Raw genomic sequence first — 288358 nt, forward strand, 5'->3', positions numbered from 1 at the left:
TAATAAAGTGCCTGCACAATTTAACACCCGGTCTATTAGCATGACTCCATATTAATAGGATTAGCGCAGAATATTGTTTATTACAATACTAGCGTCAATTACTTGCTTTGCTGGGTTAAAGTAAGAAAAATTACTAATTTGCTCCGTTAATTACTTTTTACTGTTACTAGAGCGCTTTCTGATATCAGTCATTTTCGATCATTTTATATATTTCCCCCTCCCCAAGTTGCGAGGCTAAATTTTGATTTAAGCAACATCGGCACTGTCACTGTTCATCTCAGCGAACCCGAAAATTATGGATTCGACACAAATATCTGTCATTTTCGATCATTTTACAATATCTCCCCCTCTCCTCGCACTCCCCTACGTTGTACTGTCAAAGTGAAATGATAAAAACCATCCCACGCCCGAATCTCATCTATGTTGAAAATTTGATCGAGGTTGGTCGGATAGTTCAAGAGTTATTAAGTCAGAAACAGTTACTTTCTTTTTTATTTATATAGATTAAGTGGAAACCAGTGGTGCCCTCTAGGAAAGTGGTGATTTCAGATCTCCGCCGGGGAAAACTTATACACGGGAGGTTAAAATAATACTCAAAGGATACAAGTAGCTTACATGGAGCATGAACGGATATATATATATATATATATATATATATATATATATATATACAGTGGCGTATTTAGGGGGATGGCTTCCGGGCTTAAGCTCCCCCCGAAATCTTACTTAGTATAGTAAAGTAAATGAAATATCTTGCAGAATTTTCACATTTCTAGGCAAAGCCCCCCCCCCGAAAGTTAGCAAAGCCCCTCCCGAAACAAAATCGTAAATACGCCACGTAATAAAATACGTAAATATATATATATATGCAATCGTGGGGAGGAGCTCTCCTACGGGACACACTCTGAAAACATCACATGACGGATAAACTACATTAATAAAATTTTGAGGAAGGAAAAATGAAAGTAATTAGGTAACAAGTAAAAATGTGTGGATATACTGTATAAATTACACAGCACCAACCAGTACTTACAACGTATCATAAAGGAGGTGGTTATTCAAAACAACTGAGAAAAGTACAATTTGTAGGATATATATTTTATCAGGATAATTTAAGGTGGGAAGTACGTGTAGAACTGGAAAGACTGGCCCCCATTTAGTCAGTTCAACCAGCTGTAAAAATTTCTCACGTCCCTGGAACCGGTTGTTAAAATTGTTACTACTTCCAGATTCCATATTTAAGAAAGAAAGTAATTGTTTAGCACTATTTTTGAGATAACCACTAGCAGATTCAGAAGGAGCGGATCGCCTCCTAGACAATGAACGTAGGCTCGAATTGCAATATATATCTTCATTGTAGGCCTATATAAGCCTACCTATATCTTTATTATTTCTAAACGCTGGAAAAGAAATACAGTTTAAAAGATTCTTACTCGTACACATTGGTTTTCCAAACAAAATATTTCATTTCTCCATTAAACTATAACATTATACTAGCTCATTGTCACATTTGGAAACATTAATGCTTTACAAACTGAAAAACATAGAAAAATTAATTCGTGACAAATTAAATATTAATAAAAACAAACAATGAGAGAAACCCTGTTTTCGTGCAACTTTTCTATTGCTACACAGGCTATTATATCATAAAGAAATCATCAGAAAAACACAAATTTGGCAAGTCTAATGTTTTGTAGCATATCACTTTGCCTCAATTACTCCTAGACACCGTCTCTTCATGGAGCTTACAATATATTTGCACTTTTCGGGGCTTATTTTATTCCACCCTGCTTCAACAACACGTTTGATTTCCTCTTTTGTTTCAGTTCCTATTCACACTACATTCAGGAACATTTTTTTTTTTTTTTTTTTTCAATTCTGCCCACAAATGTTCAATAGGGTCTAAATCTAGGATTTGAGGTAGACTTTGCAGCAATTTCGGCACGATCCAAATCAGCCAAGTCTTACTAAGTCGAGCCTTGTGCTTACTGTCATTATCCTGTTGAAATCTGTAGACAGGGGACATAACCATTTCTTGCGCACTCTGCTTGCCATTATTGTTTAATATTTCACAATATACATTAGCATCCATAATGTTATGTCATGAATAAACTGGATGGTGCCAACTCCTTTCGATGACATAGGCTACAGGGCCCAAACCATTAATGACCTACCACCATGTTTAATTGTGGAGACTGTGTTCATACTAGGGATGGCCAGTGGAGCCGGTTTTTGGCTCTGAACGGAACCGGTTTTTCGAACTGGTCCCCAAGATCCGGTTCCGGAACCGAGTTTTCGGATCCAGGTGTGGAACCGGTTCTGAAAACCGGATCTGCAAGAACCGCGGTTCCGTCGGAACCGAAACTTTGTGGCCATCCCAGCTGCTGGCAGGCTGTGAACAGTGTGCTAGATGAAATGGTGGAATCGACAGGCAGGCGCCCAGGCGGCGGCCGATTGTCTCATTTGGCTAAATAAACTGGGATACTGGCAAACTCATTGGCTAAACAGGAAAACTGGCCAACTCATTTGGCTATACACCCACTGGTGGACCAATTTTTTTTTCTGGGGGCACAAGCGGGTCTGGGCGGGGAGGGCACAAGCGCATGGTCCTTTTTGCAGTGTTTTGAAGGTGAACTTTGTGCCTCCTTTACGGGTCTTTGGAGGCTTTCGGATCCAGGTATGGAACCTGTTCCCAAGATCCGTGGTGTTCGAATTGAACGCGCTGCACCTACCACTAACAGGAGTCACCTATACCCTCCAAACTGCTTCAATGCAGAACGAAGAACATTCGTGAATGATAATATTATTAACGATTAGTACGACACGTCTATTAATGTACGAATAGAAATGTTGCATAAAAACGTGTATTTTTCTTTAATTATTACTATTGGATAATTTTTAAAACTACTTTGGATTGGTTTTTAAATTGAAATGTGTGAGCAAAACTTCCTTTACTCGTATACATATAGTGGATATCAAAAATAATGAACGTAAAGTACATACACATATGCTACATTTTGTCTCGAAAATTCAGGTGTACGAATAAGAATGTTATAAACTATATACTTGATTCCACTGGTGGCTCAATGGGGAGGACAATGGGAGTGACTCCACCTCCCCTAAAGGCTACCTTTTCTACTACAGCTGTTTAACATCACATTGCAACTATTATACACAATATTTAGATACAAAAGCTGCTATCGGAAACAAACCAAATCATGTATATAATTTGTTAGCTATTGTGCTATGTGTTCAAAATTTATATTATGTTTTAGTTAATATAATATAAATTTTCAACACATAAGACAGTATTCTAACAAACTACGTATATTTTTGTTTTATTTTTAATAGTAGCTTTTTTATTTGAATACTAAGTTATAATAATTGCATAATGTGATGCTAATAGCTGATCATAGAAAAAGCCGCCCTCCCTGTAGATCCGCCAGTCGAATCAAGGATATATTTCCTTTCCAGCTTTTAATGTGATAATTAAAGCATGCTTCAGTTGAAATATATTTTATTTTTCCACATATTGTTAATGGAATGGAATTCTCCAGACGTCCATAGTTTGCTTGTAGCATGTTTAGTTTTTTCTTTTTTTGGGGGGGGGGGTCAAAAATGCAATTATTGCGTTGCGCTGGCGCAAACCCATACGAAATTTCTTCCTATTATTTTTGAGTTTTGTGACAATACAGATGTTTCTATGTTTCAGAACAAATATATATTTTATTGGCGGGAAATTTAGCATCTAATTGGGAAATTTAGCATCTAATTCTTATGAACGGTTTTGACAGGAAAGAGTCAATATAAGCATTCTGTATGACATAATCCTAGTCATTTTTAGTAGTACCGTTGAAATAAATAATAATAATTCACAAATATGGTGAATAATAAAAAATATTAATACTAAGCAGGGGAATTTGCCGCCCCCTTCCATTCTCCAGAAAGAACAATTCTTAAAAGCCACGATTTTAAGTAGGCCCTATGCTACCCATCATGAACAACGAAGGGGAGGGAAAGAAGGGCCCAAACACTACAATGCAATCTCGTGTCTGTTTTTTGATTTAAATAATAATCTATTATGTTTGTGAAACATAAAGCAAACACACTAGAAAAGGAAAGATGGTAATCTTTTTTATAGAATTCAATATCGAACTTCAATCTCAATATATCAGTTTGCAATTCTGTGCAACTAATTCTTTTATCTTTATTTCTTGATTTTCCTTCTATTTCTCTATATTTTTTTTTTTAACTTGTTTCTACTGTAATGATAAGGAACTTGTTTGTGACAAAGACAAGATCAGTTTTCATACCAAAACTGTGATAACTAACTAAATGGAACAGGTGTTTACTCCTGTTCGAGAATTGAGTTCTTGTAGTTGACAATAATCAAGGAATTCATGCTCGGATTTGTTTGACTATTTGCTTTAGCACTGTTCATGTGACCTTAAATTAATGCGATCTAAACATGATTTATGTATGTAGTATTCAAATAGAAGATCAGCTTAGTAAATTTAACTACCATGAAGTATATTTCCAACAAAAAATATTTATTTCAAATAATATAATTGAGAGATTTTGCCGCCCGTAGAAATGCATGTATTGCACATATGGTAGAGCCAGTCCTGATTAGGGTTGCCAACTCTGGAAAATAGAAAAACCGGCACCCTCCAAAATTCCCTATGATATAGGTCCAAGTGTGAAGTAACCCTGTTAGGACCATTGAGCAATACATATACTTGAATCGATTGTCTAGTAATATACTAGTACAAAACGTGAAAGTCTTATGTCATGGTACACTTGCCCCCCTTCAAGTGGAATCTGAAATGGCGCCCGTGGTTCGGAACCATCCATGGGAAGGAAATGTACTATTGTGAACGAAAGTGCATTAGCACCTGTATTCTGCCTAATCCTTTGTATATTCACTAGTAATCTTAATAGATACATTGTGCTATAAATTAGAAACTGAAATCGGCATTGATCATTTTATTGTATTTATTAATAATTGCCACCTCTTTAAAATTATCGAAACAGATGAGCAAAAGTATATTAATCTTTACGTGACAATTTTGGATTTGGAAAATGAATTTTATTCTTTAAACTTACACTTTTATGACAGGAAATTCCTTCAAGAAGTCATTTTTCACTCTCAATAAATGTATAAAACTCCTTACAAATTGCTTTCAAATTTTCCCTGAAAGCCCTGAAGTACAGTTCGTATCATCTCTTTAAAATTGTCTAAACAGATGAACGAAGTAAGTTAATCTTTGATAGATGGTGAAATGTGACAGCTTTAGATTTACAGAATGAAAGTTACTGTTTAAATCTATACTTCGAACTAGATACATATTTGAAAAACCGGTCATAAAGGGGTTTGTAAGAAGTTTGACCGGGCACCGGCTTTAATCAAAATAACAGCAATATATCCGGCCAGGCCGGTGAAAAACCGGTCAGTTGGTAACTCTAGTCCTGATACTATTTTTTTTTAAGTCAATCTTCCTACTAATCATAGAACCGGTTATTCACTTATTTGAATGACACCACTGGACACCCCCTAAAAGATGAGGCTGAATTTACTCCCCCATTATTTTTTTAACAGCCTGCAACAAACGGCCTTAATATTGAGCTCGGCCATAGTTTACTCTGCTTTTTAACATCCAAATAACTGAAAAGTGAAAATCGATATATAGGACAAAGAAAATACTTCAAAAATATATAAATTTACCTTATTGACATCCTGTCTCTAAGCACCAAATATTTTCTCCTGTTTTCACTTTTCATTACAAACAGGAAATCTATAACTTGACTTATGCACGTATAATAACGTACTTGAAATTCCAACGTTATTTTTCCGTTAAGGACTTGTCACCTTGAAACAAGAACAGTTTTGTCACAGAATATTTCCAACACCTAACCTTCATAAACATTATCAGCAAACTGGTTGCTTTTCTGTTTATAATTTTTAAAAAAAATGAAGAAAAAAGACGTTGCACAGTTTCACGTGATTGTGTAGCAAATGGAAGACAGCTTAAGCATTTGTTCTACGCCTCATCAACGCAATGGTTCTGCAAAATAACATCAACATAATAACCCTGGTTGACTTTGAGACTCTCCATTGTTTATGCGACATTACAATCACGGTATTCATTGCTACAAACTGCAGACTTTCATGTATTTATTTTATACCATTAAACAATTGTTCTATTATCATACGGGTTGCTGGTTTCTAATATGTGAAGTATTTGTTTTACTTCACAGAATTGAAAACTATTTTTATGTGCACTATAAATAATTTTGTTGTAACTTTTAGTACGTATGTACCTATATATAGGGTACAGCTCAGTGCAACTTTTTAAAAAAAAATTTAAGAGGAAATTAAAGTACAGTACAAGTTGAATATGCAGATTTGACTTCTCACGCAGAACCATAGAGACAAAGACGCAGAGGATCATGGAACCGAAGTTTCTCAAATTATTTATATTCGCCCTTTTACTCATTTCTCGATTCACTGAACAATAGGTTGACAATAATAGCACTCTCACTAGGGTAGCCCGATCTAAGGACTTAAGTTACTTATTATTAATTTATGCTATAGGCCTATGTTGTATTTAGCATTTACAAGGATTATATCTTTATATAGAATTACCAGGTCCTCTTTGACCTGGACACGTTCTCTTTTTCAGGTCCTAAAATCATCCAGATTACATTTTAGGAAGATAGAAAAATGTCCTCTATTCAGATAACAGCTTTATAGCTCTTTGTACATACAGAAGGTTGTTCGCTGTATATCCGACCATATTTGATTCGATGCTGCCACCTGGCGTATCATGCTGGAACTATACTGGCGGGATCATTAGTGTCTGACCTTCTGGGTGCGTGAGTGTTGGTAGTGTTTTCAAATGGCGCCGAAAATCAACCGGTATTGGGAGGGTTACATAATGACCTTTTTCAAAGCTAAGTTTTCATACTTACGCGTTGTGAAACAGTTAACACTCGGGGTGACTACTGTGAAGCTATTATGGTTCGTTACACAAACCAGGTTGCCTTTGCGAAACATTCACCCACGAAAACCATTAGGAGAAGGGCTGCAAGCAAAGTGACAACCGTAATGCTAACGAGGATCCATCGATTGGTGTGCCAAGAAAATACTTCAACGCAACGTGATATGAGCCAAACTTCCACGTCACACCGTCAACTGTGAACAAAATAATTTGCAAGCACCTGAAGTTGAAGTGTGTGCGGAAGGCCTGTGTACACCACTTGCTACCGCGTCACATTGCTGAACGTAAGGTGAACTGCAGGAAACTGTATGAAAATTACCTGGCGGGTTCCAAATGGAAGAAGGTTGTCACAATGGATGAATCATATGTGCATCTCACTGCCGGTGATCACATACCGTGACATTGACGGCAAGAGGCGCAGCAATTTTGTTCGTCAGTGCAGGGAAAGTTTCACTCGGGGCTTTATGGTTGTTACGGGATTCGGATATGAGGGTAAGTTGATAATACGCAAGGTGGATAAAAACGTGAAGGTGAATACAAAATATTTCCAAGAATCCATTCGGACATCTATCTATCGGACAACCATTACACAATTATATGGAATGGACGCGAACCAGGTGATAATCCATATGGACAAGGCTTTGAGTCATACCGCCAGAACATTACTACCTTTTTATTAAGAAATAGCAGAGGAATTAGGAATTAGTGTCATTCTGCTTAAAGACATTCCTGTAGAAAGCCCAGACTCTAGCCCAATGGATTTTTGTGCATTTGGACTCTTGAAACGACGTCTTTTATATCAGTGCCCGCGCATCCTGGATGGTGTATGGAAAGCTTGCAAAGAGGAGTGTGACAGAATTCCCATTCCTGTCCTGCGCCGGAGCTTGCTGCAATGGAAACTGCGATGCCATGTGATAGTCCACAATGCTGAGGGTCCGATAAAACATGATTGGTGGTGGCGGTGTGGTATATCTTAAGGCAAGTACCCGTCAAAAATGATATTATTGAACATCATTTTAAATTGATTTTTCACTGAAGTATTACTGTCAAAGCAAATGTAAAACCACAGACAGATATAAGTGTGTGTTTCACTTGCATATCAATATTATAAAATAACAGTACGTAGAGAATAGTGAATTGTCAAGTCATGTAGGGTAGGTTAAAGGCTTACAACACTCACAGGAAGTTCGAGCTCCGGTAGACTTGTGGAACTTCATGCATATTTTGAAGTTTCCTCATACAAATATGGTTATCAAATGCGACTTTCGCGTGGGAAACTATGATTCTATTCTCGATAGGAATGCGTGTGAATCAGTCTACGTTAGACAGTCAGTCTGCATTTTGGTGCTGAAAATGGATGGTCGAATGAATTACTTATTTGTTTCAGAAATGATCGAAATTTAATGCATACTTGCTTCGATGTATCATGAAGATATTCATGTGTCCCTATTTTAGAAATAAATAAATAAATATATGATAAAGGAAGTTAGTTAACTTTTCACTATTACTTAACTTTTCTATCCGTTTCAAATTACACTCGCCTCTGGTGCATGGGGTTCTTGGTTCGATCCCAGCTCTCGCCAAGTGAGCTTTGTTTTTGACAAACACCGTGTGCGTGGGTTTCCTACCACTTTCTTCTTTCCATCCATTTAATTCATTTCCCATTCATCACCGTCTCCTTTAGCCTAGCCGGCATAACCGTGGCACGTAAAACTTAAACAATTTCATTTCAAATTACACTCTTCAGTATGTACAATGTTGTATGTTAATAGGTATGCAACCGAATGATTTTTACAGAATCGATTGAGAGGGACGCACGGTAGAATGATAGAACGCTCATATATGTGCGAGGGGTCCCTGATTTGGTCCCTGCCCACGGGGTTTGTGGTGGACAACATCACGTCCGTGGGTCTCCTCCAGGTTCTCCTGTTTTCTCCCGTTCATCAGGAAAACAGTGCAATGCTTCAAAATTTGATAGGTTCCGTTGGTCCTGATTGGTTAACGTTACCATCTCCGTCTAAAGGAAGTTAGATTCAAGTAAAGGGAAGAACTTATGTGGGTCGGACTCCACGTTAAACTGTAAATTCATATTTCGTGTAGCTTCAATGCCGATAAAGGACGTTAAGCACGAAAACAACAAAACCTCAAGATTCTCTATTTAAAATACTTAATTTACTCTATTTAAAATAAATATAAACAATTGTTGGTTAAAGGGGTTCCAGAAAAGTTTTTGTAATTTTATTTATTATTATTATTATTATTATTATTATTATTATTATTATTATTATTATTATTATTATTATTATTATTATTATTATTATTATTATTATTATTATTATTTTAAGCGCTACGTCCTTTTAAAAATCAATGAAGGGTGAACCTCTTCAGAAAAAGCTAAAAGGATTGATGAAAAACAGTTTTCTTTTTCTCTGTAGAAGAGCATAAGTTATTTCAAAATAAATAAGTTACTAAAAAAATAAATACAAATGTTATTGAAAAAATAGTTAACAAGAAACAAAGACAACATGATAAGTCATAATTGTCGTTGAGTTCATTTTTCTAGTCGCTGCCTTAACCTAGATTTTTGGGTAATTCAAATTCTGGTCACACTGTAGTTTCTATGGATGGCAACACTGAAAATTCTTCCGATTCGTATTTTTGGGTGTAGAATAACATTATCTAATATTGTGGTAAGTTACATTTCATTATCTCTTTTCACTTACGAAAAACGGGCAAAAGAAAAATTGTTAACCTTTGAAAAATATTTATGTCCATATCTTGTGATAAACGGGGTGGATCATCCCATCCACAACGGTGATTCCGCCCTCTACCTACTATCTTTTGACCCTTTACTGTACATCCTTGCTAAAATTGATGGAGATCAATCATATAATTTTTGGTATTATGTCTCCCGGATGCACAGAGTAAATGTGTAAAACAGAAGTCCAAACTCCTTAATGAAATTTTAATATTTAAATGCATCAATTGACGTATTTTCAGAGTATTAATTTATCTATTACTCTTTAAATACGTCAATGGACATACTTACAGCGCACTTATTTATAAATTTCTATTTAAGTGAGTCAATTGATATACTTTCAGCGCATTTATTTATCTATGGCTATCTAAAGGATTCAATTTATATATTTCCAGCGCATTTATTTATCTATGACTATTTAAAGGCGTCAATAGATATGTTTTCAGAGTATTTATTTATCTATTACTATATAAAGGATTCAATTTATATATTTCCAGTGCATTTATTTATCTATGACTATTTAAAGGCGTCAATTGATATATCTCCAGTGCATTTATTTATCTATGACTATTTAAAGGCGTCAATAGATATGTTTTCAGAGTATTTATTTATCTATTACTATTTAAAGGATTCAATTGATATATTTCCAGTGCATTTATTTATCTATGACTATTTAAAGGTGTCAATTGATATACTTTCAGCGCATTTATCTATGACTGTTTAAGAGCGTCAATTGATATATTTTAAGCTGATTTATTTATATATTTCTATTTAAGTGAACAAATTAGAGCTCCTAATCAATCACAAACTTAACGTATAGTGTACAATGAGCCGAAGGATTCGACGCGACAACTAATATTTTTAAAATGTCAAACTCATACTCTTCTAAGAAAACAGAACGAAACACTGCTTCTGCTTGCAATATACACAACTGGAGTATTCGCCTATAGACAATGGAAACTATGCAACAATACCTATAACATGTTTTCTGCTTTAACGACATTGATATTACTGTTAAGTGGAAACAAGCATTATGTTCGTAACGCTGTGCTTATCAGCAACTGACAATTCAATTCTAAATGTCATAAATTTCATTATCATTTGCTATAAAATACTTGCTCTTTCTTTAAATAACATTATTATTATTATTATTATTATTATTATTATTATTATTATTATTATTATTATTAGTAGTAGTAGTAGTAGTAGTAGTAGTAGTAGTAGTAGTAGTAGTAGTAGTAGTAGTAAAACATATGTGTATTCATAAAAGTACTTGTAACATCTCGATTTGAATATATAACATAAAACTGAATTTCTAAAATTTTGACAAACAGAAAAGAGTCTGTGTAAAAGTGTTTTATTAAACCATTGTGTTTTGAAAATTAAAATGAATTATTATTTTTAGATTTATGAGTTGTAGAATAATAACTGGAGTTTGTAGAAAAAATATTTGATTAAACTTTCATGTGTCCACTGGCTTGAAAATATCAAAACTCACTGGATAAGAACTTGTATATACAATTCTAATTCTACTAGACTGAAATTTTGAAGTGATGCTTTAAATAGGTAAATTTAGACCAACTGTACCAAACAGGTAAAATTTTATGAAATTTGCTTATGATTCTTTTAAGCTATAACTTTAGCACTGACAACGTAATTTTAAGATACTGAAATTTTAAGATTTAAAAAAATATATACATATTTCTTATTTGTTCGTTTTAAACCAGATTGAATCTAGAAAATTTCATTCGTTTTAAACCAGATTGAATCTAGAAAATTTCATTTTTTTAACTATCTGACAAAAGATTTACTCCCCTTCCTTGATTTCTGAAATTTTTTGCACTACATTTCTATATTTAGTCTCTCTCTTTTTTTCGTTTTTGAAAGTTACTTTTCACATTGTATACTGATACCATACAAAATACTTTATACTTGTTCACAGACTGTTCCCGGCACTGAAATGTAGTTATTGTTATTATTTTAGTACTGCAAACAGCATTGAATGTAGCAAATGCAGCATTGAATAGAAACCAATGTACAAAGTTACTTTATAGGAAATCCTGAACCATGTTCGAAGCAATATGTTTCATTTAAAATTAGGAATGTAGGTATAAATAGTACTTGATTACCAAGAAATATTTTTTTTTTTCAATTCAGCTCATAAATCCTTTTCTTCTCAGATAATTAACTTTGTAATCCCATTGATTTGAGTGGACTGCATTCAACCCCGATTGTGGAAGCAATAAGAATTACAAATAAAATCAATATTTCACCTATTCGTTTATTTTCGAGTCAATTATTTTAAAAAGTAACTAAAATATATTGTTTTTACATGTGACTATACATCCCTTAGGATATTCTGAACGAAATATTCGTACAGTAAACGGGTTTTATGGACCTTAATTGTGGGCCTTATGAAAATTTATTTATTTATGTATTATTATTATTATTATTATTATTATTATTATTATTATTATTATTATTATTATTATTATTATTATTATTTACTTCAGCGATGCAATCCAGTTTAAGAAAGTAATATTTTGCAAACGCATTTAAATCTCTGTACTATTCTTAAAACTTCCAAGTCAGCCTAGTTTCTTCTTGAAATTCTTAACAAAAAATGTATATATAAAAATCCCAATTACGAATCTCTACAAAGCATAGTCGCTTGTTATATATATTTTAATTCGTTATTGGGGCTTAAAATTACATTCAGTTGAAAACAGTATTCGAAGTGTATGAAAACACCAGTTCCTGTATATTTTTGGAACCAAAAAATCAATTCAAGAAGTGTGCCACTAAAAAGGTTGGAAGAAGGTTAATATATTCAAAATGTCCCAAGACTAATCGAAATTGCAACTTAGAACACGGAAGTAATAAGAAGTTCTCTGTTTTTTTACGTGTCTTCCGACTAAAATTCACTATTTTTTTTTTTTTTTTTTGTAAGCTTACGCAAAGTGAAAGAATTTAGTAGTTAAACATGTCTCTAAAAGAAACGGGCATTATGTCCAAGTAATTTCTTTGAACACAAAAAAGAAAAGAAAAAAGAAATATGAAAATAATCAAAACATTATGGAATAATATTATAATAACGAACATGTTGTAAATAATTTCCGTAATGTCATTATTCAGTTTATTACTTAAATGTTTCAAAACTGCCATTCACTGTTTATGCACTGTTGACCTTGTCAAAAAAAATTACATAACAACTAAGAGCAAGTTTACAAATAATCAATTTGGAGCAGCTAATGCTTTTACTTACCTGTTGGCACTCTTCATCGAAGTGTTATTTCTAGCGTTATTTCTTGTTACTTTACCTGTGACGTCACAAGCCGTGCATTTCGTGTTTCGTGACGTGACTCATTGTAACCATAGCAGCGTCGAAGTGAGTGAGTGTAAGCAGTAGGTCGATTTTTGAATACATATGCTTCTTTTTTTTTTATTGTTTTTGCAAGTGTTCGGTGCAGAAGGTAAACAGTCGCACTTAGTGGCAAGTGATAAGGCACACGATAACAATAACTATAGCTACTCGGCTGACATTCATTTTTCCTCTCCTTTGGGTTTTGCTTCTCAGAACGATCACTGTTTCTTCAGAGCTATAAAACTAAAACTTCGCTCAAAGTGGTGGGATTTCTTGATGGACATTGTAATACCAAGGACCTCAACACAATTAATGTCTCAACAAAGAAAGATTTTAGTTAAGCATTTTGAATTAAACTAGATTAAATATTTACGTTTTATGTGGCAGGATTGCTATATACAGAATGATAATTTCACCAAAATTGAGAAGTCCAAAAATTAATAATGACATAGATAAAGGTTTAAGATTTTGCATTTGCACTTGGGAAATTCTGGGTTCGAAATAATTCTGGGTTCTGTAATTAATTTGCAAATTTCTGACAATGGTGTCACACTTTACTTACGTATCTCTCGGTAACTTATAAATGCGGGGGGAGGGGGAGTAGGGATATGCACGAGACAAGATTTGAGGTTGTCACGTCTCGAAAATATGCTGTAATCTCGACTTGAAAAATGTATATTTCTCTATTGGAAGAGCTGTCTCAACTCGACTTTTGTTAAAACTCCTTCGTAGCTAAGCGGTTAGCGTACGCGCCTTTGGCGTGGGGGATCCGGGTTCGCTTCCCGGCGGGAGCTCATGTGGTTCGGATTCCATGTTAATCAGTAGGTCCACATCTCATATAGACTCGATGCTGAACGGGACGTTAAACTCAATTCAAACAAAACTCGAATGTTGTCAGGAAAATTCTGTCTCGTCTTGTCTAGTCCGCATCTCTAAATGGGTGGAACTTCATTCCAAAATATTAGGTAAGAGAGAATTCCCTCATCCGCACCAGGACCGTAACTTTTAAATATAGGTCCTGACAATTTAAATCCAAAATATTTTTCCAGACTTTATTGTAAATTATTTCTAGCCCAAACTGCTAGCCCTAAGTTCGTTATTTCAGAATTTCTGAAACTAACTATAGTTTACTCACTAAATGTTCAATAACACTCAAGATAAAATATATTGAAACTGATCAATTTTCCGAAGATTTTCTGCATTTATCTTTGTCTTTATACAAACTTCTTTCTTTATAATTGAAGATACATCCACTATTAATAGCTTCTTTTCGTATTATATCAGACTTGCTCAGAAAAAAAAAAAAAAACATGTTTATCTGGCTACAAAACTTAAGTTAAATGTCCAGGTCTGGCCATAGAAGAAAATGTTGTCTATATTAACATAGGCCCTATACATAGGTCTATTTATAAATGTTATCGTTACACAGCTGTATCTGGAACATTAACGTATAAATAAATTAATTAAGAAGATTTATTTCATTTATTTCTTTTTAATTGAAAGATAGCTCTCATCTGTTCTGCAGTCTAGTGGCTACAGCGCATATCATTCATGCACTAGGGCCTGAGTTCGATTCCCGGTGGGATATGATTGCAAGCACTACAGTGATTCAGATCCCACTTTCAACTGTTAAGTTCCATCCCTCGCTGCTGACAAAAGACGTCTATAGAAATCAATCAATCAATTGGTTTTAATAAAATAATAATTAGAAATAAATGTTGTATTTATAAATCTATAATCTACAGTACAGTAACCAAAACGTACAGTGAAAGTCGAAGATTCGTGTCATTTAGTATTCTTCAGGTTAATTCTTACTCTTTCCAATAATTGGACGGATTACAGCGTGGAAGTTGCATTTTCATTGCTTTCCAGAAATTAACGCAAACGGTACTCGAATAAAATTCAGGAACAAAACTGGTTTTCGATTTATCATTGGAACTTCTACTGCCATCTGTTGGCAATTTAATGAAGCTCTGACATGTTTTCAGTTAACAGATTGATTTAATTAAACCTGCTTTTTTTTTTTTTTTTTTTTTTTTTTAAGCTTCTTAGATCGATGTAACTACATGTAGCTCGGTGACGCCTCAGTATTTTTAACATATGAGTTCTTTGAAAATGGAGAGAAGTATGTGAAGTGTATGCTCTTGCTGTTTTTACCCTGAATGCAGGGGCGTAAATAAATGTCCCGCAGACCCTGCATTGCGGAGGGGCCTCAAGCCATCAGGGGGCCCCCAAATCGTGAAGTGGGACGTAAAGAAGGGGCCCCGCTCCACGCTGTCTGCAGGAGAGCCCCCAAGTCTTTAGTTACGCCACTGCCTGAATGGCAGGGCTGGATTAACCTATCTGGAGCCCCGGGACTAGAAAAAATATGTGACACCTGCTGACTTCACCTAACGCATTTCTGTAAAAATACAGTGGGAAAGTTAAGGGAATGTGTTTCATATTTTTGGTCATATTTTATTTTATGATGATTGTATCTTCATGATTCTTTTTAAATAGCCAGTTGAAATTTTGATTAGAGCGGAGGCCCCTATCCACCTGAAGGCCCGGGACTATAGCCCTCCTAAGCCCCTCGTTAATCCGGCCCTGCTCAATGGGATACTTGGTTATAAACAAAGCACATTGCAGATATTAGGATTTATTTTCCCATTTAAATTAAAAGAAAGACATTAATACATTGCTTCATGACTGTCCCATGCAGGCCCGTACCCAGAAATTTTTGTTGGGGCTAAACTTGGGAGAAAAATGAAATGAAATCTTTAAGTGTTACGTCCCACGATTATGCCGGTTAGGCTAAAGGAGACGGTGATGATGAGAGATGAGTGAAATGGTGGAATAAAGAAAGTTGGAGGAAACGGGAGAGCCCCGAGAAAACCCACGAGCACGGTGTTTGTCCACCACAAAGTCCACACGGCGCGAGCTGGGATCGAACCAGGGACCCCAAGCACCGGAGGTGAACGCTATACCACTGAGCCACCGCGCCTCCTCAAACTTGGGAGGGGAGAATATACAAGCCATCTCGTCTATATAGTATTAAACCGGTATTTTTTCCGTACCCGAAAAAAAATAATTAACTGTAAAACACTTCCTCCTATATTTTCAGAAAAAAATATAAAACCAGATAACTTTAACAAGAGGAGTACAGATTAAGTGTAAGATAAAATTTTCATGCTATATCAATCATTTCTCTGTTTTACAAGTATAGATTTATTAGAGAAAGTGAACAAATGTATATTGAGTTAGGAAGTTTTAGGGGAATCCAGACCCGGTAGACCCTCCCGTGGGTGAGTCCCTGGTCCTATGTCCCTTGAATTAATTTTCATGTTCAAATATTTTGTGTTCACCAATCCTAAATTTGAAAATAAGATACATTCTTTCTAACACTGTTTTAAATTATGTCCGTTTAGAAGCCCCATCCTCCACCTCCTCTGAATTTCATCAAAATAATCTCAAACGTTTGTGCACGTTGTACACGCAATTTTTTGTTTGTGCAGAATACGTAGTGCAAGATATTGGCACTTCTAGTTTAGGGGCCTCCACCACCGCTGCCGATTGGCGCCAAAATTGTTTCAACTCTTGGATCGGTTTGGGTACAAAACCTAGCGGCCAGAACCTCGCGGACCAAACCGCGCGGCCCAAAATCTCGTCATACCCAAACTCTTGCCTGGCCAAAACCTCGCGGTCCTGATCTCGGGGGACAGAATCTCGCCAAGACTAAACTTCACGGGTCGTAATCTCGCCTGGGAAGAAATGTCGTCAGTATAAAACGTCGTTACTACGACTTCTTCGATGTAGAATGCTCTATATATTGCTACATGTATATATTTGGTAATAACATATAATTGCATTAAAATAATGAGGAGAAAAATTCTAACGCGTGCTTTGAAAATCTGTATATATAAAAAATGAAAATTACTATGTTTGTGACATCATACCTCGAGCCATCCGACCGATCTCGATCAAATTTTCAACGAGGTTCGAGCCTTGGATGTATTTTATAATTTCATTTTGACGGCACAACGAAGGGGAAGGAGAGATATTTTAAAATAAATGAAACTTAATAACTCTTGAACCACTCGACTGGTCTCGATTAAACTTTCAACATATATGGGGTTTGAACCTTGGATGGCTTTATTTCACTTTGACGGTGACCTTAGAAAATTTTAAGAAAACCAAATAATATTTATGAAAGTATTAAATAATATCTGAGTTTTTACGTCCCTCAATTAGGTTTTGTAGGTTAATGGAGACGTAGATGATCAGGATGAAGGAAATGATGGAATGAAGAAAGTGAGAGGAAATGGGAATACCCAGAGAAAGCCCATGCTCACGATATTTTGTATAATCTTCTTCTTCTTTTATTATTATTATTATTATTATTATTATTATTATTATTATTATTATTATTATTATTATTATTATTATTTGTAATATGGAATTGCATATTAACAAACTCATTGGGTAAATTTTAAGGAAAGGCTTCATTCCGCAAGGTTTTGGCCAAGCGAGATTTTGGTCCGCAAGGTTTTGGCCAGGCGAAGTTTTGGCCCGGCGAGATTTTGCCCCGCGAGGTTTTGGTCGCCAAGGTTTTGGCCACGCAAAGTTAGGAACGCGAAATTTTGGGCGGCGAGGTTTCGGCCGCGAGATTTTGACCGTATCCCCGACGGGAAAGATTTTCTAACATCTCCGTTCCCCTTTACCGCGTCGGTCCCACGCTGATCCTACGATGAACGCGTGCTTGTGGGATAGCCAGGGAAGTTTCTCTTGCAAGCGCCCCGGTGTAAAGTTGCGGCACTCACACACATTTTCTATTTATAAATATTTATTTAATATTACAACTTTTTATGGGTACTAAAAAATCTTTAAAATCGGTCTGGGCTCACCCTCTTGTAAAAAAAACCAAAACAAGCGAGAGCGAGACAAACTCTCAAATTATAGATACTGTGAAAGAGACTATTACCACGACAGCTGTAGTTCTATATCTTGTAATTAAAAATAAATATGCTGATAGTGCCAACACTGAAGCTAACCGTCCAAGTGTTATTAAGGGCTTCTCCACTTTCTTCATTAATAAAGTTATTTCTTGTAAGGCCGGAGAGGTTAAAGATATCAAGAAATTACCGAATGGCACTGTATTGATAGAAACAGTCGACGAGAAGCAAATAGCGAAGCTACTGAAATTAACTTCCATTAGACCAGTAAGCGTTTTTATACAACCCCATCGTTTACTGAACGTCTCTCGCGGTGTGTTATGATGTTGGGACCTCCTAAACGCCACCGGGGAGGAGTTTAAACCAGAGCTGACTGACCAACATGTTGTAGAGGTAGCTTGCCTCAAAAGTAGGAAGCCAGGTGAACTCGTTGCTAATCAGTCACTGATTCTTACTTTCAGTTTGCCTACGCTTCCGGACTACGTGAAGGTTGGTTATTATCGAATTAAGGTCCGTCCCTATGTTCCCAGTCCCCTGTGCTGTTTCAAATGTCAACACTTTGAGCACACCAGTACATCATGTAATGCCAGTGCTACTGTTTGTGCGAATTGTGATCAGGGTAGTCATGATGCGGAATCCTGTACAGCGACCAAGCCCTTTTGTCATGTGTCAACCCCTGAGATATACCCTTCTCGTTCATCAATTGACACAGGGATGCTCCCTCTCATGAGTTATCAGATGTTTCGAATATTGATAATTGGGTTTCTGCAGTAACCTCATCCTGTAGTTCTACTTAAGTACCATTAACATAAGATAAAATACAACCCGCATTATCAAAGCTAATGTATACCTGACTAACCTCGAATCATCAGAGTTCAGACAATATAGACTTGCAGCAAAACAAAGGGCACTACTGTCCGTACAGTAGCAAAGATGTGAAGTGCAGTATAACTATATACACCTACACTAATTGCTGTACAGCATACTCAATCGTTCATGCTCGTTATTAATTTAAAGACCTTATTCATCATTTGTTACGTAAAAATGAATTAGTTTAGTTTGCGTAAAGATACTCCTAGAGAGCATTATTATTATTATTATTATTATTATTATTATTATTATTATTATTATTATTAGTAGTAGTAGTAGTAGTAGTAGTAGTAGTAGTAGTAGTAGTAGTAGTAGTAGTAGTAGTAGTAGTAGTAAGTATTCCCCCTTTTAGCAGGTCTTGGGGCCAATGAGGTTTTTAATTATTGTTATTTAATTTTTATTATAAGTTTGGACCTGGAAATGTTTCTTCCCTGTTTCTCAATCTTCATCTTTCCCTTTTAACTCCAAACATTTTATTCTATTCTTTAAATCATCGATCAGTTGTGTTCTTCTTCTTCCTATTCCTCGCTTTCCTTCCATCTTTCCTTCTATGGCAGTATGAAGAAGACAATTTCTTCGCACGATGTACCCAATCCAATTGGCCTTGCTACGAAGGATGCAAGGCTAATAGAGTCTTCTTCTCTCCTACCCGTATTGTTACTTTCTCTGTTTCCATTTTAGCTTGTCTATCTTCCTCCAATACCAGATTTCGAAGCTCTCTTAATATTTCTTCTCTAACTTTTGTAATGCCCAAGTCTCTAAACCATATAGTCCAATACTTCATATATACTTCTGTAGTACTTGTGATCAACTTTTTCCTAAATCCAATATTGAGCCTACTAGTTAAGAGCGATCTTTTCTTGTTGAATGCTTCTTTGGCTATGGAAATTCTTGACCTCATCTGTTTGGTGCAATAAGCGTCTTCCGTCAAAATACTTCCTAGATACTTGAAATTGTCACCTCTTCAAGAAATTATCACGAAAAAATATGTTTGGATAGACTATGTTCGAATATTACTAAATATATTTATAGTTATTGGTAGAGAAGGAAAAGGTAGTAGTAATAATTTTTACAACAAGAATGGGAATATTATGTATACGGCCAATTCTTGAGTCTCAGCATTAATTTCGAATGATCCAAAAGATTAAGATATTGAACACATTTCCACCAAAATTTTGCAACAACGAAAAATATGGTAAAGGATTAGTAAATGATTTGATTTATAAATTTGCATTTGAATTGTATATTCCTTGATTTAACTATTGCGGTTCTGGATCTAAATTACAAGAAAAGTTTGAAAAGAGTAGATAAAGAAATTAATCCATTACATCAAGCATGAAAAGAACATGGTATACGTACATACTAGAGATATCATAAAGTTACTGCCTCAACATATATTGCAAACAAATAATTAGAAAATAAAGCATAAGGAACAAATTTTGCTAAAGATGCGTTATTAATTAGTGAAAAATTACTCGCTTGAGGAATTAGTGATTAAAGCCCAAGTGAATTTAGGCTTAGAAAGCTTGTAATGATTTTCTATATAATAAATAAAGTGTATTCAATTAAAGGAGCTATGTTTGCTATTCCTCACTATAAATCGATTAACTTAACCCTTTAACTGGTTATGGCGTAGTACTATGTCATGGCATGTGTGCAGTGGAAACGGCTATGATGTGGTACTACGCCTTGACTAAAAAGTCACTAATGTTCAGTGGCAATGACGAAGGTCTCTCTTGAAAACATTTCTTCTTACATTTAAATCGGAAACAAATGAATAGATAGCTCTGAATGCCCATAATGTGCAAACGACATTGGGTTTTTGGAATATCAAATGGCACATTGTTGCTCGTAAGAAGAACTTTTCTGTTGCTGGAATAAAAGAAACAGAAACTTCATTTCAAAACAGTACCAACGTCTTGATGAGGCGGGGACGTCTTTATATCGTTATTTTTTTATTCTTGTGGAGTATTATTATTTGTGAGAAACATACATTGTTGTTCCATAGCTCTACGTCTGTCACCTGAGAGTACACATTTCCAGAATACTGTGCCAATTAAAGGTTTAAAATAAATCATGCACTAACGAAGAAAACAAATCAACGATTTAGTCAGAAAAATTAAAGAAGGTAAAGAAATGGATTTAACTTTAAAGACAATCCTAATGAAGAAGATTAAAAGGACACCAAAATAACATATTGTCTGTTTTTATACAATATCCGCTATTCTTGCAGTATTAGGAGTGGTTTCTTCTTTAGCACGAGGAGTGGTTGCTGTTGCAAAGACAGTAATTAATGAGAAAAGAATAAACAAAAACTAGAATATCAAAAGTGACCATACTACCAACGGAAGATGAAAAAATTAAAGGTAGACCTAGAAGTTAAAAAACAAAAGCATTAAACAGCTTTGACATTGAGATTGATAAAAAATAAAGATAAAACATTCTAGATATGTGCTTATGACTGATGAATTGCCAAAAAAATTTAAAAAATCAAGAATGCGGTATTGTAAATTTAAATAAATCTGAAAACATTTGATATGTTATTGGAAAGATAAAAAGGTAAATATGTATTAGATTCGTATGAAGAAATACCGCCTAAACCATTAATACATTATCTTGGAATCGAAGATCTATTCTATAACGATAATCGGATACAAGATTTTAATTCTGTTATATACGGACACCTTTATGTCAAACTTTCAAAATTACTTGGTGAGTTTTATTATTTTAGCGAGTGCTGTATGAATTAAAAATGAATGAAAACTTAAATCAGGGTTTTATAGCTTTTATAGATAATTACCATAAAATATTTTGGTTAAACATGAAATCTATACATAATAAGATCAATAAATTTTTCGAGAAATATATACATGATACAAACGTAAATATGTATAATTATGTCATATATTAATCTTCGCAAAGAAAAATGTTTTGATTTGTAGAATGAATATATACAGTTCCTTGGTTTTATATAGAAATGAGTTGCATAAAATGTATCCCAGAAATGATATTAAGATACTTAATTAAGTATAAAAACAAAACGTTTTCGCTTGTGTTAAGTATCTACACAGGTACAAAATTAAGGAAATGATTGTTAAGATTATTATACAGTAAAACCTGTCTTCAACGGACCCTTTATTAAACGGAAAACTGTCTTAAACGGAAATATTTTACGGTCCCATGAATTGTGGAGAAAAAAACATGTAAAACTCCCTTCATTAAGCGGAAACTGTGTTACGCGGACAACGGAAAGAAAAATAAACATTTAACGGAAAATTCTGAGTTCCGGACTACAGCGTTTAGATGTTTAGACATTCTGTGAGACATATACATTACACTGTCTGCGATAAAAAGTTCGTTCTTTTGTTAAATATTTCTAGACAGTGTTGACCTTCCCCAACCACTACTCATATTCACCCCACAAATTGTCCTTAATCACCGTAACTTAATCAAGAATCATACGGAATGTCAGAAAGAAGAAAACGAGATAGAGGAAGAAGAGGAATACGATACCGAGTTCCAAGAAGAGTGTAGAATAAATACATATCAAGATTCTCTCAGAAGTTTAAAGGAACTGCAAAAATTTGCCTTACGAAAAAATGATTCTGATTCACTTAGTTGTATAATTTATCAGGCTAAAGTGTATGCGGAAAGTCAAGCAGCCAAGCAGCGATGTACACAGAAAACCCTGCTTGGCTATTAGACAAATAAAGAAAACATGTGCATAGCATATTTTGTATTCATTTTCATTATTTTCGTGTATTTATTCGTAGAAGAAAGAAGTATTGTAATCGAACAATGTACGTACAGCAATATATTTTCTCAGTATGCCTCTTTATAAGCATGTACTTTTTTAAAGAAAGGAAAGATTTACCTCCACTAAGCGGAAACCTGACTTTAACGGAAATTTTTGCAAGTCCCGCTCGATTACGCTAAAGACAGGTTTCACTGTATAATGAAGCCGATTTATATAGATGAAAGAATAAGATCTTGTAAGATAAGAGCTTGTGAAATAAGAAAACTATGGTATGATAGTATAGTGAAATATGCCTAAATACCAGTTATGTTTAGCTTGATTTCATCTATCCCTTTGGTCATTATGAGACAGATAGATGACTAGATTTTGGGGTACCTTCTCCACCACCAGCAATTTACACTGGAATATGAAAGTAAATTTCATCTGAAAGATTACTCTACAACTAAAGCATGTGGAAAATGTAGCTCATAGGTATTTAGAAATCATAACTCGTACACAAATTGGCTTTTTTAAAAGTGCAGCAGATAGGGAAAGGTAAAATTAGAATATTAGTGATAAGTCTGGCGTAGTCACTTGATGTTTCGACGTATTTACTGTACCTTCATCAATGGTTGAAACTTCATTCTTGCCTCTCTCTCTCTCTCCCTGGTTGCTGTTCTTACAACTCCAAACGAAGTACCCCGAGAAACACTCACCATCCAGTTTTGTTTTCCGGACTGATGCCTCAAACCACACCTCCTGATTTCCTCAATACCAAATATGGTCACTCCATAACTCACCTCCTCCTAACACCGTGTTCGTGACGTCACATGAGTCGAAACGTTTGAGAGTCGAAGACCTCACACGCTGGGAAATTCACCTCCAAACCCTGAGTTGTACTTTCTGAGGAATTCCAAGTGCGAAGCTAAACCTCAGCAAAAAGTAGAAAACACAAAATACACACTTAACAATAATCGTCGACGTAGTTACCAGACAATAACTTTTAGTTGAGGCAATCCAATGAGTTAGCTAGAGAAGAGCTAACTGGGCGCTCGAAATATTTGCAAATAAGTTGAATGTGAGCAATGCCCTCAAACGCAGACTAGGGACACTGCCAAGAAATGGAAACGTAGCCTGACACAAGTAGAAAGTTGATAAATTGCACAAAGGTAGGAAAACAAACAAGGGTATTGACTTTATATGAGGTTAAAGGAATCTGCTATTGCACTTATCTTTAATAAAACACAAAAGTATATAAAAATGCTTCTAGGAAGCTTGAGACTACATAATTGAACTTTCAGAGGAAAGAAAAAATAATCCAGCGAAGTAGATGTCGTGAATCCAAAAATCCGTCGATGAAATCAAACCATGTACCTCCGACGTATAGTATCGTAACAATAGAATGATTTAAGCCACAATTTGGTTGTATACAAATTTACAAAATAAAGTTATTCCAAACGAGATTTATACTTTTATGTATAAGTCCAAACGAGATTTATACTTTTAGGATTACTTTTAAAAGCAAATCGATACATCAATTATCAGTGGAAAGCATTTTAAAGGTTTTCAAAGAACATAACTTTTCAAAGTATTATAAAGACGTTTATTTAATACACCACAGTTTACAGGTCAAGAACCATTAAACGTGTATATGTTGAAGAAAAATTGATCAGTGTTTTTTGCCTTTAAAAAACTTTACCAGAATAGTTGGTCTTTATAAGTGTGAACTTTGTTTTGTATTAGTTTTAATGAAAACAACATAAATGTTGATACTGAATTTACAATATCGAAGGATAAATTAAAATGAAAACAATATTCGAAAAGTTAGTTTGGGAATTACCATTTGCTATATAATCCGTATATGTTTGCTAAAGTTATAGATAAAAAAGACAATGCTAAAATACCTTTATTAGATACTTACGTAAGAAAGAAAGATTTTAATCAGTTTATAACACAAATATGTTACACACATTACGATCTTATATTAAGGCGAATATTTGCAGAATATAAATAAAAAATATAAGCGTTAAATAATGTTAAAAATTCCGATAACTACACTTGATAGAAAAATTTTCAAATTATACAGAAAGAAACGATTATGCTAATTATGAGAAAAGAAACTATAAATTTATTGTATCAATTGAGAAGTATAAATGTTGAAGATCCAGTCTTCAAAATATGAAATTTATCTAATAGTTACAAATTTCTCTATAATGGTAAAAAACGCATATGAAATTTATCTAATAGTTACAAATTTCTCTATAATGGTAAAAAACGCATATGAAATTAAACATTGATAAATATTTCTAAACATGTTTTTAAACGATTCTCTAATTTCAAAATTACCTTTCATGTTTAGAAGCAATGATATAATAACGTTTCAATCAAATAAAAACTCTGCTATGTAAGAAAAAATATTCTTTGTTACCTATATAGGAAGAGAATCTCCATGAGAAATTAGATTGCGAAATACCATTTGCTATGTAATAAGGATGATGTAATCGATAATGTTAAAGTATCTTCATAAGGTACTTACGCGGAAGAGAAAGATTTTGATTAATTTAAAACGCAAATATAATATACACATCCCGATCTCGTATCGAGGCAAAGATTTGCAAAATATAAATAAAAAAATTTATCAGTTAGATAGTGTTATTAAAAAATGTGATAGATAAATTAGCAATGAGGGAAAGGACGCTGAAGTAATGAAAAATGATTTTTAGAGAAACCAAATAAAAAGCATCAGAGATAGGCAATGTTAAAAATGATTATATAAAAAGCCTTTACATAATGCAAATAAATATATTATTAAAGTTAGGTAATGTTGTTTAAAACAATGTGATAGATACATTTGTTACGAATGAAATTTTCTTAGATTTAGAAAAGAATTTTATTCCAAATTTACAATGATAAGTAGATTTGTAGATCTTGAAATAAACATAAATTAGCATTAAATAAAGTTGTTATAAAAGAAAACTTTGAAACTATGCAGAAGGACATTACAGGATACAAATCAGAAATACTACCATAATTAGGTAGCGTTGTTAATAATGATGTGATGTGGTAGTTAATAGTTACATTTACTACCCAAAAACTTTCATATTATAAAGAAAGATTTTACAAAATACAAAAATATATCATTAAAGTTAGACAATGTTAAAACGATTCAATAGATACTCTTATCTCGAAATAAGACTTAAAATAGTGACAAAAGAAACGTTTAATATAATTATGTGCGAAGAAACTATAAACCTACTGTATTAACTGAAAACTAAAAATGGTAAAGATCCTGTCTAAAGAATATTGAATCTATTTAATGCTTATAAATTTCTTTACAATGATAAAATAATTCATATGGAATTACACTTTGATAAAACTTAACATATTTTAAACGGTATGCCAATTCATTTTTTAAACTAACAAAATGATATAATATCGTTTTATAACAATAAAAATTCTGCTTCGGAATGACGGTAATTATTGCTTGTTATGTAGACTTAGGTATGTTGAGTATTAAAGATCGAGATATGTCGAGTGATGAAGATCAAAATGTTATAGATATAATTATAGATGGTAAATATATAAAAGTACATGTAAAGAATTAATTTTGGTAATCTTCTATTAAAGAAACAGCAATGGCAGTGTATTGTGTTAAGTGTAAAAACTATATCGATTTGAAGAAAAGATATCAATTTGAAGAGAAGAAAAGAGATATATGTCGTATACTGAAATTTCTTATAGCTACTACTAATGCTAATTTGCTAACATACTTATGAACTACATTCTAGAGTATTATTGCTTCTACTTCTATCTGTAACCTAACCTACGTTCTATGAACTACAGTGACTAATTTCCTACCCTGCTCTGCTTTTAAAATACACATCTTGGATTTAGTATGTGTTTCTGGAATAAAAATTCTAGTCAATGAAGCTGTAAGTCTTCGCTTTCCTGTAAAAGAGGTAAGACAGATCAAATCTATTATTGAACTGCATGATATTCCATTAATAATGTAAACAAGTATTTTAAAATGCTCTGATTCAACATTATTTGACTTGACATTGTTATATATAAATAACGCTATTTGCTAGATATGATTTTCAAAACTAAAGCTAAATTATTTGTTCACATAATACTTACTTATAGTGTGGTACGTTGATGCTAAATGCGGATCTACGTTATTCATGGTTAATTGCCCACAGAATGTTGTGGTCTTAATATGTTTTTATTCCAAACTCGACAAAATAGAACCAACAAAACAATGTTTCAAAACTGAACCTTACCTATTGCTTCGATTTCCGGTAGGTCGCCTTGCGTGCCGAACGAGCCCTGACATTATAACTATAACTATAACGAATCGATGTATTGGAAGTATAACTTGTTTGTCTCCGAAGATTGTTTGGAAGAAAATTAGCGTAATTTGTAGACTCATGATGTATAGTCTTTACGTGTAGTCTCATGAATTGCCACCTTAGTAGTAGATCGACACTCTGATATTAAATAGTCGCGGGAGTCTGTGAAAACCATGTCAGCTTAACAATGCGTACCACATTCAGAATGAATACACAGTGCAGTATGTGGAACGTATAGTCCCTCTGAGTAAAATAAAACTTTTATGATCGATAAAAATGTTCTCACTTTTATATCAAACTTAGGTTCTGACCTTTCTATTCATTACAATGTTAAGTAGCATATATTAGCAGCAAGAATCTTGATTTTTCTTCAAGCAAATAATTGTAGTTTCAAGTTTCTAAAATTGTGAATGTTTATGAGTTTCCTTCCTTAATTTGTTAGTATAGCACAATTCCTTAATATCCTTTGCACGAGTACAGACCGACATAAAACTTTTAGTACCAAGCAGCTTCGCTTTTCAATGCAGTTAATAAATTTTGTGTCTGTTTCATAAAATTGCAGTAGTGTTTATAGGTGACTCTGGGTTTCTTATGGTAATCATGTTAACATGTAGGTTCATTGAATAGAGTTATTCTGGTCTGTCGTATGCTCTCTTGAAGTTGTCAGCAGGCAATTGAGGTAGAAATACTTCTTCGGATTTGTTTAATTTCCGTATTAATAAAAATATTGAGCAGATCTTCGACGAACTTTAGCTTCTTGCTCCACTTATTTTGCGGTTACGACCAGTAGGTTCATATAATTCTATTCAGTTCGTGATGTTTTCGTTCAACAATGATGTTTGCTTTGGTACTATTCGTCGTTAGACAGTGCGTGCTTGGTAATGTGTCTTCTAACTACAAGCCAAAAATTATGACCCTTTTTCCGTTATAATGTGTGATGAATATGAAAACACATAATGATATTTTTAATGTACTTATGATTTCCATTGTACATATTGTCCTTCACGGATGGAAGCTCACGAAACTAGAAGATATATATACCGCGGATAAAATATATTGCAAGTCATGGCTAGGTAGCTGACTCTCACATATCAGACAAATCCCGTCATATCTTTGAGCAGTGGTCATATAGTAATTTTACGGTTTATAAGTATGTTTATATGTTTTACATCACACACTCTAAGTAGTCTCGGATACATTTAACCATACCAGCTTTCAGACTCTTCCAAATGAACAGAGCGGCAGAAAGCTTAACATTTTTTCTGGCCTAGGTAGCCCTTCTAGTATGTACACCTCACCATATCTGCTGCCATAACTTAGGGCATGATTAGCAACCAAGTTCTCCGCTTTATGTTTCTCACAAAAATAACCCTGTTGTCCCTTTATGAATCAGTCTTCTTTAAACCATTTATTTCGGCAGATTCATTTATTATTATTATTTAGCTCTACATTATCTCATTAGTTCCAACAAGTATTGGGCCTTATGCACAGTCGTTTTGATGCGTGATTAGACGCATACTAAAGAGTTGTACTAAAATATGCTTCATGCAGTAGTCACGCCTTTAGTATGACGCTAATCGTACATCAAAATGACTCTGCATAAGGCGGGTTATTTCTAAACCATTCGCGTTCTACTTCCACCCCGTGATAAGTGAAGTGTTTTCACTAAGTAGCCTTCGTTAGTCAATCTGATCGAATCAACCAAAAAAATGTAACCTTTTAAAATTCATTTGCTAGTCGATTCGTCGCCTTCGACCAAAAGGCGGTTCAGTTGAAATGCATTTTACACAATCGACTGATTCGAAAGTGACGTCAGTTCAACTAAATTGACCACACATTGATTAAGTAAAAACAGTCATTTAGTCTAACAGTAATAATTAGAGGCCGGATTTCCATGCACAAACAAACCTGAGATATGCATGCAAATATGCACGAAAAGTATCAAAAAAATATGCATTAAAAATTTAACACATCTACTGAAATATACAGTAAGAAAATAAAATTTCAATTTCTTACAAAAAATATCTCAATGACCTCTGTTGCAATGAACTATGAACGCTCTCTTTAGGTTTCTTTTCTGTAAACCCTTTGCGTTTATCAGTGAAAAACGTTTCGTAGGTCAACAAGTTCCTTTGTACATAAGCAGAAGTCACTGATGTAAGTGAAAAACACCAAATGACTTGCTGTCTTAGGCCCTCTTCCAATTTCATGTTTTAACCGTTAAGTACATTTGCAATGTCACAGACTGTTTTGTACCTGGATTTTTGCCCAATACTTGGCAAAGTTTATCTGACACTATTTTCGCAACACCGTGAGTTTCACTGGACAAAGTCTGAGATAATTCGCCCAACAATTTCCCCAAACCGTTGTTACGGGATTCTAACTGTCTGATAATTTCAGGTTTTCTCGAGAAGTGGTCGTTTATGTACTTAATTTTGTTCTCAATGCCACTTGTAGTGAAACATTTTTGTGACACATAAATAGCGCCTGCATCGTCGGGATTTAGTGAGTCTACAACTGTCTTCGCTTGATTTAAGTACCTACATAATACAGCACGGTTTTTAATCACGAACCCCATTGGGTTAAAACTGGTTGCGTCGCGAAAGATAAATACGTTCACACATTCTTTACATTTGATACAAGCGCGTATACTTCTGGATATTGGCATCTAATTGTTTTTGCTACACGATAAAGACCGTATGCAAGACAAGTCAGGTGAACTAATTTAGGATACAACACTTTCAAACCTGCTACAGGGCCCCGTCGGTAACAAAGAGTAACACACTGGATGAGATCTGGCCATAACAAAGTTAACGAACCATTGAAGAATTAGGCAAGTTAGGGATGATTCACTTTTCCTAACATCTAGATATTCAGTAAGGTTTACTACCCGCCTGCATTGCAAACACAACGTCCCGAATATGCATGCACATCGAAGTTCGCTCAAAATATGCACTTATATGCGCTATCATATGCGTTTCAAACCAATGCATACAAGTCCGTCGGAAAGAAAATAATACTTTCCATATGTTTTTGCATGTTACTATTAGCATGCATTTTGCATATAAATCCGGGCTGTAGTAATAATCGTAGGACGTAAATTGAAAGATTTCATTTTGTTTCATTTATAAAGGGCCCGATTCAGTAACGGTTTACGCCAATGAAGCGCAAAAATAAGATTTACATTCTGATGGTAGGCACAAAGGGCGCCGATTTCTCTGTGAATTGGGGGGGGGGAGCATTCATATGCAGAAGGCATATATGAGGATTTTAAGACAAATTGCATTCAAATTATGCAAAACATTGTATATTCTTAAATAAAATAAGGGGCGGATCCAAAATATGATCAAGGGAGGGGCTAAACTAGGGATGCGCACGAGACAAGATTTGTGGCTGTCTCGTCTGGAAAATATGCTGTAAAAGTGATGTCTCGACTCGAAAAATGTATATTTCTCTATTGGAAAAGCCGTGTCTCGACTCGAATTTTGCCAGGAAAATCCTGTCTCGACTCGTCTCGTGAGCATCCCTAGGCTAAACCATAGTTTGACGCTTTATCCAGTGTAAAACAGGATTGAAATCCATTTTATTTAGTGTATACCTGAAGGTCAAGGGGGGCTAAAGCCCTTGACCCCCCTTAGATTCGCCCTCGAAAACGGTTGAACATAAATGAACTGAACAAAAACTCGAATAGGAAATACTATTGGGCAAATCGAATGGTAATGTCGCGGTGCCCCCCAGGGCCGCTCTTCAAGGTGGCCGGGGCACAACTTTAAAATTTTAAAAGAAAATATGGGGAGACTGACACCTCATTCGATAGACTTTTAAAAACTAAAAAGTGACGTGGCAAAAGATTTTTCATATCGGTCACCGTATTCAAAATGGCCGTCAAGATATGTTACCTGTATCAGATAAACGTCCAGTATCACTAATATGAAAACGGTTGAATAAAAATTAACCAAATAAAAACTCAAATAGGAAAGTCATGAAAAAAATTGAATGATGTTGTCGCTGTGCCCCCCAGGGCCGTTTTTTATGGGGGCCAGGTCTAACTTAGACATTTTAAACGAAAATATGGATCAAGTGATACCTCGTTCGATAGATCTTCATATACTAAACAGGGTTGTGGCAAAAGATTGTTCATATGGGTCACCGTTTTTAAAGTGGCCGCCAAGACACGATGCCTTTATCAGATAAAACGTTCAGTACCACTAATATGAAAACGTTTGGAGATAAATGAACGGGATAAAACTCGTACAGGAAATCACAGAGGGTTTTCATCATTCCACTCCTCGAGAATAATCCAACGGAGAAAAAAGATTATTAAAGTATAAGTGACATAGTGCTAAAGAGGAAATCTAATTGTTAGAAAATTATCTTTCCGATCTCCCTCCGTAAATGGGTAAAGAGCGAATAAAGGGTAAAATCTCAAATGAGAACCTCACTTTTACTTGTATTAGGTATGGTTTGTCTGAAACACTTGGATGTACAAGTGACTGGTACTGTAAGGAACTGATATTGTGCAGACGACTTTTGAGCAAAACCATCGTTTGTACACATTGTTCTAAAATTGCATTGTTCAACAAATTGGTTTCGCATTTCAGTTGATTCATTTTTGCACAAATCATTGCCTGCAATCAAAATGGAAGGTACCATTTAACATGAATTTTACCTACTTTTTTCCATTACAGACATCTATCTCTTATAAAAACATATTTCAGATAATTTTGTTGTTTAGATACAATTTGCAAAAACTAAGGTTCTCATTTGTAATTTCACCGTTCCTTCTCGTCCCGCTTCACCCACTTACGGAGGATGTTGAACGATGATTTTCTAGGAATTAGATTTCCTTCTTTGCATTATGGTATTTTTACTCTAATCATTTTCTCATCTGTTGCAACATTTTCGAGCCGTGAAATGATAAATACTTTTGTGATTTCCTATAAGAGTTTTATTCTGTTCATATGTTATTATATTCAACCGTTTTATATCAGTGGTACTGGACGTTTTATCTGGTACAGGCACCATGTCTTGGCGGCCATTTTGAAAACGGTGATACATATGAACAATCTTTTGCCATAACTCTGTTTAGTGTATGAAGATCTATCGAACGAGGTATCACTTGGCTCATATTTTCGTTTAAAATGTCTAAGTTGGGCCTGGGCCCCCATCAAAGGCAGCCCTGGTGAGCATAGCGATAACATCATTCGATTTGCCCCATGCCTTTCCTATTTGAGATTTTGTTTGGTTCATTTATGTTCAATCGTTTTCATATTAGTGGTACTGGACGTTTATCTGATACAGGTAACATATCTTGGCGACCATTTTGAATACGGTGACCGATAAGAGAAATCCTTTACAACCTCGCTTTTTAGGTTTTAAAGATCTATCGAACGAGGTGTCAGTCGCCCCATATTACCATTTAAAATTTTAAATGAGATCTTTGAGTTTTACGTCCCACGGTTATGCCGGTTAGGCTAAAGGAGACGGTGATGATGAGTGATGAATGAAATGGTGGAATGAAGAAAGTGGGAGGAAACGGGAGAACCCCGAGAAAACCCACGCACACGGTGTTTTAAAATTTTAAAGTTGGGCCCCGGGCTCCCTTGAAGAGCGCCCCTGGGGGGCACCGCGACATCACAATTCGATTTGTCCCATGTTATTTGCTATTTCAGTTTTTGTTCAGTTCATTTATGTTCAACCATTTGCGAGATATTTCCGTGGAAAGATTAAAATGGGACACCCTATATATATATATAGTGCGTTCCACGAATAACACTAAGGTCCACCTCTTGAGGAAACCTTGAAATCTTTTGGAACCTTCAAGGGACATAAAAGGCAACATTATGCTGAGAAGGAGAATCCCCCACAAGGGGGGGGGCTAAAGGGGGTTACTCAAAAATTTTGAATAGCAACCCCCATCGTGTGGTACCTCGTTTGAAAGGTAATAACGAGTAAAGACCACTTGTGAAAATTGTAAGTCGCTAGCATGTCCGTAGCCAACATGGCGGCCATCCGTAAAGGACGGTCGAAGTGCGTTCAACGAATAACACTAAAGCTCGTCTCCAGAAGAAACGAAGGCAGATAGAAACATGAAACCTTTTGGAACCTTCAAGGGTCATAAAAGGCAACATTATGCTGAGAAGAAGAATCCCCCACAAGGGGGGGGCTAAATGGGGTTACTGGGGGTAACTCAAAAATTTTGAATAGCAACCCCCATCGTGTTGTACCTCGTTTGAAAGGTATCACGTGTATTGACCTGTTCTGGAAAGTGCATGTTGATTGCATGTCCGTAGCCAACATGGCTGCCATCCGTAAACTATGATCGAAGAAACATTGCAAACCTGTAAGCAGAGAGTAACATAGTATGATTTGGCACATACCTCATTAATGCAGGAGATGCTCGAAGTGTGCACCGTCCACTTCCTGGCAGTAATGTAAACGTTGGACGAACTCCTCTCGAACACGGGTAAAAGTCATTACCGGTATAGAATGACAGGCATCAGCTATGCGTTAGCGCAACTCCGCAATGCTGTTCGGCTGCGTGCAGAACACTATAGTCTTCAAATAGCCCCAGAGAAAATAGTCGGGTGGAGCAAGGTCTGGTGAACGGGCTGGCCATTCAATGGTGCCGCGACGACCAATCCATCGTCGCGGAAACGCACTATCTAAATAGTCACGTACAAGGCGGTGAAAATGGGCAGGACAGCCGTCATGCTGAAAAACGGGCGGAATCTCTCCAAATTCTTGCGGATTCTCTTCCATTGCCTCGACAATCAACGGTGCAATAAAGTCTTGCAGCAGCGCCAGGTACTTCTCACCCGTTAATATTCCATCGATGAAGAGGGGCCCGATTATGTGATTACCTAAGATACCCGCTCAGACATTCAGCGACTCTGGGTGTTGAGTGTTGCCTTCACGAAATACATGAGGGTTTGTGTCACACCAATATCGGCAGTTATGCCTGTTGACCTTGCCATTCAAGTAGAACGTACTCTCATCGCTGAAACACACGTTTGTCAGCACAATGGTCCCACGTGCCAATGCCTCACACATCTGCTCACAAAACTCGATACGCATATCGGGATCATGTTCACTTAACTCCTGGACCATATGTAGTTTGTATGGATGGAAGGTATGTTTTTTTTAACACCACACGTTTGAGCCACAGTTGTTATGGACTGTTGAGGATGCACATTCATCTCCGCCAACACTTGTATCTGTGTTTCTTCCGTAGCAACACTAGGGTTTCGAGGCTTTGGGGCATTGGTCACACTGCCTGTCGTAAAGAATTTGATTAATAAATGGCGTACAGAAGAAACACTAATTGGGTTGCGCACATTTTGTTCATTGAACAACCGTGCTGTTACACTGTACGAACGATTCGTAGCACCAAAGATTAACACAGTTTCAATTCTCTGTTCAAGAGACCACATTATGTATGCAATGTAGAATGGGCAAACGCACCAGCACAAACACACGTCTACGTCCTTCAGACCTACTGTTCCGGGTTGTAATGTAGCGCACTGTTGGTCGGAAAAGCACATCTGATAGTGGTGCACGAGTAAACAGAGTAGCTTTGCTAAAGTGCGTGTGTCCAACACCAAAGCGCCACCACGGGCAACTCGTCGTCATGAACTACATCTCCTCGTCCATAAGAGTAGCAGTTCGACAGTAGCGCAATGGTAAAGTGTTGGTTCAGTACACGTGCGATCCGGGGTTCGAGCCTCGGAGGGTTCAGATTTTTCAATAATATTATGGTACTCTCTTTTCTATCGGTTTCAGTTCAATTTGCATGTTTTGTATTTGCAACACTGTTATAGTGTTAGTTGTGTGGTATGTGTATTGTGCATTCGTTCCGAACTAGACCTACGTTAGACTTTAGAGTTTGTTGTGGACACGGTCTGGTCTCTATACGCGATTACTTTTCCAGCGAGGTACCACATGATGGGGGTTGCTATTCAAAATTTTTGAGTTACCCCCAGTAACCCCCTTTAGCCCCCCTTCTGGGGGATTCTCCTTCTCAGCATAATGTTGCCTTTTATGTCCCTTGAAGGTTCCAAAAGATTTCATGTTTCTATCTGCCTTCGTTTCTTCTGGAGACGAGTTTAGTGTTATTCGTTGAACGTACTTCGACCGTCCTTTACGGATGGCCGCCATGTTGGCTACGGACATGCTAGCGACTTACAATTTTCACAAGTAGCCTTTACTCGTTATTACCTTTCAAACGAAGTACCACATGATGGGGGTTGCTATTTAAAATTTTTGAGTTACCCCCAGTAACCCCCTTTAGCCCCCCTTGTGGGGATTCTCCTTCTCAGCATAATGTTGCCTTTTATGTCCCTTGAAGGTTCCAAAAGGTTTCATGTTTCTATCTGCCTTGATTTCTTCAGGAGGTGGACCTTAGTGTTATTCGTGGAACGCACTGTATATATATAGGGTTGCCAGACGTCCCGGTTTTCCGAGACAGTTCTGGTTTTCAATGAAAGAATTAACTGTCCCGAAGAAGGCTTTCGGGACGCTTGTTTGTCCCGGTTTTCGTTCTTCAGATTGAAAAATCAACGTGCAAGAAATACGGTAGTATGTCCCACCTATAAACGGAAGGGTTTTCGGAAGATTTGTGTAGCCAATTAATTTTACTAAAAAAAAACGTAAAGAGTTTGAAAATCACATCCATTCTTTCGCCCTATGGGTTGTTTAGCTTCCAGAGAGGCAGAGGAAAAAAAAAAAGGATTTTAAAAATATTCAAAATGGGGTGATCTTATGGCAATACAGGGTGTCTGCGGATACTGGAAATACTGGAAATGATTGAATTATAGGCCCTACTGGAATTTAATTTTGATACTGGAATTTTGATTCACATACTGGAAAAATCATGGAACTGGTAATTTGTCAACATTTTTTTGTATTATTGTTTTAGTAGTCTTAGAAACAGATCCATTTAGATTGTAATTTTTTCCAAAGCAAGAGTAGTATACATTTTGTGATTAGACATTTAAAGCAATGGGTGGAGTGGGGGAGTGTGAGGGTAGTTGGGAGACCCTTTTAAAAATGTTAAAAGATCATTTATTTTTAAACAATCGATTCTAACTAGATTTATTAAAAATAAAATATTCTTTTGGCGGTAAAACAATTACAAACCTGAAATCATCAAGAGTGTGATTATTCCTAATGAACTTTTAAAAAAAATCATTATATTAGATATTGGAATTTTGCTGATAATTATACGGAATATACTGGGATTTTGAAAATGAAACTCAATAGACACCCTCGAATAATTTCTTGAGTATCAATTTCAATAGAAAATAATGTCTTTTTCCTGGCGACGGGCTTTAACTACTAGTTATTTAATACTTCAATCGGAGCGAAGAACTGCTTCATTGTTGAACTTTAGTAAACAAGGAGATATTGCTCTCAGTCACTGCATGGTAACCTCGTTTAAACTGTCTATTTCCTCCTGTCTGCCGTCTTCTGATGCACAATTTTACAACAGTGACAACGTCAACTTTAATTTCTTAGGGGCAAAGGAGGGGCAGAGACTTTTTGGGGGGTGGATATTTTTGCATATTAAAAAAAATACCAAAAATGGTAGTTTTATGATGTTTGATTAACATTACAGTACAACGTGTGTTATGTTGTTGTTTTCATATTATATACAGGCAGTGGCGTATTTACGATTTTGTTTCGGGAGGGGCTTTCCCTGAGGGGCTTTGCCTGAAAATGTGAAAATTCCGCAAGATATTTCATATACTTTACTATAGTAAGTAAGATTTCGGGGGTCTTAAGTCCGGAAACCCCCCTAAATACGCCACTGTATACAGGTAACTATAAATTAAATTAATTTCAAGTAAAATTTGCAACTAACAAATAAGGTAACGTCTACATATAAAATATTCGATTCTCGGTGGGAGAATATTGACATTTGAACCAGGGCCAGATTAAGGGGGCTTAGCTCCGTTCCTAGAAGTGAACAGGAGCCTAAACTCTGATCAAAATCTCAACTGGCTATCTAAAAAGAACCATGAAGATACAATCATCATCATAAAATAAAATACGACCATAAATATGAAACATATTCCCTTAACTTTCCTACTGAACTTTCACAGGAAAGTATTAGACGAAGTCAACAGAGGCCACATATCTTTTCTAGCTCCGGGCCTCCAGATAGGTTAATCCAGCCCTGATTTGAGCCTATTACAGTGGGTCGAATTTCACTTTAAATGATCTGTCTGAATTTTATATACCCCTTGGTGCTGAGAACGACACTAAACTTCTATCTAACCAACCTAATTGAAAATACCATAGTGAACTTACACTTAATTGATTACACCGCCACCTACCAGAGTTTGAAAAGTTTCGAAAAAAATATGTATTTTCCCCCTAGAACCCGAATTTGCAATTGGAGTTCCCATATCAGTTTTCAGTTTCCCCCCGCTCCACCCCTAAGTGGGGAAACAGAACTTAATTTTAGCATATACAGTAGAGCGTCGATTATCCGAACGTCGCTCAACCGAACGACCGCTTAACCGAACTGTGTACTCGCTCGCACCTGTTACTCTCCCACCCTACCGTCCATCATCCCCCTCACTCCCAAACCAAATTTCCCACAGTAGTCGCCGCACTGAGCCACCGCTGGCGGAACATTGCTTCTAATGGGGTCTTCATAAGGCGCTGCTGACCGGCCAAGCCGCCAGTCGCTGTGTTTCAACAATCAGCACACTTCTGTCGGTTTGGCACTGGCTGTAGAAGTAGCGGCAGTATCAAAGCTGTTTACAGCAACAGCTACGCCAGCTTAGAGTTGAGGCGTGCCGCTCCGCGCATGGCAAATAAACATGTACAGTTCGATTATCCGAACAAACCAGTTTTCCGAACACCCATGTCCCCCAATTACTTCGGATAATCGACGCTCTACTGTACGTAAATTTCTCTCTGGAAAATGTTAACTTTTTGTTTCATACATTTTCTTTTTTCGTCCGATGTTTGTTTCTCAAGATATTTTGCAGTATGAGGTAACAAAATTCACCCCCATCTAGCATCGTAAATCGTATCTCATCATATTTTTTTCCAACAACTCAGCTTCTGTAGCACACATATGAGACCAACTGTCATGACCTATTACCTATGAAAGTGGTCCCATTCTTACTGCTTCTTTAAACGCAAGCAAAATCGATCCCTGTTTCTATTTGACATTTCGAAGTTGGTCCCCCCCAATACGTATTAACGAGACATGTTTTCGAAAATTGCACCGTTTATTTCCTCATGTTCTTTTTCCTACTTTGCTTTAGTTTCAAACAATTATTCGCTATTCCATTTGATTTGCAGGATGGGGAAATTCTCGCATTGAAGTATTAATGAGCTCGTGTAGCTCCCAAACGGTAAGAGATATGACAAAGTGTTTCCTCTCAAAGTTGTTCAAAATTAAGCGATTGTTTCAATGTGGGCAAAATAAATCCCTGTTTCTATTTGAAATTTTGAACTTGTCCCCCGTTAAGGAATTTCTGAGACGCCCCTGATATCAGAAACATCACCACGTGAATACGGCATGTACACTTCTTCAAAGATTTCTGTACACTAGTATCTGAGTTAAGGCCCTGTTATGGATTTCGTGAATCATCTGTATAGCCTGAGATTGGTGTCCCGGTTTTTGTTTACAAAATCTGGCAAAACTATATATATATAGGGATTGGCAAAAAAATCGAAAACGTTTGCAAAAGTGTGAAAATCATACCTAGTATAGTGTGGGGCTTCCTTTTGCGTCCAAAACAGCTTGGATCCGACGCGGAATGGATCAGGCACGTAGCCAAGGGGGGGGGTCCGGGGGGTCCGGACCCCCCCCTTCGAAACCAGAAATGAAAAAAATTAAGGAAGGGTGATACAAAATTAAATGAGAAAAAGAAGGACCAACGTTAAAAATAAACTTCAGGAAGCTTTTGGTTAGTCTTTCTTATGAGGAGATTTGTATTACTTGCAATACATAGTGGCGAGGTGAGCGAGATATCTTGGAAGAGTCAGGGAATTTAAAATTTCTAGAAAAGTTTCTGAATTCTCAGAATTTCTGCTACTAGTCAGGGAGATTTCAAGCTTCCGTAAGCATTGTGCCGTTGTGTAACAGCGTGGACATTTTTTTTATCATAATTTACAGTATCAAACATGCTATTTCAAAAACAATTATCTACTGCTCCTTTAACCTGTCATTTGGAACAGACAGTAGCTGACAGAATAATAAAAATAAAAATTATGTGGAAAGAAAAATTCTGTTAACATTTGATTCAACAGATAAAGGAACGCATATATTGTAAAATATTTTATAAGACATTATTGAGTATGTACTTTTTATAATAGTGAAAATGTACTTTTTATAATAGTTGAGGTGATAATGAAAGGAAAATTGTTATATTTGAATAAACAGAGGGAGGATGTAAATATTGTATAATCTTTTTCAATACGTTTTTTTTAAAATTGAGATTTCTTCATAGTTTGTTATTAAACTACTGTAGGAAGTCGAAAATCCGAACTAATTGGGACCATAGATAGTTCGGATTTTCAAATTATTCGGATTTTCGGAAATGACTAAGAAAATGCAATTTAGGCTTAGATATACTGTACGGTATGCTCTTTTATGGATACAGTGATTATACACTACATACAGTAATTACAATACCGTATGTAAAGCTACTTGTTTCTGAAGAACCTGCTCGTACACTAAATTATACTGTTCTTGTAACTCACACTTAAAACTTAACTTGTATAGGCCTAAGGGAAAATAAAGATCAAAATATGTATGACAACTAATTACCTACATATGAATAAGCTTTTGTAAAAACACTGACTTCAAACAACGCCGACAAACAACCATATTGTTTGTTTATCGCTAGCGCTAAGACAAAATGTAAAAAGCTTCTAGGGACCGCGTTCGGGTTTTTGACGTTTCGGATATTTTACGTTCGGATTATCGACGTCCTACTGTACTTACCAACATATGTTTAATCTATTGTCTTAACAAACCAATATATGTTGATAGTAAAGTAGTTTAGTTTGATCGAGCTCCTGGGCCTTCAGAATTTCAGTTCCCCCCCCCCCTCCGCCGTCAGGTTACGAAATCCTGGCTAAACGAAGCAATATATGTTCCAGTAAAATAGTTTAGAATGATCGAGCTTCTGGTGTGAAGACCACAGTATTTAATGTCACGGACCCCCCCCCCTTCACGAAATCCTGGCTACGTGCCTGAATGGATGTACCCAGCTCCTGAATAGTGGTGTGTGGAATTTTGTACCATTGTTTCTCCAAAATATGCTCCAGTTCCTTAAGGAATGCTGGTGGAAGGTAATGAGACCGAACACGCCTTTCTAACTCAGACCACAATGGCTCAAGGATGTTCAGATCTGGTGATTGTGGTACCCAGGGGAGGTGTGATAGCTCCTGGTCATGCTCCTTAAACCATGATTTCACAGTTTTTGCAGCGTCACAGGGTGCCAAATCATCTTGGTAGATACCATCACCATCAGGGAACAATATTTGGGCCATGGTAGAACCTGGTCCCCCAAAATGGCCTCATACGCCTTATCATTCATCATTCCATGCAGGGCTATGATGGGATCTGCAGAAAACCACGATATCACGCTCATACTGTAACAGAACCACCCCTGTGCTTTACAGTTGGGAGTAGACAGTCTGTATCATAGGCCTGCGACGGTGTTCTTCATATGTAAACACGTCCGGTTGTTGTAAACAAGGTGAGGGTCGATTCTTCGGACCACATTACGTGGTTCCACTGCTCATAAGTCCACCCCTTGTGGTCCTTGCACCATTGGATACGCCTCTACGCATTTACTGCTGTGACCAGGGGTTTGCGATAGCGGCCCTTGCCATGAATTTTCATTTTATGAAGTTCCCATCGCTCTGTTTTCAATGAAACCGAATTCTGTAGGCCGGAATTGAGTTCAGACGTAATTTTCATTACAGTGGTATTCTTTTTAGCTGCTACAATCCGGTTTAATGCCCTCCGGTCCCTATCTGACACAATTGTCTTTCGATCACTGTTGTGCTTTGCAGACGTTGTTTGCCCATGAATTGTGTATCCTCTCGTGACATTGGACACAATGCCTTTCGATATAACCACAATGTTCGCCACTTTTGCCACTGAAACTCCAAACAGACGGGTACCAACGATCATGCCTGTTTGGAAGTCTGTCAGGTAGCCCATTTTACCGCACCACTTTCGTACCACGAAACTCACAGGTGAACTGGTTACTGCTGATGGAAGAGGAAAGTCCACATGACACATTGAAAACAAAAAACGATCGGCAACTGCAACACGTGTTGTACAGTGGAGGGCCAAACTTACTTGTCCTGTATGAAATGCTTTTAGATTTTTTTGTCAACCCCTGTATGTATATATATCATGGTACAAAGTAACTGCACACACCAATATATTTGTAAAATTTACAGATAAAATGTAATATTTTAATAGACGACTGTAAATGTCCATAGTATGCAAAGTAAAGTTTTGTATTTGAAATTAGTGTGCTAACTCATGATGCGCAACCATTGAAGTGTTCGAAAGTTAGCGGATTGCTGAAACTTATGTTAGAATTGTGTTATGTTGTTTTAGAACGCAAATGTGCAAGGAATGAAAATATATTATTATTCATAATATTCTTTGTAAAGTGTAAATATACAGAGTGATTCTTTTAAAACCCACGGATTTCATTTGGGTCTAGAATTTTTAACTGAGGTCCGATTTTCATGCTGTTTGTGGCAAATGATCAAGTAAGGATGGGAGATTTATGGGACTTTGTTTACTGGTTTAAATTCATCCGGGGTAATATCGGCCATACTTCAAGAGAAACAGCAAATATTCGCCAGTGTACCTCGCAATTGGAATGAGGTTTTGGATTTTTGAAGCAAAATTTCAGAATAGAAATTAAGTTTTAGTGAGAATACAACACCCAAAAATCCCATGTTGAATAGCTACAGCCGATTTCTTGCGACAAACAACGGAGAGATTTCTTGGGCGACCTAAAGAGTCGATAAATGACATTTTCCACAAGAGCTGCCTATAGGGTCTGATGCTTCCCTGTCTCACTCAGAAGCGATCCTGTTCCTTCCAATTTATTCACTAGCGACCATAGGTATATTATGTTGCTATCTGGGGCAGAACGTGAGGCAAATTTGTTTCTAAATGACCTTCGCGAAGCAACAACAGATTCCGTTTACCGAAAAATTTTAACGATAAACTCATGTTGCTCCAAAGAGTACATTATTCTCACTGTGTCCTGATTATACTCACACAGTAGCACAGACTTGTACAGCGCAATTCCCAATACAACGGCCCAGTTTCCTACTTCTTATTCTTATTGACCTTGGCGAGGTTCCCATGCACGAAGAAAACTCAAATCTTCACACCGCACCGCACTTGATTCCAATTGTAAGGTACACTGGCGAATATTTGTGGTTTTTCTTGAGGCGTGGTCGATATTACTCCGAATGAATTTAAACCAGTAAACATGGTTCCATAAATCTCCTATCCTTCCTTGATGATTTGTCACAAACCGAATGAAAATCGGACTTCTGTTAGAAATTCTAGACCCAGATGAAATCCGTGAGTTTTAAAAAAGTCACCCTGTATATTCCAACAAGTAAGGCAAGTACTTTATGCCATATGCAGTGTTCTGTCTTATCCTCATTTGTGTCTATACTCACAATCGCTACGAGCCTCTTTTCTATGGACACTCCGCCATGCATGTCCTCGTGCTGCACTTCTGCCCTGGTTTGGTAAGATTGCATTCATGCGTTTTAGTAAGTAGCTGTAGCACAAGTTGGTTAATGCAATAGTTCAGCGTTTCCCAACCTTTTTCAACTTGCGGCACACTACGGGTGTAACTTGAATTCTCGCGGCACGCTCATAGATTATTATTATTATTATTATTATTATTATTATTATTATTATTATTATTATTATTATTATTATTATTATTATTATTATTATTATTATTTGTAAATATAAAATACCGTTGTATTTTTTTCTGTTATTACTGACCTGCTCACAGAGAAGAAAGCTCGATCACTGGTTTTCACCCGTGGTAAATCATTATGCTTATTTTTCATTCTAATTTAAAAACAGAAAACATTCTAATTTAGAAACAATTGCAATGAAATATAGGACTCAGGTTTTTAAATACACTTTTTGTTTCGAAAACTATGCAACCATTCACTAAGAAGGAAAATCACACACACACACACACACAAAAAAAAAAAAAAAAAAAAAAAAACGAACGAACAAGCAAATCTCTTGTAATAATATTTTAAAATTTCAAGTTACGAAATAGTTCGCAACAATAAACAACTAATAATGGTCATAACAATGATAACAAATACTTTTTTCAACATTAAAAATGTACAGAAAAGTAACACAGTGTGACACATATAATTTCTTAACATGGTTAATATACGTTACAATTTTAAAATATTATATGAAGGTTAGAATTGTTCAAAAATAATAATGTTACAATTTTTCAGTCATATCTACTGAAGCTTACACTTGTTTAACCCGAGAAAGGTAAACTACGTAAATTTTACGTGTATCAGTTGGAAACACTGATGTGACGTAGCAGGAACTGAGTGTAGAAATACAAACTTCAAGATATGCTATCGCTGGTTAGTTGGCTTGATGTTCCGACGTTAATTACTTCTGTAGATGTTATGTTCTCTGTACCAAACGATTGAGTGTAGAACCTTATACGTAAATTTGGCGTATGTTTACCTTTGAACGTAAAATCTTACACGTAAGTTTGGCGTGTGTTTGCCTTTAGCGTTAGTTTTCTTGCACGCATTTTTTAAATATGTTTACCATCAATGGGCAATTATCATTCGTAAAGAATTAATTATTACTACAAAAATGAACGAGTTTGATTCAGTAGATAGCGAGGAAGCTATTTTAGGAATGTTAGAGGAGATCTCAGATTCAGAAAGTGAGGAAGATAACGTAGAATTTGATGTAAGATCAGAAGAAGAAGGAGATGACTCTGACAAATATCCAGATTACTATCCCAGTAAAAATGGTATTGAACATTTTGTGTCAGTAATTTGAACTGTTGAATGTGAAACCACAAATCCAACCAAAGAAGCCGAAAGTTTCCATATGTAGTAAAAACAAAAATGGCAGTCTCGCCATGCATTCAGGAGAAGAATCTGGATAACATTAGACAGAGAGGGCAGTATATTTTAGAGATGAGAAAGCAAATGAACTTCCATTTGACGAAAGGCAAGTGAAAGTTAATGGTGTTACTGAATTGCTAGGAAAGAAGGGTTTTCCTGGAAGACAAATCCAATGACAAATTCAAGTGGGAAGATCCCAAGAAGGAACATTGCCGTGACTGTAATAAGCCAGTATGTGGTGAACATCAGATCAAAATGTGAGATAACTGTGTGTGATTTACGAATCAATATCACATGTAATGTGAAAGGACTATTCAATATGAATTCAATATTTCCTAGTAACAAAAAAATCATTGAAATACCTATATCTAGACTTTCTCAAACGTTTGTTCTTAAGTGTTAATAATATTTATTTTGCTCTTATTCTATGTACTTCTAAAAGATTTAAGATAATAGTAGCACCGTAACTTAGATTTTTTTCTGGGGGGAGCATTAATACGCGTATTTGGGCCCCTTAGAAAAAGTTGTTTTCTAATTCTTGGGCTCCTTCTCTTTCCTTTTCTTCTTACTATTTATAGGCCCCCAAAAGCCTGTGGGCGCTCCCACACGGCAAGATCTGCAAGGCGGTTATTTACGCCCCTGGGCCTGTTCCATACTTGACAAATTAATTAAGGGGACAATATTGACGAATCTCAAAGGCATACGAATAAATATTATTTCTAGGGCCCGTAATAGTAGATTTTTTTAACGGAAATGGGCCCACGACTCATCTTTGTTTCATTTACCTTTTGTATAGTGTTTCGTTTATGTAACGTAGGGAACCTGTTTAATGCTTCATTTATAATTTCATGTTCCTATCGTATAAGGAGTAGGAACATTTTTGTTAAAATGGGACCCCTCGAACAGCGGGGAGCTTCCCTAGTCTGGAGTTGTCCCCCTGCCCCCACAAATTACGGCCCTGGATAATAGTTGTGCTGTAATACTATCTAAAAATAAAACTTCAATTTTGGAACCTTGAGTAAAGCAACAATAATAGTTTGTATATGAATCGTATATTTATAGATCATTATTTACTGTGTACGTAAATATTACGTATGTTTACCTTTAATGAGTTGATAGTGAAGTTTGCCTTTCTAGGGTTAATAACAATATATGAAGGTTACAATTTTTCAAAAGTAAGTAAAACAAGTTGGTGCACGAAACAAAATTAATGTGCAATTTGAGCTTGATGTTGTTTCATAATCTTCTTCAATTCTGGACGGATAGTTGATAAACACACCCTCATATCGTGTTCTGGAGTTAACAGTTGTGAACCTGTTCTTACACTTGATTGTGTTCATTGCAGAAAATCCTGCTTCACTTAAGTAGGATGTTAAAAAGGGAATGAGAACTTTCACAGCCTTTGTAGAAATAGCTGGATATTCTCTCCGGATAGAAATCCAGAATGATGCCATGTCTTGCTGTGAGTGCTGAAGCTTCAAACCTCGGTCATTCCTCACATCGACCAATTCACTTTCTTCCTGGACATTTAATTCTGCTGACTATAGGACAGAAGGCGCAAAGGGGTCCCTCACCCAGTCAAATAAAGTCAACTGAAACGTAGGAAAACACTTCTCAATATTGGTACGCAACAAAGACAACGTGTCTGAAATGAGTGTTGAGATATTTGTGTCAATTTTACAGCACTTTGTAAGCTCAAACATGTCACATTTGTTTTGTTTTCTAATTCTGTCCGCCCAAAGTGAGAGTTTCTTCCTAAATGAGGAAATTTTGTCACTTGAGGTTAGGATATTTTCGGTTTTTCCCTGCATGCTTTTGTTCAGCGCATTCAATGTTTGGAATATGTCGGCGAGAAAAGCAACTTTATTGCCCCAAGGATTATCACTAAGGAAATCGGCATATTCACTTTCTTCTGACAGAAAGAATAGAAGAAGTTGTTCTTTAAGTGTGTAAAATCTTGATAATACGCGACCACGAGACAACCACCTCACTTCTATGTGAATAAGCAACTGAGTATATTCAGAATCCATTGCAGAACATAGATCTGAAAATAATCTTGTTTTAAGAGGCTTTGCTTTTATGTAATTAACCATTTTGACCACTTGATTTAATACTTCTGCAAGTTGAGAAACAAGTGACTTTGAAACAAGTGCTTCTCTATGGAGAAAACAATGTGTAAATATTATTTCCGGATTCTTTTGCTTTGCTAATGCCAAAAACCCCTTTACAGAACCCGTCATAGAGGGAGCGCCATCTGTACAAATACTCAAACATGATTCCATGACAAACCTGCCGCATCAAAATAATAACTTACCAAATCAAATATATCTTGTCCCTTAGTTGTTTGGGAGAGCGCTTTACAAAATAAAAACTGTTCAATAATGTTTTCATCATGAATGAATCTGACAAATGCTATTAACTGTGCTTGATTTGTGACGTCAGTTGACTCGTCCAACTGCATAGAAAAAAAAATCAACCTGATGGAGTAATTCTATAGTTTGAGATTCAATATTTTTAGACATGTCTTGAATACGTGCACTAATAGTATTGTTTGACATGGGAATTTTCTTTGCTTGTTTTTCGAAGTCTTCCCCAAACATTATTTCTACAATTTCGGAACACGCAGGTAAAATTACAGACTCAGCATAGCTTGCTTCTTGTGCTTTATCAGATATACTAACTTGTTTCGTAAAAACGTTGACTTGGTGGGCTTCTTGAGACAAGATTCTTTTAAAATACTCCAACAGTTTATCTTTTAAATTGGCATGCTTAGTATGAAAATGACGTTTTAACCTACTTGGTACCATTGCTTCATTGGACAATTGCTCCCCACAGACGACACACTCTGGGTGTTGGTGATCTCCTCCAGTCGACTTAAAATCAAATGATAAGTACATTTCCTGATACTGTCGTACAACACTTTTACATGGATCTGTGGTTGGAGCAGGAATTTATATACCAGCGCTTAATTATGCAGAGACTCACAGACTTCCACCGAATACATCCATCTATTTAGCAGAAAGCTGGGCAATTCGCACGGCATGAAAGTCGCCCTACAACGAAAACTACCTATCGTGGGTATTTGTAGTGATAGCCTTAGTGCGTTACAAGGAATATGTAGAACCCCATGGGCATCTGCCATCGCCAACAGCTTCGAATATTACATAACTATCATCAAGTGGTTACGTTAATTCATACGCCCTCACACTGCGACATCCCCGAGAACGAAGTTAGCGATATCCTGAGCAGATATGCAACACAACATGGCACACCGATTGATCTCCGGCTCCCAGCATCTTCTTTCGCCGAGATGCTGCTCCAGAAACGGCAAACCGAATGGCGAACCTACCAACAACAACAACGATCAGGACCAGAAATTTATTATTGGCAACTAGAACCGACTCCCACCACGAGAAAATGGGAGGCCCCTCATAATTGGACAAGAAAACATCATTGTTTATATTCTCGCCTTCGTCTACATACTGCTCAGACTCCCATCCAGCAATATAAACAGCAGCAGCGCCCCTCACGTTTGTGTTATTGTGGAGAAAATGAAGGTTCTATTGACCACCTGACCTTTCAGTGCTCTCTAACGCCTGGTTACCGTCCGATACTGAACATAGTCATTCATTCTGTTTATTTCACTAGCCCCGTAACAGTGTCTTTCTTACTAGCCAACAAAAAACACCTTGTTCTTTATCATCTGCTTCAATATTACATAGTGAACAACTACGACTTGTAATGGTGTCAAAGTGATCAACAGTGCAGTGCTCTTGTTTTTCATACCAGTTTGTAATATATAGTTTCTTCGACATAGTTAGTGTTCCACATGAAGTGATTGTTTCGATTGTGTTTACTTATTTTGTTCCCAAATTGATCCTGGACTATTCATCTCTACAAGTATAGATACCCATTTAACCGTCTGTATTGCTCAGCGGACGAGTTCCTGGAGCTCCAAAACATTGAGGGAGAGAGAGAGAGTGAACACTTTTACATTTACTCACAGATGGAGTAATCTGGAACGAGCTGGTGGAAGCAGAAGTATCCGTTTGATTTTCATCACTTAACTTTGCTTTTTTAACCACAAACCGGTCCATTTTATTGCAATCACACCGCTTGCAATGCGTCGAAGTCAAAACGCATCTGTTGAACAATGACTTTTCTTCATTTGCGTGCGAATCAGTGTTCTACGTACGTTCGCTTGACGTGTACCGCACAAGTGCTTCCATCTTTCGATGTTAGTATGAAATTTCAGTTGAAGCGTAACATGACAGTTAACCGTGGAAATGTGTATGAGGCTCCGGCAAATGAAATTCTGTTTCCGAAAGACTATCTGCTACACAATAATGTATGTACGTATAATAATATATTACAGTAATTTATTTTCCATTGTAGAGGTTCATAGTAATCTGAAATACAAATATATATTTGTTCCTATTTTTGCAATTTGGTTGCTAAAGAATTAATAGTTTTGTTTCGATTTCCTTGCGGAACACCAGCGGCCCGTTCGCGGCACGCCAATGTACCGCGCCACACCGGTTGGGAAACATTGCAATAGTTATTACAGTGTACATACACTGAATCCTTACTAAAATGAATCTGCCCAAATCTATATCCTAAAAATATGTTTAAAAAACAGAGAGTCGATTCACATATATAAGAATGTTGTATACCATGTCTATAGATAGATAGAAAATGAAACCATTTTTTTAAAGCTTAACTTCCGATGGTTATGCCCTTTCAGCTGAAATTAAAATGTTCTCTCCTATCGAGAATGGAACCCGAGATATGCAACAAAGAAAGACAAGCTAGCGACTAGACAGTGAGGATGACTGATAGATACACAGATCAGGGTTGCCACACTCGAGACTCGCGATGATGCCAAACACAGGCCTGAATTATGCTAGATTTTTGCAAATTATGCCAGATTTTTAAATTATATTTCCGTACTAATTTTAAAGACCTGCCCCTATTATCTATCTATATCTATATCTATATCTATCTATCTATCTATCTATCTATCTATCTATCTATCTATATATATATATATATATATATATATATATATATATATATATATATATATATATATATATGTGTGTGTGTGTGTGTGTGTGTGTGTGTGTGTGTGTATGTATGTATGTATGTATGTATCCAGGATATGATTAAGGGAGGGGCTAAATCATAGTTTGCAGCTTTATCCAGTGTAAAGTAGGATTGAAGCCCATTTTATCCAGTGTATACCTGAACAAAAGCAAAAAATCCCCTTTAGCGATCGAATTAAAAGAACGTTATCCGCAGGTTAGTATTCACAGAGATTATTTTTGCAAAATTTAAGTTTCATGGGTAAATCAGTAGACTTTGAATACATTCACATCGTATCAATTGAGTTGCGAAATAGTGTACCTCGAGACATGGGCGCCCGAAGAAAATTTTCTAGGGGAGCATCTCCATGGTTGCTATATTATGTCTGGTGGTTTGCTTTATTACGTATAAATTTTCGTGAGCCAGAGGAGGGGGGCATTCTTATCAATCACGGAGATTACTGAACAAAATATAATAAAAACATCTAATTCGAATTTCTATCATCCCTCAGTCGAACCCGAGACTGAAACATAAGAGATGGGCTTTGGTTTTAAACAACGTAACGTGCCTAGCGAAGACTTCACATTGTGAAGATTATATTAGTGAAAGTTACACAAATGCAATTTTACAATTTAATATACATATTGCTAAATGTTGAGCTCCATGTTGCTATGTTGTTAGAGTATGCGTCTTTTGCGAACAGAGTTTGATTCCCAGTAGGAGCTCATGTGTTTCAAATCCGACGTTAAGATGTAAGTTTGCGTCTTGTAGAGCTTTGCTCCTGAAAGCGACTCTACATTATAATCTAATTTAATATCACTAAATATTAAAAAAAATAACACCGAGATGACGTGAAATGGCAGCCATCAAATCCATTTTATATTTTTACTTAATCTAGTGGTAATTAATATAACAATTACCAAGCACACGTATAAATACTCAGAAACAAGCACATACCCACGTACACGTACACAAATATGAACCCTTCAAATCTGTTTACATCTGGTGGACTTTCGCTGCATCAAGCACTGTTATCCTCAAACAAACTTCATCATCATCTTCCCATGTATCTGCATTATTTGATTCATCTACAGATTTGTCATTTGCACGCATCATTGCTTTTAGCATTTTCGGGGAAGGTTCAGGTTTCTTTCTTTATTTAAAGAATCGGTCCTCTGTATTGGAAAGAGAATCAGGGAAGGAAGGGAGAATTTATGTTTTATGTTTTAAGAAATATATACAAAACATACCGCTTCCGACATAGCACTGAAGCATTTCTTTTAGCGGCTTACTAGTGGTCCCCTGACGCTCATACCCCTTTCCCTCACAAATTGTAAAGTGAGAAGGAACAGAAATATCCCAGATAACCACACTCAGGTTTCAGTTGACAGGAGTAAAACTATGGGTAAGTAAACATCTTGTGCAAAGTCACATTTTAATTTTTGAACATTTCTGTGAATTCAACAATACAATAGCGGAAATACTAACTGGTTTTATTGCTCCAACCATCGCTACAACTAAAAGGGATTCTGATCGTTGAACCATCCAAATTTTCGTTTTGTTTCTGTTCTCCAGAGGGAAGAATGAAATTATGCTAGATTTGGCCAAGATGCTAAAGTCAAGATGCTAGATGCTAAATGCGTATGAATTATGCTAGATCTAGCACCAAGATGCTAGATATGGCTTCACTGACACAGATATAGATATCCTAGTTGGAAATTAACGTGGTTGCATACTTGTTTAGTAAGTTTTATAAATAAAACTTCAGTGAAGGAAAAAATATCTGCACCAAAATTTCCGATTTTCTATACTCATGTATTTATGGTTCGTTTAGAGAATAAAATTGAGAAATGGCTGGTTTTGGTAGAACCAATATAATTTTTCTATGTACCCTTGAACTGATGTAGAGGTAAGATTAAAAAGTAAGCTATCTAATATTGAAATATTTGAATTTTATAATAGTTTGTGATTGTTTTCAATTATCAATTTTATCTGTAGACATAATAATATGTCCTTATATCCATCATTTAAGGAAATGTATCTAATTTCTTCATCTGTATACCTTGGTGTCGTCTGCTAATATGACAAGTAATGGAATTTGTAATGTTTAGAAGTATTGCATCAATATCTTTAGAATTTACTTAAAACATCCCGAGAAACAATGCGATTGATGCTCAAATATAGATAGGAAGTTTTTAGAGTAAAAATACTAATAACTGGAGGAAGACATAAGTTACTATATTTGTTGTAGAATTTATGTTTTATATTGAGTTAGCTGTTATACGTGAAAGCTTTTAGATTCTGGTTAGGAATAGTCTTGTCATAAAAATGGTAATTTTGCAGTTAAAATAAGTGAGTGTATATGAAAGGGATTATCTAGGATATTAATTTCCACTATTGGAGCATTTCTGTACAGGGTTTAAAACAAGTATTTTATGATTATAAGTGTAATGTTACTACTGTCAATCCATTACAAAGGTTTAAAGCGAGTGGCTACGATATCAAGTGTTTCATGCAGTATCCTCACTTATGCAAATGCTCTCTGTCGCTGAGCTATTACGAACCTCTGTGTGAATTTCACAGTTGCGTTCTTGCCCTGGACTTATTAGTTGTCGCTTTCAGTAGTGATCTAGCACAAGTTGGTTTGTGTTTTTAGTCCTTTGTGAACATACACTTCGTCGCTTACGCGCCTGTTCATGAGGACGAACACCCACGTGTGGGCCTCCGTGCTGCGCTTCTGTCCAGATTCGGTTAGATGGCTTCCTCGCTTTTAGTTTGTTTGCAATTTTTACGCAGTCGTTTGTATGGAATATGTGGGGACGCAAGTCCTAGTGAAGGGGACTAGTTCATAAGGGGAAATCGTAGCAAAGTGTGCAGTTTTACTATACGGATCCACAGATTGTAAAATGTACGGAAAAATTTGGGGAAGTTTTTAATTTGCCCATTTTATTGTCAAGAACAGAACGAAACGAACCCCTGCGGGGCTTCTAACCCGTTCCTATCCCCTACTGCTACACCTACCCCTACTTCCACTCCTATTACTACTTCTACTATGGATCCGTGTAGTAAAACTGTACGGTAAAGTCAAGTGCTTCCATGAATGCAATCCCTAACATAAGAAACAATTTCTAAGGCGTTAAGAGTGAATTTCTTGATGAAATAATTGCATATAATAGGATAACGCAACATATTTCTGGAACTGGGAGGCCAGAATATTTTGCTTAAATTTCATACTTTCTTGCTGTATTTTTTTGAGAGTAGATTAGGTTAGGATATTTGAATTTTGGGGGCCAGATTCTTCCTTTAAAATTCGTCCTTTTTTCTTATATTTTCTGTGTTTTAGATGGTTTAGGCTAGGTTATGTTATGTTAATACTCAGTAATTACACTTACGTAACATCGATTCATTTCTCCTATAAAGATGGTTATTTTACCTGATTTTGGCCCCCCAGTTCCAAAATTATCCTGGATAACGCATAATCATTTCCAGAGCACAACAGTTTGCATGCATATTATCAATCTATACGCAATTGTTTGTGCTTGTGCCAGGATAATAAATTTAGAACGTTCTACGGAATCATTTAAAGAAAATTTGAACCTGCACCAATGCTTGTTTATTATATTAGCATTTGTATTATATATACTCTTATATTTTAGAATAGTATATTAATCTTAATCTTAACTGCGTCAGTTTGTATGGATTTAGTTTCTTGTGCATGAGTTTGTAGTGCGCTTTAAAATACCTACCTACGACAAGTCTCCCACTAAAGTTTGTAACATGAAGTAACTGATTTGCACTGCGCTTCGTTTCTTTAGTTTACGTTACAGTTGCAGAAGGATAAGCTGTCAACAGTTAAATTTTTGCTGTAATTCGTCCCTCACACGCTCTCAGGCTTTTTCACTGGACAAGGTAGTATTCTATTAAATTGGTATAGATACAGTTTAGGGGAACTCCCACTAACCGTTACGTGAAAATCCTACACGAGTATCGCTGGAACCTAGGTTCCGTATAAGTTCAGTTTATATACCACACAAATGATTAAGGTAGTGGTATTTTTTGAGGCCGATTAAGAATATGGGATTTAATTTTTGGAAATTTTACAGGTGAAATATTTGGCCCCTTTATTCTTAATCTGCACGGTTTCGTTGAAGTAGTAGTAGTACTCTAATATCTCCAACCAAATTCTATTCCATAAAGAACCGTATATTTATATATGGAGAATGATTTTACGTGGGGACAATGATAGTTGTTACGTCCGTAATGTATTTTCCAAAAGTCGATCCGTACTGTTATTCTAACGCCTACTTTTAATTTTCACTACGTAAGCATATTTTGGGCTCCCGGGTTGGATTCCCGGCGGGAGCTCTGTGGTTCGGATTCCACATTAATCAGTAGGGCCTGTCTTATTAAGCCTCGCTGCTGAAAGGGACGTTAAACTAAAATCAACTCAACATACCTTATTTTGGGACCCACCGAGGGTTGTTGGAACCTCAGTAAACGAGAGCAAGGAAGGCAGAACGGTATTACAAAGGCTTACAGTTATAGTGTATCCATATAGAGTGCCAAATGTGCAGAGGCGTTCACTATTTAAGCCACTTCCGCAGTTACTACTGATTCAGGAATACTAGGAACATCACATTTGTATACTGCATATTATTTTATTTATTTATTTATTATTATTATTATTATTATTATTATTATTATTATTATTATTATTTTTGATCTTAATATTTTTCTTAATATACTCGGCCCTTCATTGTGAAATAATAGATTTTACCCCAAAATTTGCATTTTTAAGGGGAAATCCGATTTAATTATAGGCGGAGCAGTAGCGGTCCCCGCTCTGGGGTACAACTGTAGAAATGGCACATATGTATACAAACAAAATAACGATTCTTTTATTGGATAGACTTCAATTTAGGACCATGTGTCATAATTTCGTGTAGTTTCATTTATATTTCGGGCATAATTTAATATTGAACCTTTGCATGAACGTTTTTTATGTACCTGGAGGCAACAGCCATTTTTTCCGAGCGGTCTACAATTACTTAGATTTTCAAACCACGAAAGAGAGAAAGAACCAGGGATTGAACCCAGATCTCTAGCTTAACATGCAGTTACGTTTAACATTATGCTCTCTAGTCCTTCCTCAAACATGCAGTTGTGTTTTGTATAGTTTCGTTTATCAAACTCTTTAGGATAATATTTGTGGGTACTGGGATTCGAATGAAATTGAATTTCTAGCTTTAGTCTCACGTATATACTCTGTATTTTAAAGGAAATGGATAACTGATGAAAGTGAAGGGTTACGAAAGAATTTGTAGAATGAGAATGTTAGAGGAAACGCGAGAACCTGTGGACACAATGTCTATCACAGACTCGTATGGTTTGGAATCGAACCAGGAACCCTTCGCACCAGAAGTGAGCGCTCTACCACGGAACTACCGTGCTCATATTCGTATTCGGTGGCTCAGTGGTAGAGCGTTCACTTCTGGTGTATGGGGTCCCTGGTTCGATCCCAGCTCGCGGAAAGTGGGCTTTGTGGTGGACAAACACCGTATTCTTGGGGTTCTTCCGTTTCCTCCCACTTTCTTCATTCCACCATTTCATTCATTTCTTATCATCACCGTCTCCTTTAGCCTAAACTGTCATAAGTGTGGGGCGTAAAAGATTTATTTCCTTTCATTTCGTCTTTGAGAAAGATGACAAAGGTCATTGAAACTGGAATTCAATTAAACTTTAGAAGAGTTTCACTTGGTGTACAGAACTTTCCTTTTCTTTTGGTTGTTACAAAATTCATCGTATGTATAATTGGACAATAGCACAGTAGTTTTCATTGCAATAAAGTAAACTATTCACTTTTTTTTTTTTTTCCTTTCTTCAGAAGGCACAATGGTGAGAAACGATGGATGTGGTTTCATCTGTTAGATTTATGGTGTAGTAACCCATGGAGGCCTACACAGCATCGCTGCCAAGAAAGAAAAATGCACATCGAGTATATAAGGGTGAGTACATACGAATATTTACGCATACTGTCAAAGATAAGGAACTATGGTCGAATAAAGCACCAAAGTCTAATCCAAAGCCCAATCTTGCTTCCTTGTATGCGGGAGGTTGGAGTTTGATTTCGTGCCGATGTAACAATCAGACTTTCCTGCTTTTTCACTATTTTCCAATAGTTTTCTAATAAAAATTTCAAATATAGTTTCCCAGTCCATATTTGGTGCCAACAAAATTTATTTGGGAACATTATTTTTCACTTCTGTGTACGTTAGAAGTGCTACTTATGAAAAGGAGAAAACTTCACTACTAAATGAGTTTTCTCTCTGGATTACAGTTTTAGTAATACCTGATAGACCTTTCTCAGATTTAAGCATTTACAAACTTCCAAGTAAAACGTCCTCCAAAGTCATTTTTAAATATATTCCTGTTTTCTTGTAATTTTGTGTGATCTTGTAATCATGCCTGTTGTTCTATATGGTTGCGAAACATGATCGCTTACCCTGAGGAAAGAACGTAGATTGAAAGTATTTGAGAACAAGATCTTCAGACGAATATTTTTATTTTATAATACAATATTTATTTATTTGGTCTTATTTTACATTGCGAAATTAAGGCTTATCATTTCTTGTCTCCCACTTGACCATGTAATGATCAGGATTAGTAATAGAATAATAATAATCCAATATGCATAAAATATAAAATACTTATAATCACACACACACATCACATACGTAGATTACTACAAATAACCAGTATTCGGATCCAAGAGGAATGGGAATGGGGAATGGCGGAAACTTCATAACGAGGAACTACATAATTTATACGGTTTACCAAACAGTGTTTAGGGTCATCAAAGTTAGGAGGCTCAGGTGGGCAAATAATAATGTAGTCAGGATGGAAGAAAGAAAAAACGCTTTTAAAGTTTTAACTGGAAGTCCAATAGGAAAACGACCATTAGGAAGACCTAGGTACAGATGGGAGGACAATATTAAGATTGATCTCGCAGAAATATTAATACAAAGTAGAACCTGGATCCAGGTGGCTAAGGACAGAAATCAGTGGAGGGCTTTTGTGAACGGGCATTGAACCTCCGGCTTCCATAAGCCATAGTTATTTTATTTTATTATTTTTTAAATGTTTTATTTATTTATTTATTTATTTATTTATTATTATTATTTGTGTGTGTGATTCTATGTATTGTAAAAATACTGTTGATTTTGTTATTAAGTAATGCCATTTAAAGTTTGTTTATTATAAATATAATGAGAGCCGATTCATGCCTTAAGAATATTGGCAGCAAGTATAGTGGTACAAAAAAGAAAATAACGCACACCACTATGAGAAATAAAGAAAAGTGCAAATCTTGCCATGGCTCCTCCATCAATCATTTTTAGACAAAATCCCTCATACGAATCTCTAGTACTCGTATTTTTATTTATTTATTTACTTATATATTTATTTGTTTATTAACTAGCTAACTACGATTCACATTTAAAAGATCGGTACAATACCTCAGTCTGACTCTTATTTATTTTCATTAACAATAGAACTTACTTCAGAATTTTGGAATATTAGCTTTCATAGGGAAATAACTGGACCATAAGGGTAACATGGGTATCATAACGATATATATGTATACGAAATAGTATTTGTAAAGTTCGTACATATGAAGAGCTGTATTTCATATACAAGTTGTGCTGTGCAGCTAAGAGTTTTTTTAATAAGAGTGGAAATTTCATCATCTTACGCATGCCATGTTTCGTGTGTGGTGGCTGTGTGATGTGAAGAGCTACAACTTTGCTACCAAAAGATGTAATGTTGTGCTTCTGATTGGTCCACTAACAAATTATGTGGCTACCAACAATGTGGCTAATTCGAACTGATTTACAATGGTGTCACCAATCTACGTACTGGACATGATGTCATGAGTCTAGAGATTAAACAACAGCGTTGTCTGCAGACAATCACAAAGTTCTTCGCACTCCATCGGGTCAACCAGATTGAGAACCACCCTCCTTGACTATGAGTGATTCAAAGAGCGAAGCGTTTAACCGATAATAGACATGAAGCCCGAGAAGCAAAACTCCAACCGTAGTAAGGAACTTAGCTAAGCTTAGACCTCGAACGAAGGTGGACCAATACGTCTGGGTCTAAGGCTTCTCCAGGTACACAGGAAATTTCCGATAAAATATTAATGCGACACAAGAGACCAATGGCAGTCTCGAAATGACGGAAGGAAGGACCAATGTAGTGTGAGATTTGTTGACCTTTTGCAAAGTTACGACATAGGCAAATACCGGTTTTGGGTTCAATTTCTGGTTGGGGCACTCGGTCGAAAAAGTATAAAAGCTTGTTCAGGCCAGTCACCTTGTGTTAGCTTCTAAAAATCGTAATAACACAAAGGATGTAACTATTCCCAAGCCAGCCTTCTACAATTTTAAAGAACTCAATATCTTATACTGTATATCCCTTTATTCTTAATCCTCACCGTATCATTCTTCTAACTATTACATCTATAATCTTCCTTGAACTCACATTTATATTTCATATCATTATTTTAACAAATACTTCTTTATATCTTTATAATCTTAGATCATAATTCATCTTCAAACCAACTGACATAAATCTATATGATATATATCACTTATTTGCACAGGTTAACTCTAATTTACTTGCTAACCGCAAGTATCACATTTATAACACTTTTTGCCCAACACCTTGAGTGAGGTTTTTCTGGATTTTCCTCATTTTCGGCAGGCAGAATAGTACCTAAGATAATGGTCTCAAGCGACTTCCTTTCTTCCTTCCCAATTCCCCGGGCAGTGTAATTCCCTTGAGGAACGTCATCCCTCAAACATGAAGGCCTAACATGCTCGATAAATACCGAAAGCCCAGAAATCTAAATCCTTATCCTAATATTATTTAGCGTTTAAGGGGAGAAAAATGTCCAAACACGAGACAAAAACTATGCCACTTATTAAGATGAAAATAATCCTAAAGAATGTTCTCATCAAGCCTTTTATCATGACAGTACATAGTATAGTTCATGATATACAGGCCAACATTTTCATTAACTTTTAAACTTTAATTTCTGTTTAACGAAAATTGATACATATATCAGTCGATAGATCAGACAAGGCTAAACAAAATGACATTCTTAATAATAATTTCCAAATGCGCTATTTTTGACAAAATTGAAAAAAAAAAATTTTGGGATCTACAAATTATGTTGTTTGTTGCCATTATCAGACCTAATTGAGATTCTTTTTTTATTTTGCTGGGAAAATATTATTTATGTACTACTAGCAGAATACTCGTTCTTTCGCACGGGGAGAATTACTTTTATTTTAGGCATAAAGGGCTGAATTTGAATTTAAACGGTATCAGAAGGGTCACTGTTCATCTCAGTAACCACGAAAACTATGGATTCAACACTAATATCGGCCATTTTCGAAAATTTTTATACATCTCCCTCCCCGAAGTTCTACCGGAAAAGTAAAATGATAAAAAGTATCCGAGGCCTGAACCTCATCTATGTTGAAAATTTGATCGAGATCGGTCGGGTGGTTCAAAGTCACAATGATAGTCACATTCATTTTTATGTATTTTTCTATATCTCCCTCTCCTCCCCCTCCCCTAACTGAAATGATAAAAACACTCCGAGGCCCGAAGCTCATCTTTGTTGAAAATTTGGCCCAGATCGGTCGGGTGGTTCAATATTTATTATATGTTATTTATTTTGATATATCTCCGCCTTCCCTACGTTGTACCGTCAAAGTAAAATGATAAAAACCATATATATTGATTGTTATTCTTTTTTAAGGTGACTCCTCTAAATTATATTTTAAAAATGCAATAATGGATATCCTAGTAACATTAGTTATACACAAATGAATTATTTTATGCCTACTAAAAGTACGTTGAAGAAAATATAAACTCCCTTTTATGTATTACAAGAGGTGATGAAAGAAATCAAAACAACTTACTATATTATATGGAGAAGGGAAAACTTATGCTTCGTTCTTCTCTGTACTTATGTTCTTCCTGGAGGTTACACTAGAGCTCAGACAGGGCAGATTAGCTAAGAAGCAACAGAAAGCTTTGGGACGTTCCACATAACTTCAGGAATATTGTAACAGAAAAGTAAAAATTAATTTCCAAATTTTCAGCCACTAACCGTACACACGAACAACAGCAGCAGCACTTCAGTTCCAAGCAATACACTGGGGAAACAGTAAAGAAAGCACACGCCGTTTTTCAGCTAATTTCCAGGAAAGGTACTGTTGAACGTTTTATTATTATGGTGAAGGAAATTCACTTCGTTCTTTGACTGATCGCAATTTTAAGCACTGGATCCCATTAGGAGGCCTAAATGAAAGTGTATATATATATATATATATATATATATATATATATATATATATGGTGTTCAGAAAAATGGACTGTAGTTGGCAACACGTCAGATGTATGGGTTGGCAGTGGTGTCGTAACGCCCGCAGCGCCGGACCGCTGGTGGTGGTGTGTTAGGTCGGTCTCCATACTACGTCAGGCGCAGTGGAACAGCAGTGTCCAGTGGCTGCAGCAGACGGAGGTAGTGTAAAATTGGAGACCTCTCAGATTTTCAAAGAAGGCAAATTGTTGGTGCGCGGTATGTGGAGTGAGTGTGACGGCAGTGGCTACTGTGTTAGGTGTGTCGCGTGGAACAGTGTCGAAGGTGATGACGGCCTACACAACACACGGGAAAACCACATCGGGGAAGCGGAACAGTGGGCGGAAGAAAATCATGAGTGACAGGTCACGCTGGGATTAAAGCGCATTGTCACGCAGAACCGTGGTGCCACTGCGGAGCAAGTGACGTAGGAACTCAATCAGCACCTCCCCCACCCTGTTTCGACAATCACAGTCCGCCGCGAATTACATGACATGAACTTACGGGGTCGTGTTGCACGGGCCAAACCGCTCATCAGGGACCATAACGCTTTCGCACGCCGCAAATAATGCCGCGACCATCCAACTTGGACCGTTGAGGACTGGAAACTTGTGATATGGTCGGATGAGTCATCCTTCACCTTATTCCCAACCACGGGCCGTGTTTATGTGTGGAGAACGCCCAAAGAAGCTTATGATCTGCAGTGTCTTCGCCCAACTGTGAAACATGGCGGCGGCTCGGTGATGCTGTGGGCCGCCATATCATAGCTTTCATTGGTTACTGTGGTCACACTTAGCGGACGAATCACTGCCAACGATTATGTCGCAATTTTAGGAGACCACTTGCATCCTATCGCCCGGATGTTGTTCCCGGACAATGACGCCATCTTCCAGGATGATAATGCACCCATTCACACAGCTGGCGTTGTTGCAGCGTGGTTCGAGGAACATCGGGATGAAATTCAACACCTCCCCTGGCCCGCCCAATCCCCAAATCCCAACATAATTGAACATCTGTGGTCCGTCTTGGAAACACGACTCCGGCGACGATTTCCACCCCCATCCTTTCTCTCAGAACTGGCCGATGCCCTGCACGAGGAATGGTGTAAAATTTTACTTGCTACCATTCACGACCTCTATGCCTCCATCCCACGTCGCATCAAGGCTGTTCTGAAGGCGAAAGGTGGCCCGACATCATATTAATCTGGTAAGTTGCAATTTCGTTCAGGTGTTTCCATTTTTCTGATCATCATCTGTGTATATATATATGTGTATATATATATATATATATATATATATATATATATATATATATATATATATATATCACATTTTGTTACAATAAGATAATCTTTAGTAATAAAATATTTTATAAAAGCAACTCACCTTGCATCTGGGGCTATGGAAACTGGAAGACATTACTCAGACGTTATGAAGTTTTTATTCTTGTACTAAGAAAATATTCTAACTAAGTATCCACAAAGCGATATAGGTTATTTAACATTCAACAATCCGAATTTGTTCGTTCATCTGTAAGGTGTAAAATTATTCTAGAGAAGATTTGTCTTGTTTAGATTTCCATTTCTTACTATTTGTATCACTATGTGCACTATTTCCTTAGAATGCTCCATTCCAATCTGTTCTCTTATGTACAAGATGTGTATTTGGTTATGAAAAATGTTAATAATGTCTTTCTTTACACGTTTGTCACATTGTAATTACAGATACTTGTTGGGTGCAGAAAATGATAATGTAAGATTTTTTATAAATTATGTATAAATGAAGAATAAAATTTATTTTGATAGTGATAAGTCTTTTAATTTAGTTTTGGATTATACTACAGGGTGAGGCATAAGTCGATTAACACCCCTGTAGCACACGAACGGCTTAGCGTTCACACTCGGTACATCGTATATATTGTTTGGGTGGATAATAGACCATATTGCACGACATGGTTGCCCTGGCCATCTTGGATCTAACTTTGGATTTTTAAATGGGAGACACGATCTCAGGGAAACAACAGTATAGTCCATTTCGCCTACCGTTATTGGTTAAGAAGTTATTGCGTTACAAAGGGTGAAAATTTGGCATTATAGCATGTTTTTCCCCGTTATTCCAGGTAATGTAAGATGTCGCTAACAATCTCAGAACGAAATCTTTAAGTTTTACGTCCCACGATTATGCCGGCTAGGCTAAAGGAGACTGTGATGATGAGAAATGAATGAAATGAAGAAAGTGGGAGGAACCCCGAGAAAACCCACGCACACGGCGTTTGTCCACCACAAAGTACTTGTCGTGAGCTGAGATCGAACCAAGGATTCCATGCACCAGAGGTGAACGCTTTACCACTGAGCCACCTCGGTCTCTAATCCCAGAACTAATCGAGATCGTGGGAAAGAGTGATGGACGATCTGCCAGGGTGATTGCATCTGAGTTTAATGCATCTCACCCAGAGAGGGAGAACTTCTCACACGTTGCAGTGTTTAAGTTGTTGAAGTTCCATGAAACGGGCTCGGTGCACGATGAGGATCGATCTGGACGCCCACGGATCGCTACTGCCAACAACAAAGCGACAGAAGTGTTGGCTGCTGTTGTAAAAAGCCCAAAACACAGTTCTTGTCGTGTGACATCCATAACAGGAATCAGTCAGCGATCAGTGCTACGGGTGCTGCATGTGAACAAGTGGCATCCATACAAGCTGCAACTCCAGCAGCGGTTAACAGAGGATGATCTAAACAGGCGAGCACAGTTTGCTGAATGGACCACAGAAAGGTGTAAGAAGGATCCCAAGTTCCTACAACGTGTTCTTTTCAGTGATGAGGCATTATTTTTCGTCCAAGAGAGAGGTCAATAAACAAAATCACAGATACTGGAGTGACACAAACCGAGTTGAGTTGATTTTGCGTTTAACGCCGCGTTCAGCAGCGAGGCTATATGAAACGTGGAATCTGAACCATATGAGCTCCCGCCGGGAATCGAACCCGGGTCTCCCACGACAAAGTGACACAAACCGAGATTGGGGTCAAGACAGCAAAGAAGTGAGTGGAGAAAAGGTAATGGTATGGTTTGGAATCTGGGGGACGCGCACTGTTGGACTGTACTTCATCCACGGCAACCTGACTGGTGAGAATATCGTAATCAGCTCGAGGATGATGTGTTCCCTCCTCTCTTGAATAAGGACGGTGATTTCCCACTCTTTTTCCAGCAAGACAGGGCTCCACCTCACTATGCGCTGTTCACGCCAGTGGCTCAATAGGCAATTTCCGGGACATTGGATAGGGCGACGGGGACCGATAGAGTGGCCACCACAATCCAGATCGTACGCTGCTAGACTTCTTCCGCTGGGCCATCTGAAGAACCCATCCGTGATATCCACCATCTGATGCAGCGAATTTTGCAATGTTGTGAAGCCGTCGCCCGGACATGCTGTTGCGAGTCCATGCGTATTTGCAGAGAGAGGCGCCTTACAGTGTATCTGCTCAAGAAGGACAGCTCATAGAACACACGCTGTAATGCTAACTTTTCATCCTTTGTGACGCAATAACGATAGGTGAAACTGGACTACACCACTGTTTCTCTTGAGGTCGAGCTCGTGTCCCCCATTTAAAAATCCAAAGCTGGATCCAAGATGGTCGCTATGGCAACCATGTCGCGCAATATGGTCCATTACCCACCCGAACAACATATACCATGAACCAAATGTGAACGCCAAGCTGTTCGTGTGCTACAGGGATGTTAGCCGACTTATGCCTCACCCTGTAGTACAATTTCATCGGTAATCCGAATTTCCATCGTCTGCATTAAGTGTAGCTCTTTTTTTTATTTTATTTTATTTTATTTTTTCAGATGAAAACGATTCAAAAATATCCCTTTCTATGCTGTTGGAGCACGAGTGTAGGACGTCAGTTCTATTGAAGCAAGTGCTTTGAAAGTCCTGTCACGAGAATTCCTCTTCTCTTGCATCCCTGATATGTTCTTTCACCCTCGTAGAGATGTTCCTTTTTGTTATCTCTATGTACAACTCACTGCATGTACAAAAAGCTCAATAACTTCAAGATAATGAAAAATGATCATATAGTAATTTTTTATATTCCCAAAGTGAATCTTCGAAACTTGTTCCAGATTTCACACAAAATTTATTTCAAAAAGATAATCAGTTTTCCTAATTCTTTCGGAAACTCCCGGATATAGTGGGGGCGCGGTGGCTCAGTGGTAGAGCGTTCACCTCCGGTGCTTGGGGTCTCTGGTTCGATCCGAACTCGCGCCGTGTGGACTTTGCGGTGGACAAACACCGTGCTCGTGGGTTTCCTCGGGGTTCTCCCGTTTCCTCCCACTTTTTTCATTCCACCATTTCATTCATTTCTCATAATCACCGTCTCCTTTAGTATAACCGGCATAACCGTGAGACGTAATACTTAAAGATTTCATTTCATTTTTTCCCCCCGAATAGAGTGCTAATGAGACTCCTTTTTTCAAATCCGTTCTTCTTTCCTAGAGTATATAATTTTGAATGTGATTTCGGAGATCTTTATCTTCTGTGTTGTATCTAAATGCTCTCAAAAATAAATTCATCCAAATATTGGACTTGATAAGATGTGAATATGCTTAGTCTTCATGGACAAACAATTTCGAGGCAATTTCTTTCCTGTATACAGACGAGCAGAACTTGTTATTTTTCAGTTGTATGTGGATGTCTAGAAAATTTACTCCGATGTTACTTTCTTTTTCTATTTTTTTTTTTTTTAAGTGAATATTGTTAAATTCAGAGAATAAATCTGTTAGTGCTGTTTCATTGTAAATAGTTAAAGGGTCATCAACATAACAGAAACACTTGATGAATTTATACTTGTCTTATTGTAAAATCTTTGTTTCATAATGATCCATAAATATATTGACCCAAAGGGTCCATAAATATATTGACCAAAAAACTTCTGGAGTTCCTCAAGGCAGTGTTTTGGGTCTACTTCTATTTTTATTATACATGGACGATCTGCCTTTATTGTTCACAAACAGCTCTACCAATATTCTTCTATTTGCTGATGATTGCAAACTCTACAGACAAGTTAAATCAGAGTACAATGCTCTTGCTCTTCAGCATGATGCTTCTATTCTTCTCAACTGGTGTAACTCTTGGAAACTTAATGTAAACATCGAAAAATGTGCTTCTCTTACGATTTTTCTAAAAACGGAACCTATAAACCACATCTACAAAATTGGTCATCAGAACATAAATCCTGTCACCTCTTTCAGAGATCTTGGTGTTATCATTGACAGTAAGCTTACTTTTGCGGATCATATAAGCACAATATCTTGTACTGCTATGAGAAAACTAGGACTCCTTTATCGCTTCACTGACATAAAAAAATCCTAATTCCTTAAGCCTGTTCTATAAGTCATATGTTGCTCCCACTATTGAGTACTGTTCTCCTATCTGGTCTATGGCCTGCCCTACTCATCTGAAAAAATTAAATTATGTAATTAATTTCTTTTTAGCCATTGTATCCTACCGAGTACCTCACCTTCGAACACTTCCAAAAAATGATGTTTTAACATTTCTCAATATCAAATCTCCCCTAGTGAGAAACAAAATTTCTGACCTAATATTTTTGCATAAAATTGTAAATGGCCATATATCATGTGAACAGTTATTAAGTCAGACCAATTTTCGCGTACCCGCTAGAACAACACGATCTAGTAATCTCTTTTACACTCGAGCTGCGAGAGTTAATATTGTCCAAAGGTCCCTTCTAAACCGAACTGTAAGCACGTATAATCAGTTACCAGAAACTATAGACTTTTTTTTTTTCAAATGAGCATACCTTCAGATCATCTATAAATAAACTATCTTTGTAATGTTGCCATTGTATTGTACCATCTTGATTTCAAATTGTTATTCTATTGTTATGTTACATAATTGTTAAAATGTTTCAGTGTAAAATGGCCTAGTGCTGTATCTGAAACCTATTATAAATAAATAAATAAATAAAATAAGGGACTGCCCATTTGCTAATCCTTGTTCCTGTTTAGATACATATTATTTTCAAATTGAAAGTAATTATTATTCAAACAACATTCTAATAATTTAGTGATTTCATAAAATATCAGATACGAAACTTAAATTATATTTTCTCTTAATTTTTCTTCAGTGCATAGGATGTCAAAATCAATCGGAATAGTTGTGCATGTCCGTGACGTCTATAAGTGCTAAATATACTTCATTTGCGTTGACAAGGGATTTTGCGTCTAGTAAATTTCCAAGATGTTTTTGATTGAATATTCAAAATTTTAAATATTATCAGACATTAATTTAGACAACAATTTAGCGATCTTTTAGGTCTGTCAGAAGTAATTGGTCCAAGTGGTACTTTTTTGTGTGTGCATGTGTGTGAGCGGGAGAGAGAGAGAATTGTCGGAACTCTGAATATAAACGGTAAAGATGGTGCGTCTACTTTAAGACGTTTGCGAATGGTTGTGTTAATAATCCACGATTCGTCCGAAATTGTGTTTGGAGGGCACAGAAGAGAAAGATCGTTGGAATCACATTCATAAAATGGGAAAAAAAACGGATTTAATTACGGTACTATACACTCAAAAATGGGAAAACTTGACGTGGGAATATTATATAAATCCGATAAATAAAACCAAAGTAGACAAGTGGGTCCCATTACCACTCTTACAGAGAGTTTCCGAAAGAAACAGAAGAATTGGGTATGCTTTTAGAATTAATTTTCAGTGAGATCTGGAAGAAACTTTGAAAATCCACTTTCGGAATATAAAAATTATTATAATGATAGATATCATTACCTGCAATTTATTCAACATGTACATGCAGTGAGTTCTACATAGGAATGACGATAAGGAACATATCGACAAGGGTGGAAGAACATATTAGGGATACAAAGGAGAGCAACTTCTCATGTCGGGACTTCCAAAGTATTTGCAAGTATCAGGACATGACATAAATAGAATTGACGTCCTATATTCTTCTTCAATAACATAGAAAGGAATGTTTTTGAATCGTTTTTTATCAGGACAGAAAATGCTACACTTAATGCAGAGGGAAATTTGGATCACCGAGGGAATTGTATAATCAAATACTACAAGACTTATCAATAACAAAATAAATCTTTTTCTTCATTTAATACATAACGTATAAGAAGTCTCACATTAACATCTTCTGGCAACAGTGTTCAACAACTACGTGTAATTACGCTGTGACACACTTGATTGAGGACATGATTAACATTCTCATAACCAAATACAAATTTCATACATTGATTGGAATGGACCGTTCTAAGAGAATAGTGCACATAGTGTTAGAAATACTAACAAATGAAAATATTAAACAAGAGAAATCTTTTCGAGAATAATTTTACACCTTACAAATGAACGCACAAGTTCGAATTTTTAAGTGTTAAATACTTGTTATTGCTTTGTGAATGCGTGGAATTTTTCAGTAGTACAGGAATTAATTTCATAATATCTCAGTGATTTCTTCCAGTTTGCGGTATAGCCTCAGCACGGGCTGAAATATTGAATATTAAGTTTCAACAGAGTACAAAAGACCAGATGCAAAGGTGAGTTCCTTTTCTATGTTAAATAGCATCTACAAGTTATTAAATAAAACTTTCTGTTACCTGAGTGTGCGTTATTGAGTTGCAATCCTCTGCAATGTTTTGTTATCCATATTTTTTTGATAATATATTCGGACAGATTTTTCGTTGGAAAACAATGAACTACTGCAATTTACATACGAAGTAACGAATAATATTGTATGTTTTCAGTGATTGGTCATAATAATAGTCTTGTAAACTTGTGAATTGTCTGACTTTACATGAATAGCAGTGCTGCCATCTGTTTTCTTTGTCTGTTATTCTTATGTCAGCACGTAAAAGCAGAAGCTGGCAGAACTGTTACTAATGTCACTGTTGTCAGACAATTCACAAGTTTACAAAACTATGTGACCGATTACAGAAAACATAGAACGTTATTCATTGTTTGGTATAAATACCAAATATACTGCATAAATCTTTGCTTATCCCAAACAAACAAACAAAAAAGCAAATTCTCACAGCTTGTAACGAGTTATTTCTGATATGTTCGGAAGGCGTTGGTGTTGAATTAACACACAAATAATACGCTAAGGTGCTATTCATTTTGTGTTGTTTCAACACCTCAGTTTTTGCTGTGTACAACTAGGCTAGCGGGGAGGGCTTTTTTTTTTTTCCTAGATTGCGGTATAAGTTCCGTTTCGTTGCTCCCTATATTGCAATAAAAGTATTAAGTGTTTGTTCTTTTTCAGATTGGAATAAGTTTTTTTTTTTTTTCAGATAAATGTTGTTGTACAGACAAGAAGATGCTCTTCTATTTGTTTGACCTAGCGTTCTCATGGACAACGTCTGTCCTTCTGTCGTTATGCATTGCATGTGTATGCCTCCTGGGAGATAAACTGCTGGGAATGGAGAAGAGGAAGATCGTTGCTCGAGCACTGACAGACAGCGCCACCCACGGAATCATTGGTTTACTCACGTGGTTCATTATTGATGATCACATAAGCATTTTAGCAAGATTCGCCAAATCATTGGTCTGTGGGTTGATAGCGTCTGCAATAGACGTGGACCACTTTATAGCGGCTGGATCTTTGAGCATAAAGGTAAACAAACAGATCCATTCTTAGCGTATTAAGTTGCGTATGATTAAGAACAGCGTTTCTCAACCGTTGTGTCGCGAGATATTTAATGTCTTTTAAGATCTTCTGCAAAGAAATTATCTTAGAAGAAAATAAAAATTTATCGCCAATCGACTTGATTTCACACTTGTCTTCCAAGTTTAAAACTGGGAAGCTTAAGAGTCATAAGTTTCTTTTATGTTAATATGTTTCTATTCAAGAGTCTTACGTAATTTGTTTGTAAGATTTGTCTCTCATAATCGTTCCATAAAAAAAGAAATATATTTTATGTATTTTTATGTGATTGCTTTTTTGCATCTAGGAAAAAAAATCACATGCAGGGGTGTCGCGTAAGTTTGAAACGTATTTTGGTGTGCTTCAAAGGAAAAAAAGATTGAATAATGCTGATTAAGAATAGAACATAATGTGATAGAATATTTATTTATTGAACAAATTCCCAGATACAGCATAACTTTGCCATTTTACACAGGGACATGCTAACAAAAGAAAGAAAAAAAACACAAGACAACAATAACAACAACACAGAAAAAAAGAGTGTAAAAGTATAACTATTCCGACAAAGCTCGTTTAATTACTCTTTCAAACACTGGGTAGCTCGAAAAAATGTCCACATCAGTTGTTACTTGATTATAACATTTTGGTATTCTATAAAAAAGAGACCTCTGTATAACAGCCAACCTAGGACGGGCAAGATGGAATAAGTGGGTATTCCGGGTGATGCGGGAAGGGACACGTAAGGATAGTTCCTGAAGTAATATTTCCGATCTTAAGCTTCCATTAACTATTTTATGTAGATATTTCAGGTCAGAGATAATTCTGCGTACTTCAGGAGTCTGAATATTAAGATGTCGCAAGAGCTCCTTCTTAGATAATATTCGAAGTGCAGGAACACGAAAACGGACTTTAGCAATGAAGAAATTGAGAACAGAATCAAGTCTGGAGAGATGTGTAGGTGCTGCCATGCCCCATATGGGAGAGCAGTATTCGATCTTGGGCGCTATTAAAGTCTTATAAAAAGTTGCTAATGAAGAAACAGTGCGTAGTTCGGTGAATCGATAAAGAAGTCCCAACATGCGCATTGAATTCTTTAGTATTAAGGAGATGTGGTCAGAGAAGGTGAGTTTTGAATCAAAGATGACATCAAGATCGTTATGACTAGCAGAATGTGTGATAGGGGAATCGTTGGTATGTGGAGGGAACAGGAGACTTTTTCAAAGTAATAGTAATACTGTCACATTTCTTACTGTTGAGTTTCAAGTGCCACATTTCACACCAGCCTGTAAGGTAATTTATGTCTTCCTGTAGAGCAATTGTGTCATGGAGACACGATATTTCTCTGTATAACTTACAATCGTCAGCAAAAAGCAGAAGGCCACTAGGTTGGGCTGATAAGTGCGTGTGGAGATCATCATATACAGGACAAACAGCAGAGGCCCAAGTACACTCCCCTGAGGCACCCCTGAGATCACGGGTTGGGGGTTAGAAGTCGCCCCTGAAAGAACAACTCTCTGTTTACGGTCCTTCAAGTAGCTTGTGATTAGAGAGAGAAATTTGCCATGTACATTAAATCTATTGGAGAGTTTATGAAGAAGATGAATGTGACTGACAGAATCAAAGGCCATCGAGAGATCAAAATAGATAACATCTAATTGAGTATTGTTATTCATACATTTGACTGCACAGGAAAGAAGAGTACTTAAGTTTGAGAGACTTGAGCTTTTCGGTAGAAAGCCGTGCTGAGAACTATGGATGTAAGGTGAGGTGAATTTAAGTAGCCTGTCCTTGATTATTTTTTCGCAGATAATTGATATTACAGAAAGAAGAGATATTGGCCTATAGGAGGATACATGATCTTTAAGTCCTGATTTATATATTGGGGTCACGTGAGCTAGTTTCCAACTGGTGGGATAATACCCTTCCTTGAAGCATCTATTGAATAAGATAGATAGAGGAACCGCAATAACTGAAGCAGTTTTCTTGAGAAAGAGAGGACTAATTTTATCAGGTCCAAGTGATCTATGTGGAGATAACGATAGCAAGAGAGCCAGAACTTCGCCCGGGGTGGTAGAGAGAATGGATAAGGTGTCCGAACAGATGGGGTGGAGAGGGGGGAGATGGGTTGTAGAGGGAAGGAAAGTAAATGTTTTGCAGAAGTAGTTATTGAAGAGGTCTGGTCTTTGATCATCACTCGCTTCAGTATTTTCATCTTGAACTGTTGCCGGTATGCCCGGAGATTTTGTTCTAGATTTAGTCAATAGATAAATCTAAGCGAGTATCCTTCTGTATTTAGCCGTATACGAAACTTTACTAACGGCATCTTTTCATTCCACCGTTTTTCACCCTTGATATTTTCATCACTTTCATATCCTTTTGTACTTCATCCTGATACCTGTACCTTGTGGCAATTTTTCCTGCGTTTTCCTTTTGTGAAATTCCATAAATAACTGCCAATTAAAACAACTAGTTCTTTTACATAATAGCGAAAATGAAAGTGAAATGAAATTTTTGAGTTTTACGTCCCACGGTTATGCCGGTTAGGCTAAAGGAGACGGTGATGATGAGTAATGAATGAAATGGGGGAATGAAAAAAGTGGGAGGAAACGGGAGAACCCCGAGAAAACCCACGCACATGGTGTTTGTCCACCACAAAGTTCACTTGGCGGGGGCTGGGATCAAACCCGCGACCCCAAGCACCAGAGGTGAACGCTCTACCACTGAGCCACCGCGGCCCTTACATAATAGCGAGTCGGCTGTTAAAATTACATTGACAGTTAATAGGTGATAATCAAAAATAATTTAATTAAAGCCTGCGGAATACTCTGTTTTAATTTGTATTTTGTAGGAAAGCTAAAAAAGCACAGTAGGATACGTAAAGGAAAGGGTTTGGTGACGCAGCATAAAACGTTGCTGAAGAAGATCGCGTAGATGAAAAAATTTTGAATGAAGGAAAAAATGGAGGTACAAGTTAAATCATGCTTCTAATATGATGGTATAGTTTTTCATTTGATTCGAATTCTGGGATTTTCCATAGTGAAAAATCCATTTATCATGTCGTAGGTTTAACAGGATCGGGGAATACTATACACTGAGGAAGAGACCTTGGAACCGTAGGTCATGCTGACAAGATGACCCGCATTTACAGGAGCTCTCCCGGTTTTCCGCTAAATGTCCCGGTATTCCGTTTTTTTTAAATTTATTTTTTTAACAATCACTTTGTTCGAAGCACTTAATTATTTCAAGTGTAGGACCTACACATCACTGTTGGTAACATTTGCAAAATGGTTGAGTTTTTGTTTTGTGTGTTCTGGTCTGCTTATGTGGAGCTCATCTTTAGTCTAATGAATATGTGTTAGACTTGAAGATACAGGCGTAGAGCTTTTGCCTCTTGTGCGCTGGGTCCCTGGTTCGATCCCCTGTCAAATAAGTTTGTGGTTGACAACATGGTGTCCGTGAGTTTTCTCGGGGTATTCCCGTCTCTTCCCACTTTATCATTCCACCATTCTTCCATTATCATTCACTTGCTTTAACACATCGTCTCCCTTAGCCTAAAGGGAATAATTGTGGGACGTTATACTCAAAGATTTCATTTCATTTCATTTTTTAAAGATAAAAGTCTCTTTAATGTGGCAACATCAAAAGCAGCGCTCATAGTGAAACCATGCTTTCATGACTCCTGCTCAGAATTTTAAGATTATCTTATGCAAAAGAAAGAACCCTTACAGAAAATTCATGCACATATATTAAAAATAATCATAGCATTCTCCCCTTCTCTCTCCCCATTCCTCTTCTTATATCCAACAAATTTTATATAATTTACCTCTGAGTTGAGTTGAGTTGATTTTGAGTTTAACGTCCTTTTCAGCGGCGAGGCTATATGAGACGGGACCTATTGATTAACGTGGAATCCGAACCACATGAGCTCCTACCGGGAATCGAACCCGGGTCTCCCGCGCCAAAGGTGCGTACGCTAACCACTTATCCACGGATGAGCTCAATTTACCTCTGAGTCAGACAAGGGAAGTGAATGTTGTTTTATCTTATATTTACGTGAGTTTGTTGCATTTTAATTAGCGAAAGGTAATTGAGTGGTGTAATTTGACTAATGCAAGGTATATTAGAAGGATAACAATATAGTTACTGGGTTCGATTCTCCAAAAATATCTCATTTGTATTGACAAACAGGATTGAGAAATATTTTCCCTCGTAACTCTTCCAGATATTTTAACGAAACTTGGTATACGAACCATAACGGTAACCAAAAAAGTTCCGTCGCTTTTTGTGGAGGTCTATCTTCAATTGGCCCTCACACCGTGAGTTGAATGCGAATGAAGATAAGGCGAAGGTTAGTTGTTGGTGTGGATATGTCCAACATACTACCTGGTTGTTGCAGTTCAGTTACACCGTGAACTTGCGTAAGGACAGAGTGAACATGGGGTCTCCACAGAGCGTCATTAGAGCGTGCATGCTCTACGAGTTCAAACTGGGGTCAGACACCGCTCCAGCGGGGCGGAAGATATACCAGGCCTTTGGTGAGGGTGTCGTGACTACGCGGACAGTGCAGCGGTGAATTAACAAGTTTAAGGACGGTGACGAAACACTCGAAGACACACCATGTGTCGGAAGACCAAAACCTGTCCAAAATGAAGATCTTCAGGCAGTAATTGAGGCGAACAGTGGCCAGACATGTGAGAAACTGAGACTACAATTCAGTGTGAGTGGAGAAACCATTCGGTAGCCCCTCCAACTTGGGAAGCACTACAAGTTGGGTCGATGGGTCGCACATGATTTGACTCCGGGCCAAAAGGCAACGCGAACAGACACCTGTGTTTCTCTGCTGTCTCGTCTGAGCAAAGAGCCATTTGTGGACAGGGTGTTGACATGTGATGAGAAGTGGGTCCTGTACGAAGCTCCATGGCGCCGTCATCATTGGTTGGCATCCCATGAACCGGTTCCAAAACAGCCCAACAGGAATTATCCCACGCCACACCTTACCTGCTCTTTAAACACCCGTGATATGCCATTTTTGGACACAATGAATCCACGCTTCTTGACAGTTTGATAATGGCTCTATAACTGTAGTTCACGTCGGTAAGGTCAGTTATGTAGCCCTCCTAATAAGTACTTATTTTCGGCAGCATTTGTCCCGATATGTACTTCCCACACCTGTCACGCTAGAGACCTGCACGGGCCGAATGTTTCGGCCCGAGTCCAATCCAGCCCGAACGTACCTAGGCCCGGCCCAGCCCGGGCCCGAAAAGTTTTGGAGATTTTCGGCCCGGCCCGATAAATTTTTAAAATTCTTGGCCCAAGCCCGGCCCGGGCCCGATAAATTTTAAAAGTTTTTGGCCCAAGCCCGGCCCGATAATTTTAAAAAAAAATTAGCTCGAGCCCCAATCTTTCTCAAAATTTAGTACTAAATTTGACCTAACCCTCAGAAACATTTTCTAAACTCTGGTTCACAACCTGACGCTTGCCTCCCGAATGGTACCATTGCCTCCTAGAACTTTGCCTGTCATCGAGAGAACAAAATCTCCATTTCCTGTAACAAAAATTGATTTTTAGCATAAAGTGAAGATGGCAATATTGTTTAGCGACAGGCAAAACATTCCCACCTCTTCTTGTTATATTCTGAGTTCAGTGAAGGTCAAGGTCAGAGCTTAATTTACCGCATAATGCATGCAATCCTCTATAGTGAAAGTGGAGCCGTTAAGCAACACAAACTGTAAATAGCTATTGCATTCTTTGTAACATTTTTCACAGATACACTTCAACGTTTGGCTTTATTCCAATTATCATTTAACGAAAGTCTATAATTATTAAAGAATTGCAATTGATCGGCCCCAGCCCGGCCCGACCTGAAGAGAAATCAGTGTCGGCCAGTCCAAGCCCGGCCCGGCCCAAAGAAATAACAGTGTCGGCCCGGCTCAAAGAAATAGCAGAATCGGCCCGCCCAAGCCCGGCCCGTGCAGGTCTCTATGTCACGCACAGTCAGTGGTCTAAGGTGCCCACATGACTGGCAGCTTCGTTCTGTTCCCGCTTGATGGTAGTGCACAGGGTGTATAAGTTCGGCAACATAGATCGGAAACAACCTCTGTACGTTTCAATCCAGCACAAAGAGTCGCACAGTTCAGCGATTTACATCGTAAGGAAATATTTTGGGTTAATCCAAATCTGAACGCAAGGAAAAGCAATGCCCAAAATAATTCGGGTTGATCCATTTTTACATAGTATCTGTAAACGTAATAATTCGAGTTAATCCGGAAAGTGGTTAATTCAAGTAGCTGCTTAATAGACGATCATGGTATTAGTGTTCCATCAGTAGTCGAGCGTGAGACTTCGCATACTGAAAGCTATGCTTAACGATTGTTAGGCTGCAGAGGGAACATCTACTTGCACGAAGACAGTTTGAAAGTTGTAATGCACGGAAACTATTAGGAAATGTATAACGTGTCCTGAATTTCATGATTTGCAATCCTGGTTGACGAAGTTCGTGTGTTGAATGTAATATACCAATACTTACTATAATCTACTTGAAAGGAAATAAGTGTTTGCCATTAATTATTCTGTAACTAGAAAATTTAAAATGAGAGTAAAATGGATTTTTCTATTAATGTATTTACAGGACGCAATGCATCTGAATCATCGGCCTTTTCTCCATTGCACTAGTCTTTTGCTGGCCCTTTGTGGGTTGATGTGGTGCTACAGCTATTACTTCAAGTCCAGGTGTGTAGAGCAGTTGACGTGGATGACTGTAGCCGCTGGACTCTCCCATCACATCAGAGACGCCACGAGAAGAGGGCTTTGGTTCTGCCCTATTGGCTCCACTGCACCAATTCCCTACAACATCTACGTTGGGACGTTGACCGTTTTCCCTTACGCGGTTCTTGGATTGATGAAGTATACAGAAATGTATTCGGCTCCGAAGTCCTACCAGTTACTTGGGACGTGGGAAATATGAATGCAATGGAAATCTATACTCGTAGTTCTTAGTTGGTTTTTTAATACTGTTTTGGATATGACTAAGGGAAGGCCTGATTGTATTGTCTTCCCTGCACATTTTCCGCTAGACTTAAGTACAAAGCTATTTGTATTGCGATTTCTGGGTATTGTGTAAGTTTGTCACATTCCATTCATTTGTAAAAGCCAAATAATCACCGACCTGTCTTCATTATTCTGTGATACCTTCTACATAAAGGGAACCAGTCAACTATACTGTAGATGTAAGACAATCTTTCATGAGTAGCGAGAATGTAATGATCTTTTGATTGTAGTACACTGCTTGACAATTGTTTAGGGACACACATTTTCTAGTGTCACTACTGGCACCAGTTTGATACATAATTATTGGTTATATTTCTTCATAGCGGATCTAACACATTACCTACAGATCATCGTAAGTTAGGGCTGTAAATTCATATGCAACATAACTGAACAAACAAAAAAGGGTTAGCGTTTTCTCTTTATCATGTTAAGACCACGGTTTCAGAACCTTTTTGACAAGCTTCCACTGCAGTTATCATGAAGCGAAGGTTTCCACATTGGACTAACATCATGCTCACTTCATGAGGGTGAAGTTGATGTTTACTAGTTAAATTTAGCGTCCCGTTAGCACCAAGGCTTTGTGAACATGGACCTACAGTTTAGAGTGGAGCCCGAACCATCATAATCCACTTAAACAGGGTGTCTACTGGTCATGAAAGTCACGAAAGTCATGAAAAAGTCATATATTTTGCTTAGTGGTCATGAAAGCCATGAAAAAGTCCTTTATTTACCCAACTGGTCATGAAAATCTGAAATCTCAGAGTATATTTTTATACTTCATACTTTTATACCTCATACTGCATGTACTGAAACAGTTGTATCAGGTCAGTAATTGTGAGAATTTCCCCCACCAGTTAGTGCTGGCTAACTGGTACTTTACTGTCTTCCTAGCTGCTCCCCAGTTCATCTTCTAGTCTCTGCAATATAGTAACAACTTTTTACTGTCCAACTTTCTGATCTGCTATTTCTTTACTTCTAAGAAATGTAAATTGTGTATTTTTGGGCCTTTAGACTTATGCAAATTATTCGCTTGAGTTTGCAGATTTTAAATTTGATGATCTATTTTTTAAAACGAATTTCTTTTATAATTTGTTTTGTCTTTGGGCAGTTCTCTGAGTGCTTAATTTCAGACAAATTTCTGCTAGATGAATAATTAAAACTTCAAATACAGTATAGAGTGATTCACTGGTAAGAGCAGGCCCTATTTATTTAGGTAAGTGCTATTCTGTGCTCGAGCACAAGGCGGCAGAATTTTAGATTCTTTCTTTAAGATTCACAATAAGTGATATTTAAGACTAACAACCCGCATAGTTCCGATGCACCACTGATGGTAGGGGTTTATTATTACTAATGGCAAATTTTTATCGCCATGGTCATGAAAATTTGAACAAAAAGGTCATGAAAAGTCATGAAAAAGTCATGAATTTACTTTCTGGTATTCCAGTAGACACCCTGTTAAATTTCAGGACACTTCTACCGGGAATCTGAACGCGGGAATCAAAGCTGCGCGCTAGCCACTAGATTAGCGGGGAAGACGAGAGTAAGGTAAAGGAATCGTAACTCTGAGCGTCAGCCTAATGAGTTAGGGCACCTCTGTCTTAGAGTAGCAGGACTTTCCCATGAATACAAAGTATTTGCCCATTGGACTATGAAAAATGTGATCATAGCCCCTCTTACAATTTTCTCTTTCAATCACTAATCTTCAAATATCAAATATTGTATAACTTAAATCTGACCAAATTAAATAGTTATTACTAATCCGTATTAGTTTCGGCAACATATCATTGCCTTCGTCAGACATATCAGAATGACATCAGCTAATATTGTGTGATGAAACCAATAATATATTGCCGAAACTGTAATATAGGCATTTAATTGTCGAATAATAAGTCTTTGTTTTGGTCATATTTTATTTCCACGTAAGTTTAATGCTTTTTGGTGGGCAAAGTGTGAGGTGTTCTAGTTTGGCTTCCGTCCTTTTGCATGGTTATAAATACTTGCACTCATTCTAATATTCAGATTGCACGAATACATACAAGATACATCTTTACCTCGTGTTTGATACTTCAGCTTTCTATGGCCGACTTCTAAAGAACAATAACCGTGGGAATACAGTATACGCGTAGTCAGATTCGTATAACGGTGCAATCTGCGTGGATATTGAAGGCGCTAAAACTGAAAAAGACACGCTCTTTCCTAGCAATTGTCAAGCAGGTATTTTTCAAGTACATTTGATCAAAATTCAAATATAAATTAAACTTTTGAAATTGAACAATATTATGTACATTTCTTCCCTTAATTTTGAATTTGATGTAAAAAAAAATGTTCTTTTATGTTTCACAGAGGCTCTTGCTATAACTTTCAGAAACCGGGACAGCACCATTAATATATATATTATCCCTACCTTTCCTCATTTCCCTCAGAGAAAAAGAGAAAAGTAAGAATATGTCGTTACTACTGTCGTATGCTACAACACTGAACCCAAACTAAATCACCTTCATTTTCCATTTTGTTCATATCATCTCATGCCTTATTTTGCAAATGCACATAGTAACTAGCTTCTTGAAAGAACCTTTCATTCAGAGCTTCATGGTGTCAAACTGTATGTAGCACATAAATAATAGTTTACCATAAACTGGTTTACGTGTTTCATCTCATTGAAGAAGCAAGTGGTTTGGTGGAAGAATTCGTATATCTTATGAAAAAGTGACTCTGGTTCGTTTCCAGACAATATGAGCTTACATTGTATCTATCGGCTATTTCTGGGTTCTCCTGTTTTATACATTCTTATTTCACAAGTTTTTCCATCGTTAATTGTCCATGTAGTTTAACTTAGTTTTATTGAAGCACGGTGGCTCAATAGTAGATCACTCACCTTTGGTGCGTGGGTCCAGGCCATGTGAATGTGGTGGATAACATCGTGTTCGTGGGTTTCTTCCGGCTTGCACACGTTATCAGTTCACCATTATCTCATGTTAATTCAAATTCACTTTTATTAATCATTTGTTCTCTTTAGTTAAGGGTCTGCAGTAGCTCAGTGGTAGGGCGTTCATCTCTAGTGCGTGGGGGAGGGGAACACGGTAACTCAGGGGTAGAGCGCTTACCTCTGCTGCGTGAGGTCCTTGGTTCGATCTCCGGCCAAGTAAGTTTGTGGTGGACAATATTGTGGCCGTGGGTTTTTTCGGGGTACTCCCGCATTCTCATTCCACTAATTCTTTCATTATCATTCACTTGCTTTAATCGTTTCCCTAAGCCTGAAAGATATATTGGTGGTACGTTAAACTGAACATTTCATTTCATTTGTAGTGTGTAGGGTCCTTAGTTCGATCCCAACTCGTGCCAAGTGTACTTTGTGGTAGATAAACACCGGTGTACGTGGGTTTTCTCCGGGTTCTCCCGTTTCCTTCCACTTTCTTCATTCTATCATGTCATTCTCTATTATCATCAGAGACTCCCATTGTCTCGCTGCATAATCGTGGGAGGTTAAGCTGGAAATTAATTTTTTACTTTAAACAAGAGGTCATGAACCAAGAACATTAAATTAAACACTTCATGTCATTATTTCATCTAGTTTCGTGCTCTCTGTCGTAGAGAATTGGTTTGGAATTGTCATGGTTGATACGAAAGAACCAGGTTCCACCACATGTGATTCAGGTCCCAAGTTAAGTTTAGATAAACGTCTTACATTTTCTGTCCTGAAAAAGAGAAGCTAAACTATGTACAAATACTTCATTTCTATCCTGTTCCCGATATCATCTTCGTAGTTCTCACACAATAAGCCGCATCATCTCCTGGACTTTCATCAACGTGATCTCTTGTTTATTGTGTCTTCTGCTTAGTGCACTCTATAGTTGAAGGCTGACTTTTGTAAGTGAAGCAGCCCAACGTATTATTATTATTTTTCAACAAAACCACATAATGCTAACACCAAGTTAGGCTACATACTCCATAAGTGTATTTTTGACAGTGTGCTGATTGATATTACTGTTTTAACTTATTTATATTATAAAGATAAATTTGCGTTGTATATTTAATCTTATTGAATGTATAAATCATTATATATATAATGTTTAAAAGTTTGTACCTGTAAATGTGATGCTGATGTGTACAAATGTATTTTTATATAGATGCTTCTTTGTGTATATATGGGGTTATGACATACGTTGTCTAGCTTCTAGCACCAAAGGAAATGTGTATTAGTAGTAAATGAGAGGAAGGATAAGGGAATTTAGAATTTTTTTTAAAAAATGTACAATATTATTAATGTTTAACGGGAAAAAAAGTCCAAAGATGAGATATACGAAATGTGTTCAAAAAGTATCGAACCTTATTTTTTTCCCGCGTAAACCAATGAAGCGCGGGGGACTTTCTTCAGTGTAGATGTAGAGGGGTTACTCATGAGTAGTCATGACTTTTTTTTGCCGCCTGCAGAAAGAGTCAGTCCCTGGCAGTCAGCCAACGAGTGAAGATGTGTAGTGAGCGGTCGTCGGATTTGAGGACTTTTTTTTTTTTTTTTGGTAAAATGACAGAAAAATTTGAGCAGCGATATTGCATCAAATTTTGCCAAAAGCTTGGCGATATCCAAACGGAAACCGTTGAATCGGATCGGTACATTCAATTTTGAACGAGAAATCGGGCATGAGTAGTGTGCATGCGAAATTTGATTCAGGCTTTCATCGCCAAACACAACATTCCTGTGTGTTGTCAGGCTCCCTATTCACCCAACATGGCTCCGTGTGACTTTTGGCTATTTCCCAAGCTGAAAATGCCACTAAAAGGGACCCGATTTGAATCAAGAAAAAACATCATGCAGAATAGGACGGCACGGTTGTTCACCGTTCCAAAAACTGCATTCCTGAAGTGTTTCCAATAATGGCGGAAGCGCTGGGAGAAGTGTGTGCATTACCAAGGAGACTACTTTTGAAGGGGATTAGTGTTTCGGATTTCCAAATTTTTGCCAACAAAAGGTTCAATACTTTTTGAACACACCTCGTATACCAGCTGACGGAATTCATTGAGTTGAAATGAATTCAAAATGATGTGCATGGGCTCATGGGTAGGTTTAAAAAAAAAAATCTTTTTTAATCTAAAAATTGATGCTGTACGAGAACGAAGCCACTGGGGTGAAACTGATACTGAAACATACCTACCCTTAATTACGCCCTTTATTGTAACATTAGCACGGTGAGAATACAAAATACGTTTAATGAGGAATAGCCTAAAAGTATAATTACGTCTTAAATTAATTAAAATATTATTCTGGGACGTATATCAGTCGATATATCTGGTCAGTCTGAACAAAATGGCATGCTTTTAGTTAAACTCATGTGTGTAGTTTTCGAAAAAAGCGAAAAAACGAACTTTTAAAGCGCTAAAAAAAAGTATATAGTTCTTGCTAATAAAAATTGACATTTTTTACTTTGATAGGTTGTTTTTATGTACAGGGTGACCAAATAAAACCTCCTACATTTCAAAGGATAATAGAACAAAGATTTGTTTCTCTAGAAATATAAAATGTTATTGGAAACAGTTCGCGGTCACTGTAGGTCTTTCTGGAACATTCTTCCTAGAAAGATCAACAGCTGCAGCATGCTTCCTTGGAGAATGTTTACGTCACTGTAAAACATTTTATAGGTATCTCACAGTCTCAGTGTTTTCAGGCGTACGAGCACGTGTAAGTCCGCCAGCTATACGCTGAACCTGATGTTCGAAAATTCTCGACCCACTGCAAGATAGTCTTCTGATATGGATTTTCTTTACGTGGAATAGCAAACTCTAAGAAAGAAAAAAAAAAAAACTTTGCTACTTTTGAAGAAAGAAAAAAAAATTTGACAGCTTACGCACGATGAGCTCTTTGCCAATTCATAATGACGACTGAAAACGTAGAATTGCGAGCGGAAGCGACGACTCTCAATACTTACGTTCCTCCACTGACAGCACTAGAATCGATTAAAAAGTGTTCTTTTTTTTTCGCGTCACCTTGTACTTTAATATAGCAAACTGTACTCTTTACGTAACAGATTGTATCTGTTGTTTATCACACACTCTTTTACATACGCGCTACGTGTAAGTGCAAGTGTTCTATCTTTTTCCATTGTTTTAAATTCAAAAAGTAATGTTTATACAATTAAAGTTCTATGTATATATTTTTTTAAAAAAAAATATCTGTTAAGTTTGACAATTTAATTTCTGGTATCGATTGCAAAGAAGAATTGGATTTGGAGATAAACATTGGATTTATTTAAAGATAAATATTATTAATTAATATTTTAATAAGTGATTTTTTTTAGGACCAGTGGCGAATGTATTAAATTGTTATTATGTATGTGTGTAAAAAGCAAGTAACACAAAATTGGCACTAAAGCCTAAATTTAGCAGCGAAAAATCGTACGAGGTTCTTTCACTACAGTTTTCTACAACGAAGTGAGCGACACAACGCATTGGTTGCCCGAGCACTAGAAAAATATTCCCACAAACACATATGAACAATGTGCTGGGAGTTCGGATTCCGAATTGTTTGTTCAGATTTCGGAGGCAAGACTATTGCTGAAAACAGAAAAATTAGAAAGTAGCAGGATAATCTGTTTCAGTTCATATTTTTCTAAAGCAAATTTTGATTGGAGAAAATTCAGCTAATGCTAGAAAACAGTAAATGGATAGAAATAGACAATTATGAATTCAGAATAGGCCAAAATTGTAGCTAATTGTTAAACCAAATTTTTACTAATCAGAATAAAATGGCTAAATTAGCAACACTAAGCTGATGTTCCAACATGTCACAACACGCTCACCTCTATCGATCTCCGACACACAAATACATGGTAAAGAAAATCGTGTCTGGAGTTTTTCTGCGGTTTGGCTCACATTTCATTTCACCAATAATTTCGTTATCATTCACTTTCAGGGATCATCTGTCTTCTCCTTTAACCAACAAGACAACACGCTCTCTTAGAGTGGCTGTGTGACTCTAATATACATTACTGGAAATTAAATTGTCATACGTTTTATATTTTCGATGTGTCTTCTGCTTACATCTTGTTATATTACGTGATTTGAAACAGTTTGAAAATAGCATACATACAAGTATATTTCCTCAGTTTCCCAAAATAATAATAATAATTACTTCTTCTTATACTGTTTCGACAGACAATGTCACCTAACTCACGTGTAATGTATCTCTTCTCAGGCTGCCATCTTTCACTATCAAGCAGAAGGTTGTTAAATTCAAATTTGTAATAGTACGCTGCACTGTCTTAACTTGAATTTAAATTAATTCAGTGGTAAGTTAAAAAAATGTGTTAAGTTATAGGTTAATGATTGCAACAACAAACTTACAAGTTCTTTTCGGTGGTTTGTAAGTTCTACAAAACTAATTGTCCATTACATGTGTTACGAAAGGTCTAGTACAAATTGTTTGTAGAAGCAAAGAGAACAGAAAATCATTGCAAATTTGTTTGAGTATAAGGGATCTAGGGTTGAATTGAGCACACGCTACGAGGGGCGTCCAATAAGTTATCTACCTAGACAGGAAGGGAGAGGCGCAGCATAATGACGGCTGACACGCACGCCGAGGCCACTGTGGGGAACCCCGCTGCGGAATTTTAGGTCAGTCGGAGCAACGCAGTGGGCGTGAGCAGGGTGTATGTGTTACGCCGCGTAGCGAATGTTCGTGTGATGCCGCTAACAATGGATCTGCGGATTTCTGGCTCAACTGGTGACAGGGGACGAAATGTGGATCCCTAGTGACTATTTCTTTTCCGAGACCTGAAAAAAACACCCGCGGGGACGTTTTTCGTCGAACAACGAGGTCCAACAGGCCATGACAAGGATTATTTTTCTCTGGGATTTCTTCACTGTCCACAAAATAGCGACGGTGCATAGATCTCCATAGTGACTACATCGAAAAATAGTGATGACCAGGTGAGCCTGTCTGCATTCCCTTCTGTCTAGGTAGATAATTTATTGGACGCCCCTCGTATCAGTGTAAGATGTGATTCTAAAAAACAAGAATTGCATGTGAATTATACCCTAAGCTGCCAATAAAGGCGATAATGTTTGCCAAAACAGTATAGTTTATGTACAATCCGCGGCAAAAAACCTGCAACATGAGCATATAAGTTTATTGTGAAATGACGAAGTACTTTGCTCCAAAATAAGTGTGCACGGGAGGAGGCCGAGGTTTATCCTGGCGTGATTCGTTCCACTTAGACGTTATGTTCATTCCCTGTGCTGGAAGGCGTAGTTTCACAATAAACATACATCCTCATGTTGCAGGTTTTTTGCCTCGGATTGTACAATTTAGACGCGGTAAGAAATTATTTTCTATAAATTTTACTAATAAGCATCAAATTATGTCTGTAAGTAAATACATTTCCTTAATTTATATAAAAATGTACTCAAATTGCTTTATCCATTTCAAGGTTATTGCTATGAAAAATAGCTACACGAATAAATAAATTTGTAAGAATAGAAGACACATATTTCCAAGATTCGTCAATGAAACCAGTTTCAAAATAGACTGTGTAACAAGTATTTCATACAATCAGAGTACAACAGGGAAAATAATATAGACGTACCGTCTTGTGAATCATATTTCCAATTGAGAAGTACAACGATTGCTTCCTTTCTTATTCGGTATGTCTCGACAAAAATAGAAAAATGTGTCTCGGAAAGACGACTTAAGTACTAAAATTTACTTTAATTAAATAATGAAATTTCCTATTTTTCTACCAAAAATTTAGCTTGCATTAGCTGAATTCAAACCAAGGGTAAGTGTTTATAAGCCCTGTTTACTGTCAATGTAGGCTTTGTGCAAGTTGTTTTTCAAATACTCTGTAAGGTTGTAGTCTTTCTAGTCCGTGATTTTGATGTTTACCATTATTTCTTTGTTACTTTGTTTTATTATTAGACTCTGTATTGATGGATTTTAGTAAAGTTGTTCTATGAATAATATGTGGGTTTTATTTAAAGGCAATGAGAATAAAAGGGACATTTCTTATTAGTAAAGCCCGGAATTAATGGCAAAATGTCATAAATACCATGTATTGCAATTTTCATATTGTAAAATTTTGCTTGTGCAGGTGTTGGTAGAGCAAATTACAGCCCGGGATTGTTTTCCCATTACCGGGTTTTATTACAAAATTCCACTGCGATATAAAATAGATACAAATCCTCTAATGTTTTGGTTGAAGTATGTGTCCCCTTGAGCTCACGGTCTCGGGAAGGAATACTCACGGATCAAGCTACGTGAGGAGGTGTAGGGCACTCACTGCTCCACTGCAAGCTAGGCCGGTGTTGTGGTTAGGAATCTCCTGCAGCTCCACTGCAAGCAGAAAGAGAGGTAAAGTTTCCCACAAGGCTCCACTGCAAGCTAAAGGCTTTGGGATTAGGTGAGGTACTTCCTAGGCTCCACTGCAAGCCAAGAAAGGGTATTTGACCAACCGAGGCAGTGGCGCTGTTGTTCCTCTGTTGCCATGTGACCAATGGTATCGCTGTTGTCTCCGTCGTTTGCAGCTAGAGTAGTCGGTAGAAAAATGCACGTAGTTGAAGTTTGTAAACACAATCATGCGGGACATTACAATTTTTTCAGAAAGAATGCAATTTCACAATTTAGAAGTAATTTGTTACCATTTTCTCTTCTACTGCTGTTTATCCATACATGAATAGCAGCATACCAAAGATTTGGCTTGCTCTTATCTGGCCAAGTGATCGCTGAAGCGTTATTTTGTCACACACCATATAACCACTGCAAAACATACTGCACTCAAATCTGCAAGGCCATACAATTCAGTTGCCGAAAAGGTTGATCTTCTTGGAACATTCAGGAATCCCCTTCACGTACTAACAGTTTTCCAAATGATCTGTGATAAGTTCAGGCGAACATTCCTTTATGGAAATTAGGAAATGTTTCCTGTAAAAACTTTCTCGATAAATACACAAAAACAAAAGATTCAAAGTGAATCAATCATCTTGAAAAAAGACAACGTTGATAGTGCATACAACAGAACTATTGACGATATTCTTAATAAAAGTGCTGCTAACAAAAAATATATGGATTTCAATTGATGAAACATGCGATATTCTAGGCGATTCCATTGCTATTGTTGCAATCGGAACTTTGGAAAGGGAAGAAGGCATACAAACAGTGACGTACTAATGGACCTGGAATGCGGAGGAAAGGGGCATTTCAGTTTGGAGGAGTATTGGCTTTTCATGGATAATGCTTCGGATGATGTAAGTAATATTAACAGCCAGTTGAGCCAGGATATTTATCCCCCAAAGATAAAGATCACACAAGGAGAAATCTGGGGAACGACGAGGCCAAAATCCTTTGCTTACTGTGCGCTCTTCTGTAAACAGTCCATGCACCAACGTGAGGGGTCGTTCGAAGTGTGGCTTCCATCTTCTTGAAGTAGCAGTGTAGTCTTTCTTGTTTCAGATCGTAGTAAAACTACTGCAAGAAATTACGACAAACTTCGCTGTCCATTGTTAATTCAAAGAACGTTTGACGTACTACATATGTTACTGACTTAAACATCATTTTTTGTTATGGAAGGGTATTTCTTGCAGGATGTGTGTATTCCCAGCAGATCTGTGTCGCATATTCTGTGCATTTACGTAACCTGATAAATGGAGCCACGCTTTTTTGGATATAAAGCACAGCAGAGAGTTCAAATGTCCGTCAGCAATGTCAGTAACCAGTTACAGTACGCAATCCGCCTACCTGTGTCTAGCTCCATTAGTTAGTGGACACATGTTACTCGTTATAGTTTCAGTTTCAGAGACTTCAGCACTCGCTGGCACGTTGTTTGACACATCTAACTGTTGTGATACTTTCTAGGTGACTTTTGTTGGCTTTGTGTTATCTGCTGCTGAGCAACACGGACGACCTCCGATATTCGGACAACGTTTGGCTTCTGGCTACTAACATTCGCTACGACTACGCAGTTTGACACCATTTTTTGCACCAGGTTTTGAATACTGCATTTCGCGGTTGGTTTTGTTCCTGAATACCTGGCTGTGAAGGCCCCTTCCGTGTGAGGGCTCTCGACGCCGAAATTAAATTGCCCGCAAATTTTAAACTTTTTCGTAAATATTTCAGAAACGTATAAAGCAGAGAAAAATTGCAAGTTGTTCTTTTAACAATATGATTTTCCAAATGATAGCGTAGTTACAACTTCTCTGAATGTTTTCCGTTGTTTGAAAGTTAGGAAATCAACTTTTTAACGCAAAAAAACAATTCGTTCCTAGCTCTTTACATAACCAAAACATTCAGAGGAGTTGTAACTACGCTATCGTTTGGAAAATTACATTGTTAAAAGAACAACTTGCAATTTTTCTGCTCTTTATAAGTTTATGAAATATTTAGGGAAACGTTTAAAATTTCGGCGTCGAGAACCCTCTTAATTGACCCCGTACGCACATATTCTTTCATTATCAAAATTCGCTGGTGCTTGGAAAATACGAACTTCTCGACGAGACTTGTTTACCAGAAGTGAGCAGGCAGGGAATTCCAGTTAAACAACTTTACATCGCATGGCACGCCAGCGTCAGACAGAAACAGATTCCGCAAGGTACTAAACAACTGCGCATCCGGTGACACGCCGGCATTAGCCAGAATTACTTAAGAGTATTACACAAAATTATTTGCTCGTCCCTGGTATTAAGCGGGCGGGTTACTTTTGTGAGCCACCACATATTTCTTGTGTGTTTGGTGCTCAAATTTGAATCTCTGATAAGCGAAAGTAGCACGAAACAAACTCGTTCCTGAATCACAGTGAAAAGAAATAACAACTACGTTTAGTTTATATAAAAAGATTTTCTTAAATCACATTATGTACATACAAAATTCATGTGCATAGCACATAACATTTCAAATACATATACAATTAAATTAAGAACATTTTTTTATTAATTCTTCGCTCTTGGCTTTGGCTCCAATAGTTTTCAATAGTTTTGCTATGCCTTCCACTAACTCTCTGAAAAAGAAGAAAAAAGAGACGTTATTGTATGATTACTTTACGCATGTCTGCATATTCTATTTTGTATTATTCATAGAAACACTACTGCTTCATTGAGAATTACACTACTTCTTTCTTCTATCTATCAAAGAGAGTATATAATTTTGTTCCCTATTTCTGATGTACATTGTTCACAAGATATTTAAAAGTATCAAGTCATGACGGAATTCTAAGTAAATAAATAAATAATAATAAACGTCATGAATGTTCATGAGCAAGGTATGTATCACATTCAACAACAGCTTTTATTTTTTCATTTACGCAAGAGGGACGATGAACTTTGTAAATAAATTGCATTTTTTAAATGCGTTCTACTCTCGATGTGATATCCGCTGTACGCCATTATACAATTTCAAAGGTATGAAAAGGCTTGTTGTGTAAGCAAAGTCAAAAAGAAAAGGTGATCAACAGCGTAGGAAGAACAGGCGGAACAGAGCCGGGAAGCATTCCTCCAAATCTTTTACGAATCTTCACTTTGGTAGTGAAAAGCGTTAAAAAAAAAAAAAAAAAAAAAAAAAAAAAAAAAAAAAAAAAAAAAAAAATGCATATAGGTATTCCAAGCCTATCACATATAGCGATATATGTATGCATTAAATATTTTGCAGTTATGAAAATCACGGAGCAAAATGATTTTCGTCATCCATTAATCTTGACGGAAAGCCTACTTTTTACCTGAACGGGACATTAAACTGTCCAAACGTGAGTGAATGCATGAGGAGGAGATTCCCCGTATGGATGTACGAACACGAATGGATCGCCACAGGTAAGGGTGTTTTGTGCCTTACCAAAGAAAAACAGAATATATATATATATAAAATTACAGAATCTAGCTACCGAACATGGCACCTTGAAGACATACTTTAGCTTTTGCTCATACAAAGAATTCCAAGAGAAAAATTAATTTATCTTCGTGATGGTGATTCACTATATTTTTACCTGAGTACCATACCTCCCATAGCAATGGATCCGTTGCATTTTATTGAGAATTTGCAGTTGATCAAATGATCCGTCCGTATTTGAACCCTGTGATTTCTGTATGGGTCTGTCTAAGGCTCTGTGAAACACACTTTCACTTTCCAAAGAACACCTGAATTGCAGAGATGTGTTCAAACAGCAAGTGTGGGGAGAATTAGAATACAGATTGGGTGTCTGCCTTGTGGTCAGAGATTTACACATAGAGAACTTGTGAATATCAATATATCATAGAACTTCAGAAGTTTTCTTTGTATGTATGTCATCATACATTCTCTTGACCACAAGCTGGTGGTGTTATAAAAGTGTCAGTTTGTTTGAGAAATAAAAACATGAAATAGGGTAGACAAATACAAGTGCAAAGGTGTAACACAATATCTAAATAAGCAAATAAATCAACAAAAATAGCAAATTAAAGATTAAAAAGCACAAAATGAAGATAGAACAGGTTCGGGACCAGGAGTTGTGGTGAGTCAGAGGAAGAGCGCTCAAGTCTCTAAGGTGTGGGGTCTATGGTTCGATAGCACTTCGTGTCAAGTGGGCTTTATTGTGGACAAACACCGTGCACATAGGATTTCTCAAAGTTCTCCCATTTGCCCTTTTTCATTCCACCATTATCACAGTCTCCCTTAGCCTCGAAGCATAAGCATGGGACGTTGAAGCAAGCAAAACAAGTATTTTAAGAAACGCGCAGGGTCAGCAACACAAAGGACAAATAAAGTTTGTTGAGCACGTATTACAAAAAAAGGTGTACTAAAGATAGAATGGAAAATTAACTACTACCAGATGTTATTAAAATATTATCACGTAATACTTAAAAAAAAAAAAAAAAAAAAAAAAAAAAAAAAAAATACAAGCGTTTTCTTTCAACTTTTCATCAGACACGGAGAGGAAGAAGTACGAAGAGAAAAATTACAGAACAAAACAGAAAGTACGGTCGCGGTGGCTAAGTGGTAGAGCGTTCACTTCTGGTGCATTCGGTTCCAGGTTTAAACCCCGCTCCTGCCAAGTGAACTTAGTGGTGGACGAATACCGTGTGCATGGGTTTCCTCGGGATTCTCCCGTTTCCTCCCCCTTTCTTCATTCCACCATTTCATTCATTTCTCATCATCACCGTCTCCTTTAGCCTAGCTGGCATAACCGTGCGGCGTAAAACTCAAAGATTTCATTTTATTTCATTTTAAAACAGAAAGTACTAGCTGTGAAACGTCTACATACATTGTGCTCCATATTGGAATTCAGTCATATGGAAATTATATCGAAAATGAAATCTTTGTGCTTAACAACCTACGACTACGACCTAAAGGTTAAGGGAGACGAATGGTTAAGGCAAATGAATGGATGGAAAATTGGTGGAATGATACTGTAGGAGGAAAAGGGAGTACCCTGAGAAAACTCACAGACACAATGTTCTCCACCACTAACTTACTTGGGCGGGGTTCGTACGAGAGCTCTCACGCACCAGAGGTATGCGCTCTACCACTAGGTCATCGTGACCCCTCTAAAGGGAGTTATATTGATTTCGAGCTCTTTCTTCTAACTGCTAAAATTAATAACTCTCTTCTCGACAGCAGAAAATTCTAATTCCTTGAAAAGTACTAACCTTCCAAGCGGGGTAGAGGCGTCGATACTATGCCCTAACGCTGTCAGGTAAGTAATTAACATCTCAAGCTGTACAAGACTTCCGTCCTTTTGAAACCACCATCGAGGGAAAGTAGATACAATCTGAAATGAATATAAATTATTTTAGAGATACAGAAATTAAACTGTTTGTCATTTGCATAGTCATTAAACATACTTCAAATTTCGAAGAAATGGTAACAAACAAATAAAAAATCCCAAGCATTTTTTACAGTTATAAGAGCTTTATTTCGTGTGGCATTTCCTTGCTTTGTACTTGAAACATTCGTTAATGGTAGTGAGCACTACCGCCAATGCTTTTTATATGAGAAAGCTTTTTTCTTCTTTTTCCTTTCAAACGACAAGATATTTTAATATTTTGAGTTTATTCGTTTTTCTTCAAGTAGAGTGAAATGTTCCTTGCTTTTGCCAAATTAATTTGCATTATACAGATGGTTATCAAAATAATACATACACCTGAAAAAGGTGCAAGTTATCATACTTAATATGGCGTTGGTCCACCTTTCGCTCTCAGAACAACTTTGATGCGACGTGGAGTCATAGAGCTCGTGAATTGCAGTAAGTGGAATATCATACTATTCGCGTGCAAATATCACTCAGTTCCGTGAGAAAGGTTGGAAGCAGAAATCTGAACCGGATTCATGTCTCCAAAACGGACCACAGAGTTTCAACTATGTTCAGGTCGGGGGATTAAGCGGGCCAGTTGAAGACGTTCAATTTCGTCCCGATGTTCCTCAAACCACGTTGAATCGCCCCGGCTGTGAATGGACACATTATCAACCTAGAACATGGCGTTGTTGCCCAGAAACAACATCTGGGCCATAGGATTCACATGGCCCAAAAAATTAAGACATAATCCAGTGCAGTGACGAAACCGGTAAGCGTCAGCACAGGACTCACTGAAAACCACATTATAACACGTTTCAAGGTTATATGAACACTTCTAAGCTGTGAATTACACTGTGACGACATTGGATCGTACGCTTATGGAGGAGTAAGGTGAACAATGAGTTATCCAACCGTTCACCGTGTACACCAACGAAGTTCAACTGTTGAACGAGGGTCATAACCAAGCTCGGTGAAACTGTCTGTTGCACCAACAACGTTCAAGTTTAAGTCTCGGTCAAATGGTGGATAAACTTGGTTTTAGCTTGAACGGCCGAATTTGGGGGCTTAAAATTCGTTGATTCAAGTTAGTCTGCTTACATTCAATAATGTCTATGTATTTTTCCACTAATGAAATTACAATACATTTCTCGTGTTCGGAGAAATTTTTTGCTCCTGGTTTCATTATTTTTTTCATCACAAGTACAATCACTGAAATTAGGCTGCTCACAACTCTATGCACACAATCCCGAAAGTCGAAAAGACTGGCACGCGGTATGCTTTCTTCATTTGTTACTTTGCTAAACGAAGATTAGAGACAAAAGACGACAACCAATCAGAGTCGATTTTACAAATTGACCGAAGTTTACTTAAAGAGATGTGCTGAACTTCGACTTTCAATGGTGCAACAAAAGTCCTGGAACCACGTTTAAACTTGAAAATTTAATGTTGAATGCGTTTGAGTGAACGCTCGTTTAAACTTCGTTGGTGCACACGGCTGCGTATCACGTTTCCAATCATCAACGGTCCATGTTGCGCGTTCGTGGCATAATTGGCGTCATACTAAAGTATTATGGTCTCTTTATCAGCGGTTTGACCCGTGCAACCGACCAACATATCCATCACATTTGTCACTTACGTCACGCTCCCACTATATAACCGAGTCTAATCAATTTGACCTCTTTGGAAATCAGAGTGGTCGCCCATTTCACATTATCACCGTGTGCTCAGTTCCCTGAATACTGCTTCTCTAGTAGTATGGAGTTTGCCCTAACATACCACCACTAATAGCATGGCGCTGCGGTCACCGCCTGACCGCTGCCAAGCCAGACATGTGACTTATCAAACTCCTTTTGTTTCCATTATTTTGATAATGAGCTGGAGATGTTTAATATCACTCAAATTAAATTAAATTAAATTAATAAATAGCAATTTAATTTTCATAGAGCGAGGGTCATTTAAGAAGTTCATTTCAAAGAACAGAGAAGAATAGTTTTTATATAAATAAATGAACTAAAGATCTGAAAACTGGTGCAGGTAGTCAGTTAAGGTGATGGTACAGGAGGTTAAACACAATATTTCCTTTTCAGTGTCTTCATTATCGGGACACACAATTCAGAGAAAGATATCCAAGTATTAGGTTTAGAGATAAAATCTTCCATCACGTTTCACACGGAGTATCTAAACTATTGGTCGAAGTGTTTTCGCAGCTTCACTTCTCCAGCTGCATTTTAAAATGTTTAATGTTACACCTTAAAGAAATACTATTTAGTGACGCAACATAATGAACACTATTTCAGACAAACAAAACTGATTTTTAGCAAGTGTCCAATACAAACACAACCAGCAAATTTTTAACTGTGACTGTGCATTCGTTGGGCCTCATGCTAGGATGGAATCAGAATTTAAGGTATGTTTCAGATAAAACTGGAAATAGGATGGCTCAGTAACTCAGTTGTAGTCCCACTAGCGGCCAATGGATCAGATAAAACTGGAAAATAGGATGGCTCAGTAACTCAGTTGTAGTCCCACTAGCGGCCAATGGATCAGATAAAACTGGAAAATAGGATGGCTCAGTAACTCAGTTGTAGTCCCACTAGCGGCCGTTTCAGATAAAACTGGAAATAGGATGACTCAGTAACTCAGTTGTAGTCCCACTAGCGGCCAATGGATCAGATAAAACTGGAAAATAGGATGGCTCAGTAACTCAGTTGTAGTCCCACTAGCGGCCACCAACAGGCGACGTTCTCACGCGTGGAATATTGTACTACCACAGTCGAAGAAAGCGTCTTACGTTGAGTATGTTAATTCTAATTTAATTATAAATGTGTAAGGAATGTTACGTTCATGCATCGAACGAATTTACTCGTGCAAGAACAGTATAATGAAGCTACAAAAAATTCGAAGAGAATTATTACTTTTGTGTAAACGTAACATAGGTGTATTACAGAAGGAGGCAGAACAAGTGAGATTTTCTAGCACAGTCCTACGGAGTTAAGCGAACGACATGCTGGTTACTCAACGTTCCACACACAATGGTACGGAAACGTTTACAAACGTAGACCCTCGTGAATGAAACAGTAGAAATTGACGTCCTGCAAGCAATTATATCAATAGCAAAGAATTGCATTTATCATTCTGTACTGAAATGTAACAACACATGGAAGAGGAGGGTTTCGGAACAAGTGCATTTTCAGCGACGAGGTAAACTTTTCCTTTTCACACTCTCGTATAATGATATAAATGTTCATACAAAAAATATGAAATCTCCAATACTCTAGCTGAAACGCAAGAAACTAGCCAGAAAAAAAAATCATCCGTGTTCTGCACCATTTTCTATAGGAAATATTACAGTCAAGTTATGCACTTTTATCAATCTTTGTGTCACATTGAATTCGCATCTACAGAGGAATTAATATGTTAAAAATAAGTTGTTTCCTCAATTCATTAATTTGATATTTCACCCTTTTATTCATTAATTTGATATTTCAGCTCTAAAAAGTGGAATTTGTTCACTTTCAATACTAAATTTAAGGAGTAATTTTCTCTCTTAGGGTTCAACTAAAGCTTTTCATGCTAAGAGACAGAACTAAAAGAAGAGAAAATGGTGTTAGCTGCAATGTCAGGGTGTATACTAAAATCCCAAAGTGAAATTTCGTGACTTTTTCGTGACCTTTTCTTTACCAAATCATAAAATTTCCTAAAATTTTCAAGAGCGAATTTGGGTGCAAATTAGGCCGAATTTCCATCCATGCGATAGAAACGTACTTTGCTTGCGATTTGGTAGCGTCTAAAGCTGATCATAGACATTTTTGGTGGTGAACTTTGACGTTTTGTAGAACAACATTTTCCAATCTGTACTTACATTTGAACAGTTAAAAAAAAATCGTGACCCAAAAGCTAAATTTCGTGACTTTTTCGTGACTTTCATGACCATTTTCTGATTTCATGACCTTTTCGTGACATTCGTGACTTTCGTGACCGATAGACACCCTGAATGTTTTTGAATAATCAAGTACGTTTACGCTAACGTCTGCACAGTCATTAATTGGCATGCGCTGCTTAATAGCGCCCACCTACAAACGGGCTAGGATTACATTTTTTAAAAGCCAGTTTTGAGCTGCCAATGTATATGGTAATAGTACATAAAAAATGGTCAAGCAATCCGCATTGGATCACTTCATATGGATTGATCCTACTGTTTTTGCTCAATGCATACTAATATTGAAACCGCAAGTGCTAATTGGTGTCTATTAATTACGGTTGCAGTAAAGAGTTGAGTTGATTTTGAGTTTAACGTCCTGTGCAGTAACGAGGTCATATGAGACGTGGACCTACTGATTAACGTAGAATCCGAATCACGCCAGCTCCTCCCGAGAGTTGCAATAGAGAAATAAAATCACAGGTGAAGCATATTCTTATGGAGTGATTTCGTTAAGAAAGAGGCTTATCGCTATATCCATTTTATCCTTATGTGATCAGTGTTGTAACGGAGACATAATTCATTCTTGGGACTCTCAAAAAAAGCTTTTCGACATTTTGTACCGTGTTTGTTCTATGGAAATAAGTGTTGAAACCCTAAGTACTAGTAAATTTCAACCACTTCCGGTTTGTAAGTGACCTGTGGGTGGCGATGGTATTCCTCTTAAGATGCTGAAAGCCCCTTGTCGCTATCTATTACCTTTTTTGTCCTATGGAGATAAAAGTTTAAACTGGAAACTGTTCATTTCTATCACTTCCGGCTTGAGTAGAGGATTAACAGAGGAGATGGAAATTCTTGGGACGCTGAACCCATTGCAAAAAACCGCTTCTCGGTATTTCTTATGGGTTTTGCTTTTATGGAAATCAATATTAGAAAATTTAACCTACTTCTGGTTTTGACGATATTTCTGTTAAAACGCTGAATCGAATGCTGAAAACCGCTATTTATTGCCGTTTTGTTTCTATGAACGTTAAAAACCGGAAATGGTTAATTTGAACTTCTAGTTTCAATAGAGGGTTCGGAGAAGACGGAACCTATTTGGGGCACTGAATCGATTGCAAGAAACCTACTTCTCAATATTTGTTACAGTTTTTGCTCTGGTACCTGTCAACAGACGAACGGACATAGTCGATCTATAGGACTTCGCGTCACTTATGCATTTGTAAAAGTTATTTGAAAGTTACATTAATGTAAATGAAAAAGTTTTATTTATCTAAAAAGGACATAAATATAATAATTATATTGCAAATTAACCTATTTTCTTTGTGGTGTTTTAACACTCCACGTTAGTACTAATGTTACAGATGAGCCCTCCAGTAAGGAAGGGTTAATTAGTATTCTCAGATAGATTCAAGAACGAATGAAATAATCAGGAATACATTCAACCACAATAGTTCTTCCACAAAAGTAGGGAAATCTAGTCTACGCTGGTATAAATATGTCCAAGGAATGTCAGAGCGTTTAGCTAAAAAGTTTTATATATGAAAATGATATGGGAATTGATTATGCGGAACACTAAATGGATTGCACACGAAGTACAAGGGGGAGCAGATTAAAAAATGTGGAGTGGAAGAAATCGTTCGGATGGCTCATACACGCCCAGAACTGACAGAATGATGAAAACGCGAATTTATGATGATTATTATTACAGTTATGGGTCATGCCATAATTGGTGACAGACAGCGCCGCCCCATTTTATTTCTACAATGTGTACCGTAACGCAGTGCTTCCCAACCTTGTTTGACTGACGTCCCACTTTACTGAACACCCACGACATCGCGACATACTTCTTCCATTTTTATGTAGTACTAAGTGTTGTTACCGCCGCTGGAGGCGTTGACTGGTACCGCATGTGTTAAGATTGATTACAACTAATTGTGTTTCATTATTTTTAAATTCTAAAAATTGGGAACATAATGGTTGGGAGCCACCACTAACTTAACCATAAATTTCTGCATCATTGGATTGGCCTATCTTACAACTAACACTTCCCAAGTGTAACACTCCGATTTTGATAAAATTTGGCACGTCGTTGAAAACAACGGTTTTAGGGAGCAAAAGCCCCCACCTAAAATTTAGAAAGTTAACGCCCGAAAGGCAAAAACAGGTGGATCGGAGTGAACGAAATTGTGCACAGATATTGTAGACTTAAAATAAAGGAACACGTGTTTCTTATTTTCGTGAAAACAAAAAAAAAAAAAAAAAAAAAAAAAAAAAAAAAAAAAAGTGGGTGGGGCACAGACCCTTCGAAACCTTTGATTTCGAAATATCAAAAGTGCGAATAAGTATACGTCAGAAGTGCCCAAAAGGACATGAAGAACTGCAACGAAACTTTGTGTAGGGACGATACGCAAAAAATAAACGAATACGTGTCTTTTATTTTCTGCAGATAAGGTTTTAGGGGGCAAAAGCACCCACTCAAAATGTTGAAAGTTGATGCCCGAAAGGCAAAAGGAAGTGAACCGAAGTAAATGAAATTGTACACAAATATTGTAGACTTAAAATGAGGGAATACGCTTGTTTTTTTTTTTTTTTTTTTTTTTTAAGGTGGGTGGGGCACAGACCCTTCCCTAACCTTTGATTATGAAATATCAAAAGTGGGAATAAGTATGCATCAGAAGTGCCTAAAAGATATAGAGGATTACAACGAAACTTTGTGTAGGGATAATACGAAAAAATAAGCGAACACGTGTTTTTAGTTTGTGCGCAAAAGCAGTGTTGGGGCCAAGGCCCTCCGAAAAAAAGCAAATATTACCGCAGAAGCGCAGGAAGGAGTGGACCAAAGCGAATGAAATTGTGTGTAGATATCGTATATGTAAAATAAGGCAATTCGTGTTTCCCATCTGATTTGCTTCAAATTTGGCACATCAACAGTAAACAGAAAATAAATTGACATGTGTTTTTTTATTTATGCGGAAAAACATTGTAAGGGTTAAAAGTGCCTCCGAAATACTATAAAATACGCTATAGGCAGGAAACAGTTAGTGTGAAAATAGTGAACTTTTACCAATTGATAGATGATCTAAAAGTTGTAATCAATACAGTGAATTTCGAGTGTGTCGTGCTTTTACCCTCAAAAGTTCAAGTTCAAAAACTCAACATTGCGCCCTCTTAGCTACTTACGAAACACGTACTGCCTTATTTTACATATACAATATCTATGCACAATTTCATTCGCTTCGGTCCACTCCTTCCTGTGCTTCTGCGGTAACATTTACTTTTTTTTTTCGGAGGAGGTCTTGGCATCCACAGTTTTCTCGAACAAACTAAAAAGTACGTGTTCGTTTATTTTTGTATATTGTCTCAACACAGTTTCGTTGAGTAATTTAGGCACTTCGGACGTATACTTATTAGCACTTTTTATATTTAGTAATCAAAGGTTTGAAAGGGTCTGTGCCCCACCCACCTTTTATTTTTTATATATATAGGCTATATAGGCAAATACGAAACACTTATTCCCTCATTTTAACTCTACAATATCTGTGCAGAATTTCGTTCACTTCGGTCCACTTGTTTTTGAGTTTCGGGCGTCAACTTCCAAAATTTTGGGTGGGGGCTTTTGCTTTCTAAAACAGTTTTTCCTCAGAAAACATGTATTCGTTTATTTTATGTGTAGTTCTACCTGCCAAATTTTATTAAAATTGGAGTGTTACACTTGGGAAGTGTTACTTATCAGCCAAACCATGACCAGGCACTCATACATACTCACGTCAGTATGGTCATCAGATTTGAACCATGTAACTATGGTGTTATATAAAGAAGGAAGTCTTACCATATCTACCATAGGATCTATGTAGGGTATTGGCCGGACTTTTATAAAACAAACTTGTGCTACGTGACAGAGACCTGCACGGGTCGAATTTTTCGGCCCGAGCCCAATCCAGCCCGAACGTAGCTAGGCCCGGCCCAGCCCGGGCCCGAAAAGTTTTGGAGATTTTCGGCCCGATAAGTTTTTTAAAATTCTTGGCCCAAGCCCGGCCCGGGCCCGATAAATTTTAAAAGTTTTTGGCCCGACCCCGGCCTGATAAATTTTTTAAAAAATTAGCTCGAGCCCCAATCTTTCTCAAAATTTAGTACTAAATTTGACCTAACCCTCAGAAACATTTTGTAAACTCTGGTTCACAACCTGACGCTTGCCTCCTGAATGGTACCATTGCCTCCTAGAACTTTGCTTGTCATCGAGAGAACAAAAACACCATTCCCTGTATCAAAAATCTAACTTAATTGATTTTTAGCATAAAGTGAAGATGGCAATATTGTTTAGCGACAGGCAAAACATTCCCACCCCTTCTTTTTATCTTTTGAGTTCAGTGAAGGTCAAGGTCAGAGCTCAACTTACCGCATAATGCCTGCAATCCTCTATAGTGAAAGTGGAGCCGCTAAGCAACAAAAACTGTAAATAGCTATTGCATTCTTTGTAACATTTTTCACGGGCACACTTCTTCAACGTTTGGCTTTATTCCAATTATCATTTAACGAAAGTCAATAATTATTAAAGAATTGCAATTGATCGGCCCCAGCCCGGCCCGACCTGAAGAGAAATCATTGTCGGCCAGCCCAAGCCCGGCCCGGCCCAATGAAATAACAGTGTCGGCCCGCCCAAGCCCGGCCCGGCCCAAACAAATAGCAGAGTCGGCCCGCCCAAGCCCGGCCCGTGCAGGTCTCTACTACGTGACTAATGGCTTACATGTGGAACACTTGTAAGATGCAAGAGCATAGTTCGGTGAAACCTTTCATTTTAAAATAATTTAACCGCATATCTGTCTTTCTGTGAAAATATGCCTTTCTAGCAATCTGAATACAGTGTTTTTTCTATCAGATTCGCACCTACTTCGTAGATTCTTTATTATATATAATTTTCAACAAAAATTAATCATGAAATTGAAATACTGGATTCACCAGAATTAAAATATCCTACTTTAAAGAGTGGCACCAGAATAAAGCTTACCATTCGACACTTGTCAATAGCATCTGCTGGGTCACAGTTCCTGAGCGCTCCTAACAAATAACGGTTGAGAAGACCACCCAGTGCTAGCTCTTGGAGCAGTTGATCCCCAACCACTCCCTGCCAACTAAGAAGATTTCTTAATAGCTTTACTGTCGACCAGAATTGTCTATGGAAGAATAAACCAGCCGCTGTTCCTTTGTTGTCTACAATCCTAAAAGATAAAACAAGTACCGTAAATTAGGGCACCAAAATAAAAATATAATAAAAAACTACCAAGCAAATCTAAAATATATTATTTCAAGGACCATTACAACGTATTTCGAGAGAGGAAGAGAAAGAAAGAGAAAACTTTAACGTCCCACGATATTTCGTGAACAAGTTAACCACACATTCTATTTCGAAACGGAAATCCGACTCTACACATTCAAGCTACAAGGGTGGATTGGAAAGTTCGTAGCCTGACTAGGAAGGAAGCTATTATTTTATGTTTGTATACATTAGCTGCTTAGCTATATACGTTGGTAATCACTGTGTAAAATTTCACTTTCTCTATTGTTTCAGGTGAGGAGTTTAAAAGGCCCTAAGTCAGTAGAAGTGGCGGAAATTTGTGCCAAGGGGAAAATCGAGCATTAAGCTGTCATTAAGTACCTGCATTAAGTTGCTTGACACTAAAGGAAATTCACATGGACACGGTAGAAATACTAGGAGACTCCGCACCTTCGTGTTCCACTGTGAAAAAGTGGATAGCTGAATATAAGTGTGGCAGAAACAGTATTGAGATGACCCCCGTAGTGGCAGGCCTTCAACGTCAACCATTACAGAAAATGCCAAGAAAATTTGTGACCTGATTTTGAATGACCGCACGTTCAAAATCTGAGAGACCACTTAGACTATGGGTATTTCCTATGAGCGAGCACAAAACATTATCGTAAACGAATTAGGGTTTTTTAAGGTGTCCCCGAGATGGGTACCCACGTTGATTTCAGTTGAACACAAACGCAATCGATTCAGCACTTCCTGTGATTGGAACCGTTTGAAAGTAATCCGGAGGAGTTTATTGGTAGATTAGTGACTATCGACGAGACATGGGTACACCGATATCAGAACAACAATCGAAGCAATGGAAACGATCTGGATCTCCTGTCCCAAAGAAAGCCACATAAGTTTTGTCGGCAAACAAGTATATGGCATCAATTTTTTGAGGATGCTAGGAGCATTATCCTGATTGATTTCTTGGAAAAGGGAAAGACTGTCAATTCTGAATACTACTGCGCCCTTCTGCGACGTTTCCGTGAGGAAATCAGAATTAAAAGACCAGGAATGCCGGGAGAAAGGTGTTGTCTCACCAGGACAATGCGCGCGTTCATACGTCCCTTGCATCAATGACAGAAATTAATTCCTGTGTGTTCGAACTGTTGCCGCACCCACTCTATTCGCCTGAACAACCCCCTTCCTTCTCGGACTTTCACTTGTTTAGAAACCTGAAAGTTTTGGAGGGTCAGCAATTTTCTTTGGATAAAGAGATGAAAAGTACTATACTGGAATATTTAGCAGGGCTCGTTTAAAAGAGGTATAGAAGCGTTACCAGAGAGGTGGCGTAAATGTATCTCGATCGAGAGGGATTATATAGAAAAATAAAACATAATTTATCCAAATATTTTCTTATTTTGTAGGTCATGCCACGAACTTTTCAATCCACCCTCGTATTTCGCTATCAATATCATGTAAATACTGTAATATATTTAAGTATTAGGACACTTCAGTATTTTGGTTAGTTTTATCCTTCTTTGGTGCAAGTACCTGTAAGGACATTTTTCGTATTATGGCACAACGGATTCAACGCTTTGCTTTAAAAAAAAAAAAAAAAATACTCTAATTTTCTTTTACTAGTTCATCACATTTAGTAATTAATTAGTCAGAATTTCGTCGAAAGTACTTTTCCACATTTTCCTTATATGATTTACAGGGGAAAAAAGTCAAAAGTATAAAACTTAGATTAAGCGTAACTCTAACAGCAAGTAAGCGGTTAAACCATATGTAGTAACAGAAATTACTATTATGAAGTTCACATAAGAAGTTACATAGACTGAACTTACTGTTTCGTATACAGCGGAACAAAAACGTCATTTTCCACTGCATCTTTCATCTTGTGAACCACTGCCATCAGAAGTTGCTGGAGCGTTCGACTTGAGGGACCTAGCGTTGGGTATTCTTGTAGCATACGGCTGATAAGTCCAACTAACCTCAAGGTCTGTGACGTTGACATCGGGTCCCAACACATTTCTACTAATTCTAAAGAGAAAGATAAAAATAAATAAAAGTCAGTTATTGTTCAGAAGTTTCAGATGTAACTGCAAAGTCATTTTACAAAAATGAAGTCTTCCAGTTTCATGTCCCACGCTTACGCTCTTTAGGTTAAAGCAGAAAGATTATTTATGAAAGTAACGATCATGAAAGAATTGGTGGAGTGGGAATGTGCGACAAAACGGGAGAATCCCCGAAAAAGCTCACGGATACAATATTGTTCACCAAAACTCAGCACTGATATCATATGATCAAACTAGAGACCCCTAGCACCATAGGTGAACGCTTTGTCACTGAGGTACCTTGATCCCCACCATTTTACACTGAAAATAATGAAACACAGTAAATAATTTTGGAAGCTGACCAGAATCTACTCTATATTTACAAGTACTAACTACCTAATACTCAAGATCTATACGTGTATAAAAGTACTATTCTAGTACTGACCGAGTGAAACAATGAACCGCATTAAGATAACCAACTGCAGAATTCGAACCCGGACCTCCCCACTGCGAAGTGACAATGCTAACTGTTCATTTATGATTAATTTGCTGCTGTCATTACTTTTTTCCGAATAATAGGAGAACATTACCAAAATAGTAACAATTTCACACTCATCTGCAGCACCCGAGTGAAAAGCAATCCCAGACTAGTTTTAGTGATAAGTTCTCATCATTATCAGTGCGTTATTTTTTTAATAAGCTAGATTGCCCTAAGAACTACATTTTTGCAAGATATTCCTTCTGGTAGCAATAATGGTTATGAGTTTGTAAAGAATGTTTTTTTAAGTGTCTTTGCTTATGGAAAAAAAAGAGTCCTTCTATTACTAGTATTTTGACTTAAAGTAAAAAAAAATGCTTTTGAAAAAATTAAATGAAATCTAAAATTTACGCCCCACTCTTATGTTGGCTAGGCTAAAGGACACGGTGATGACAAATGAAAAAATGGAATGAAAAAGTGGGAGGAAACGGAAGAACCCCGAGAAAACCCACGCACACGGTGTCGGTCCACCATAAAGCTTACCTGGCGCGAGCTGGGATCGAACCAAGGACACTAAACACCAGAGGTGAACGCTCTACCACTGAGCCACTGCGGCCCTGACACTGCTTTTGATTTGAACGTTACAGATGAGTGCCAAGTTATTATTTTATTAATGTGCATCCTATTATTTAATTCAGTAATTAGAAAAATTATCAAATTTCTACGTGTAAAAACTCTACCTAGCTCGCAAAAAGAAAGAAAGAAAAATGTAGTTTGGGTTTCGTTACGTCCTGTGCTCTAACAGTGACAGATAATTATTATATGTGATTATAACAGAAAAGAAATGAAATTTCTAATTTTTCAACCTATGATTATCCTTTGCAGACTGAAGGAGACAGATGAGAAATAGAAGTGAAAAATTATGAAAGAACTGATGGAATGAGTGTACGAGAGGAAACGAAAAAGCCCTGAGAAAACCCATGGACACTATACAAGGTGTCTCAAAAGTCCCCTGACATAGGAAAACCCTCTTATTATCAGAGTTACAACAAAATGTAAGAGGGGAAACCGTCTCCAAATATGATGTTTTCAACCTAAAGTAAAGGATTTTTTTTTTTTTAAATCAGACGAGCCGTTTGGGCTGTACACTCTTTATGCGCCCAATGTTAAATGAAAATGCAACCTTGCCATTTACCGGGATCTACAACATAAATTTAAAAAAATAAAGTTACTGTCCTTTACGCTAATATGTAGATGGCCAGTCCTCATTTCAAACGTCCCCGCTCATCATACTGTTACAAAATTTATCCATCTCCCGGTAAAGGCAACGTTGCATTTTGATTTAACATTGGACGCATAAAAAGTGTACAGCCCAAACGGTTCTTCCGATTAAAAAAAAAAAAAAAAAAAATCCTTCACATTAGATTGAAAACATCATATTTGGAGACGGTTTTTCCTCTTACATTTTGTTGTAACTCTGATAATAACAGTTACCCTATGTCAGGGGACTTTGAGACACTCAGTATATTATCCATCACAAACTTTCAAGGACAGGGATCGAACCAGGGTCCCCTCGAACCAGAGGTGGGCGCTCTACCTCTGAGCCGCCGTACCTGCATATGAGACAAAAATATGTAGAATGAAGATAAGTGACAAGCAGAAAGAAAACATCTATCCACAAAAAACTCTCATGGCAAGCGAGAAGTTCCTGACGAACTGAAGTCAGTAAGTCCTGTGCTGCTTCTCACTTTCTGAGTAATTATAAAGCTAAAATATAGCTGAAGTGCATTTGTTCTTCAATAAAACCAATAAAACTTTACTCTCTTCCGAGTAGACAATGGTAAGCATGCTTACCGATGCTCCATGTTTGTTTTCTAATACAACACAGTTTTCATAGTGCCAAAGCATTACCATGAGATGTGAAAAACCAACTATCTCCACGAAAGAAAACTTTTAACACAATATATATATATATCAGTAGCGGATCCAGGGGGGCGATCGGGGCAATCCCCCCTCCCCGAGAAGAGGAAAGTTTCTTATTTTATATATAAAAATAAAACCCATCTCCGAGTTTGGGAGCTGTTAAAAGTAGCTCTAAGTAGCAGTATTACAACTCACCGCCCCCCGAAGTCCGTCCTGGATCCGCCCGATAAATATACCATATAAATGAAAGTATATATATATATATATACATATATATACATATAAATGAAAGTAACTATGTTCGTGACTTAATAAGTCTTGAACCACCCGACCAATCTCGATCAAATTTTCAACATACATGAGGTTCGGGCCTGGGATATTTTTTTATCATTTCACTTTGAGGGTGCAACTTAGGGGAGGGGAGGAGGAGATATAAAAATGATTGAAAATGACCGATATTGGTGTCGAATTGATAGTTTTTGGGGGTCGCTAAGATGAACAGTGACACTTCCGATGCAGTTTAAATCCAAATCCAACCCAGAATAGTAATATTTAATTTTTTTTTTGTATATAGATTATTTATTATTTTCTGATTTTTCATTCTATTTTCTTTGTTTCTATCAATTTGAGACCGTTTTAGTAATAGTAAAAAGTGACTGTTTAACGGAACATTTACTAAATTTTCTTATTTTAAACCGGCGAAGTGCGTAATTGACACGAGCCTTTCTATTTCAACTGAGCCGCTTGTGGCGCTGTTGTCCATGTTCCTACCCCTGAAAGACGAGGGACAAGTTGCTGCAGCCGAGATCTTTCAATTGTTGGATACGGAAGCGTTGCCACAATGAATTATTTCACGGACTTCGCTGTGCACTGTCTTGTTAGCCACTTTAAGTAGCCTATAATCTCCATCCGTCGAGACCAAACGACTGAATGACAAACTGGCAACACAGCTGAGGTCATTCACTTCTTTTCCCTAAGCAAAGGGAGGGTTTCCTCCGTTAGAGGACGGCGCGGTGAGGCCGAAGTGTATTTCGCATATTTTCCGAGTGCACACCTGAGATAGACAAGCTCTAGTAATTAGGTAATAAATAAGGACCTTCGCCACTGAAAATTCAAGTAATTTAACCTGCACCTTTCCCTATACAATTTATGCTATATCAGGGTGTTTACTAAAATCTCAAAATGAAATCTCGTGACTTTTTCGTGACCTTTTCTTTACCAAATCATAAAATTTCCTAATATTTTCAAGAGCGAATTTGGGTGCGAATTAGGATGTTCATCCATGCGATAGAAACGTACTTTGCTTGCGATTTGGTAGCGTCTAAAGCTGATCATAGACATTTTTGCTGGTGAACTTGGACGTTTTATAGAACAAAATTTTACAACCTCTACTTACATTTGAACAGTTAAAAAAAAAAAAAAACTCGTGACCCAAGAGCTGTGACTTTCGCGACCGATAGACACCCTGTACATGAGGAAGATTCATGATTTGAAACGAAAATTTGTTCGGAATACCAGAGTGGAACGGAGATATGTAAGTCCGCTTCATCTCATTTTAAAGCATACGTCATAATAATATCAACCAAAAAAGAAGTATAAAAAAGATAAATAGCAAAGTAACAAAACACTTGTGTTCACGCAAATCATTTCTAGAAAACGAAACAATGGAGCTGAGATAGGCATAATGACAATAATTATAAATATTTACAATAACAATTTAAGCTTGTTTCTGGTTTTAAAAAAAATATTAAAGTACTAAGTGGTTCTCTCTAAATCAAGTTTCGCTTTTACATAAACGGGCAATATTTTAGCACAAGACTCATGGTACAAAAACAATAAGCACAAGTCTCTTGTTATATGCACTGAGAATGTAAAAACAATAAAACTTGTCTTATATCACTATATCCTCAGTTTGTCAGTAAATATAAATTTAACAATGTTTCACCTGAAAGATGTCGACGATGTTTATGAAAATAGAATGAAACAGTTTTGAAGGTGTTGCTGAGGAAAGAGGTCGACGAAGATTTTAAAACTGCACTGAAAATATTAGGCACCGTTTTACAAAATTGACTATCATTTATTGAATATTTCCAACTATTGTGCTTCCTTCAAAAAATATCTTCACCTATCTTTACCTGATCACGGTTCACAATCTTCAGCCGGAGTATTGAAGGAATCATATTCAACATATACAAAAGCTATGATAAGAGATTAACACTGCCCTTTTCTCGAATCAGGCGTGACAATTCGACCATTCGACACAGATTTGTGTTTTATATATATCTATATTAGGGATGGGCAAGACAGGTTTTTATAAAAACCGGAAACTGGTTTCTAGAAAAACCGACATTTCGGTTTTCTCTAAAATCGGTTCGATTTTTTTCGCCGAAACTGGTTTCGATTTTTCACCGAAACCGGTTTCGTTTTTCTTCAAAACCGGTTCGGTGAAAACTTTTGGAAAACACATAAAGCTATTTCTGTGGAAATGGAATCGGCTTCCAGAGAACAACGAAACACTATTCTAGTCAAAAATAGAACAAATTTTGGCAAAAAAAAAAAAAAAAAAACGAACCGGTTTTGACGAAAACCGAACCGGTTTTTGGAGAAAATTGGTTTCGATGAAAACCCGGTTTTTGAGCCTGAAAGATGTGCATAAACTTCACATCAAAAGAAGACAAAAAGTCCTCTTGCATACTGTCGAATTCCACGTCGTGTAAGAGTTATAGGCATGCCAACTTGGAATCGAAACTCCAATCGTGATAATTGGAACGGAATAGAAAGATGTGCATATCAATGTACTACGCAAGAGGACTTTTTATCTTCTTTTGATGTGACGAATCACCTGCCTGAGTAGGTGCACAGCTTGCTGTTGAGTCATGATTAGATTGTCGATTCCAAGTTGGCATCCCTGTCACCTCGTACATGACGCGGAATTCGACAATATGAAAGATGACTTTTTGTCTCTTTTTAATGTCACAAATTACCTCCCGGAGTTTGTGCACATCTTTCAGGTTCATCCTATATATATATTAGAAATAGAAAATATGAAACTATTAAGTCATTATCTCTTCTAAAGAATAATAGAAGTCTACCGGTTCAGCAATCTCAGGACGGAGATATGGTGCCTCACTGACTTCTGGTACGAGAAGTTTGTCATTCGATTCCCGGCTATTCAAATTTGTGATGAACTTCGTTTTCGTGATTTTTTCATGGTTCTCCCGTTTCCCCTCACATTATAATTCAAACTATTATTTTTATTCGTCTCCGTTATCCTGAAGGACATAAGTGTGGTACGTAAAACCAGAAATTTCATTTCATTTTATTTCTAGAAATCTAAAGACTTACCTTAAAGGAAAATTCTGTCTAGTCCTATTGTTTTCTTTCAATGTATTATTATCAAAATGAAAAATCTACCAATCATATCAAATCTTGATTCCTTACGTACCTACATATTTATAGTACATAATACTACCAGATTCGTTTGGAGTCTCCAGTTAAGGCAACACGAAACGGCTCTTACAACTTGATATCTGTACCTCTCGTTCTGTAAAGATTCTGAAGCTAAACACTAAAACTGACGAAAAATGCACAATCCAAGTGTATTATGAAGCGACATCGAGATTTACGGTCAAAAATCTATTTCACAATCTTTTTCTTTTATTTCAGAGTAATTTCTAACACACACTTTACTATCAAACCAGCTAAAAGAAAAGATCATCTAAATTACGTACGTGTTAGTTTTGGAATGGCGACCTTCTCTATAACTAGTGACACTAACTTCAAATCAGGATCTTGTCTTAGGGATTCTTCGGTTTCCGTCTTCTGAAGGCTATAGAGGAGGAGACAGTCGTACCATTTACGGTGCTCGAATTCCGTGGATTCCTGGAATTGCAACAGAATTAAATGAAATAATTAAGTTATAATGAACTGAAAAATTTTGGCCTCAACAGTGTTACCCACGGCGTCCTCACAACATTATGAACCACATACGGCTTCTTCGGCAGGGACAAGAATTAAGGGTAAAATTAAAAAACAAACCGAATAAAAAAGGAACACAGTAACCTAGACGAGTCATTAAAAACACTTTCTTTTTAAAGTGACGCGTCAAGATTATTGCTTGTACTTATCGTCACCAAACGTTGAGCTAGCCCTTATAAATTATGCTCTTTACACTGAAAGGAACAATACTAAACCAAATTTCCTAAAAAGTATTTATTTTCAAATTCAAGGCTTTTCCAGGCTTTTAAGCTTGCCTTTTTACTTATTTATTTATTTATTTTCTGATTATCAAATAAAAACATTAATCATGAGTTAATAGTCCTTATTTTATTTCGAGGTGCACACATTATACACCTCTTAAAATACATTTAAAAAAAAAAGAAAAAAAAAAAGAAAAATAATGAACAACATCGGCCTTGAATCTTGTAGAGTTGGCGGAAGAATGCTAAACCAATACGAATAAAACAGGTCGTTTCCCATCACACTATTTCATTTTCAAAATAATTAAATTACAAGACCTAGTCACTGATCCCGACAAAATATACACACATATAAAATTACTAACAATAAACACTAGTAGCATTTACTATAACATCAATTAATAGTGAACCAAAATAATAACATCAGATATTGTACTATAAGTAAGACAAAACACTTTTCTCAAGTTTTTGCTCATCTCTCTACAGTTTTGCATCAATTTAAGACGAACAATACCTACAGTAAAGACGTCGAAATATCATTTTCCCTTTCACATGTTTTGAACAACAGATAACCTTAGTAACAACTTTCGTCCGAACTGACATTCATCCGAAGCACGATTTTACGTCTGGAAACAAAACCAGTTTTTAAGAATTTAATGATCTGTGTTTGCTCACCTCTATTGGATTCCAGGATAAAAGTTTCAACCTAATAATTGGACTGAAGATTTTTGGTAAGCACAAACTAACGTACGCCTCTTTATAAGAATCAAAGTCCTCTTGTTTCCAACTTTCAAATCTTTCCATAATTCCTCGCATTGAACAGAATTCCTCCACCACATCCTCAAATACATGCTTTGCATCCTGCTCTATTTGTTCTGAAATGTAACAAATACACGTCATTGTATTATTACAGCACAGGATAACAAATCATAAAACAAATTATATATATAGTAGCGGATCCAAGGGGGGCTATAGGGACTATACCCCCCTTGACGCTCAGGTATACACCGGGTAAAATTGGTTTGAATCCTGCTTTAAACTGGATAAAACGGCAAAATATGGTTTAGCCCTTCCCTTGATCATATCCTGGATCCGCCCCTGTATATATATATATATATATATATATATAGAGAGAGAGAGAGAGAGAGAGAGAGAGAGAGAGAGAGAGAGAGAAAGAAAGAAAGAAAGAAAAAACTTGGAAGTCGAAATTTGCGGACTACCCTAATATATATATATTAGGGTGGTCCGCAAATTTCGACTTCCAAGTTTTTTTTTTTTTTTTTTTTTCTTTCTTTTTCTCAACTTCCTAAAATGGTTCTGCATCAGATTAAAGCAACCCCTGGGAAAAATGAGCTCAACTGAATAATATTACACGCTGCCCTAAGCGACATTAAGTTTTGAATGCATTTAAAGTATGCAATATGAGGCAAAGATACCTTGTAAGTTAATAAAGAGATATTATGAAGGTAATAACTGTTAAATGATTACAGTTATGTTAGGTAGGTAGGTTATGTTAGTCAAATTTGTGTTTGTAGTGAAAAGCTTCCCCAAAACAATGTCATATGATCCCCTTCCTATTAAAAATTTAGGACCTGAATCCAAGATGGCGGACTTCAAAATGGCCACCATGATGATACTGTACAGTAATAGATATTGTTCTACCTCTATTCTCCTATTTAAGTTTTAACACCATTCCCTTTGGCATTTGAAAGTTACAAGGTATTTTGCCACACACCGTATATTGTAACGGAACAGAAAATTTGGACACCGTAAAGTTGTCCTGTTTCGTTCCAAGCGTATCTGTATTCCACATACTTTTACAAATTTATTAATTGAATTAATGTTTTTTGTTGTTTAATCTATCCTACGGTTCATTAAGTTGTATTTTAAAAGATTTTTATTATTGGCACTATAAATATAACGTGCACCATATCCAGTATATATGAGAGCTAAGTCAAACGCCAATAATGTTATGTTATCTACAACTGTATCCATTAAGGCCTTCTGATATTCTTGGTGCATTAATTCTTGCTCTGTTCTCGTGTACATAGATAACAAAATGCTGGACAATGATAAAATGACAAATATGTCCTTTCCCTAGATACATATATCATTGCTTATTATGTCTATATAAGTCTGGCAACTAGTGGATCCATAGCCTTCTTCTTTATTAGTTTTCAAGAATCCAGTTTCTCGAGTTTAAATTTTCTTTCTAATAAAGGTTTATAACTTAGAGAAGAAAAAAAAGAAATGTAAAGAATAGAATAATTGTACTCTGTGAAAAGCATCTACTACAGTATTCTTACAAATTGTGCTAATATTTCTGCCTAATTCCTTAACTTTGAAATCTTTAATTCACATTTTTGTTTTTCTTTATAAGTTTACTGACAATGAAATGAAATCTTTTAAGTTTTGCGTCCAACGGTTATACCGGCTAGGCTAAAGGGGACGGTGATGATGAGAAATGAATGAAATAATGAAATGAAGAAAGTGGGAGGAAACGGGAGAACCCTAAGAAAAAACCTGCACACAGTGTTTGTCCACCACAAAGTTCACTTGGTGCGAGCTGGAATCGAACCAAAGATCCCATACAGCATAGGTTAACGCTCCACCACTGAGCCACCGCGGCCCCTTCATAAGTTTAATGTGTTTTGTATGTATTACTATGATGTCAAATACACGAAATATGTGTAACTAGAAGTCCGGAAGTCCGTTTTCGTGAATCTTCTAGAACCGGGAGAATATTGCATACAATCTTGCAATGCTGTTCAAGACTAATAATTAACTACTATAAATTGTTGAAGTGCTAAATAAACGCCTTTAGGTTGTAATCGATTACCGGCTTACTTCCTGGATATTCATATACTAATGATGGAAGTTGTTTGATTGTCAATTCAAGACAAAGAGAATATAGGCATGTACCTTGTTGTTTGTGTGCATTACTGCATTTTAATGGTTATAGCGATATAAAGAAGCCTATTACGCTGTTCGCTTTATTTGTAATATAAGGGGAGTTTACGACATGCTACGTTGTATTCAAGATGCCAGATGCTAAGATTGATTAGAAATATATTTATATTTTCTTGATAGCTATGCTCTATGTTTTTGTTTGATAATTAACACTGAATGCGCTGTCGGTGTTGTATAGTAGCTGTTCTCATATGATAGAAGTCATAAAGTCATCATTGTTTCCACAGGCTTTTAATTTTACAGTCTAAGTTTTATGTCAATAGTACATAATTTCAACTCGAACAAGACCGTCCCAAACATCGCTGGCTCTCGACGCTGTCACCCGATTCCGACCCGGCTGCAACCAACAATTCCGATGTCTGTAAATTTATTACCACTATCCATGGAACCTCCTTCCATAGAAGCCTCTAGACAATGAGATGCGCAAAATATTAGGCATTATATTGCATTCTCCAATTGCATTCAAAACTTAAAGTCGCTTGAGGTACCATGTGTAATTATTCAATTGAGTTATTTTTTCCTGTGGATTACTTTGGTCTGATATGGAACCATTTAAGAGGGCGAAACTAAAAAATCTTCTGTATATGAATCAAACAACCAAACAGAAAGATCGTCAAGCGTCTAGGAATTGCTTTCTTTTCAGCTGCGACCTAGCCTTTCTCAAGTAGCGGAAGAAACATGGTTTTCGAGTAGCTCTTAAATCTCCTAAAAATCTAGAAATGTATTAAACTGATTTTGACACTTACTTACTTAATCGGATATTTATGAAGAATTTTGTGACTTTCAACTATCAAACGTAAGTATGACGGAGAAAAAAAAAAGGTACCAGGATAAAAGAATACATCTGAGACTGTAAGGATGTGGAATCAGCAGGTTCAAATTATGTAAGGGTTTAAGAGAATCAAAACTCTCCATTAAGAAAGTTAATATCATACATAAATCTCTTCGCTACTACGAAGACTTGTCTACAACTCTTATTACACTAGAACCAGGAAATTAAACCTAGATATAGGTAATCTTGACAAACAACTAGATTCTGTAATTAATTTATGATTAATTTACAAAACAGTAAACTGTATCTCGGAATATTTAATTTAGTATCTTACAAGCTTTACCTAGCAAGAAATATTGATAGACTGCAACACTGAAATACAAGAAATCAAAGTAAATGCACATCTTCTAATGGGTATAAGTGTATTTTTTACGGTTGTTTTACACATTAAATCTCATTCTATATAAATTTAGAACTAAAAAGGAGCATTGTACTTTTACACAGAAGAATCAAAATAATATGCAAAGAAGGAAATTGAATATTTGGCTACTGAGAGAAATGTATACAAAGGCAAAGGACCACGCAACTTAAGTTAAGGTCTTACTTTTCTATCCTCTATGAACTTTTTGTGTGAACTACTCCTCTACATTTCGGAAGTTTAGTGAATGACAAAAAAGACAGTAAAAACTATATAGAAAATTTCGGAAGTAAATTGTTTAGCACATAAAAAAAAAAAAAAAAAAAAATCCATTCTATAACAATGTGGGCGTACTTCACAACGTCTTAACTGTAGGATCCTCAACTCTCTGGAAGCCAAAATTGAACTCTTTAAAGAAGCTTAAGAACTCTGTTTACTTGTAACCTCAAACAAAAACACAGAAATTACAAGCGAGATTTGTAACCAACGATATATAATTTCATGTGTTTCATCTGTAGAAAACTTAATCTTCAATTTACTTATACATTACTTATTACTTCAACGTTCAAGTGTCGTGGCCCATCGATATTTTAAAGGACAAAATCGTACTTTACAACAAATCAACATATACCGACACTATTTCACTTGATATCTTCCTTTATTCTCTTTACCATATTCTGGTTATTATTTTACTATTGTTAACAGATTCTATAATGTTAACTATTAGTAATTTATGTCTTTACGACATATGTGTACTTTTGTACAATGTTCCACATAAACCTTGATATAACTAACTCTATGGCATATGGAACCCGGAGGTTCAATCCCATTTTCAGAAAAGCTCTCCATTGACTTCTATCCTTAGCTAACTGCATCCAGTTTCTACTTTGTATTTCTATTTCTGCCTTAACCTTTAAACGCTCCTTGACGCAACTGCTCCGTTAAAGCTTTAAACCTCAAAAGCTTTGCCCCTAATTAAGCTAGGAATATAATTTTGGTAATCAATGTATTCCTGACGGATGAAGCTTTTCGCCGATATGCATTTTATCCATGTGGGGGAGAGTTACCACAGCGGAAGGGGGAAGTTTTTTTGGGGGGGGGCATCATCCCCCCCTTGGAGGTACACTCATAAAAATTGGTATGTGAAGCAATGAAGTTGTCCATTACATAGTAATACTCTACAAAAGTATTTGTTGCTTATATGGGGAGAATAGGGGAAAGGCAAAGTTGGCTAATGTTTTAAATCTTTTTTTTTTTTTTTTTTTTATGTAAATTACATTTATTTTCAGAACGATTTCATATAGGACACGATATATTTTTACTGAATCGGTCTAGAAGCATAATTCTTTATTCTCCTAAATTGTTCGACATTTCTCTTCTCCTAAATTGTTTGACGAATTAAGGCTCTTAAATATTCAGTGCTACGGTACGGGAAGGTCTGCAACAACCCTTCGAAAATGACAGGATGTTTTCATAGGAATTTTGTTCTGGATTTTTATCTCGCTTTGTGTTGCTTCAACAACTTCAATTTTTCATTTCTTGTAAATATTCTTATACATCCTATATCTCTTTAGATATCTTTGACATACATATTACTTGTAAAGAGAAAGCACAAGAAGAAACACGAACCTTTTTGTCTCTTAAATGCAGTTAGTTCCAACTCAGTCTGTTCGTCGTCTGAAGACATTCCTTCATAGTGTGGGACATTTCCTCCTTTCAATTCTCTGGCCCTTCGCCTTCGCGTTCGCCGTCCTTCTCTCTCAGCGGCCCTTCGCACACGAGCAGATTCCTCTTCTTCATTTCGCTTCGTTGCACGTTCTATAAAAAACAATATACATTATATTAAAACACACGTTTACTGCAACTGTGCATTAATAATCCGAACTCACAAGTAAATCTCATGAAACTAGTGAAATTAGAGTACTTACTTGGTATTCGTAGCCTCTAGCATCTGATATTGTAATTAGCTATCATGTTCAAGTCGACTATCGAAGAAGAAAATACAAAATTTGGATGGAAAAAATTGTCTTATATTCATATCTATGGACACATTATTTGATACTTAGGGAGAAATCAAGATTACGAAAAAGGTACGCTCTATTGCAAGATAATTTATTGTTTCAAAACAATAATGATTTGTACCTTTGTATCAGGGAAGTGGTAAAAATATTTGGTGTACTGGGAATGTAGCAGGGTTGGCAAAAACGATGTTTTTTATTGAAAAAACAAAAAAACGGGTTTTTTGGTTTAAACCTTTTTTTTAAACCAAGTTTCTTGGTTTAAATAATTTGCTCTGTGTATGTATATCACATATGGACAGAAATAAGTTTGTCTCACGTTGGTGTTATTATGCAACAACTGGGTTATGCTGGAACGGCTCACATAAGCTTAAAGCGGAGTCCAAACCGAATTGTCCTCCATTTGAACCCGAAACCGGGACTAATTGGCTATAAATGCGATACGTCTGCCGACCCACTCATGAAGGTCTCCTGATACGTTGTACTGATCTTTACATACGTGGTAATATAATTGTCAAGAGTCATTTGAGAAGAACAAAAAGACAAACAGTTGCAAAAGTGATGCCATTATACAGAATTACATATGGACAATTTCAAAATACTGCAGAATACAGGAGAACTAATTAAGTCCAAGTTCGTTCACTACGACTCTTATTATTCCAAGTTAAAGAAATACAACGACTTAATTTGCATATCAGTAAGAAAAGTAAATAAAGATAAGAATTATTTGAGTCCACTTTGGCTCTGACCCATTTATGCATAAATAGATACCTAAGATACTTCTTATTTCAGTAAATGCCTCTCGTGGGGTTTTATAACCCCCCGCCCCCCAAAAAAGTACGGTATTTCGATGTACTTTATCAATAGTAAACATCATTAAAACGAAACAATAATAACAATAATAACAAACTATAAAAAATCACAAAAGAAACATTCATAACCTATATATATATATATATATATATATATATATATATAAAATTTGGTTTCGTAGTATAATCTCTTTGAGTAATGAATGGGGAATTTAGGTCTGAATATAATACGAATAATATGCGGGAATGACACGCGATAACTCACAAATGTGTGTTCATCAAGATTTACGAACACTTACACTTTTACGAACATTTTTCGTTTTTTGGTTTAAACCGATTGGATTTTTTGAAAAAAAAACAGCTGGTTTAAACCAAGGTTTAAACCAGCCAACCCTGGAATGTAATATACTTGTTATTGGGTTTCTAGAATTTATTGTATGGGAACATAATATTAATGTATTTCGCAATAATTTTACTAGTATAGGTGCAGTGAAACTTCCTTAAGGCGACTGCTAAAATTTTCAAATAAAATGGGTCGTGTAGAGGGGTGATCTCCATAAAGAGGGTTTAATGATTTATCAAGGATTTTCAAATCACGAAATAAAACTCAAATAAGGAAGAATGCAATTGAACTAGACGATATATATCTTTTATATATATAACTTGTATTTACACTTAACGATTTTTCTTCTTTGTAATTAACATGCTACACATCACTCAGTTAAAATGAAATATCAGATAATAGTAAAACTATTATTCACCTTAAAATATTTAAACTATTGTAGATAGACTATTATACTGTAAAGAGATTTCTAGACAATTGTTTTTTAGCTTTTGTCACTGAAACTCTCAAACTCCGTCATATCTAAAACAACACTTTTTTTTTTTAATGCATTTCATTTAGTCAGAAAGAACTTTCTTATCAAAAACAAGGTTGGTAACATAGGAAGTTCCATGCTTCCATGAACAGATGCTTCTTCCACAAACCAACGGGCTACCTAATATTTCTGTCGCTTTTTAGGTTTTACTCATACGCACCATCAGCTTAAGTCATTTATATAACTTTCACGATTACTGTTTACTAACAACACGAGTATCTCATCTGTTCTATGTTTGTAGTACAATGGTCATTTTCAAGACGATGTATTTTCTGATAAAAATTGGTAGTCGCAAATAGGGAGAAAGATGGATGACAAAAAGGGTTCGAATACATTACTATAATTCAGTTTCATTAAAAATCGGTCGCTATGTGGGATGACTGTTCAGAGGGGTTTCACTGTAAACATTTACAAAGTGAACTGCAGATATTTGCAGAATGAATTGCCTTATTTAAATTGAGCTTAGTTTCTAATTGGACAATAAGTTTCATACAATGCAATTCTCGCATATATTTTTAATCATTGGCTTAACTAATAAGAATGTAAAACGAAAGCATGTACTAAACATGTAGAGAGAAACCAAGACATAAGCTTAAATTGTACAATGAGAATTTCATGAATCTTTGTTATCTTCTTATCTTCATGATTTGGCGAACAAAGAAAAAAAAAAAGTGTTCAAAGGTTCGCCTCGGGGACCACTAAAAACCGTGAGGAAAGTATGTGTTAACTAGGAACCCCAACAACCACGATTGAATGGGGATTAAAAGAATTAATTAAGATTCGGAAATAAATTTCTAATAAAAACTATAGAATTTAGGGTATTACACTCGCTAATCCGACCATCAATGATTTTTTTTTTTTAAATAATTGTCGTTACCAATATGGTACGCCAATAATGTGTGAAATTTTAAATTTGTTCAAAGCATAGAAAAGGGACTGTCGCGAATTGGCGAGCTGTCATGGAATCTGAAACATAAAAGGTAACGCTAAATTTATCAGTAATGGAATCTAAAAGCTAACAGGTCCGAGGAACGGGGACATTAGATAGTTTAAAAACAGGATCTTTCCAAAAGCTATTGCTGCTGGATTCAATATATAAATACAAAAATTTTATGCGCTCTCAGTAAGCTGGGACTTCAGCATCCCTCTGTGCAACAAATACAATAACTTCAGAATAATAAATGTTCTAGATCACTATTACAAGTGGGACATAAGAGGAAAATTCTGCAATTCAAATGACAATCCTTTTCTTGGTGAATATGTACCAGAAATAACGTTTTATTTAGAAAAAGCCTGTGTATCAGAAATAACGTTTTTTTTTTAGAAAAAGCCTATGTTATAGAATATCACTGAAGGTCAGTCAATTCACATAATATTCCCTTCTTTAAACTATCCTTTAACTTGTGCAGTTAAAAAGGAAGTAAATCGAACTTCCTTTACTTTAAGATCTAAACTACAAAATAAAAATCAACTTCTTTTCTTCACGGGCACACAAACTGCGAGCAACTTTTAAGAGATTGCTTTACTGTATATGTCAAGATTTCTGTCTTTCTTAGGGTGGAATTAGAAATTTATTCATTGCTAAAGGAAACAGTATACGCTGCCGCCCTGAAATCATCATCATCATAGGTATTCTGCCCTCATTGGCAGGTCACTTGCCGCAGTTGAGAAGTTTCCATGCTCCACGGTCATCCGCTAACCTCTTCGTCTTCGTGTATGATCTTTCTGTTTTAATATCATCCATTAATTGTAGTCTCCTTCGCCCCCTCCCTCTCTTTCCCGCCACCATACCCTCTAGGACGTCCCTCATGATACAATCTCTTCTTAGGCAATGTCCCAACCAGTTTCTCTTCCTCTTCTCAATAATATCTAAAATTGTTCTTTTCTTACCCACCATTCCTAATACCCTCTAGGACGTCCCTCATGATACAATCTCTTCTTAGGCAATGTCCCAACCAGTTTCTCTTCCTCTTCTCAATAATATCTAAAATTGTTCTTTTCTTACCCACCATTCCTAATACCCTCTAGGACGTCCCTCATGATACAATCTCTTCTTAGGCAATGTCCCAACCAGTTTCTCTTCCTCTTCTCAATAATATCTAAAATTGTTCTTTTCTTACCCACCATTCCTAATACCCTCTAGGACGTCCCTCATGATACAATCTCTTCTTAGGCAATGTCCCAACCAGTTTCTCTTCCTCTTCTCAATAATATCTAAAATTGTTCTTTTCTTACCCACCATTCCTAATACCCTCTAGGACGTCCCTCATGATACAATCTCTTCTTAGGCAATGTCCCAACCAGTTTCTCTTCCTCTTCTCAATAATATCTAAAATTGTTCTTTTCTTACCCACCATTCCTAATACCCTCTAGGACGTCCCTCATGATACAATCTCTTCTTAGGCAATGTCCCAACCAGTTTCTCTTCCTCTTCTCAATAATATCTAAAATTGTTCTTTTCTTACCCACCATTCCCAATACCCTCTAGGACGTCCCTCATGATACAATCTCTTCTTAGGCAATGTCCCAACCAGTTTCTCTTCCTCTTCCTAATTATATTTAAAAGTGTTCTTTTCTCCCCAACCATTTCTAACGCCCTCTCATTCGTTTTCCGCTTGATCCAACTAATTCTTTCTATTTACAGAAGAAAAGTAGCCGATAATTAAATACAAGATTTTCCCAGTTACCAAACAGATCTTTAAAAAGAAAGAAAAAAAAAAACAAATCTCAGACAGGAGAAATCCGATAAAACAAAAGAGTAATTTTATGTTCTTTTAAACAGAGCTACGACGGATAAAGAATCATTTTTCGTTCGCAGTGTGCAGCTAATAATAACGTACTTCACACCATTTCACTAGCACAGAAACATGAAATATGTACTTTTGAATAACCCTATCGAAACTACATAAGATGTACGCCCACAATTTAATGTTGAATCAAATCACATAAGCTTCCACCGAAACATAGAACTCTAATCCCAAAAAAATTGAACAAAATAATGAACACAAACCATGTTGTCACGAAGAATTCCTCACGTGAATTACACTATTTTGTGCTCCTCCTGCACTGTGTGTGCTTATTATTAGAGAAAGCACGTTTAATTCCTGCTGGCATTTCTTAATAATTAGAATCACGCTAATGGTGCTTGTAAGATTGTAAAGTTGATACGTCGGTCGGTCTGTCCGTTACTCCACACGACATCTCTTGAGCGAAAGCTTTTTTTTTTTTTTTTGCAATAGGTAACTAGAACGATTATCTCGTCTGAGTATGTTGAGTCAATTCGTTAACATTTTAACAGTTAACAACGTCTGTTACTCCACACGATAACTCTTGAACAGAAACGATTTTTTGCAATATAGACAAGTAGAACAAATATCTCGGCAGAGTTCGTTAATGGAGTTAATCCTTTAACATCTTAACGGATAACGGTGACTTTAACGGTTTTTATCAGCATAGTTCGTTAATGGAGTCAATCCTTTAACATCTTAACGGATAACGGTGACTTTAACGGTTCTTATCAGCATAGTTCGTTAATGGAGTCAATCCTTTAACATCTTAACGGATAACGGTGACTTTAACGGTTCTTATCAGTATAGTTCGTTAATGGAGTTAATCCTTTAACATCTTAACGGATAACGGTGACTTTAACGGTTTTTATCAGCATAGTTCGTTAATGGAGTCAATCCTTTAACATCTTAACGGATAACGGTGACTTTAACGGTTCTTATCAGCATAGTTCGTTAATGGAGTCAATCCTTTAACATCTTAACGGATAACGGTGGCTTTAACAGTTCTTATCAGCATAGTTCGTTAATGGAGTTAATCCTTTAACATCTTAACGGATAACGGTGACTTTAACGGTTCTTATCAGCATAGTTCGTTAATGGAGTCAATCCTTTAACATCTTAACGGATAACGGTGACTTTAACGGTTTTTATCAGCATAGTTCGTTAATGGAGTCAATCCTTTAACATCTTAACGGATAACGGTGACTTTAACGGTTCTTATCAGTATAGTTCGTTAATGGAGTTAATCCTTTAACATCTTAACGGATAACGGTGACTTTAACGGTTTTTATCAGCATAGTTCGTTAATGGAGTCAATCCTTTAACATCTTAACGGATAACGGTGACTTTAACGGTTCTTATCAGTATAGTTCGTTAATGGAGTTAATCCTTTAACATCTTAACGGATAACGGTGACTTTAAGGGTTTTTATCAGCATAGTTCGTTAATGGAGTCAATCCTTTAACATCTTGAAGCGTAACGGTGGCTTTAACGGTTCTTATCAGCATAGTTCGTTAATGGAGTTAATCCTTTAACATCTTAACGGATAACGGTGACTTTAACGGTTCTTATCAGCATAGTTCGTTAATGGAGTCAATCCTTTAACATCTTAACGGATAACGGTGACTTTAACGGTTCTTATCAGCATAGTTCGTTAATGGAGTCAATCCTTTAACATCTTAACGGATAACGGTGACTTTAACGGTTCTTATCAGCATAGTTCATTAATGAAGTCAATCCTTTAACATCTTAAAGGGTAACGGTGACTTTAACGGTTGTTATCGGCAGAATTCGTTAATGAATAATGCCTTTAGCAGAGTTTATTATTTAAATTTAATTTACAAAACGAATAATGATGGAGAAATGACAGAATATTTAAACGCGGAAACAACGGGAATATTCCCTGTTCTGTCCACACAGGGTTCTCACAGTTGATCTATCTCAAAGACTACAAGTAAATTTCGGTTAAATTTCCGGTGGAAGTATGTGTACTTCGGATACTACTTTCAACTGTTAGCTCTAAGTCTTGCATAACTCTCAACGCTGAAAAGGGTTATTCAACTCTTGAACAAAACTACGCTCATATGGAACGAGACACTGCTTCATTTTATTTTTGTAAGTTCATCACAGACTACTTTTATTACTACAGATACTGAACGACTACTACGGAAATCAAACCAATAAATATATAAATGAATATGATTTCTAAAATTAAGTATTAGCTCTTTAATAGACATTTTGGGTACCAAAAACCGTATATCTAGGTATAATAAATGTATTACTATACATATCCATGTTTATCAAGTATGAGAATACACAAGAATTCTGTTGTGCCTACCTAAACGACAAGTGAATAAATACGAATATAAACACAATATCTTCTTATGTCCATAATATAAATTTAATTTCAAGTGTTACTACTGTTGCGTATGTACTTCCATACTAAGCAAATAAACACTTCTCATGTAATGTTTGGTGAGGCCTTTGGCTGAATGTCCCATGATTATATTATATCCTCCAGGCCAGTGGTTTTTACTGAGGACCACTTTTATTCGTTTGAAAGTTCTACCGACCACTCTACTCTAGTTTCCTTCAAGAAGCCGCTGTGGCTTAGTGGTAGATTGTTCACCTCTGGAGCATGGGGTCCTTGGTTCGATCTCAGCCCGCGCCAAGTGAGCTCTGTGGTGGACAAACACCATGTGCATGGGTTTTCTCGAGATTCTCCCGTTTCCTCTCACTTTCTCCATTCCACCATTTCATTCACTTCTCATCATCACCGTCTCCTTTAGCCTAACCGACATAACCATGTTACGTAAAATTTAAAGATTTCGTTTCATTTCTTGTCTCCTTTGAAACTTTTTTTTTTAATGTTTTGAAATGCTCCTCACTCACTTTAAGAACACTGGAGTGCAACAGTATTAATTACGGTTTCCTTAATTTTTTATTGGTATTAATGAAAGAAAATACATATTAGTTTCTTTTTTAATAACTGAAGCCTATAAAAGAATATAGTGCATTAGACTTTGTATAATTTTTACTTTAATAAACTGTGTAACCTATCATTTGTAAAAAGCTATACCAATCTGAAATCCTCAGCTGTTGTGTGCGATCCGTAATTCACTTGATTTTTTTAAAATTTTATTTTTATTTTATTTATTTATTTATTTATTTATTTGTTCACTCTCACAGGGGAAGACTTTGAAGACCATAGTTTCAGAAAACGCTGTTTTAGGGTAAAGAAGACAGATAGGAAACGCAAGATGAACAAAGAATTGGTAGATTGTGAACAAGGAAAAAAATTAACGGCAGAACAACGAAAAATATATGTCAAGTTGTAAATTATAAGCACCATATCGGTTAGAGTGGAACACAAGACTCACTGCCGCAGGCGTTAAGCACTAAGCCACCGTGCGGTCCAGGATATAATATGAATTAACAAAATATTCAAAGGCATTTATCATACAACCAATTCTTATTTCGTGTCCTTTCGGTTCACTTGAATGATCACAATAATACATTAACTAAAATTAATTCAGTCGACATTGTCGTAAGTGTTCTTGCGACAATCCTATTTTACAATGAATACAATGACGTCATTATAAACCACTTTCACTCTACCAAAACTTACTATTTGACCACCTAACATAAGCTGCCCATAATTCTTTATAATCTACTACTTACCTTCTTTTAATAAATAAATACAGTTAAAAAAAAAGATTATAATATAATGCAACGATATAATTGGGCATATAGTTGAATATAATCAAGGACTTCTCCCAATTTGCAACTGTCCGGTGAATAAATAAATATTGATGCAAATTGAAAATGAAAAAATTGAAATGAAATTCATGCCTTATGCTGGTTAGGCTAAAGGAGACGATGATGATGAGAAATGAATGAAAATGGTGAAATGAAGAAAGTGGGAGGAAACGGGAAAACCCCGAGAAAACCCACGAGCACGGTGTTTGTCCACCACAAAGTCCACACGGCGCGAGCTGGGATCGAACTAGGGACCCCAAGCGCCGGAGGTGAACGCTCTACCACTGAGTTACCGCGCCCCCCTTGATGCAAATTGAGGAAAGTTCTTGATTATAAAATTATATATTAGGAAGAAAATATGGTGTCTCCATAGCTTCAATTCTATGCCTTCTAAATCTAGTTGGAACGTATAAGCAACATGGAAGAAATGATCATAAAGTGCGGGGGAAAAAAAAGCGTAACTGAACGCCATTACTACTTAGCTCAGAGTAAAGAATGGGTTATACACTGAGGCACTTGGTATTATTGAATCAGACTACTAGCATCTTCTATCTCAGAATTTTAGTTTAAATCTAGTTTACTAATCCGTGTCGTTCGTACAAAATTCCGTTTCTGCACTAAATTATACAAGTGGCAGGTGTCGTTAAAGTGTTTAGTCTGTGTACAAAATTCTCTATCTTATTTCGTATATGGTGTGATCAATTGAAACCCTTTTGCAGACAATATCTACGTAAGTATTAATAGTATCGATCTACCCTTTATACACAATATAAAGGCATCCATGATGAGTGTGTCACAGCATTTGTGTTTCAGAGGTCCTCATGCACTCAAACAGTTGTCCCATTGTGTGACCAATCTAAGAATGGTGTCCTAATTTGGAAGGTTGTCGTTTGAATCTTCCCAACAAGTCCTGAATGACACATGCAACAGGAGCGAACGGGCCTTATGCAACAAAGTTACCCCAGAAGTCAATAAACAAGATCTTTTGTTTTTAATGTATGTGAGAAAACAGCTTGAAGTCACACAGTAGTGTTCAGAATTATTGGATTCTCCTAGTTCCACTGGTGCACTGAAGAGGCTATACTAACCAAATATAAGCAGAATAAGCTAATCAAAATTGCCATTAGCCTGTTTGACTAACAGAAAGCTTCTTTAGTAATGGTATCCAGAATTGGACACTGAACTTATTCAGCATGATAAATTCAAGTGAATGATGCTGAACGAATTGAGGAATACTAAAAAAGAGGGCGAGGAACCAGCAGAATCCTGAGAAAATCAAAGGACACGATATCATTGTACACCACAATTGACCCAACCAGGATCCCGTTATACCAAAGGTCAGAGCTCCAGCATCAAGCCATCGTGTATCTTCCCCTTTTTCCTGTTACACCAAGCAGTGCATGCTTTTGTAGATTGGTTGCATTAATGATCTATTTTGTTTTAGTGCGTATGATCTGTAGCAAATCTATTATGAGCCCTGTGTACTAGTTATATAAAGCATACACATTAACAAAGGAAATTTTCAGAGAACCCTTCCCCTTGTACAGTTTTGTTAAAAAATAATAAAAACAATACAAAAAAAGTGAGCCATCAACCTATTTTTGAAAAGTGTGGTCTCAAAACCAGACGTAGGACACATATAATATAATATTGGGTTGTCGGAAAAGTCAAGACGTATTTTTGTTCACATGTCATTTATATATAGAACAAAGGTCTATCAATCACATACTTTCTGTGTACTTCTATAACCTATTGCCATCTTTCAGACAGTTTCATAATTCCTTAATTCACAGAAGAACCTGTCTTTATCGGTGGGAAACTGAACCAGGTGCTGATTTACAGCCTCATATGAATTGAACGTTATATTTCGCAAGGAGTTTTGAAAAGGGTAAAGAAAGTGGAAATCTGACGGCGCAAGGTGGAAAGTAACACATCCATCCAAGCTTCAATAATTTCTGTCTCGTGATCAAACATGTTGTCGTAATGGAACACAGCTGCTTTGCGATTAACGAGCTCTGGTCTTCTCTGATGGATTCTTTCCAACTGTCCTATTGTCATCAGTATACATTCGAATTCATTGTTTGCTCTCCTAGTATAAGCTCGAAGAAAGAAAGAAAGAAAAAAAAAGACAATTTTAAAATCCCACCACACTAAGGACCCCTGTGGAATTCCCTTTCCTCTGTGGAATATCTTAATGTTGTTCGAGACAGTTCATCAGGTCAGGACAAAGACCGTTAGCGCACCATATTATTATAAACAATTCACTTCACATCGCCAGTTATCAATCGCTTGAAAAAACGCTAGTTTAATTCACGTTTAATGAGCAAATTGCAGATGTTTATACGCGCCATCAAATGAATCTCTCTGATTTAATGAAGAACCCGAACGTCGAGTTTGCTTATGTTTCCCAACTTCAAGTTGTCGTGTACATTTGAATGAATGAATGATGCTTAATGTTACAACAATATTGTATATCTGACATCTGTAAATTAGTTTCATTTCTAATTGTAGCTATTTTGGGCAACGGTGCCTAAAAGTGAACAATATGTTATGAAGAAGAAAAAGAAGAAGAAGAAGAAGAAATGTAGAATATATGTTGAGATAGATTGATGTTCATGTAATGGTAGTGGCTAACTAGAGATAATTGTTTGTTTCGTGTTGCTATGACAACAGAAAGATTATTATTCATGGAGTTTTGAGAATAAAAGTTAGTTGTTCTATATATATATTTGATGAACCTAATTTCCAAGGTATGCAATTGTTAGTGTTTGCAATTAAGTGTATAAATTAAGGTATTGAATCGTGTAGACTTATCCAGTGATTCGAATTGTGGGCAATATATGTAACAAAAGGAATCATAAATAACGTTACAATGTTTCTGCAATATTTCATATTGTGTAACGTGGGATTGACTCGAGTAACGCCTTTATTTTGTTATCAAACTCGACGGGTCTCCTAGATCGATAGGCATCGTTAAAATCAAAATCAAAATTTCGTGATCTTCCGTTGGCACTGGCGTTCTGTAGAATAAATCGTAAACTTTCACAAGATTGCCCTCGTATTTTTCACCTTACGGAAGTAAAACAATAAAAAATATGGTGATCTTCCACATTGTAAGCTATGTAAGCACAAAGGTTCTCAGTTCGATAAAACTAGGTTTAGCAACACCAAAACTTCCTTCGATAATTACTGCAAGAATTTTTCTTCCTTTAAAACTTTATATTTCCTTTAATACTTATCATTCTTATTTTTCCTTATTCTTACTTAAATTTCCTTTCATACGTATTCTTCGTTGTATACAGGGTGGAAAAAATCACTTTTTTTTTTTTTTTTTTTTTTTTTGATTGATTTAAATCATATCTTAATCCTCGTATATACAAATCGTGAATTGAAGAAAAAGCATTACGAATTAGAATTAAATGTTGGTTATCCCATTTAAGTGAAATTACTGGGGTTGAATTTTGAATTAATCCAGAATCATTAACCTATTTCAATCTCAAATAATGTTTCTTAAGCATTAAGGAAAAAGTACATCGCCGTTTACCAACACGACGCTTTTTTCACAAAAGTTATTGCTATTTAGCAGGGACATATTAAAAAAAAAAAAAAGAAAGAAAAAGAAAAGAAAGAAAGAAAGAAAATCGGGCTATCCAGAACTGTTTGCGGCACGGAATACATATAAAATATGTACAGGTATATTTCGCCCAAAGTTATGTAAAATGTACAAAATTTTTAAGTTTCGGAGAAGGGATCCGAGCCCCATGAATACGCCCCTATTATCTGGGAACAAACAAACAGACGTGCACACAAACAAATTTTCGTCTTAAATGTCGAATGGTGATTTCCCCGGGGAATAATTAACGATTTACAAACCCTATTTACGAAGAGAAGAAAGCAGGATTGCTCCGTTACCCGTTCAAAACGGGATTTACCCTAATCATCCTCTGCATGAAACATCCGTTTTCATACCGTGTTGTACTGTCCGCAGCAAATAATCTGCAACGTGAGCATGTTAAGTTTATTGTGAAACTAAGCCTAACAGCGCAGGGAATCAACATAACATCTAAGTGGCACGAATCGCGCCAGGAGGAACCTTGGCTTCCTCTCCTGCTCACTTATTTTGGAGCAAAAGACTTCGTCGTTTCACAATAAACTTACATGCTCATGTTGCAGGTTTTTTGCTGCAGACTGCACATACATTTTCTCCTCATTGTATTATGAGTATTATCTTCCATAATCAAAATAACAGAACAGAAACGGGATTTCACTTATTTTTTCACTTCAAATTAATTATTTCGGAGTCGTATATCTCAAAAAAATGGTATCTTATGTACCGGATCATTGTTCTTAGCAACATATACATATTACCGTTGCAACATCTAACTTGTAAAACCGCGAAACTGAACCAAATCATTCTAGGTTTTAATTCTCAGCTGTCAAATTTCATAGTAATAACATAATGTGAATAGCTGTAGTACTTCCAAAAATGAACTAGAACCATCTATTGCAAAGATGCGTCATAACTTTTCCAACAAACCAGTACTAGGTATATTTAAAGAAAGCTAGGTACCCAAGAATTTTGGAATAAGACTATACACATGGCTTCAATACATAAAACTTTTTAAAAAAATCAAAAGCACTATTTCATTTGTTTGTGTGGAAATATGTATAAAGGACAAATACGTTTCCCCAACAAACTCCCCCTAAGGTAAAAATAACATACTGACTTGAAACGGGTGAAAGTTCTTCCGATTGATCTTTGATATCCTGTCGCCTTCTCTCAATTAACTGTTCAGACTTATGCTTCAGAGTGTTGTGCATCCGAAGTTCCAGCTGATCAATAAGAGGAACCTGTAAAGGAAAACAATTGTATTACGTCTTTTGCATAGAATGGAATTTTTAGTAATCATTCTTTCAACAGAAACCAATATCACAAGATTGCTTCAACGTGTTCCACTTTCTCAATATCTGATTGCATAACCAGGAACTGGCTAAATTTCTATCAAGTTATGCATTTACAGCATCCAGAATGAAACTACAGTGGTAGGAGTTGTTTAATTTTTATCTTTCTAGCTTTTGAGGGCCCTTTTTCCCCTTCATGACTACATGGGAAAAAATTAAAATGAATTTTTAAGTTAAGACCTTACAGCTAAGCCCTTGAAGCTAAGAGAGAGGAATGATAAATGAAAGTGAAAGATCTGGTAATGAAAATGTCAGAGGAAACGCAAGAATCCCTAGAAAACTCACGTATACGACTTTGTTCACCACGAACTCAGCATGAGACATGGATGAGCTATTTGTGGCCAGAATATCTCCAGTTTTATGTTTTCGTGATTTTATCTGTTTTAATGTTCCTTCTGGCCACAAGATTATATGAGGTGTAGATTCAAACCAAGTGTACTCTCATCGACAGGATAATACGTACTTAACGAAGCCAGTATACAATATATTTTCTACAGAAAAACCTTAACTTTTAAACCCCATTGACGCAACTGTTGCGTTAAGACTTTAATCCTCAACAGCTCAGCCCCTAATTAAGCTAGGAAAATAATTTTGGTATGAATGTGTTCCTACAGGATGAAGCTTTCCCCCGATATGCATTTTATGTATGTGAGGGGTACCACTACGAAGGGGGATGGGCAAAGTTATTATTTAAAGGGAGCCATTCCCTCCTTGAAGGTACGCTTATAAAAATTGGTATGTGAAGCAATGAAGTAGTCCACTACATGGTAATACTCTGTATATGTACTTGTTGCTTATATAGGGGCAGAAAGAGGAAGGGGGGTGAATTGGCCAATTTTTTAAGCCTCAGTTTTTTGACGTAAATTATATTTATTTTAACGTACATTACGGCTTCTTCTTCTACAAATAGGACAGGAATTAAACAAATGTTACCTCGTTGGAATCTGTGTTCCATAAGCTTTCTAACGATGTATCGGTCATGACTCTGTGATAATTAGGGGGTCACCAGGGTTGCCAACGTGATTGTCTACGATTTCGTTCAAATCCCTGACGGGCGTGGAAAGATTAATAGGCTCATGGATTTGTATTGGGAAAAATGATAAGGCTCATATTATGGTTGCACAACACGTTTGTGTGGTAAAAATAGGAAGAATGTTCAGAATTCATTATATTAAATTATGTAATTTCAATAATGCTCTTTGTATTAAATATTCTTCTACTCACACTTATTTTACTTTTAACTGATAACTTCTTCAGGAATTGGTGATAGAGCTAAGTGTAAAAGGACAATAATACGAAAAAGCAACCAGAACATTCACAGAAATGAAACACCACGGTCCGACTACATTTATATTCATAAGGCGAAAGCATTAGTACAATAACTATACTCAGTGATCTCCCCATATCCTTTGAAAGGACGTGTGGAGGGGAAGGCTTAATGCCTTAATATTGTAAATGTGAATTATAGGTTTCAATTTCCTAGATATTTTTGGATAACATGGAAAAAAATTAAATGAAATGAAATCTTTTAGTTTAACGCCCCATGATTATGCCCTTTAGGCTAAGGGAGACGATAATTAAAGTAAATGAATTATGATGGAAGAATTGGTGGATGAGAAAATGGGAGGAAACGGAAGTGCCCCGAGAAAATCCACAAACGGGACGTTGTTCACCACACACTTACTTGGACGGGGATCGAACCAGGGACCCCACGCACCAGAGGTAAGCACTCTACCACTGAGTAAACAAGGGAATTAGGAAACCCAAAAATGGATAAAAACATTGTGATCCTGGCCAATAATTACTTTTTGGATTAGAGGCCACAAAATTTTTGAACAGTCCCTAAATCGAGTTTTCGTATTTTCTACGTAATAAGCACATCATACTGAATCAACTGATAGTTTGAGTTTCGCTACACTATATGTAGTTCTCCAGATATAAGGCGTACAAAAAAAAAAAAAAAAAAAAAAAAAAATGATTGAATATATTGGATCTTTTGATCCAAAAAGTAAAGAAACAAATCAGTTGTCTTACGTTTGAGGAAACGGAAACTGCGAGAAATACTAGAAAATAAAGAAGTTATCAAATTTGTGTTGAGAAAGTTGAAACAATCTTGTGTCTTACATACTATATTTCTGATCTATGAGGGAAACCGATTTATTTTGTGGTTTGTCACACATAGAGGGGAAAAAAAGTTTCACAACCAGTGTTAAATTGAGATTACTTACCCTTTAAAATGACTTTCAATTTTGTCATTGGTTTCCCTTGAATTATACTATATGATGTCAGATTACCGTATTATCAGGGTACCTACATGATCGGCAAACACAAATTCCCTGACTTTTCCAGATTTTCCAGGTCACGATTTACAAAGTTCCAGGTCTATATATAATGTGAAACCGCAACTGTATTTTTCACGACCAGGGTGTTCCTCATCTCCTATGCATGTACCACGTATGTATATATAGGGTGTATGTATATATATATATATAGGGTGTAAAGAAAGGTTGTTTACAACGCTTGGGAGGTGCTTCTACAGATGAAAACAAGTAAAAAATGTCTATGTAACACAACGTCCATCTCGGCCTCCTAACCGAGTTACGGACGTGTCTAAAAGGGTAGGAAAATGAACTTTGAAGGCTAATTCTGGCAAAACGACAAAAGATAGAAGGGCGGTGTTAGGCGGCCCACACAGACTCTCAACATGGACTATCCAACGATACTAAGATTAGATGTGTACGAGGCGAGCGCAAGGGATTACCCAATGTATGCGAAGCATGCCGCGGACGTTATGAGGGCAAAGTGAGGTGAGATGATGTATGTCCCTTGCGCTCGCCTTGTACACATTTAATCTTAGTATCTTGGGATAGTCCATGTTGAGAGTCTGTGTGGGCCGCCTAACACCGCCCTTCTATCTCTTGTCGTTTTGCCAGAATTAGCCTTCAAAGTTCATTTTCCCACCCTTTTGGACGTCCGTAACTCAATTAGGAGGCCGAGATGGACATTGTGTTACATAGACATTTTAACTTGTTTTCATGTATAGAATCACCTCCCAAGCGTTATAAACAACCTTTCTTTACACCATATATATATATATATATATATATATATATATATAGTATGTGTACGTACTTTTGCCAAACAAATTTATTTTACAAAATATCCTTTACCAAATAGCCGGGAAGATAGAAATGGACTGTGAGAAGTAAAAATTCGTACTTAAAATTCCCTGACTTTTTTTTTTTTTTTTTTTCAGCTTTTCATTAAATTCACTGACTTTTCCAGGTCGATGCATACCCTGATAGAAGTATACACAACGCAGTACAACAACGAACAAAAAATTAATTACTTCGAGAGGCGTACTATAATGATTTACATTTTCTCTTCTCGTTTCAGGATCAGTGGACCGCTGAAGTTGGAAAAGTAGTCATAGGCACCTAAGATCTTCATCTACCAATTGTGAGTGTAACTGGCAACAGGAACGATAACAGCGCCTCTGCAGTCAATTTTTTAAACCTCTATGAATGTTACTAACGGGCAACATGAAAAGTAAGTGGAGGACAGTGCTGGACGTAGTGGTTCCTGTTGAAATAGGGCGTGGCCGCTGCTGAAATCCATAGGCGATTTGTAGCAGTATGAGGAGAACATGTATCGTCGGGGAAAAAAGTGCACAGCTGTAGAAGATTGGAAACTGAGTAGCACCACGACGAAAAAGAGGAGCAGTTCTGGAAGGAATGTGACAGTGACAACAGTAGCCATCATCACCGTGGTAGAGAGGACTATTCATGAGAACAAATGCATCGCATCCTCTGAAATGGAGGCTGTCATAGAACTAACCAGAAACACCCTGCAACGCATACTGCACACCCACTTCCAGTTGAAAAAGGTCAGGTGCAAGATGGATTCCAAACTCTCGTCTGCAGAGCAAAAACAATTCGTGTGGCCGTTTGCAGGAAATCTTTGCAACTCCATGATCATGATTCCGAAGATTTCATGTCTAGGCTTGCAATTGGTGGTGAGACCTGGCTCTATTATCATGAGCCGACCACGAAGCAGCAATCAATGTATTGGAAACATCATGGCACCGCCAAAGAAATTTCGAACAACACCTTCAGCTGGGAAGAGTATGGCTACATTGTTCTGGAACACGAAAGGTATTATCTGATAGACTGGCTGGAAGGTGGAGCCACGAATAACAGTGCAGCATGAGGATGCTTACGTCATGCCATCCAAAGCAAGGTTCCAGGAAAATGGGCGAAAGGAGAGCTTTTGAAACATGATAATGCATGTTCTCACATCAGTCGGAAAATACTACTGCTATTAATCAACTAGAGTTTAGAGTGCTGCTACACTCTCCCTACTCTCCGGACTTGGCTCCCAGTGATTACCATGATCTCTACGTGGTCATCGGTTTTCAGATGCTCATGAACTTGGAAAAGTTGTCCAAACATGGTTGTATGGTTTCCAAACATCTGGTTCCAGGAAGATCTGAAGCCGACCACAGTTTTGGTGATGAATCTTGTTTTATAGAACAAAATTTCCCAGTCTGTACTTATATTTATACGAATAAAAAAAATCGTGACCCAAAAGCTAAATTTCGTGACTTTTTCCTAACTTTCATGACCGTTTTCTGATTACATGACTTTCGTGACCGATAGACACTCTGATACAAAAGTTTGATCAAAAATTACAGAAATTGTTCTCACAGCAAATCTTTTGTAGTTCCGTTCAAATTTGAACTCTATTCAATGTCTTTTGTCGATAACTTCAGAATAAATTAAGCCAACAGGACACGGAGTATAAAATTTTTTTTACAGTAAAAAAATGGTATGAGGACAGTCTCGCGGTTGAAGCATCGCCGCCCAAATTCTCGTGGGCTAAAATCTTCCGGACCGCATCTCGCTAGGCCAAAACTTGTAAGCTGAAATTTCGTACGGAAAAATCCTACCCATAATAATATAGCTATATAAGTGTTTCTGAGTTTATAATAATAAAATACAAAAATACTTAATTTAGACACTAGAAAAATGGTTCCCTTCAATTATGGAGGTAAAATGGCATGTTAGTAATATGTTGCGGGGAGGGGGCGAGAAGACTGTCCGTGTGCATATCTGTGTGTCAATGAAATAGGGAAAGCTGTCCCGTAATAAAAAATATATTAAAAGGGGGTTAACAATCTGTCCCCTATTACGGAGATTAAACTTTATAAGTTATCTGAAGTACATATACATACAGCGATATTTTGAACATTCTACACTGAAGAAATCGCTATGACGAAATTTCGTTCCGCGAGATCTTATACTAGGTGAGATTTCGTCCCAAGAGACGAGATTTTGCACAGAGAGGTTCTGATCACGCGATATTTTGGCCCGCAACGTTTTGGGCGGTGAGTTATTGGCTATGCGAGGTTGTGACTCGTGAAGTTGTAGCTGCAAGCATTCGGCCGCGAGGTTTTGTGCCCTGAACTTGGTCCACTCATTCCAAAATTACTCGCATGACTTACTTTTGTCATGCTTTTAATATGTATATCGTCGCTTTACTCTGCTATTTTTGACTACTAAATGTATTCATTGGTATAGTGTTTTAACGCAAATGACTACACTATCTCCCGTAGATTTTTCCTACTCAGGGAATATTAGAAAACTGGAGAATAAATATCCGCTGGAATAGTCTGCAGAACCACAATCTAATGACCGGCGTACTAACCAATCAGATGCTCCGACAATGATATATTGTTCTAAGCACTTCCCTATATAATCTCTTAACGTGTAGTTACCACCGAAACCAAAGAGGGGCAGTACATACTTTACACAAACAAAATTTATCTACTAAATCACTCAATGTTACCAGAAATGAATATACACTGACCCTAGACAGAATACAAGTATCACATAAGTAGAATTACCGTCTTTGGATGCAAAAACACATTTTTTAGACGGGTTCCACTTCAGGATTTTTAAGATTTTACTTATACCGGCACATATGAAATTTAGAAAAATTTATATTATATTATATATTCCTACAGTTACATGTAAAATGCTTCCTATTTGTATAATCTTCCCATATCTACATGATAAGTTATACTTGAGTTCATAGAGTCCTTGAGTTCAACAAAACCATATATTTCTTAAGATTACACAGACAATTCATTTTGAAATGACAATAAAAAATCTATTATGAGAGAAAACATTTTAATCGTAAATGCACAATAAATATTTCTTCAACTGTATTTACGCAAAGGCTCTAATTAAAAAATTGAAAGTAATAAAAAAACACTACTACATCCATCATCTACGCAACTACGTTATCATGCAACACGAAAAAAACAATATTACGTTGTATTGACTGATAGAACATATGGAATACATGTTTTAATATTTAAGGAATATAAAGGTGAGTGCTCTCAGTAATACTACATTAGTTAAAAAAGGAAGGCGAAAAAATTGACATTGGAGACGCTATCTTGGAAATGTTGCCCATTCATTCATATGCGAAGAGTATCTCTGTTTACTTCTTGTTTTCCGTTGAGGTAAATGAAAAATTAAAGTTCTGTTTTAAATTAATTCTGCTATAAAAATTGTTTCTGTTAAAAAAAAAAAAAAAAAAAAAAAAAGTTATTTAGTAATTCACAACTTAGTGCAAAAGTGGTGTAGCCCACATTACCAGGTTTTGAACAAAATAAGGTTTAATTTCAATTTACCAACATTTTAGTATATATAAGGATAGAACTTCGTTTACTTCAATCTTTACACTCAGCTGTCGTCTTCAGTACTACAAATAACGAATAATAATGAAACTGAGACATACTGACTGCGATTCGAAGATTATTTACTTACTATTCCCTTCCCCCCTTCCCTTTGTCTCTCTTCATATATATTAACATCCCACGTTTATAAACCAAGGCTAAGAGAGACGGTGGTGATGAGATAAATGAAGGAAGGTGAAATGACAAACATAGGAGGAAACGGAAGAACCCGAGAAAACTCACGTACACACTGTTTTGTCCACCACAAAACCCATTTGGAAGCATTTGCTAGTTCGATTAACACTGCAATTCATGCGCGCGTTATTGAGCGCAGAAATTATTTTGGAGACGGATCGATTTCAAACCTATTCATATCCCTTTAATCTAGATTTTGACAATTAACGGGGTACACCGGTTTTTCATGAGCCTTGCAACTGAAATATTTTTAAAACTACGAGTGTTAAGATTAGTTTAAAACAAAGCTTTCAAATTTCCCCTCATCTCAAGATATAAACTTCTCATATGCAAGGTAACCAAAAATAGTTCTCGCCGTTTTTGACGTCTCATTAATCATGCGCTCACAGAGAGGAAATGAGATGATGCACGTGCCTGCCAAGCAATCTGGAGTTAGTCAAACCATCGATTTCAGTAATAGAGAACGTTGTGCTCATACAGCAATCATAACTCGTCCAGTGTCGAAGAGAAATGGAGGTATCGAAGTAGCTTGTTCGCGTGTGTTTGTTGTATAGCTATAAAGTGAACCTGTCAGCTGGCGCATCAAGTCACCGCATATACTAGGCATTTGGGGAGAATGCTGTTAATGAACAGGCATTGGTTCCAGAAATTCCGCTCGGGGGATGTGAGCCAAACCTCGATGGATGATCACATGTGTAGGGTGAGGAGGCCCTGAAAGCAGCCATCGATGAAGACAGTGGTCTAACGTGTGATGAATTTGCAGAAAGGTTCCATGTTTCCGCTGAAGCAGTCCGAATGCTCCTGCATGGGTATGGAAGTCACACAAGTTAAGCAAGTAGGTACTTGACACATTGTTGGCAGCCAACAAGGAATGACGAGTGGCAGCTCTTTCTTCCTTACTCGGCACCTAAACACACCCCTCTTTGATCGCCTGCTCACTTGTGACGAAAAGTGGGTCCTCTATGACATTCCTAATCGTACCAGACATTGGTTGTCGCCATGTGACCCTGTTCCTCACACCTCAAGACCACCTCTGTACCCATGAAAAGTTGTGCTCTCTCTATGGTGAAACTGTCGGCAAGTAGTGCATTACGAGCTCCTTTCATGCGGTCAAATCATCACTGCTGATCACTACTCTCAGCAATTACAAAGGGTGCACCGTGTATTGCGACAGGAGCCGGCATTGGTGAATCGCAACGGTGTGCTGCTTCTGCACGACAATACCAAGCCACATGTGGCAAAGAGGACCCGGGAGACTCTTCAGCAACTTGCCTGGAAGACAATGTCATGCATCACATTCACCGGGCCTAGCGCGAACAGATTACCACCCGTTTCATTCCCTCGACAACCACCTTCGTTAGAGAACCTTCGCAAATGAAAGACATTTGCGGAACGCACTCACGGACTTCTTTTCATCCATAACCGCAGAGTTTTATCACTAGAATACTGAGCAGTTGCAGGAACGTTGGCAAAAGGCGTTGGATGCTGATAGAAATTACTTCAAAATCTAAAGGTACGTACTGTCCACTGTATTGTTCTTTGTTTATCACTGTTCTAGAACAGCAAGAACTTTTTTGGTTACCCTGTAAATCAGTGCATTATATCTTTAAGATGTCTTTCTCCAAACTGATTTCTTTCTGACGTACATGCGTAGAGAAGTCTTCCTTCCTCTTTCTGTTTCTCTAAATAAGTATGTTCTCTTCTATACAGACACAAGAAATAACTCAGATCGTCATATTCAAAAAATATCGATTTTTTAAATAAATTAGAATTGTAAGCAAAAATGACAGTAATTTAAAAACTTTTCTTTTAAGATGTGATTGTAATTTTTACCATAAATCAGAGAGGTTTGGTGAGAGCTGTGATTTCTGCAAGTCAAACCGAGAAATGCAATACAATAAAGTTCCTATCACTCAAGCTATGTTTTTATTAAGGTTTCAAAAACAAATGTATTATATAGATCAAAATTATGAATTCTCAAAATCCAAATAACTTATATTTTTTTTAAAAAACTCTTCTTGAAGTTTCATTCTACAAAAATGAATTGATAGACTCAGAAAAATTAATCTTAAAAATATAAATTTAGGAACATTACGGAGAAGACGCATCAGCCCCCATGCTAAGATTGAAAAGGGTTTATGCCAATTAATTATAATTGTGTTTTTTTTTCTTTTTTCTAAAGAAGCAGATCATCTACGAATATACATGACAACAAAGTAATGAAAACAGTTCTAATTATTGAAACCACGAGAACCCTTTCCAATCATATACACATTGAGCCCCCCAAAGTCGAATATATTAACCCACCTTCTCATCAAGACATTCTACCAAGTCTGTGACATACCCACGCAACTCTTGGTAAAATTTGAAGCGCTTCGCAAGGTTTGGTCCTGCTGCCTCTCTGTTCTTGATGTCAGAATGCGTGGTCACCAAATCATCCTGAACTCTGTCTCGGTCAAGGAGGTGACGTCGGTGAACTTCTTTCAACGTATTTAACCTGTTCGACAGATCATGCAGTTCATTAACTCCAAATATTCAAAACAGAAATTCTTAAGTTGTAATTATACTAGATATAGACAGGAACTAAGAGGGACATACTAGTTAGTTTATACTTTTAAAGAAAATACAGACTTTACTTATACTTACGAGGACAGTGCAGTAAATATTCGGATAACTGAACACAAACTGAGTTTAACATATATTCCAAAGTGAACAATGTGTGTGTCAGATATCTTGTGTAAGATCTCAAGTGTCAGCTATTTTCTCGCTCTGTGTTGTGCAAGTTGGTGTGGACCAGTTGAATTCAATGAAGGAACAACGTTGATGTGAAGTTTAACGCCCCTTTCAGCAGCGAGGCTATATGAGACAGGACCTACCGATCAACGTGGAATCCAAACCAAATGAGCTCCCGCCAGGAATTGAACCCGAGTCTCCGAGGCCAAAGGCGCGTACACTAACCGCTTAGCGAAGGAGCTCTAGTGAAGGAACAGCGTATGGTGATGAAATTTCTTAGGAAAGAAGATTCAAAACCTTCTGAAATTCACCGTCTTATTGTCATGTGTGTTTGAAGAGCGGACTGTAACACGTTCATCAGTATTTGAATGGAGTAAACGCTTTCTTGAATTTATCACGAATGGATCTTCATCAGGGTTAGATTAAAAATATCATTATGGGTGAAGTCAGACGGAACTGAAACACTTGAACTTTTGAACAAAAGACGGCAACAGTTATGGTCTGTCCAATATTCTGCGCCACAATGTTACAACCGATAAGTCACGGTACCCACAGGCGGGTTTTATGGTGCAGTCTGCGCCCATGGATTTCTTGGGAGACATAATTAAGGAGTTCGGTTTTTCCAAAATTCCTTTATGTATTTACTCTGTCCGATTGTCCGGCCGGCCGAAAGACAAAAAAATCTCTAGAACTATTTGAAGCATTGCCATTAATTTTGGCCCAGATATAAAGTATAAGAAGTTAGGAATCAAACACGTTAATGGAGGTAAACCACCTACCGGAAGTTGTAGAACTACCCCGGTTTTAACGTTGATCACTTTAGCGAGAAGTGGCTTCCCGTAATCGATTAAGCGCCCCAAGAATACATTTGATCTCCATGTTCTGTACTCAAACCAAGTGATAGATATGTACTATAGCTTCCGGTTTCAGTATTAATCTATATAGAGCAAAAACGATAAGATAGTGAAAACCATTTGTTTAGAATCGATTTAGCGTTGACCACTACAAAGTAGAAACGGTAATACAAAGACAGAATTAAGCGTCCGCTCCATTCTACTCTTTCTACTAAAACCGGAAGTGGTATGAAATCTATTATCGGTTTTGGTTTCAAAATTAAGTTAGAAATATTACACCATACAAACCAAACTCCTTCACGTGGTATACACGTAACAATGACACTTGTTAAATTGAAAGTTGCACCATCGAACTTTAATTATACCATAATAATGATTCTGAAACCCTAAATTAAATAAAATATAGTATATACAGTTATCTTGACTCTGTCACAACCTTTATATATATATATATATATATATATATATATATATATATATATAAGGTGAGGGGGATTGCGCCCGAGCATTTGCGGAAAAAGGATGGCACTGCTAGTATCACTACACATTTGAAACCAAGATCGAGTCGTTGCAATGGAAACATACAGAAAATTCTCCGTCTTCTTCAATACGTCTCGTACACCATTCGTGGGTAAGGTCATGGTATTTTACGACTACGAGGTATTGTGTATGTGGATTTCTTGAAAAGAAAATAAATTGTAAATAATGAATATTTTCCATGCTAGTTTCTGGAGACTATGTGTAGGAAATACAGTATATTCATGAAAGATGTCACTTCTCGAATATGGTAACGCGAGACCACGTCCGTCACCTAAACTGTAGCAGTTATTGTAGATCCCGTTAAAGACACTGCCACTATCACCCCACAGCTAAAGTTCCTTTCACTCCACATGATCTTCATATTGCTGGTCCTTTCGAGCACTAAAGTTCCATACTGACGACGAAATGTTTTAACTGGTAAGACAAGGGGAAATAATCAATAACACTGGAAGAACACACATTAACAATTCTACGCTGTCGGAGTACGAAAGTCATTAACCAGATAGCAGAACAGCACAGCACAATAGTACATGAAATTTCCATTTAATTCTTATAGTTTCTTCTAGAAATTGAATCAGAGATTATATTCACTGGAGTCCTTAGTACGTCATTCTTTTCTTCTGATGCAGAATATAAGCCAGATTGATCTGCCTTCTCCATATTACCTCCTTACGGCCAATGTATCTATTTTCTAACCAGCCTTTAACACAGTTTTTGAATTACCTCGAATTCTTAGTAAGTCAGCTACTAGCAGTACATTTGCTGTAAAATGTGTCGTATTCCTTAGGAAACAGATAGGGGGAATACGATATATGTAGCAGCATCTAAAACCATAGTAGTTCGTATATTCTGAATGGCATGAAGTAGCTTCCGGAAGGTCGATACATGAGAGTTACTCTTGATGGTGAGGTACTATGACAGAGCGCTTACCTCTGTTACTAGGGTTTCCTGGTTCGAACCCAAATCACGACAGATTGAGGTGGACACCATTGTGTCCATAGGGTTCTCCCGTTTTCTCCCACATTTCATCACATAGTCACTACTCTTTTATCGTCCGTTCCATTTAGCTCAAGGAGCAAAATCGTGTAATGTAAAACTAAAGATTTTTTTTTCCTATTGATGATTTATGCTTCCTACCAGTGGATTATGAATGACAGCCTTTCTGCTCCTAAACACTGTGACTATATATTTATCGTATAGAATATCTGCATCACATTTTTTTTTTTTTTTACCGCATCGACTGCCTTTCGCTTTTCTGTTCACAGCAATGGAGCCAATTCTTGTTCCTGATTGTAGGTCTAGCCATAATGTCTGCAGATGTTAATTGTGGCATATCAGATGTTCTTGCACTACAATTCTTATGGATTCGATGGGAAGCTTATCTTAAGCTGACCTGTTAAGAGATTTCTGACGAATTCAGTGGCAACACGCTTCCCCAACTTCAAAAAATTGTGAGATACCGGTTCTGCGACATGATACTGGTTTGGGGTGGTTACAAATTTTCTTGAAAAAGGAAGTACACAGATATGCTTTATGAATAGTAAGCACAAGAAAAAGACACTTTTATCCCATACATACCTACGATAATTGAGATAGTTTGACAAAAACATTGAATTTTCGCCAACTTCTTAATTAGCATTATCAGAGGAGAACAAAGACTAAGCATTCAGGGTTAATGTGGATATAAAAAAGAAAAATAAATACTCTAAATAAAAGAAATACATATCACTGTACACACTATACACAGTATTTTTTTTTTATAAGCATCTACTCAACTATACATCATCATCTTTGCTCCAACTCCTGTTCACAGTATTCGTAAATGTTCACCTTCAATTCCTTTAAGTGGATGTGGAAAATTTCATGTCTACGAGGGATGATCAGAAAGTAAGGTTACAAAGCATGCACTGAAACGTGTATACAGGGTGGTAGGAAACTCCACCGACAAACTTTTGGAGGCGGTTCCTTATACGAAATGAAAGAAAAAAAGTTCTAATAAACATGGGTCGAAAAACGTCTCCTTTCAGAGTTATGAACTACCGAAAATTCGAAATATCACGTTTCAAAACATCCTGGCTTAGAAACTATAGAGCCTATCCCAAGTGGTTTAAGGAATTACACAGGAACTGGTATACGCTCTATCTAAATATCCATTTTTTTTTTTCAGAATTCACCGGTACCAGCGAAATGAACGCACCATTAGTACTTAAAGGAGTATCCCTATACTTCAACTACCTTTTCACAGTTCCTTTCACCGATAACGGAAGATGATAAAACATGGATATTTAGATAGAGAACATACTAGTTCCTGTGTAATTCCTTTAAACCGCTTGGGATAGGTCCTATAGTTTCTAAGTTAGGGAGTTTTGAAAAATGATTTGTCGAATTTTCAATGGATCATAACTCTGAAAGGAGGCATTTTTCGGCCCATGTTTATTAGAACTTTTTTCTTTTATTTCGTATAAGGAATCGTCTCCCAAAGTTTGTCGGTGGAGTTACCTACCACCCTGTATATTATTTCATACAACCAATACAGCCAACAGATAGTACATACATTAGATTATTTTTAGACAGTGTCTCCATATCGGTTGAGGCAGTTGTTGCATCGGGGGATGAGTTAAGATTCCCTCCTGGTAAAAAATCTTGTCCTTGCATGTTCCGCCATGTTATCATGAAGTGTTTCGCCTCCTCGTCTGAAGCGAAGCGACGGCCTCTTAGCTGTTCCTTCAACTGAGGGAACAGGTGCAAGTCCTGAATCAGCTCTTCCACGCGAGCTGTGTTCAAATCTGTTCATGTCGTGCTAGAACAGCCACTGTTCTCCTCGTTGGTGACGTTTTCTCTAGCAGCCGCTGACTTTCGACATCATTCTGCAACATGCTGACGAAACATTATAGTCATCGGTGAATTTCAGCCGCGGTTACATGTTTTACCCACAGAAATTGAATAACTGAGCAGACTTCTTTGCAAGATCCGTTTTCCAAACGAGTCACCATTTGTTTACTTACAACTACCGCCATAGGTGGCGGGTGGCTGAAACTGCACAGTTGCCAACTCCATATATAAAAATACTGAAACCGCACACTCCTCATTCCTCTATAACGGACGAAACTTCAGAAATATTTGTCTTGTAACCTTAGTTTCTGATGCTCCCTCGTATTTATTCTGTATGATGAAAACTTTTAATCAAAATCATGTTTCGTATCTTTAAGTTATTTTGAAATAAGATCTGACAGCAGAACATCACTGATTTTCAAATTTGGCATATGTTCTTCTTTTTCCTTTAGTCTTGACAACGGTATTAGAGAAAACTAAACAGTTTAGTGAAATAAACTATTTAGTATATACGGTAGATTAGATTTGTCAATTTGTTTACTAGAGTATACTGCTGATTTCTTTAGTTTTTCTCCTCCAATGTTCCAAATGAAACTTATTACAAGAATTTCCGTGGTCGTAATTCATTGGAAAAGTCTCCGTGCCACACTGGGTAAGGGACATCTGAAAATTACGACCCATACACGTTGGATACAAACATGGAAGAAAAAAAAAAAAAAAAAAACTTAGTTACTATCTAGTAAGAACAGAAGACTACAAAATGGATTATACAACGAACAGGAATTTAGGATGTACATACCTCTCTTTAAATTTATGGACCACTGACTCAGGTGTAATGATTTCACACTTTTCTGGGTATTGCAATGAATGATGCTCTTGCATGATTGGAACTGTGCTCGGAGGAGGGACTTCTGTTGCACTCATGGAGAAGCCTGTTGCTGCCCCCATGTATTGTTGGTACATTACTTCCTGTTGAGCAGCTGCCAACTGCAAAAATTTAGAGAACAAAAACATTCCAATATATCTGTTGCCATTGTATATTGTCAAATCTCACAAGAACGAGATAGGAAAAATAAACTTTAAGAAATGAACGAGTGAATAAGTAATTAATCCAGACACTTCTATATGAAATCTATAAAAGTACGCCTAGTTCTAATTTGACAAGTACTCATGCAGAAACTTGTCAAGTATCCAAACAAAAGGCAAATTTTTGGCTTAAGAGATCTAATCACTGCGAAATTAAAATGCCGCCAACTTACAGTAATTATTTGATATCTTCTAATAAACAAAAGATAATCGAAATATGGAACAAGAGCGCGCTACACAATATTATTTTGCATGAGGTACCGTTATCACGAGTCACCTAGTAGCTTGCCGTTTGCAGCCATTTAAAAACGCGAAAATAAATGCTGATTTTCTAAATGGCTGGAAATCGAACGCAGATAGGTGAGTCATGATAACGGTATCACATGTAAAATAATATTGTCTAGCGAGTTCTTGTTCCACTTTTCGATTATCTTTTATCTATTTGAAGATACCACATAATCACTGCAAAATTAGCGGTATTTTAATTTCGCTGTGATAGGGCCCCTTAAGATCTTTGCATTTACTATCAAATAAATAAGACAGTTTCATTACGTAGAAGAAATAATATGTACCTCTATATGTAAAAACACACATCTTCACATTAAACATAGAGCTTTCAAAAGTGGTCTCAGAAAAAACTGTACGCCTGCAATTACGAAAATGCGACTAACACTAAAATAAGCATTATCAACTACCTTTTCAGGTAGATACATCTTTATAATACTTGAACTCGTTTAGAGAATAAGTACCTGTATACACATACACATATGAAATGTAAAAATGAAAATATTTTTCATATAACAACAGTTATCAATTATCTTGTACAATAGAAATGTATTTGAGAAAATTTCAATATACGGACTAAAGAAAGTGTCAGCTTAACCTTGCAATCGTGAAGTTCGAAATGAAATCTTTTACGTCCCACGGTTATGCCGGCTAGGCTAGAGGAGACGGTAATGATGAGAAATGACTGAAATGGTGGAATGAAAAGTACGAGGAAACGGGAGAATCCCGAGGGAACCCACGCACACAGTGTTTATACCACAAAGTTCACTTGGCGCGAGCTGCGATCGAACCACGGACCTCATGCACCAGAGGTGAACGCTCTACCACTGAGCTACCGCGGCCCCTCGTGAAGTTCCAATCCTGGTATTCGATTCTGGTATTTCTCCGATTACCTCGATCCCATGGATGAATGAAAGGTTCCGTATCTTCAGCCAACTTCACGAGAAATTAATTTTTCATTTACATCAAACGATTAAAAAAAAAAAAAAAAAGTGAATGAACAGAAACCAAGTTGGTAAAGAGCCAATCAATACACTTTTAGTGTTTATTGTACAGAAGAGTGTACCGCGTTCAACTGATCGTGAAATTCAGCTGGTATAGCCGTGGTGACACCATCGGTTGGCCTTTACGGCTGTCATTATTCTTAGATTATCACCATAAACTTCAGTGTATAGGGCTTCTTTGAAGAAAGGAAGTTGAAATTTCTCCCATTCCTGGCCCACATAATGCTGCGCTATGATATAGCAAGAAAGCGTCCTTTCGAAGAGTCTACAGACACTAATTCTATGGGACTGGCATTGAGTAGCTGCCTTTCTTAGAAGACGCTAATTGTGGATTTTAAAGTATGAGATGGACTTGCCTTGAAGAACGCAAATCAGACTGATGTCGTTTCGTAGAAACTTGGCAGCTCTTAGGCGTATATTGGCTTGAGTCTCTTAAAGGTAGCATAGTTAGAAATAGAATTTACATTTTTTAGCGATCATTGTACGCAACTGTACATATTTTTATACAATTAAAAAGAAATACATGCCTCACCCAGTGTTGTAAAATGGATGGATCCAATAGCTTACTGCTAGAATCGGTTTACTTTGGAAGTACGCTAACAAAAATAGCAGATTCTTACTAACAAAACAGTGTTATATTGAACGCTCGGCCTTCCCCACATCAGTTCGATCTGTGGATAGGAGTGAGTCATTTGTACGCGACCTATTCACTGTAAAACTGTCAATGCTTCATCGAGCAACATTTTTGTTACAATTCAATAATTAACAATTCAAAATATCACACGATTAGATTATACAATTCATAAATCTCGTTCATAGTGCTCATTCAATGAAATTTTTGGCATGAATGCTTTCTAGGGATATGATTTCCTTATTTTAACGATTGTTTTCGGGTTGCCAATCTTCAAAATTTTCCCCATAATTCTAATGGTCTAGGCATACGAATTAGGCATTTGGAGAGCATATTTCTTAAACTGTTTTTCATCTAGTTGCTAAAAGCATCATCATCTCCCTGTCTTTAAAATCTGAATATACGAGAGGGAAGAGAGGTTACGATTTAAAAAAAAAAAATCCGAATTAACCTAAATGCGTGGAAATGAAACTTCGAGGATTAACCTGTTTTGTGTTACAGTGATAAATACAAGTGAATTGAAGTACATTCTTTTAGTGTTGTTTATAGAGAACACTTGGCGTGTTGTGAAGTTGAGGGCAAGAAAAAGTCTCCCACCTGAGCTCCCGTTACACCTTTCCTAATCTGCTGAGACTCCCAATTCTCCAACTCCTCATCTGCTTTATCGCTCTCTCCACCAGAATCTATACAAAGAAACAAATGCAAATAACATCAAGCGAAAAAAGTTATCAAAAAATATATTAATATACACTTGGACCCTGGACTATAACAGATAACATTAATTTCCACTAATAGCCTTCTGCCAGATTCAGAGAAGAAGCTAATATTTACTTCTCCGTGGGTGATTCAGAAAGTAATGCCTCCAAGCTTACTACTTGGTCAATAGTACTGCAAACATTCTGAACTGTTTAATCATTAATGCACTGATGTTTAAGCTATACAATGTCACTTCTTTCGCCTTCCTAGCTTTTTTCATTCCAGAGTAATGGAACAATCCATAGCATCCAGTCAGCGGACTGGTCATTGAATTTATGACTGTGGAAGGTTATGCGCCCAGGAACATTCATTACCAGCGACGAGTCGTGGATATACCGTTACGACCTGGAAACAAAGCGTCGGTCGATGAAATACCGCATCAGTTTTCTCCTCCGCCAAAAAATTCAAAGTTGTCCCATCTGCAGGGAAAATGTTATTGACATTCCGTCTCATCCTGCCCATAGTCCGGATCTTGCGCCCTACGAATTGTGGCTCTTCCCCAAACTTAAGGGCCAACACTACAGTGGTGACGCGGAGGTGGAAGCAGCAGTTCGGCAATTGCGTCGCCAACAGTCACCACAAGTCTTCGCCGACGGCATGAAAAATCTTATTTCGCCTTGGCGCAAGTGTGTTGCCCGTAATGGGGACTATATTGAAAAATGATGCCACCATTTGTAGCTGACACCGTAAGCTTTCCACTGATACCTGTCAAACACAAATAAAGGTATCACTTTGGAAGCATTACTTTCTGAATCATCCTCGTATATTGTACATTCCTGGACAAAACTTTTAATATGGTTGATGACAACCAGGAATTTCTAGAAACCCTTCGTTAAGTGTTCGATATTGCCTTTCATCTTAAACACCTAAGTTAATGTTATGTAACAGGCAAAACGAACTCATAAGGAACAGTTACAATTCCTGTAATAATTTAGATAATAAATAAAAATAGAATAATAATAATAATAATAATAATAATAATAATAATAATAATACAAACTGGCTTTTCTCCTACTAGCAGCTTAATCCTCATCAATACTTATTTAAAGAAAAGTACTCGAGATATTTTTAATTCCATTTTAAGAAGTGGTACTGCAACTAACATTACATGTTAACTCTACACAAACCTATATATTAAAAAAAAAAAATCTTAATACTTTAAGCCCCAGGTACCAAAATCAGATATTTTATTCCGGGGCTTCCTGAAGAATACCAACACGTGCCTAACAAATATGGCATACGAGTGATATACCAATACAAGACCAATAATTTCACGAGTTATACAGAAGACAGTGAGAAATGCATTGGGTCTGTTACCTTCATCCTGCGCTGCGAAGAAAGCCTCCCGCCGTTTTTCTTTATCTCTGGCTGATGTGTTCACTGTGAAATCAATCCTCTCTTCCTCATCGCTTGCCTCATTCTCGTCCTCCTCACGAACTAACCTCGACTTCCCGGTATCTGATCTGAGAACAACACAAGCACACGTAGTACATTTGGATTTCCATGCGTATACATAAGTATCACAACACTACCAAAAATATTCTACAATTTAAATATACAAAATATGAAGAATGAGCTTCTGAAGGTTATTCCTAACCTGAAATCTAACGAATACCTTTTAACAAAACGTGCAATAACTTGAGAGCAGTGTAACACTTAATATTACAACTACAAATTCCATGTTTTGTTCGTAGACGAGTACATATTTAAGGGAAAGAAACATTAACTCTTAGGATTTTCACTTCACTGAGGAACTAGTATGTAAACTATCCAAGTATTCATCTTTCAGAACCTTCGGTACTTGCACAATCAGTTTTACAGAGGCGGTTTGGGAGTACTTGATCACTCTCCACCTACCTCTCTAAAAAAAAAATTGGTGTGCAAGTACTGGAGCATTCTTAAACATGGATATTTGGATAGTTCACATACCAGTTCCTTGACCCGACTACGATCGGTCGCATAGTAGTGGAGCTATAAACTTTTAAATATCACTTGTTTCACGTTTTCGACACCCTATAACTTCGAAACTATCTAGTTTTAAGCACAGGTCTATATGAACTTTTTTTTCTTATTTTGATGTAAGGAATTTGTCCCCAAAATATTGTCACATTTTTGTAACACACTATATGTTCCAGCGAGTTTTTCTTTTTTTTTGGGGGGGGGGGGTCACAGCAGATAACTTCTAAATGTTAAACTCAGATTAAAAAAAAAAAAAATGATTTAAGGGTACGAAACATGCCAACCAAAAACCAATCAACTTAGCCTCTTTCCACAGAAAAGTCTTGCCATATCGAGGAAAATGCATAGGGCATAGTGGATCTCATTTGATTTCGAACAATGTAAATTCACTTGTAATATAAATAGTAGTTTATAAAAATATCGTTGGTATGCATTGAGGTATTCTGTGCATTCAAGTCAGTTAGCAGACTACGGAAAATTCGATCATGTGTTGTCAAAAGATCAAAAAATTGGCCACATGACCAAAGAATATGTTTGAGAGTCCTTTAACCTTAATGAATTATTTTATTAATTTCTTCTACTATGAAAAAAAAAAAAAATATATTAACTTCCTATCGTAAAGGTCACCTCTATAAAAGACTCGTATTGTGTGTGTGTTCATTTAATTTTATTACTTGATTCGAGTTGTCCTGTGTTTATTTCATTAAAAAAAAAAAAAAAAAAAAAAAAAAAAAAAAAAAAAAAAAAAAAAGGAAAATGTCTTTATCTGTAGGATAAAGAACTGAAGTGAACAATCATGACAGAATTTCATGGAATGAGAAAAACTCTAGAAAATCCACAGATACAATATTGTCCACCACAAACTCATGTGGCCTAGAAATGAACCAAGGATCTTCCTCACCAGAAGTGAGTGCTCTACCAGTGTCTCTTCAGAAATAAACATGATAAGACTTTCTACGTATCACGAAGTCTTTCCCTCGCACTATCTTACTTCTCCATTTTGTCTTTTATTTACATACAGAAACAATATCTTTATTTCCTTCCGCTAAAGGCTTCCCTCATAAGACGACCTAATAAGCAATAGAAATTATTATTATTACTTAATTTAACGTCCTACGATTACGTAGTGTAGCCTAAAGGAGATGAATGACGGAGGAAATAATCACAGTGTAAATATTAGTGCTATGAAAAGAAAATGGAAGAAAGCCGAGAGAACGATAACTAAAAAAGCAGGCACTCACCTTGTATCCATAAATTATTTGATTAATTGTGATTTATTGTATCATTTCGGCTCTCTCTGGACCCTCTAGTTTTGATCTCCCCTCAGAGAAAATATTCCACGAGAGGGAGCCGAAATGATATAATAAATCACAAATAATTAAATCATTTATGGATACAAGATGAGTGACTGCTTTTTAGTTATAGATACTTATACTATTGAGTCTATCAGCAAATACCGAGGAAACGATGTTGTTCACAACGTACTTACACGATCTGCAATCGAATCACGGTCTCTTCTATTAAAGATTAGCGCTGTAGCACTGAGTCAAGTACTTACTTTCCTTCAACTCATAGTCAACAGATAATTTTGTGCTTACTGTGTTACGAAAGATTCTCTCCTGTAAACAACTCAACCATTTTTATTTTATTTATTTATTTTTTTGGAGTGTCACTTGAAGTTTTTTACTTGGTATCCACAGGGTGCTAATACTAAAATTAAACTAATAGCTTTCTGAGCTATATGTCTAATACTGTTTCAGCTTTCCGAACTTTACACGTTTCCTTCCCTGCTGTACTGATGAGGTGGATTCGCGATACATACACTATTATTCATATAAAAGGCCAACACATACTGTGGGATGAGTTGTTCTTTATCTTCTTGTGCAAATTCGATATCATGAAGATCAGGACTTTATTATTAAAATTAGACCAGAACAAGTACTCAAGTTTGTATCTGAGACGGGCAAGGTTTGTGCCTACTGTAGAGAAACCAGAAATTATCATTTATTGATCTGTCTCGAAGTATCGATTGATTAGTGTACGTGAAACTTTTTCTTAATGTACAAAGAAATCACCATTATTTCTCTTCCTAATTATGTAAAAATGTTTTGTAAACTCGTAAGAATGAAATAACAGAGCGAATTCATTTTGGTTTGGGAATTCGCACAATGTTTTATTTCTGCGCCTTTTAATATTTTTCTTTTGTTATTCAAGATTTGTTTTTGTTATGTAACTGTTACGTCAGTGTTTCTTTTATGTAATAAAGCTGAGACAGCTCCTTCCTGATGTTCCAACCTCTGTGACGTCAAAGGTCTAATGACACTAGATTTTCTGTCAACATCATTATGACGCTGCGAGAGGTTTGGACTTTAAAAACACAGGGAAACCCATAAAAACACAGGGAAACCCATAGAAACACAGGGAAACCCATAAAAACACAGGGAAACCCATAAGAAGGCAGTCCGTTTGGGGAGTCAGCCGGGAGTCGATCAGACAGACAGTCAGTCGAGAGCCAGTACGATGGTAGTTGAGGAGTCCGTCAGTCGGTTAAGCGAACTTATTCTTTCTATCTCTCAGAGAAGCATCTGACAAGGGAACTAGTCGCATTGGAGTTGAACAGTCGATAAAGTATCCAGCGCAATAGGGACTGAACGACCATCGATCCGTAGTCCTTACGCGAGTCTGAGATATAGCCACCTCTAGGCTAAGAAGTACAGACGATTGGAAATCTGTAAGCCTACCACTGAGAAGACATACCGAACCAGCTCGAAGGAGATCAACACAGAGGAGCCCAGCAACACCATGGAATGACATCAGGTACCCTAAGTCCTTGTGTTTGTACCATCCTACTCCCCTCTCATCCCCACATTCTTACATTTTCTAGAACTTTCGTTTTCACTTGTTTTCACTTATCAACCATTTGTTACAAGTTTTTAGACGACGCCGTTCGGTTGCAAGTATCTACTGCCAATCTGAATTTGTCCTTTTGGTGGAGCAGATTTTCTGAAATTTAATTTCAGAGATAGTAATCGTACAACTACTAACAGGTGCTACGAAACTAAGCGTGCTATTCACGAGGCTACGAGGGTGCTCCAATACAAAGTAATCATCTATAAATATTTTTAAACGAATAAACTTGCAGGAAAGCAACAGACCTTAGTGCACAAATGGGGAGGGGTAAGGGGCCAATACAAAGTAAAAAAGTGTAATGTGTTGTCTGTAGTTGACACCATCAGCATTGTTTCATTTTACAATAGGACCACCGACCTTTTCGATTCTTCAAGAGGAATAAAATCGCCGCCCATCTCCCGAGCCATTTGTCGCCTCTTTCTAGCAGCATGAATCATCGCTGCGTCCGGTATGCGACCACCTGATAAAAGAAAGAACAAGATTTAAAACAATAACATTTTTTATGTATTATTCTATTTTACAGTAAAACACATTCACGGTGTGTAAAATTGATTGGAATGAATCCACTACACGAATATGACATAAGAATATGTTTAAAACAAAAAATCTGAAAGAGAAAATCTAAAAACTAAATATAGTAAATAAAATTAGTTTGGAGTAATACAAAAACACATACACATCTGTTGAGTGAAAGTTAGACCACTACGTCAAAAAAAAAACTGAAATCTATAATACATTGTAGGGATAGGTAATATCAGTAGCATGTAAATACTAGCCATTTTCACTACACAATATCACTAAACAAAATAAAGAGGAGGAGGTCACATTACTTTTATCAGAACTTTCAAAGTAGTAGAAAAATGAGATATATTACAATTTCAAAAAGGCAACGGTGTAGTATTAGAAACTATGTGAAATAAACAGAAAATGAAATCAAATCTTGCGCTTAATCGCTCAAGGTTATCTTTAAGGGAAGTGAGAAATGCAAGAGGAAACAAAGAAAAATGGAGTAAAAACAAAAAGTGGGAGGAAATGGGAAACACAATGAAAATCCACAGACACAATAATGTCAACTACAGTAATGCTATTGTAATTGCGACTCAATAGCACAAACCGGTAGACAAGAGAAAAAGATTAACATAAATATTTTAAATACTACGAGTGGAAGTCTTACGAAAACATTAAAACTGAGTTAACATTTAGAAATAAATATCAAATGATTTTTTAACAGTTTAACGTCCCACGAATATGTCCTTTAGGCTAAAGAAGACGGATGGTTAACAGAAGTGAATGATCATCATCATTCAGAAATTTCGGACGTGCATTGTGATCACGAAAGAGACCACCAGTTCTTGAAGTTACTGCACAATGATTAAACAAGTAAACAAATAAACAAAAATACAGTAAGATTGTTTTTACTATTAACTAAATATGCTTATATATGATGATGCATCCTTATCCGAACTACTAAAGGTTTACAAATTGACTGTAACAGAACTAATCTGGGTTCCAACTCGCGACCATGAATTCAAAGAATAAACCACTGTAACGTTAGCTTCATAGAGTAACTGAAATTGTGATTTATTCAGACACTGAACGATCCTGAAATATCCGCATAGTTGAGTATTTGCTGAAACTTCGCAAAAGACCAAGACAAACACTTATTCCCTCCATGAGAAAGACGAACAAGAATTCATCACCGCAGAAACAAACGTTCGTCATTGGATATCTAGTGCCAATCCAATTAAATTCGGGGTATTATGAGATCCTACTGTATACCTAAGATCTCCTTCGCAAAGACTCTCGAACTTAAATTCAAGCCATACCGAAGCCATCATAAATAAATCCCTGGCGGCGCCACTGACAAATTAGTCACGATATTTTTTACCAAAAAAAAAGACTAGTTAAATCAAGAATGTTATTTCCGGATTGGAAATTTCCCTTTCAATAGCTTTATTCATTTTCGACGGTTGAACTGGAGTTTAGCGGCTCTTTTTAAGACCGAGGGTCTATGAGACATGAACCTACATACCTACTGATTGAAACTACAGAGTATAAGAAACGTGACCTAAGGTAAGTCAATGGATCCACGGTGGCTCAATGATACAATGTTCACCTCTTGAGTGTGGGGTCTCTGTTCGGTCTCAACTCGCGCCAAGTGGGCTTTGTGGAGGACAAACACCGTGTGCGTGGTTTTTCGTTCATTTCCTTTATTCATTATCATTATCATCTCATTCGATACATGGCATAACCGTCGGACGTAGAACCGACAGATTTAATTTTATTTTTTAAGGTTAGTCTCATTTCACATAAACCTACAGCTTAATATGGGATCCGTACCACATGAGCTCCCATCAGGAATCGAATCCGTGTCTTTTGCGCTGAATGCGAATATTCTGGCTTACTGCTCCTCGAGATGCAGCCGAAGCCACCATAAATAGATTCTTGGCAATGCAAATAACAAATGAGACATGACAGCAGAATCCGCTAGGTACTCAAGGCTATGGTCTCGGGATCGGAAGACTTTCAACTGCTTTATTCGTTCTCCAGATAAAGCCGAAGTTACCATACATGGACTCTTGACGGTGCTACCATGGCTGGGTAAGTCGAAGTGCTGCCTGATTCCGAAGGCTGTATATATAGTTTCTTTCGACCTCGAAATATAAAGCATTATAAATACGATAAAAATTAGAGAAAACAAATGCAAAACCAGCCTTTTTTCATATTATTTAATTTGTATGTGCTTAAACATAACTTCCAGTTGGTATCCTAGGTGACAATCTAATAAACTTCTTCCATCGAGAAGTTTTTCATTATTACTTTTTCACTCCACAAAGAGATTCTGTCCGCGAAGAGTACATTGTAAATACACGATATAGGCAAAAATGATAAAGTAAACAATACGAATGGTTTTCACAAGAGCTAGTAACAGCTATGGCAAATGAAAACCTACTTTCCAACACACGCTTGAAATGATCAGTATTAGCGTACGGTGACTGTCTTTCTTTGTCTCCATCATCGGGCAAGCCTTCTGTCGACGACTGCTCTGATCCTCTGCCGTTTACTACACGAAAAGCATCATTCTTTGTCCCTGATGGCTGCAACAGAAACAGAAATGTGTTAGATACTAATAAAACTTATTTAACACCAACACACAACTCATTCTGTTTAAACTTTAGATTGCTTTAAGTCAACGTTTTCTCGAAACGTTCTCTACTTTACATTTCTAGATTAAATGTTCCATCTTTACACAATTTGCAAAGTACCTTCATTTATTTGACTGTTTTTTTTCCTTTTCAACACTGAGGTATATGAGACACTTACTGTGCACCAGGCGCATTATCCACTGGTCATGAAAGAGTACTTCATATATTTAAAAATGACTGATTCATCGGTTTAATGCAAATATTAATTAAAAACAATTTCACACAATATTCTTATGTACTGTCGTTCCTTTGTCTACGACTTGAGTCTGGGGGGAGACAACATTCGTTTCCAGAGATGAAGGAAGAAAAATATGGGCCTTGTTTAGATACCATCTGCGCAGCTGCAGTAGAATGGCGAAAAATAAATTTGGTATAACGAAATCGCCCTACTTTAACTATGATGAATGTCAAGTATATCGCCCATTTTCAACAAGACTAGTAGTTTTTCTGCTCAGCAGTCAGATAGTTAAAGTCAATTACGGATCAAAGAAATTTGAAGTTACATGCAATGTCAGCTTATCATAAAAAAAATAAAAAAATAAAAAAAGTTTGCGAAATCACACACACACACACACACACACACACACATATATATATATATATATATATATATATATATATGAGGGCTGTCCAGAAAGTAGCAGACGTTTTAGCCTATCGCAGCAGTGGGCGGGGCTAAAGTCGCCATCTTGGTGTAAAAACGTTGCCACACTCAGTATGCATCCAGTTGTAGTAGCGTAAGGATTGTGATGCTCTCACTGTGCTTTCTGTGATGTGTTTCAATGTGCACTGCAATAGAAAATTCCGCCTCTTATGAGCTGCGTTCTGTCACTAGGTTTTGCTGACAGAAAAAAAACACAAGGCAAATGATATCCATCGCCAACTGTGAAGTATACGGACATGGAATATTAAGTGAAGGCCGAGTGAGGTAATGGTGCATTGATTTTAAAAATGCCGTTTCAATGTACATGATGGGGACCCGAGAGAGCTCTTGGATGGTTTTGGATGGGAAGTGTTGATCACCCACCATACAGCCCGGATTTGGCGCCGAGCGACTATTACCTCTTCCCAGCGATGAAGACATGGCTCGCTACACAACGCTTTGAAACTGACACCGAACTGCACGCTGATGTAAGCCAGTGGTTGAAATCGCAGACGGTAGATTTCTACCGCGACGGTATTTGAAAACCCTGTTCCACAGTATGATAAGTGCCTTACATAGCGATTATGTGGAAAAACAGCTTAAGAGTACACCTTCAAATGTATACAATACAGTTTGGTTTCTTCATTTGTTACTTTTTTAATTTCAAACCGTCTGTTACTTTCTGGATAGCTCTCATATAAGCTATCGCATATCACTTGCTCTCTGAATGCTCAAACATAGACTACAACTTTTCTTAAAATCGAGTTTATGGAACTACAGGATAATAGTTTTACCCTATGGCAGTAACAATGTTATGTGCCGATCAGGGCCGGATTTCCATGTTTTGCGCCCATGGGCCCTAGCGAAATTGCCGCCCCTAACCACACTGACCGCATCGCTCTCCAAAACTTTCATTCTCCTAGATCCACTTCTTAAAATATCACTTTTACGTTTGCTACTAAATTATAATTATTACTATTACTAGTTATTACTGTTCTTATTTCTTATTACTCATTTTATGTAATATATTTTAATTCCTATATCTGACCAGCATTTGGAGTAGATTCATTGAAACTTACCTGGCTTCTGCCTAACCTATCCAACATTACATGGTATAAAACATGGCAAAATATATAAAACAATCTTAAATTATTATATAAATCTTAAATTATATCAATCTTAAATCTTAAATTATATCAATACAATATAAATTATATCTTAAATTATACAATCTTAAATTATATCAAGAGTTATATTATTGTACCTAAAAATTTACAAAATGACGTTTCTGAAACAGTGTATTAAAACTGTTTACGTTTTAACATTGGCAAAATGATTAATAACGTCATCAAAATAAAGTTTAACAGTCAAGTCATTTTCAATAGCTAAAACAGATGAACCAGTCTCTCCTGAGAAAGAGTAGATCTCAAATAGTTTTTGATTCTTGACAGTGTGGAAAATTATTTTTTCCCTGCACAGTTAGTTGTTGGTGTACATAAAATCAGTTTAAGTCAAATACTTATGTTAGGATATGTCCTGAAGATTTTTCGATACGAGAAATCGGTTAAGTTGCGATAGTGACATTTCTTCAGCATTTCCCAACTTCTCTCGAGCTAAAAGTCCTTTTAAATGAAGGCACTCAACATCAAACCTCGATCTCAGCTGCATACACTTCCTGCAGAGAAGGCGCTGCTGTGGTGATTTCTTCGGCAATCAAGTTGCATAGATTTGTTAAGAAGGAAAACCTGCTGAGAAATTCACTGTAGACCGCGATTCTCTTGTTCAATTCAGAAAGAAGCTTGTCAGTGACCACAACAATGGTTTCTTGAAGACGATGAGCTGCCTACTACCGCCCTTTTCAGCAGATCCACCGACAACTGATCAACCCATCATAACAACCAACTGATTTATGACAATATTTGCTACGACTATCCTACAATAGTCGTTCGTGAAATATGTATTCTCAATAGTTTTATCGTTTTGTACATATTTTTTTTTTTAAAAAACGGCCGCCCCTCAAAATTTGCCGCCCTGGTCTCGGCCCCATGCCTAAATCCGGCCCTGGTGCCGATCATTTCATTCGATATCCTGATTGAATAAAATCATAATTGCTCTATCCTTCTCGGCATAAAGATTAAGTCAGTTTTTTTTTTTTTTTTTTCCTACAAACTACCTACAGAAAAAGCCTTACCAGACAAACAGTAAGAATGACTACTATCTGAAAATAGTTGGCAGTAGCGCTCTCGCTGAATACCTACAGTGAAGATGATTGGTAGTCAACGTATTAACATTATATTTAAATACTGAATGTTGTGGAGGTTACGTTTATTACTTCAATACTAATGTGTAGAATAATGAGATTATTTTAATACTTTGATCATACACTATATTACTGTTGGGTTATTTTAACAATTTGCTCACAATATACTGAATATTTTAAGATTGCTTAAAAGTTGCTTGATACTGTGTATGGTAAATAATTCCTAAAAAAAAAGTCTACAATATATTTAGGAAGATGAAAGCAACGATTGTTGCGCCAATTCATTCACAGTTTGTAGCCTTTATAAAAATGCTAAAACTTGAACGAACAAAAGACATCCAAACTGAAATTCCTGAGGTCCCTTACTTTGGAAAATATAATTGTATCCGAGTTGCCTGGTTGATCTGTTTTTTCATCCTTTTTCTTCTTTCTTTCTTTGTCCAGAATTTTCGATAACTTCTTGCTTTGGGATGATTTCTTCACCTGGAAAACCTCTCCATCATCACCTAACAAAAGAATACGCAATGGGAGTTTTATTATTACTACTACTACTAGAAGATTACAATGATAAAGCAATTTACATATGAAATAGGATTTTTTTATTTGGGTCCGAAAGCACGCATTTAATAACAGCAATAATATCTATTAGTTTATTGTTCAGTTCAAAATCTTTTGTCTTCGCGAATTCTGTAGAGAAATTTGAAGCTTAAAATATATAAAACAATAATCATGCCTGTTGATCTGTATGGTTGCGAAACATGGTCGCTTACTCTGAAGGAAGAACATAGACTGAAAGTATTTGAGAACAAGATCCTGAGACGAATATTCAAATCCAAGAGGAACGGGAATGGGGAATGGCGGAAACTTCTTAACGAGGAACTGCACAATTTATACCGTTTACCAAAGATTTTCGGGTCATCAAATCTAGGACGCTCAAGTAGCCGGAATGGAAAAAAGTAGAAACGCTTTGAAAGTTTTAACTGAAAATCCAATCGGAAAACGACCATTAGGAAGACCTAGGCACAGATAGGGGGACAATATGATGGACCTCGCAAAATAGAAACTGGATCCAGTTGTTCAAGGATAGAAGTCCATGGAGAGCTTTGTGAATGCGACATTGAACCTCCAGGTTCTATAGGCCATAGAATTAGTTAATAATATCTATTAGTGAAACTGGAATATATATGTGTGCACTTTTTTCTCTTTTAGAGCAAAAAGTAACTTTCCGAGTTGTCAAATGTTGATTCTAGTTAGGAATGAAGATAATTTTCAGCATCTTCCCTTTTTTTTTTGGGGGGGGGGGGATTTTTATTCCCTTAATCTGTCCAAATCCTTTCCTCTTCTTTTTAAAATTTTATCCAAAAATTTTCTGGTCATTGTGAATGCACATGCACTTTCCAACTGATACCAACTTCTTCAGCCACAGAAGATTCAAGATTTGAACACAGAACTGTTTTGTATTTATGGTTGGTTATTAACATGCGACACTACTATTAAAAACTTGGAATGTCAACACTTACAAGAAGAGTGGGATATATACTTCTACGAGATACAAGTTAAATGATTTTATATTAAAGAAAAACTTGTGTTTTCAGAAGAATCCGAAATCTGTCGAATTTGCAACATCTACAGAATTGCTACTCCGAACATTACCGTACGATGAAAATATAGATACGGAGTCAGTGTTTGATACACTCTGCGATACCACCAGATTAACGGTATTACAAACCCAACATGAAGTTATATATATATATATAATTTTCAAACGGCCCTACATCAGATTATTACACATTTCAACTTAACATATTAAACGAGAATTTACAATATCACATTTTTTATTCACTGTTACAAACAGATTCTAAAATACGACAAATATGAAAAATTTGGAAGACTTTTACAGCAATAACGTGCATGAGACGACGTAATATATATCCAAAAATGCTTCAGTGATAAATACTATGATGCTAACATGACGTATTTCAAATGAAGTAGAACCAAGTTGCTAGGAATTGAAAACTAGTTTTGACGGAATAATTCACTTTTACACTCTTTTTTCTATGTTATTGTTATTGTTGTCTTGTTTTTTCTTTCTTTTGTTAGCATGTCCCTGTGTAAAATGGCAAAGTTATGCTGTATCTGGGATTTGTTCAATAAATAAATCTTTACTTCAATTCAAGAATGTACTCCGGTAAGTACCACAACTAATCACACAGATAGTTCTCGAAACATGTAAAAATCATAATGCCGTTTATAGTAATATATCTTATACCGTTCCATACATGAAAAACGGAGAACAGAGATTGCTGTAATGTACACAATTACGTAGCTGTGAGAAATGTTTTGCTTCTGTAACATTACAGCAACAGCTTTTGGTAGTTGTAATTACAAAATGGTCTCCCAATCATATAATTTTAAGCAGTGCTGCAAATATCACCAATATTTATCACTTCTCCGAAACAGTTTGATGTATCAAATTGCTGTAAAAGGCGTTATGATCTTTACACCTGTTTGAAAACCTGACTGAACAACGCATTTTGCAAAAATTACAGGGAAAATTGAATACTCGCATATAAAGACACATTTCTACAGAAAACATTCTGCAGGCGGCTGATTCAAATAATAACTGATATATTTGTATTTTATGTTTCTGAGTACAAGGTTACTACTCTGAAACGATTACAAGTGCTACACGATGGTTAAAATAAGTGAGTGCATATGAAAGAAGATTTTATTATATATTATTTTCCGCGACGTACTATCTACACAGTTTACAAAAGCTGTATTTTATTTTGAAAATGTAACAAAAGCTGTATTTTATTTTGAAAATGTAGCAAAAGCTGTATTTTATTTTGCAAATGTAGCGTTAAAATATAATAAAATATACGCAGAACTATTATGGATGCTATAGGAACTTGTATTACTGATGTATTCACATATTTGCAAATGCTACATACAAGCAATAACCTGCCCTACCACACTATTACTTTACTCCAACTCTACTCTTCTCTATCCTAGCACACGTTGGTGCGTTTTATTTTATTTTTTTCATGGCACATCAGTTTGCATGTACATTATCAATTTCTACGCAATTATTTGGGCATGTGCCAGTAATAAGATTGTTAAACATCTTACTTCGAGAAACGTTTAAAGCAGGGTGGATTGATTTAAATCAGTCTGATTTAAATCACTTGATTTTTTAAATAAAAATCGTTGATTTAAATCAAATTTTGAAATAAATTAATTTCAAGTGAAAAAAAGTAAAATCCAGCCTCTGTTGTGTTATTTCAATTATGGAAAATAATCATAATACAATAAGATGCAAATGTATGTACAGCACAGTATGAAAACGAGTGTTTCATGCAGAGGATGATTAGGGAAAATCCAGTTTTGAACGGGTAACGGAGGAATTCTTCTTTCTTATCCTCGTAACATGAGGTTTTTAAATCGTTAACTATTTCAACGAGAAAATCACCATGGACATTTAAGACGAAAATCCTTTTGTGTGTGCATCTGTTCGTTTGTGGGTCCGATTCCCTTTCCGAAACTTAAATCTTTTTTAGATTTTATAACTTTAGGCGAAATTTGTTTATGTTATATGTATTTCGTGCCGCAAGCTTTTTTTTTTTTTTTTTTTTTTTTTTTTTTTTTTTTTTTTTTTTTAAAGATATCACCCTGCCAAATATGAGTAACTTTTGTGAAAAAAAAATATCATGTTGATAATCGTCGCCGTACTTTTCCCTTAGTGCTTAAGAAACATTGTTTGGGATTAGAGATGCAAAATAGCCGGCTTTTTTATTTTTCTTTACATAAAAAACCTGCTTTTTAGGGAGAAAAAAACGGAAATTTTGGCTTTTTTTTTTCATTTCTATGATTTTTCTATCTAAATAGCTTTCTTATAGTATACTCTATAGTTAAACAAAATTTCATGACCTAAATGCCATATTTCCCTCTAGAATTCACCATCATGATCGATGGAGCACATGTTTTATGAACTAAACATTAAGTACGTAGTATTTTAGAGCAATTTTAGAGGCTATATAACTTTATTTAACTTCTGAGTTATCGACATTTTTTCTTCTTTAGATCATTTCATTTTTAGTTATTTGTGTTTCATTTCTTAGAGCTTAGTACTCTAGTTTCTAGCACATAGTTAAACTTATGTTTTTCAATATATCTGTCAGAGCATACTTCCACATTTCTGTTATACTGTAGCTGTGTAATGATGTAGCAATAATCTTCCGTATGCAACCTTGAATACCATTTTATACAAATAATTAGTACGGATTTAAAAAAGTGTTTTGGGAGGGTCTTTTTTCTTATTAATGGTTAGTTTTTTTTTTTCTTTTCTAAAAATGCCTGATTTTCATTTGAGGGGAGCTTGAAGTTTATGAGTAAAGACATAATTAAAATTTCGTTTGTTTTAGAAATTCCGTAATTTTGGAGAACAGGCTTTAGTCCGAAAGACACCCCCACCCTAACCCCTTTCGCAAATCCCTCATTGCTGGTAATTAATAATAACAACAATTTAAAACATAAGAAATGAAATCAGCCAGAAATCACAGTACACGCACTATCTCTACATTCACAGATGGAATTAAGAACTTTTGTTGGAATGGTCGAATGCGGGAATGAATCCCGGATTTCCCAATAGAAGTGGAAAAGCTAACCACTCATTCATGTTTGTTGTGCTTGACTTAAATGTATTTCGTAGGTTTTTTTTTTTTTTTTTTTTTTTTTTTTTTTTTTTTTTTTTTTTTTTAAGGGAAAGTTTCGTAATGACATGTTGAATTCTCGTTAAAAATTCAGAAACCTTCAAGACTGGATAAACCGTGATGGTGGTTATATATTCCAGAACCTTGGAAACCAAACGCTCAGATGAACAGTATTACGCATATGATCCATGAACAGAAAATTCAGTTTTTTCCTGACTCTAAACAAGCTTAAGGAACAGTCAGTGCATTACAGAATTTGGGACTTTACCGATTTTGCAGGTTCGAAGCACCTGATAGGTAGTAACAGATTATTATACGTAATAAATGAATAGAAAATACATTTTCAACATTTCTGTTCCACTTCAAAGAAGTAAATGTATGGGTAGCAAAGGCGGAAGCAAGAGGTGCATTAACAAATTAGGTGATTTTTGAGCGTCCCATACAAAGATTGCATTTTTTTCAGTCTTTTAAAGTAATATGTTGAATTGTAATAAAACAATGATTATTTTTCATTGTTACTCTAGTACGAATCTTTATGAAAGTCTCGGAAGTCAGACATAATAAACTTATAACAGACTGACGAGGGAATTATATTTATTTATTTAACAATCACCAGATGCAGCTCAGGCTCAGAGTCTATTTTATACTGGATATCTAACAACATGGAAAGGATTTGGGAAGGTATCGGCCAGGGCCTGTTTTAGTAGGTACCACCTGGTAGGAAACACTGGAAAACCCATCAGGATAGTCGGTAGCGGGAATCGAACCCATGACCTCCCGAATGCGAAGCCAACGTTGTATCACTTGAGACACTTGATATACGTAATGAACAAAGAGAAGAACATGTTATTTTTGAGAAAGCTACGGTGTCGAAACTTAAATTTGTTTTGTGCGTTTGTTCAGTAAATATATTATTATCTTCCCGATGTGTTATTTGTTTGAACTCACACACATAGTACAATAAATTCTGTATGTCATGTAACAGTTTTTCCTTGTTTTTGTATTTTTAATTCACAATAAAAAATATTGCTTATAATGCATATGCAAGTTAAAACTTAACTGCAACTTATTATATACATGGATTAATTTTTTGGGATTCATAATAAAAATGTGTTCAGAATTAAAATTGTTTGAAATATGTTTTCGAAATTCATGTTTATTTTCGAGGTTTTGTATTATTATCTGCATCCATTACTACCTAAATGAGTTTTTGTATTGTAGAAAGCGAAACAAAACCTGCTTTTTCAATTTAAAGCAGAATTTGGAAAAAAGCCCAAAATTTCCCAAGCAAAAAAGCGAAGCAGAAAAACCCGCCCCCTCCCCCAGAAAAAAAGACGACGGTTTTTTCCGTACACTTGCATCTCTATTTGGTATTGAAATAAGTTAACGACTGGCAATCAATTCAAAATTCAAGCTCAATACTTTCACTTAAATGGCATAATTAATATTAATTCCTAATGTTTTATCTTCAGTTCGTGACTTGTATTATGCGAAAAGAAAGATTTGATTTAAATCAAAAAATCGCTTTAAATCAAAAAAAAAAAAAAAAAAAAATGATTTTTTTAAATCATGATTTTTTTCCACCCTGGTTTAAAGTAAGAAACGTATATTTATTATTATTATTTAATTTGACGAACTACTGTAATCCAATACGAAAATTATTTTTTAACAATTAATTCTGGTAGCCATCCTCAATTTTATTTGGAGTTAAGGTCCAGATATATGAAATTTACTAACCTACGCCCAACATTCAGTACTTTAACTTATACCAGGAGGACCCTACCAGTAGGGAAGGTTCTAGAACACAGGTCCCCCCACATAGGTTAGTAACTAGGTTGGTTCCTTTCTGTACCACAGTTTAATGTTTATGTCACATAGTATTGCCGAGTGAGCGTCAGCGAGTGAAGGCGGGTTAGAACCCCGCAGGGCACGTTGTTTTCTGTCTTTATTACAGCTCTATGCTGAAGGGGGATCTGTATTCTAGAACCCTACCAGCGGATAGTGTCATGTCGAATAGTGCAGATGTTTCGCAAAAGTATGTGGAGGCAATTAATGAAATAATATTCGTTCAGATTGATTCTACGGACAAATACATAAATTCATTGAATATACACTTCTTTTTCACTAAATCCATTATTTGTACCTTACAGAATCATTCTTGGGATGCGGACTTGCGCAGAAAACACTAACCAAGTTGTGCTAGGTTGCCACTAAGATGCAAGAATGAAATCAGTTAGATGCATTGGATCTCCGAAGGGGTTAACTGCTGTATCGCCGGACCAATTTTATGAAATTTACCGGATCAATTGGAGAATTTATTTAAGTTTGTGAGGAATAATGAGTGAAAGTCAGGTAAGGGGAATACAAGAAGTTAAGAAAATGGTTTTATTTGCTGGTTGTGTTTTATGTTGTAAGCGGCACTGTATCGGGAGGCGGATGGACTATTTCGCGGAGAGGTACACTTGTTTTACTATAAGGATTCATAGATTGTAAACTGTAGAGAATAATTTGGCCAAGTCTTTAATTTGCCCATTTCATGTCGAGAACAGAACCCAACCAACCACTGTGGACTTCTAACCCGCTCCTACTACTACTATTACTTATATTATGGATCCGTATAGTAAAACTGCACGCATAATATAACGTAAGTTAATGTAATCCAACCAAATATAACCGAATGCAGAACATTTTGGTACTTTTTTTCGATTTTTTGAAATAGGTCCGGCGATACAGCAGTAATGCCCTACGAAGGGGCGAAACGTATTTATTATATGTTAATCACAAAAACTAATGTAAAAAAAAAAAAAAAAAAAAAAAACACTAACCAACTTGTGCCGCAGAGTAGGTTCAGACAAATGGAACATAATCTAACTTAATCATAATATAACTACTATTCTATCCAAAGCCAACCTAAGCATTAACACGCTGGACCTATTCTGCGGTATATAATATCTACAGGTTTATTCTTTGTTATATCTACGGACATATTTTTTTTTATAGCTATAGCTTCATTTTGACATTACTGCTGTATCGCCGAACCAATTTGAAAATCGAAAAAGTACCAAAACTTACTGCATTCGGTTATATTTGGTTGGATTACATTATGTTATGTAAAATTATGTTATTAGGCGTGCAGTTTTACTATACGGATCCCTAAAATAAGTAGTAGTAGGAACGGGTTAGAAACCCCACTGGGGTCGGTTGGTTTCTGTTCTCGACATGAAATGGGCAAATTAAAGACTTGCCCAATTTTTTCTGTACACTTTGCAATCTATGGATCCGTAGAGTAAAACAAGTATACCTCTCCGCTAAATAATTCATCCATCTCCACATACAATGCCACTTACATTAAAAAAAAAAAAAAAAAATACCACCACTTTCTTAACTTTTACTATCCCCCTGACTTTCACTTATTCTTCCTCACATACTTAAATAAATTCTTCAATTGATCCGGTAAACTTACTAAAATTGGCCCGGTAATACTGCAGTTGGATTGAGTATAGCCCGCTTCCCCAGTGATTTTTAACGAATCATAGTGATTCTAACGAATCATATAGTTCAGAATGAATCGGAATCGGATGTTATAAAGATTTCAGATGTAAATCTTGTGGTAAGGAAGCTTTAGTATGAAAGAAGAAGAAGTTTGGTTAAGTTACATTACGTTGTATTTACCTTCATCATATCCATTGACCTCCCGCGATTAAAATTAATCCGAAATAAGTATGAGTCGCAGCCTAAGTCAAAATTTCACCTAGATCTTGATTACTGTTGGGAAGGTTCTAGAACACAGGCTCCCCATATAGGTTAGTAGCTAGGTTGGTTCCTTTCTGCACCAAAGTTTGACATTTAATTCAGACAATAGTGCCGAGCGAGCGTGAGCGAGTGAAGGCGGGTTAGATCCCCGCAGGGCACGTTGTTTTCTGTCTTAATTACAACTAAATGGGATGGGGGACCTTTGTTCTAGAACCTTGCCATTACTGTTTTCAAGTATTCCATGTTTAAGAGAAAATAACTGTTTCCTTTTCTTTCAAAACAAGCGAAGAGGGGGAAGTGGGTAATATCAATATAGGTATATGCAAGTGGTAGCTATTTTAAAAATAATGTACTTGAATGAATGTTCATATGAATTTACATATAATTACCTTCATTTAGTTCTTCCTCAAAGCTTAGTGGAGCATGTTTTCGCTTATCTTTCTTTTTTTCCTTTAACTTTGCTATATTACATTGAATTTGAGCTATATCTTCGTCGTCTTCATCCACATTATTAGTCTTTCTTTCTGTTGTATCTGCACCATCTTCTTCATCCTCAACACCTCCTATTGCTCTTCTCCTAATATTTTTCTTTGGTTTTTTAAATAATGACATATTTCTGTTCAGAAATAAACACTAATTTTTAACATAAACACTTCCCCTTTCTTCACTAAAAGAACTGACCCGGTGATAATCTGTGATTTCAGCAAAGAAGAAAAGGTAGAATAAAATCTATAATTTTATCCTTTTCTTCTTTTTCCGAATAAAGCTCTCAGAGGGGAAACGAAATTGGAAATTTTTGTAAATTCGCAGATTTTCGCTCCGTTCATTTCTCAAAGTTACCATGTTTGTTCATTAGAGTTTGGAATCTCTTTTCAGTATAAATGCTTTATAAGATTTGGATCTGCAGTAGTCAGGCCTTTCCTATGACGCTAATCATACAACAAAACGACCCTGCATGAGGCAGAAATAGTTTTGAGACTGATTACTCTAATTAAAATTACTCCTCTTAATTCAATTTCCCACCTCAACATTCATATTAATTTCCTTGTTTCGATTCTTTATTTCAATTCTAAATTCTATTTTTACTTCCGCGTTAAATATGATTGTAACTTGACTTTGGAGATAAAACAAAGTTTTATTATTGTAAATATTTTCTTCAGTTTACCGCGATTATTTACAAGATCCAAAAGTTTAAAATAATTTAAGAAACTCCCTCTTATTTTTAAGTATGGTTAGCATATTATTTCTATAGATAAATTATGCTGTTACTTTCCGCATTTCAACTGCTGCAAACTTCTCTAATGTCCTCAAAGTCTTATTTTCTTAACCTTTTTCCTCTCAATATTTAATACACCAAGATTCAAGCTCCCATCAATGCTTTTATAATTACGAAATAGTTTGTTCTAATTTGCTGAAATATCTTTCATATCTAGTAATGAAAACAGAAATGATTACTTTGGTAGCGTTCCGCAGAGTATTGTACATACCCTCATCCTTGGACGATAAGCTAGAGAAGGTCTTCAGACATTGAAATTTTTACAACACAAATTGAGAGCCCAAAATCTCTTCATGTAAGTGTTACGCATCAGTATTACTATTGTATGTCTTGCGCAGGCTTCTGCAATTGTTTTGTAAGTCGTTGATATTAGCATTATAATACAGTATATTGACGTCAAGAAGGAACCGGAACTTCGAAACAGCATTTCGCATCGAAGTCAACCTATAATCAATTTTCATGATTACACATAATCGAGGTAATCCTTTTTTTTTTTTTTTTTTTTTTTTTCAATTTCTTACTTAGCATTTAGTTCCCCATTTCCCGAGATCTCACTGAACATAATTTTCTTTCCTTTGACGTCTCTCAACTTCAACATTCAATTCCTTCTGGATCTCACAAACTGAAGTTCCTATTTCGGAGTAAAATTATCCAGGGGGTGCTCTTAAGAGGGAGAAGGAGTGCGCCACAGCGGCCGGAAGATTGGTGTTCAATTTAACATGGGATCTCAACCATTTTTTAGGCAAATCATGGTTTCATTTCGTTCTTTCGCAAAAATGTCTCAATAGCTCACTCAATATGATGCATCTCATTTTAAAGGTGCAATTTGAACGCTGTGCGTAATATTTTCTTCTTATAAATACAGATAATTATAATCCAAATTCCCATAAGAAAATGATCAAAATTAGAGGAAAAGTCTTCTGTTTTTTTACAGTAAGGAAAAGAGCTAAAAACTTCGGACTTTTTTGAGAATGGAGTACTATCTTTGTATTTGTGCGCTACTGTACTATTTTTTCGCTGTTTCCAAAGACATTCATTACACAATCGACGAGAAATTATATCCTTCATTATTGAATCTACAGAAATCAGAAATCAGATTTTTGCGTGTTCACGTACTTGGCCGTCTAACTGCTAGATGGCACTATAGTCATTCCTCATCCCACTTTCCTTCTCAGCGGGAGCCAGTCCTTTTGAAAACCTACTTTGAACTTCTTAACAGGGGCGGGAGAAAGGAAATCATTGTGAAGAATGGGAACTTCAAACACGAGGAATGGCAAAATTTATGACCTCTTTAGTTGATGGTTTCTGTTTCAGCAGTACAGTGTATTTGTAGATGGTTTCTTGAGAAGAAGTAATTTGTGTTGGTAGCGATAAAGTCAACCTTTCGACAGAGATTTGTGAAGGAGAAGCCGAACCAAAGTCTTCGTTTATCTATTCCAAGAAAAAAATGAAAACTTCCTGCAGGACTGAGAATAAACATACAAGAGAAAAAATAAAATACATTATTATAATCTTATTATAATAATCGAGTAGATTAATCCCCGAAATATTCTTTGTTTACCTGTCAAAAAATCAAGAATAATATAAAGCTCTTTCATCAGCTTCCATCGTACAACATACTAAACACAAACATTATATATATATATATATATATATATATATATATATATATATATATATATATATATATATATATATATATATATATATATATAGTGGCGGATCCAGGATATGATCAAGGGAGGAGCTAAACCATAGTTTGTCTCTTTATCCAGAGTAAACAGGATTGAAGCCCATTTTATCCAGTGTATACCTGAACGTCAAGGGGGGGGGCTATAGCCTCTATAGCCACCTTTGGATCCGCGCCTATATGTGTATACTGTTTACAGTGCCGGATTTACGCATAAGCTAAACAAGCTATAGCTTAGGGCCCTGCTCTCTTGGGGACCAAAAATCTAAAGAAAAACTGGATACCGGTATACATTTCTAAAATATAAGAAAATTAAAAAATAAAATAAAATGTATATATACGTAGCAACAATGCTTCCTGCTGTGTAGCCTACGTTCATGTAATTAATGGGGCTCCTTCTGCTAGTCTGCTTCCTAAATTATCTCTAGTTTGTTCATTTCTGTATGTAGGGTGCCTATGTTCATCTGGACACATAAAGGACCCCATTACCTTAAACACCTTGGGGCCCCACGAAACCTAAATCCGACTCTGACTATCTATTTATACATGTTTGCTCCCTCTCTTTTCGAAGCAGTGTTTCTTTGATATTGCTTCAGATTCCGGCAGGTTTTACCAAGGAGGGAAGAGTCCTTACTCATTCCAGGCATTCAAACTAGGGACTGGACTACTTGCTTCCAACATTCTGTCCCCCATGTATCCCGGTCTGAATCAATTGCCTAAAGCCCATAAAACATTCAAATTCAAATGTAAATGTTGTTCATCAGTGTCGACACCGAAATATTTCTCAATCAATGGTAGGGGTGTTTGGTATCCTCAATCTGTCTCCCTCTTATTAGCGGAGAAATACTCTATATTCGGTAGTTTTTTTTTTTTTTTTAAAGTGCTGTTTAATGTATCGCATAGGAAACTAAATTTTTATATACCCTAGGTGTATAGAAACGCACCATACGTTACCTTACCAAAATAAACATCCTATGCCAAGGATGCAAACATTAACAATAATAATAGAAAAACATACTAATAAACATTTTAAAGACATTCTTTCATTAATCAAGTCGCACTTAAAAGTAGAAAACAATTTTGGTTATGCATGACTTAAAAAAAAAAAAAAAAAAATGGGATGCGCTCTAATATAGGCTTACATACAGTTACTTTATAAATTCTTAAAATGACGCGCCCCATTCTTTTTATTTAGGCTTGCATAAATAAGATTATTTTTAACTTTTTAGTGCGAATTGATTAACAAAAGAATGTCTTTAAAAGGTGTTTTATCATTTTTTTTATTCGTTGGACACATTTTCCAAATGCTAAAGTGATATGCAACCAGGGAAATAAGGGCTGGTTAAAGGCTAGTATTTATTTTAGGATAAAATAGTTGAAAATAAAAATATTAAAATTTGCTTTTAAAATAAATAGATATATTGCAAAGTATGAAAGTAAAAATGAAATATTGTATTGTCGCCGGACTTACGTCGCTCTGTGACAGTTCTTAGTTCTATGACGTCAGGAAATAAGTTCAATGTATACGAACACTTATTCAATATTTGAAACAAACACCTGTTACGTCCTTGTACACTCATCTCCAAAATGATTGTCGCATATCTATAACTGTCTTCATGTAATATAATGTAATAATTTTGCTGGGTACTTTTAATACTGATACTATGTGTATAATCGGGAAATGTATATATGGTAAATTTCATAGGAAAATATTTATAAATACGAAAATTAGAATGAGTAAATCATAATGTTGCTAAATGGACACGAAAGTTTTATTTTCGTTTTATTGTTCTTATTTACTCCTCTTTTGACATGAAACTTGCATACGTGTCTCTGCCGATTGTACACATACTAACATTATAAGAAATACCGGGTGAATTCGTTATCAAATTATATTCCTACAACAACATATTTATGGACATGCGACAATAATTTTGGACATGAGTGTACCTTCCTGAAGAAGGTGACACATCTTTTAATTCTATTGTTATTGAAGTGGTCTATTTCCCCAAATAAACCCAATACCAAGCAGAGCATATGCTCCCTCCTGTCCTTCTAAGCCGGTACCCAAGGCTAAATGTAACATTGCGCTCCTTTCCTGTTGAATAGGAAAAATTCAGGATGGTCAGCTACTGGTATCGATCCCAGGACCATTCGAATGTGAAGGCGAGACAGAGGGTAAATCTGGTGATCATATTTTGAAAAGAAAATAAAGAAATGGATTCCACTAAAAAAGAGTCACATTGCCAATACATTTCAGATCTTTGTCTGGATTTCCTGCCTTTCAATTCCAAGTTTTTTTTTTTTTTTAACCACGAAGGCCCAAAATAAATTAGAATATCGACTCTCCCGTTTTTTTTTTGTTTTTTTTTAATATTTGCATGGTTCTTTATTTTATATCAGACTCTTCCTGCACTATTCCCGCGTTATTTACCATAGGTAGAATCCTTTGAGAAAGAGACAGGCGACAAGTACTTTAGTTCTCTATGGTATGTTTGTGACCGTTGTAGATATTTGAGTGGCTGACGGCTGATATCATGTTGGTCCCTCTTACAATATCTCTGTATTTATTTTTTCTTCAGTTCTGTTTCTCTTTTAGCCAAAAGAAAGGAATTTCACTCCTCTGTCCCATTTACATCCGTAACCACCCCCCTCCTGCGCTGTCCAACTTTGACCACATGCAGGGGAAAACGAAGGAAAAGGAGGGGTGCCATTTGCTTTGACGGCATTTCAGCAACAACCCCATCTGTTGCCAAAATAAGGAAACACTTTGCACTGCGATATCTTCGATTTGTCAAGGTCACTTGACTCCTTCCGACTCTTAAGCTATGTCCTGAACCTCTACTTTTACGCTCTCTTCAGAGTGACGTCACCAGCGAGGAACTTAGAGCTTGTCGTCTGCTTGGCGCGCGAAGATTTGCTGGTAAGATCACAAACAATTCTTTATTTATTTTGGGTTTTTGCTATGTTGAATTGTGTTGCTTTCGTTTCTAGTGGTGTACGTGGACGAATATTATTTAACAGAGAAAAGGTCTATATCTCGGAAGATTTCTTTATGTGGGCTTGGCTACACAGGCATGCAATATTGCAAGATAGTGTGAACTTGAGTACGTGTGTACATATGTATTTTTACGTGTATTTGTCTTTCATCTCCAAGTGTTCCACATTATAGTATTAGGGATGTACCGATATATCGGTATAGGTAATATAAGCCACTTTTGGGAGTATCGGTATCGGCATTGGCAAATAAACACCGATATTTACCGATACATTTTTCAAACTATTTTCAGTTTGTTTAATATTAATAGTGACACTTATATTTCATCGGTTTCTTTTAGAGTTAAAAGTTGTTCTAAATTATTATCAATTGTACAATCAATTGATTTCTTTATGCATGTATACGCCTTTGATTTGCATTATTCATACTTAACTGATAGTTTTAGTCCCTCATTGCCAAAATAGTGAAGAAAAGACAAGGGTCCTCAGTCAGGATCAAGAAAATTTTCTAGGGGGAGCCGATTTCCCGATTTCAAAGTAAAATAAAGTTTATTTTCCTTATTCATTTTCATAAATTTGTATGTATACATGAAGTTCATGATTTAAAATTATTTTTCGATATTTTTTATGCTTATTGGTCCTCTAGATGTTTATTTGAGTTAGAAATCAGAGTAAAACTCCGGGACGTCGTGTGGGTAGAATAGGTGGGGCTGTTGCCCCACGCCTTGCACCACAGAATGGAAGAGTTTGACCGTTGAGGAAAACTGGCAGGTTAACTATTTCTAATTCATTGTTGAGATTAGTGTTGTCCACGAGACGAGACGGAGGCGAGAAATGTCTCGTCTCGTCTGCAATTCGGGACGAGAAGAATCTTTTAAATTCGTTTAAATTTAAAAATATGGGAGTTCTCGTCTCGTTTTCGAGGAAAGACGAGAAACTTCATGAGTCTCATTGGCAACACGAGTTCACCCAAGTATTTAGTGGTTTACTGTTGCATGGTTCATCGTTAAAAAAAAACTATAAATTGATAAAGTGATTGTAAGAACACAATGAAGAGCATTCAAATATACACAAGTCATTATACAATATACTCCAATAATAAATATGGTTTAAATATTATATCTCATCCTTCGTGAATCTCTCGTGACTTTAGGAAGTCAGGACAAATTTTGTACACAAATTTATACAAGAGGCTAGAGAGACTTCGAAGCGAGACGAAAATAGCTTTTTTTCGAAAATCGATTCTACAAGACGAGAAAACCTAATTTCACGTCTCGTCTCGACTCGTGAGTAACACTAGTTAGCATACAAATATTTAGATATAAACCAAATACATTTTTCCGGACTGTGTACTATTAATGTCACGAAGTGCAATCATAGCGTCAACAATGGTTACATTAAATATAATCTGTGCTGGATAGTCGACATGACGTTTAACACGGATGGGTTCCGTTTTAATAATCATGTGGAGAAGATATGAATTGGCAATTTTAAACTTTAAGCCTGAGTGCCTTATATTGAACAAAATAAATTGCTAGGCATCAAAAGGCTTCCGCAACTGAATGCATTGACGATTTATTATTATTATTATTATTATTATTATTATTATTATTATTATTATTATTATTATTATTCATGGTTTTAAGTATTTATTGAGATATTCTTATCAGTAATAAGAAAATAATCTATTTATACCGGGTGTGGAACTCACCTTATCATTGGTTCCGCAATTACTTTAACTCCAGGCACCTGAAATTTCAGATTGCCCTGGTAAAACACATATTTATCTGCAACTTTGCTTAAATACATTCACAGTAACATTTCAGATATAAATACATTTAAAATGTAATTATAATTCAACAATTATCTATCTCATCAAAAAATAAATGAATGATCATGTAACACAGGTACATCGTTAATTTTCCATAATATAAATTGCGTTAAGAAGATGTTCTAATTATTGCTGGCTTATTTCTTATTTATTTATTTATTTGCAGTTAGTTTGTGTGTAGGAGAATGTTGTGACAGCGAAAATGTTATGCATAAAGAAAGAAAAAAGACATTCTGGCTGCTTCGTACACCTCTATACCTACTTGCTGCTCCTCGCTGGTGACGTCACGCAAAACGAGGAGCGAAGCGTCTGTGCGTATAGCCCAACCTTTCCTTCTAGTAACCTTGAAATTATCTTTGAGGAGACCTTTTAAATTTAGGGGACATAATGAAATTTCATCTTATCATCAATCGGTTGTGAACCTACCAGTATCTATGGGCTGAGACCTTGTTCGAAAATCTCTAACAAAGTTAGATATATACCACCTTATGCAGAGTCGCTTTGAAATATGATTAGCGTCCTACTAAAGGCCTGGCTGCAGTAGGAAACATGTGTTAGTCGAACTCTTTAGTATGGCTCTAATCACGCGTCAGAATAACTGCATAAAGCCCATGTAAATTAACAAGCTTTCTTATAACTGCACCGTATAACTTCTGGTCTCATGCTATCTTGTTTATTATCTATTATTATATGAAGAGCTGAAAGAATTTCTGCAATGTATTTGCTGATGGGCTTCGCAGTTTCTACCCTTGCGCTCTCTGCTTAGGTTTCGATTCGGATTTTACAGCCATATGAACAGCGATTTTCAGCTTTTGCCAGCGCTGTATAGAACGACCGAAGAAAGTAGAGAACTTCGATCATATCAAAAACCGTTACCACCAATTGGTCATGTTTTGCTGTTAGTCTAGGCTCTGTCCATAAGAGCTGTAGAAAAGTCAGGGATGACAGCAGATCTCTTCAGAACCTGTTAGAGGGTGATCAATTAATGAAAAAAATCGAAGGTAACACTTCCGCAACCGGGGCCTTCATTGTGAAATTCAATATTCAAAATGGCGCCCGCGCGCAAGTACCAAATTATATTTGAACTGAAATATCTTCTCACAGAAACAAGCTGGAAACTTCGTTTTTGTACCAAATTAAAGATAATTGATAGTAGAAGTAAGAACACTGGGTATATTGTTTACATGTTGCCACCATATTTAAAAATAACGGTTATTTGGGCCAAAAATTAGTTTTTTTCGTTTCTCTTTTTTCATTTCATGACAAATAACTATGAAGTTATTAAAATATGAAAACGTAGTCCAAACTAATCAAAGGAGCATAATCTTAGCTTTCTATCGTTACCAATATCTTTAGTAGATCTTAAAAAATGACGGAGCTATTTAAATTTAAGTGGCGGAGGGTGTAGCGTTTTTTGGACTGTTTAATAAGTTTCCGGAAAAGCACTCACTATGCGCAAAACTTTCAAAGCTATTACTTTTCAACAAATTAAAATAGTCCATTCATTTTATCGATAAATTAAAGGTAATAGGTTGCTGTGTCGTAGGAAATGAAATAATAATGTCATTACATTTTTCAAATATTGTTATTAACATTTTTAGTCATATAATACGTAGCTAATGTTGCAGACTCTAATGTGGATAGTGGAATAATAAAAATCCTCAGTTGACACCAATATCCTAGACAATGACTATAGAAAACCTATTTGCCATCTCCCTATCCCGAGACACCTCTTCCTTTGCATCCGTATTAGACGTAAATGCCTGCATCATTTGTCAGAATCGTGACAAATATTCAGGTAAAACAATGTTGTCTTTCCGAGGGAGAGAAGATGTTATAACTGCGGCTGAAATTCACAAGGATGGTGTTCTGAAAAGACTTAAGGATCTTCAGCGAGGTGCAGAATTTGTGTATCATTGTAATCACGCATTCTATATGTTATATTCAAACAAGAATATGTTGTTACGGAAGAAAAAGAAAAGAGAACGTAGTGAAACTGAGGAGCTGAATCAACGTTCAATAAAATCTCAATCTGAGTCAATGGCAAAGAAAATGAGAGTAGATATTCCAGTTTGACAAGCACCATCTTCAAACAAGAAAGCAAGAAATGTTTTATGTGTAGTATGTGGGAAAGAGAAACACAACGGAATTAAACAAAAGTACAGAATATGTGAATCAAATTGTGCAACTACATTTTTATCCGCAACCATGTTCTTTAAAGATGACGGATTTACGAGAACTTGTGATTTGAAGGATAAATTACCTGTTTTCGGTGCAGATCTCTATCATCATAAGTCCTGTCTTGAGCACTATCTTCTGAAGTTTAATAAATATTCTCAGAAATCAGATAGCACAACTACCGAGTCTAAGAAAACTAATAAAAGTGCAGTGGTTAATAAAGTGGCGCCAATTATCGAGAAACTATTGAATGAGGGTGTGGATTGACATTGTAGGAAACTCGAGACTTCATTAATGGAAACTGTGAATTGACTTTTAATAACAACGAAGTAAACTTTGGAGAAAAAGTAAGGTTTTCGAAGCCTAGCAAAAGGAATAAACGTATTCTAGGTTTCAACTCATTATTTTGTGCCGAAGAAGTAGCTGACAAACTGAGCTCGATTAACATACTTACGAGTGCAACCAAAAAAGTACGATCGGCTCTCCTTCACACAGATTTCGGTATTGAAGGAGAATTTGGGGACAGTCAGCAACTTCATAAGTCCTGGCCAACAATTAGAATTCCTAAACCTCTTTTGGATTTCCTAGCAGAAATGCTATAAGTGGTCAAGTTGAACATCATATCTGGGACGCAAGCGAAGATCTACATATCACTGACGAAGAAGGTGAAAATGATCTTGAAAAATTTTCCGACCAACAAAATCTAAATTTTCAGAATCTATTGAAGTTAATTTTCCATATTTTATTCTATAATATACATTGTAGTTGGAAAGCAACCTCCATCCATTTGATGGTGGCACATTCAATTCATGAGAAATGCAAAATCAGACAACTGATTTCAACTATGAATAAATTAAGTGTGTAAGTTGGCCATAAAGATATCATGCAAGCACGAAGCAACCTTGCACAATATATGCTTAAGACCTGTTCCTCCACCTTGTCTTTTTCAAGCCACTTTCAGGGTGATAGTTTCACGGTAGGAGCTATGGACGATTTCGACCGTGAAGAGGCAACTCTGTCAGGAATCCGTGATAGCCACGATACAGTCATGGTGCTTTACCGGGAAGTGCCAACAAAAGTCCCATCGAAACCGAAATTGTCGTAGTCGATATTAGCAAGACCTCCAGTCACCCTCGATCCTTGCTTCCATCTCAGCAATTGAAGAAATAAGAAAGGAAGGTACAACCTATATCGATTTAAAACACGCTGACAATTTCTCCCGAACTGTATGATTTGTACATCGATAATTTTCGTCAGAAGGAGTTTACTCAAGACCAAATGCATGCTGCATACGAGCTAGAAACTATAGAATCCACTCTAACGCGGGGTACTGTAAATGCGATAATAACGGATTCAGATGTTTCCAAGAAACAAGTTGGCTTTCTTCCTGCCGTATCCAGTAACGGAACATAATAGTGTATACACAGCAATGAAAAAAAACTTCCAGAGCCTACTTATACACTTAAACCAATCTTCAATGCCTGTAGTATGTGATGAACGGGTGTATCGCATTGCTGCCGAAATTCAACTTGCGAGCAATGAATTTTCAACCATTGTCCTCATGCTAGGATCATTCCACATGACTTTCTTGTCTGCACAGGAAAGTACATTTCTGGTAGTGGTTTGGAGTCTCTTTTCATAGAAAATGTTTGGGTGGAAAGTAACCGAGAGTATTCTAAAGGGAACTATCTACGTTAGGGCAGTGAGAGGTGTGTTTGTGCTAAAGGGAAGGCTCTCCTGGAAGAAGAAGGTGAATATTATACGTCTGTCATCCAGCAGTTGTTGACACTATGACTATTATGAAAGAAAGACAAGCTTAACGCGCTCTTATCAGTCCATGGAGTTGGTCATTAATTCAGATGAAATATCGAAGTTTTGCAGAACTTTTCAGAGAAAGTCAGCTCAATCTCAGAGCAGTGCCACTGACCTGAACAGTTTTTTACATCTTTTATTTCTGCTGAAAAGCCTTATAAGAGCTGACCGAGAAGGATACTGGCCGTTGCACCTGTATATTGTACTACAGTTGCTTCCGGTATTCATGGCATTCAATCGAATCAGTTTCCTGTGGTGCGCGTCCCTCTATCTTGAACAAATTAAAAATCTGGAGACTCAACACCCGAAAATAAATGCTCAGTTCATAAATGGTAACTTCGTAGTCAGAAGAACGAACAATGTATTTAGCGCAGTTGGTGCTGATATGATACTTGAACAGATTATAAATAGATCTAAGAAATCATAGGAAGGAATTATGGGTCAGACGCGCAGAAAGTATTATATTACGGAGTGGGAACTGTCGTAACATGAGTTCTTTCGACATGCCGAATCTTCAGTCAGATTTTTTGGTATATCACAAACAGACCATGAATTCCTTGGTAATGTACTTGATGAAGTTCGTACTCTGTTAACAGAATGGTAGAATTTTATGGAGCGCAGGGAAATCCCTACGAAGTTCACAGTCCTGTAAAGTTGTACCATTTCATGTCTCATGAAGCTGTACCAGATTCTAATGCAGAAGAAATCCTGAACTACCTGACACGTAGCCATGAAGCTTATGTGGCATTTCGAAACGAGCGATTTTTGTACAAAACAACTCCGTTGTCGAAGATAATTCACAGACGAAAACTTCTACTGATTCGTCAAGTAAATAAAGTAGTCTATTTTGTCTACTTTGCAAAAGTTGTTGGGACCGTCTGAGTACGTTTTCAAAGGACATTCATCCATGAATATAACAATTATTGCTGATGTTATGAACCAACTTCGTAAAACTCGAGTGAAAGGTTTTGCTGATGTGTTTGATGTATTCTTCAGGAGCTACAGCAAGTTTAAACACGCACCCGCAGGGGTTTTATGTGACTATCTAATCATCTCCGTCAAAAATGTGGAAAGACAGCAAAGGGTAACCGCCTCACCTATACTACTAACTAATATGTCAAGTACACATTCCTACCGGTGCAAATGGAGAGATTTTTGGGCTTTCTCGGAAAACAAGATTGAAATTCAAGATGTCTTAAAAGACTACCTCTGCACAAAAGCAAAGTTTATCTTCTTTGAAATGTATCTAAATGAATTACTGCTTGAAAATGGTGCAACCCCTGCTATATCTGTCACTGCCTCTTCAATTATTCCAAAAATTACATGAATGTTTCATGTTGGGTGTCTGTAATTTTACAGTATGCTCTGAAAAGAAATATGTAAATATTCTCTAAAGCACAGCTAAAGTCATATATTCGTAAAAATTTTGAAACTGTAGAAAACCTTAGTTAAGTATTACTAGCTCTCACAAGCACACATGATATTACCATCAAATTAAAGTAAATTCTCATGACATCAAATTTGCAAAATAAAACAATATAATAATTACATTAGCTACATATGATATGAATAAAAATGTTAATAATAATATTTGACAAATGTAATAACATTATTATTTCATTTCCTACGACACAGCAACCTATTACCTTTAATTTGTCGATAAAATGAATGGACTATTTTAATTTGTTGAAAAGTAATAGCTTTGAAAGTTTTGCGTGTAGTAAGTGTTTCTCCGGTAATTCATTAAACAGTCCAAAAACGCTACACCCTCCGCCACTTAAATTTAAATAGCTCCGTCATTTTTTAAGATCTACTAAAGATATTGGTAACGATAGAAAGCTAAGATTATGCTCCTTTGATTAGTTTGGACTACGTTTTCATATTTTTAATAACTTCATAGTTATTTGTCATGAAATGAAAAAAGAGAAACGAGAAAACTAATTTTTGGCCCAAATAATCGTTATTTTTAAATATGGTGGCAACATGTAAACAATATACCCAGTGTTCTTACTTCTACTATCAATTATCTTTAATTTGGTCATTTTGAATATTGAATTTCACAATGAAGGCCCCGGTTGCGGAAGTGTTACCTTCGATTTTTTTCATTAATTGATCACCCTCTAACAGGTTCTGAAGAGATCTGCTGTCATCCCTGACTTTTCTACAGCTCTTATGGACAGAGCCTGGATTATGTATGAATACCCTCCAAGTTGAGTGAGTGAGTGTCACAATTTACAGATATTTGTAGATTACTTTCCTCGTTGTTTGATTAACACTACAACAGCATTGTTATAACACTGGATCCGACAATCTTTTACATTAATTTCGTCAGGCTTTTAGTTTTTTCACAATAGCTTCGATAAAGCTTTCCGCATCCTTCTTCATTTCTATACGTGATGATTTCTCAAAATCAATTTCCTTACACCTTAGTACTTTTGACGTCAACTGTGGGTGTGCTTGATCAGAAATGGAGTCACCCATTAATTTATTAGTACTTAGCTTAATTCTAACAACTTCAATCCGATAATGAACGCCATTAGGTGGTTGAATTCATTCTGAATACTAGAATTCTCCGCGTGAAATGAGTAACCTTTCACAGTGGGATCAACAACAGAAAGCAGTTTCAATAAGACTGGGAAATTATCGACATTGGAGTCATCGCAATGTCTAGTTTCCATTTAAACCAACTTTTGTTCATTATGTGATTGATTACACAAGCCGACGTTTTTAAACTTTTAAAAAGTTACAGAAACAAAACTCACTGATTCTGACTAATTTTAGGTCCCTGAATATGAATATGATATCCATTTTACTACATTAGCTCGCATTTTTGTGTAACGCATAGTTTCCAGATTTACCATAATAGGGAAAATGAGCTATCATGAAGTGTACCGGCCAATGAGCTGTTTGCGTGCCGAAAGGAAATCAACTTCATTTCGACAGTTGTTCAAGAACGACATTCAGTTTTAAAAATCCTTAAAATTAATTTATTGAATCAAACCAGTTAAAAAAAAACTATATATTCTGTTTGTGTATTAGCACTAAAAAAAACTATATATATTCTGTTAGTGTAGGCCTATTAGCATTTACATACACAGAGTAATTTATAAAGTATAATGTTTAGAGCTGTAAATAACACCATCTCCTTTACTTTTTTTCTTTTATGAAATGTTGGGTCCTCTCTCTTCAGTGACCAGCAATAGTCCCCCATCATTGCAGAGTTCCAACGTTCTTGATATCGAGTTTCCATCGTTCTTATATCCTGGTGAAACCGTTCTCCCATTTCGTTGCTTACATCTGCAAGATTTTGTAGAAAAAAGTTGAGGTGGGAGTGCAGAAAGTGGATTTTCAAAGACATGTGACATCCCAGAGCTTCATATGCAACCAGAAGTTGCTGCACCAGAGCCTCGTAATTTTGAGCTTTAGTTTTGCCCCCAAAAAACTTTTACAACTTGAACAAAAGCACTCCAGGCATTTAACTCTTTGTCGTTTAAACTCTGTTCAAATAATTCGTCATGGATAAGTTTGCGAATATCAGGTCTTGTGAAAACTCCTTCTTTTAATTTACCATCGCTTAGTTTTGGAAAACACTATCTAAGATACTTAAATCCTTCACCTTCTTTGTCCATAGCTTTTACGAAATTCTTCATGAGGCCCAACTCAATATGAAGAGGTGGAAGCAGCACCTTGGCGGGATCGATCAGAGGCTCATATGAATATGATATCCATTCACACTGTTGGTACCGGGCTTAAAAGTCTCTCTGGGGGGACCACTCTTTTTATGAAAAATGTTTTCCTGCGGCTCTTGAGTCCCAAAGTCACAAAAAAAAAAAAAAAAAACAACAGTACTTTGTAAATCCACCTTGCAGACCAAGTGATATTGCAATAACTTTCAAATTTCCGCAAATTTGCCAACCATATTCTTTATAGCTAATACGATTTAAAATGAATGCGAGATTCTCGTAAGTCTCTTTCGTCGAAACAGAGTGTGCCACAGGAATAGACGGCAGCTTATTTCCATTATGAAGTAAAACTGCTTTCAGACTGTACTTAGACGAATCTATGAAAATACGCCAATCGGATGGATCATGTTGAATTTCTAATTCATTCATCAGACCATTGATGTCCGTGCATACGCAAAGGGAACCTTCCATCCTGTAGTATCCTGAAAAGGGCTCGTTCCTTTTCCTGTAGTGAGTGTAAGTAGTTCCAGGCATAGATGTTCATTTTACTTCGACCTCACTCACCCTCGCCCTCGCAGTAGCAGTTGGTCCTCGCCCTCGCGAATGGAATTGTCCATCGCCCTCGCGCGCCCTTACCCTCGCTGTCGAAACTTGTCCTCGCCCTCGCTGTCGAAGCTTGTCCTCGCCCTCGCGCACCCTCACCCTCGACATCAAAGCTTGTCCTCGTCCTCGCGCACCCTCGCCCTCGCCGTCGAAGCTTTTCCTCGCCCTCTCGCACCATCACCCTCGCCGTCGAAGCTTTTCCTCGCCCTCTCGCACCATCACCCTCGCCGTCGAAGCTTTTCCTCGCCCTCTCGCACCATCACCCTCGCCATCGAAGCTTGTCCTCGCCCTCGCACACCCTCGCCCTTTTCGTCGAAGCTTTTCCTCGCCCTCGCGCACCCTCACCCTCGCCATCGAAGCTTGTTCTCACCCTCGCCCTCGCGATAGGAGTTGTCCATTATCCTCGCTCGCCCTCGCCTTCGTTGAGGGCGAGGGTAATTGAGGGTGAGGAGGCCTCGAGAGGGCCTCCTTCGTGAGGATCAGAGCATCAATTATTCAACCTATTTGTTGAATTATTTCCTTATCGTCAGTGGCGGATCCAGGGGCGATCGGGACGATCGCTCCCCCCCAGAAGAGGAAACTTCTTTATTTTATATATACAAATAAAACGCATCCCAGAGTTTGGAGCTCTTAAAAGTAGCTCTAAGTAGCAGTATTACAACCCACCACTCCCACCAGAAGTCCGTCCTGGATCCGCCCTTGCTTAACATACGTCCTAAAGAAAGGAAACTAAACATATCATCGTATAACTTACTGTGGAAAACCTAAAATGGAACAACTGTTACAATGGAGATCTCGGTCGATAGTAACGTTTACATCATTTATCAACAGTATCCAATGCCTTTACTTCAAAATGTTCCTTGAACTACGATGCAAGCATAAGTATTCAGCCACACAAGGGCGGCTCTCATGAGGATGAGGGTGAAATCAAGGTTTGATGAGTGGCGGTAGAGTGACTGCCGCGGACTATCTGTCAGAATTTGACAGTCAACACGTTGGCCATCCCTGATGTATGTAGCGTAACTGAGGAATTTGAACAAATTCAAAGGGAAAGATCTAAAGAGCTTAATTTTGAAACTCCGTCAGCAAACAAATAAAATACTTCAGAACACTATTGTTGAATTATCACTCGGAAATATATACCCACTCTAACCTATAACATGAATGACTTCTTTGATTTGAATGTGAATCTAAGCTAATTGGTATTTTAAAATATAAACTGAAATGTGTCAATGTGAGTGTAAGGTTAATTTCGATGCTCAAATATTGTTAGGGATAAGGACAAAATCTCGCGGCCGAAACATCGCCGCCGAAAATCTCGCCGGCCAAAACCTCCCGGGACAAAATCTCGCCGGGCCAAAACCTCGCCGGACAAAATCTCGCCGGGCCAAAACCTCGCCACCCAAAATCTCTCCGGGCCAAAACCTCGCCGCGAATGAAACTTTTCTTTAAAATTTACCCAATGTGTTTCTTAATATGCAATTCCCCATTACAAATAATAATAATAATAATAATAATAATAATAATAATAATAATATAGCAAAACATCGTGTGCGTGGAATTTCTCGGGTTATTCCTGTTTCCTCCCACTTTCTTTATTCGATCATTTCCTTCATCCTGGTCATCTACGTCTCCTTTAACCTATAGGACATAATCAAGGGACGTCGTAAAAACTCATATATTATTTCATATTTTCATAAATATTATTAGATTTTTGTTAAAATTTTAAGTTTTTGGATGTTCCAAAGTTCACGAAACTAGCCTCGTTAGTTGTCATTACTTTCCTTATGCAGTCTTTCTTTCCCTATAACCAGTTTAAAAACATCCTGTCGCCCTACCTTCACATTGAAATCCTCTAATACAGAAATAGAATTTTCATATGGTATCGCGGGACTTGGTCAAATACCCGTGATACTTCTTCTGAAACAGCGTCTTTTATACCGTCATCCTTATCCTCTGTTGGAACATTTACATATTGGTCAGGCGAGATTTTGGGTATGGCGATATTTTGGGGCGCGAGGTTTTGGGTGGCGAGGTTTTGGCCAGGCGAGGTTTCGGCCCCGCGAGATTTTGGCTCGCGACGTTTTGGGCGGCGAGGTTTTGGCAAGGCGGGGTTTCGGCCCGGCGAGATTTTGTCCCGCGAGGTTTTGGGCGGCGAGGTTTTGGCCAGGCGAGGTTTCGGCCTGGCGAGATTTTGGGCCGCGAGGTTGTGGCCAGACGAGGTTTTGGTCCGCGAGGTTGTCGCCGCGAGGTCCTGGCCGCGAGGTTTTGTACCCAAACCATATTGTTAATATTCACCACTAATAGAGATACATTTGTCCTACCTTAACAATGTGAAAATTTTTAATTTTTTTAAATAATTGCCATAAATATGAAACTTTGTCTTAAGAAACTACCCTAGGGGCCAATTTGCGCACTTTATCACTTTGGTCTTGGTTTATTTTTGGCAGCTATCATTGTTGGAAAGGTTATTTTCAGTAATTTACACAGTTATGAAATGATATCTTTCAAACGTTGTCTCAAGGATTCCTTACACTACAAATACGTAAAGGCAAATGAAAAATGAAATCTTTAGTTTAAGATCCCACGATTATGCAAGCTAAATGCTAAAGGAGACAGAAGTGAATGATGAAAGAAATAGTTGAATGAGAATGTGGTAGGAAACTGGAGAATCCACGGAAAACCCACGAACACGATGTCTTCCACCACGAACTTACTTGGACGGGAATCGAACATGCGACCCTTCGAACAAAGGTAATTTCTCTATCGCTGAGCCACCGTTCCTCCCTAAATGGCACGCTCAGAGCTTAGCGCCTCCAGGGGCCTTGGAAAGATTATCGAGCCTAAAATGATTTAGCACTGACTTTTATAAATCCACCAATTCAACAATTAATAATGTCGTGCAAACTTTAAGATTGTAGTAATGAAAGAAAAGATGAAATCTTTAGTTTAGCGCCCCAGAGTTATGTAACTGCTAAAGGAGATGGATGAAATTGCAAGTGAATGATTATGAAAGAAATGGTGGAACGGGAAAGTAAGAGAACAAACCTTTATTTTCTTTAGCACAAATAATTAAATGTGTAGATTAATTGATTTCCAGAAATTTTATTATAATTAGCAATTAAAAACTGAAAGGGCGATCACAAACTTTTCTTGCCCAGGACCTCGCAACAATTTGTTACACGCTGCCATACATCATTAAAACAGGAGTAGAGTGACTGAATTATTTTGCTCTGTGGTTGAAAAGTAATAATGCAAAACAGACAATTATTGACTTGAAGAGATAGGATAGTTTAAAAATTCTGACTGGGGAATAAAATCTTCATTTTTACATCCTACGATTATCGCAGTCTTGTAGCCAACCTGAAACGAAAGAGATTCAGCCCACTGAAGATTCTTTGCGAATATCATTTCAATGTGAATTTCGAACAAAGATCTAAGCTTACCTTCATGCTTACGTTACGTCAAACAACTAACATATAAGGTGGAAATTATCCAACTTTTTTCATAAGATGTAATCCAGCTGACTAATTAAAATTTTATAAGCTTTATATGTTATATGTTGACTGATTAAATGTTGCACCTGATAATATGTAGTCGTTACTGCTTGTTACATAGTATTAGCGTGTGTAATGGTTGTATCGGGGAGAGGAGTATTTAAACGCTAATATTCTAAAGTGAAATATTTACATAAAAATTAGGATAATTAAACATTTTCAATAACTCCCTCTTAGACTTCAGGTCGATTACCGGTGATTACTGAAAGTTAATGATATTGAAATATACAAAGGAAGTTAGTATAGTGTCTAGCAAGCATGTCTGCTTTGCAGCAAGTCCCAGGTTCGATTCCCTTGAGTGAAGTTTGAACGCATTATGGTGGTTCGGATATAAACTATAGATTCACGTACCATTTAGCATCGCTATCGGTGATGAATTATAAAGGGACATTAACTCTAATACGTCAGAATACAGACAGATCGACTGATTCCCAGATATTCATAAGTAAAACATATTTTCCAAAACAGCAAATTACGTTAGTAGAGTGCTATTTTTTTCTAAATATAGATCATGAACGGTTTGAAATTATGTTTATTCTGTTGTGTGAGAACGTTTCTCTATAGTTAGAATTGAGGACATCTTCGAAAGTTCCCCTTCGGGAGGATGAACACTAAGAATCATAAAATTATAGGTGTAAACCTGAATGCAGTTTTACCCACTTATCTCAATAGTAATCTATGTAAATGTAAGGTCACTTGACAGGTCCAAATGTAAGGTCACTTGACCAAAGGCTTAGATAATGTCCCCACAACCTCCACGATGCGGGGCCACCAACTCCAGGGATGTAAAATATATAGAAAATGTTTAGAAAGTAGAGGCGAATAACTAGGGGCTGCAGCGGGCAGGGGCTGTGTTGCAATAATAGACTATCAAAAACTTCCTGCTCAAGTCCTAAAATTTCACACGGCGTACACCATAGTCTTAAAATTTTCACAGAGAATACGCTAGTCTTAAAAATTTCACAGGTTATATATGCTAGTTTTGAATATAGCACTACACGCCTTGAAGCAGAAAGTATGCGCAAATGACTAAGATTGAGCAATACACCTTCGTATACTCTCGACTACACCCCTGAATATATGCTTTTATTTTCTTAGTTTGCTTACATACGTGTGACGAAAATCTGGGAGGAACGCGACCACCCAAGCCCCTCGTTACGACACCCATGATTAGATGAACCATAGCCGAATACTTCAGGTAGTTTTGCTTCTTTATTTCTAAGTTTTCCTATGCTTTGCTGACTAAATATCAGTTGTCAGGGAGCTTTAAAACTTGCGATATAGAACCAAATCATTCTATTTTAATATCCTATTTAGCGAAAAAAAATAATAATAAAAACGTCGATAATGAAGGGTAACAGATCACAGAAAGAAGCCTACTGGACGCCCAAAATAGTCTCCCTTTTCAAGACTGTGCGCTGCATATTCTTACACTATATTAAAAACGCTTTCAAAGATACCAATCTTAAAAAACATAAATAAAAAAATAAATTAAATTAAATTAAAAAAATAAATCTTTAGTTTAACATCCAACGGTTATGCCATCCATGGCTAAAGGACACTGATGGAATTGCAAGTGAATGGTGATGAAAGAATAGGTGGAATGAGAAAACGGGAGGAAACGGGAAAATCCATAGTCCCTCGCTCCCGCAATAACACTGGGTCCTCACCCTCGTTCACCCTCGCCCTCTTAGTCGAAGCTTTTCCTCGCCCTCGCACACCTTCACCCCCGCCATCGAAGCTTGTCCTCGCCCTCGCGCATCCTCACCCTCTCTGCCGAAACTTGTCCTCGCTCTCTTCGACGAAGCTTTTTCTCTCCCTCGCGCACCCTCACCCTCGCCATCGAAGCTTGTCCTCGCCCTCGCGCCCCCTCGCCCTCTTCGTCGAAGTTTTTCCTCGCCCTCGCGCACCTTCACCCTCGCCATCGAAGCTTGTCCTCGCCCTCACGCACCCTCGCTCTCGCTGCCGAAACTTGTCCTCGCCCTCGCGCACCTTCACCCTCGCCATCGAAGCTTGTCCTCGCCCTCGCGTCACTGTGGGCGAGGGAACTTTAGGGTGAGGATGCCCTCGAGAGGGCCACCCTCGCGAGGGTGAACATCTCTGGTTCCAGGAGCCAGTAAATTCCACTCTTTGAGTTTAGCACCCAAAAGTTGAGCTTTCTCTTTCGAAAGTTGTAACTCTCTCACTAAATCTCACTCACTCATGTTGCAGGATGAAGTGAGGCTCATCTTTTACGTGGAAGGAACTGTCTCTCGGATCTTGATCTGCAGATACTGACTTGGTGTCCTCGTCGCTTCCTGTAGGCGCTGAGGTCTGTGAAGTTGGCCTACCCAAATTAGCTTACCCACTTTTATCTACATGAGACGTTAGTTCCTCGTTAGTTCCCGTTAGTTCTTACAAAAGTATCGTTAGTTCCGTGATTCTAAAGAAATTATACACGAAAGCCAATGGGTAGGCCAACTTCACATGTGAAGTTGGCGTACCCAAAAACTTTCCCACATATTCCCCGTTAAATCGTTAGCTCCTCGTTAGTTCCCGTTAGTTCTTACAAAAGTTCCGTTAGTTCCGCGATTTTAAAGAAATTATAAGCAGAAAACTATGGGTAGGCCAACTTCACATGTGAAGATGGCGTACCCAACAACCTTTCATACATTTTCCGACATGAATCATTAGTTCCTCGTTAGTTCCCGTTAGTTCTTACAAAAGTTCCGTTACTTCCACGATTTTATACAATCTAGAGCATAAACAAAAATGTGTGGGTAGGCTAACTTCACATGTGAAGTTGGCGTACCCAACAACCTACCCCAAATTTTTCGACATGAATCGTTAGTTCCTCGTTAGTTCCACGATTTTATACAATCTAGAGCATAAACAAAAATGTGTGGGTAGGCTAACTTCAAATGTGAAGTTGGCGTACCCAACAACCTACCCCAAATTTTTCGACATGAATCGTTAGTTCCTCGTTAGTTCCCGTTAGTTCTTACTAAAGTTCCGTTAGTTCCACGATTTTATACTATCTAGAGCATAAACAAAAAATTGTGGGTAGGCTAACTTCACATGTGAAGTTGGCGTACCGAACAAGCTTTCCCACATTTCTCGACATGAATCGTTAGTTCCTCGTTAGTTTCCGTTAGTTCTTACAAAAGTTCCGTTAGTTCCGCAATTTTAAAGAAATTATACGCAGATGAATCGTTAGTTCCTCGTTAGTTCCCGTTAGTTCTTACAAAAGTTCTGTTAGTTCCACGATTTTATACAATCTAGAGCATAGACAAAAATGTTTGGGTAGGCTAACTTCACATGTGAAGTTGGCGTACCCAACAAGCTTAAACACATTTTTCGACATGAATCGTTAGTTCATCCTTAGTTCCCGTTAGTTCTTACAAAAGTTCCGTTAGTTCCACGATTTTATACTATCTGGAGCATAAACAAAAATGTGTGAGTAGACTAACTTCACATGTGAAGTTAGCGTACCGAACAAGATTTCCCACAGTTTAAACATAAATCGTTAGTTCCTCCTTAGTTCCCGTTAGTTCTTACAAAAGTTCCGTTAGTTCCACGATCTTATACTATCTAGACCATAAACAAAAATGTGTGGGTAGGCTAACTTCACATGTGAAGTTGGCGTACCCAACAAGCTTTCCCACAGTTTTCGACATAAATCGTTAGTTCTTACAGAAGTTCGGTTAGTTACACGATTTTATACAAATTAGAGCAAAAAATGTGCCTACCCACACATTTTTGTTTATGCTCTAGCTTGTATAAAATCGTGTAACTAACGGAACTTTTGTAAGAACTAACGGGAACTAACGTGGAACTAATGATTCATGTCGAAAAATATGGGAAAGCTTCTTGGGTACGCCAACTTCACATGTGAAGTTAGCCTACCCACACATTTTTTATGCTCTAATTTGTATAAAATCGTGGAACTAACGGAACTTTTGTAAGAACTAACGGGAACTAACGAGGAACTAACGATTTATATCGAAAACTGTGGGAAAGTTAGTTGGGTACGCCAACTTCACATGTGAAGTTAGCCTACCCACAAATTTTTGTTTATGCTCTAGATAGTATAAAATCGTGGAACTAACGGAACTTTAGTAAGAACTAACGGGAACTAACGAGGAATTAACGATTCATTTCGAGAAATGTGGGAAAGCTTGTTGGGTACGCCAACTTCACATGTGAAGTTAGCCTACCCACACATTTTTGTTTATGCTCTAATTTGTATAAAATCGTGGAACTAACGAGGAACTAACGATTCATGTCGAAAAATTTGGGGTAGGTTGTTGGGTACGCCAACTTCACATGTGAAGTTAGCCTACCCACACATTTTTGTTTATGCTCTAATTTGTATAAAATCGTGGAACTAATGGAAATTTTGTAAGAACTAACGGAAACTAACGAGGAACTAACGATTCATGTCGAGAAATGTGGGAAAGCTCGTTCGGTACGCCAACTTCACATGTGAAGTTAGCCTACCCACACATTTTTGTTTATGCTCTATATTGTATAAAATCGTGGAACTAACGGAAATTTTGTAAGAACTAACGGGAACTAACGAGGAACTAACGATTCATGTCGAAAAATTTGGGGTAACTTAGGTTGTTGGGTACGCCAACTTCACATGTGAAGTTAGCCTACCCACACATTTTTGTTTATGCTCTAGATTGTATAAAATCGTGGAACTAACGGAACTTTTGTAAGAACTAACGGGAACTAACGATTCATGTCGAAAAATTTGGGGTAGGTTGTTGGGTACGCCAACTTCACATGTGAAGTTAGCCTACCCACACATTTTTGTTTATGCTCTAATTTGTATAAAATCGTGGAACTAACGGAACTTTTGTAAGAACTAACGGGAACTAACGAGGAACTAACGATTTATGTCGAAAAATGTATGAAAGGTTGTTGGGTACGCCAACTTCACATGTGAAGTTGGCCTACCCATTGGCTTTCGTGTATAATTTCTTTAAAATCGCGGAACTAACGGAACTTTTGTAAGAACTAACGGGAACTAACGAGGAGCTAACGATTTAACGGGGAAATGTGGGAAAGGTTGTTGGGTACGCCAGCTTCACATGTGAAGTTGGCCTACCCATTGGCTTTCGTGTATAATTTCTTTAGAATCGCGGAACTAACGATACTTTTGTAAGAACTAACGGGAACTAACGAGGAACTAACGTCTCATGTAGATAAAAGTGGGTAAGCTAATTTGGGTAGGTCAACTTCACAGACCTTAGGCGCTGTAATATCGATAGTTTCCCAATCTTTCGGAGGAGTAGGTACAGGTAAATTTTCTCCATGTGGCACTGGTCTGATCGCGGATTGCAAGTTTGGATATTCGATGGCACGTTGTTTCTTCTTGTTACTTCCTGCTGTATTCCTCATACAGAAATAACAATCATCATAATGATTCCGGGGTTCTCTCCATATCATCGGAACAGCAAAAGGCATCCTTCGTTTCGTTCCTTTAAGCCAGGCAGTCAAGAGTCGCATAACACATCAAACAACACACATGAGGGGCCCAGATTTTACCTTGATCACCGATCTTGCAGCCAAAATAAAAATATTTATTTATTTAGAAAAACAACATAACATGCTTAATGCCTAGTTATAGTGTCGTATAATAAATACATAGACATATATACATTTATCCGTATAATTAATCAATTCACTTCGAGTGTCAGGTACTCGGTAATAATCCTGTTTCTAAAGACATATTCTGACATACTGAATATATCTAATACATCAGTTTTATGACTTAATTCATTGTAGGAGTTACACATTCTCCACAGCGGAGATTTACTGAGAATATTTGTTCGTGCCCTTTCACAGAAAAATATACCAGTATTCCCTGGCCTTGTTCTGCCTGTTGGAACTCTCAGATATACTTTCGTGAGTAGCTCTCGACAGTCAATTTTATTATTCAATACTTTATATGCTTTCCTAACGTCATCATTCATCGATCTAATCTGCGACTTAACCATAAATACGCCACAGATATAACAAACTCTGTCCGGTGAGATATTACATCCTCTGCGGGAAGAACTTAACATTTTGCACAGGAAAGCGAAACTTAGAGCAAGAGCACAACCACTTATTCCATTAAATCAGTAAAAGATACTGAAAACACAGGCAAACTTCTAAAAATACGGTAAAATAAAACTGAAGTTACTGACGTAAAAATTCCAAGTCAATTCTCCCGACAAAATACTTATACACTTGAGAGATTACTTACTGCAGTGCATAAGAGCAAGACTGAGCCACGCAATAACGGCGCGGTCGGCGCTTTTTTGCCCGCGTCATCATGCCGCTCATTGTTGCCACATAGACCCTATTTGTTAAACCAGTTTCAATGGTCTAAAAACAAAGGAGGGGAGGAACACAAGTGTCAAGCATTTCAATCATCCCCGTCCTCCCAGTATTCATTGTTTTATATACAGTATATGCCAACAACAAAGGGGGGGGGGCTATCTGTCGCCAACTGAGTGAAATTAATTTATTTCTTACTCAAATAGCATTGCCAGACCGGTTAAACTGAAACCGTCCCTACAAAATGGCAAAATTGGCAAGTGACGTAATTTCCGCTCGGCATTACGGCAGACGTACACTGATGAGAATCTTGGCTAGAAGATTGAAACGTCACCTATAAATGTGTTTTTATATTAAATAAGTGCAGTCTTGTTCAGCAGTGTGTTTATTTTACTTATGTTAGTGCTCACGACATTTGAGGCTGTCTCGTTATAAAAATCCATTGTCGTCTTGTTAATCGAGACGAGGTAAGGTGTGAGCAGTGTCTCACCTCGTGGGCAACACTAAAAATATTCCACATTACTGCTTACATTTCTCATAGATTTCGCTTTCCAGTCTAATCAGGCAATGATTTCGAAACGAGCTAAACGAGCGAGCCATTTTTCAAACTCGACCTCAAAACAGTGACTCGGCTCGGAACTCGACTCGAATTCGCTTCGAGTCGAGTTTTAGGTCGACTCGTGCCCATCCCTAGTATTTTCATGCATCTCTGCGTCATTCCCATTGTATTTATGAATTACTATGCTATATAACGTATTTGAGGACTCCATATTCTTGACTCCGATTACATTTCCATAACAGCGCGTCGCAACTTTGCCTTTAACAGTATGACAACACTTATGGGATTCAGTCGTCTCATGATACCGATGTACACTCTTTACACGCTAACTCACAACGAACAACCCAAAAGGCCTCTTACTGGATCTATAATATTCACACAACTAGACTAACTACTTGTTCTTGCAGGTACAACCAGGGGTAAAACTGGATCTGAAAAGGTAGGGGTGCATGACGCCAAGCCGTCCTCCGTGCGTATCTGTGCCCATTGTAATTGTTTAAAAAGCGCCACAGATATTTTCTAGAAGTGAGGGGACAACGTCCCCGCGTTCTCCCTCATTTTTACCCCTGGGTACAACATACCACCATCGAATGCGCTAGCAGACACCAGCTGCATTTTGAATGGGGATGACTCATATCACTGTTTTTCGGATAATCTGAGCACATTTTCGTGCGGTTCTGTGCGCTCGAGGTCAGGCATATCCCTTGGTAATTGCTTTTCTGTTCTCTTAAACCATGATTCTCAATCCACACTAATTGACAAAGAAGCAGCACTTAGGTGCTTAGGACGCTACAGAGAAGCCAGCAAGTGAGTCTCTGACAGCTCGCAGCGGCGTTGCCTTTACTCACATTACATGCTTAATTTGTTAGATATCGACATGAAACTTCTAGGATATATTAGTGGTGTACCCAAGTTTATTTTCAGATAGTTTGTATATCTACTGGTTACTGTTTCCAGTCATGAAAAACTTTAATTCTGATTTTTTTTTTTTTAAATCCTATTTTCCATCTATAGTTTCTTTTTATTGACGAGAGTGGAACAAACGTACCAACACTCGAAAGCCACGTCTTTGGCTGACAAAACGCATGATACAAAGTTTCAATAGGATAAATAGGGAAGGTCCAGCGCTTGCAGAACATTTGATTTTTGGTTCTGAGGCAAAAAAAAAAAAAAAAAAAAAAAAAAAAAAAATCGTGTGTACGATGTCAGATTTTTTTCTTCTAGTCTTTGCATGGCAGCCAACAACTTCCCGCTTTCACTGTCCGTTGTTGAAAAACGAAAGAAGTTTCTGAGATGACTTGGACATATGTGGCAACAATGGTGCCAGCACCAAAAAAAAAAAAAAAAAAAAAAAGTCTTAAAATTCTATTACGGAATTTTTTTGTAATCCCTGTATTTCCTTCCCTTTGGCAACACTGCGATCAAACTTAAAAATTGCCACATCATCATCTTCGAGGTCTTATCAATATCAGTCGGTAATCTTTAAGCTATGATCCATTAACTGAAGGTAGACGAAAACGTCAAAAAGTGCCCAGCACGGAAAGGGTTAGACATTCTACTTTTTCCACCTTGGAATACTAGAGTGTCTTGAAGTAACAAAAAGCCTGTGCCTGGTGGAATCGAATATTATTCATAAATATATCGTCGAATCTCGCCCTCTTGAAAGGTGTCAAAATCGGTCTTTTTACATAGTTTTGGTCACTTCTACCGTAAGAACATTGAAATTGTGCATTTCTCCCTTGGTACTTTCTTAACTGTTGCTGGGATTTTGAGAACTACAGCAATTTTTTCTACTTTTTTTTATTAGTGTAATCAAGGTGCTACCATTCTCTTTTTCTTGCTCGAAATATGTCCGCAAGTTAACTATCAATTCCCTACATTGACTACTCAAAGTAGTACCTCTGTCAAATCAGCTTTTTTAAATATTAGAGGCCACTGTAAAAAAGATATGCGAAGGCAAAACTAACATAAAACATAATAAGAAACTGAAAATACAGACACAAACACGCCAGTAAGAAAAGAATAGTTACTGACAGATAATCACTAACAGTCACTTAATATTGTGTAAATATTTAATTTTAAAACAACACGGCTCATTTAACTTACTTACATTTAAGACTTACACGTAAATAACCGCCGACAGATATCAAAATCGGGGACAACGTATCATGAATTACAACATTTCTCCACAGTAGTCTTTCTTGTGACGTGCATTTCTTTCTGTTCTGATTGTGAATCAAGTTTTTATTTAAAAAGACAATGGTAGATCATTTTGTGCGCCACCAAGTATATATGTATGTAATGAATGATTTTAGACCTTCACCCTTCCTCACAGAACAGACCGATCCGAATGATTCAATATTCTCTAGTATTGCGCCAAGTTCGCGTCTGTGTAATATGTGCATTATGGTTCCCAAGACGAACCAGTTTTGAGAGGGATACGTCGTAACGCTTTTCCACAAGCTTTTCGTAATACAGATTCAAAAACAGTGCAAGGAAAATGGATGTTCACCGAGGTCAACAACCATCAAGAACAATTAATCGACATAAAACACCACGACTTTTCAGCACTTCGTTCACCCACTAAGAGGCGTTGAGTTGATTTTGAGTTTAACGTCCCGTTCAGCAGCGAGGCTATATGAGACGTGGACCTACTGATTAACGTGAAATCCGAACCACATGACCTCCCGCCGGGAATCACGCAGTAAGAGGAGTAGAAAGCAATCAGTACTGCGGTGGCTCCACTTGTAGTTCGGAAGTTCTGTCGAATGGCTCTACAACATGTGGTGGCACGTGGCACAGTAAACTGTGAACCACAACGTACACGGCAAATTAAAGTTCCAGGTGGTGTTTAAAAGTCATGGACATATCCTCACTGTGGCCACGCGAAAGAGAGAAAGATCCACTTCTACGTACGGCATTTATCCAGAAAAAAAGAGGAAGTGTGTTGGCAGACTTGATGAAGCATAGTTTTACCTACCATATGGTTACAAAATTTGAGCCGTAATGTACACGTCACGAAATATAAAACCCGTCCTAACTTCATCTGTCAGTGCAAAGCAAGTTTCTCGAAGGGGTTTCTGGTTGTTGCGGGATACTGCTGTGAAGGCATGTTAACGATTCAGTAGATACCTAAAAACCGCAAAATCAACTCCGCATTTTATCAGAAGCATATTTTCTCACCAATTTGTAAGATCTGCTCCGTTTGTAAGAAGATTTTTGCAACAGATGGAGGCAGACAACTGTGTCCAGGTTATTCTCTTCAGTACATTCCAGGAAGTGTCCCCTTGCCACTCTCATGGATTTTTGTGGATTTGGCCTATTGGAAAGAGCACTTACATTTCATTGTGTTGTCACTAGTGTCCGTGATCTCTGAAAAGCCTGCCAGGAAGAGTGGTTGAAAATGCCAGTTCCTGTACCTCAACGGGGGCTGCTATAAAAAGTTACGGTGCAGGACTGTCAGACATCGAGGGCAACCATCCGTGGTTTTTCCTAACGCAGGTGAGACGTCGAAATCTGACACACAAAGACGGATCAATCTTCTGTACCGTCATGTCTGTATTCCACAAATTCTACACGCGAGTATTCCTATAATTTACACATTATACATAACTCGCGAGTACCGGAAGTTACTAAATTGTGCTCTTGGATACATAGTTTAAAACTCAAAATCTTACCTTGTACCCCTAAATTCTATTCGTGTTTTACAATATTTCGATCTTCTCCAAATCCCCAGCTGGGGATGGAAATATTGAGGAAATCACTTAAGCACGAATGGAAGTCAGGGATACAAGGTAAGATTTTGGATTTTTGCTAGTACCAAATTTTAACTGTTATAGGTTAGAATAAAAATGCCCTTACAAATTACTATGACTGATCACTGACTGGAAGGGTGTGTGTGTGTCATAGTTTTCCTGACATTACTGTCCTTTTGCGCCTAGGTGCAATGTTATCTACGAGGGGGTATCGTAAAGTTTTAATTATCACCAGGAAGTTATTCATTAAGATATGATAATGAAATTTTGTCAAGAGTTATGTTTGGTTCTTATGTGCATGGTGTTAAGGAAATTAGCTCCTAATGATTTATTTTTTACAGAGTGTGCCAAAAATGACCAAAGTGTAAGACTGAGGCTCGCAGTGTGATCAAGTTCCTGCATTTGAAGGGTGATAATGCCAGACAAATTCATGAGATGAAGGCTGTGTAGGAGATGATTGTCCATCTTATGACACCATTGTAAAGTGGAAGAGGAAATTTCAAACTGGTCATATGTCCCTCACAGATGACCCAAGACCTGGATCATCATCCCTGGCGGCCGATGCGGCCACTGTGAAGGAAGTGGAGTGTTTAATGTTGTTTTCTTTCGAATTTTATAGTGATTAGTAATTTAAACCTAAAATTTAGTTATTTACGATTCCAGTCACATGAAACATTCAACAGTAAAACTAACCTGAAAATGAAATGGCGCATGATAAAATGTCTGCATAAACCATCCAGAGCACTGCGTTCTATTACCATAATTTCTGTTTTCAATAAAAAATGTTTCCAGTACCACCTTTCATTACAAAGATCGGTCAACATTGAAAAAATGATGTTCTAAGAATTACACGCTCAAAGGCAGGGTTTCATGGGAACAAAGCTTCGGGATGAACATTGCCGTTAAAAAGTCATCGGTATGGCCCAGTAGTCCAACGTTATAGGTCTTGCACTGTGGATCTTTCAGAAATTAACAATTAAAATTGACAATTAACAAATGTTTTATTATCAAATAATAGTAATAAATTAAAATCTATATACAATTGTATACAATTGTTTGACCAGGTTGAACACACATGTATAGTCGTGTTCAAAAAAATTGAACATCCACTTTTCTTTTAAATGCTTTCTATTTGCATCCGTAGGTAGTTCATAAATTGACAACAGTGCGTTTATTTGCTGCCATTCTTCCTATGGACAAAAGAATGCAGCTTCTAAAAGAGAAGAGGGTGTTCGATCCTTTTTAACATGCCTGTACATTTATTTCTTACAACTATTTATAGACGCCATTAAGATCAATGAAAACTCCTTAAAACAGGATAATTAAAAAAAAAAAAGGACATAATTTAACACAACAACACAACACAATTTGTGTCTTAACATTTCATTACAAATGATACCTATGTCAATCCCGCAATAAGGCTCTGGCCCTCGCAGTCAATTTTCTAATACGACCTCGGCTGCTAATACTAATCACAGTTCTATTATCGTCCGAATCCTCGATATCAAAGTCACTATCTTCCGCGTAATGTTTACGCTTCCCCCGAGTTCGACGCAAATTAATCGCCTGCGTGTCCTCTACCTCTGGTTCGGCCTCGTACTCACTTTCCTCCTGATAATGAACATTTTGTTTACCGCGGTTTCGCGTCTGCATTATATTCGAAGTTCTCTTGCGACTAGGTCCGGGTTCGGGACCCGGATTGTAGCTGTCTTCAGATTCAGAATTACGTCGTCTTTTATTGGAGATACGAGACGAGGTTCGAACATTGACACTATTAGTACTATTACCAACATTCGATTGCACTTTCCCTGACTGCCGTGTTCGTCTCGAATATAAAGGCGTCCTTGTTTCGGGTTCACTATCTTCCTGCTGAGAAGCTGCTGAATCATCGTCGTTTTCATCTTCATCATCTGAATCACGAGTTTTCGGAAATCGCCGAGACACTCGCTGAGAAACAGTCCTCATTTTCGTAACGGTTCTTGCTATTGAGTCATCGTCATTGTCTTCATCATCAGAATCCCGAGTTTTCGGAAATCGCCGAGATACTCGCTGAGGAACTGTCCTTACTTTGGCAACGGTTCTTGCTACTGAGTCATCGTCATTGTCTTCATCGTCATCAGAATCCCGAGTTTTCGGAAATCGTCGAGATACTCGCTGAGAAACTGTCCTTACTTTGGAAACGGTTCTTGCTACTGAGTCATCGTCATTGTCTTCGTCATCAGAATCCCGAGTTTTCGGAAAGCGCCGAGATACTCGCTGAGAAACAGTTCTCATTTTAGCAAGTGTTCTTGCTGCTGATTCATCGTCATTGTAGTCTTCGTCATCAGAATCGCGAGTTTTTGCATATCGCCGAGATCCTCGCTGAGAAACTGTTCTCACTTTGGTAATGGTTTTTGCTGGTGATTCATCCTCATTATCTTCGTCATCAGAGTCACGAGTTTTCGGAAAGCGCCGAGATACTCGCTGAGAAACAGTTCTCATTTTAGCAAGTGTTCTTGCTGCTGATTCACCGTCATTGTAGTCTTCGTCATCAGAGTCTCGAGTTTTCGCATATCGCCGCGATCCTCGCTGAGAAACTGTTCTCACTTTGGTAATTGTTCTTTTGAACTTTCTCCGTTTCACTTCACTTTCACTGACACTGGCCTTCTCACTCGAACTTTCACTGCTACTTTCACTACTGCTGTCACTTGAACTACTTCCACTGCTGCTACTACTACTATCACTACTACTGCTATTACTTCTACTGCTGGAGCTACCCCTGCCGCCGGCGCTCCTTTGTACTTTTCTTTTTGGTACGTTGCGAAGGAAGGTGGATCGGGTGACACGAGTCCTCTTACGTACTGGCACTGAAGGGACGTGGCCATTGGCAACCTCTGAACTCCCTACAAAACAACAATAATTATAAGCAAAGAGTATAATAAAAACAATTTACAGACATTCCAAAACTTATAATAAACTTTTTAAAAACTGTCATGCTAAAACATGAGTTATGATAAAAAAAAAAGTAAAATAAAAAAATAAATAAATAAAAAATAAAAAAAATAAATAAAAGGAATTGCAATAGTGTAATTCCTGACTCGAATCCTTCGGCAGAAGGTTCTTTCAGGATTTTTCTGTCCTATTAAGCAGCTACTGGGATGGTACCTTCAATGTAAAGCACCTTCCAACATTTTTCCCCACAGTTCATTATTCACGGCTTCTGGTGTAACATTGCTTCACTTTTTTTTTTAAAAAAAAAATACTTTTTCTCCCTACTTATTCACTTATACATCGGGTGCAAAGATTAGCGAAAGATTACACTGTACTTATTCAGTAAGTATAATTATTTTCTACTAGTGGAATTAAGCGAAACAATGGCTCATCACTATCTAATTAAAATCACCATCTAGAAGTGGCGGTTACAATTTTATAACACCTTAAAGTCAATCGGGTTTTATCACAAGGTGAAAGGATTAAAAGTAAGGTTTAAACAGGAATTTTCAAGGAATAGTAGTAACATATAGGATACGTAGCCCGCTAATTAATTAAAAACTTTAGAGCGCTGCGTTGGAGCCTAAATTAAGACCTTCATAGCCCTGTGCACTTCTTGGAAGGTGCTATTTTTTTTTTTTTTTAACAGTTTAGTTTAACATCCAACAATTATGCTCTGAGGCTGAGACACGTTGATGATGATAATGAACAAATGGTAGAATGACGAAAGTGGAAGGAAACAGAAGAACCCCGAGAAAGCAGACACATGGTATTTGAAAAACCACACAAGTCATTTGGCAAAGATAGGATAGAACCCGAGACTCGATGCATTTGAGATGACCGCTCTACTACTCCACTTAACCACCAAGGCCTCGTAGAAGTCTATATACCAGAATTTCTACATAGGTCTGTAACTCTGTAAGTCTGTAACTCTTTTTTCCAAATCACCCGAGTCCAAACTTAATTTGATAGACTGTCTTAATACGAAACGCCTCTGTTGTTTAGCTTTCAGTGTTACTATCCGATTATAGTGAAAATTTGATTTCTTTTACGTCATGTTGATAATTGCTTTTTATATGAGATCTGGAGGTAAAACAATAAGACTTGCGGAACTATGAGACCTATCGGTGTCAGGTCAAGGCTTTATTTAGAAACTAGTATGTGCCCTATCCAAATATACATATTTCAGAATCCTGCTGTACTTCCGCAACAATTTTTATACAGATAGCTGGTGAATACTTCAGATTATATGCACGTAGCCAAACTCCCTCTATAAAAATTGTTGCGTGAATAGTTTAGGATACTGAAACATGTATTTTTGGATAGTGCACATATTAGTTCCCAAGTGAAGTCTTGACCCGACTGCGGTAGGTTACATAGTTTTGGAGCTATGGACCTTTAAAGTTAATTTTTTCATGTTTCCGGCAGCCTGTAACTCCGAAAGGAAGCATTTGTGCACCCAGGTTGGTCTATACTTTTCGTCTTTATCTTGGTGTCAGGAATCACCTTCCAAACGTTGTCGGTGTTGTTTTGAAACACCCTATATATATAAATAATATATAAATAAATAAATAAATAAATAATATGTGTGTAATAAAGGTGAGTTTCGCAAGTCTTATTGTTTTACCTCCAGATCTCATATAAAAAGCAATTATCAACATGACGTAAAAGAAATCAAATTTTCACTATGATCGGATAATAACATTGAAAACTAAACAACAGAGGCGTTTCGTATTAAGACAGTCCATCAAATTAAGTTTGGACTCGAGTGATTTGGAAAAAAGTTGGAACAGAGTTACAGACCTATGTAGAAATTCTGGTATATAGACTTCTACGAGGCTTTGGTGGTTGAGTGGAGTAGTAGAGCGGTCATCTCAAATGCGTCGAGTCTCGGGTTCGATCCCATCTTTGTCAAGTGACTTGTGTGGTTTTTCAAATACCATGTGTCTGCTTTCTCGGGGTTCTTCTGTTTCCTTCCACTTTCGTCATTCTACCATTTGTTCATTATCATCATCAACGTGTTTCAGCCTCAGAGCATAATTGTTGGATGTTAAACTAAACTGTTAAAAAAAAAAAAAAAATTGCACCTTCTAAGAAGTGCACAGGGCTATAAAGGTCTTAATTTAGACTCCAACGCAGCGATCTAAAGTTTATATATAAAGGTGGCCCAAAAGTAGGTATACAGTACTGTACTGATAAGCTCATTGTATTTCAGGGTGTCTACTAAAATTCCAAAATGAAATTTCGTGACTTTTTCGTGACCTTTTCTTTACCAAATCACACAATTTCCTAAGATTCTCAAGAGCGAATTTGGGTGCAAATTAGGACGAATTTTCATCCATGCGATAGAAACGTACTTTGCTAGCGATTTGGTACCGTCTAAAGCCGACCATAGACGTTTTTGGTGGTGAATTTTTACGTTTAATAAAATTTTCCAATCTGTACTTACATTTGTACAGTTAAAAAAACTCGTGACCCAAAAGCTAAATTTCGTGACTTTCGTGACCGTTTTCTGATTTCGTGACTTTTTCGTGACATTCGTGACCGATAGACACCCTGCATTTTATATCATTTCTTATTCTTATCTATCAGGTAAACTTAGTTTCTTTATTATTTGTTCTTAATGTTCTTATGTTCTTTTACTTATACCTTAAGCTCGCAACATCCGAAGTAAATAAACCCATAAGCTACCTGTATATATATATATATATATATATATATATATATGCATTCTGTCGCCTTCAAAATGATTCCCTTAGGAAGCAAGGAACAAGGCAGCGACGGAGATGCTTCCAATCTTCATAACAATGCTGATTATGAACTGAGAAAGGTGATGGTCGTCAGCTGATTGGCTATAACCATTTTTTTAATGTTTTCCGTAGTTTCGTAGTGATGGCCTCCGGAGTGTGTTTCTACAATTGGAAAATGAAAGAAGTCGTAGGACTCAAATTAGGCGAATATGGAAGCTGAGGAACGACAGGTGTGTTTTTCCGTACAAAAAAACTCCACAACCGGAAGCGATGTGGAACAAGGAGCAATGTCATGATGCAACATCCAGATGTTTGAGATGTCACATGCGAGTGTCACGTTTTCACAGTCGTTTAAGGACTTCACGGTAGAAATGGCTGTTGACTGAGCACTTGAGATACGAATTCTTTATGGGAAATGCCTCTTACTATCAAGAGCATAATTTTTATCTATGACTTGATCATTTGCACTTTTTCGATTGTATGAGCTGGAAGTGTGCCATTGTGTAAAGATTCAAGTTTCGCCACCTGTGATGACATTTTTCAAAACACCTGGATCATTTTCAACCCACTGCAAAAGATCACGACACACGTCATCCCTCAACATCTGATGGACAGTCGTGTTGTTCATATTCAATTCGTCTGCTGTTACGCTGTTAACCGACGATCACTTGGCATAAGGTCTCGAATTCGTCCGCAATTACATCATTTCTGGACCCTGCTGGCTTTCCAGTCCGGAACTTATCTTCCACAGATTCCCAGCCATAGAAATACGCCTTGAAAATTAAACACCTAGTATCACGACAAAGCAGCATTGCTGAAGGCCTGTTTTGACTTTTTGCATTCTTGGTCGCGCTGTATCAAAGTTAGAAACAGAACATGGTGGCACATCATTGCTCCTAATTTTGTTCGCCCATTTTCATGACGCGGAACAACTGCCTTAACGAGTTCTCTCACTTCTGTTAACACGACGGACTCATCATTTACATTGGGGCTACATTAAATGTTGACGCGAGCTCATTGCTGGGCGATGGGAAGACAGACGAGCAATGTCGAGTTCAGTTTCGTTTCCTTACGTTAAAGTCATGTGTTCAACGGGAGTTCTTTACTGTTGTTTCTAATATGTTCTTAATCTTGTACTGATATTTGATTTTATGATGCCGATGAAAAATTCGTTACATGTGCAAACGACTTGTACATTGCTTTATAAATGGTCTGTAAAATAACTTTGTATTGACTCAAGTGCTTTTCTATAATTTTACCTGATTTTACTATCATATTTATTCCAAACTAGCGTCAATTACCAGCTTTGCTGGCTTAAAATAAAAAAAAAAAAAAAAAAAAAAAAAAATAGTAATATGATCCGTTACTCACTTTTTACTACTACTGAAACGCTCTCTGATTCATATTAAGTATGTAGTGATAACTTAGGAAAAAAGATAAGTAAAAACTTTAGGTTTCTTAATAAAAATAACTTTGTATACTGTTCGTATATTATATATATATATATATATATATATATATATATATATATATATATATATATACATACAGAGGGTTGATTAATTCGTGTGTCAATTTGATTTGTTCACTGTGCAAACGTGGTATGAGGTAAAGCCGTGCAATTTGGCGTAATTTTAGATGAAGGACAGAAGTTTTGTTTCGCCATAGAAGCATGTAACTCGTACTAAAGATTGAAGAGATATAGGGTCAAAGGTCACATTTCGATTTTTTCCTTATGGGACTGAAATAGTAAATTCTGAAAGAGCCTGAAAAAACGTAAATCGAAGTGATAACAAAGGAAAATGCTGTATGGTATGATTCTGTGTTGCAAGCCGACCAAATATACGTCAATCAAGTGTCAAGGGCAGAGGTCACGGTCAGATCAAGGTCACAGGTCATCTTGAGAACCCACTTGAATACACTGAAAACACAATGTCCATACATCACCATGTCAAATGAGTTCCCAAGGTGACCTGTCACCTTGATCTGACAGTGACTTCTGACCATGACATTTGATTGACGCATATTTGGTCGGCTTGCGACATAGAATCATACCATACAGCTTTTTCTTTATCATCACTTCGAATTACGTTTTTTCAGGCTCTTTCAGAATTTACCATTGTAATCCCATAAGGAAAAAATTGACCTTTGACCTTATATCTCTTCAATCTTTAGTACAAATGACATGCTTCTATGGCGAAACAAAACATATGTCCTTCGTCTAAAGTTACACCAAATTGCACGGCTTTACCTCATACCACTTTTGCACGGCGAACAAATGAAATTGACACACGAATTGATCAACCCTCTTTATATATATATATATATATATATATATATAACGCAGCAGCTGAAATGCGTGGGGCAAGGGGTGGGTATGAGTAAATCGATGATCGATCGATCCAGGGTGCAGTAAAACTAGTTACGCCACTGATTATATATTCATTATTCTATAACAGTGGTAGAAAACTGACAACGAGATTAGTAGGAAACTGAATTGTAGTCTCGTGTTTGACGGATGAAAGCTCTGTAGCAGAGAATTACATCTCACCATTAAATTTTCATATATATATATATATATATAAAGGTAATATAATATTGCTACACGACCCGCAAATGCACATGGTACGTATTTAGAACGACTTATTCTAGCAACTGCAAGCGTTTATCTATTTAACTGCAAAAGAATGTAAATAATAATACCTATTCTACTATTATTTAACATATTATTGTAATCATGTATTTCTGCAGAATACTTTCAAAATATCGATTACATTGTAATACTAATTAAACTGTACCTAGGCTACTACTTACATTAACACCCGCAATCACAACTTTTCATGCGTCTCTATTTTTTCTTATTTTATATATTACTGTTTTCTTAAATTTTATATAAACATATAATAATTTAGAAGTATTAATATTAGTAGTACCAAATCTAGGGATATTTATATTCCGTTACTGTAAGGGTCATTACTGTCATTTGCATTTGTATTATATATAATAATGTATAAAATGATTAGATATTTCTTTCGTATATTTAATCTAAAAAGCAAATATGTTCTCTCAGTTGATGTTGAATGGAGGTCAGCAACACTATTTATCCAAGTTTAAGAAAAAAAATATTAATTTAGATTACAGAAGATGCGCTGTTTTGGTGCAGTTTTCTACTACTTTTAGAAAGAAACTACTTTTCTTTATTTAATTAATTTTCATATATAGGTTTCTGCAACGTACTCAGGCGGCTTTTGTTCAACTGCATAACGTGGTCAGTAGTGTAAAGGGACCGGCTTGAGACTAGGCGAGTCACAATCGCCGCAGCCGTTTCCGGATTACAGACTTTCCAATGCTAATGAAAAATATATATATATATATATATAGGCAGTGGCGTATTTACGATTTTATTTCGGGGAGAGCTTTGCTAACTTTCGGGAGTGGGGTGGGTGGGCTTTGCCTGAAAATGTGAAAATTCTGCAAGATATTTCATATACTTTACTATAGTAAGATTTCGGGGGAGACTTAAGCCCGGAAGCCCCCCCCCCTAAATACGCCACTGTATATAGGAAATCACGACGAAAAAATATAGGTTTTGCGAAGCTGTAGAAAAGGAACATTTCAATTATCCAACAGGTGGAAATAAATAAATAAAAAATCACATGGAAATTACAGTTATATGAACATACATTCTACTCTAAATATAACTAAATGTGTATTTATCTCGTTGCAAAATTTTATACTAGTTTCTTAGTGTTTTCGTACGTATCTCACTGTAGCTTAGTATTTTCGTAAGATATCAGAATAGGAATGACAGAACAGAAAAAGCAGAAATGAATAGAACAAAAAACGCGGAAATGACAATGGAATACTGAAAACGCTACGGGGAAGACGCACAAATGCCCTTCCTGGAACAACTAGCTGAAATGTAAAATAAAATCTAAAATTTAAACATTCTGCAACTGGTGCTTTTAAGGTAAGACTTGACTATGTATAACATATTCTACAATTATTTGCCTACAGTTAGTCTAAAAAAGTATTGATACACCTAAATAAATTATTTACAAGTATTTAAAATCACTACTCCATAAAACTATTTAATGAATATGACGAAACTAGTTCATTTTTTGTTCCATTTTGTACGTGTATGAATACTTTTTGCGCTAACTGTATATTGTTTGGTGTAACTATCTTTAGATAATAAACAGGAAAGAACGAAACACAGAAGAGTTTCCATTTAACCACCCTACTGTGAAGACAAAAGGCTTCCCAACCACCCACACCTTATGTTATTTACACAAATGGAAGTAGCAATGCCACAAAAATATAGGAGATTTCGTTAAAATGTAGGAAATATAGGAACATTAGAAAGCCTGAGAATAGCATACTCTCTGCAAACTATTCATTCTGAGATTAGGTGACCAATTTTGGGCCTATATAAATGATTTGGTTTTGAAACTCAATTTTTAGACTTGTATTAAGAAACTACATTCAGATGTATTTGTCTGAAAAATATGCCACGAAGAGATGCTCAGGATACTCGGAACAGCTTAGGATCTCCTTCTGCAGTTTTTAAATTAGATTTACCCCGTCAAAATAGAAAATCTACGTTTATTAGAGGTAACTTTTATAAGGAAATATTCTTTTTATTTAATTTCTTAGTCCGGTATCGGACTTAACAGGTCCAGTGTCCTTTTGTTTTTCTTGAGAGCTGCCTGTTAGCACTTTTCGTAAACTGACTGTTGAACACGACTTTCTCTGCATGAGAGAGATTTCGATCCCTAAGAGTTGAGTTCAATCCCCAAAATAGCGCGAAGTAATATCTGTTACTGGCTGTTTGTGAATAGTGTTATACGACTTTCAGTCCTAAAAGGAGAGTGCGAAACAGCCGTGTAGTAGTAATCTAATACCTATTACCAAGCCTTAAGAACAAAGTTTTCATGTCCTAGGGAGATTTAACGTTATCTAGTGAATTACACGATATTGTTCCATTACCTTTCTTAACCTTATGTTTTAATATTTAGCTATTTCTTTGAAGTATGGTCTGCGAAAGCGGGATCTCACACACAACAGATTTTTTTAGGCCATAAGCAATACTGAGGATTGTCTGGAAAATCAAGAAGAGAAGCGGCATGATCCCTTCGTACATTCTAATATTTAATTCCTACTTTGCAATTAGTGTGTAAGAAACTTCTCTGAAATTTGGAAATTTAATTGAATTTAAAGTAGGTAGCTTAGAATAGCTAAAGCTTGTTTTAGAGAAATTATTGCACGCTTTTTAAATTGTTACAATTAAGTAATTTTTTTTTTCTTTCACTTCTTTCTCACATGGGAACTAATTTGACATAGAAAGTGATTTAAGAGACCTGTACAGAGGTATACTTTTATTGAAAAAAAAAAATACTAATCCTATATTCGAACGTTTCCCTACGTAATAAGTGAGCCAATAGTTTAAGTTATCTATTAAGAGAGGAGCTGATGTATATTCAAATGCTACAATAGCAATTAAAAGCACACGAGCTCCAACCTGTAACTTTGGCTTTGAAATCTTTCATTTACGGTTGTGTGATTTCAAGTTTAACAGAGACAAACATTTTAAGTACGAGTACTTTAAATAAATTAGTTAACTAGATCTTTTTCATAAAGTTTATGATATAAAATTGTTGTTCAAAGTCTTTGTATTTTAATAAGCCTTCTCTAAAATCAATGGACGTGAATTGTGCTTCCATCTTCCGAGTTCTTTTAAACTATATGTTGTGGAAGTTTATATGTTTGTGGTCAATCCTTTCGACAATGAGATCTCGGAAACTACAGGCTCTAGAAAGATGACGTTTTCACTGATCGATTGGAAATTTTGCGTAGATTGTCCAGTTCTAATTGAATATTTGAAAAACATGGCTATTATTTCTTTATTACATTTTTTAGGGTACACTGGAAGCGTTGAAATTACTTTAAAAAAAAATTAAAGCATCATATCCAATGCGTTATACATTCCAACACCACACTGTTGTATATAGGGATTGCATATGCCTCAGGCGTTTGTTTCATTGCCAAATAATAATGAGAAAGAAAGGATAGCCATTTCTCCAGTCTAACCAGTAAGATGAATCTTTATTTTTGGTGTTTTGCCCAATAAACACCATATATAACTGTGTATGTAATGTGTTTGCTTATTACATACTGCATGCAAGAAGAAAAAAACACTGGTCATGCATGAATTAGAAACTCCAACCGGAAGTAGGCTCAAATCTTGCAAACGGTGCGAGATATTGAGAAAAAAATAATCGATAAAATCTCCCTTTTATGATACGCCCTGCCGATTTTTTTCAAGACTTCTTTCACTTGTGTCTGTAAAGGGACATGTACAGATGTTGTGAGGAATGGGGATATTTATGCTCATATGCGAATGATGCGCTATGTAAAGAGCGCAGGTTCAGCTAGTATATATATATAAAATCACAAACTAAACTTATTAATACAAAATAAGAAATGGAAGCACACACACACAAGGAAACTTATTATCGTTTTTTTAAATATTGCCTGCACTTTTCCTCCCCTATTTTAATTGATTAAGACACAGAATAAAAACATGCTTCTTCAACCGATCAATAGGGGTATCGTAAAGTTTTAATTATCACCATGAAATTAAGAAGTCAAAAGTGACCAAAGTGCAAGACGGATAAGATTGAGGCTCGCAGTGTGATAGATTTCCTGCATTTGAAGGATAATAATGCAAGACAAATTCATGGTGAGATGAAGGCTGTGTATGGCGACGATTGTCCAGCTTATGACACTGTTGTAAATGAAATGAATGAAATCTTTGACTTTCACATCCCACTGTTATGCCGGCTAGGCTAAAGGAGACGGTGATGATGAGAAATGAATGAAATGGTGGAATGAAGTGGGAAGAAATGGGAGAACCCCAAGGAAACCCACGCACACGGTGTTTTTCCATTGCAAAGGTCACTTGGCAGGAGCAGGGTTTGAACCCGGGACCCCATGCACCAGAGGTGAAAGCTCTACCACTGAGCCACCGCGGCCCTCGACACTGTTGTAAAGTGGAAAAGGAAATTCCAAAATGGTCATATGTCCCTCACAGACGACCCAAGACCTGGAACACCATCCCTGACGGACGATGCACCCATTGTGAAGGAAGTGGATGTTTAATCCTCGAAGACAGACGTGTAACCATCCAAACGATTATGAATGAGACTGGTCTCAGTTATGGTAGTGTGTGGGAAATTATCCATGACGAACTTCAATGTCAAGGTACCTGCGCACTGAGTTCCTCGTTTGCTCACACCTTTTCATCTCTTTCAGCTCAATCATCTCAAACTGCCATCGACAAAGCAAGGAGCGTGTGACTTTCAGGTATTGCAGCATCTGCTTTATTCTCCCGACCTCGCACCCAGTGACGTTTTCTTGTTTCCTCAAATGAAGAATCCGTTGTGGGGTCGCCATTTTAACAACAAAGATGACGTCATTCATGAGGTGAAAGAGTAGTTGAAAGCACAATGTGCAGACTTCCACAATAACGGTATTCGTAAAGTGGAGAAACGCTGGGAGAAATGTGTAAATCTGGTTGGTGACTACATAGGGGTTAAAGACTACAAATCAAAATTTTTGCTGATTTTTTTACTATGATAATTAAAACTTTACGATACCGCCTCGTATACTGGTATTTGTGAAAATGTTTGGAAATTTCCGTACTTTCATTTTGGTCAAAAATTTGCCGTTTGTAACAAAGATATTTTTTATTTTAGATTCAGCTAATATAAGTAATTTGCGTAATGGCAAAAAAGTTGGGGTTGATCTTAAGATTATTATTAAATTTTGTTTAATTACCCTACCACTAGCTCTGTCACAAACATACATGAATATTTTTTTTTTTTTTCCTATAGTTTCGAAAGTCAGACTTCTACTTATGCAGATGCTGTCACGAAAAATTATATTTATCATACCTGCTAATTTGAGCTTTTGCGCAGAAATTAATGCTGCTTGTCTTCTTCTAGGTACAATCTCCTCACTGTTGTCATTATCACTATCCCTAGATGACCTTGCTCTTGAGGTGCCTGAAAAATGGTTAGCATACAATTAAGACGAAATGCCGTTATGGCTTACAGAAACTAGACCTGCAACTAAGGTTTTTCTTAAAAATAAGACATGTTATCTGTAATATTTATTTATTTATTTATTTAACAATCACCAGATACAGCTCAGAGGCCATTTTACACTGGATATCCAACAACAACAATGGAAAGGGTTTGGGAAGGTATCAGCCAGGGCCTATTTAGTAGGTACCATCCCGGCATTTGCCTGGTAGGACTGAAGGAAACCCTGGAAAACTTCAGACAGGATGGTCGGCAGCGGGATTCGAACCCACGACCTCCCGAATGCGAAGCCAACGCTCTACCACTTGAGCTACTTCGCTCGGTGAATATTCTTGAGTGGGAGCGTAAAAAGCGTAAATTATCTTCCAATGTTAGAAAAAGAGCTAACAGCATTTCAGTCTCGAAATTTACCCTTGGGGAAAACAAGACTATCCCAGAAGGGTTCAGGAAACCGTAAAAGATACTCAGGGTTTCAGAACAGGAAGGTTGGTGAAAAGGAACTACACGAAAAGAGGAGAAATACACCAATAACTTTCGTGTATTTGTAAAGAATTCAGTTACCAAGCAGAAACTCGAGGAAAAAAAAAAAAAACGCAGATCCTAGTAACGACAACAATTAATGCAGAAAATATTAAACATGTACTTTGACTAAATGTTGCATAATTGAGATCGAACAGTTGTTTGATGTTTATAGACTAAATTTAAATATGTAAAGGCCCGAGAAATGTTAGAAGGATTGTGTGTTCTGAAATGTATGACAACTTAAAATCAGTCAGTGAATTGTTCTTATCACTCAATTACTCACATGTGCATAGACTAATACCTTTGTCAACATCGGTTAAAGGGTTTAACGTTCTCCTTGTTAGCATGAAGAAGACATGAGACAGTATTTAACTGTTTAAAATAAAACTCAGAACAGGAACCGATATTCGGGTTTGTATCCAAAGCGAGTACCCCATCGAGAATCGAATAAAGCCTACGTGCGCCAGTCACTCAGCCACAAATGAGTGCTTCCCCTTTTTAAGGATGTAGCTTCTTGAGGATATAGGGATATAGTATTGGACAGGTGAAAATTAGCTTTTGAATCAATTCTTAGTTATCTGTCATCTCTAACTCTTGATCTATCTCTACACACACCAGTTCCCCATACTCTTGAACCATAGGGAAAGTAAACTGGTTGCTCTACGTCTGCTTTGCTGGTCACATGGCTTTGTTCAGCTCTGCTAGACGAATGGGCTAGTTATCTACCTTCGGGGAAACATACACACAAAGCACTCCTGTGTGGCAAATCCTTGCTTCGAATCCATTAGGGTAACTGCATTTCAATGTACGCCGTACAGCATAAATTTTTGACTTGTGGACAATCCAAACTAAGAACTACGATCTACCAAGGCACTATTACGAAGTAAAGATAATGGATTGGAATAGCAAATGACCTACACTCTCAATATTTATTTGGTATGATCTCGGAAATGACGTTAATTGAACAAAGCAAACAAAATCTTGCCCTGATTACTGTAAAGTAACAACGTAAATTACTATAATAAGCAAAATGGATATAAAAATTCTATAACACTGATAACGTTTAACGGGAAAACTGCCCAAAGATGGAAGATCGCTAGATCTCTTTAAGCTGAAGAAACTAATATGGCTGAGTGAAAATCCTCATGCGTAGCTTTCGAGAAAACAGAGAAAAGTTAGTTTTTGTAAAGCTAAAAAGCGATATTGTACGATAATGGCGTCCCTTATTCTTTGAGGGGCATTCAGAAAGTAATGCCTCCAAGCCCACTACTTGCCCAACAGTACTGCAAACATTCTGAACTGTTTATCATTAATGCACTAATGTTTAAGCTATACAACGTCACTTGTTTCACCTTCCTCTTTCTTGTCGTTCCAGAATAATGGAGCAATCCACGGCATCCAGTGATAATATCCGGTTGAAACAGGGAGCTGTCATTGAAATTTCTGACTGCGGAAGATTGTGCGCCCAGGAACATCCATCGCCGTATGGCTGCAGTTTACGGGGATGCCTGTGTTGACGTCAGCACTGTCAGTCGATAGAGTATCACCACACGTCCTCTCCTCCGCCAAAACAAATTCAAAGTTGTCCCATCTGCTGTCAAAGTGTTGTTGATCCTCTTCTGGGATTGGAATGGTGTCGTGCATACTAAATTTCTGCGAAACAGTCAGACAATAAACTCAGATCGCTACCCATCCTAAAGCGAATGCGGGCCAGATTGCAACACTCACAAAGATAAACAGGCAATTTTGCACCACGACAATGCTCGTCTGCACACAAGCCACAAATCTCAGGAAGCATTGCAGCACCTGAGGTTCATGAACATCCAGCCTTATCCTGTCTATAGTCCAGATCTTGTGCCCTGCGACTTTTAGTTCTTCCCCAAATTTAAGAATCACCTTAAAGGCCAACGCTACAGTTGGGACGCGGAACTGGATGCAGCAGTTTGGTAATTGTGTCGCCAGCAGCTACCACAATTATTCATCGACGGTATGAAAAATCTTGTTTCGTGTTGCCCGTAAAGGGGATTATGTTGAAAATTGATGCCACCATTTGTAGGTGACATTGAAAGCTTTCCACTGATACCTGAATCGGTACTATCTGTCAAACACAAATAAAGGTATCACCTTGGAGGCATTACTTTCTGAATCACCCTCGTATTAAGATGACGCTGATATCTACATATTCCCTCGTCATGCTTTTCATTACGACATTAGGTCAGTAAAATAGTGTGGTTAGAGATACAGTCCAAAATTATGATTACAACTTTAATTTTTGTTTCACTATGGCTGTCTGAATGTAAGACATATGTCAATCGATAGTCACATTACGCTGAACAAAATGAAATGATGAAATGCTTAAGGATAAATTATAGTACATAGTTTTTGGGAAAAACTACTTTTATGTCGCTGAAAGTGTGTCAATTGTTGCCAATAATAACAGCCATTATTGGCAAGTCACTTGCTGCAACTGAGAAGCTTCCGTACTCCATGGTCTTCCGCTGATCTCTTCGCCTTCACGTACGATTTTTCTGTTTTGTTATCATCCATTGTAATTGTAATCTCCTTCGCCCTCTTCCTTCCTTTCCTGCCACCATACCCTATAGCACGTCCTTCATGATACAGTTCCTTCTTAGACAATGTCCCAATCAGTTTCTCTTCCTCTTCGTAATAATATCTAAAATTGTTCTTTTCTCCCCTGCCATGTATAACACCCTCTCATTCGTTTTCCGCTCGACCCAGCTAAATCTTTCCGTTCTCCTCCACACCCACATTTCGAAGCCTTCCAATCGTTTTTCATATCTCTTGCGTAATGTCCACGTTTCTGACCCATACAGTACAATATTGCACACGAAACATTTTATAAGTCTTTTTGTCAACTATTTATTCAAGGTCCCACAAAATAATCTTTTCATCCTCCTAAAGGCTTCTCTCGCCATTCCTATCCTTGCTTTTATTTCATGTTCACATTTCATATCATTACTAATAATACCACCCAAGTATTGAAAACTAGTCACCTGTTCTATTTTCTCCCTTCCTACTTCTATATTTGACACCGACTTCTTCGTTCCAATCACAACAAAAATCGTCTTTCTAAGATTTATTTTCATCCCATATTCTTCACAGCCCTTCCTCACGCTTTCTAACATTTTATTGATTTCGTCTTCAGGTTCTGCAACAAGCGCTATTTCGTCGGCAAACCGTATACGTGTAATCACTAGCTCCTACTGAAATACCGTCTTCATTATATAGGTGCTTTTTCACTATCTCTTCTTCTCTTCTTGACATACTGAATAGAGAGATAGCATCCTTTTCCAACTGTACTCTTCTCTGTCATGTCCTCCCCTTTCTAATACTTAGTTCTTGGTTTATAAGTAAGTTTCTTATGACTCTTCGATCTTTCCATTGTCACCGTTAGAACAGCACATTCAGTCTGCTACTTCTCTCTCTCTCTCTCTCTCTATATATATATATATATATATATATATATATAGGGGATCTCAAAACAACACCGACAATGTTTGGGAGGTGATTCCTGACACCAAGATAACATAAAAAGTATAGACCAACCTGGGTGCACAACTGCTTCCTTCCGGAGTTATAGGCTGCCGGAAACATGACAAAATGAAGTTTAAAGGTCCATAGCTCTAATACTATGGGTCGTACCGTAGTCGGGTCAAGACTTCACTTAAGAATAAATATACGCTCTATCCAAAAAGAGATGTTTCAGAATCCTGCAGTACTCATGTAACAATTTTTATAGAATCATACAATCATACATCCATTACTTACTTCGTACTCTAGCGATTCTCTTTCATTATAAACAATACACATACTATTTACCTAACAACAGCTACACAACAGCATGTGCACAATTTCAATGTAACTTCCTGCCTATACTACATCCCAACATAAAGTGCTCACCAACTACCTCTAGAAAAATTGTTGCAGAAGTACCGCAGGATTCTGAAACATGGATATTTGGATAGGACACATATTAGTTCCTAAGTGAACTTTTGACCCGATTGCGGTAGGTCCCATAGTATTGGAGCTATGGAGCTTTAAATTTCATTTTTTTATATTTTCGGCAGCCTATAACTCTGAAAGGAAGCATTTGTGCACCCAGGTTGGTCTATATTTTTCGTCTTATCTTGGTGTCAGGAATAACCTCCCAAACGTTGTCAGTGTTGTTTTGAAACACCCTGTATATACTGTTAAGTAGCAGACTGAATTTACTGTTTTCTAACGGCGACACATACACAGTTCTAATACTGACAAACATACGCCTAAGAGACGCACATCTTAATTCCAAGTTATGCAAATTTTTCATGAGATGTATAATACATTCTGTATAATACACTAATTGAGATTAAATCCAAAAAAAACACTCTTTTTACAAATAAAACAATCCTTATTTTATTGGAGTTTTTTCCAATTGGTTGTCCACGTACCCTTGAGGAGTATCACAAATGCACTTGTAATACAAACAGAACAAAACAGTTGAGAATGATGCAAGAACTTGATTTTTCTTATTAACTTCTACAGGTTTTATAGTAATTGTTCTATGTACTTTATTATTATACTCATTAAACAATTCTTGTAATATGTCTATTCATTTATAATTTCCCTGAGTATTAAATTTATTCCACATGTTTTGTTTAAGAGTTCTGTTAAAACGTTTTAAAATATGTTGTTTTAAGAAGACAGATGTTCAAAATTGAAAAATTTGCAAATATCATCTCTCTATGAATTACGATTCCCGAGATATGACTGCTTAAATCTCAAATCGGAACTTCTTAAGCAAATATCTCGGGAACAGTAAGAGTAACGCGAAAAATTCCATTACTTCTTTGAGATAGATTTTGAAGCTCTATCGAATGGAGGGCTCAAAATTGAAAAATTCGAAAACAACACACACACACGGAAATAGAGAATTCAGTAAGAACATTTTAAGTTCATTAAAAAAAGAAGCAGAAACATACATACATACACACAAAAAAAAAGAAGAAAAATAAAAATAAATTCGTCGCCCGTTGATACCAAAAATGCTGATCAACTCTCCCTTTTATCTTTTAAAACTATTTTCATGATGTTACAAAAATCAAAGGTTAATATAATAATTGCTTCGTGTAATTTTCTAGCAAATACAACTTACAATTTACTGCTCAGTAAAGTTGCCATTATTCTCAAAATTACATTCGTTCTTAGTCAGGTTGTTATCTAAGAATATGACATCATTTATTTGATACATTCTTTGATAAACGATAAGATATAAACAACATAAACTATATCAGTATGTAGTATTATCCAAATACTAAATAGTTACGCAGAGAAGCTTGAATCCTTTACGATCTCTTTTTATATTTCCTGAGTTTGTCGAAACAGGGAGCTCATTCCGTAAGATCTTCACAAAATTTGCAGTTCGCAACGCGATAATACAAAAGTTATTAGATCTGGAGCGTTTCTATTTCAAATGTGTTCTCGGAAAATATGCGAAACATACTTCGGCCCCACCCGGCACCCCTCTGGCGGAGGAAACCCTCTCTTTGCTTAGGGGAAAGAAGTTAATGACCTCAGCTGTATTGCCAATTTGTCATTCAATCGTTTGGTCTTGACGAGTGAAGATCATAGGCTACTTAGAATGGTTACAAAACAGAGCACAACGCAATTCCTGAAATAATTCCTTGTGCCAACGCTTTCGCATCCAACAGTTGAAATATATCTGCCACGGCAACTTGTCCCTCCTCTTTCGAGGGAGATACGGGAAAACACACATTGACAGCAGCACCAGCAGAGGCACACTTGGTATAAAAAGGCTCAAGTATGCCAACTACCGCAAACTGAATTGCAAAGTTTGCGTTGCGTTGATGCAAATCGTTACGGAATGAGCCCCACGTCTAAATTAATTTACCAAACCATAGCATTTGATGTGTAACTTCAGTTAAGACCTATATTAACGCCATTAAAAAGATAAAACCATACTTTAAATATTCCCCATTCGATGTAGTATCAAAGAGCTCAAGCAACTGAAACTCTACATTGGACGAAATCAACGGGAAAAAAAGCGTGTCGAACGTGACTGGAATTAACAAAATTTTGTTGGGAGTCTCAACTAAGAAACGATTGATTTTCATAATTCTGGTTTCACAATTAATTATTCATGTGAATAATTAATGAAGCCCTATTAATTATTCATTAAAATAATTTAAGTCAACTGACTTAACTACATGCTTCAGCACACAATATTCATATGAATAAAAAGGATATAAAAATCTTACTTGGCCCATTTAATGTCTTCAAAGTTTTAATTCCTCTGGTGGTTTTTGCTTGACTAGATGTCGTTGGTATTGGTGATTTCCCTGAAACAGATTTGTTCTTGTTTTTCATTGCTTTCAATTTTTCTACTATTTCTTTTCTTCGTGCCGCCTTCCAATCAAAGAGGATTTTTTTCATATGCTCCTCAAACATTGCAGACAGTCTAATCGTCATCGAATAAATCTATAAAGATACATGTAATTGGTTTTTAAATAAACAAACATGTAAACACATTACATATAATACAAATACAGTCTGTTTAAGTCAATATTCAACTACTGCATTACTCGGGTAGAATTATTCTTCAATTACTAAATGATTACTGATTCCGGTGAGTTTCATAGAACATCTACAAATTTAAGTTTGAAGTTGTGCACATTCTATACGACTATTCTGCATTACCCAGTACCTACCTACTAATAATATCAATGTTTAATGCTAGATATTTGGTTGGTACGAGTGAAATGTCATTTCCAAAAAATAAAAACTACAATACTGATTAACACTTTCAATCCTAGGGTTATTTAAATTGGCAAAGTCTTGTGTCCTGGAGAAAATAAGGGTTACTTTTAAAAATTATATCTTCTTAAGTTTTTACTCTAAAGGGTTGAAACTTTCAGAAATAAAAGAAAAATGTACCAATCTAGAAGATACCAGTTTCCGAACAAGAACTATTTGAAAAATCATTGCAAACAATAATTTTGTTTATTGGAAAGTAATAATGGTGGAGTTTATGAATGATAATGAAATACCTTCTTTAGTTCTCTTTCTACAATAACTGAAAGGCATTCTTGGATCAGATTCGCCAATAGATAATTTACAAAGCACTCAAAATTACTTTCTCAAATAAAAGAGCATACAAAATTCATTTCTGGTTGGTATTTTAAATGGGCATGTCGTTCCCGAACGATCGGATTTAACGTTAAGTTTACAGTCTGTCGTTCCGGAACTACAGTAGGACAAAGTGTTAATCACAGTAGTCGCCATCTGCAATTACACGGTTTCATCATTGCTCAGCTTAGCCGTCCTGAAGGAAGTCTTGAGTTTGCAATGCGAAGAAATCTTCAAACGCTTCTTGCACTGCCCAATAATTGGGGAAGGTCCTACCTGTCAAGGAATGATTGGATAGCCGAAAAAAGTCGGGGGCACAGTCGTAGAGCGCTTACCTATGATGTGTGGGGTCCTTGGTTCGATCCCTGGCCAAGTAATTTTGTGGAGGACAATTTCGTGTTCGTGGGTTTTCTCAGGGCACTCCCGTTTCCTCCCACTTTCTCATTCCACCAATTATTCCATCATTCACTTATTTTAATTATCGTCCCGCTTAGCCTACAGGGAATAAACGTCGGACGTTAAACTGGAAGATTTCATTTCATTTCTGAAAGAAGTGGAGTCAGTGGGAGAAATATAGGGAGATATGGTGGATGAGGAAGGTTTTCGTACTCAGGGTGTCTATTAAAATTCCAAAATGAAATTTCGTGACTTTTTCGTGACCTTTTCTTTACCAAATCATAAAATTTTTCAACATTTTGAAGAGGGAATTTGGGTGCGAATTAGGCCGAATGTTCATCCATGCGATACAAACGTATTTTGCTTGCGATTTGGTAGCGTCTAAAGCCGACCATACACATTTTTGGTGGTGAATTTTGACGTTTTATAGAACAATTTTTTTCAATCTGTACTTACATTTGCACAGTTAAAAAAATCGTGACCCAAAAGCTAAATTTCGTGACTTTCATGACCGTTTTCTGATTTCAAGACTTTTTCGTGACTTTCGTGACCGATAAACACCCTGGTACTGCAAATCATGAGGTCTGAACCGTCCTGTACGCGACACCGGGCATGAATTGTCGTGCAGCATCAGAACACTATGTTCGTTGAACATTGTTGGATGCTTGTGAACACACTTGCAGTGCGTTTCAGAGTTCCTCATTGTTAACGATCCGCAGGGATCCTTTTGCCTCGACAGAGTAAGATATGATGGATTATAGAAGAGGCAGCAACATTTACGAGGAATAGTTTGAGTCAAAGTATTGAACGTTGGTCACGACTCAACTACTGTTCTGGCCATTTAGATTGTCGTAGGAGACCCATATTTAATCGGAAGTGACAATCCGATGGAAGAAATCTTCCAAGTTATTCCGTACACTCAGAGAACTGCACACTTCCCGACGATTCTTTTCGGCCGGTGTCAACTCAACATTTTCACTTTACAGATTGAACAAAGCCGCCGGACTACAGTTATATGGTTCATGACTAGGTCGTCTACAAGGTACGAATATTTCCCGAGGGTCTGGTTCGACGGTGTTTTTGACGAGCTCATCCAAACATCATGTTGGTCAGTACTCACGGGGATCATTTTACAACGAAGCTTGACCGCCACCGGAACAAAACTTGACAAACCAACGATAAATAGTGCGTTTATTCGTCATTCCTGGTCCAAATGCACTGTTAATATTTTTGGCAGGTTGCTGTGCACAATAGACTAGTCTCAGTTGGTAAATCACTTGGACATGTGATTTCCATGGTGGACTTTCACACGAACCTCTTAAACAAGGCATTGTCTAATGATTGTGTGGATACCCCAGCCTGTTTGATGGGTGGTACTGAGCTTGTAAGATGCGTGACGTTAGTCTATCCCTGTATTGTGTTGCAGAGGAGTTTCCGAGATGTCGAAGCGGACACTTCGTTCGAACCAATCTGATATATATGTATATATGAACGTTAAAATTTCATGAAATGCACAATATGCAGAAAAATTGAGAGGGACCTCTTCTGAAGATTTCTACAAGTTTCTCTATCGTACCAAGAACGTCAATATAAAATGGAACCACTAAAACGATACGATTTCAACTTTTCAACAATTCCACTATATTAGCTTCACTTCGATAATATTAGCTTTCTAGTTATTTATCCCAGTTTATCAGAGCACGAACAGTTGAAAGTACACTCCACGACGTTCATTGCATTGTTTTATAGGAATCATAAGTACAGAAAAACCTCACTTAACGGATACCTCAATACGAACAAATCTTTTTGTTTCGGCAAAAATATATTATTACGGGACAGAACACTTTTAGGGATACAGTCTTCTTTTCCCTACAACAACATTTTAGTAACCTCTTCATAATCAAGAAGAAATTATTCTCAGTTGACATGTATCTAGCATAGAATATACCTGCTGCAATGTAAAAATGCTTCTGCGATACAGTAAGTACGTCCACGCAAATTAAGTGTCTGCAAGATATTTACAGCAGAAGCTATTTCAAACTTTTCTCTAAAAATTATAAAACCGCATTGACTGGTGAGTTCTATCTACATATATTTTTAGTATTTAATAATAATTATTAATTAAACGTAAGGAAGATTTATTGTCACAATATTGACCTAAAGAATTTTTTAAACCATCATCTATATTTCAAGCAAATTTATCGATTTCTCTTCTTCAGGATGATTTAACCTTAAATCGTATTAAATAGCTGGCTAATCACATACTGATATATGGTGTTTCAATAGTAACGAATCACTTGCAAAGAGTATGAATCTCAGTAAACAGAAAATTATCTATAGAGAATGTTTTATATACATTTATTTAAAGCTCCAGTTATTTTGTAAATGGCTAAATAGTGTACTATTTTAAGTCAATAATTAAGTACAATGTTCCATTTACACCTTAATAATGCCAAAATTTATAAATTTATGAATTATTTTAAGACACCGTCTTGGGAAGTCACTGTTGCCAGTAAATATTTATATCCAAATTGGTGAATTTTGTGATAATTTGTATCCGTCATTTCTGTTCGAAGTCTAATATTGTATTTTCATGAAATAAGTCCTCTTTTAATGTCAAAGATTTTTCACATAATATTACAAAAGCAAATAATATGTAAGATGAAAGTAAAGTTTAGTATTTAATAGTCTTGTTCAAAAAAATCTCGGGATCGCGATGGGTCAGTGATAGATTCTTGGTTCAATCATAGCTCCCGCCAAGTGGGCTTTGTGGTGGACAAACACCGTGTGAGTCTGCTTTCTCGGGTCTCTGCCGCTTCCTTCCGCTTTCATCATTCCACTACTATCATCCAACTCATCAGCATCGGTTTTCCTTAGTGACAGTGCATAATTATAAGATATTAAAATTTAAAAACACTCTTTAAACAGCAGTACTTTGACAACCATGCACATGACAAGTTGGAACTTGAAATAATAATCTTAAACAACAAAGAAAGAAAAAAACTGGTTTACTTCAGACTGTAGGTAATAGTAGTTTAACTAAAAATGGATGGCCATTTTTTAAAACTCTACATGAAACGAAATGTTTTGAGATTTATGTCCAATAATTATGCCCTGTTGGCTAAAAAAAGAAAAATAATTAATGAAAATGAACAGTTATGGAAGATTTAATAGAATTGTGAATGAGGGAAGGAATGGAAGAACCCTAGAAAACCTACGGACATGATGTCTTCCACAAACTCAATTGGCGTGAAATCGAGCTAGGGAACCCTCACACCAGAAATGATCGTTCTACAAGAACCACTGTGCTCCCCATAAAACTGTACATGTATCTGATAATATTGATATTGAAAATTAATGAATGCTACCAAACTATATGTCACAAACATTCCTCGAGAAATGATTTAAATAATATTACTGTTATGCTTTGATAATGCAATCTTCATACACCTAGTTAAAAAATCAGATTTTCTACGAGGAATGTTCAATTTATAACCGGAATTTTTGTCAGGTGTTGGTGTGCGCAGCTTGGCGTCCTGTGATAGGGTAGTCCTGACACTTTTCTACAACAGTAGGCAGTTGAGAAGATAGTGTTGTGTGTATCACTACATTCCGGAGTCAAAGCGCTCCAGCATCGAGTGGAAGCATCCAGACTCGCCGCCGCCGAAAAAATTCAAGGCACAAGTGCCCGCTGGCACAGTGATGTTGACGGTATTCTGGGAAAAAGACGAGATGATATGCACCGATTTCCTGGCACACGGGGCCACAATCGATGCGGCGTATTACAGCAACCTCCTCCGGAACAAAGTAAAAGAGTTTTAAGAAGAAAACGGTCACAAACAGTGAAAGATGGCGTCACCATCCTGCATGACAACGCGGGTCCCCATACGGCGCCAGAACAACGGTCACAGCTATCACCAAACTTGGTTGGGAGATCCTAGATCATCCCCCGTATAGTCTCGATCTGTCGCCTTGCAACTTCCATCTTTTCATCCCCTGAAGGAGCACTTGGGAGGACAAAAATTCCACACCGACGACGAAGTCAAAACGTGTGTGCTGAAATGGCTGAAAGATCGTCCCAAAGAATTCTATGTCGCAGAGATATGGGCACTCCCACACCAATGGGACAAGTGTGCGTGCACATGGGAGTACCTTGAAAAATAACAGTAATTAATTTGCATGTTGTCTATGTAACAAAAAAATCCGGTTATAACTTGAACGTCCCCAGCATTCCAAGTTTGCACAAAAAACAAAACTCCTGGCGCAATGGCACATAGAGTTGCTGAGCTCTACTAGCTGGCTTGCGGCACTCATTCTTTTGGAGTGATGTGGAGTCAGTACATCGGCACCCCTTCGTTAATATTGGCTTTCTAGTCCGGAGGTCGCTCTCTCTCTTTCAAGTAGCTCCCTGTTGCCCTCAAGAGGGTGGGTGAAAGTCGTAATAGCAACTACCATTTGATGAGTCCAAATGGACATCTATCCTTCCTCTGGCCAGGGCTGCCATTTCTTGACTTCGCTGATCTCACGACAGACGATATTCTAAACTGGCTAGAGCCTTGGTTAGGGTTAATATAGGAACTCAAATTTACATTAAGATCATTATCAGCATCCCTGAACACCTAAAGCAGACTGTCCGGTTGGAGGACTTATATCGTCATGAACTTCATAAAGTCATTGCTGATGTGTTCCCCCTCCTCCCCTCGCAATCAACCATTCTATCAATGGTAATCAACTCTTCTACGTCTCGGAAACATTATTCACATAGAGGACAAACACTTAATCCACGAAGATGGTCTAAAACCTTAGAAAATTGTTTGTTTAGTCATGATTAAAAATGTTTTGAGACATACATTAATAGTAGGTTAACATAACTCGCACTATAATTATTTTTATCTATTAAGTAACCATCAACGCATGGTGACAGCCTTATTTTTCTCGTAAAATATTTATCAGAGTAAACAATTCTCTAATATTTGGACATCCTGCCTGAAGCAGCGCGGAGGTGGGATGGTGTCTCCTGCCAGTGCAGCGCGAAGACGAAAGGACTCCTGCCCGTAGCAGGGTGTAGGTGGGTTGTTTTTTCCTGCCCAGTGCAACGCGGAGACGAAAGGAACCTACTGCCCGTAGCAGCGCGGGGGCAGGTAATATCTCCTTCCCAGAGCAGCGCAAAGAGAAAGATAGGAATGATCAGCTGGAAATTATTTTTTCTGTTGCTCGACGTGCTAGTTTATAGCCGATTTTGGAGGTGGAGTCTGTGGAAGGGTTGTAGGGTCCTTCGCGGCTCTCCGTGTCCTTCTTCGTAGATGGCTTCTGTCGGCTGCTTGTTGATCCTCGTGGAGAACCACACTTATTGTTTACAAATATGAGAAAATATTGCAATACATAATGGAACTGTCCAGAAATTAATGTCTGAAATCTGTGGTTTGTTTTTGAAGCAGCTAACAGAACTACACATATGTTTAGTACGAATTACGATGGTCCTCATTGTTCACTAGGAAATATGTCACAGGCAATGACACCACTGTTCAGTTTCAAGGGAAGAAAGGAGAAATAGTTACACCTCACTCATCAGAAAGAAATGTAACAGAAAAGAGTGAATGACGCTGTTTTGTTACTGATAATGTCAGTGTGCTACGAGACATTATTCTGTGTACATTGGGAGCTCTGCAACTGTGCTACTCTGACCACGTCTGCGATTTTATCATGGAAATCAAGTTGGAACAAAGGAAGAACACCAAGTTCTGCGTTGAACATGATTCAGGAAGCTTACGGCGATGTTGAAATAAGCAGTGTTCGGTGTTTTTCGAGTGGTATGGGCTTCCAGTGATGTTCCACGAGCTCAATCACGAAACCATTCGACACCTTTGCCAAGGCCACCGATTTCTCTGTAACTTTGGGGGGGCTCCATTCATAAAAAAAATACATATAACAAGAAAAAATACATATAAAAATACATATTTATAAAAATACAAGGGGCACACATGAGCTTTTGGGGGCCAGGAGCGGCGCCCTTGATCTTTGTGCATGCGGATTAACGGAGAACAATACATAGCATTGCTACCAACATTGGTTTATTATAAGAAACAGTGTTGGCAATCCTCACCTGTGTATAACCTGATAATGTGGCGTGCTGCTGACTAAATTTTCACATCTGATCTGGCTCCTGCTGATTAGAAATGAAATGAAATCTTGTAAGTTTTACGTCCCAGGCTTCTGCCGGCTACGCTAAGGAGACGGTGATGATGAGAAATGACTGAAAATGGTGGAATGAAGAAAGTGCGAGGAAATGGGAGAACCCCGAGGAAACCAACGCACACGTATTTGTCCACCAGAAAGCTCAGTTGGCGTGAGATGGGATCGAACAAAGGACCCCATGCACCACAGGTGAACGCTCTACCACTGAGACACCGCGACCTCTCCTTCAGATATGAGTTATTCTCCCAAAGCTTAAGGTTCAGCTTAAAGGTAGCCATTTTGACACCATTGCGGAGACCCGGTGCGACCATATCATCATCATCATCATGGGCTGTTTTCGAGTTTTGCGTTCTTGTAGCACCAAGATCATATGAGATGTGAACCTATATCAACGTGGGATCTGAACCACATGAGCTTCCCGTGGGAGTTGAACCTAGGACTTTCGCGCCAAAGGCGGTAACGGTAACTATTTATTCACATATAGAACCTCTATTATTATTAGGATCACGCAACTGGGATTTTTAACACTATAATCTTGATATGTGGTTACTCTACATTATAACTAATGTTTTTTTGTTTTTTTTTTTAAGTCAGTTAAAGCGAGTTTGTTAATACAGTCAATCCGTTAATACCTTAACGAATAATGGAAAACATCTAAACAACAAACTCCTTTGTGGCTTTAGTCTCCCCTTAACAGGATATACCTCAACAAAGCATCATATTTTTCAATGTATCATGAATCAGTTCGTACGCTTGGAACAGAGCGTCCTGCTGTCGTATGGAATTAGATCTGACCAGCTATTAATATATTAGTACAAGTTGGAAAAATACTTACATTCAAGTTTAATAGTAATAAAATACCGATGATCGTGATGATGGCAAAGACAGTTTTTTGACACATTTTTTCTTCTTTTGACACTAGTAATTCCTTGAAAATTACAGAAAGTTGAACATTGGAGCTTAAAATACTTTTCTATGAAAGCTCATAACAGTTTAAATATGAGCGGACCTATTTCTCAACATCCGGAACAATCTATATATTACAATGTTTGGTTTATATGTTTGTGGTCAAGAAAAGTTTATATATGTTTGTGCCCAACCCTTTCGACAGTGAGTTCTCGGGAACCACAGGCAGTTTTCACTGATCGATTGCAAATTTTGTGTAGATTGTTCAGTTCTAATTGAATATTTTTAAAATATGGCCGTTATTTCTTTATTACATTTTTTAGGGGTACACTGGAAGTATGCAAATTTTAGAAAAGTAAAGCATCATATCCTACGAGTTATATATTCCAACACCACGTATTTGTATACGGGGTTAGTAGATCTCTTCGGCGTTTGATTCATGGCCAAATGATAATGAAAAACGAAGGATAACCGTTTCTTCAGTCTAAGATGAATCTTTATTGTTTGAAGTGTTTTGCCCAATAAACCTATGTCACTGACATTATAATTAATTGTGTATGTAAGGTATTTGCTTATTACATACTGCATGCAACAAGAAATAAAACACTGATCATACATGAATTAGAAACTCCAACCGGAAGTAGGCTCAAATTTTGCAAACGTGCGATATTGAAAAAATAATCGAAAAAATCTCCACTTTATGGTACTCTTTGCCGACTTTTATCAAGATGTCCTTCACTTGTGTCTGTAAATGGATATGAACAGTGTTGTGAGGAATGACAAGGAGATTCATGCTCAGATCTCAATGATGTGCTCGTAGAGAGCGCAGGTTCAGCTAGTTATATATATAAAATTCAATTCATTCTCTTCCTGGCTATAGCCACGACTTAAGAATACGTATTAAATTGTTATATTTAATAAGAATATAATGTAATAATATTTAAACTGTCCTTGACGATTGATCTACAACTGACAAACAGCGATCCGAAGCAGTTTTCAAGAAAAGAAAAACGGGCATTTAGATTTAGAACTGAGAAATAAACTAATAGTCCGCAATTTATAGATATATGTCAAAACAGATAGAAAAGTTAGGGGGAAAAAATTATGATTACGCTTGAGAAGATCCTTAGTACGGATCGTTAATTGTAAAAACTGAATTCTCTATCTTTTCATTACTTCTACCTTCTCTATCTTACTCAATAATATGCAAATTACAGTATACGTTATCCACTATTTACTTGTGCAACGGTGGAGATAATCAAACTACTATCTATTTTTTCATGTAGCTATACAGCTTAGGCGTTAAGAATATTTTCACTAGGCCTCTGAAATATACGTGAACAATACTATAAGAAATCACTATTTAAATGTGCAGTAAAGACAAGCTGAAGTTTCTAAAAAAGCATTAACAACATTTATACACCTATAGAAACGTAAATACGGATGCAAATCATTGATTAAATCCTTTAACGAAGGAAATGGGCAACACAAAATCTGCATGCTCACTAGAATTGCTAAGGTCTCAAAAAATCAAAACTGGAGCAAATAAGAACAAATGCTGAAGCAGGCGAGTTTCAAGCAACGAACACAGAGCTCCTTACCTTTCGAAGGGAAGGGTGGGCATAGCGAGACGAAATTCGTGTTGACAATCGTAAAGACCTGATGTTTGGGGGTATATAATAGTTGGAGTATATACCAGAGTTCCTTAACTTTGCAGTAAAATTGTTGCTAGTATTGGCCCCTTCATCACAATCCTGCTGGGAAAAATATTCAGCCCAACTCATTTCTTTATTAGTAAGCGAAATTACACCGAATATTACAAAAATACTATACATACAGTGCATTCAATAAGTTCCGAGACCACCTTGAATTAAAATGCTTAACGATGCCAGAAAAAATTACTAATCATAAAGTTAGTTTTTCTATATACATCCCTTTCTGCAGCACCACTTGTAGGACCGATCGTAGACGCTCTGGAACGCCCGAGGAAAGTCGTTAACTGAAACAGTGTTCAGCATCACTGTCACATTCTTTGATTGTTATGTTCCTTTACGTGTTGTCAGTATTTCCTTATTCGTTATCATGTTGAGAAAAAGGTGCAACGTGCTGTAATTAAGTTCTGTGTTAAATGCGGTAAAACCATAACTGAAACGTACAGAATGATACAGAATGTGTATGGATATGATTTAGCGCCTATTCATACTAGTTTTCTTGTGCGTCACTTTTTGGTCAAAAGAAGAACCACAGTCCTTGAACACCTCCATATTCACTTGATTTAGCCCCAGCGGACTTCATGCTCTTCCCTAAGCTCAAATCTGTCCTCAAGAGGGAGCGTTTTGAGGGTGTTGCATTGATTCAAGCGAATGCGACGGCGGTGACTTTCCTAGGTTGTTCCACAGAAGTGCGGGAAGGAATGTATGTAGAGAACTAACTTGATTAATAAATTTTTCTGCCATCGTTAAGTACATTACTTCGAGGCAGCCCCGGAACTCCTTGAACGCCCTGTATAGGCTATAAACCAAAGGGCTCAATGGGCTCTTCTATGTAATTTTTAAGCTTCCACCGAAAGTATAAAGATTTACGAACAATATACAATTATTAGGATGAGAATGCAATTTAAGTACTGAAAGTTTATACTCTGCTGAAATGGAAAATGTGTGTATATGTGCAAAATAATTATGAGGTTATAAAGGATTTTGGAATTATCACACAGACATAGAACTGATGTCAAGACAAATAAAAACTCGTTACTATTTACTAACGCACGCTTTAGATACATCACATAAATAAATGGTGAACTCATCTCTGTATACTGTGCAAACTTTTGTGCATAATATCAGTTGTCTCTAGAACCTTTTTTCCATACCACTTTTTTTTTAGTACACGGACAAAAGAAAGTTATGCAAATTAACAGTACGTAATTTCACTTTCAGACTTTCAAAATTGCCATTTAACTAGAATTCAATTTCCTGCAGATTGTTTACTTTGAACAACTTAATTACGCTTTATTATTATAAAAATATTGTACCGTTCATCGCAATGATATATATAGGAAAAAAATAATCTCTTCTTATTCATATGATATATGGATCAACACAAAATTATATCCTGTATAGAATTTCTTCCTACAAACGAATCCCAATTTTAACGATATCTGCCGATAGATTATCAAAATAAGTCTGACTATATACAGATACAAAGGATAAGTAACTTCTCCAGGGAAAATTTCAAAACGAAAAGAACGCTGAAAACCAATGAGAATTAACACACATGAACTTCACTTTAATAAAGGTAGAAGGGAGTGAATAACAGCATCATTATCTTATGCCTACTGTTGTAAAACTCAACCATCAATTGGCGCCCGAAGAAAATTTTCCAGGGGGGGGGGGGCATCTCCATGGTTCCTATATTACGTCTGATATTTTATATTCGTGGTTTGCTATATTATGTATACATTTTCGTGAGTCAAGGGGGACCTAGGTACCCCCTTCGGGTGCCCATGATTGCAAGTACAATTTTTATTTCCGAATGAAGTCTCACGGAAAAAGTTCATTTTTTAAACAGATTCTTAAAATTCTAAAATAATAGAGATATGACGTTAAAGATTTTGTAAAACTTAAATTTTTCTTATCGGAATAACAGTATAATCTGTTTTAATTCTTTACACAATGAAAAACAATTATTGCACACCAGAAGAGTCAGTAATATTAAACAGAAATACCAAAGAAATTGGCCAGGAGAGAAACACAAGGATGATCAGAAAAAGAAAAAAAAAATACTATATTTTAAATAAAAGCCCGCTACTAATTGTCTTTTCATCGACCTGTCATTACTCTTTTTAATGATGATTGAATGGATTCTATCGAGTAATGCAAAAATCAATATGTTCAAACATTGTACTCTGTATCTGTTCTTCGAATTATTCTTAGTTGCTACCACATGCAGAAAAAAATTACAACTGAAAATGTTGTTCATATTTTCGCATAGCTAGGTCCAACAAAAAGGTCTATGAGACTTTCTTTCACAGAAAACTATAAGGGAACCACTTCCTTCAATACTTTCCTCTACCTAAGAAGCATTTTAAAACGCGACTATACTACAATATTATTGTCTTGTATGATAAAATAATAATGTTCTTGAAAAGCACGCTGTGAACTTAAGAGGCAGCAAGAGTGGATTAACTGTTTCTAGTTAACATGTGCCATAAACACAATTTCATTATATATATCAGATAAAGATTTTGTTCTTAATAGTAAATTACTTCAATGGAAACGACATATAATGCAGCTATACGATGAAAGCTTCATGGCCATATTAATCTTGTAACTTAGTATATTAATTATTTCCATATATATTGTTTTAGGTTATTAATATAATAAACTAGGAAGAAGAAGTAGTAGTAAATAATAATAATAATAATAATAATAATAATAATGCATCTTTTTTTTTTTTTTTTTTTTTTAATTCTTGGTCAAACATTTAAAACTGATGAAATACGTATAATGAAATGAAATCTGAGTTTCACGTCCCACAGTTATGCCGGCTAGGTTAAAGAAGACGGTGATGATGAGAAATGACAAATGGTGGAATGAAAAAAGTGAGAGGAAACGAGAGAACCCCGAGGAAACCCACACATACGGTGTTTGTCCACCATCTAGTGAAATACGCGTTTCATTATTTTAGATGAAAAGTTTAAACTTCAAATTTCACGTCCTTAACCGTAGGGCTTTCTGAGAAATGGACACCTTATAATACGACTACTACTACTACTACTAATAATAATAATATAATGCCGCCGCACCCCTTTTCTTCTCTTCAACAACAAATATTTTAAAACATGAAACTATTTATTTATTTTAAATCAAAGATCCAAACACAAATTTCATCTCTAAACCTTATTAGATTCCGAGATATGGGCATCATCTTGTAGTAACTGTAATCTTTACCATTTTTCTTTCTTTCTCGGTCAAATATTAAAAAATGCTGAAACACGTGTCTAATTATTTTAAATGAGAAGATAATATACTAAATTTCATGTTTCCAAACTTATTCCGAGATATGGACATTTTAATATAATAATTGCCATACTTTCCTCGTCGAATTTCCAAAATTCATTCCTTTGTGATACCTTACGTCACAAATCCTATGCACTGTCCAAATTTCAAGTCTGTATCGGCGTGACGTGGGTGTTGATCATTCGGGTAAGTCACTCGCTCACTCAGGATTTCGTAATAAATTACAACTTTAATGTGGCCAAGAAGCTTCCATCGGCACAGCTGAGGAACGTGCTTGTCGTTAACGTTCAATTGTGTCTTTGTTCACTGCCAATGTTAAACAGAAGCTCTTAATCCACAAATAGCTGTATCTTCAACCCTCTTAGGCTCTTCGGAAACAAAATTCGAAATGTTAACTTTCCTACGTGGACGACCAAAAGGGTTGTAACTAACTACAAACAGAAAATCTCTAAGCAAGCACGGTTCAGAACAAGCAACGGTAGTTATACGAAATATATTTATAATCATGCAATGATACTACAAGGATACACTGTAACAGTCCAACTAATACATAACATAACCAGCGGTGATTTTGAGGGAAATGACATCAGTAAAAATTACAATGATATTGCTGAAAACTAAGGGAAGAAACCTTATCTAATGTTCTAATAATCGTAATAATAATAATAATAATAATAATAATAATAATAATAATAATAATAAAATAAAAATCTTCCCTCAGCTGGGAGCAATAAAATTTGAAATTGTACCGACTTAACGTTCTTGAAGAACAGCTTTTGAGCACATTAACTTAAGGCTTTTCGCTACGTTCCTCACCCGTTTCCCCTCAGTTCTTGTGAATTACGCAGTTAATAATAACCAACATAACAACTTTGGAAAATACGCCATGCAGTACTTACGAAATGTTATGAAATAATACTGTTTTAAAAGATTTTTCATACAAATAAGAAATCCGAGTGTCCAAGTGGCTAATCCTGGTGAGGGCTCTTGTCTCGGATACAAATAGTAGTTGTTTGGATCCCATTTTAAAGAGTAGGTCCTGTCTCATTTAGATTCGGTGCTGACAAGCAACGTGACACTTACGGGAACCGAATTCAGGTCTTCGGTTTACCGTGCCAATACGCTAACATCTACGTTATCCAGTCCGCTTCCAGACCAAAGTTTCACTGAATTTGCAACTACGTAGTGGGGCAATTAGGAAAAGATACTAATTTTTTTCCCTGTAAAATTAGTTTTGTCAAGGGAAGTTCTTAATAGTAGTTAATCTTGCTAGTGACCTTCGAAACCTGTGCTAAAATTTCGAGTTGGCTGGTCGTGAGTGTGGCGCGTGACGCGGCTAAGTATAGACTGAGGTTGTTATACCTTGTCACAGTTTAAACAATGGAACAATGAATATCAAGTTCTGTGCGTACTTTGGGAAAACTCCAACGGAAAAAATTAAGAGATTGTAAAAGTATTATGAGGATAATTTCCATTCTCGATGCCATGTTTTTAAACAACACAAAGAGCTTTAATGCTGGAGGATAGTCTGTTGAAGATGAAGAGCACCCAGGCCCAAAAAGGTCTGTCAAAACAACTGGAATTATTGAGGAAGTTCGTATATCAACTTGAGTTACCGAAATGTAAGTCTCTGGGTACTATCAGACCTCGCGAGGGTGAATAAAGACTGTTTATAAAATAATAACGGAGAAGTTTTACAAAACGGAAGCTGTGCACAGACTTTGCGCCCAATTCCTTACCTGAGGAGCTGACACTGAAGAGTAAAATGAGTTTTATAAAGTGAACCAACGAATATGTGTTACTGCATCTTGAATACTCGCCGCACATGTTCCTTCGTGATTACGTTCTTTCCCCCAAATTAAAAGCACACTTAAGTTTTTATATTATTATTATTATTATTATTGTATGTTTACCATCCAGAAAGCAGTAACGAGAAACTCCAGGAGTCCTTCCATGACTTACTGGGTCGGGTAAAAGTATGTGTGGACAAAGGAACTTCCTGCTCTGAAGAAACCGAAGTAAGTTGAATCCACTTATTTCATTACATTTTACAAACCTAGTCTCGTTTTCTGGTTGCCGTGTTGTGTATCGAGGATACGGTGTCATAAAAAATCGTTTTTTTTTTTTTTTTTCTATTTCATATATAATATTTAATTCAATTGTCATAAATCTTTATTAATATATGCATTGGGTTGTGCAAATAATATGAGTTGTGGTACAGTTTATGTTATGTAAATAGCTGAGTTCCGATCTCAAGAGTGAAAATGTGTAATTGATCCGGAAGCGGTGTGGGCAACGCACCGGCAAGTTAAGTCGGCGACCTGAGTTCGAATTCTATCGCACATTTTCACTCTTCGAATCTGAAATGTTTATTAGTATATTTACTATCATATTTATACAAACTAAATGACTGACTTTCTAAATTTCGAATATTTATAATTGTCTTTACATTACTTGGAAAAAAAAAAAAAAAAAAAAAAAAAAAAAAAGCGGTGTAGAGAAAAGCCTCAATATCTACAAGGACACATTCCACATAAGCAGATACAAACAACGGTCATTACATTCATACAGAGACTTACACTGAAAAAGCCTTTCGATTTATCATGATTCATGCCCCTCAACCTTTAGAATACATATGTTTCACTTTTGAAAATAAAAATAAATAAATAAATAAACAGTAACTAAATGTAATCTTTGATTCCATACACTAATTGCAAAATGGAAAGAGTACTTTATTCAGACATGGCTATCAAATAAGTAACAGTATTTGTCTATATATGACAAGATCAGATTAACTCCTAGATTACATCAATCAGGCTTCCCCCTCCTCTGCGTAACGGAAGGGTTTTGAATTCTTAGTAAATTTATATACTCATGGTTTATTCAATTTTAAGGCATTAAATTTGGCCGCTTTTTGTTTTCCGTAAATGAAGACCTCGGTGCAAGAAAGGGACAGCTCCAATTGTGTATTTGGTTCAGGATTAGAAAAAAAAAAAAAAAAGAAGTTAAAACTCAACTTATTTCATTTTAACCTGCAAACGTTTTGCTGAGAGAAGTGCTATTATAGGAGTAACACCATATACCATTGGAGCTGTCCCCTTCTTGCACCGAGGTCTTTAAATCTTATGGTGTTAATTATACAAAATAACTTTAAAAGTCAACGGATTTTTTTAACAATTGACTTTTGAGTTGAGTTGAGTTTGAGTTTAACGTCCTTTTCAGCAGCGAAGCTATATGAGACGGGACCTACTGATTAACGTGGAATCCGAACCACACGAGCTCCCGCCGGGAATTGAACCCGGGTTTCCACGCCAAATTGACTTTTGAGTTCTACTAACTTCTATACAAAAGTTGCATGGGGAATTCTCCAACTTAACATTGATTTCATACGAAATTGTTGTATTGCTCACTCCAAACATTCAACTTGGTTAGTATTGATATTTTACGAAACGCTATGACCTTTGATTGAACTAAAGAAGGTGTCTTAAAATGAATAGAAGTTAAAAGAAAATTCAAGAAAGTTGCATAATGAAACAACAGAAAACTCTGCAGAAAAAATATTTACAGCAGAGTTCCTACAGTTGTTCAAAGTCTGAAAACTGCTAAAATAATGTCAAGGAATCAAACACTAAGTGCGTGGGTTTCTCGGGGTTCTCCTGTTTCGTCCCATTCACCATTTCATTATCATAACCACCATCTTCCTTAACCTGGGTGCATAATAGTGAGACTTTTATAAAACTTAAAATAAATAAAGGAAACCTGTCGGTTGGTTTACAGGTGGCCTTTTGTTAAATCTTACCCCTCATTTAATTTATGAATCTTTCCTCTATAATAGAACGTAACCTGAACCATCAGACTCAACTACATCAGAATGTATGGAATGATGACTAGAACTATTTATCAATAATAATAATAATAATAATAATAATAATAATAATAATAATAATAATAATTATTATTATTATTATTATTATTATTATTATTCTTCGGCGCAATTTGTGACAATACAAAATTGATTCGGTTTATATCTTATTTGGCAGCTAGGATATAGCGATGCAAAATCGTGATCCGACGAATTCAGTTTCAAGTATTTTCAGTGAAGAACTACAGAATTTGTCCGGAAAGTGTAGGGTTGATTTTATGCTTTATAATTTATTCATAATTTTGACACATCGACTTAATAGTATTCAAAATATGCCCCTTCTGAATCAACACAGGGTTTCCAGCGATTCTGCCAATCACTGAAGGCTCCCTAAAACGCACAAACTGGAATGCTCTTCAGCTCCCTCGTTAGGGTCTCTTGAATGGCCTGGACCGAGCCATGGTGCCGTCCTTTCATGATCCCTTTTCACTTGGAGGAGGAAGAAGACCGGAAGAGCGACATCTGGGCTGTAGGGTGGCCAGGGAAGTTGTATGATGCCATGTTTGGTCAGCTTCCATGATCCAGCGATTCGTTTTCGGAGTCTTTCAAACGATTTCGCACTTCACTAAGTTTTCATCACTTTGCCGTTGAACAGCGTCCTGACCGTTGCTCATCTTCAACTTGCTCTTTTCCCTCCTAAAACAATTAGTGCCACTCAAAAACACTTGATCGACCCATGGATCACTCCCATAACCAGTCTTGATCATGGCATGGGTCTCACTCGTAGTTTGAGGCAAAACTTCACCGCGTAACGCTGCTCTAACAAACGATTCATTGTCGAGATGACAAAGCACCATGAAAGGGGTTCACCTAAACTCGGTCTACACCCCATGAAGGCTTGGAGACGACTGGTGCGTTTGTAGTTGAGATCCACCACCACCCAACCCCTCTTTCACCACATTTCGACGGAAAAAATTCAGTTCTACTACTTCCCGGATAAACCTTGTATGTGAGGGTCATGGCCGGTAAAGTATGCACCAAAGCACCCACTCTTATATCAATCTTTACTTCACGAAAGTTTGATAGATTCGAATTAGACATTTCTTTTCGGCACCGAGACTACATGAAACTGGACTTACCATTTAAAATGGGATCCGAGACATGCGATTCTACTTGTCCAAGAAAGGGCTAGTTCACTAAGATTTTCTGTTTACATTGCAACAATTTCGCAATTCCTCCCCAATTCAATCCGAGTATTAGGCATCTCAAGAAGTGCATATTTTTGTTTGGCCTTATTTAATATCCTTTTCACAAAAAACACTCAAAATTTAAGTTTTTATTCCTTATGTTTTAAAATCGAACCGGGTGCATTCCTGAGTGTCGAATTTAACTGACTTCATACAGAAAACTAAGTAACAAATCTTATTATTTTCAAAATCTTTTCTGTACACTGTTGGATTAGATTAAACCAATTCATCTTCAAAAAATAATACACATACAGCTATCACGCATTGAAGTTCTGGACCAAGTACGAGTTATGTAGTGGAGTCATAAGAGTACAGTAAAAATAATGAACGACCTTCATTCCATCTCGTATAGATACGTACATTTCTAAACGAAACAAACCGATCTTTTAATATATCATGACGTTGCATTATGTCCAATGGTTCCGAGATGGTTAAGATACACTATTTTGAAGGAGGACATTAAGGACGTATATTTATTTGCTGAGCATGTCCTGGCATTGTGATTCATATGTCTGCAAAACAAAATTATGATTTCATAAAGAGAATCGACGCCGAGAGAAGCAATAATCTGGAAATCGACACGTTTAAAATCTTTAAAAAATTCAGAATACATGTCACACATACATAAGGTACTTACCCTTGATCGTTTGTTGGTGTTATAATTCTTAGAATTTTGAAAGATCAACCTCATATCTTTGCAAAATTCCAATGGAGTCGCATAATTATCGCCTAATAAATCTTCCTTAATAGTCCTTAAATCCATTGGAGTGTCAATAATTTGATAATAGTCCGGATGTTCTAAACGATCAACCGGTTCTCTGAACGGTTCAGAGTCTTCGCACTGCCACAACATTTCAAGTAACTCCCGGCACTGTCTTTTCCAACACGAAGAGTCCACTGGTGGTTTTTTGTTAAGTTGCTCGTTCTTCCGCACTCGAGTCGAGTTTCTGCTTGAGTCTTGCTCATTATCACTTTCCGATGATCTGTAGTTCTCCACCAGTTGATGATACACAGCTGTGGCATCCGGACAGTGTTTATCCCTGCAAGAAAGAAGAAAAAAAAAAAAAAAAAAAAAAAAAAAACAACTTACATTAGAAATACAAGAGCAAGATGTCAAGTGGAAATTTTTGCAACATGCAAAGTTTTTCTTTGCAATGGACGGCATTACAGGTTGACATTCAAAAATCTCATCATCTATAATCCGGTTTCTTCAGATATCAGGCATGAATTTCGGAGCACAGTTTCAAATTTACCACGTTGACATGCCACTATTTTCTAGGGGTGCCGTTTATGTTTTGATAGCTCTGTAGTCGATAGTCAGTTGTTGAGTCTCGCTTGCACTTGTTAAGAGGCATTTCTCTTAATTCCTTCTCATTTCGTCATTTATTTAATGCTATATAGCCCCATTATGGATTCAGCAAAGAAAAAAGGTAGCATACAACAAACATTAAAATTTCATTTGCGTTTCATTTAGTGTTTAATATACTTTCTTTAAAGAATTGTATAAATAGGCGTTTTGTTAAATATACAGGGTGTTTCAAAAATCTGTCACAATATTTTGGTAATAATTCCTCACATCAAAATAAGTAAGTAAAATAAGTTCATATGGACCTGTGGTCGGAAGTGCATAGTTTCGTAGTCATAAGGTGCCGAATGACCCGACTAAAACAGGATCTATAGTAGTAGAGCTATGGACTTCTGAAGTTCACTTGTTTCAAGTTTTCGGCACCCTATAACTCCGAAACTATCCACTTTTGAGCACAGGTCCATATGGACTTTTTTTTTTATTTTTATGTGAGGAATCTGTTGCCAAAATATTGTACCACATTTTTGTAACACCTTATATATATATATATATATATATATATATATATATATATATATATATATATATAAAAGAGAACGTACAATTTTTTGTCCGCTCATCACGCTAATACGGCTGAACCAATTTCTTTCATTTTTGGGGGGTTATTAGGATTTGGACCCTAGATGGTTTTTATCATATCACTTTAATTTTTAATTACCAGTGTCTTGAGATAATTGACCATTCAGGTGTCCATAACGTACAAATCCTTTGTTATTAGTTCATCATAGGTAAAAATAAACGTATTTATATGCAACCCACATGACCGTGTCACTCGGTGGGTTAACATAAATGACAGGCGATATACAGCGGAAAATAGCTTGAATCTTCTGTTTAAAATTTTTTAATTGATTTGCTTATTTTTACAGACACTTTTACAATATGCCAGCACCGGGATGACCGCAGCGAAGCGGGGCGGGTTAACATAAATGACAGGCGATATAATGTTAAGATTTACTGCAATCTTCTATGGTTTTTATCATATCACTTGAAAGCGAAAAAGTAAAAATTATCTAAGTAACAAAGTTTATTGCGTTCCGGGGTGACCGCAGCGAAGCGGGGTGAACGCTGCTAGTATATATATATAACGATCCAAGATCCGACATTTTCGAAAATCTGGCACTCCTTAACTTCAGGGGTGGTTGGATTTTTAAATGTGAACCTGTTTTACTTAAATATTCACAGATGCACACATTTGAGAATAGATCTAACTACCTAGGTAGTTAGCAATGAAATTTTTCACTATTTTTGTGACACACACACACACACACAGGATTTACAAAACAAAACAAAAACCAGTATGCCTGTTAATCCTCAAAAATAAGTCAAAATTAATACACTATTTTTAGTTTTCCTTTAACATCCTCAGTTTTCAACATCCCATTGTTCTTTTCCGTATTCATCAATTGCTAATACTGAACTTCCTATTATTTTTAACTAACTTCCGAATTACCAAAAATGTTAGCAGAAAAGAAACCGAAACTTACGATGTAATAATATCTACCAATCCTTCTTTATGAGGATATCAGGTGTGAATATTACAACCTTCCACAATATTTTCTGAACACGAAACGAATCTTCAATTTAACATCTTATGTTCAGCCACTAAGCTAAAGATGAATGATTACAAAAGAATTGGTGGCAGTGAAGGATCTAGCCCGGGGTCGAAGAGGCCTAGGCCCCCCAGTTTTTTGAGTGACAAAAACAATTGAAGGTATTATTTATAAATTTTTGAAAGTTTACTATAAACTCATTATATACCGGGTGAGGCATTTAAAACTGTTTTTGGAAATATCTAGAAAACCAAAAATCGGAGTTTAAAAAAGTTGTAATAAAAGTTGTTCGTCTTGAAGGGGGACATCCAATGATACCACACTCGACCCCCTACCCCCACCCCCCGGGGGCGGGAGGGTGGTAAACTTTGAAATCTTAAATAGGAACCACCATTTTTTATTGCATATTCTGATTCTCCGTGAAAAAGTACGTAACTTTTGTTTCGAACATTTTTTTCGTTGCGTGATAGATGGCGCTGTAATCGAAAAAATCAAAATGGCTTACAAACACGAAAAATGATGCATTTAAAACTATTTTTCAGAATATCAGGAAAACTACAAATCGGATTTTAAAAAAGTTGTAATAAAAGTTGTTCGTCTCGAAGGGGACATCCAATGATACCACACTCGACCCCCTACCCCCACCCCCTGGGGGCGAGAGGGGGTCAACTTTGAAATCTTAAATAGGAACCACCATTTTTTTATTGCATATTCTGATTCTCCGTGAAAAAGTACGTAACTTTTGTTTCGAACATTTTTTCGTTGCGTGATAGATGGCGCTGTAATCGGCAAAAATCAAAATGGCTTACAAACACGAAAAATGATGCATTTAAAACTGTTTTTCAGAATATCAGGAAAACTACAAATCGGATTTTTAAAAAGTTGTAATAAAAGTTGTTCGTCTCGAAGGGGGACATCCAATGATACCACACTCGACCCCCTACCCCCACCCCCTGGGGGCGAGAGGGGGTCAACTTTGAAATCTTAAATAGGAACCACCATTTTTTTATTGCATATTCTGATTCTCCGTGAAAAAGTACGTAACTTTTGTTTCGAACATTTTTTCGTTGCGTGATAGATGGCGCTGTAATGCACAAAATAAAGATGGGTTACAAACACTCGGCAAAATTAAAGTTATTTACAAAATAGACATCAGATTAGAAAAGTTAATACTTGTGATATTTTCGGAAATACTACCAAATTACACCATAGTTGATTCTCCCTCTACAATCTCATATTAGAAAGGCAGTTATTCTAAAATCTGTAATGATAAACCGGTGTTTTATAGCAAAAACGTTTGATCCTCCAGAACTTAATATATTACTATGTCCACATTGTTAGTGTAATTTCTGTCACAGATGTCACTTAAAGAGAGAGAATTTGGAAACACTTAAGGTTTGTTTTTATCAATGTATTAAAATCTAGTTTTAGCGTTTCTCAGGAACAACGACGTGGATGTAGTAATAATTTGTTCCCTTCGGGATGCTTTTTTAATGTGAGTTCCCTTGCCTCTCACCATCCGGAGCAGGACGTTTGGGCGTAAGGCCGTTTCGGCGCAAGATGTTTTCGCTCAAAGCCGTGTATCTAAATAGGTTAATCTACTTAAATGGGTTATAATTATAATGTATTTCATAACGAGAACCCGAATGTTTTCGCACTAAAAGCCTTGAAAATAGACACTAATATCACAAATACTCTGTCATAAAAAATAACTGCACAACTTAAGAAATTAAGCAAGATGAAATTTGACATCAATTTTCTAAAAAAACAAATCTTCAAAAACTAAATTTTCGTTACGTTATTACAGTATGCCCTATGGTAAACAGTCTCAGTTGCATTAAATGCTTAGGCCTAGTTTTGTTCTAGTAAATTGTTGTATATGCCTAATGCAGAAGGAAAAAAATCTTATGTTACATTTACCATGACATTATCATTGCATGACGGAATTATGGGCCAAACCCAGCAAGTACCGTAAGACAGGGTTACTTTGCATAAGATTTAAGCCATTTTAAAGAAAATTAGTGGGAGATTTACGGGATTTGGGACTTTCAGGTTGAAACCCACCCAAATTGCACGATTTCCTATTTTAAAAATCTAATGTTAGTCATTTCTATGCGTATAAGCTGAAATCTTAGTCATTTAAAAAAAACGAAGTATTTGTGAGTAAAGCCTCTCTCAAACTACTTTTCTGGATCCGCCATTGTTCATAATTTATTTTCCAACAAGAAATTCATTCCAGCATCTTCCTAAATAGGAAATTTATCTAAATCTAGAATGCAGAAGGTCCCAGTAGTAATAATTTCCTATCTAAGCGGTATTTTGGACCGGTGCAAAGTAACCCCGAGTACAGACTGAAACTCCCTTCTCCCAGTTTTACTTTTTTTTTAATGACTTTAAAACGTTTCACATTTCAATTTCAGCTATTGCATCAAAGTTCCATTATACACGGTAGTATTCTACGAAACTGATTTAACTTTGACGGAAAATCTTGTACGTGATATCTTTCAAATTTTGGCGGCCTTTACAGTGACTGCTTTCCATACCTCTACAACAATAAACCCTCTCGGTAATTGGAACTGATGTTAGCCGCCAACATTATAGCCAAAATACAGTTAGATGTTCTATCTTACGGTACCAGTTGAAACTTTCTGTTTTCTGTTCATTTTTTTGCCGACAGAGAACTGTGAAATTCTTCATATTTTGTGCAAAGTAACCCCTGATGTGCAAAGTGTCTTACGGTATTCTACAATATCAACAGTTTCAAAATTTCTGTTCAACAGTACGAATTTTTCATCTGCCCGAGTATATTTTCTTCTTTCCATGGGAGGGTTTCTTCTCGAAGCATTGCCTCGTACACTAAGTTCTGCTTTTTTTCTGTCCTTCGAAGTGCATCAATAAACTGCCAACTCGATCAATATCGTTCCTTTATGTTAGATATATTATAAAGGACAGAAGTTTAGTTTGGGGTGTCACAGGCTGCCTACAGTAAATTTTATTTGGACCACTCCTCCTATTTCAATGAATAGCTAGTGCCTATTTTTATGAAATCTGAAATAACTTTCTGTTAATATAATAGTCTCAACTATCCGGCCTAATGGGCAGATCGAATATCAAAAAAGCATTCAATACTCACTTCCTGAAACACCTACCTATAGCATTAAAAACTTAATTTTTATTCCAAAAACAGCTCTTATTCATTACTTAATAAACATTTCCTATGTTTCTATGTTTTGTAACATTCGTTTTAATAATTTATTATGGAAAAAGAAAATGAAAAAATGAAAATATGTGCAGTGTTGTATACATTTTAAGTCACATTTTAAAAATAACTAAACGTTAAGAAAAAAACTTTTTTTTACACAAATTACATGTCCTTATTACATATATCTTAATTTATTTCTTCCAAAACTAAATCGCATCATAGTACGGAGCAGGCCGGTAGCCAGCCCAAAAATGTAGGGGGACCCGGCTGAAGTTAGGAGGGACCCGATCCAACCATATTATAGTTCATTTGCAAGCCTACCGTGAAAATTTTAGTGGGACAGGAAAAATTTACGGGGGAACCAGCCCCCTAGACCCCCTGAATACGGGCCGCATAGTCGAGAATCTGCTGCATTTATTTATTTATTTATTTTTATTGGTACAGATACGTTGTGCATGACGTGCAGGAACTTTGCTGTGTTCAAGATGTTATTTTTAGTTTTTGCAAAATTGTTGTGGAAGTTTTTTGAAATTTCCAGTGCCTATTTTCATACTTTAGTTCTTAAACATCCGCATTCTAGTTATGAAATACAGTATATGTAGGTAGGAAACCTATTTATATAAAAGGTTTTGTGTCCAAACATTTCGCGCCCAAGCGGCCGCACTTAGACGTCTCGCCCCCAAATGTCCTGGACCCTGACCATCGAGGTGCTTGTTTCAAGGCGAGTCCTCTTGCCTCTCACCATCGTGGTGCTTGTTTTAGTAGAGTCTCCTTGTTACTCACACATCTCCATTGTTTACTGAAACAAATGTTCGAAATGGTACCCGTTTTCTGCAACACACATTGCAAGTGTTACATGTACAGCGAGAGTCTGACCATGGATTGCGACGCACGATCGCAGTCTTTACTTCATAGATTGTAATTTGAATGTTAAAGAATGCATCACAGAAAATAGTCACCATTTCGAACATTTTCTTATCACTTGTCAACGGCGTTTAGGGATGGGCATGAGCAAGTTCGAGAGCGTTTTCTGTGAAACTCAACTCGACTAGAAATAGATTTCTTTGAGCTCTAGTCAAAACAAACATATTTGAGCTCGACTAGAAAAATTCCCTCCAATTCGACTCTAATTCGAGTTTCGAGTCGCGTCGACAGAAAACGAGCCGAATGCTGTGTGTAGTTTCAAGTACTCTCTTCAAGTACCCTAGATAGACAATATAATTATTATCAATGATACTATTGCATATAATAATAATAATAATAATAATAATAATAATAATAATAATAATAATAATAATAATAATAATAATAATAATAAAAATAATAATAATAATAATAATAATAATTATTATTATTATTATTATTATTATTATTATTATTATTATTATTATTATTATTATTATTACAACACCGTATATAAATATGAAAGATAGGCGGTTTGTGTCTCAATACTAGAAACTAGTTGTCTTCCGACCTCAGTAGTCGTGAAGCTTAGGAAGCAAGGACATCGGAGTTTGAGATCCAAAGGAGGAAGTATTCCGGCTTAAACTTAAAAATTATAAGGCGCCGGCTAAACAAGTTCAAAACTGCTCGGACCGGGCTTAGGCCTATCAACCGCTCAAACAGCTCGGCTCACATCTCATTCACTAACGAGCCGAACCGAACAATAAGCCGAGCTAACAGTTCACCCAACCGACCCTGCTCGAGTTCTAGACTCAATTCAACAAAACAGAGGAAATGGCTCATCCCAACCGAGCGGATGGCTCACCTCAAGCGAGCTGGCTCGAGACATCGGCTCAGTTGAGCCGAGGCGAACTAAGGTCGTTATAAAAATCGCTTGTCGTCTTGTTATCGAGACGAGACTAGAAGCGACCAGTGTCCCCTCTCGTGAGCAGCACTAAAAGTATTCCACATTACTGCTTACATCTTACATGACTTTCACTTTGCAGTCTCATATGGCCGTCATTTCAAAACGAGTTAAAACGAGCTGAATGAGTGAGCTACTTATCAAACCCCATTCGACTCGGAACTCGACTTCATAAACAATGAATCGGCTCAGAACTCATAGTTCGACTTGACCCATCCCTAACAGTCTTTACCCATTCTGATGTATTGAAGATCACTGCGCTATCTATCACGCAAGGAAAAGAATTTTTTTAAAACAAAAGTTGTTTTTTTACGTGGAGAATGAGAATAAAAAACGTAGTTATTATTTAACATTTCAAAGTTGACCCCCTCCCGCCCCCAGGGATTGGGATAGGGGGTCGAGTGTGGTATCGTTGCATGTCCTCCCTTCGAGACGAACAACTTTTATTACAACTTTTTCAAAATCCAATTTCTGGTTTTCCACATATTCTGAAAAACAGTTTTAAATGCCTCATTTTTCGTTTGTAAGCCATTTTGATTTTAGTCGATTACAGCGCCATCTATCACGCAACGAAAAAAAAAGTTCAAAACAAAAGTTACGTATTTTTTCACGGAGAATCAGAATATCCAATAAAAATGGTGGTTCCTATTAAATATTTCAAAGTTGAACCCCCTCCCGCCCCCGGGGGGTGGGGGTGGGGGTAGGGGGTCAAGTGTGGTATAACTGGATGTCCCCCTTCGAGACGAACAACTTTTCTTACAACTTTTTTAAAATCCGATTTGAATTTTTCCTGATATTTTGAAAAACAGTTTTAAATGCCTCATTTTTCGTTTGTAAGCCATTTTGATTTTTGTCGATTACAGCGCCATCTATCACGCAACAAAAAATGTTCGAAACAAAAGTTACTTATTTTTTCACGGAGAATCAGAATATGCAATAAAAAATGGTGGTTTCTATTTAAGATTTCAAAGTTGACCCCTCTCCCGCCCCCGGGGGTGGGGGTAGGGGGTCGAGTGTGGTATCATTGGATGTCCCCCTTTGATACGAACAACTTTTATTACAACTTTTTTAAACTCCGATTTGTGATTTTCCAGATATTTCCAAAAACAGTTTTAAATGCCTCACCCGGTATATATATCATAGTTTGGGTTCTGTCCCCCCAGTTTTTACCTTGTAGATCCGCCACTCATTGGTGGATAAGAACACCCGATTATTACTAGAAAACCCACAGACACGTCGTCGTACACTAGAAAGTAATGGTCAGAAATCGAACCAGGAACCTCCCACACCAGAAATAAGCACTCTACCAATGCGCCACCATGGCCCCACTTCAATCTCGAATTCCTGGTCTTCGGTATACCATTACGTTAAAAAAAAAAAAAATTGAGCACTTGGCATCTATATACCCTTTTAAGCCTGTCACGTATGGGGTATCGTGTCCGTCGGCGAGTACGCTACTCAGTGAAGTGGGAAAGAAACGAAGCGGCCTGGAACCGTTATATAAGGTGCCATCCCAGCATTTGACTGGTACGAATGACGAAAATCTAGGAAAAACTTCACTCAGCATTGCTAACCTGGAAAGGCTTTTACACTCTTCTGACCGAGTATTCCCACCGAGAATCAAACTCGGTACCACTTGCACCAAAGGCTAGAGCGTTAGCGACTATGCTACGCGGGGCTACGGTATCGCGAATGAAACTTGGCTCTCCATTTACCCTGCGAGTGCGCTAACTATTAAATCTAGCCAGTCTATCTCCTACCAGATGTAAAAATGTGTGATGATTGGTGATGGACTACATAGCGCTAAGAGTCAGTGCAACGACGAGTAAGTCGGAGAACTGACTTGCACTTTCAGTTCAGTCGACCTCATTTGACCGCATTTGAGTTCGCATCTATCGAAAGACCAAACAACTATAGAACTACTGTTAACAATCATACGATTTGATTTGTATCCCAGGTTACAAAGGCTCGTGTATTTTTTTTTTTTTATTTTTATTTATTTATTTATTTTTTTTTTTTTTAATAATTAGCTAAATTGCTGCTTGTAAGTATAATGTATCACTCATACGGCGATATCCCCCTGTAATTTTAGAGAATTGTTCATCCCCGGTTCCCCAGAAAATTACCAACTTTAATAGTAGTAACAGTATGTGACTACACACAAATTTTTACAGATATACGGCAAATTACCCACATGACCAGCCTAACAGGTTTTACTGTACAATTAAGTAGGGCACTTCTCTAACTTGACTTAAAAATAAACTTACTTTATGATTCTGAGGCAAAGATCACAGACAATCCTGGCTTGCTTCACAATTTGGCTTCCAGGCTCATTAAATTTCTCTGCATTTGTGGCTATGTATCTTACATCGAACTGCACAGAAGCGACACGACGATAAAACCTGTTGTCTAACCTTGCCTGCAAAAATAATTGGAATGAGAAATTCACTTGGTACAAATAAAATATACATAATTCACTGGTATGGCTCTCGAAAAACAACACGAGCATATATACTACATAACAGGTTATATTTTGAACATTTTAAAACTTTTCCGGATGGATATCAAACAACACAAGATGGCAATTTAGTTTCAGGAATAAAGCATCGAAAGTACAGAAATTATAATCATCAATTAGAGGATGACTGCTCTGCTAACAGGAAATTGGGTTGTTTAGGGAACAGATTTTTCTGATATTAACTGCAAATAAATTTTTAAATTTTTCTATCTTAAACGTGTTACTTAAATGCAACTTGTTGAATAGAGATTAGCTATACAATTCACTCCAAATTCCCAAAGTTTCAAATAAAATACAGTGAAAATTTTCACATAAAGCTCATACAGGTACAAATATATCCATTAATAAATGACAAAAGACTGAGTAGTGTATATGTCTACATTTGAACTCGAAAACTGCCCTAGAAACAGGCACACGTCTACCATCTATTTGCCTCAATCGATCTCCATGTGTCTTGATAATAGCCGTGCACAGCAACGTCCATTGTAGAAGATTTCTACGAAGCATAGCAACGGGAATATTCTGTCATTTCTCTTCGCAGGCTTTCCGCAGAAAAAGGCGACACGACGCGAAGAAAAGATCCTCTCTTCATAAGATTACACCAAAGAAACACACGGACTACATCTGGAAGCTTCACAGATTTGTTTTCAAATGAAACAGCCTTGGTGCCTACCAGTGGTTCTCTCCATTCATTGCAGAAAACTGTGCGTAGAATGAGATCTTGGTACAAATGGACTGGATTTATTGCATTTCCGTATAGACAAGGCAGGTCTTCTGTATGAAAACGTGTTAGTATATGTGTTGCTGTTTGTATTCAGAGTTGGTTTTACAGTTTTCAGGCACTTGGCAAATAGCGAATCATGCATTGTAGCAGTATTCTACGACGACCATAAATCCTTTCCAGAAAGCTGAAAGTTGCCTTGCAGTAACAGATGAATTCTGGACAAGACTCTCGTTCGAACAAAGACCAAAGTTATGGGACGAATTGTACTACAATCGGACAGATAAATCTAAGCTTCATACAGCGGAGCGACGAATTTTTACTTGTTACCGGACAGATAATGCTCATAGAGGTGTCTGCAGCTGGTCTTTCCCAACGATGGTATTTACATACGTAATGTTCTCAGCACACACACATACGCGCGCGAATTCGGAGATCTAATTTATCCCACAGGGTGATTTACAGTTCTTTCAGATACATATAGCTGTGGTCATTACATTTTTTTCCCCGTCATTCGATGTAAATTCTGAGAAAGACGTAGAGTCACTACACTGCACCGTCACATCCGACACCCTTGGTGGGTGAACTAACAACTGGAACTTCTTGGTGTTTATATCGCTTAATTATGTTCTTGATAGTTCATCTTATGGTGCGTCTGTTTTCATTGTACAGTTTTTGAATTTTAAAGAGAAAACTTGGGTGGAAAAGTGTCACGGTATATCATTCCCAAAACATGTTAACTTTTGGAATTATGATGTACACACCAGCAAAACAGTACTTAACAATCGCAGCTGTGTGTTACCAGGGTGTCTACTAAAATTCCAAACTGAAATTTCAGACTTTTTCGTGACCTTTTCTTTACCAAATAATAAAATTTCATTAACACACTCAAGAGCGAATTTGGGTGCGAATTAGGCCGAATTTTCATCCATTCGATAGAAGCGTGGTTTGCTTGCAATTTGATAAAGTCTAAAGTCGACCATAGAATTTTTTGGTGGTAAATTTTGACGTTTTAGAGGACAAAATTTTCCAATCTGTGTTTACATTTGTACAGATAAAAAAAAAATCGTGACCGAAAAGCTAAATTTCGTGACTTTCATGACCGTTTTCTGATTTCGTGACATTCGTGACCGATAGATACCCTGGTTACTCTCGAACAACGCGGTGCAAAAAGATATTATGCGCGAGGGTGGGAGTTGACACAAATACGCCGCTCAATCTTGTGTACATGACGCAAACACGTGTTGTTCAACAGTTTAGTGTTAGGCATTTTCACAATTTTATATCCAATTTTTCAAATTATAAAATCTTTACACAGTTTTTTTAAGCAGTTGTAGGGGACGTTGTATAGTCGAGGTGTACAGTCTTGTTAAAAAAAAAATCCACTCCCTTTTCTTTAAAACATGTGCTGTTGCCCATGAGTGGAAGTAAATTAAACAAATGTGAATCATCTTTAGCTATTAAAGAACTTTATTTTAACCCAAAATACTGAATTGCTCTCCGTTCAGTTGTGAGGATATATTCTTTTAAAGAGAGGTGGGCGCCAGATTTTTTTTTTTTTTTTTTTTTTTTTTTTTTAACAAGAGTGTACATACAACCTCGTACATGTTCTTTTGTCCAATAACCTTTAAGCTGCTGGATCAGCTTTGAATCCAGTTTCACCTAGTCTACACAAAATAATAGTTACTAAAACAAATGTACTTATATCTTAGTTCTGACAGAAAGTATGTATTTTTGGTAGGGACTGTACAAATTTCCATCCGTCAGTGACTACAGTATTCTACTTGAATATTTTCTTATAATGTTTAAGAAGGAACTGTTATCTGCCAAGGCTTTTCATAATTATTCCTCATTTCTTAATGAGCAAGACTTGGATGGCAACCATTAAATGTAGTTTGAAAAAGTACTTGTGTTTTCATACTTTTGGATGATTGTGTTATGTTTGCTTATGACCACAAATTACCTTAATTGTTGACAGGTCAATCGGGTATTCGACAACCATCGCATACGACGGATACATATTGAGATCAACTGGCGCGACGAAAGGTTCCGCAATCGCCAACCCCATCACTTGTTCTATGCCGGCGGAAATTCTTTCGCATTCGAAGTCTCTGGAACCATTGGGCCATTCATCGGAGCGTGGACGGTAAAGTGTTGCTTGAATTTCTCGTGGCAATACAGGAACTCCACCGCCAACTTCGTCCGGCAGACCTTAAAGAAAGAAAGAAAGAAAGCATCTGCTAGTAAAAGTTATTTTATATTCACTGGATTTTCACTCGTACATCTCTATTTTCATGAGCGGAAAAGGAACCATCCTTGCTTTATTTTCCACACTAACAAGCAGTTGAGAATTTGTAATCGAATACCACAGTCAAACATTACATCCAATAGAAAATATATTTCATGGGCACTGACAAATTAATTCGTACACATACTTTTCACAAAAATAAAAAATAAAAAAAATTTAAAAAAAAAAAATGTTCTCTATGCGACAATTGCATTACATTTTATACTGTTTTGCCCTTCGAGAAGGTGAAATTATTGAAAAAATTAAATGAAATGTTTTACGTCCCACGCCTATGCCGGTTAGGCTAAAGGAGACGGTGATGATGAATAATGAATGAAATGGTGGAATGAAGAAAGTGGGAGGAAACGGAAGAACCCCGAGAAAACCCACGCACACGGTGTTTGTCCACCACAACGTCCACTTGGCGGGAGCTGGGATCGAACCCGGGACCCCAAGCACCAGAGGTGAACGCTCTACCATTGAGCCACCGCGGCCCCGTGAAATTATTCTCTAATCACTGATGCAGATCAACCCTCACTAGCATGGGTGTACAATGTCTGTAAAACTAAAAGACGCCTTTGGAATTTGGAAGCTTCCCTTTCAAGCCGCTTTAAGAACTGAAAAAGGAAGGAGCAATGTTCCGAGGTTTTCCTGGAAATAATGATCTTTGAAAGAGTTACATCACTCTTCTACATATTATTTTATCAATAATATTTGCAAGGAATGAATTTCCCAATAGTTTACATGTTTATTCGATTATAACTTGACACTGACTTATTTATTTAAAAATACGCTCCAAGCAAAGAAAGCTCAAGCCTGAGATAGATTACTTGTTCGATTTCATATAGAGGGGAAACGGACAAAAGCTTGAATCAAAATCTACTAGCAGTTATGCGAGACAACTGCTCTAAGATTTTCACAACTGTTTTCTATGGAAACATTTTAAAGTCTGTACCATCACAACCAGTTAACATAAAAACATGCTGTTTGCACTATGTGCTTATAATTCATTTTCCTACTTGCTAAAACCAACAATTGATCTAGTAATAGAATATTTCTAGGTACCGCGTCTAGTACTGAAAACTTCAGTAATGGTGCGAAAAGTCACTATATCCTATCACCTGCCATAAACTGACAACATCGAGTAACTGCGATTGGGGAAAACAAGACAGCCACATAACTTATCATTTGAAAAGCGCTCTAGTACTATTAAAAAAGATCAAATGTAGATACTTACGGTGCTCGTTAATAGGTTCCAAGTCCCACGGACTCATTCTTTCGTATTCTCCATTATCCCATCGAACTCTGTAGCACAAAAACATAGAATCAGGAAATTCTGGATCATACGGTTCCTGCGATTCTATAACACCCATCCACCAGCAGTCATCTATCATACATCGGAAACGATTACCTACAAAAATAAATAAAAATGTTTAATTATTATGATTTGTACGTTTGTACATAATTTCAAAGTTCACATTTATCATACCACATTGTATCTTCATTGTAGTTCTTGGGATGCTATGCAAATATATATCCTAGGCCGCGGTGCCTCAGTGATAAAGCACTCATCTCTGGCGCGTGGGATCCCTGGTTCGATCCCAGCCTCCGCCAAGTGGACAACATGTACATGAGTTTTCTCGGGGCTCTCTCGTCTCCTCCCACCTTCGTCATTCCAAAATTGACATCTACCTCATTATCAGCAGGGCTTGAAAAATCTTACTTGCAAGTACTGGCCAGCCAAAACTTTACTAGCCAGACCATTTTGCAGTCAGAGTGTTTATACAAATAAACAAAAAAAAAAAAAAAAAAATCACTTTGCACCACAGTAAACATATCAATACTTTTTTTTTGTTTTGTTTTTGTTTATTGGCATGCCTCTTACAAATAAAAAGAGAGTGACATCTGCTCTTTGTTCTTGAATTCACGTTTTTGATTGATGGGATTTTACTCGCCAAGTGGATTTTTCAGCTCTGATTATCAGTCACCTATCGATGCAGAATCATGGGAGTTAAACTGAAAAAAGTACATACATATATAGGGCCGGATCCAGGATTCTCTGAGGGGGGTTAACGTGCACCTTTGTACCCCCCTAAATCCGGCCTTATGTATATATATATATATCCTAAGGTTTTTCGTATATTTACAAGACCTGTGATAGATCATGTACGGTAAGAAGAATGGCCAATTAAGGCTGAATATATGGTAAGGTTCATCAATGGAACTGAAATGAGAATTATTAGAATTATTACCAATGTATGAGATGTTCCTTCAAGAACGGGCTCTACAAGAGAAAAATGAAATGAAATCTTTGAGTTTTACGTCCCACGATTATGCCGGTTAGGCTAAAGAAGACGGTGATTATGAGAGATGAGTGAAATGGTGGAATGAAGAAAGTGAGAGGAAACGGGAGAACCCCGAGAAAACCCACGAGCACGGTGTTTGTCCACTACAAAGTTCACTTGGCGGGGGCTGGGATCGAACCGGGACCCCAAGCACCAGAGGTGAACGCTCTACCCCTGAGCCACCGCGCCCTTTGGCTCTACAAGAGAGTTCCCAAAAGTTGCCTGACTAACTGAGACGTCATAAATTGGTAATAAACATGGAAAACTGCTCATGTCGCTGGTAACAAAGTTAGAACATCCGCCTAACAAATGGGGTATCAAGGTTTTATTTCCCGTCAGTCCAATCATCAGCTTGTCTGTATATTTTCCAGTATTGATTTGTTTGTTCAAAAATATGTTGATATGAAAGGAATTTCGTAATTATCACTAACTATAAATAGCCTACGAACATAAACAAAATAGAACTCTTAGATGAACGTTCCCTAATCTTGCGTTATCTGTTCAAGGAAACTAAAGATGTTGAGACTGATGGAATTAGGACTGTAAAAGGGAATTTTTAAAAAAAAATCTAATATGGTTATTATAACACCATAAAATCTTATTAACTTGGAATCGAACTTACGAGCGCTCTCTACAATTGAGCCATCGTGGACAAGCCATATTAATTACAACTTCCCACCATTACACGAATGAATGAATGAACCTAGCGGTAGAATGTGCGCTGATTCATTGTGAGTGCTGCTCAACCCATGTATTTACTCAGATGGAATAAGGTGATTACGAACACCGAACAGCAGTGACAGTGCTACACTGAGTACGAAAACGAGCGACTGATATTTTCATCACACTTTAAAAATCGAAAATCAGTCGCATGTTTGCACACTGCACAATCCAGTGGTTCCTTCACACTAAGTCCGTTCAGTATCGCCCAAGAGAAGACCGTCAATGAAGTGCAAGGACTCTAGAAGCTGTAAAAGCAATGGTGGCGCGTATGAGGAGAAATCCCGTACGGAAACAAGTAATCATGGCCCGTGACATGAACATCAAGCACTACGTCAACATGAACGTCCAGGCTACTCAGGAATTATCTTGGTCCTTGGGCTTCTGATGGTAAACGGAACACTTTCTGACGTCTTGAGACACAAAAGAAGCATAAATGTGAACGCCTGCTATACAGTGGTATGCTAACAATAAGTACGGACAGATTTTACCATCCATTGAAGAGTTTCAATCGTCAAAATAAGATGTTTACCTCAGTCTCTGAAAGCCAGGGATAAGGTTCAGAAAATTTAGAGAAACCATCTCCCATCAGTTATGGTGTGATGGACAGTGAGCTATGCTAGTACCACACGTCTGCACCTTTGTGAAAAAGGTGTAAAAACCAGTGTTCGGGTGTACCAAAACACTGTGCTGGAGCCTACAGGGATTTCACTCCTGTTCACAAGGCGGAATCAATCCAGGAGTGCCCAGAGAACAATGTACCTGACTTAATATTCACTGATGACTGGCCCTCTAGCACTGAGTTTATTCTCCTGGATTACAAACTATGGGCAATGCTTGAGGGTATTACCTGCAAGAAGACTCACGCCACAATTGACAGTTTGAAGCGCTCTTTATTGGCTGGAGTGGCGACATTTCCTCTGGAGACTGTATGTGTTGCAACAGACGAGTGGTCCGCCAGACTCCGAGCCCGTGTGTGCTTACGGCGGCGGACATTTTGAAATATAATTGGTGCAAACTGTTGTCAGACCATGTATGCTTCACATCTTTTATGCATATTAAATTACCTTGCAGCGTATTGCTGGTTTTCACTTTTTCCTTTCTAACAGTATTTGTGACCAGTCTAGGTATTCCGAACAATATACAGAATACATCATAGGAAAAACATTTAAGGTTTATTTTCAGCGTTAAGCTACATAATAGATTGTCAACTTACCTGGTCTCCAATTCCTTGTAACAGCAGTCTCATACGTCTGTCGCAGAACAAGGAAATCCAACACATCAGCCATGTCATGGTATTTGATGGTAAAGCTTTCGCCAGTATATTTTCTTGATCCTGGATCAATAAGACCCAATTTCAAACAACAAAGTCGAGGAGGACGGATTTCATATTTAATACCTATCACCTTCACCAGTTCATGTTCCTGTATATTAGAAGCAATTCAAGGATCAAAATTCAGTGTCATATTTACTTAAAAGTAACTGCAGGGAGACGAAGACAAGTGCTCGTACGATGATATACAAAAGTGTGTTGTAACTCAATAGTACTACTGACAACCCTGCAGTCAAAAACATAGTAATCTCGAAATAACGAAAGTATTTACTTTAATTATGAATTTTAAAAGACTAAATACCACACTGAACTTCACTATCAAAGAACTAATGTAGTAATACGAAGGCGGTTTGATAAGTAATTTGGTTCACACACTAATAGATGGCACTAACGTCATCTGTATATGTAGTCATAAAAATTGTTTCTATAAATACATAAGCTGTGGTATCAAATCACTTTGACAATAATTCGTTGTTAGAGACTTAGTTAAAGAAACGCATTATGAATAACAATGAAAAATTGATAAAATTGGAATTCGTGGTGTGATTCAATTCTTTCTTCTGAAAAGGAAAACAGTGAAGGAAATATATGAAAGGATTTTACTTTCATTGGGTGGCTCATGTCCTTTCTGTAAAACGGTTTGACTTTGGATAAAGGAATTCAATCGTGCCAGAACAAGAATTGAAAATACACCATGTCCTGGGAATCCGAAATCAGCTGATACCCGAAATCCTCGATAAAGTCCATGAGTTCGTTTAACCCAACAGATGAGTAAAAGTGTGTGAGCTAGCGGAAGCCACAAGCATTTCAACTGAGTGGGTTCGCTTCATTTTGCATAATCAATTCCATATGACAAAACTTTGTCCAAGATGAATACCGCGTTTACTCACTCCAAGAGAGAGAGAGAGAGAGAGAGAGAGAGAGAGAGAGAGAGAGAGAGAGAGAGAGAGAGAGAGAGAGAGAACATGCTGCTGAGCAAAAATTGGGCCGAGCTGCGATTTGAACTGCTTCCGCATCCTGCCCATTCATCACATCTAGCTCTCTTGGACTATTGTCTATTCCTGTAGCTCAAAACTTTCCCAGCATAACGAAAACTAGAGTGAAGCTAAGGGGTCATAAAGGACGTAAACGAGTACTTTGAAAGCCTTCGAAGAAACTCACTTCCGCGAAGGAATTGCGATGCTGGAGAAGTGTTGAACTTTCAGAGGACTATGTTGAAATAATAAAGTACTTTTTTAAAGAAGAACTCAAAATGTCTTCTTTAATATCCAACCAAGTTACGTAATAAACTACCCCCGTAACTACAGAAGAGTTTAAATAAATTTTACTATCACACACAACAATTATGTTGTTCAAACTAATTTGTAAAATCCTGAAATTGTTTACCTTAAACTAATATACTGTTTTAATTGTTTACCTTAAACAGTAAGCCAGTAAGAAAAAAAAATAAAAACAGCTTTCTGCAACACCCCCTTGCTTTTTGGGCAATGACTGGTATGGTATAAGAATTTCCTTCTCACACTATTCAATGCACGCAGTAGACTGTCGACTGCTTGCTTGTCATGTTGTAGTCTTGTTAGCTGTTGAATCGATCATGTTGAAACATCGAAGGAGATCAACAAACTACAGATCAAACTGTTTTGTTTGGAGAAATTTGGAACAGTTTCTAATACAGAAATCGTACTTTTTATTATTATTTTTTACGAATGTTTCGTATAGTCAAAATTTTGAATTAATTATCTTTTCATTACTAGAAACCAATTACGTCAAACAATCAGCAGAGATTTATAGTACACATGCATATATTATGTATATTGTAAAATAGTAAAAGCTACAAATAACATACTGGGAAAGGCAGGTAACCGTAAGTACCAATTGATAAAAAGTAATGACAACGTTGCTGTAATTCGTATCTGGCTTTGAGCACAGAACACCTGTTACATTCCTTTAATGTAATCCCTTTCCATCTCTATCGTCTTCAGCCACACATATGGAAGGCGTCGTATACCGTCAGCGCGTATTCCGCAGACACACTATATGGCATGGATGATGCGTACTCTTGTATCGTAATGCTTCCCGTGAAATGGTTCCTTCATTTTGACGAACAGTAGTAATCACAAATATCAGGTGAAGATGGCAGGTGTTGTAAAATAGAGAATCTGCCCGTATATATCATCATCCTATTAACTCAATGAAGCCAAAAACCAACCGAGCATCGACACGTCTAAGTGACTACTATCGTTTTCGCTATGAATGTTGGCTCAAAACATTGCGATCTTATTGGAAGAGCGAGCAGACTGGGGGAGACGAAAATGTGACGTATGGCTTCGTCATTTTGTTGTATAAGCAGATCTTCTATTTTATAATATCCGTGTGTAACACCGTGCATGGTCATGAAGGATGATGGGAGTCCGTTTCAGAACGTGTCATCGTTTTCTCCAGAGTGGAGGACGAAGCTGTTGTCGCAAGAAGTTGTAACTCGCACGCGTCTGCCTTTAAGGTACAGCATGATGCATTAGCATCATGATTCCATAGATTTCATAAGTCATAATGACTATCGCTTTCATACCAACACCGTGTGCACGGCCCACGTTCTTTGAGTGAGGGAACCAGGACGTTTCCACTCATGGAACTGACGCTTTAACCGTGGTTCATACGACCTAACCCAGGTTTCATCCATAGTGACAATCCTTCCAAGGAAGTCTTCAGCCTCCCTCGGGTGTCGATCCAGGCCCAGTGCACAGCAATGCCGTTGTTGTATCTCAAGTGATTTGATGCGATATCTAATGTGCTGCAACTTCACGGAACCCAAGAATATCGTGCAGAATGTATAGCACTGTCTTGTGGCACGCCTACCAGGGTTTGAAAAAACCCGGGTATTTTTGAAAAAACCCAACCCATCTGGGCCCATGTGGGTTTTTTCGGGTATTTTCGGGTTTTATTGGGTTTTTTCGGGTTTAATTGGGTTTTTTCGAAATATTTCAATCTCTTTGGGGTAAAAATGTTAAAATATGATTTACATTTTATGAGTATCATTGTCACAACTTGCAACAACTTTCTATTCATTGCTGTTTTGAATTGCCGCCATTTTGAAATTTTATATTGGATCTCCGAAAAAATCTATACAGCAACTTTAGAAGGTCTTGAGCTTCTACCCTCAAAATATCAACCTAAAAAGTCTGAAAATTGCACCCTGTAGCATGGATACCCGCTATTTTGAAAAATGGCCGCCATTTTGAAATTTTATGCCGCCAAAATATATACAGCTAATTTAGTCTCTCGTGCTGCTTCTTTGAAAATTTCAACTCGAAAGACCTAAAATTGCACTTTGTAGCGTGGATATCAGCAGCGGCGCAAATTTGTCTTCAACATTGGGGGGACGGGTAAGACGGTATATATATATATATATATATATATATATATATATATATATATATATATATGCGATGTACAAAATATTTATGAAGGAGAAAAACCCATGTCGGTCCCGGCGTCCTCCACAGGGGACATAAAATATGACGACATTATTATTGCTTTATAACTTTAAAATCCGACTGGCAACATTGAAAACTGTTTACAAGGGATGATCCAAATATGATCATCCCCTGTAAACAGTTTTCAATGTTGCCAGTCTGATTTTAAAGTTGTAAAGTAATAATAATATCGTAATATTTTATGTCCCCTGTGTGGGACTCAGGGACAACATGGGTAGGGGAGCAGAGTTGTCTTCAACATTGGGAGGCGATCACATTTGAGGTTTATTCTGGGAGGTATCAATTTCATCTCACTTTCCTTTGTGACAGTTGGACACAAATCATCACATTTCTTCCTAAAACACACATTTCCAATCGGATTATTGAGGGGGACAGTTCCAAGATTGTAAGAGATATGTCCCCATTATCCCCCCGGGATTTTCGCCAGTGGATAACAGCTATTTAAAAAAAAAAAAAGCGCGCCATTTTGTAATTTTACGTTGGTATGCTGCCAAAATCTAAACAGATAATTTATAGTGTCTCTGGTTTGTATCCTGAAAATTTAAAAGACCGAAAGTTGAACTGTGTGGTAAAGGCAGACAAACGAACAAATGTAGATCGAGTCAGTATTCGCCAAATATGAATACCAAATAGCTATATTAATTTAAAACGGACATAATTCCTCAAAAAGTCTTAAATATTTTTCAACGTAAAATAAATGGTCTTATTGTTGAAGTTCACTTTCGATGCTTTGTGCATTCAATTACGGGAATTACCCGAGCACTTGTTGCAAGACCTTCTTTTCCGAAAATTAATTTAAAACAATTAACAAAGATAGACCTATAATTCATATTTTATAAAGTAAATGTTTCAAAATGTCTAAAATGAAATGAAATATCCTCCAGCGTAAAATAAATAGTTTTATTGTTGAAGTATTCATTTTCGATGCTTTGTGGGTTCAATTGCGGGAATTTCGCGAATACTTTTTCCACGACGGGTTTTCCCTCAAAATGCAGCTTGCTTTACTGTACATCGAAACTTCCATTAATACTGAAGTTTGAATGCAGCACTTAAAATAGTAAGCGTTACGTAGTCTTCGGAGCTGCGAGCATTAAGCTTCTTAATTTTGACAAGAATTTTTACGTTATTGCTAGTGTTGATTCTACAGAATGCTTATTTGAAGGCTAGCAACAAATGACTGAACTTAACTGTTGTTGTTGGAAAACAAAATTTTACTGAATACTTTTGTTACCATCAAAGGTAAGAAACAATACTAATAGTTTTACTAATGTATTTACATATTTACTGTTAGTACCGGCACCTATGACCTTAAACCCGTCAACGCATGAGGGATAAGTCCCTCGGCGGTGCCGAGTCAGGAAACATAGCTACTATTCATGGAAAGTATTTTTTAAAATATACAATCGCTTACTTTACTTCAAATAGGCTATAAGCATAATCCACACATTAATTTGTTCTACAATTATCTCAAGCTAAGGTGAGGGTTTTATTTATTTATTTATTCATTCATTCAGTGCATTTAGAGCTTTATAAAGGTCTTATGTTGAATATTGTTGTCTATCTTAACATGAAAGCATATAATTCGCCCAAAGAAAGTTTAAAACCTGATAAAAATAACTTTTAATGTGATCACCTTAGTTGTACCAATAATACATTAACAAAAAAGTCAAAAACCCAGGTGGGTTTTAAGATGGGTTTTTTCAGGTGGGTCCAACCCGAAAAAACCCGGTGGGTTTTTTCGGGCTGGGCCCACTTGGGCAAACCCTGACGCCTACCTCCGCGGTTAACATACTCGCGGTCCAATGGTGATCTGGATGTAGCAGGGAGGCAAGGAGTTGAATCATGCTGTTGTCCATTGGGGGTCATCCCGAACGGGTCGATATTGAAAGGCTGTCTTTATCAAATACTTTCACCCATCGCACCGCTGTGCGATATGGCAACATTGCACACTTCAAGTGATCCGTAGTACAGTTTTTCGTCCGGCTACTCCGTTCCGTAGTGGTCTTTGAGCATTAAGGATGATACAAGACCAGGAAGGCCGATATCATGAACGATGAAAGGGGTGTGCAACTTGTGGCAGATGCACTTGAACAAGTTTGGCATGTGACAATTGTTACCTCATGCTCCCTACAGTACGGATATGAGCCCACGACCTGTTCCCAAAGTTGAAACAACGTATACGTGGACGTCGGTTTCCATGTCTGGATGAGCTTTTTTGCAGCCGTTACCCGATCCATTCGACAGCTTCACACAAATGGCTTCCTTGATGGAATACAGAAGCTAACCGGACGTTGGGATTCCGTCATTGGCAAGCAGAGAGATTACATCGAAGGCCTGTAAAGAGATTCTCTCCAAACAATAAACGTGTAAGTCACAAAAAAATCAGTATGCATTATTTATGAAATGACCCTCGTAAAAGAAATCAAATATAAAGCACCAGATTGTGTCAAATTCCGTACTTACCCGAATATGCTTTCGTGCCCAGGGTTCACTCCTGGGACCCAATTCATATACTTGTTTATTTCTCACAGCATTGAAATATAACTGATGACCCTGTCTAAAATAAACCACTTCGTCTCCCATCTGCGGGTAATAGGGAGCTTTCCGAGGGATAACTTCAGAAAGCCATTCTGAAGGGCGGTACAATTCGGGGACCTCTGTCAGAACAACACCTTTGGTGATTTTACTCGGCGTCTGAGTAGTCTGAAAAATTAAACAATTTTCAGTAAAAAATACCTCACACCCACTCCATTAATATCTAGCCACGCAAAATTATTTTTATTAAAGGAGAATAGTTACAAAATATTACATATAGTAACGGGAAGACAAAGAACAAAATCTAACTGAGTTAATATAGCGTCTTACATAGTACTTACAAGTTAGAAAAAATAACTAAGATATTATAATCCAAAATATAATTTGACTGACGGAATAGTCCTGGCATAATTTTAATAATTATTAGTAATATCGCAACATCATTTTTCGTTGAGAAATATTTTACTTTAAACACTATTTCAAACAATTTATACAATTATGAAAACGTTGAAGAGCAAAACGAATGTAACTAGCTTTACCTGATAATTATCTTCAATTCACAGTATACAAATTACTGATTTTTCAGATTTTCGCCAAGGTGTATGCTTATCACCAGAAGTACGTATACATTACTTGTTAACTTGGGCTCATTTTCATGCAACCTGCATTTTCCCATAATACATACATTTATTTGTTAATCTGCAAATTGGCTAGCAGCTTATCTTGAAACTTAGCAGAATTGGAGTAACGTTATGCCTATGCTCTTATGTTCAAATCCATCTCAGTATATTCAACTCAAGTGCTGAACCTTCAACTACCAAGTGATATTTCTATTTTTTGTAAACCTTTCAGAATATTTACTATTGTCGTGCTTGTAAAGGCAGTAAACTCAGGGAGACTTCGGGTTCAAAAATACAGCAGTTTAAGGTACTATTTAATGCTTTTAATGTATATTTTCGGCCAACAGGATTGGCTACATTGACATCATTAAGTAGTCCAATCCAGACGGATATACACAAGTCATGAATGCTCTTGCTTACTTCAAGTACTTCCTTCTATGAAACATTTACAAGAGATTACTAACAAAGACGACAGACTAAGCTGAAGTGTAAAGAAGAACGCAAATTCCATTATATCTCACTCCATAGCTTGATAGTCAACCTTCATTCGCAGGGATATTTGTAAAGGCACAACTGAGATTAGAGGTCTGTACGGGCCAGAATTTTTAGTCCAGGTACGGCCCGTGAGTTGATAATGAGAAGTCCGACCCGAGTCCGAGATATATTTTAGCCTTTAGGCCCGAGCCCGACCCGAGCCTGTGTGATAATCAAATGAACCCGAAATAAGCCCGAATTACAGAAACTTAATAATTAACGCAAAATTGTATTTTCATTTACAGCAATTAGAGGATTAATGTTGCAGTTATGTTTAGAAGTTTTCCAGAAAGAACGGTCCCATAAATATCGTTGGACAGTATAGTTACAAAGCTTGACGCAAAAAGGTCCGAGAAATATGGTTGTATATTTAAAAATTTACAGTCCCAACCCGGCCCGAGCCCGAAGTGATCTATGCTTTGTAGACCCGAGTCCGGCCTGCGCGACTCAGCCCGAGCCCGTGCAGACTTCTGAGTTCTGGAATTGAATATTTTCTCTTTTAGTTTCCAAACACACTTATTTTTCATTAAATTGGTCACTTTTCGGTGGAATCGAAGATGATCAAAATAAACAGGTTTCACTGTAATTCCTGAACGCTAAATAAAGCTAAAAGAAACTACAAACTTTTATCTTTGAAAAATCACTAGTTTAGTTGAATTCAAGGCGGTTTTTCAGTTGATAACTGTTAGAATAAAAAAAAAAAAGTTGATTATTGATAGTAGAGCGGCATTCCCCGTAAAACAAACACCAAAACACCGCATTTAATGAAACAAGCAAATCCTTTCTTCTCCATTTGTATGGTTCAGGTTTATTAGGATGTTCCACGGCCCATTGCAGCCGACCAGATTAGAAAAAGTTGGTTATGATCAATCCCAAGGCAGACTGACGCTTAGATGCTTGCTGCTCCTCCTTTTAAGGCCGATCTTCGGGTCCCTCATTAAATCTTCGGCCCTGGCGCTAGTGCAGATGGCGTTTTTCTTCGGTGACACGAAGTGAAGTGTAGTCTGCTTTTATTGACATAGCACGTGACTGGTAGGTATCACATGGCTGAGTACGTTATAATATATTCTGTAAACATTTAAAAGAAAAACTTATCAGAACGATGCTTTTATAATTCATCAAAAATATGTCTTACCTCTATTTTCTTCCTGGGTTTAGGTTGAGGTTTCTTCTTTTCCTTCTTAAGCTGAGTTTCTTTGTCGGCAGTAGCCTCCTCCTCTTCATCGTCGTCGTCATCGTCGTTGGCTTCGTTGACAGGAGTTGGGACTCGCCTCACTGGTCGTCGCCTGCTACGCTTCGGAGGCTCCAAATTCACTCCCGCATCGGCTATCCAATCAGAATATTCAGAACTTTCACTATCACTACTCGAACTAGGTTCATCCACGTTCTCTGCACTTGATTCATTACTACTGGAGTCCGAAGTCACCGTGAGATCAAGATTATCAGGGTTCTGTGAAAGAAAAATTATTTATTCTGAGTACACGGAAACTATGTTCAATAATTTATTAACGGCAGGGATGCAAACAATCGGGGCGGGCGACTATTTAATATACCGAAGGTAAGTAAAAAATTTCTATTGTGGGATTTGGGCTAGTAGCTTTTTTTCTTGGGCTAGTAAAATTTTGTTGCTTATTTGCATCCCTGTATTAACGATAACCTTTTCATTAAGGCAGTAGCAGGACGATAGTATATAGTATGGTTAATGAAATGCAACCTATAATTATAACATTCTTCAAAGATAATAAACAAAATAAAGATAATAAAGATAATAAACAAAATAACGTGCTTCAAGTAACTTCTAATGTGTAACTTTTGTTTGAGTAAAAGCAATTCTTATTGCATTCAAAAGAACGTCGCTCATGGCCAATTTGAAGCAGTTCATAGTTTTGATTCTATTGAAATAGGTTACTTACTTATCACTGTATTGCGAGCGGTGATAATAATTAGAAATAATGTAAGTAAAAAGCTAATAGTCTCCGCAAGAAACAAACCACATCATTACGAAGTACTTTCGAAGAACATAAGTCTTCATCTTCAGCCTAGGCACAGTTCAAAACGTTTCTAGTGTCAAGATGATTTTTGCTTCACAAATTTAAAATTCTTTTTAACCAATTTTACCTATCCATATTGTTTTTCCTGTGGTTTAAATCCTTTTCGAAGTGTGCCTAGGCTGAAGGTGAAGACGACGTTCTTCGAAAGCACTTTCTAGTGTTGTGGTTTGTTTCTTGCGGTGACTATTAGCCTTTTACTTACATTATTTCTACGTTACTTATGTATGTATTGAATATGAAATATACAGGACAAGCCAAAATGATTGACCCGATTTCAGAAATGTATTATGTGAAATCTAATAAACATATGCTATTGTGAGGTTAACTTTCGACAATCGCTAAGAGCCAGCAGCAAACATGAAATCATTGTTTATATTGACTGCAACATGCTACAAAATGTTTGGCAGGAAATAGACTATCAGTTTGATATGTGCCGTGTTATGCGAACTGCTCGCATAGAACTTGATAAGTTTGAAGGAACCTTTGAAATGAAAATGAAATGAAATCTTTGAGTTTTATGTCCCACGGTTATGCCGGTTAGGCTAAAGAAGACTGTGATGATGAGTAATGAATGAAATGGTGGAATGAAGAAAGTGGGATGAAACGGGAGAACCCCGAGGAAACCCACGCACACGGTGTTTGTCCACCATAAAGTTTACTTGGCGGAGGCTGGGATTGAACCCGGGACCCCAAGCACCAGAGGTGAACGCTCTACCACTGAACCACCGCGGCCCCGTGAAGGAACCTTTGAGTTTCTTAGCACGTCTCACAATAACATATTGTAATGTACAATCCGGAGCAAAAAAACTGCAACATTAGCATAAGTTTATTGTGAAACTACGCCTAACAGCCCAGGGAATCAACATAACGTCTAAATGGTACGAATCACGCAGGAGAAACCTTGGCGTCCTCCCCATCACACTTATTTTGGAGCAAACGGCTTCGTTGTTTTACAATAATCTTACATGCTCCTGTTGTAAGTTTTCTGCTGCGGACTGTACCAGGTGCTTGTGTTTATAAACACGTAACATGTGATTGTGTTTACAAACATTCTACACGTGCTCCTACTTATAAACAGCCACGTGCACTTTTACGTTGGATTACTACTACAAATAGCAGGCGACTGAGACATCAGCGACACCTACAATCACATGACGACGAGGGACCCGCCTCAGCAGCGCCACCGACTCCCGGAGCGCTTATATAACGGACAGGATTTTATGAAGTCACCTCAGTCGGCGATTGGTTACCCCTCCTTTAGCTTGCCCAGAGCTCTAGAAGATCCCCAATCCAAATTCTCTAATTTCCTTCAGAACTGTAGGATTTTCTTTTCCTCCCGCTTAGCTTGCTTCGGAGCTCTGCAGGGATTTCTAACCACAGTCACTTAACTTGCTTCGGTGTTCTGTGGCTTTTCAAACCTTCTCTCTCTTTACTTCAGAGCATTGGGGATTCCTAATCCACTCCACTTAGCTTGCTATGGAGCTCTCTGAAGATCTTGCACCTGGCTGCTCACGCCTTGGGTCACCTTTCTCTACCTTCTATTAAAAAAATCACGTTATTGTACTATTCTTGTAGAATACTGTTTATAGTGGATTTTTATAATAAAACCGGTAGTGACAAAAGATTCCAAACAAATAATTTTACTTCACCAAATTTATTAAATGTCGCAGAATGAATTTCTGATATCGGATCCTGTATACACTGCTAAGTAGCAGATCGTATTTATCCGTGTTTGATTTCTCCTAACTGTGACGCATTTACTACTTTAAACTTACCTCAAATTCACTATCCAAATTCCCAATCTGTGCAGCTCTCGTACTGTAGCCATGAGGTTGTTGGGAGCGTAGCGTCCTGTGCCTTCGCCCTGATCGAACTTGGCTGGCCGTTTCTATTAAGGCAGGAGCTTCAAGAGGTCGCTTTTTCTCTCTTTCGTAGATCTCCATCTCCAGATTTCCCAAAGCTATCCTATCAGGAGATTAACCAGACGAAACGGAACCTTAATTTCTTACAACATTTATAAAAACTTAATTTTCATTAATCAGTCAACTTACATAGATTCTTCAAAATAAATTTTTGGAAGTGCTACCGGAACTTATATATATTCTGTACTGAAGTGCAACGCCCAAATAACATTGTACATTTTACCCTTGTTAAAATACACAATGTTTATAACTACAAACTTATGACTTAATTATAATGATAGTATCACTGAATATTTATATATCACATCACCATTACCAACTTGCCAATTACTGGAGTGAGTAAAAGCTTCACGCTATATATACCGGGTGCGTCATTTATAATGTCAAACCTTGATTACGGAGAAACCAAAAGAGAGAGAGAGATGCGAAACTTTGCACGAAGCAACTATACAAAGGGGCACATTGGTAGACGTATTTTTTGACATCACCAGATGAACAGTGTTGCCAACCCAATATAAAGTTATGATTTTTTAAATGGAAGGACCTAAATTGTATTTCATAATTTAATTCAACACTAAAAAGGAAGACGAAAGATATGCCACCCGCAGGTCAGTGTTGCAAACTTCTCGAGAAATAACGTTAAATATGTGTCACATTTAAACGCCTTTTGCACACACAGGGAGGGAGGTACACACTAGTTTTGCACAATAATTTAAATATTGGCCAGAACGGTTTAAATTGACACCAAGTTTAGATGGGTCTGTTAAACAGTGTTGACATAACAGAAAAGACAAAAGTCGAGTTTGGATATGGTGCAATAACTCGAAAAAGGCCATAAGTACATTACGGTTTAAAATTTATAGGACAATTTGTTGTGTCATAAGAAGCATTCTCACGTTTATTTGAAGTCGATAAGTCAAGTACTTACCGAGATATTCGGAATTTTGTAAAAGCTGAGAATTTTGCGCTGTAGAAGTTGGTAACGCTGTCTCAAATTCCCACTTTTTCCCTCAACGTTGAGGAATTCGTAAAGAAGTGGTTGAAATAAAATATAAACATTAATAAACACACATACGATGAAAAACTTTTTTCAGTACTTGAAATGACTGATTAAGCGTAATTTACTGGATATGAAAAAAACGTAAGGAAGTAATAGGACTTCATATGACAAGATAATACAAAGACGTAGAAGACATGTAGGTACCTAGTAGCTACTTTCGCACGATGAAAATATTTATCCTCTTATAAGTTTGGGACACCAATTAATTAATCTTAAATCCTTATTACAAAAGCCAGACGCTTCAGTCTGTTAGCCACGCTCCTAATAACTCAGACAGGTTAATAGTTCTCACCAGTTGTGCTGCATCCTACCTGACGCCAAGAGATGTCGCTAGCATGTAGGCAATTTGCGAACAATTAGTTAAAAAAAATCAATAACCAAATTCTGAGTTCACATATAATTTCCGCAAGATTACATGGTGGTAGCGTCACAATTTTCACAGGATTACAATACGAACAGAAGATACTGTGAATATGGGCACTTTCACCTAACCTTAGTCATTTTTTAAATTGTACCAGAGTAAAGATCGACAGGTGACGGCAACTTTTTTTTTTTTCATTTTGCTTTGCAGCTCATGTTGGTTGGTTACCATGTGGTAATTCTCCACTATGGCGTAGCGAGACATCAGATTTTGTTTATAGTGTTTACTGTAGCTTAATTCAACTTACGACATCTAATGACTTCATGAAATTGCACACTCCTACTCTACAGTTAACGATTTATATTCGGACGGAGCTTCACTTACCGTTTTTCGTGTAATGAGTGCAGGACTTCGGGATGGAAACAATGTACAAGGACTCTTTTACCCCAGCTGATGCTGTTATCCCTTTGCCAATTGCCACTGGACTGTCTCACACCTTCCACATCACCGCTTCTTCGCATCCCCACACGCGGTAAATCACCGCGAGTTCTCATTCCTACAAGAAAGTTTAACTAGTAAAATGCTATTTTAATGGTAACGTAGGCAACTGTCTGGGTGAAATGGAAAATCAACGAGGTTTTAGGGAAGTCGGGGATAATATTTGAAGACGATTAAAACTAGGAAAAGAAACTGTTTGGGAAGGAGGTGGAAGGTGTAGTGACAAGAAAATAATACTATACTTTATGAATATTAATATTCATAAAGTATTAATTAACAAGTATCAACAATATATTCAAGTATATTGTAAGGTTCCGCATGTCTACACGTCATGCAATAACCACGTGTAAACTACATGTGTTAATAATAAATAAAAACAAACAAGACGATGGTCCCGAAGAGGAGTCGCCCACCATCGCCAACAGTCGGAAGAACGAGGATCACCGAAGAAAGCTGACACTACAGGATAAAAGGGAGCTGCACGCCTCGACCATCATCAATCTCCACAGGTTGATCAAACCACCTAACCCTAAGGCGCCCGGCCATTGGGTTACCCTACCCTCTCACGACGCTCGGTCAATTGAGACACACCTAATCCTAAAACCCTAAGACGCACGGTCATTGGGTTCCTTCTCTCTCTCATGACGCCCGGTCACCGAGGGAGACACCTAATCATACAAAACTTAACCCCTCTCACGACGCCTGGTTAAAGAGAGTTACCTTACCTCAAAGCCCACGACGCTTGGTCATCGGGTTCCTACCACACTCTAACCTAAAGTATTTAAAAGAAACTATTATTGTACATACTTCTGTATTAGAGGAACTTTTTATAATAAAAAAGGTGATAGGAAAAGTCCAAATTCCGAGTACTATATTTGCTCTATCCAAGAAATTTTACAATAATGAATTAGATAATCATTATTTTTGAGTCTTATTGATTTGTTATGGGTTTGCCATGTAGCCACGATCGTAAAAATTAAACTTTTTAGAAGGAAATTAGTTTGTATTACTATATAAAAAAGTAAAACATTCATCAATGCCTAGACCATACTACTACAGCTAGAAACGTGAAATGTACACTGAATATTCCTTTTGTCGCGAGGGGTTCCAATCGTTTGCCAAGAATAGAATATCTCACGGATCTCTGAGGTTAGGAAAATGAGACTTCTCATTCAAAATAACTCCAAAGCTGTTAGTTTCCGAAAAGTTTCCTTTAAAGGGAGGTATTTTTACAATATTCAAGTTTCCGATTTCATGTTTATTATCCTTATTCTTCCGTTTGAAGAACTTGTACTTATGCCAATGTAAGGTATACAAAATTTGCCTAAGCGGATATGGAATGAATTGATGATGAATTTTTAAAACGGCTTTCTGAAGGCTGGAATCGAGCGTATTTCGTTGTTTCCATCTGATACCTTTACCGTGGGAACGTTCATAACACCTTACCCTGCCTTACTGCAAGGGAATTATGCCCGTGTCGTTCATTCCGTTGCGTAGAAGGCCCTTGTTCTGCTACGAACTGGCTGGGTGCATTGGCGTTCTGCATCCTCTCCCTTTGTTGAAGGGCTAACTGAGCAATCATTTCGTCTATATTTGAACGGGGCTGCGCTCCATCCTCATTCGCTGGGATGCCTTCGATCACTTCTTGTTCTCCTACAATCACAAAACACAATACTCATATCTTTACATTTCATCAGTCAACCACAATGACAACACAACACGCCGTGTACCATCTTTATGCAAGCAATATAAGGCGGCTATATACGCAACTTGTACAAAATTTCTCGTACTTTCTTCTCATACTGGACCACTTAAAAATTTCCACTAAATTTTTACATAAAAACCTACCATATACGGGAATTAACTCTCAGTATTCCAACTTGTAATTAGAAATAAGGGAATTAAAGCTTTCTGAAGCGAGCCGAAAAAGAAAAACACTCGCTACTCAAAAAATCATGTATTACCAATCCAACACTGATATGTTGTATAATCCCACCTATTCTGTTTTCTTCCATTTCTTCTTCCAGACACCCGAACTGAAATAATTGTTTATCACCGTATATATATATACATGTAATATATATCATATATTTTTTCTTCGTAGTTCAGGTATCTCCAACAAATAGAATAGGTGGCGTTATACAACGTAACAGTGTTGGATTGGTAATATATGTTTAAATATGTACACACCAACATTAATTTTCATGATTTATACCTATTGAAGTCAAAAGGAGATGGGCAAAGATCGGCCTTTTTCCGCCTGTGATGCATCACAAGAAGTAAAAATGTTCTCAGCAGCCAGTATATCGCATGAAGTTCTAGGATTAAACGATACATCTGTAACATGCGTATGAAAAATATTGTAGCAAGTCCCATCAAGAACCCCAGAAACAAAGCATGGTTGTTGAAAATCTGACAATTTAGACTTTTTTTCCGAAATTGTAACAATTTTATACCTCATATTTCTTGTTTTCATGAACACTAAAGTTAATAAGCTTATCAACAAGCATTTGTGTAGTGGTTCAGGAAGCGTCATATACTAAAATTGTTGCTGCAAGTTCGAAAAACGAAAAAAAAAAATCTAAACTGGCAGATTATTAACAACCATGCTTTGTTTCTGGAGTTCTTTATGAAACTTGCTACATATCTTTCATATGCCTCTTACATAGATGTAACGTTTAATGCTTGAAGTTTATTTTCAAATGAGATACTGGCTTTTATAAACTTACTTCTCATGACTATTATAGAGATCGGGAAAAAGGCCGATCTTTACCCATCACCGTTCACAACGGAAATTACGTGTTTTGAAGAGTTCGGTGTGGAAAAACTTCTAGTGGCGATGCTGCCAGCAAGATAAATTCACAGGAATTCGCTGAAAGGGAGACTATATATTCTATATATTTAGGAAAGCTTGCCACATTTTTCACTATATATTTAGGAAAGCTTGCCAACAACATTAACAGTAATTGGCTTTAAAAAATCTACTGCAAAAATAAAAGGTTCCAAAATATGTAAAGCGCAAAAGAAACTAAGAATACAAAAGTTTCGTTTTTCGAATGATCCTGTTTTCTTATAAATTTTCCTGGAAACAAATTCAACTATATTTATATACAAAATTAGGCTCTACAAGAAGAATGACTGGAGCTGAAGAAGGAGCTATCATCATCCACAAGGAAATATAATCTCGGGATACAGAAGTAGACTTAATTTCTATTTGTATCCTATAGCACAGTAAATACTCTGAGAATTTATGTTTCATATTACAAGACGGTACGTTATGCATGGTTAATATCAAATTGTTCGAAGTGAGTGAGTTGCTACTAAAGATAATAATTAGGAAAACTAATCTATACCTTATACAGGGTGGCTAGAAGATCCCTTTACACCCGAAATTAAATGCGTAGAACAATATAAGATGTTAAGACATTTATGATTTTGAGCCTCCCATCTTGATCACTGATATAGCAACACTGCTCCTAACTTGAATTGCCACATGACTCTCTGCGGAGAGAGGAGAATAGTCTGCGTTGGCCAGTTCATTGTCTCGCCTTTTCGTGTTTGCTGAATAACAATGGCAGATACCAGTGACTACTTTAGAGGAGTGCTTAGTGGCAAGTGTGTGCATTCATGAACGCAAGCGAAACCACGAAAATATGTCGCGAATGATGATAGGTTTCGTGGACGGTTCGGTAAAGAGTTACCAAGTCGTCAGACTGATAACGTAGGAAAAAGTTTTTCGCCTGGGAAGTGTTTTGGACGCCTCCTAGCTCTGGTTGTTCATCAACAAAAAGCATGCGCAGAAATTAGTGCGACAGTGACCCGTTTACCCTGGAAGTCTACCAGAAAGCATTCTGCGGAACTTGGAATTGCAAGCAGCACAATGCAGCTCCACATGAAAATGAACTTAGGCTTCCACGAATTCCGCCCAATGGCTATCAATGAACTAACCAACGATGACTTAAACCGCCGGCAGGAAGCATGAAGGATCTTGTTGGAAGCCTTCCCTATTCCTTCTCGGAAGTGCGTTCTTTTCTCTGATGAATGTGCTATTTATCGAAATTCGCGGAACAGAAACTTCTTCATACGGATAAAAGAAAACCTTCCAGCTTTTGACGCCGCAGTTGCTAAACCGGATGAATAGGAAATGGAGACCTATCAAGCTGTGCAGGGATAATAGAGGTGCACATACGGACGTTTTGGACAAATAACTGCAAATATTATTAAGTGCAAGCGTAAAGGAAGTTTCTGTCCACCCTGCACATGAAGTTTGTGTTTAGCTATTGGTAGGTTCTAAACATCCCCTATAGAATGGCTATCAATGTAATCCTAACACAAGCTGTTTATTAGTTGGATTATCTACACATATTGATTGTCTAAGTATAGAAGTGAGTACCTATTTTTCCTGCACAATACATGGAAATTGTGACAAGCTTTCAGTAAACTTTGATACTACAACATTTAACTTCAACAACGACCTTTAACACATAAACTTACAAATGGTACCGTATATAATTCAAAATAAACTTACCACTAGCTCCTACAACGATATTTGGTATAAGCTGCTCCTCTTGGCAATTTTCCCTCCCAGGAACCAACCGTTGTAGATGCGGTGGGTAAGGATTGCCGTCAATATCTACCAGAAATGGAGGAGGCATCAAGTGAGGAGCAGTTTGTGTTTGTTCATCCAACACATAATGATTAGCATCTCGAATTAACGGCCGATAATCAGTGTGAAAAAACAGCTCGGATGGAAGCTGAAAAAATGAAATTAATATTCCATTATCCGATAATTAGGCATATTTGCTAATATTTTGCGTCAAAATTTAACTAAATACTAAAAATAACATTTGGCTCATTTTTAATCAAACATGCTCATAAATATAACAATCTATATCACATTGTTAATAAGTATTCTTTTATGAGTGTAACGGAAGAAGTATTGAACTAAAGTTCCCTCAGTATAACTACCCACTTCTCTTCACAGAACTTGTATAAAATTACGGCTGAGAGCTCCCTCGTGGCAACTGCATACAGTTAGCATACGCACATTTGGCGCAGAAGACCTGGGTTCGATTCTCGGTGGAGCTCCTACTATTTGGATTCTACATTAATCTATTAAGTCTACGTTTCATACAGCCTCAGTGCTGAAATTCTCCAATCCAAACAACCAAAATGAAGGTTGGTTATTTTAGCAGAAATATTGAAGACATTACATGGACTTACATACCGAGAATACACTCAGGTAAGACTGATAAGTAACACACAAAATTAACAAATAATGAAACAAATTCTGTTGTTGAGGTATTACCTTTCTGAATTTTTCATTGGAACCAAGGCCGAACATAAGAATATGTCCGTGAGAATCCGTCGCAGCTACCATCATACCGTCAGGAGACCACTTAGCGTCGAACACAGCCCCTTGTCCCTGTCCTTCAATGAAGTTTTGGAATGTTTTGACAATGGTACCTGCCAGGATATCCCAGATGATTATCTGCCCGTCATGACTTGCACTTAAAAGCACATGCTGATCATATGGATGGCTTTCCAAAACGAAAACCTCATCTCTATGTCCTCGTAGAACTTGCTGAAGGCTACCTAAGATCAAAACAACAAGAGATTAAGAACCTCAAAATCAAATAAAATGTACTGACATTTTTGTACTACTAAGGAAATACGATCCAGTATTTCGGATACTCAATCCATTATCCATTTTTAAAGACCACAGAGTCTTAAAAACACATGCAACACCAGAAACCTCATAAGCTTAAAGCTTCATCTTAAGTGGAAATCTTCGATTTTTTTAAAAAAAATGTACCGTATTCTTAACCTGATATCATATTTTCGAGTGACTTGTATACTTTTTTTTTTATTTATTTTTTAAAAAGTTTTATGTAAATGCACTTACCAAAGGTAATTACGAGTTATTTTATCCAATTCTCGACGTATCTTTAGTTATCCACATACACGCACTATGCAATACCATACAAACAAAATACAATTTTACCATTCTTTTTCTGTAAATTTAATAGCTATCAAAACCCATCCAGACTTATATACAGAAATTTCGGTTTAATCAAGAAATTTGTTATATAAAAGATTTATATCTATCACAAACTATTAAAGATATGTGAATCAAAATCACGCTATTTAATATCTGTTGATGTAATTTGAGATGATGGTATCACATTTTGTATCCAGATTCTCTTTTTTCGATGTTTCATTTTGGATTTTTAGTACCAAATATTGGATTTCCTTAAAAATACAAAAAGGTTAGTATATTTTATTTGGTAAGATGTATTCCATTCGCTTTATTCGTCAAGCTTATAATAGTTTGTGTGCAGTAAGGCTTTTGAATAAATATATATACAGATTATATCCTATTTGTGACTTCTGTTATTATTAATTATTTAATTTTTTACTATCGACGTTTTATAAGGTTCTGAGTCCAATTTTATAAAGAAAATTATGTACATTGCGTTTGCATGGTAAACAGTATTTTTTTTCGTACGTCTTTGCCAATAATCTTGAGTTATGGTAAAAATTCAACTTAGGTACATCGAGAACTGTCTCTATTTCAAGTGTCTAGATTTTTGGAAATCTCTTTCTCCTCAAGAATTTAGATTTTTAAGTTAAAACTGGGAAGAGGGGATGTAAACGGAAATTGCAAACTATAAAAGACCGACATACATAAAATTGCAATTGGTTTCATATTAGAAAAAAAAAAAAAAAAATACTACGTATATCAAAAACACAGCGAAACATGCATATTTACAAAATTATGTCATGAGTGCATAGAACAGTAGTACGAAGTTACGCGATGACTATATAAATTACCCAATGAACAGGAGAAAACAATAAATTACCTGTATGTGAATTCCAAATTTTTAAAGTGAAGTCTGTTACTGCCGTAATAACCCACTCGTCACTTAAATCCCAACCAACCATAGTTACTTTCAGTTTAGTTTTGCTGTCAGCATTTTTATCTTGAGCCCTGCAATTAAAACATACAGTATTACAACACAGTGGTTTTCATTGGAGATAGCTCTTAAGAGTAATGTAAGGATAAATTCCTCCTATTTTGAGCATTCTATTAATATATACAGGGTTCCTACAGATCTCTTAGTTTTAATTTCCGTCTTCAACATAAATTTTCCTTGATTTTTTTTTTTAAATCGTCGTCTTCCTCCTCCTCTTATGGTTGATCCTATCTAACCTTTACATTATCTTTTCGGGTTATTTTTGATACTACTATTTAATGTTTAGTTACAAAGTAATACAGTAGACTCCCGAGTATCCGGTTCGCGACTATCCGGCCTCGTTTGCTTTTATTCTAATTAAATCAGGAAGGCAATGCGTTTCATTGGCAACATTACCAAGGCATTGGAAGCGGGCGTCTGCTACGATCCTCCTACGTGTCGTGTGCAAAATACAAGTTGTGACAGAAAAAAAACCAGCGTTCTGCTCCTTGTTCATTTTTCCTCAGTGTGTAACGGACCTTAATACAGTACGTACAGTTATAATCATTGAACTCCGGCCTATTCGACTTTTTTGTTATCCGGCCTGCCCTTCCGCCACATTAGGTCGGATACTCTAGAGTCTACTGTAATATAAATTTTCCTTCAAATGTTTATATCACTTAATATTCTTGTCTGAATTTCTATTGTTTAAATTCCACCTGCTTCGTGGACTAATATAACAGTATACGTAGTCCACGCAAACAGATTACACGGAATTACAATTGAATGTTTTGATACAAACTATCTACGAAATTTTTATTTAAATTCTTGCACTACTTTGTGAGATGTGGTTGTTTCTTTATGAAACTGATACACACACAAAGGAAACTTAGTTATACTTAAATTTCTTTAGCAGTTTTTGTGCTTTGATTTCAATGTTTAATTGCATGAAGGTTGCTTCTTGTCTTACTCGATTCTTTCTCTCTTCAAACCTAAAATCTGATGGTCCTTACCTCGAGAACAAAGTCTACACATCATAATATTTCACAATCTTTCTATACTCGTGAAGATCGGATGCATTTGATCGATCACGTACGATATACAGGGTGTTTCAAAACAACATTGACAACGTTTAGGAGGTGATTCCTCATACCAAGATAAGACTTCATTTAGGAACTAGTATGTGCCCTATCCAAATATCCATGTTTCAGAATCCTGCGGCACTCACCCAACAATTTTTATAGAGGGAGTTTCGCTACGGGCATATAATTTGAACTACTCACCAACTACCTCTATAAAAATTGTTACGGAAGTACCGCAGGATTCTGAAACATGGGTATTTGGATAGGGGACACTGTAGTTCCTAAATGAAGTCTTGACCCGACTACTGTAGATCCCATAGTTTAGAGCTATAGACTTTCAAATTTTATTTTTTCATGTTTTTGGCAGCCTATAACTCCAAAAGGAAGCATTTGTGCACCCAACTTGGTCTATACTTTTTGTCATATCTTGGTGTCAGGAATCATCTCTCAAACGTTGTTGTTGGTGTTGTTTTGAAACACCCTGTATATATTAATAAAAATCTAATGAAGGGTGAAAATAGATGATAACATCACTGCCACACTATTACAACGTCTGATACTACATTACAGAACATTCCCGTACACTACGTCCTCAGGATGCCACTGTAAGTGCATCAAGAGTAGTAACGACATTTTCTTCTTATTTGATAGAAATGCATAAATAAATTATATTACAGAAGACAACATGAATCATTCAAAAGTACTCACCCCGGCAATTCAGTTGTCATTTTCAACTGCAGAGATTTCCATTCTTGTCTTTCGTATCTCCACAATTGGGCGGTCCCATCTTTGCTTCCTGAAATAAACTTCAGACCCCGATTAGCCCACTGAATACTGTCCACCCGATCAGTGTGGGCCTCTTTCTCTAGGATTCTTTCAGGTCCTTCTTCTCCATACATTAAATAGACTCTGTAAATATAAAGAAGGTATAAAATCACTAAACGAAGGAAGAAACCTCGTAATACGAAAATTAAGTGTAAAATAACAATGTGCAGCCGTAACATCACCATGAAAGTGAATACATAACTTTATTGGTTATGGAGTCATTACTTCCGTTTATCTACTGTTCGAACAACACATTATTTATATGTGATTTCGTTGATGAAGTTAGAATTATTGTAGTATTGTTGACAAGTGCTATAGGATACATAATGACTACTATGTTTGATTGAACAGTGAATTACAGTTATCACGAAATTCACTCGAACTTCTACTCACAGGAAGGATATGAAAGCAAAACAGTGGTAAGCCTTACACTGTGCATCGTTGTTCGTTTACATACGTCTCTAGTTTAGTACATTACGTGTCACCGACAAAGATGCAAGCAACACCGTTTGAAGTTCAAGTACTTCGTGATACAAGGCATGCCTGTTCATATTTGAATTATTTTAAACTTAACCATGTTTACAATTCAACACAAAATGAATAAAACAGTTAAATATACAGTATTGTTCTGAAAAATCTGGCCATCCACTTCCCCTTGATGTATTCTTTCATACATCTGGAATTAAACCAAGCACATATTGATTTTCTTCGACCAATTAGGATCTTAGTATTATAATTTTCTACGTACATTTGTCAGAATATGGCATTATAAACGAAGAGGGTGGCCAAGATTTTTTTAACAAGACTTTATATAAGGAAGCGCATAATGTTTGAACTGTTTTCTGAAACAGTAACAATAACACAACAATAACCACAAAAATGTGAAAAAACACAAAGGTTTTCTTAATTAATTACAATATTTTGTAATACGAATCCTTCTTAAAAACTAAAGAGCCTCAACATTATCAGGACAGTCGTTCAAATTGACAAAAGCTGGGATTGCAATATTACGCTTAGGAATACTAGGATAAATTACTAATTAACAATTTGGATCTGCAAGTAGTTGCACATATAAATTTTGTATGGACTTATAAAAATATATATATATATATATTTTTTTTTCAGCAATTTTTCATTACTACTCAAGAACTAAGCAGATACCGAGTGACTGCCACACCTTATCCATTATGGAAATGATATACATATATTTAAGCAATAACTTGTAAGTTTACACATTATTAGTTGTGTAATTTTCTGGAAATTTAATTTGTAAATTTCAGAGGATTGACAGATTTGGAAGTTCAACGCTTTTGACAGAAATTTTCAATCTTTGGAAGTACAAAATTAAAGAACGTAAAAATCGAACAAGTAGGTTTAGACTCTCCACTTCTTGAAAGTTTGATATTTAGTTCCTTGGAAAATGTTAAGTGATATTTCAGTTGCTTTCAATATTTGGAAGTGTTCTCACAGCTTTCAGTAAGAAAAAAGTTTTCGTTAAAGTTAAGTACGTTTTGGTGATGTAACTAATTTATTTTTCCTGCAAAGTGTAAATATTGAATTACTTTTTAACGAATTTCTTTTCATAAGCTTGCTTCTGCAGTTAGCCTCGTGTAGCCACATTTAACACGAAAAATAATTAAATTTAATTCATTGAAGTTCAAAATCCTTATCAGCACCAAGACTGCATGAAACAGCATTTACCGCTTAACGTGGGATCCAAACTACTTACTCGGATTTCTATCACAAACAAATGTTCCCACTGGAATTGAACTCGGGACCCCAGTATAGAAAGGATTATGATAAAACTTCCAATATCTATAGTCATCTTTATTATGAACCAATTTTTAGAACATTAATTTTATTTTGTGCAATGGTCTTAAAGAAGAGCATTTCGTTTCATTTCTGTGTTATCTTACATTTTTACGTTACAATGGACTCTTTATTCACGTTTGAACCTCACCGGTTGGAAATACTGCGATAATGTACTCTCACATACTTGCTTATACATCATGATAATGCTCCAGCCAATGAAAGTACATGTGCAGTCGAAATTAATAAAACTTCGCATGAGACGAGGGTTCCGAGATTTCATTTTACGCTTGGGTTTTAGACCTGTGGTCGGGGCTTCGTGAACGAGACAGGAAGAACGAAACAACAGTGTTCAAGATGCAGTGAAACCTGCGTAACTTTTGTACCCAAATATTTACGATTTTTTTTAAACCTCTGTGTAAGTATCTAGAATCTTACGTATAAAAGTATACAATACATTGAATTGAATCGTATATATAATTCCTTTCCAATATTTTCCTCACGATCGTTATGTGCATAGTTCGCCTAGTAGAAATTTCTTTATACTATGTTCTCTATAATAGAACTGAATTCCTGAAGTATGTTGCTTTCAATATAACTCCCAATATTTTGATTTGTTGCGCTTGTTTGAGGTGAGGTTGGAACAAAACTTCGTTTTGTTTGAATCACATCACAATTTGCATTGTAACAACATTTGTTTGCAGATAGTTTTATATGCATTCAGATTGTTATTGGCGAAGCTGTCCATGCACGGGCTCAGGACGGATTCCAAGTTCGATTCCCGAGCTTGGTTATTAAGTTCGTATCCTTTGTCCTCCGCAGTAATCATAATTAGGAGCACGAGTTTTTCGCACTGAAGAATTTGAAAATTTCGTGTTTCCTTTTTCATATTTCGCGTTTTATCGCATTTTTCAAATAAAGTTTCGCATTTTGTAGCTCTTGTGAAAAAGATATATTCCCTGACATTTTTACAACTGTTCCTTTTATTAATAAACCACTACAGAAATAAACCATTAATTACCTAAAAACAAAATACACAGAATATTTCACTTGACATAGTAAGTTTCACTTATAGGAAATTATATTTTTTTTTAAACTAAACTGAACGAAAATCAGTAACTCAACTTGCTATGAGTAGGAAAGTTTGTGATAATAATAGCCAGCTAACGCGCGACATGTTCTCTATAGCCGTGTCCGAATCACCCAAAATGCACCGTTCATGCCACGTTCTACAGTTCCGGCAGCGGAAAATTGACGTTTTTAAATTAACGAAAAAGTATTTTTAAAATTTTGCGTTATTTCGCGTACTGTTAGAAATTTCGCGCAAACTCGCCAATTTCGCGTTTTATCGCGCAACGGAAACCAATGAAAATACACACGTAGAATATCATAAAACGTCAAGAAACTGAAAATTACTAAATTCTGACAGATTTCGTTTTGTCGCGCATTGCGAAGCGAAAAACTCGTGCCTCTAATCATAATATATCTTTCCAGCGGAGAAGTTTAATGTTTGCGTACGGAAGTACCCACATAAACCACCACAGCAAAGTCACTTGTATATTGTGCGCGATGTCGAAAAACTAAAATCTCCACATCTATCAGTAACTGTTGAAACACAATATTAAAATTAATTAAACACGATATTCAATTAGGGACAAATTTCAGCATTACCGAGAATACAAAATGCTGACTTCGGTTCTCCTTTTTCAATACATACAAACACACATGCTATGTACAGCTTATAGACATCTATACGAAACACCAAACATGCATGAAATGGTATAACATGAAATCCAAGTATAAAACAATGGAAACATATCCAATCAAATTAAGTATTATGCATCTGTTATATTAAAGCATCATACGCAAATACATTGCCTGGGCTTGTACAACAAATATGCACTTGTGACAAATTGTAGATTATATTACTGTCCCACAATATGAAGCACACGGTACAGAATAACAAATAGCAAGAAGTTTCTACATGTTAAAGAATTCCGCAGCAGAGGTGAATGTTTCTGCAGTCGTCAGTTTTTCAAACAAAACTAGAGAATACACAGACTGATGTAGTTGGCTGAAAAGAGGGTTCACTGGAAATAAGCTGAATTTGCATAGGCCGTGAGAATTGAGTGAACAGGAAGACTTATGGAAGATTGAACACAAAGTCTGACATCAAGAACGAAAGAAGTTAGCAACGGTTTTCTCACTCGCGGCTCACTTCATAAATTTGACCATTAATAAAATATAACTACCATTTGCGTTGTCTATTTGGCCATGAAGGAGAAGGTGAGTTTACAATTTAAGTTCAAAAACAGTTAGAATTAACACTTCAAGTGAGTAATAGGTAAATTCTCGTATGGAAACTAACCACAAGGACTCTTCCCAATAGAAATAAATCTTGTAACACACCTTCATATTGGCCAAATCTTATACAAACATTTCCGACAATCTCTCTATAATCAAAAAAGCCAATTATGAAAGTTATTTTACAGATTAATTGCGAAGTAGCAGCAAAAACCAAGCTCTTTGTACATATACGGAATCATATATCGGCAATACAAAAGGGAATATTAACATTAAAAATGATGAAACACACAGGACATAGCGGGAATGAGTTCCCATTTTGGCGCTCTATCAACATTTAAACAAATGATCTTAAAGAAAACGAAATTAAATCTTTCAGTTTAACGTCCCGCGATTATGTTCTTTAGGCTAAAACAGACAATGATTAAAGTGAATAATGATGGAAGAATTGGTGGAATAAGAAGTGGAGTTACCCCGAAAAATCCCGAACATGATGGTCCACCACAAACTTGCCTGACCGGAGATCGAAGCAGGGACTCCACGCACCACAGGTAAGCGCTCTACTATTGAGCCACCGTGACCCCCTGATAATGAAATTAGTTTTGAAAAATAATAATACTGAAAGGAAAGTAATGGAGGCCTTTTTCATCACAAATAAGAATCTCAGATTAAATCTAGACTCGGGAGATTAGGATAAGGGTTGGATCACAGTAATTAGTTTATACACCCTCCATTCCAAAAGAAACCGAACGTTTTAAAAAAACAAAAAAGCAATGTACATTTTGGAACAAATCATTTTTATTAATCAATGTATTCCCCTTCTGCATCGATACACATATTATTTGCACGCTCCAACAAGTTGTCAAACGATTTCTCCATGTCCTTTATTGGAATGGTCTTTAGGACGGCGGTCGTCGCCTTCTCAATGGTATCAATCGATGCGTGCCACTTTCCTTTCATCGCCAAATGCAGTTTCGGGAACAGATAGAAATCGCACGGAGCGAGATCTGGTGAATAGGTCGGATGATGCAACCGAATAATGTGATTTTTGATCAAAAATTCAGTTACAAGTCGCGAACGATGTGATGGTGCATTATCGTCCAAAAGAGTCTAACTGCCGATTTCGCGATATTCGGGCCGAATACGACGAATTCTTGCCAGCAAACGCTTCATGACGCCCAAGTAAAACTCTCCAGTGACTGTCTGGCCGGGCTGAACAAATTCTTTGTGGATAATTCCTTTTGAATCGTAAAAACAAATCAGCATCACCTTAACTTTTGACTTCACCAAGCGACTTTTTTTGGGTGTTCCTTCATCCGGCGCTCTCCATTCAGCACTTTGCCGCTTTGTTTCGGGCTCATATTCAAAACACCACGTCTCGTCACCAGTTACAATCGATTTCAAGAAGTTTCGATCCTGCCGAGCACTTTTAACGATGTCTTTGCAATGAACAATTCGATCAACTTTTTGGTCTTCAGTGAGTTTGTGTGGTACAAACCGCGAATTAACCTTCTTAAGGCCCAAAACTTCGGTCAAAATGCGGTATGCGGTTGTTTGAGGAATGCCTAATTCCATTTCAATAACTTTCACCGACGATGTTTTGTTATGTTTGATGAATCCACGCACTTTTTCGATGTTTTCTTCCGATAATCCGGTTCTGGGACGGCCTGATCTTTCGTCATCATCCAGCGTCTCTCTACCCGATTTGAATTGCCTGAACCACTCGTAAACTTGCTTACGGGATAGACACTCATCACCATATGCATTTTGTAGCATTTGGTGCGTTTCACTAAAAGTTTTACCCAGTTTAACACAAAACTCAATTGCAGCTCGTTGTTTGAAACTCATTTTCCGACCGATCTACACAACACACTGACAGTTGAAACGCAATAACTTTGTTGCCGTGCATCTAAATGTCATGACATTTATACCAGTTGTCAATGAGGGACTACGCCATCTACCGGTAAAATATTACAACAGATGGCACTAGTGGTACTATTTGTTTTCAAAAGTTCGGTTTCTTTTGGAATGGAGGGTGTAATTCGGATTGCACACGTTAACAGCCAAAATCTTACAACTTTCACCAGAACTGACATTTAATGCATAGTGAGCGAAATAATAATTTTGACGCAGCTCATCAACAAAGATAATAGTGAATTTTAATTAGCGGACCTAGATAATAATCATTTTTTTCAACTTTATCTTTTCTTTTAATCCTAACACCAGGTGCATGAGTTTGCTGTACTATGAAAGGTCGTGATAACGATTTGTCTAATTAGAATAATAAGTTCGGAACTTTTAATTCCCACTACGTAAGTTTTATTTTTATCAATGTGTTTTATGAGTTGTATTCCCTATTTTGGTGCAGTTTTTTTATTTATTTATTTATTTTTTATTGTGTATTCCACGCGCTACAGCAGATTGAATACACAACGATTTAACCAGGGTGGAAAAAAAAATCATGAGTTTTTTTAAAAAATCATTTTTGTTGACTTAAAGCAAATCTTTCTCCCCGTGTAATACAAGTCGCGAACTGAAGAAAAAAATTTGGAATTAGTATTCAATGTTACTTATGCCATTTAAGTGAAAGTATTGGGGTTCAATTTTGAATTAATCCCCAATTGTTAATCTATTTTATCCAAAACAATGTTTCTTAAGCATTACGGAAACAATGTAGCAACGTTTATCGACATAACACTTTTTTTCACAGAAGTTACTTATATTTGGCAGGGACATATTTTTAAAAAATCACAACTAGCTCGCGGCACGAAATACATATAAAGTACATGAATTTCGCCCAAAGTTATAAAATTTAAAAAAAAAAAAAAAAGTTTCGGAGAGGGGATCGGGCCTCTCTAAATGTGCCCCTATTATCTGGGAATAAACAAACAGACGTCCACACAAAATAATTTTAGTCTTAAATATCCATGGCGATTTCCCCAGTAGAATAGTTAACAATTTACAATCCCTATGTTACGAAGAGAAGAAAGCAAGATTTCCCCGTTACCCGTTCAAAATGGGATTTTCCCTAACCATTTTCTGCATGATACTCGTTTTTATATTGTGCTGTACGTACTTGTACATTTGAGTCTCACTGTATTATGATTATCATCTTTCATAATCGAAATAACAGAATAAAAACAGATTTTACTTATTTTTGAGATGAATTTAGGTTTAACGTTCTGCGGATATGTATATAGGGTTGGATAAAAATCGTTCTGTTTTAGAGTAGAAATCTCAACAGAAAAATGAGAAGGAAGAAAAAAGTAAAGACTTGGCAACCAGCGACACACATCTTGATATGTTAAAATAGCTGGTTACTCCACAATTCGGAAACAACCCTTGCTTTGCCGATACGCAGTTTATAGCGACAAAACGGAGGAGCAACTCCATTAATGGATTGGTACGACACAACGGCCATTCAGATCATGTAATGTAACACCATATGACTTTTTCTTTTAGGGAATCATGAAAGATAAGATTTATACTGAGAGACAACCGAATCTGAAACAATTGATCGAACTGTCGTTTGAGAGATCGAATGCAATTTCTTAAAGGAGCAGTTCGAGTTAAAAATAAGTTTGGTGCAATAGAAAGAGTAACAAAAAATAAGAGACCCGTATTTTTTATATCTTGATAGGCCGTCTCGTTCAGCTTCTACAGACATTTGTTTTTGATGAATCGTAAATAGTGACGTCATTGGTGGGATAAGCGAGAAACTCAATGTGAGTCAGCAACCACTCCTTTGTACGCAGCTGATAAACCTTTAATAGTGCATTGGATTTAATAGATTGTGTTTTGGATTTGTTAGCAGTCATGCTCTGTTGAATTCTTGAGGGAAGTTTTTGTTAGTTGTTTTTCCTATAGCATTAGTATAAAAAAAGAGTAGAGAGAGAGCAGTAATTACGTTTGTTGTGCGAAACAGTGTTTCTTCCAGACATGTTTTTAGAGTGGCACTGTCTCCCGGAGCTCTGAGAGATTCCCCCGGAGGAGACCAAAATAATACGTCTATAATGTAATAAATATAATAGTACTGTGTAAAAATAATATGCCTCGCCGAATACTAAGTGTCCCTTCCCCCCCCCCCCGGATTTTTTTTCTGAAACAAACACTAGTGTGAAGTAGAAAACACGTGTTAGTGCAGCGCGTGCTGTGTCTGCGAAGTGAAGTAGAAATGCCTAACACCTGCTGTGTTTTCGGTTGTAATTCTTGTGCAATTGAAGCTGAGGACGTAAAGTATCTTTTCTTACGTTTCTTAAGTCGTGAGAAATCACCAGATCGATATAAATTATGTCTCAAGAAAATCAATGGGAAAAAAAATGTACCAAATAAAATCACTCGTGTTCCAAACATCTTGAAGAGCCTGCCTTCAAGAAGTCAAGTCTACTGAAAGAAAAGTTAATGCCAGTGGCGGATCTAGGCTGGGGCCGGGGGCCTAGGCCCCCCAGTTTTTGAGTGACAGAATTGATTTAAGCTATTATTTAGATATTTTTGAAAGTTTTTAGTAAACATGATATACATATCATAGTCTGGGTTCTGACTCTCCCCCCCCCCCCCCCCTGAGTTTTTACCGTCTAGATCCACTTCTGGCTAATGCCAGGAGAATTATTTACACGCAAACAGAAAGAATATTGTTCCAAGTATATTATTGAAAGGTTTAAAATCCGAGCCATTGAACAAGCACCGATCTATGTCCAATTACCAACGTACAAATATCGTACAAGATGCAATTGACGGTTGTAGTCAAGGCGAGGCATTAGAGGGTAATAGAGACGATGTCACTCATGATTCTGAAGATACTGCTTTAGAAATAAGCTATACAATGTGAATTAGGGAGTGAAATATACCGGCTTGTAGAAGGAATCAGTGACGATGACTGTTCCTCAAGACATTGATTCATCGTTTAATTTCTCTGTATCATGTGACAATGATGATGAAACGGGTGATGAGAGTTGTTTCGTGGACAGCTATGAAAATAAAAGAAATTTAACCGGTGAAGTGTTTTTCGTGTTCTGGCAAACTTTACAGATGTTATTTCATTTTTACCTCATATGTTGCGCTCCTGTACATACCTTGAAGCACAAAATTATAGGGTCAGCGTTAAAAATTGCAACAAAACGTGAAAATGAACATACTTATGTTCGGGAATCGGAAGAATGCTTAAAGAAAAGGTACTTAGGTATTGCAGCAATCTCGTTCGCCATCTATTTACATATTGGTTTCGATTTTGTTGTTGTTGTTGTTGTTGAAACGCTGAACTCATGCTTTACAGGATACGTTTTATAATATAAAAACGTTTGTACAGCCCACCATCAGATATCATTTTCTACATGCAGATGATATTTGTAAGTCTTTGCAATCAGTTCTGGAAAAGGAAACCGCACTTAGAATGTACCACCCCACCTCTCACAAACGAAATGCTTGGCACTGTGTAGTGTGTAAGCCTGCTCTCGCTACTTGCCCACCTATGACGTCATCACAAAATCTTTCTTCCTCTGTTACTCGCTAACGACTGAACGTATCGCGATCAAACAAACACCATTCCTTTTAGAATTTTCAACTCTACAAATGGAAATAAATTGTAAAAAATGCATTTCTAAGTCGAACTGCTCCTTTAAGTTATGTTCTGCCATCTATCGGTAGGTAGTTCAACAATGTAAACTCTGTATGAGAAAAAAAGCTCTCCACTTGTGACAAGCAATACAAGGTTGCTTAAGTTTCTAATTTTTTAGGGAAGAGAACTTGTCCCATCCTGGTTTTACACTACATATAGATAACGATAAATTTACTTAAAGATGCGACATAATAATGAAAGTTATTTTAAAATGATATAACTTATGTGATTTGATTATTTTTTTCCAAGTACTTGCCTGACATGATGATCTGCACTTCCTGCCGCTAAAAAATTTCCTCCTTGACTAAATGACGCGCAAATCATTTGAGCTTGACCAGGCCTCATTCGCTCATGGAACTGAATAGGTTTAAGACTACAAAATAAAAAAATAAGGAATTAAATATATACAAGTAGTTGATCGTATTCACTGTCTGACTAAAGAGCTAACACAATAAAAAATAAAGTAATTCATTAGAAGAAAACACAACTAAGATATACATAACATTACTCAGAAACAATTACACACGGCTCCTGAGGATGATCTTTCGCAGGTATAGATCATTTTACGTGAAGAAAATTAAGTCCGCACTATATACAGTATCTTGATGATCATCTAAATCAAATGAGATGGACTTTTTAATTTCATTTTGATTATACAAATATTAACAGTGTAACGAGGTAAGTAAATTAGTGTGATCTTCATTGCAAATAAGCATTTCAGGGTATCTGGACAACTGCTAAACTTTTCGAGGCTAATTTATGGTAAAATCTTGCCATCTCTGTTTCCCCGCCAACTCCATCCTTCTATATTTTCAGTATGGTTGCACAATTAGTACTATTATAGGTAGCTCATAAAAGTCATCATAATTCAAAAACTTATCTTTTTCTACGTTTTACACAACACCAAGTCCCTTATAAAGACTCTTATCAGGTCTATGACCACTTTTTTTTTTTTGGTCCAGCCTCAGTGCAGCTTTACCACTTTTTACTTGGAATACTAAGTCTCCAAAACCAAAATTAAATCTAGACATAGTTGAGTGACGAATGGGAGGCGGTGGTTACAAAATTTTCACAGCATTGGCATGTTAATTTAAATAATTTGAGTTGACAACCTCCCAACTAGAAACAAAGGCGCACAAATTGACTCCGCCGTATTTTAGTTCGCTTCAACCTCGTCTGCAGATCGCTGATGCACTTAACGTTGTTTTTGTCCAACACAACTCTTTCCTTGGTAAGTCTGTCCCATTTTTATTCCTTGATGTTTGTTCTTTTTCTTCCTGTTTTTCCTTCCTTCAGTGACCGAGACTCCAAAGGAGAGTCGAAAGCTTGGAACTATAAAATTTCAAGAATTACAGAAACCTATAAGTAGAATGATAGTTACAATTCCTGAGCGTGGTTTTGCAATAGTATGATATTATTATTTAATTGTTTGTTATATATATTGGTATAGTTTTACACATTCAGCAGATAGTAACTGAAATTTGTGATTGGAGTCAAGAAACCGACATACAAAGCAGGAATGTAAATAGTATATGAATGAAGATTCGCCGAACGATTTAGGTAGTAATGACTACGTATATTTAAGACAAAAACGTAATGAAGTAAGTACTTCTCTTCCTTACATTACCTTTCTTAAATCATAGCTATCTGTCATATGTTTACTGTGTCACAGATTACCGAAATTTTACAATGATTTAAGACGCACAGCTTACTGACCTATAGCAGGAACCACAATCAATTGACACGCTTTTTTAGAAACTACAAGCTATCATAATGACTATTTAACAGATGCAACATTACGTTTTAACTTTATTTGATTTACATCTCCGTTTGTAATTCCGAACCTTAAAAGCAGAGGGGAGTAAGTCATTTTTATTAAATTTTCAGGAGAGAGAGAAAATAGTGACTTACTTCTTTTTGCCTTTAAGTGTCTTCGGACTTATATTCAATTTTATTGTTGCTATTTGATAAAGTATTCATAATACAAGCTTTTTAAGAATAAGGGATATCAGAACACGCGTTTCAAATCTGGCAATAACTCATTTTCAGAAGAAAATGACTTACTCCTCTCTGCCTTTAAGATCCGGAATTGTCATTATCACACCACCTTCTGTACTGTAAATTAGCCACAGGCTTTTGAGTTATTAGAATTACAATGAAGACAACGGAAAATTTACTTACTGAAAATTCACTTTGTTACTATTGGTCGGTCGTTCATAGGTCCAAAAGGCTACAGATCCGTCTGTACTCGTGGAAACAAGATAACCATTATTTCCTCTGTACGCAGGACAAAAATGTACTGCAGTTATCATCCCGGTATGACCAGTTAACACTGCCACCTGTGAAAACATATAATTAGTTTCAATAAAAATTAAACATCTTAACACTGTAGCCCAAGAGTATTTTTGACGTGGAATTTAAAAATGAAATGACATCTTTCAGTTCGTTCCACGATTATGCCTGTGTGGCTACGGGGGACGGATGATTAAGGCAAGTGAATGATGGAAGAATTGGTGGAATGAGAAAGTGGGAGGAAATGGGTAATAGAATACTCTAGACATCACCCGTTGGTATGGTGAAGGTTTAAGGAACAATATGTTGAACTGGTAACATTGCTTATTCTCTTATTCTGCTAATTTCATTTAACATAAGGCGCCTTACCGATGTGGAGATCAAATCCATTTTCGATTGTAAAACACCTATTTACAACAATTTTCCTCTTTCTCTTCTTAAATATCTTTACTCATAATTGAGTTGGCTTATGGCCCCAAGCTTTTGACAGACCCGGTATATATACATAGGGCGTTTCAGTTAAAACATCCAGTACTTATGACACGAAGCTGAAGCTGAAGAAACAAAATTTAATGAAATAGGTTCAACTGATTTGTTATTGCATTAAATTTTGAGGAAACAAATATATAGTGTAAACCCTAATCTCATTTCTCGGTAAAATTATGCAGTCGTAAACACGAAACTATGATTATGCAAGTGCAAAAATTGTTAAGATAAAATATTATAAATCAACTAACCATCTTAATTTAAACTTCTGAATCTGAACTTCGGATCTGTCAAGATAGGTTATATATATATATATATATATATATATATATATATGGAACGAATAAAGTTGGTAAAAGTTTCTTTTATTCCTTCCCTCAATTAGCCTTCTTTACTTTTTTAAAACTCTCTTTTGCATTTCCCATGACTAAAAAGAGCCAACGATTCAGCTCGGTAGCAAAGTGTGAAGTAATGCTTTAAAGATTTTTTTTTATTTGGTCTAGGAATTAATTCGTGCGGTTGGTACGCACACATTGAAGCTGTAGTACAAACACAAAATACATAAATACCTTAAGAAAAATATTGTCTATCGCTAGCCACCACTTTCGCCCATCTGTCAGGCAATGTACGGATTCCGTGGCGAAAGAAGTCCTCATCCTTGGAAGCGATCCAGTCAGAGACCCATGTTTCGATATCTTCTGAAGAAGTAAACCGCTGTCCAATCAAATCGTTGTTCATGCAATCGAACAAGTAGTAGTCCGAAGGAGCAACGTCTGGTGAATACGGCGGGTGGGGTAAAACTTCCCATCCGACATTTTCTAAATAGGTTTTGACCGGTTTTGCGACATGTGGGCGAGCGTTATCATGTTGAACAATAAGTTTATCATGTCTGTTCTCCCATTCTGGTCGTGTTCTGGCCAGAGCTTGCTTCAAACGCATTAATTGTCGTCGATAACGTTCTCCATTCATAGTTTCACCCGGTTGCAGCAGCTCATAGTACACCACACCTTTCATATCCCACCATATGCACAGCATAACCTTTGCACAGTGAATATCTCGTTTTGGTTGTGATGGACCTGGTTCATCTGGTTTCACCCAGGCCTTTTTTCGTTTAGGGTTCTCGTAATGGATCCACTTCTCATCACCCGTAATAATTCGATGCAGAAACCCCTTTCTGCTCTGTCGTTGAAGAAGCAATTCGCAAATGGTTTTTCGTCTTTCAACGTCTCTGTCTTTCAATTCATGTGGAACCCAATGTGACATCTTTTGAATCATTCCCATGGCTTTCAAGCGTTTGGAGACTGTTGTTTGATCAACGCCTAATGCTGCTGCAAGTTGTTCCTGCGTTTGACACGAATCTTGCTCGAGCAATGCTGTCAATTCTTCGTCTTGAATTTTTTTTGGCTGTCCAGCTCGCTCTTGGTCTGCCAAGCCGAAATCACCACTTCTAAACCGTGCAAATCACTTCTGACACGTTCGCTCAGCTAGAGCATGGTCACCATACACTTCCACCAAAATACGATGACTTTCAGTCGCACTTTTCTGCATGTTAAAGTAATGCAGCAGGACACCCCGCAAAAACACTTTATCAGGCACAAATTGCGCCATGTTCACTTAACTACAAACGGGTGTTATTGACGCTTTAATCCACTGCCCTATACTACGAACGATACGCGATGACAGGGGTTTGCAACACATGTGTGGATACACGGAACTGTGGGACGCTCCGTTCGTTGCGCCATCTCTTGTCCACCCGCACGAATTAATTCCTAGACCAAATAAGTAACAATCTCTTAACAGTACACAGACCTTCAAGAAAGTCTGCAAAGACAGGAAAAATATGCTTAATTCGATGCTGCGGGTTTAAGAATAAAGATAACTATCTTCTGAAAGAAAGATGGATGCTCAATTTTATTCGGACATGCGTGTACCACTATGCCTAATTATACTTAAGTCAAAGGATTTACTTACAGGAGCAGTCGTCTGCAGACACCAGACTCGAATTATTTTATCACAGCTTCCTGCTGCTAAAAGCGTATTTTCAAAATTTACAGCGATGTCGGTTATTTCCGCTGAAGCCCCGCGTAAGGTAGCAAGTAACCGTCCATCTTCCGTACTCCATATCTTGACTAGTAAGTCATCAGCACCCTTTGGAAACAAAAATAAAATAGAATATAACG

The 288358-nt window shown here is 36.8% G+C and overlaps 3 protein-coding genes across 15 annotated transcripts in view; 1 reads left to right on the forward strand and 2 right to left on the reverse strand.

The window, feature by feature from the left end:
- The first annotated feature begins 50929 nt into the window (after positions 1-50929).
- On the forward strand, positions 50930-84359 carry LOC145664832 (transmembrane protein 267). Of its 10 annotated transcripts, none has more exons than XM_081731839.1 (5): positions 50930-51170; positions 55133-55253; positions 59421-59528; positions 68010-68332; positions 74991-84359. In XM_081731839.1, exons 2-5 carry the CDS (start codon positions 55196-55198, stop codon positions 75324-75326), a joined length of 825 nt encoding a protein of 274 aa, XP_081587965.1. In that variant the 5' UTR covers positions 50930-51170; positions 55133-55195; the 3' UTR covers positions 75327-84359. The 10 variants fall into 10 exon arrangements, with proteins under 10 accessions (XP_081587965.1, XP_081587959.1, XP_081588006.1 ...); XM_081731833.1 differs by having other exon boundaries at positions 50931-51157; XM_081731856.1 differs by lacking the exon at positions 50930-51170 and adding an exon at positions 51204-51336.
- Positions 84360-87207: 2848 nt separating this feature from the next.
- LOC145664871 (PAX3- and PAX7-binding protein 1) lies at positions 87208-165173 on the reverse strand. Its single transcript, XM_081731918.1, has 16 exons — positions 164852-165173; positions 156364-156503; positions 152842-152986; positions 150246-150348; positions 146337-146482; positions 144861-144946; positions 142057-142244; positions 136606-136795; positions 127124-127247; positions 113773-113961; positions 108659-108858; positions 107516-107666; positions 101174-101369; positions 99078-99288; positions 90005-90126; positions 87208-87387 (listed from the first exon to the last, which is right to left on the reverse strand). Exons 1-16 carry the CDS (start codon positions 165072-165074, stop codon positions 87303-87305), a joined length of 2499 nt encoding a protein of 832 aa, XP_081588044.1. The 5' UTR covers positions 165075-165173; the 3' UTR covers positions 87208-87302.
- Positions 165174-195697: 30524 nt separating this feature from the next.
- Positions 195698-288358, reverse strand: part of BRWD3 (bromodomain and WD repeat-containing protein) — a 113386-nt gene continuing 20725 nt past the window's right edge. Inside the window, exons 8-28 of one of the 4 annotated variants that reach the window (XM_081731938.1) lie at positions 288150-288326; positions 285582-285739; positions 283657-283773; positions 273557-273757; positions 271674-271801; positions 270119-270405; positions 269339-269564; positions 266257-266463; positions 264697-264868; positions 262745-262934; positions 260054-260368; positions 257693-257932; positions 251619-251826; positions 248575-248748; positions 247014-247261; positions 244079-244230; positions 234464-234866; positions 225304-225456; positions 215338-215557; positions 208391-208501; positions 195698-197597 (exon numbers count right to left, since the gene is read on the reverse strand). In XM_081731938.1, the coding sequence (XP_081588064.1) occupies positions 196120-197597; positions 208391-208501; positions 215338-215557; positions 225304-225456; positions 234464-234866; positions 244079-244230; positions 247014-247261; positions 248575-248748; positions 251619-251826; positions 257693-257932; positions 260054-260368; positions 262745-262934; positions 264697-264868; positions 266257-266463; positions 269339-269564; positions 270119-270405; positions 271674-271801; positions 273557-273757; positions 283657-283773; positions 285582-285739; positions 288150-288326 (5565 nt within the window). In that variant the 3' untranslated portion in view covers positions 195698-196119. Of the gene's footprint in view, positions 197598-208390; positions 208502-215337; positions 215558-225303; positions 225460-234463; positions 234867-244078; positions 244231-247013; positions 247262-248574; positions 248749-251618; positions 251827-257692; positions 257933-260053; positions 260369-262744; positions 262935-264696; positions 264869-266256; positions 266464-269338; positions 269565-270118; positions 270406-271673; positions 271802-273556; positions 273758-283656; positions 283774-285581; positions 285740-288149; positions 288327-288358 lie in introns of all 4 variants that reach the window. The other 3 variants (XM_081731929.1, XM_081731956.1, XM_081731947.1) reach the window with 3 other exon arrangements.

The sequence above is a fragment of the Thermobia domestica genome, chromosome 1 (assembly GCF_964235325.1).
Source record: "Thermobia domestica chromosome 1, izTheDome1.hap1.1, whole genome shotgun sequence".
In the NCBI taxonomy this organism is placed as follows: domain Eukaryota; kingdom Metazoa; phylum Arthropoda; class Insecta; order Zygentoma; family Lepismatidae; genus Thermobia; species Thermobia domestica.

Excerpts from the sequence above, each read along its gene's own strand:
- LOC145664832 (XM_081731839.1), top strand. The coding sequence starts at position 55,196 with ATGGAGGCCTACACAGCATCGCTGCCAAGAAAGAAAAATGCACATCGA. Across the intron at positions 55,254-59,420 it reads TGCACATCGAGTATATAAGG|CCACTAACCGTACACACGAA; the intron begins GTGAGTACATAC and ends CCAAATTTTCAG. Across the intron at positions 59,529-68,009 it reads TCAGCTAATTTCCAGGAAAG|ATAAATGTTGTTGTACAGAC; the intron begins GTACTGTTGAAC and ends TTTTTTTTTCAG.
- LOC145664871 (XM_081731918.1), bottom strand. The coding sequence starts at position 165,074 with ATGTCATTATTTAAAAAACCAAAGAAAAATATTAGGAGAAGAGCAATA. Across the intron at positions 152,987-156,363 it reads ATACAATTATATTTTCCAAA|CCATCAGGGACAAAGAATGA; the intron begins GTAAGGGACCTC and ends TTTCTGTTGCAG. Across the intron at positions 101,370-107,515 it reads CGCCATTCCAAAACTAACAC|AATTAGTAGAAATGTGTTGG; the intron begins GTACGTAATTTA and ends CTTTCTCTTTAG.